General features: G+C 32.0%; 8 protein-coding genes and 1 long non-coding RNA gene across 13 annotated transcripts in view; 4 read left to right on the top strand and 5 right to left on the bottom strand.

Moving 5' to 3' along the window:
- Positions 1-34,139, bottom strand: part of LOC130895407 (T-box transcription factor TBX1-like) — a 60,100-nt gene extending 25,961 nt beyond the window's left edge. The window contains exons 1-7 of one of the 2 annotated variants that reach the window (XM_057802656.1): positions 33,893-34,139; positions 27,113-27,241; positions 17,856-17,994; positions 13,619-13,849; positions 8,506-8,662; positions 7,894-8,052; positions 7,319-7,386 (exon numbers count right to left, since the gene is read on the bottom strand). In XM_057802656.1, the coding sequence (XP_057658639.1) occupies positions 7,319-7,386; positions 7,894-8,052; positions 8,506-8,662; positions 13,619-13,849; positions 17,856-17,994; positions 27,113-27,212 (854 nt within the window). In that variant the 5' untranslated portion in view covers positions 27,213-27,241; positions 33,893-34,139. Of the gene's footprint in view, positions 1-7,318; positions 7,387-7,893; positions 8,053-8,505; positions 8,663-13,618; positions 13,850-17,855; positions 17,995-27,112; positions 27,242-28,094; positions 28,310-33,892 lie in introns of those variants that run through there. The other variant, XM_057802657.1, reaches the window with a different exon arrangement.
- Positions 34,140-83,813: 49,674 nt separating this feature from the next.
- LOC130895320 (uncharacterized) lies at positions 83,814-87,383 on the bottom strand. The gene is made up of 2 exons (XR_009059455.1): positions 86,989-87,383; positions 83,814-85,641 (listed from the first exon to the last, which is right to left on the bottom strand). It is a non-coding gene; the product is annotated as an uncharacterized LOC130895320 (long non-coding RNA).
- Positions 87,384-87,553: 170 nt separating this feature from the next.
- Positions 87,554-97,902, top strand: LOC130895319 (putative ankyrin repeat protein RF_0381). Its single transcript, XM_057802546.1, has 2 exons — positions 87,554-87,684; positions 88,156-97,902. Exons 1-2 carry the CDS (start codon positions 87,626-87,628, stop codon positions 89,876-89,878), a joined length of 1,782 nt encoding a protein of 593 aa, XP_057658529.1. The 5' UTR covers positions 87,554-87,625; the 3' UTR covers positions 89,879-97,902.
- Positions 97,903-113,627: 15,725 nt separating this feature from the next.
- On the top strand, positions 113,628-120,299 carry LOC130894866 (CXXC-type zinc finger protein 1-like). The gene is made up of 7 exons (XM_057801881.1): positions 113,628-113,764; positions 113,818-113,963; positions 114,019-114,363; positions 116,011-116,255; positions 118,843-119,124; positions 119,216-119,439; positions 119,989-120,299. Exons 1-7 carry the CDS (start codon positions 113,741-113,743, stop codon positions 120,196-120,198), a joined length of 1,476 nt encoding a protein of 491 aa, XP_057657864.1. The 5' UTR covers positions 113,628-113,740; the 3' UTR covers positions 120,199-120,299.
- Positions 120,300-122,176: 1,877 nt separating this feature from the next.
- On the bottom strand, positions 122,177-126,382 carry LOC130895508 (T-complex protein 1 subunit zeta). The gene is made up of 7 exons (XM_057802842.1): positions 126,151-126,382; positions 125,669-126,008; positions 125,465-125,612; positions 125,149-125,409; positions 123,139-123,480; positions 122,927-123,078; positions 122,177-122,597 (listed from the first exon to the last, which is right to left on the bottom strand). Exons 1-7 carry the CDS (start codon positions 126,282-126,284, stop codon positions 122,382-122,384), a joined length of 1,593 nt encoding a protein of 530 aa, XP_057658825.1. The 5' UTR covers positions 126,285-126,382; the 3' UTR covers positions 122,177-122,381.
- A 116-nt stretch (positions 126,383-126,498) lies between these two features.
- LOC130895507 (cyclin-dependent kinase 1) lies at positions 126,499-136,293 on the top strand. 4 transcript variants are annotated; one of them, XR_009059472.1, is made up of 7 exons: positions 126,499-126,638; positions 126,743-126,895; positions 126,955-127,071; positions 127,736-127,940; positions 130,452-130,675; positions 131,939-133,890; positions 133,955-136,293. XR_009059472.1 is itself a non-coding variant. In XM_057802840.1 (6 exons), the coding sequence occupies exons 2-6, from the start codon at positions 126,765-126,767 to the stop codon at positions 132,189-132,191; spliced, it is 930 nt and encodes a 309-aa protein (XP_057658823.1). In that variant the 5' UTR covers positions 126,499-126,638; positions 126,743-126,764; the 3' UTR covers positions 132,192-136,293. The 4 variants fall into 4 exon arrangements, 2 of the variants coding, with proteins under 2 accessions (XP_057658823.1, XP_057658822.1); XR_009059473.1 differs by having other exon boundaries at positions 126,518-126,638; positions 126,750-126,895; XM_057802840.1 differs by having other exon boundaries at positions 131,939-136,293.
- A 2,444-nt stretch (positions 136,294-138,737) lies between these two features.
- On the bottom strand, positions 138,738-242,703 carry LOC130895505 (myelin regulatory factor-like protein). Its single transcript, XM_057802837.1, has 20 exons — positions 242,475-242,703; positions 170,397-170,577; positions 166,973-167,343; positions 166,648-166,908; positions 164,689-164,860; positions 159,431-159,524; positions 159,170-159,348; positions 158,942-159,062; positions 155,702-155,782; positions 155,557-155,619; positions 155,308-155,495; positions 154,226-154,397; positions 152,244-152,391; positions 149,886-150,021; positions 149,135-149,316; positions 148,184-148,302; positions 147,902-148,127; positions 147,332-147,485; positions 144,175-144,403; positions 138,738-142,572 (listed from the first exon to the last, which is right to left on the bottom strand). Exons 1-20 carry the CDS (start codon positions 242,515-242,517, stop codon positions 142,489-142,491), a joined length of 3,204 nt encoding a protein of 1,067 aa, XP_057658820.1. The 5' UTR covers positions 242,518-242,703; the 3' UTR covers positions 138,738-142,488.
- Positions 217,093-220,750, bottom strand: LOC130895506 (E3 ubiquitin-protein ligase TRIM37-like). The gene is made up of 2 exons (XM_057802838.1): positions 220,255-220,750; positions 217,093-219,883 (listed from the first exon to the last, which is right to left on the bottom strand). The coding sequence occupies exon 2, from the start codon at positions 219,856-219,858 to the stop codon at positions 217,273-217,275; it is 2,586 nt and encodes an 861-aa protein (XP_057658821.1). The 5' UTR covers positions 219,859-219,883; positions 220,255-220,750; the 3' UTR covers positions 217,093-217,272.
- A 697-nt stretch (positions 242,704-243,400) lies between the features above and the next one.
- LOC130895192 (uncharacterized) lies at positions 243,401-283,657 on the top strand. The gene is made up of 10 exons (XM_057802374.1): positions 243,401-243,670; positions 244,466-244,841; positions 248,843-249,216; positions 251,392-251,691; positions 252,886-253,062; positions 255,716-255,808; positions 265,159-265,388; positions 266,721-267,073; positions 272,993-273,172; positions 274,242-283,657. Exons 2-10 carry the CDS (start codon positions 244,496-244,498, stop codon positions 274,316-274,318), a joined length of 2,130 nt encoding a protein of 709 aa, XP_057658357.1. The 5' UTR covers positions 243,401-243,670; positions 244,466-244,495; the 3' UTR covers positions 274,319-283,657.
- Positions 283,658-288,358: the final 4,701 nt, after the last annotated feature.

Below are 288,358 nucleotides of genomic sequence, written 5' to 3'. Positions count from 1 at the left end.
TTGTAAAATTTTCTAATAACAATAAAGCTCTCTACTATTGTGAGAAAGATGGGAAGCCTTTTTTACTTATGATTTTTTCCAAATTTATTCTTTTTCGGTAACCAGCGTACTTAGTACTATTATTAAAATTAAAATTAGAGACAATTAGGGTACATCTGATTAGAATAATTTCAATACGTTTCATTTCATACATTAATGAAAAATTATTTGCAAATTAGCGTAACATATTTTTCCGACCGAAAGCAGCATCTGATGTATTGTACTAATTAATATAGTCATTCCTCACTGCATGTTTCGTTTCAAAAAATATCCAAGTATCGGTTAGATTTGTCATTTGTATATGCTCCCATGTTTATTTTGGTAGCTGCCAAGTCGCTGGATTAATAGCCGCAAAGTATTTAACCACATTCATCTTAGAATCTAGCTGTCTCCCTTTACAAATGATCCCATACCGAACACACATTAACCGACCGATTTTTTTTCAGGTAGTCTCTTGTTTGCTGCGTATCCTAAAACTGTTGTTTACAAAATGAATGGGAATTCTCAAAATGTCAGCAGAATCCGAACAAATAGGGATAATAAGAATTTATACGTTGAATGCAGATCAAGACATTTGAATAATATTAGCTCAATAAAAAAATAATTTTGTCTTTTTTTTGTGTTCCAATCTAAATTTATTAATATGGAACACTAATAAATGACATATGTGCCGTTTTCACACTGTCTATTCTGCGCGCTAAAATCGAATAGACAACAGTTTTTCTTCCTAAATTAGTACAACAATAAAGAAAGCATTCACTGAATGTCGTGCAGATATCTAGCAGTTTTCCCGTGAGAGTCTACCATCAACCTCTCTTAACGACGTTAATATAAAAAAAGTTAAAGAAATGGTACTGGAAAACCGTCGTATCGGCTTCCATAGATGGCAAAGGCTTTCAACATCTTTTATGGAAACATATTTTTTTGGTAATATTTCAGGTATAAAATTTCAGGCAATTAAAACCGTATCAAAAGATATGTGCAGTTTAATGTTGTTGTTATGGAAAATTAGATCGTTTCCGGCTGCTTTTTCTCTCTTCGCTTATTAACTCGTACATTTGTTGACAGTAAATAATTGATTTGATAGTTTGGCCAACAAACACTTGGAGCTTTGCAACTGTTTGTGAAGCGTTTCGAATTTTCAAAAGATTTCACCGATTTTTTAATAGTTAGCTGACAAGTTCATCATTAAGACTAAAAGTATCTGTAATATGAAAATTATAGACCCAACGCATGTGTCTGATGATACTAGACGTATTGAAGAAAGTTTTTTTTTCGCAATCCAAGTTAGTCTACTACTAGAGTTCACAGAGAACTTGGAATACCTCAACCAACAATATGGAAGTAATGAGATGACGATTGCCGTACGAGCCCTACCGATTACTACTTGAGCAAGCCCTCAACTTTAATAACAAAAAGAAAATTCTCAAAATGCAACAAATTTCTATAGCAACTGTTCACCTCAATGGAAAAGTCAAAAGACACAATGTTTGAATATGGGATTTACAAAAGCGGCTCTCAAAATAAATTTTTGGAAAAAAATTCATTTATGCCTTATACTAAACAAGCTTGGAATTATAATTTTGTATATATTATTTTCCTTTTTGTATTTTCACCTTTCACTATTATATTAAGGTCTATTTATACTCACTCAAAATATAAAATAAAGTTTTGAAATATAATAATAATAACGTTGACTTCACAATATACTTTTTATCTGCGGAAATAAGAAGGAATCATTGGGTGCCATGTATGAGAGCTCGCATTGTCCTCTACGATTGGTTTCTCTAGATTTTTTCGAACACTTCAGGCAAACAAACGCTGGTGTACCATCAAGAATTGACCATTCTACGTTGGTTGTTCTAATGAAACGGTGGCGACATGTCTAGTTATTCCGAAAAAACAGACGTGCATTTGCTTCTAAGTGCTTCGTGCGCAAACAACTTTTGTCGGTTTTGGCTCGTCTTAAAAGACCCATCTACTCGATTGTTGTTTAGTTTCGAGTTCACATACATAGATCCTTGATTTGTCACCTGTCACAATCTTTTTGAGCGATTATCAAATTATACGGTATCCAATGCGAAAAATCTTTTTTACAGCCAAATGTTCATGCAATATTGATTGTATGCTTGTGGAACTAGTGCCAAGTATGCCTCAATCTGATATCAGTTTGTGTACAACATCCACGTTTTCTGGCAGAACAGCCGATTTTGAACGACCGAAAGACGGTGGCTCTGTTACCAAAATTCGAAGCAAGTTGAATGGCACACTGCTGTTGGTTTAATCCACGTCCAAAATCATAGAAAATGATCGCATGAAAAGGTTCGCGATTTAATTCCATATTTCCAACTCAAATAGCAGTCGTATGACAACACGTTTTGAGTACGTTCACCATTACAAATGTCAAACTTTATGATAGCAATTTCAGATTTAACATATTCACATCAGTGTTGCTATATCTCAAAACTGAAGTATCCAGTTCGTTTGATATGTTTATAAAATTTTGTTTTATGTAATATTGGTATTTCTTTTTTGGGTAGGGAGTCTTGTAAGTCTGTTTTTTGCTATTGCTTTGACAACCTTCTCTAAAATCATTCGGTACATTCCTTAATTGATTGAATGTGTCATTTTAGTGAATAGTTTGATGATATTTTAAAGTGTTCTAGTGATGATTTTTGTAAAATTTTTATATTACAAACGTGATTTGAGAAAGAAATACTGATTTCTAATGAAAAATTTATTTTTCTAACTCTACATACTTAGTACAGTGGTTGTTTTTTTTACGGTATCAAACCATGAGAGAACATCAGCATAATATTGCATCAGTTGTCATGTCCCCTTTTTCTAAATAATCAATCAACACTATACCTCTGGAATCCCAAAACCTTATGGCTGAAAAAACGACTTTAGCTTTGTTTGTTAGCACGTTCCTCAGATGAAATACATTGCTTCGAATATATTTTATTCTCTGAGATATCTAGGATATATTTATTGTATCTAGAAGGATTATTATCGAAACACTTATTTGAATTTCATGCGAGTGAGCTTTCAATCACCATTAAGCAATCTCAGTATCCACCTTGCAGATAGATTTTTTATATATAACCATTCATATACACCCGCTACTTTTAAATATTTACTCGATCACGTAATTTTATTCGACTATAGCTAAGTACAAGGACGCGGATTTCATCAACAATTTTTGGAGTAGTCATAGTAAATGATGTTTACTATCGTTCAGTATCATCTTTGTTAATAAGGCCACTTATGAAAGCAAATGAACTCTCGCAAATCATTCTATGGGACGTAGCACTTTCAGGATAATAATTGTGTAAGTTTCTTTATTTTTTTCCACGTGAAAAATCACAACTCTTTATATAAGTATTATAACTAATCTATCATATTAATGTAAAATTTTGACAAATGACATTAGGACCATGGCGAAAATAAACAATTGTCCACCTCTGAACAACTCTTGTCAAACGTATTTAATAAATTGATGGTATAATTTTTTGTTTATCCTTTACTGTTTATTAGATAAGAGTGAAATAAAAAATAAAGCATGCGAAAATTAGCTTGTGTATTCAATTCCCATGTTACTACAATTTATTTATATAAGTTATGGCATAAATTAATAAAAAATATTGAATATTAGCTAAATACAATTAATTATCAACGAAATCCTGTCTTCATTCGCCAATATAAATCGTTTTCCGATGGTCGAAATAAATTCCAACCGCAAATATTTTGCTAGTAATAAATCTCTAAATTTAAGAAACACTCTTCTCCGATTAAGATTATGAAGTATTTATTTTGATTTGGCTCGACTTTTTAATTTTGAAACATTTCTTAAGGCATCGTCCGGTTTATTTTTGGTATTGAACCAATAAACATTTCAGTAGAGCATGATTTTTAAATAAATATATCTACACTGCACAGTTTTTCTTTGACATGTTACTTCCATTTTATATTTATAGCTTTTATATAGAAAAAGGTTCGGAAAAGGAGTGTTTCTTTATTCTGGATAACATCATTTCCTAAACTTTCTCACTAAATGCTTTTATTCAGTTTAGTCTTCAACGATTTATAAGATGTTTGTGATAAAATTTTTATTTCATACAGAGTGGCCACATCAAAGCTATAACGATAGACCAATAGATCAATAATTTGAATAGTTTTCAATAATAAATCATGAGAATTAGTGACCGAGTTTGTTATATCATAAAAATTCATAATTGAACTTGTTTCACAATGCTATTAACACTGGCTTCACAATAATTAGCGATAAGTAAATTAAAGTTTTCGGAATTTTCCAAAAGCTTTCTGTACTCTTTTTAATATTTCAATATCATTCGGTCAATTAGTAATCCTTTTTGTAGAACGAGCAGACCAGCCATCTTGTTGGAAGAAATGAATCTGTCGAATATCTCAAGAAAGTTGGTCAATTTAACGTTCCTTCAATAAAGAATGGTCCGATGATTTCTATCTTGTATGAAACGGTGCAACAATCATTCACTTTTTTAAATACTGTTTAAGCACTTTGGGCACGAAACCCATGGACTTAAGGCTCATGAGCATGAAACGTCACATTTTAAAACATAGCCACAAATTATTTATTTGTTGCCATCTCCAAAATACAATATATCTACTTGGTTGTTTAGATACAAAATAACATTATTAAAGAAACACTTCTTTTTAACTATACTTTTCACAATAGATTACCTTCTTGGTCCCTTTTATAGTCATCTTCATTGAGTGATAATACATATTGTGATTCCGTTTAAAACACATATCGCACACTTATTTCAATAGTGCCATAAACTAACAAAAGCTAATTTTACAAGAAAGCCAAAACAAAAATTATTGTAAATGAAATGTTTTCTGTATCAGCTAATTCGGTATTTAGATGTATTATATTCAATGCACATACTATATTGACTTATTAGTGATGTAGAATGAAATTTTTAATCTACAGACAGCTTAAAAAAATTTGGCACTACTGTTGATGTTAATTTTATCTAGAGTAATTGGGACTTAGGGCGAATAAAAGAAAATAAGACTTGCATTTTAGTTTAATGTAAAAAAATAACACGAAAATATCAAACTCAAAAATGTTTAAACTAAAACTCGCCCACAAAAGTTTTATTTAAACTTAAGTAAATCTCCATTTAATGTGAAACAACAGCATGAAAAAAAAATAATATTGAGCAACATGGAAAGAGGATTTCAAATTAAAATTAGTTTCTTCAATCTAGCATAGCCTGATAAATAGGTAAGTAAGACTTGGGAATCACACTGGCTTGAAATAAGGATAATAAGTCTTACTTTTTGTTTACGTCAATCTTTGGCTTAGTTGTGTAAGCCTAGATCAGAACCAAATTAGAATCATTTTTGTTCCTCTTTTTTTTATTGCCACCTCTTGAAAATGTTCACTCTCATGGGAGCTTTTACTTGAAAGAAAAAGGATTTTTCCTTCTCGCATCTCGCGACTTTTGTATTTGAAGATAAAACTTTTATTCCATTCATGTTTCTGTCTAATTTGTTGCCGAGTTGCGTCAGATAATTAATATTAGACGAAATGTTATGAAGTACTGGCTTACGGCACTGTTCATGGTGAATACTGTTGCGAGTAACTCATGGTAAAAGTGACACTTGGCGCCTTACGTGGAATCTGTTAGTACTAATGATATGGAACTATTATATGAAAATGGCATATTCCAAAACAATTTTTTTGGAATATGCCACTATTGAAATAGGACTGTGATGTGTAAATCCAAATATATTAAAATATAAGCATAAATAACTTCAATTCTTCAGTTTGCACAATTTTGTGGCCCATTTCTCTGGTACTCATTTGATGAGAGAGGGGAAAACGCAAATATATTTTTTATCTTTTTTCTTATAATGAATGCTTCCTGTGGTATAAAATCTATTGATCAAACGACAGAGTCAGTTAAGAAACCGATTGCATGCGCACTTTCGAAATTGTCGGGGGGATGAAGTCATCGACTTTTGCCCCTAATGCATGAAAATATGAAAGGAGGAGTACTTGAACCATAAAAAGAAGTCTGTAGTATGGTTAACTTATGATTTTATATACTCGTAACTGAGGGTATCGGTTTGATGAAGTATACGTACAGATCACATTCAGCATTCTATTTTTAACTTAAATATTGTTCAGTAATCAGTTTTAGAGAGTAATAGTGCGAAAATAAATGAAGCTGAAAAGTTACTGAATGATATGCGTCGCACTCGTTTGTAAGTTACACACATTTTAAATTATTTATAAGATTTAGAATTATTTAGAAGAAACGGACACTATTCTCGAGAAAACAAATGACAGAAGAAGAAACTTCCGTCTTTGATATTTCAAACAGTACTGAAGACGATGAAAATACAACATCTGGTTCGTTAACAACAATGAGGCGAAGGAGATTGAACTAAATTTGAAAATAGTGAATTAGATGTAGATTAGGCCTAACCACGATAAAAAAACGCACCGCTCTCTCTACCTCATGGTGGTGTTGAAATGAGTATTTCTGCCAAAACATGTGTTGAACACTTTACTGCGCTCGTACGCCGAAACTATTGATTTTAGGAAAAATATAGTTATGACATGAATTGTAGGAAATTTTCTCTACAATTATTTTGTATGTTTTTCTGTAAAATACGTCGGAAAGGAGCGGCAAAGATAGGATGTAGTAAAGCTGAAATTCGGTAAGAGCACGCCAAAATTTATAAGATTGCCAATTTTCCAGATTCCCGGAAAATTTTCCAAGTGAAAATACCCAATGACTGTACTAAAAAGACAGTTTACTGTGGGGGAAAATAAGTTTTTTTGAAATTTTTAAATACTTAATTTTTCAAACCTTAAATTATGTTAGAAATTAGTGTTTAACCAAGCAGGGCTGGACTGCAGAAAATGCAAATCGTCATGGTGAAATTTTTATCTTTTACATGAGTCGTTTCACCTATCCCAAGACATAGTACATACATGTTGCGTAGCGTCGTCATCACTAATACGTGTGATAAGAACAGCCTATATGTTATTAATCATTCTCATGAAAGTTCCATGAAATTAAATATAAATCGACTCAAATTATAAACACAATTTATATGGTATGCAGCTTAACGTAAACAAACGACTGTAAATAATATTAATTTTATTTTTAAATTTTCTAACTAAGATGTAATCTATTACCATTGCGAAAACCAAACTATATCCATACGAATCTTACTGAAAATTATAAATAATAAAAAAAATTCAAAGGATACTCACCTATCGTCTGGATCACAATCACGAAAACCCTTGGCAAATGGGTTGCTAGCTATTTTTAATTGGGTTATCTGAAAATGAAATAAAAGTTATCACTAATTTACCGTCATTAAAATTTAATAATAAGTTACAAGATTTTAGAATTATGTCGTTTGTTTCGAAACAGTAGTAACTTGATCTGATTTTGGTGGTTCAAATAACTCAACAATGATTAGTTAACTCTTAATATATGATAGATTTTGACAGGTTCTTATTAAGAATGCAGTTTTACAACTTGTGAATGTAAGATTAATACTTCAACTTGGGCTATCATGACAGTCATTATAATTAATGTTAAATGAATGTAATGAATATCAGATAATCACTTATTCAATCGTCTTAGGTGTACTAGTTGGTGCAATACTATCTGCTTGTATCACTTATTATAACTAATATGAAATGGAGTCAATTGATCTTAATCAATTAATTGATCGTCTTAGATAGTGCAAATACTATCTGATGGTGTAATGCCCTCTACTCGTTGTATGTATTTCGCATTCTTTTAAAAACCGGAGAGGAAAATTGAGCGATGTCCTTACCCTATGATTTTGATAAGCAGTTACAGCCGTGAACGATGTTTCAGGGAAAACAAAAGTCTTGAAATTTTCAGTACAGCTTTCATCAGAAGAGGCATTCTTTGGAGGTAAGTAGACTATATGAAACCTTGGTTGGTACCTATGCATCGAATTCAAAATGATCTGAAAATAATAGCACTATGTAGCATATTTTCGATTTATTTTAGTTGTTAATATTCATTTCTCAACAAAAAAAGTAATATTTGAATATTCAATCAGTTAAACGACTCTTTGTAGTGAATAACAGAATTCTTGATCTTGGTCTTACCGGGTCCAGTCTTAATCTTGTTGTTGCATGAGTCTTGCTATACTAGGTCATGGTCTAACATAAGTTTTTATAAGTCTGGTATTTCTTGGTTTTGGTATTGCTAACCTAAAGCTAATATTGATCTTAGTCTTGCAGAACAAGCAAAACCAAGATCTCAAGATCAAGATCAATTATCAATACAAATAAATTTATTCCAAATCTAAAAATTTTACATAAACTAATGTAAATTTTCTAATCATTGGGAACCGGCTTTATTGAAAGCTATTTTCTCCGATTAGAAATAAGAATATAATAAAAATCTCACTTACATGCCCGTTATCGTCCAGTTGATTATTTGTTAATTTGAGTTTATCAAATGACACGGTTTGTTTCATCCATTGCGCACCAGTAGCGGGACTGTCAGGGTGAACGTGTATCCGAGGAGGTGAAACAGGATCAGCTTTACCTGCAATCACCCAACTTGAGCTGAAACAACAGAAAGTAATGTTAACAATTTCAGCATATTTTTTTAAAAACAACATGAATGTGGTTGATTGAAGGAAAATAAGAAGGTGGATAAAAAAATTGAAAATTAATTGGCATAATTTACGAAATTGGAGCAAATTTAAGAGTTTTTCTTCATAAAGCGAACATATAAAAGATCATTAACCAAAATCAAACTTTTTACAATATAAGAAATGTGACAGAGATTAACCTTATCGTCGATTCTAGCATCGTTTTAGCTCACATTTGGAGAGGAAAACGAATAATTACGATTTATATAATATATTATATTTAACATAATCTTCTTTCAGCTCCATAAAGTTTCTATAATAAGAAGTATCTTGCTCCCAAAAATAAACTTATAGTTGGAAGTAATTTTCCAAATTTGGTAACAGAACTGAATTCGAGCGAGCTAAATCTGGCAAATATGGTCTATGGGGTGGAAATTCCAACTTTAATTTACTAACGAAACAACACTTTCTTTCTAGAAAGTCCTCAATTTATAAACTTAACTATTGATAGTTAATTAAAATTATCCCAAGGACATTCCAAATTGCCAACACCATTACGATACCTTTAAGTAGAGTGGGTTCGCCTTCTAAATAACAGGATTTTTTTAGTTTCTGTCAGAGATTTTTCTTTATCTCTGATTGTGATCGTGTATGAACAAGCTCATGTTCAAATTTGCATACAATATTCAATGTACTGCAATATTTGAACTTCTTACTATATCTGAAAGCTGGCTCAATACCACTTTGTGGATTTTCTTCGTCGTTTCTGGAGTCACAACTTTATTTGATCGACCATTAAGTTGCTCGTCTTTGCAGCTCTAACATCCTCGTTTAATCTTTGCTACCCTATATTTCACTAAAATGTTCATCACAAACAAATACTGAACACAGTGGCGTATTCAAACTTGATATACATATTGTTCAAGCTACTTCTACATTTAGACCAAGAAGGGTACTTATCGGACCACCCAGTAGCTTCTGCCTTATTCAGTCTCACTTGTACTATATTTTGAAAATATTAGAAATTCACTAATAAACCAAGTTCACTTTTATAATTCTGAAGTCTAATCAGGCCGAAATATTAGGAATATATTGTTCAGAATTATCAGCTATAGAGGAAAGTGGGTATCGAAAATGAGGCTAATTATGAGACGTTTTTGAGGAGAAATATAATTTGGCACCAAACACGACATATGATAAAAAGTATCTGCTCTTTACACTGGAATATGATCAAAATATTTACTTTGGAACAAATCTTTTAATCCAGTTATTCATTATATCAATAAAGCTTTCCTCGGAAACAACTTAACAATTTTTTTTTAATTTTATATCATTTGGCAGAGAAAATTTAATGAGTTATATTGTCTAATTACGATCTATAATATTAATGGACAAAAACATTGTAAATATTCGTTGAAAATGAAAAAAATATATATATTTGATATATTTTCATATTACTATTGGAAACAATTATAAATCGGAGAAAAAAATTTGTTATAAATAATAATAAATAAGCTATTATTAGTACGAAAGAGAGATTGAGTGTATTTAAAGGGTACATAGGGCAGTTTATTTATTATAAATTAAACAATTCTCATTTCTTATTGTTTCGTAATCATGCAAGGTTATAATTTATAATGGAACCTAATTGAATATTTGGAACTAACGGCTGCAATAGGTTTGAATATTCCGTAAAAATATCATTAAACGAGAGATTAAACATAGAAAAGAAAAAACATAAACGGAAACTGTGGTGACTGTCATTTTTGATGTAAACATGTTACTTTATCAAATAAAGATTTAGAGTATTTGGAGATCTTAATAGTAATAAAACTACTAAACAATACTGTTCCAACTTAGACAAAGATGAAAATGATGGAATAAAATTATCCATATTACAGCCACATCTGGAAAAAATCACACCATTAGTGAAGCCCTTATTCTCTCTGCTGTATCACAGATGGTTTATTGCATGTTGCAGAGAAAAGGAAGCGAAAAGTATTACATACATACCACTAGCAAATGGTTCATCATGGATAATGAGTGACATAGAAAGCAGTATAAACAACTTGTTGAAGCGCTCCGAGAAAGTCCGTAGTTTAAAACACAAATTGACGAAATCACCTTGCTTAATCCAATTTATTGTTTTTGTACGTGTAATAATTGAAGATGAAATATCTGAGGATCTTCTATTTTGTATGCCACTAAATATTTCTACAAAAGCCCAAAACATTTTCACACCTTTGGACTTTTTTTGAAAGCCGGCATAAGTGGGAAAACTGTATCTAATGAGTGGGCACTTAACTGGACTTGTAGGCTATATAGTAAAAGTTGTCTGTAAAAGTGTCCCAGCGAAGGACATAATAAATGAAGTTACCATTATGTCCTCCGCAGTGAAGCTTTGGAAGACAATCACCTTCCAAATTGATTAAAAGGATTTTTCGACGAATGTTCAAAAAATCTCCCGATTCAAGTAATGCGTAGTCTTCTTCAGAACTTGCTATTACATCTCTTCTCTTCACAGATCACAAGTATAGTTTATTTTCAGTACTAATTGAATTTTACTACTGTTACTACGTAGTGATTCTAATATTTTCTACGTTAAAAGCAAAACACACGCAACTATTAAAAAATAACTTTCTGGGCAAATGAAATAGAAAACACACTTGTGGAAGATTGGGTTCATTTTTGAGAAAAAATTGAGAAAACATATTTGATTTTGCTGATATTAAAACTTATAATGGACATGACTTCCGCTCATTGAAAGTCAGTATAAGATATCACTTGCCACTGGCAGACAAAAGTTGTTTTGGATCCGTGTCTCCTTTTACTTTGATGCTAATGAAATTGAGCATCCTGACATCGAGAAGAAAAGGAAATAAAAAATATTTATATACTACGCTGTTAGATTTCTGAATCGGTGTTGAAAAATAGTACCCAGAACTTTCAAATATTTGCACTATATACGTAAGTAATAAAGTACGGGAACAAGCAAGCTATACGATTCAAGGTTGTACTTCTATTGAAAAAATGTAACCCCCAAAAGAAAGTGGAGTGAATTCCTTAAATAGCTCATGATTTGTAATACCATATCAACAGAGATTCCAATAATTTCAAAATCAAGATATTTAAGCGACCCTAGACTGAAGAAATGAAATTTTTTTCAATTAAACCAGAAATTCACTTTAGTACAAATTTCCACAATGATAACTGAAATTCACATGCTTTTGATATTGAAAATAAATGTTTTTCCTTCGTTTTCAATATATATATATATATATATATATATATATATATATATATATATATATATATATATTGAAACAAAAAATTTCACATCATAAAATCTCTCTAAACAAAATACGAGGATATTTGTTAAAACAGCTTTAAATAAAATGAGGGATTTACTTATGAGTTCAAATTATATAACAAACTAAAATATAAACACTCTTGGTCTCATGATGCTGTTAAGTTAGCGATGTATATTAGATGATCCAGTACTTTCCAGTTATGTGTTCGTTTTGCCGCAAGCAACCTTTCGACATTCCTAGAAAGTACTTGCCAATGGAATTTTGGATCCTTTACTGATATTCATACTAATCAAACTGTTATCTGCTACCACTACACCAACACTCACAATTACACTGTCTGAAGCGTGTTTCGATAACCAAGAGATCTTCCGAAGACGAAGGTAAAGATTACTTCGGTGCTTTTATAACGTGCCACAGAACCTCTCAGCAATCATTGTCATTCCTTTCGACAAAAGGTCTGTCAGGCAAATGCCTTTCTGTTTCAAAAAAACTTAACAATAGTTTTTCATATTGAATTTTAGTTAGTTTAAATGATTCCACTCCTATATAAACGTTTTCTCTCTAGCGTACAATACACAATTCACGTTACATCGTCACAATGTGACTCGTCACTACCCTTATAATAGTACTCTAAAAAGGACGTCGCTTTGTTTTGAGATCTTCTGTCAACATTTTTTAAAGAATCATTAACAAGCCTACACCATTTCAACTATTCATTTTACCTTCTCCATAAACTTCTCAGTCTGTAGGATTACTGTTTAATATGATGACAAAAGAATCAAGAATAAAAAGTTAGAACCAACACAGGGGGAGACGTATTGGCGTCGTTGCAAGACTTTGAACAGACGTCAATTGAGAGGATGCATGGACAGAATAGACAATCAGCTATTGCTTAAAAATTGACCCTTCTAAGCCTTTCCTCGCCGTTTCTTATTTTAAATAATTTGATAAATATATATAAACAAGAACAGGCAATCATGAAGAATTCTCATCTCAAACTTTAAAATTATTTTGTTTGAAATTTGAGATGTATGTGTGTATGGATTTGGGCTCTCGTATACACTGCGACCCAAAGGATCTATTGTGTCCACCTTTCTTGCTGCAATACTGGAGAACCCTGTGTTTATAGCTGATCAATCAACCACATTCCTTTTGATAAGTCTAGAATGTGGGATGGCATTAATTGCCATAGATCTTCGTCTTCTATTTCATACGCTCCCAGGTGTAGTGCTCTGGAGTTCCTCAGTCTTCCACACTTTGAGAGAATGTGGATAGAGGCTTCGTCCTCAGTACAATAAAACCTGCATGCCGCATCATCTGCTAGGTCAAGCGTCTTAGGTGTTTGTTGAGGCTACAGTGCCCCGATAGGACTCCTGTTAGTATTCGTAGATTGTTCTTACTTTGGTTGATACATTCAACAGATCTACTCTGGTTATAGTTTTCCAGAAGAGTCTGTGTCTGTGTCAGCTCAAATTTGAGATGTTTATGTTGACGTTTATATTGCATTTTTATATTTTCATCAGCTTGATTATATTTACAAATGTTTCAAAAACACTTTATAAATCAATTAATGTAATTGAAGTCATTATAATTTGATATATGGTACTATAACTAACCTGTGAAAAGCGTATCTGTATCTCTTATCGTCTACAGGAACAAAATCCATCATCAACATATACTCTGAATGTAAGTCAAGTCCACACAGTTTGACTTGGAATGTTGGAAACATTCTTCTACCAGCTTTTGTTACAATCATTTCTGTTCCTAAGCTGTGGAATTCGTCCCAAAGGTGTTTCATTTCCAAAATGGCACCAGCGTTGACTAATGCAGGACTTGTTGAATTCAAGCTGCAAAAAAATTATTTTGGTGATATAGTTGATCTATGGATGGTAATTTCAACAATTAAATAAAAAGATTGACTAATTCATCTTATTACGTAATCCAAGAAATATAGGTGAACTATATTTAGAATTTGATTCAATTGTTATTTATATGAAAAGCTATGTTTTTTATTTTAAAAACTTATTATTCATTTTTTTATATACTAGGAGGGATAGTATTTGTGAACGTATTCAGAACGTGTTGTCATACGAGTGCTAATTGAGTTGTTCACCGATACTTGAAACATTCATCTCGGTCAAAAAATAGAATTAAATCGCGAACCTTTTCGTGCTATGAGTTTCTATGACATAATTTGACAATCGCTCGAATCATGGTTCGATGCAAACCCGAAACTAACCAAATCCAACAAAAGTTTTTCGCGCACGACGTACTTGAAAGCAAATCGTCACCTGTTTTTTCGGAATAACTAGAAACTCCACCACTGCAAGTAGAACGGTTAATTCTGAATGGTACACCAGCATTTGTTTGCCAGAAGTGTTCGAAAAAATCAGGGAAATCTAACGCAGAAGAAGAATCATTCTCCACCACGAAAATACGAATACTCACACGTCAGCTCATACAAAAACGTTTTTGACCAGTCAAAATATCGAATTGACGGGTCAGCCGCCGTATATTTCTTGTTTAGTTAAACAGTGTTGCCGATAGCAAATCGCCTTGCCTTACTTCTTTAATGTTGTTGTTTTGCATCTATACCTTGTTCTTTTAGTGCTGCAAATAAATTGTTTGTTATTATTGAGTCAAAGGCCTGTTGAGAATCGATGAACAGCATCTTTATATCTATTTGATGCTCATGTGCTTTTTCCATTGTTTGTATGAGCTGCGTCTGTTGTTGACTTACCCCGTGAGAAGTCGCATTGATATTGTCCCAATATTTCTTGAGTACTACTAGCTACTACTCTGTTTTTTTAAGATCCACACACTTCATCTTTTTTATTGACGCTTTTGTTTATTTATTTCAATTAAAAAATGAATTTATATTTCTATGGATTTTATAACTTTAGTTACAAATTTGTATTAAATCATGGTCTACGACTTGAAAACATGCTTTTTGGAATATTTTTTATTAATCTTAATTTCCCATTCAAGCAAATAAAAAATATCGAAAAGTTTAAGACCGCTTTAAATCTCGCATAATAAAATAAGTGTTAATCCATAATCTAATTCTATCAAAGTTTCCACAGAAAAAGGGATCGTTAGTCTGTCAAACGTTTAAGCAATATTGGTTTTCCTTCAGTAAACCTATCTAATCTAAATTGTGCTTTCATACTTGAAATAATTACATTAACGAAACACAGTAGCACACAAAGAGTCAATGTCAAGGTCACTACTAATTAATATTGTTATATAATAAAAACAGGACTGTTTTTATTTCGTTGGTATCTTTGTTTATAACCAGACCAATAATAAATTGAAGTTGTTGAAGTTCATGGTGGTTGAGGTGAAAACATAACCTTCCAAATTAAACATAACATATGTTTGACAATATTTATTTTTATAAACACAACAATACCGAAATTTTTAAAATAATATTCAAATAAGGGCCGATTGGTGAAAAAAATTTTCCTTTAACCAAACACTACGGTATTCAAACTATAAAATTTTTCAGTGTAATATTCAGACGGGGGTAGATTTTAGATACAATTATTGGATTATGAATTAGGGGTTATTCATAATTTTCATTACTTATAAAAACCACTGCCACAATTTTAATTTTATATGACATAGCACAAATATAATTTTCATACGAGGGTTGTTTTTCAAGTTTTTACAAAAAGTGAAACGGAAATGAACACGTTCAAAACAAAATATTTAATTCCTTTCGAAACAAAAGAGTTGGTATGGTGTGCTACGCCAATGATGCAGCAATCATCGCCGAATCAGAAAACGACCTACAGAGGCAACTCTTCCAGTTCTTCTTGGTAAGCCGCCAACTCAATATGAACATTACTTTCAGCAAAACCAAATGTATGACAATCGCGAAGAACCCGCTCAGATGTAAGCTGGTGGTGAAGGACAATCCCATAGAACAAGTGATGCAATTCAGATATCTGGGCATAGACGTATCAAGTACCCACGACCCAGCTAAAGACCTAAGAAGCCAGATTAACAAAGCATTCGCACTATCAGGATACCTACGAGATATAGTCTGGTTCAACCCGTACATGCGCAAAGATAGCAAAATTAGAATCCACAAGACTTGTATCAGACCCATCATGACGTACGGCACGGAAGTCCGAGAAGACACCAACAAGACGAAACAAATGCTGGGGGTGGCCGAGATGAAAACACTGAGAACAATAGTGGGGAAAACAAGAAGAGACAGAGTAAGAAACACAGATGTCAAAGAGCGGCGCGGGATACAAGACATTGTAAGATGGGGAAGACAACGTAAGAGGCAGTGGTACAACCATGTAAGACGAGAACAAATTTCCGAGAATAGTCCTAGAAAACAACCAGCCCGGCTCAAGGCCTCATGGAAGACCACCTAAAAGGTAGAAAGATAGTTGGCCATCCACCTCTCAGGAAAAGATGCAGAAGCAGCTTCAGAATTAAAAGATCGACAGATCTCCAAGAAGTAGAAGATGAAGAAGAAGCTTTTCGAAATATTCGATCTATACGTTTTTGCATACGCTCAAACCAATTTTAGAAACCTTTTTTCGAATCTGAAGCCAATATCGTAGAAACCTGGTTTTGATAATATTTAGCACCATGATGAGATGATAAGAGTCGCTACCCAAACACCATTTGTTTTACAGTGAGGAACAAGAAGAATGCATTTGGCGATAAACTGGATGAATAAGGGAAATGTAACATGTTTTTCTCCTTCAAATATTTAGTTGTTTGACGTACTTTATGGGAGCTGGCATGCAGAATCTATCTGGAATATATCTCTCTTACACTTAAATGTTTGAAATCTATTGTATTACAGTCTTGGATATCCTAAGAGACGCATCTATCTGTCTTTTAGTCATATGCTGATCTTCTTTAATCATGTTGCACATAGCATCGATATTTCTCGGAATCACAACCTATTTTGGTCGAACTGCTCGACATTTATTAGTAACGGACGTATAACCATGTCGAAATTCTGCAAACCAATTGTTTTTTCTGTTGGCGCTTCATTACCATAAGTTGCACGAAGCGATTCTACGCATTGTCTACGGTTCCTCCGCAGATCACTTTTATCTACATTATTTTGCTTAGCAAAAATATGAATGTTAAAAGGAATACATTTCAAAACTTTCCTACTTCCAAGCAAACTACTTTCATACATTCTTTGGTGTTTCGGAAAATAAGTCACTTTTATTATGTCGCTTTCCAATATGGCTTCTACGTCGATATCCTCTCCGCATATTTATTTCGAACTTCTAGTAGAACCGTAGTACTGCAATTTATTGATTAAAATATTATGATTAACACAATCGAAAGCCTTAGAAAAACCACAAAAAATTGATATAGTGATGGCTGTTTAGCTAGAGTAGATATTAGCATAATTTATTAATATAGAAACAAGCATCAAAGCTGTAAAACATAAATGTAAATATGGAAAAAACAAAAATAATGATAGTAGGAAAAAAATAAGAAGAACTTAAAATATGATTTTAAGGGGTGAGTTAAACAGAAATTTTCCCCAGATTAATCGAGAATGCTAAAGAAGAAGGCGAGTATTAGTATTTTTCAAAAAGTAGTTAACGTCCCTTAAAATGACTTATCGGTCAACATCCTTTTCCATTTAGAAGTTGTGAGCGCCCCAGTTAAAAGATTTATTTAATTAAGTTGAAAACCAGCTTGCAAACTGTTTCCTCTAAGAAATAAGTATGGCATGGTATTAAATATGTTTGAATTTTCTATAAAACCGATGTATATAATGTACGTTTTCGAATTAATATTGAAATTTTCTATTCTATATATAGGTATTACTCTCATGCTAAATTATTATCCATCACTTACTTTGTATGATTTTTGTTATGGGTACTAATTCTATTGTTATTATCTATTCTGTTGGTATCATTGTCGTCTAGTGAAAGAGCATCTGCTTGATCCAACGGAGAATAAGCTTTTCTGTCTTTGCCAGCACTCTGCAAACAAGCTGGAACAAAATACATCAATAGTAGCAATATCTCGTAAATTGATATACCAATATTATTAGAAAAGTTTCAATTTAAAAAATTTAGACTTACTCTATATTATTCATAATAACAGTTTTTATATTTTTTACTGAGTAGGAAAAAATTTTTCATTTCAGTTAAAATTTATACGAATTGGTTCATTCTAATAATTTATTTATTTATTAATATTTCAGGTATATTGACCCACACACCAGTATAACTTTCATAACAGTCTGTAAATAAATATAAACAAAAAATTACTGCCTAGTATAAATTTAACATTTCAATATAAACCTTGAACTAAGTTATATGTACAGTGCTAAATTTACCTAACAATTTCCGTATTTTAGAAATCTATTTAAAAATCCAGGGAGAATAATTTACAGAGATCTACCATAATCGGTATTTTTTAGATTCAATGACATGTTCTGTATTTTAGTTATTACCCCCTATTATCTCATTAATTTATAGACTAAAGAAATGTTTGATTTTCAAATTTATTCCTGTATCTGAAAATATTAAATATCCATATTCCACTCAAATCCCTGTAGCTACCAACCACGGTAGCGTACGAGGAGCGCACGTGCATCGAGCGCACAGGCACATATAGAAAACGAAGTCGAATCTAATAGATAGTTCTACGGGGGCACAAGAAAATTTGATCAGCCGAAGTGAAGGTTAGGTTAGGTTAGGTTAGGTCAGCTACATCTGGAATACACTGATGAGGTGTTCCTTGTAGTTCATCGTATTTGACTGCAGTTGTTTTCAGTGAACTTTTACACTTGCTTCTTCTTTCCTGAACACACCTCCAATAAATAAACTCTTTACGTCCAATTCGGTAACGGTGTCCATCCAATATTAGTAAAGGTTTTCCTTTAAAACTTGATATCACTTCCATTGTAAGAAATTTATTTAAAAAGAAAAATCACAAAGCAACAATATCGAAGATGCAAGAATATTAATAGATATAATATACCGTCGTACCAATAGTATGTTCATGATTTTTTCTTCAATATCTGGATGCTTAACAATAAATAAAATATTAAACATAAACATTTTAATACCAATTTCTACGAATTATCCCTGCAAGCTGCAAATCCCCAGAGCTACCTGTAGAGTATGTCGAGTTAAGAGTATAATATAAAATCCCCGTCATAATTTGCTTGACTATGACTACAATCGCATTGATAAGAAAGTATTAACTCTTTGTTACTCTGTTGGAAACTCTTTTATAATTTTTCTTCTTCTATTTACAGTAATAAAATTTCAAGCTAAATACGGTGCGCTCTACTCACGTGCACTCGATATACGCATTCACCAACTACACCTTTTTTTTTAATAGTAAAGGGGTTAGGTTAGGTTAGGTTAGGTTAGGACAAAATCATCTAGAAGTCTCACAATTTAAATACCTAGGTATGGACCTGTCGAACCAGTGAAGGACCTAAGAAGCCAGATCAACAAAGCGACTGCCGTATCGGGATGCTTAACGCAGAAAATATGGGCGAACGAATACATGTAAAGATAGCAAGGTTAGGATCTATAAGACTTGTATCAGGCCAATCATGATATACGGAATAGAAATCAGAGAGAAAACCAACAAAACGAAAAGCATGCTTCAGTAAGAAATGGATGGACAGCTAACGGTCCACCTCCCAGAAACTGATACAGAGGAGCCTGCAAAACTAACAGACAAACTTGTACCATAGAACCGTAGAGAAATGATATGACTAGAGAAATGGTGGTGAAAAAAACCAGAAAGGTTCTAATACTGCCAACAGATTAATGGTGAATATTTCGAACACCTCTTGATATAGAATTTTTATCTTCAGAATTGAACATAAAGCTTATATCATGGAGCCCTCATCAAGACCAAAAAGTTATATACTCAGCAACAGCTTCTAATCCTCAAAAAGGCCCAGTTTCGTCCATTTTTGGACTATTGCTCACACATTTGGAGCTCGGCTCTCAAGCATCCGCTGAAAGAGAGGGAGTAATTCGACTTATAAGCAATCCAGAGTTGACCAGACTTGGAATGCTTAGAATATAAAAGAAAGGTCGTTGATCTCACTCTGTTTTACCTATACTACCAAGGCAGATGCTCTTGAGATAGAATTCTCATCTTCAGATTTAAAACTTAACCCTAGAGTATTCGCGCCTGATGCTCCAAGTTACGTAAATAAAACTTTTATTAACTATAATAAACACAATAAAAACAAAACATTTTGTATATAAAAAAATATCTCATACCGAATGAGTCGACAACCTCACAAAAAATAGAGTAAATTAACTGAAATCAAACAAAAACCTATGGTTAATTATAATTGGAAATATGACATCAAGACTTTTCCTACAAAACCATATTGCTACTATGATTGAGGCTCTGAAAAAGATCAAAAAATTGCGCGTGAAGAGCCTTAAGTCAAATATAGCTCGACTTCTTATTTCTCAATCAACTCAATGAACAACTAGATAATTTTCGACAAACAAGAAGGAATTTATAAAGTACTGATTTGAATCGAGCAGCTTATCGATACGATTTCAGTATTGATTACTGCGTTTGAATTGTGCCAATGAACGTGGTTTGCGAATATTGTGGCACATTGAAGTTTTCCGGAGAAATGCCAGAATTGTGCTGCCTTAGTAGGAAAGTGAAATTGCCATTATTAAATCCGCAACATGAGTCAATGCGTTAACACAAATACGCAATGGTTGTTTCTGAAGGACCTAATTTGAGGCAGATATTATCGAAAATGAAGATTTAATCCGACACTTATCTTGATGTGCCTGGCTTGCCAGTGTACAATTTAAGACTATTGGTTGGCTCCGTGGTAATCATGATTCGAAACATAAACCAACTAAAACTGTGATGTACGCCACGACAATAGGCTAGTTGACAAAATTTGAGAATCAGTTTAAAACTATAGCTTAGCATCTATTTCACCCCCAAAATAAATTATTTTAAGAAAAATAGGTTTTTTACGTTAATATTTTGAGTTTTTAGAAAGGAACTTGAGTTTGAGCGCGAAAAAGGCCAAGACTTTCATGGCGTCACATCTCGCGAAACACCTGTGTTTGTTTATAACAGTCAATTGTGTTTTTTAATAAATAAAGAATTCCTCGTATTATAAATTCTGTACAGTACCCCAATGAGAAATTACAACGATAATAACGCCAGAAAAATTATTTATATACGTTCCAAACAATAAAGAAATACGAAGAAAGTGGTTAAAAATGTCAAATAGGCAATATGCTCTTACTTTATCAACTAATTCCACAAAATATTTCTGTGAAGATAATTTTGATGTTAGTATCAAACTTGATATATACATTTATAAATGCATAGTAAAAGGAATGAATTTTGCAAAATCTACCATAATATACCAAATATAAAATCAATAAATTATTTTCAAACCACAGTGGGTAAATACAACTCTCTGACTGGTAACTGCTAATTAAATGAGACTGTTTGTTCTTCACATAATACTTACATATAGTTTTAACACTGCGGACTTCCGATAAACAAAAGTAGGTGTTGATTGAAAAAAATTTGTCAAGCGTAACGGCTTTAATTTTGGGCAAATTACTGCCGTTTGCTTTGTTAAATCCTGATTCCCTGGCAATTTATACCTGTCTTTCAAGATTAAACTAAGAACAAAACTTTATTAATTTCACAATAATTGTTGAAAACTCGAAATAACCTGGTTACTTTATACGAAAATATGTGTTCAATATCACGTGATTAAACGCCTCATTTTGTCGATTTTATTTTCTAGAAATATTATTAATCTTTTATTATTTTTGTAGAAAAGTTGTTTTTTATTTACTAATTATCATGGTCAATCACTTAAAAGTCATCCGATTTATTCTTAGTGGAAACAAGCCTATTTGAAAGTGAAGAAGTTCTCATTCTGAGGACACCGAGATTCCAACGAATTTGCCGTTTGAGCTTAAACGACTTTAGTTTACGATCCGTCTTGAGTTCGCCATGACCATTAACAAATGACAAGTCCAATCTTTGAAAGTTTGTGGTCTGAATCTAGACAATCCACGTTTTTCCCATGGTCAATTATATGTGGCGTATTCTCGGGTGGGAAAGTACTTTGCGTCTTTTGCCTGATAAAGAAGCAAAAAGTGTAACCTATCATAAGGTGTTTCACTGAAGAGTGCAAACTATGCACCAAAATATCTGGCAAATAAGATTCACTAAACTAAAATACTTAAGTTTTCTTTGTTTATATTTATCATCCCAATAAAAAATTGATCTTAATAACATCAAAAATATGTTCGTTTATTGCTTCTAAATGGGAACAGATTCGCCGGATTAGCTAGTTATAAATAAAATAGTTCTGTTCATAACGCAGAAATCAACTGTAAATACACAGAAACTTTTATCAAACGGACAAACTTAAAGTTTGTCGCTGGTGTACTTAATATTCAAAAACCAAAATGTTTTGGCAAAATACTTCTTAATGCTTCATTTATTTTTAATCACTTTAAAAGCAGTTTGACCAAGACTGCGACTGGACCCTGCAAGACCAAGACTCCGACCAAATACGCAATTCCAACATTAAGAATAACCCGGCGATGAGATAAAATGGACAATTTAAAGAATCTTTTTTACAGCCATAATTTCATTTTGAATTTATTGTAGATTTTCTTTTTTATTTTAAAATGAAGCTTACTTCACCAATATACCTCGTAAATAGATGGGAAACTTTCACTTGCTTTCAAGTTACTAATAAAAATCATTCACTGACTTGAAAGCAGCAAGACTTATTCCGTTGCCAAGATCAAAACCGAACCGTAAGATCACACTAATCGTTCTTTTTTCACCTAAATTACCATTGGCTTGAAAAACCAAACGCATATTAATCATTTTCTCGGATTTCGTGCCATATAAATACGCTTTTCGGGCAATATAAATCAAATGACGGGCTTACAAATATGCAATGTGTTTAACTAATGAGACCGTTTGATTTAGAGAAATTCTTTAGCGTCGAGTGCGAGGCAATTAGCTGACGAGTATAGCGTCGCGTCGCCGAATAGTGACTCCTATTTTACCGTTTCAGCTTCTGTTTATGAAGTGCAGGTAATTCAGAAAGATAAAAATATTATGTTTCAAAGGATACTTGAATACTTCATCATTAGATTAAAATCGTAGCTATCTTTTAAGAAATTTCGCTAAGCTGAACTCAGTCTGATCATTATTATACAGGTATCGAGAGAATCTCTTATTTTCATACATACATTTTTTTAGCCAGCAAGCAAAAATATTATATCGGTCATACGTCCGATACCAGAATTGATAATAGGGGCCCAACTAATTGCGTTTCCAATCATTCCTGCCAGAGAGGCCCTTGCATTCGTGACAGATATTATGTTTGGGCATGTAAAGCTCTGAAGCTTGTTGACATGAACTTTCAAGAAAAAATAGATCGGTTGAATCAAACGATCTGACCGGTTCATGCAAAAACCCATAGGAGATCCAAATATGTAGCTCTCAAAATTCGGATATAGATCATACGATATGCGCTGTTGCTTCATCCTGTTCGAACCATATATTCCCCATTTCCAAATCGTTTAGTCTATGAGAAAGTCGCTGCTCATGTCTCTGTTGCTCCTTTCTTTTACAGAAGATTGATTAATTCAGCGGAAAAATCTTCGACTTTGGATTTAAATTGTTGTTTTATATATGGAGCAAAACAATCAACAAAAAGTAGTCTCTAGTTGATTTATTAGATTATTATCTAAAATGCTTGTTACTAATTCGTTACTACTTTAGATTAGAACAAATATATGAGAGTGTGATCGCAAAGGAAGTCCTCTTTTGTAATTACATTTGAGAGATGTTGCTTTTCCAAATCGCGAACTACTAAGTTTTTCTTTTAATGGTGATGGTATTTCTTACGCGGAGTATTGAGAGCGTTGGCAATACAACAGAAACAAAGACAAACTATGCATTCATTTTCTTAGGTTTGCTAACGTGGTAACCCAGTGTACTGTTTTTACAAAGAAGTCTGGATCTGCGGCTCAGAATTTGGTCTTATCTAGAATAAAATATCATTATCAGCGCAAATTCATTTGATGAGTATTGAGGTTTGGAGACCAGAAACTTGGACTGCTTAGAGCATAGAAAAAGGTTGCTGAGTGATATTACCGCGGTAGATGCTTCTTAGAGCTGTCCAACATAATCCTATCTAGAGCAGTATCTGCCAGACCTACTTAACGGGCAGACGTGACTCATGAACATCGAGTTCGCCTGCAGGCGCCCAGAATTTCATCGGGACTCTTTGGAAAAGTGCAAGCCCGTGGAATCAGCTACCAAGGCACGTATTTCCTGAATAATATATATCAGTTCAAGATCCACAGGCGTCTCCATACAGCAGACCCTATCAAACTACCCGAGTGTGATACGGTTTACTTTCTTGTTCATTCTTATCACACGAACAAAGCTAAATGTAAAGAATTGTTGTATCTGCAATACATACTATAAAAAACGTCGTCGTCATTGTTTTGAAATTGGCATTTATTGTAAAAATGTTTGCTTTTCGACATTATTGTTGAATATATCTGAAAAAAATCAACAATACACAATTTGTGTTAATGAAGACAATGATAGTTTCTCCCTGGTCACACACTATTGTATTGTACAGAGTCCGGCATTGGAATGTGACGTTTTTCGCTACACTGTACTGATTAGAAATTTTGTTGTAAAAGAAGTAAAAATCTTTGAAAAATAATACTCATTGAATACAGTTTTTAAGAGTTTATTATGTCTTAAAAATTACTGATTTTAAATGTCCACCATTAAACTCTATACATTTTTGAATATTTTCTCGGGCGTGGTTCTCTGCACCTCGAAGTCTTCCATCAATTCTTCTTACCTCCTCAGTTATGTTATTCTTTAGTTCATCCAGTGTGCGACGCTTGTTTAGAAGCACTTTAGACTTTAAGTAGGCTCATAAGAAATAATCTGGAGGCGTTAAGTCAGGAGAACGTGCTGGCCAAGCAAGGTCTCCATTTCGGGAAATTAATCTCCCAGGAAACTTATTCCTTAAAAACTGTATTACTATTCTAGCGGTATGACTAGTTATCCCATCCTGTTGAAACCATATTTCGTGATCTTCAACTCTCAATCTACGGAATTGTTGGGTTGCAATACCGCACCAAACCGTAATTTTTTCAACATGTAAAGGTTTCTCATGCAACTGCATTGGTTGTTCTGCACACCAATATCGAAAGTTTTGTTTATTAACAAAACCCGATAAATAAAAATGAGGTTCATCCGACATAATTAAATTATCCATCAGATCCTCTCTTTCGCCCAACAATCTTACGAATTCCCTGCAAAATGCAAGTCTGTTGGGTGCATCTTGTGGGGATAATTTATGCACAATCTGTATTTTATACGGATGAAACTTAAGATCATCATGCAAAATACGACGCATTGTACGATCTGATAAGTTTAGAACCCCTGCATGTTTATTAGCTGAACGTGTTGGACTGGCTGTTACTGCTTCTTCAACTCTTCTAATATTTTTAGGGGTTCACACATAACGGGAAGAACCAGCAAACCTATCACAGACAGTTCCTTGCGCTTTCCACTTGTCAAACCATTGCAAAATAATGTTCCGCGATGGAATGCGACCACGTCTTGGGATATTAAACTCAGCCCGAAATCGTCTTTGAACCGTAATAACAGACTTCGTTTCAATGTAAGCCGTTTCGGCCAACACGCTTTGATTTACAGGCCAATTCTCCATAGCTACTAAACTGCATACAATAACAAACACATCAGTCATAAACAAAACTCCCCCACCCATTCACGTGTCAGGCAGTGGCGCGTTAAAATGTGTCACATTCCAGTGCCGTACCCTGTAAATAATGTATTGTTGGGACAGCTTAGCTTAAAATAGAACTCTATTAGTAAAAATATTGCATTCAGAGGTGCTATAATCCTACGAAACAAAATCTAAATATAATTCAGATCTAATAGACGAAATGTGAGAGTTGTTTTCGGATTAAACGGATGCAACGGTTGAACATTATTCCTTACAAAAGCATAACGGTTCAAACTTCCAAAAGAAGATGCGCAAAGCTAACTGAGGCAAAAACCGATTACACTAGCCAGCTGGGAGAGACAAAGGCAAGTAAGTAAATCAGTAGCTCCTCTTTTATGAAGACTTTCTTACGAGCCTACAATGCAAAGGGCTAGTAGGCCTGTCGATGCCTTTGCTCTGCTTCTGACCCATAGCAATGAAAAATTCGTATTTTCTAATTTAGTCATTAAGGTTAGAACATCGTTCGATTTCTGCAACTGATTTACCGTTGTCTGAAAAAAATCGTTTATCACAAAAGCGTACGTTATGTTTTGGAAACAGTCGGTCATATGTGGAGAATATATCGAAGGTTCCACCCAGCTCAAACGCTGCCTCAGCTATCGGCTGTTGATTATGACTGAGTGACGATGCAAGGAAAACGAGCTTCCCCGACTTCTTGACATAATAAATACCCGTAATTTTGTTTTTTTTTTCTGTAGATGATCTACCAAAATACGCATTCAGCATCTCATCACACTATTTGTAAGATATTTTCTGTTGAATATCGTATTGTGATAAATTTTTTTTATTTTATCTACACTGTGTAGATAATTATTTCTGGTTGAGTCTTATAGTATCTATATTATACACAACTTGGTATGAAAGACCAATATCACCAACTAATAGTCTCGAGTCAATATTGGAACATGAGACTTTGTTAAAATTTTCGTGTGTGGTAGCGATTTTGGGTGCTCTATATCTGCATGTTCCTCTATACAAGACTGTTAACTACATTTAAACTCCCGACTCAAACTCTACACGTTGCTCGATACGATCTATTCAGACTTATTAGTTTCTAGCATGAGTCTATACATGATACAATCTGAGAAAATGAAAAATTCAATATATGTAATTTTACTATGATATGATAGACAAATATTAAATTATAATGAGATACCACTTTCACTTATTTCTTAAAAAAAAACCTTTTTTGTGGAAATATATGTTAAGGATATGTATAAACTGAAGAAAACGATCATTGATACGTCAAAGGACTTACCTTCAATTTGTTTCATAGGCGTGACGTTTGAATTATATGACCAGCTCATATCGGTTGAGGAATAACCAAAATGAGACTGATATGGCACCGCCGAATCCATATTCTGAATTATCAATAAACACAGGCTCTCTGAAACAAAAACAGAGGCCATTAAAATTATTCTATTCTATAAAATTATTCTATATATAATAAATAATTTTTTCTAAGTGTAGAAGGCACAACTCAAATATCATCATCGAGACTTTAAATACCTAGTCTAATTTTATAGCTCTCATATTTTCCATATTTAAAACGGTGATGATAAACTCGCTCCCACTGCTCCACTAATCCGATTTTTAAATTGCCAGTCGCCAGAATTTAAGGGTTCATCTAATCCCTACAGGCGAAATGGTTGCCAGGTTTTTATATCAAAACCAAAAAGAAAAACAAATGGTGCACTTCACTTTAATATTTAAATAATATAATAGTACCTAAGCATTTGATATGCCAAGTATATTATTGAATTCTCGAAAAGAAATGTTATATACTTTATAAAAAAATAAGTTTCTACAATTAATATGTATGCAGTTCACATTGACTAGCTCATTATTTTGAAAAAATCTCTATCTGTATAGGTGTGTACATTATATATATGTAATCATTATCTTGAAATAATTATTCTGCTCACTTCCTTTGTGAATGCTTTTTAATTATGCGCATTTTTCCTTCTGAATATCAAATTCTCCGTTTCAATAGATTAAAGCCTTGCTGTAGCTTCCTTTAGCAACATCTCTATAATGTTTTTCCACTTTTTAAGACCTTATCTTTGTGAAAAGTAAAATTTTTGCAAACAATCAAACCTCTCCAAGTCACTATCACCGATATTTTTTACTATGATTCACTTCAAAGATAGAAATAGCAATGAATTATGGTAAATCCACAAGAAACTGTTTTCAGATTGGGGATATATATGCCTAATAACTATTAACTTATTGTTCCTTACCCACAGATGCAGGTGGGTAAGAAGCGATTCTTTTCAACAGTCAGGTAAAGTCAAGCCAAGTTACTCAGATTCCCAACACTCAACTAATGAGAATGGAGATGTAACTCCCGTAAAAATTGTCTTTAGTTCTCTATTACTCTAGAAACACCTCTCACTTTTTCACATATCTTTTGCTCCCCAGTTACCACCGATAGAAGCGACCTACGACGCGAACTGATCCAAACGTCTACATTAGAACGCTATACTATCCAGGGTCTGCTATTAGCTGTATTCACGGTAGTTAATTTGAACACATTCCAAATAAATTCTGAACGTTCCAAATGCGCATGTTTTGTTCAAAATATATTCTGAGCATTCATTCCTCCACAAACGATTTATATACACTTAACATTCTTATGCTTTTTGACCTACCTAAACTGTCTTTGATATTTAGTATCACGAGATAACCTACTGTTGATAATTTGCTTTATTCTTCCTGAAATTATAATTGAAATTCAAAACTATTAAGGAGAATAAAAAGCATATAATATTCAGCTTACTGAATAAATAACTAACCGAAGATTAATTCACGACATTTTGCAAGCAAAAAGTTAACTACAACGTTTTTTTAATTAACGAAGAAAAACACCGGTTAATGTTTTATCACAAAAATTCACTTTGTAAAATTATAAAATCCAAAAATCAAAATCTAGAATCTCTAAATCCCTTAGGTTAGATTAGGTTAGATTACCTAACCTAAAATCACAATTTTCATAAATACCACTGATCTTTTAGAAACTGATCGAGGAGAATATTTTTTATTGGCCAATGATTCAACTAATAAATAGTAACATAATTACATTTGGATCTGAAATATAATTAAATTATTTAGAAAAAGTCAGCAGCATTCATTAAATGCTGTCCAAACTACTTTTTCCAGTTGTTCGCCATACATGGCGGTCACAATGAATATTATATTCCGTTGATCTTTTGCCTTTTACCGAATAAACTTTCAACAACGTACATAATTAAAATCCCGAGCTGTATAATCTTCCATCACGAGTTGTCTAATCTACAAGACAACTACGATCACGAGTTAGCACATTGTAACAGAAGTTAAAATTCTTTCCTTGGTCCGAGGATACATTGTGCGTATTCAGAATATAATCAGAATTAGTATCCAATAGTCTATGAACACAGGATTTTAAATCTCCAATGTGTTTTATTAGCACCGCGAATGCATAATAATTTCAACCTGCGCATGAATCTGATGACAAAACATGAATCATATAGGATCTCTACAGCGAACAAAGCTATTGCCTTCCAACTGGTGGATTGTAGATATTTTTATTCATCGCAATCATTTGCGGACTATACGGGAGTGAATTCGTATCTCTTAGGTGAACAAAAAAGTATCAGATCACAGTGGCCACGTCGTAGCTTTAAAAGCGCAAAACGAAATTCATTCGTGTGGTTTCTCAATGAAGCTTAGATGCGTTTAAAATGAGAATCTCAGAAGATAAGAAATAAAATCAAAATTGTCACAATCAGATCATTTATGACATAACCAATGTGTTATTATTGTAATAAATTAGGTTAAATTCTCATTAGTAACCTGTAGTAGAATTTAGACCGCGAATATTTTCGTTCTAAGTTCAAAAACCCTTTATATTAGCATAATTAGAAAGTCCATCTAGTTACTGTATGAAAACATGTGAAAACAACGTTCAAGCAGGCAATGAAAGGTTGATTACTTTCGCGAGCACCGTCTCGATAACAGTTGAATTTCAACGCGTTTAATTTGATCCCAACAGATTTAAGAACTGTAGTGAATGTGAATAAATTACAATGATGGAATATCAGAAAAATAAATATATGATTGTAATATTTCAAGGTAAACATTAATATAATTAATATTATCTGCCCATAAAAGAATTCGCTTACATTTAAATTTGACTGCAGATTAAAAATTAAGAAAAAACTGCATGATTTAAATGACTATTCAAAGGTAACTTTGAATCTTTGAAGCATGGGATTCATAATAATAGTCCTTTCCTGTTCGATAGACATGGATGAGTTTTAATGAAAAAATCAAAGTAACAAAATATTTTATATCTATAATGCCCTAAAAAATAACATTTTAGGCATGAATCTTGATTTTTATTAATACTTTAATGACTTAAATAATAGATGATGATGATGAAGTTAAAATTGTGAAAATATAGGTAGAGATATTAATTTCTAATAATTAGGTGAAAAATGGGCTATTGAGTAAAGTTAAAACTCGTTAACTTGAATACTAAATAAATTTGGAAAGCTAAAAGAAATTGTTGTAGTGTCCGAAAATATATTTAAATAACAAGCGATTATGGTAATACCATAAAATGGGGTTTTGATATATACAATGAGTTTAAGAAATGATGGATAAAATTCAAAACGCCTACGTAATGGTATTAATAATATCATGATGATTATCAATTTTACTTTACATTTCAGTATCTATATGTTCACAATATACTTTTTCCACACTCTTATCATCAGCATCTATCATTTGAATCATTCTTAAAGAACAGTTATACCGAGAATTTATTAGTACAGGGCTATTTCTCTATAGACAATTTTTTAATAACATTATTAGTTGATCCTTATCGTACTGTTATACTACAAAGAGGAATTGCGAAATTTGATAAATAATTATTATTTTTTTTTCGATACTAAATTCTTTGGAACGTTTGAAAATATTGCCTTCCAAAGAGTTGCTACAAAGTGAAAAAAGTATTTAGCGAATCAGCTGTTGCTGATAGTTTGAGATTATGTTTTACCCGTTAAACTTGAAAGAACAATTTTCATTCATGTATTGTTATTTTTAAGATTTTTAAGGAATTATTGACTGTTAGAATACATTGTTAACTTGTTTCCACCGCGATACAAAAGATAAATAAATTCACTTTTTTCTTAGAAATTAAAAGCTTTCAAGAGTGTATTGATTGTTGGTTGAAATAAATATTAAGTGAATTTGGTCGCACCGGCGTTCGTAATGTACAGTTATCACTTGACCTTTTTGTGTGATAAATTAAGAAAGTGTGCGTTGAATACAGAAACCTACAAATAGTGAAAATATCTGAAGGAGCATATGTTGATGATATAGACCTTATTTCAGAAATACCAATCGCTTCGGGAGACGATTTTTTCCAATTTCGAATCGTTTACTATTAAAAATTTGCTTTCAGTAGGTACGTCTTATGAAGTACGTAAGACTTTTTCACATAAAATTATGGACGACTGGTTTCTATAGCATCACAAGTATTGTTATTTTATCAATAACAACTGATAGTTTATTGTCAAAAATTGAGAGGATAGATATAAAAGCATTGCAAATATTACTTATCATTTTTTATATTTAAAAACATTTATATCCCAATCTTCGAGTATATATTCAAATTATGTTCATAGTTCTAAAAACATTGCTCTGCATTCTGAAACTTTTTTTCAAAAAAGCATTTATACAAAACACAATTTTTATTGTATAAGAAAAAAGAATAAACAATCAATTTATTTGTCTTTTTTCGCTTGTTATCGCCAGTAGCAGTTTCACGTTTAAGGGTCAAACAGCAAGCATATTTGGGGACCATTTTTAGCGCTTCTTCATCTGAGCAATTTTCTGGTGAAATCCCTTTCTGTGCTCGTCTGAAACTGCACTCGGGGAAGAGCTCTAAATGGTATTGAAGTGACATATTGCAACATAAGACATGCTTGTACTTGAGGTCCATATTCCTTCTTTGAGATTTGCTTTATTTATTTTTGTTTCAAACAAAACACCGTATTTTCTTCTCTATCTAAGGATTTAATAAAAATTTTTATAAGCCTCAGGTTATGTGCAGAGGAGGTAAATAAACCTACATATCTACTAAAGGTTTACTAAGGTAGTTTTTCTGACCAGCCACGTTATTTTCAAGTTGTCGCCAATTTTAACTAAATAATTTTTGACCCATTTGCATAAATAAAGCAATATTTTGTGAATCCGTTTTGCAGTCTTGTGAGCAGTACAACCACTTTGAGATCGGCACAGATATTCCACTTGGGATCTTATTATTTTATACTTAGGACCAATATAGGCATGTTCTGATATGTTTCATATTTACAGCATAACCAACGGGAGCTGATGGCCGTTCGTTTCAATTGAACAAAAAATTGCCTTTAGACTTGTGTTCGAACAGTCAGTAATAGTTGCCAGTCGGTACATACTGCCTATTTCGAAACGGGGAAATTATCACATCTTTTTGTAAAAGATTCCACATCTTCAAATGGAATCCAAGCAGTTGTGGCATCGCTTTAGAAAGATCTGAATTCCGAGCTAAATCTAACTAATATTTTGGCTAGACCAGGCTCTGGCTCCTTTGTGTCTTAATTATCTGGTGAGGTTTTCATATTGAACATTGTGATAGTATTATTGAAAATTTTTTATTCCAGTAGAAATTCAATGAAATCAATTGATTAGAAGTCATCAGTACAACATTATACTGAAAACAGATCCCAGAGCTGTTTTCAACATTGTCATGTTGTTATGGATACATACTGATTTATTTCGATTTTCACATTTCAAACATGTATTATTTCAAAATGTTACGATTTGATTGTAATACTGACGAGAATATTATTGAAATTATAGGTACAAACATACCAAAAAATTTCGTTTACATTAAAAAATTTGTATGAAAAGTATTTGGGCTCTGAACATGAGAAAGGAAGATGGTACAAAATTGTAAGAGACTACCGTGTAGAACCTAACAAGTAAGCTGTTAAAAGTAAAATATTAGGAAGAAATGAAAGTTATTATTGACCCATTAAAAAGTGTTGTATTTCAACAAGCACAAGCTGCCCGCGATTCTAAACGGCTATCACATAGCCGCAGTAGAATTAGCTTGGCGAGGTGGGAAAGCTGCTGCTTTCCTGACTGACTTTTTTGTATCGAATTAAACAACGATGGTTCTGTAACAAATCAAGTTGAATATAACCCTGTACTCAGCAAGACTTGTCAAGGATGTTCAATAATGTGTTCCTAAGTATATTCAATAATCTCGAACTTTGACGTTACTTACATCCTTGTAGTATGCATAACTATTTTGACAAATTTGCTGATAAACGCTACTTTTCATAATCGTTTATGAGTCATAAACTCAATGTCGCTTCTATCCATCCAATTTTAATTTTTCTAATGCGGTTGAAGAGCTTCTATAAAGGTATTTATTCTAACACTTTTCATAGTTTTCCTTTGACCACATTGTTATAAGCTTTAGTTGAATCAACAAACTGTACTTCTGGTTCTTTCTCATTGAATGGGAATAAGGTTCATGTGGTCCATATCTTCAAAATGAAATCTAGACACTTATCCAACGTACCAAGATTTCTTTTGGCTTAAGAAAAAAATTTTGTTCTGTTTCAGTACTTTCAATGGCAACAGAAACTGTTTTTTGGTTTATCAAAGTAAAACAAAAAATTGGAAAAAATCAAGAATTTTCTTTATAATTCGTGATCGGTTTAAAGAAAATGATATCAATATAAAATACAAGACATATTAAAATGCTTTTCAAATTTAATAAATTATTTTTGTCATTAGTATATTTTAAATTTATTATTATCTATAAAAAATTTGATTTTAAATTATCTAATCGTAACTATGTTTTTAAATTTTAATTGAATGAAGTATCTCTGGTTCATTTTCCTAGGTGAAAAATGAGCATGACAATCTTAATGAAGGAAAATTAACGTTCAAACTAGTTGATTTATAACTATCAACAGATTTTATTGCTACTACATACCTTTTGTTTCTTTAAAGTTCAATAACAACAAAAGTTAAACAAAAACAAATAAATTACGTGAGTAACGAAGTCCACGCGCACAAATAAATAATAGTTTAATAAATAGTTCCGAAACAAAACTAATATCCACGTTGACAAGGACCTTTCAGCGTCCTATTTCCCAATTTTTATATCATTTAACATGCACCGAAAACAAAATCACGCTTTTCACGGCCAACTAATATCTAATGAAGATCGTTGATAGACTGAAACTTTGAATTTTCACACATGTTGTCAGCGTAGGCCATGACAATTTTGGAAGCTTTTTACTCCCTCCGCTACTGTGTGTTGCTTGATGCGGCTGAGACATTTTGGGCGGAGCTTAAAGCGTCTCAGCGGAGTACACTCCATGTTATAAGTTCTCTTCACGATATGGTTCATCCGAAATAGGATTTCTATTTGTTTTCTTTCTGTAGTATTTTTTTAAGATTATTATTATGTAAATAACTGTTAATGTTTTCAAAATAGTAAAGCATGTTTTCTATAACATAATTGTAAATTTATTAAATATGATTCAGTTGACATTATGTTGACTTTGAAGGTATTAAAATATTAATTACTTGATAAACTCAATTTTAGTGAACTAAAGATTATAATTTATACAGTTAGACTATATTTTGACTTATATATTGACTTTATGAACATTCAACTGTTTCTATTTCCTCTAAAAACACTGGTAAATAAAAGAAAATTTGAATAGAATATAAAATTCTAAATGTGTTATATTCTTATATATCTTATCAGTCAGAAAATTAATTACTTATAAAAAGATTTCTTAAGCGTGGAAAAAGAAATAGTAAAGGAAGGGAACGTGCAAGTGAGCTTGTAGGCTCGAGCAAGTGAAGCGGAAAGGAGTATCAGGGCCACTCTCTAATTGAAAGAACTTTTTGGAAACTATGATCATGATCTAAATTCTTGGCAACTAGTCCCGATCACGTATAAAGTTGTTTTGAACTGATCGAGTTAATCGGTTGGTATATATGATAAAATCCTTTCCGTTCTGATAGATCAGTGAGTAAATGTGATCAGCTGACGCATTATTTACACATTATTTATTTCTCATTAATGGATGTGTACTATTCAATCGTCATGAGCAACGTAATTGATAGTTTACTGAGTTTTACGGCTTTTATACTCTTTCGCATTTCAGCATAAAAAATAGCTTATTAGTATTAAACTTTACTGCAAAGTCAACTGCTGGAAAACAATTATGAATCCATTTAGATATAACGTATAAAAAAGTAATGAAAATAAAAAGTTCTTGCAGATCATGCTTCAAATTTGAAATTTCCACCGAAAATTGACGTTTGGACGAAAAGCGACGTTTGGAAACTGTGAAAATATGGCTCTTTATTAGGGGCCATCCATTAATTACGTGAGCTCAGAATTGGGGGAATGAGTTCAATGGAATCTCACTAAATCTCATTTAAACCGAGGCGGAATAATCGAAAATCTCACGGCAACTTCAAAAAATAAAAAATATTGCAGATATTAAAAAAAATATCTCAGAAATCCATTTTGCCAGCTAAAATAAATATCATGGCTATTAAAATATTCAGTTTAGTGTAATATAGAAAATTATAAAGATATTGATAATAGATCTAAGATATGTGGCATTTATTTCGCTTCGAGTAAAGCTGCAGAAGCCCAGATCAGCTTGAGGTTCGACGAGAAACTCGTAGTCAGAATTCAACCAAGCTTGTAGTCAAGCGTCGTGCTAAAGAGATGCTGTGCGTTGTGGATGAAAGTTTGAGAATGATAAACGAAATTCATAATTTTGCTTTGACCACATTGTTATAAGCTTTAGTGGAATCAACAAATGGTAGACGATAAAAACTTAAACATTTCCCGTGACTATCTTCCACTACCAGAAATCCCAGACGCAATAGGTCCAATTATTTCAATCGAAAAAGTACATGAGTCTTCACGAATGGAATAAAAGTTCTTAAGAAGTTTTGTTTTCATCTGTTTTTGAATTTCCTGTATTTCAAATACATTAACTATAGCATACCTGAACGGTTCATTATTTTTCCGAATAATAAAAAAAATTAGTCACGTAATTAATGGATGCCCCCCGATCCACAATCAGTTGATAAATGACTATATTTGCCAAGAAGCCCTGAAAACAGATTAGAACTTAAAAAATATAAGAAATATAAGTAAGAAAAATACAATTTATTCATTGATTTTAATTTTTTCTATAGACTACAGAACATATTTTATATTCAATATATTGAATGAATACACTTGTCAAATTTCATTGTCACTTGAAAATTATTATGTTATCATACAACTGTCTTGTTGTTTATTTGAAATTGGTTTGTTTTTCAATCAATTAGATTCTAGTATCCAAATGTTTTTCAGAAATATCTATTATTAGATCCAATATGTGATTTTTATACATATACAAAATTTTTTAGAATTTGATGTAAATTTTTTTGTTAATTCAAATCTTTCGATATATTAATAACACTTTTAGGAGGATGAATCATATTACCCTTATTATCATTTGTTCATATTAAAAATAGTTTGACTTGATTTCATTAAAAAAAAATCTATCAGTAAACTGATGACAATGTGAAGTTTGGAAAGATATTTCACTACAAATTCTGCAATATGTATGTATTTGGGGTCTCGTATACACTGCAACCCAAGGGATCTATTGTGTCCCCCTTTTTTGCTGCGATACTAGAGGACCCTATGTTTACAGCTGATCCATTAATCCCACTAAAAAGTCTAGAATGTGGGATGGCTTTAATTGCCAGAGGTCTTCGTCTTCTATTTCATGCGCTCCCAGGTGCAGTGCTCTGGAGTTCCTTAGTGTATCACATTTCGAGAGAATGTGGATAAAGGTTTCGTCCTCTGTGCAACAATACCTGCACCCCGCATTATTTGCTAGGCCTAGCATTTTTGAGGCGACAGTGCCTCGATAGAACTCCTATTAGTATACGTAGATGGTTCTTACTTAGGTTGATACATTCTGCAGGTCTACTCTACTGATAGTTTCCCAGAAGAGTCTTTGCCTGCCTCAACCTTTGAAGACTATTCCAATAATAGATTTTGCTCCTATCTACCTTCTTTTCCAATGCTTTTTCCTCTGTAGCTGATACCACAGAAGTGCTCAGGTCCCAGGAAGGGCTTATCTGCCCCCGCTTTAGCGAGCTTATTGGAGCTTAGAGCTCTATCTGACATCTGACTATCGGACAGAATGATAATCCCCTGTTTATGATAGTTCCTCTCTAGATTGAACTGAACACATTTTTCCATTGCATAAATTTCTGATTGAAAAATGCTTGGTGCACTGCCCAGACTTTGATCCATCCGTATACCATTTAATGTCATTTAAGTTCATTTCTTGTATGGTGTTTTGGTCCCACTTGCTTTTGAGGTGTTTTTCTCAAAGCTGAACTTTTTCGATGTGACGACCTGAGGCATATTCTAGGGTTGGTCATTATCTAGGTACGGATTTTCTTTGATGAACATTCTAAGTGAGGTTTTCTCTGTCACGCTTTCCAGAACTGTGTAGAGAGGTGGGAGATTTAGAATCACTTCTAGTGCAGCTGTTCGGCAAGATTGTATGACCCCGGTTGCACATAAGCAAGGCAGTCTTTGTACCTTTGAGAGGTTTTTCCTCGGGGTATTCAGACAAGTTCTAGTACTCCAAAACACTGCCCCATATGTGATAATTGGTCTCACAATTGCCGTGTACATTCACCGTAGGATCTTTGGATTACAACCCTAATTCCTTCCTGCAAATTTTCTGCACACCATCTGGGCTTTTGTGGCTTTGGGGATTAACTCTGCTATATAAATAACGATATTCTTGGTAATATCAGACATATTGGCAGAATGAAGCAATTCAAACTCACAACTATCATCAAATTTATTTTCAAGATTATTTCTTGATACGAGATGATACGAGGGTTGCTACTTAAGTTTTGAGATAGAAAAATAAAAAAAATACGGCGGATGACCCATCAATTCGATGTTCTAACTGCTTAAATCATTTGTGTTTGAACTGATGTGTGAAAGCTCGCATTGTCGTGATGGAGAATGATTCGTCATCTGTAATTGGTTTCCCTGATTTTTTAGCACCCTTCTGGCAAACAAATGCTGGTATACCACTCAGAATTGACTACCCTACTTTGTTCTAATGGAATGGTGGCGACATATTCAGTTATTCCATAAAAACCATTTGCTTCGCGCGCCATTAACTTTAAAATTTTGTTAGCATTTCTTTGCACCAATCAACATGTGCTTTTTTGAGCGATTGTCGAATTATACGGTATCCAACGTGGACTAATGTTTTTGACGGCCAAATGTTCATGCAATATTGAATGTATGCAAGTGGAACTAATTCCCAAGTAAGCCTCAACCTCACGGTATGACACATGATAATCTTGCAATATCAGTTTACGGATAGCAGCGATGTTTTCTTGCACAACAGGCGCTTTTGGTCAACCTTTACAAAATTAATTTGGTAGCAAAGTGCGACCACGATTTAATTCAGACAATCAGCTTAACACGGTGGCTCGAGATGGTGCTTCATCATCTAAAGTCGAAGTGAGCTGATCGGCACACTGCTCTTGGTTTAATCCACGTCGCAAGTCATAGAAAATCATCGTACGAAAATGTTCGCGATTTAATTCCATTTTTTGACCAAGATAAATATCTTAAGTATCTGTGAAGAACTCAAATAGCACTCATAGCATAGCATAGCACGTTCTGTCAAACATTAGTAAGGCAATGTCAGATTTGATATATTCACATCAATGTTGCCATAACTCAAAACTTAAATAGCAACCCTCTATTTATTTACTATATTGGAAGCATATGTAAAATATAGTTACCGTTACTTCAGAAAATTGAGTCTATTAGATATATAATGCTATTATTAGTTTTGTGAGCTTAACTTAATTCATTAAGCATAAATTAGAAGTAAATTGTATAACTTAGCACAAATATGACCCATACTATTCAGTAACTTTCCCGGGATTTAAATTTGAACACATGAACAATGGAGCAATAACTTACCTTTGAAGTATTATTACATGAGAAGAAGCTTTACATATTATTCCACTATTACTAAAACACTACACTACTACAACTAAATACAGAACAATTTTCAAGCTGACACCTGAACATTAAATATCTTTTCACAAGATATGATCTGTACGAAAAACTTGATCAAGACTTATACCCTCTGTTATATCTTACCATAAGTTAACCATACTTCAGATCGTTCTTTACGTTTTAAGAGCTTGTTGCCTCCATCCATAAATATGTGATTATACTCTATTCGTATATAAGTACGTGCCGTAATAAACAAACAAATTTAGGAACAGCTGGAGCAGAACATTTTCTGTTAGTATATTGTTAAATTAAGGGCAAAACGTTTGGGGAAAATCATTTGGCTTTGATCAATCACGTGTTGGTGTTTTGTATCTTGTGATTTTTACATTTTATCAAAGAAAAAGATGAGTTACCTGTTAAAATTGGAATAGCATACAAATTTTCAATAACTTATAAAACAATAATCCAAGAAAAAAATGATATCGAAATGTATGTGTGAAGTTTGTTACGAAAATATTATCAAGCCTTATATATTTATAAAATAAACAAATCATACTTTTTGTTTCATAGGAGCCTCAGTTAGCGAAGTGTTATTAAATATTAAACATATTGAGCTCACCAAAAGACATTTCTAGTTGTACACCCTTAATAAAAACTTAGGTAAGGAAGCTGACACAGACAAATACCAATAGAACCTCTTTGTGCTTGTTGGCAAAGGAATTGAATTTTAGGTAGATACGATAAATACTTATTGTTTGAAAGCAAACATGAGGCCCCCCTTTCCAAAACATTATGAGTGCCATTAGGTCTCAAATTTGTTTTGTGCAGTTTCTATGTCATAAATGGCATGCCTTACTTATTGTAATAGTCCTAGTGCAAAAGTTAGAATTATATGTGATTTGGGCGGCTGTGAAAGTCAAAACGTTGTAAACTTCACGCACTAATTGCCAGTTAAACATAGACAAGCAACGTTTTCGTAGGCATAAAATTTCTTTACGTACAATAACCAAGTATTAGTTATTCCAAGAGTATTATCAGAAAAACAAATTGAATAAAAAATGCTTTGGAGAGACCAAGACGTCTTGAAAAGTTTGTAAAAATGTAAGAAAGAGAAAAAGAATAGTCGAATGGAATATAGATACTTCTTCGAATGGGTCTACAATTACTGCGAGAATTTTATCATCTGAAGTGAGATTATTTATATTTATTTCTATATTTTTGTAAATAATCTGTTACAGGTCAATGTGACAAAAAACTGCAAAAATTGAAGAATAACAATCTTTTGACAAATGAAAGTGTGATTAAGATGAAAATCGCTCCCAACGAAGAGCTTCAAAACGCTGTAAGGATCTTACTGGAACTTATTAGCGGCAGCGTTCTTTGCATATGGTATGAGAAAGCTGATCTCACGTTAAGAAAAACTTTCTAAAAAATTGTATGACTGTAGAAATCTTCTAGAAACAAAATCATCTTATGTCTCATTGCCGGTCATGAACAAAGACGTGAGTGGGTGGAACGAAGGATTGCAGGAAGAGAAAATCTGACAGCTTCGTCCACGTTCGTAAGATGCCTGGAAGAAGAATATCATGAGGAATATAACAATTAACGAGTATAAACCAATGAAGGAACTTGGGAGAATAAATAGGCTATTTGGTTATATTTTTAACTGAATCTTTACGCCGGACGGAATGGACGTATTATCGTTCAACGAAACACTTGAACGATATGGTGTCGATCACTTTCACCGTTCATTTTTAACAATAATGTGAAGTTACATGTTTCCTAAAAGAAGAACATCCAAAGTTTTCAATGTAAATAAACTTCTACATTCACGCAAGTTATTAGCTCTGGTCGCGAACCTGAATATTCCCATCAAATCTTATAACTATACACGATTGAACACTGATATAATTTTAAGACATAACAAATAGATTATACTAGGTTACTATTCATATAAAAGTATATAATAAAATCATGGATTTATACTTTCTTTTTTTTCTTTATTCTATATACTGTAAAAAAGTAATTCACATTATTTTGTACTTACTTCATCACTCTTACCTATACTAAATTCAGGTCCAAGTGAGCATCGGTTTCTGACGAAGTGTGAATAGACGATAGTATTTGAACTGAACTGACAAACTGAAAAGAAATAAAGTGAAAGCTCAAATTCTCATATCCGAAGTAGAAAAACGGTAAGAGACCTAAAAATAACTGATTTATCGAGAAATTTCCCTTTTTTACAATATTGAGTAAATTATTACCATCGGTTTTAATGGAAAAACTTGAACACTTTGAAAGCTACTTTTCATCTGAAATAATTTTAATAAAACCAAGATCTACATCAATAAAAATTCTTTGTTCCTGCGAGAATAAAATTTAGAAAACATTTATTTAAACTTTTATACAACACTTCGTATTGTTCGTTATACACCAGAAACAAATTGTTTCGGTTAGAGAAGCTATTCTTGCTTGAAAAGGGTGAAGAACTATTAAAGTCAAGTTAAACTGAACGCTTTAGATTTGTTATACATAGGGTTAGACTTAATAAACAAGATTTTATACGATTTAATAATTAATGATTTTGCGAGTTCAAAAATGTGAAAAAAGTATGTCTTAATGACTCGTGTCAGCTTCACTCCTATTATATAACTGTTGAATAGTTTTAAAAAATACCTTCCCTTACTTCGAAAGTATTACATTACATTTTGTCTTTCAAATATTACATCAACAATTTACATGAAACCTTAGTTTTCAAATTATAAACTTGAAATTTTATTGATAAATATCTCAATTCAAATAATTGTGAATTAAGTTATAGTTTAAGCTTAAGAGAAGGCAAAAGATGGCAAATATATAATTCCGCCACTGGATTTCATACAGAGCTTTAGATCATCTTGATTCTATAGGATACTCCCCACTAGAATGTTTTCCTCATTTCCTTGAAACATCATAATCATGTTGAACCTAAGTTAACGTTATTATGGCAAACTTGATGAGGTCCACGCTAGGGTAAAGAGAAGAGATAAGCTTGATTGTCATTAGAAAATTTTACAATTTTATCGACAAAATAGCACAATTTTATTATATATTAGATAATATAGAAATATGTCTTTGACAATCTTCGGAACTTATTAAATGTATTTGCCATTTTTAGTTCCGAAGGCAGCTGATTGAATAATTTTTTGGTGCTGAAGATGATAGAATTTTCCATCAGATCGGAAGTGTGTATAGTTAAAAAATTTTCAAATTCTTTCTTCTAGTAGGGTCATCATGAATGGGTCTCTCAGTTAAATTGTGAAGGTGTTTGTTTTGTTTTTTAAAATAGTTTTAATATAGTATATTAAAGTGTATAAAGTAGTATAGTAATTTAATATAATAAAATAGAATTCGCAAAACGTTCTACTACTCAAACCAAAAATATAACGAATAGCTCTTTTTTGCAATATGAAGATAGATTCGAAGGGATGCAAACTACAAGACCCCCAGAAAGGCAAACCATACCGAGGGGCGATTCTAACAACGAGTAGTAAATTATTAAAGAAGTACGAGAATAGAGTTGTTCAGATACAAGTTTAATCGCAAAACAAGCAGAAGATAATTTTTTGCCAAGTTTTCTACAGGTACAGACCATTGAAGGCACCATCAATATGTAGACCAAGAAACTTGATCGAATTTGAGGATCGTATTAAGTCAATTTTGAGTTTTAGAACTGGTAAACTCCTTTATAGGATTAAACTAAGTTTTCTCAGATACCGTTCGCGTCAGACCAGGACATGATAGTAATGAGATCTTTGCCTATGGTAGAATGTGAAGCTTGTATATTTAGACCATTCCAGATAACTCCAGATTACACTGGTGTGATCTGCAAATAAAGTGAATTTACCATTAATTACACCACCAATTGTTTTCGACAAAGTAAGATACAAACCATTTTAAGGGAACACCTCTGATGTCATAATATTTTAGTTCGTTGATCAGGAAAACTGGAGCTGAATAAAATATATTGGTAAGTGAGGTATATGTTTCGTGGAGAATGGAAACATAGCGTCATTAGTGCATTTATTAGATTGGAAACCAAATTGTTGAGCTATTAAGATTTTATGTTTGAAAAGAAATAGTAATAGTCTGTTTTTCATTAGTCGTTCAATTATCTTCGATAGGATTGGTAATGATGCAATAGGACGATAATTACCAGTGTTATTTTTATCACCTAACAATAATGGCTGTTTTAGACAGCTAGGAAAAAGCCCCTTTTCAAAGGATTTATTGATTAGAGAACATAAAACGTTAATCATCACTTCAGGAAAATTCAAAAATAACTTGGTTGAAAACCCATCGTTGCCACGGGAAGTCTTGCTTTGAATTCTGAGTACGGTTTGCTCTAGCTCAAATCTATCTACAGGTCTGAGGAAGAGACTATGACTAATTCTTTTAGAAGGAACGAGAAAAGAAAGAACATCACGACTTGGAAAGAGCTAATATTCTTACTTACGTTAACGAAATAATTGTTAAGTTCCTCTGGGTCAAGGTCATTAGTGTTTGCTGAACAGGTTTTGTTTCTCAAATCATTGATAACAGATCAAGTTTCTTTCGAGGAATTTTTAGCTCTCGAGATGCGATTGTTGTAGTTGTTTTGATAGTTTTTCGATATAATAATATAGTTACTGATATAATTGAGGATGTGAGGATTATCAGTGAGCTTTATAATTTACAAGATCTCATATTCTTGAATGAAGTGCGTGTTCCTTTCGTAGTCCATGATTTCTGATGGTTATAGTCTATTTCAGAAAAGTATAGAGCAATAAAATGGGGAATTCCGTCCAGTTCGGCTCAATTTTGGTTTCGGCCATAGGTGTAGGTCTTTATATATTGTGTGGGGATTACTTAGGCAGTAGATTGTACTGTTACGTTTTGCGTTTAACAGGTACCATTTAACCTTCTATTAGTGCCTCCGCCTAATTCCAAACCTATTTCAAATTATTGCGGGGGAGAAAGATAGCGAGCCAAGTGGAACCTCCCAAGAAAAGTTCAGGCAGACCATTTAAAGCCCTTGATGAAGACACCAAAAGTGTAATTCGAAAAAAAGTTCACTCTTTTTATTTTAAATAAGAAATAACCACCCTAGATAAGATTTTAATGGAGCTTGGCCAGGATGACAGTATTCCGTTGATAACTAAAAAACTTTTATGAACCACTTTGCGAAATATGGATTTTGCCTGGGAGAAGCATAACCGTAAAGAACTTTTACTGGAAAGCGATGTTTGCTGGCGACGAAAATACTTAAGAAGTATAAAGCAAAACAGAACAGAGCAGAAAGAAAATCTTTTATCTTGATGAGACGTGGATTAATGGAGGTTATACAGTTCCAAAAATGTGGCAAGACAAAAATATAACCAGTGCTCGCCAAGCTTTCATGGAAGGCCTGTCAACGGGTATTAAGGTGCCTTCAGGTAAAGGGAAAAAACTAATAATAATCCTCCATATTGGAAGCGAAGGGATTTTTAAAAGAAGGTTTGCTAACCTTTCAGTCGTGCCATATGGGAGATTACCATGAGGACATGGATTCGGATATTTTTGAAGACTATTTTGGTGAAATGATAAAATACCTTCTGGCTGATTCAGTAGTAGTTATGGATAACGCAAGTTATCATTTTGACGTATAGAGAAGACTCCAAGTTCAAGTTGGAGAAAACAAGAAGATAATTTGATAAAAATAGAACTATCAGCTATAGCAAATTTACACAAACATCGTTTTATAAAATACGCCGTGCAGATTCACGCTGTTGTAATAATTGTCCATAAATAAATGGTGCCCTCTGTTTAAATGAGGTTACATTAGTATTAGCACAATAGCATCAAGTAGAAAGGTCAAGTAGAAAGGTCACCAATATAAAAAAAATTATAATGCATCGCAACACGTAATGTTAAGGTCCAATGCGAGTAAATATAGGTTATGTTTCTTCCAGAAGAATATTTTATTTAGACGCTATGAGGGGCTGCAACATACAATACGATTTGCCTGGTGGGACACCTATCATGGATCTCATATACTTATATACTCATATACTCATTAAAACACACTCTCCTACTTAATTGTCCACCTGACACTAACGTGACAACACGTCGGTTGACACCTATCTCGTCTCTAGCCGAGGTACACTACTTCTAGAGATTATGCCTCTAGATGAATATCTACTAAAATCAGCTTTACACTTTATATTCACTCAAGTTTTAAGTCGGCCTTCGCCCCATTGTAACTTCATTGTATTCGTTCCATAAATGAATTTTACGTATTCAATCCAGTTTTGATTATTGTGTCACACCTTTTCTCAATCGTAAGACTTATAAGCTTATTCAATTACTAGTTTTTCACACAAATCCTCAAAAAGTATGAATCTACTTGATAAATTCCCATAAACTCAATGTATCCAACGGCTTTCTATTTGGGGCAGTACTCTGCGCATAAATGGAGCTACTGTTGTAAAAGACAAAAAATTCACTAATCATATTTTCATGTTTTATAATCAACCTCTGCTTAATTAAAGTCTAATTTCTAACATAATTTTAGATTTGGAAAATTAAGTATTTGGTGACTTTCAAAAACCTATCTTTCCCTATAGTAAAGTACATTTTAGGTGGCAAATATCTAATTAAATTAACGTTATTTTACACGACCACAATTTTCCAAATTACATTACTTAGTGTACAGAAGTCACACCTATCTTAATGTAGTGTACATCTTGTGAGATTTCTGTTGACTACATATGCTTATATTTTCAAAGTTTTCACTTCAACTGAATAATTAAAACACAAATTACTATAATGACCTGTTTCGGTAGACACGAAATCTGCCAACAGCTATTTTCACCTTTATATCTTATTCGATGTACTTATCTTTTTATTATAATCCAGATTTTACTAAGTATAGATAGATCGAGGATTAATTTGGATGCATCGCGTATATTCTCATACTAGTCCATCAATTCCTTTATCACCATTATTACCGGATGTCCTGGATAGTAGCTAATAATAATTAATTTCTTATTTCTTAGACCTTTTGATATATTAATTTGCTTATTTATATAGATCACCGTCATCATGAATTATGACGCTGTCTACATAGGGCAAACACCTCAGTATTTAGAAAATAGACTGAGAGGTCATCAATACGATAAAAAAAATAGAACTGCATTAACGAACCATAAAATATCAAAAAAACGAAAATCAATTATAAAGATTCAAAAATTCTTGAAACGGAATCTAATACACGAAAAAGAGAATTTTTAGAAATGATTCACATTCATTCATTCAAGAACGAAAAAGCTATAAATGATAAAAAAGATCTAAATAATTTGAGTAAAATCTATAGCTCTTTTTTGTAAATTCTAATAAATTTAATTGATTAGTGCTATATATTTGAGATGTGGAAACCAAGGAAAAATTAATTTTTCTTGTTAGAACAAAGTTCTAAATTGATATTATCCTTATTTTGATATTCATGATGAAGGTGATCTATAGATCAATATAAATAAGCAAATTGTCAGTGTCAATATTATATTTTGATAAGGACTTAAAGAAAAGTCGAAACGTCAAAATTTATCTTTCTTTTAAAAACTGTCAAAAATAACTAACCCTAATAAGACTAAGACCTAATAATAATTAATTATATTCTCAATAAATGGTTCTCTCTCAAGGACCGAAGTCTTAATCTCAAATTATAATAATAAAATACGCTTTATATTATTTTATCGATAATAATAATAAAAAAAATTAATAAAAGCATAATAGTCATTTTTACTTGTAATTGATTGGATTGATATAGAAAAAGGAAATTCATCAATGTATATATACACACTGTCAGATCATAACGAATCTACAATAATTTTTGTTTGTGAATGGGATTGTACAGGGCGGAGTCCTATTTTTAGCACCTCCTCGTCATATATTTGTGGCTCGAACTCTGTTGGCTTTGTGTGTTTCATAAATCAAATATTGTGTAAACAAAACGCGATATATTTTAGTGTTCAAAGAATTCACTTAACGCCCGACGTTTATGGATTATAAAAAGTACGAGCTTCTGAAAGATGTTTGAACGTAGACGCATAAAGGATAATTGTTATGGAGCTCTTCATATATATAAGGTCTCTGTGATTCAAATAATTCTCTTTAATTTCGGATAACAATTAACTATTAGACATTGGAACTATTTTTCTATCGCTTAAGAATGTCAACTAACGAATTTTTGTAGTTCGTAAACGGTCCTGCAAAACTTTTGCAACACTAGGAATCGTTTTAAAATGTTTTTTATATACATTTTAGAAAGTGGATCAGCACATAAGAAGGATAAAGAAAACGATAATACTATTAAAATGAAATTATACGGAAATGAACGAAAAATGATAATTATTCATGACAAGACAAAAAATTGAAAAAAGTAATATAATATTTAATTTTCGTAGTTATATTGGTCAGATCAGTTGGAATTTCAATTAATTTTCCACATAACATTAAAAAATACAATAAGGAAACGACTTCTATTGAGGACGAAGTTGTACTTAACGGTTATGATAAGAAAAATTGTAGTTGATTAACCGACTTAGGTTTAAGAAATTCTTCTTGGAACCTCCTTTTTCTAAAAAAAACAAGAGAAATTTGCCTTAATACCTTTCATTCCCTTTTATACAGAAGGATTCGAAAATACTTTTAACAGACTAGGTATCAAATTGGATTATAAATCCAATAGTACATTAAAACAATTGTTGGATAATCCCAAGAATAAAATACTAGATTTGGAGAAGAACAGTATTTTCGAAATTAGCAGTAATGTGTGTGACGAGAAATATGTTGGGCAAACTAAGAAGTCTATTTTTATCCGGTTTAAAGAGCATCTAACTCATTTAAATTTTTTTATTTTCACAGTTACATTGTGTTATACAGGGTCGAACAGTGAATTTGTTTCTTCTATGAAAAATTTTCTTTAATTTTTTTTGTATATTATTTGCATATTTTCTATTTGTCACATTTTATGACATACTACGTCATTCGTTAATATTTTGAATGAATATTTATAGTTAATTTTTTGAGTACAAATTATATTGCTGAATTTACTGATACCAGGCTTAACAGTACTCACTCTAATATGAATATCCTACGTACCTAATTATCGCAGTATCCCAAAGAATATTTATCCATTGTGACGTTTATGTCAAATCACATTTATTTTCAATTTGTCATGGTAAAAATGTACGTTAAAATAAAACAGGTAAGTTTTTCTTAATTGTTTTATCATATTTGATTCTACAAGATAGGTACTTGAATTATTTTTTGATGATTGATGGTTTTTGGGCATACCAAAAGATCTTTATAGAAAGCCGCCGATTTAATAATATATATTCTGACAGAACTTCTCATATTTCCAAGTCTACAAAGCTTCAAAATTTGAGGAAAGTAATAAAACTGGTATTCTAAAAAATATTTCGGTGTGTGGACGGATATAACAGCCACAAATGAAAAAAAAAGAGTTCAATGTAATTTTTAGAAGCATACTTACAAAAATAAATACACCAAGCATTAAATGAAAATGATCTTGTTAAACGATTACAGCTTTGGGAATCAATTATGAATAAAATTTAGGTGAAGTATGCATAATATTTACATTTGCTGATTGTTTGGTATGGAATAGTTAGTAAAATAATAATTGGACCTTTTTTGTGAAGACCACATTAAATGGTGATAGATAATTTCAACGTTTACAAGATCATATATTATCAGAATTAATTGGTTCGCTACTCAATCGTATTAATTATTTACAGTTATCAAAAGAAATTTGGTTTCGGCACGGTGGTACTCCACGTCATTGTGAAGCTAGGGTTAGAGCTAGACGAAACCTAAACACTGGGCGAAGAAGTTATATTGAGTGGCCCTCATAGTTTTATCTCCACTGATTCTTATTTCTTTGGGGTTATTTGTCTATGGTTTCTAAGAATTTACCTCAAACTCTTCAAGAACTGGAAGGTCGAATCATAGCCACTATTAAAAATATAACGCCTGAAAGTTTTTTAACAGATCAGGAAACTGTCAGGCAGCCGAAGGTTTTCAATTTTAACAACTATTGTAAATAAATGTTAATTTTCCATTAATGTCAATATTGTATTAAATCAATATTTCACCTTAGCGTTGAATATTAGTAATAGCTTATCTAGTAAAATAAATTATAAACACAGGCTGATGCACTGTTACCTAAATAAAAAATCCGCAGATACCATACAGTTTATAAAAAATGAGAATATATTGAAAAATTCTTAGCCTATTATAGAACCAAACAAAATTTCAATGTCGCAATATTTTATAACTCAAAATCTGGTGATTAAGGGGGGTGTTCTAATAATTCAAACCCTAAATCACAAATTTTTTGCATAGCAACATGAGATTTGTGTGCAAGGGAGTTGTTATTCAAAATAAAATACCTTTGGATAGCTTTCCGCGTCTTTTCTCTTTAATATTGTCCCGTAGAGTGGTCAGTAATGTCGAATAGTAATCTCCAGTTGTTGTTCTACCCTTATTCAAAAACTCAATCATGATTACTCCATAGCAATCCCAAAAACCTGAAGCAAGAACTTTTCCAGCAGATTTTTGGATACGAAACTTTTTAGGTCTTAGAGAACCAGAGTGTCGCCATTCCATCGATTGTTGCTTTGTTTTTGGATCGTATAAATGTACCCATTCTCATCCCAATTCGGTTTAACAAGTCTACATCGTTTTCAAATCGAGCACAGAACGAACGCAATGCTCCTAACCTTGCACGCTTTTGGTCAACATTCACACATTTGGGGATCCATTTGGCAGCAATTTTTTCATGTCCAAATTGACGTAAACTATATGATGAACGCGTTCGTATGAAATATACCGTGGTTCAGATATTCGTTTTAGCCCAATTCGACGGTCTGATAAGATCATGTCATGAACTGCATCGATATTTTCGAAAGCAGAAACAGAAACTGGCCTTCTCAATCGATCATCATCTTGGACATTGATCACCAAGGTTATTAAGCATTTCTTCAAATACAGGTACTTGATGATGGCTCAATACTCCAATTTTTCGATTTCTGTAGACATCTTTTTTATTTTAATTTATTGCGTAACTCTGGTTTACTTTTAAGCAATATTTTGTTTATGTATGGAACTGGTCTAGGATAACTAATTTTTCATAAAAGCCATACGTAAGCCACAGTTTAGTGCTCCGCCCAAACCCAAACCAAAATTCCCCAGACTATTTTTGTCAGCTCGTTTCACAAATTTCCTGTTATATCCTGTGATATATCATAAACAAAAGTAAAAAACTAACAAACAAACATACAAATAACTAAATGAAGAAACAAATAAAAAAAATTAAGTTTAAAGTGTACACAAGAAAATTACCATTAATAACGAAATTATCTTTTAAAATGCACATGTGAAAATTTGTACATATAGTATACATTACATGTATATGTTATCAAAATTAAACCAGATAATTAACTAACCATACGGCAATCCTAAAATATTTGATAATTTGTATTAAAAATCATTAACATCAAACCAATGCGTAATATGCTCCGAATTAAATATTAGTATTAGAATAAAAGTCGTTTATAGAGTAGAAGGCTTTTTTCAGTAAATATGCTTTCAAATTATTGCAGAATGCGGGAAAATATGTTATAGTTTTGACTCGGCAAATGATTGTGCATTATTTGCATAGTAAAGTATTGAGCCCTATGTATTAGAAATTATTGAAATTATTAAATGTAAGAATAGTTTAAATATGGACATAGGGCATATTTATTACAGACCACTCTATATTTCGTTAATTAATGAATATATGTGAAATTTCCCACTTCTTCATGTATGTGAACTTGTTTTTCATCAATTCAATTTTCAAATATAGAAACAGAAAGTAACCGGTAGTTGGTCTAATTTTTATGAAACAATTGGAAAGTCGCATTGTCGTGATTTTCGTTGGAATCAAGTAATTAGTTTCTACGTAACATTAAATCAAAAGTGAATTAATTTATCAGTTTTGGTTTATTCAGGCATAGTATGACTATCATACAAGTTTCATCTACAGTTATAAATCAAGGCATTTTGCTTAAACTACGTCAATAAAATCTTGGAAACGTGCGGATAGCTTTCGCATGCATAACTCTCCACTCAGTATGTGGAAATTCGTGATTTTCATATATCAAAAGCCTCTTCTATCTTTTTAACTCTAATCACTGATTGTCGCCGTTTTAGGCCGTCCCGAACGCTCGTCTTCAAGCAAACTGTTACGGCCATATTTAAATTAAGCTGTCCAAAATTTTACGGTCGTAACATACACAGTATCTAACCCCTCTTTCGTTTCCATAGACGTATTGCATTTCAAAAACATAAAACACAAATATTTACAGGCAACTCCATACTCCATTTTCAGAACAATCTTCACATTTATTCAAATGATAAACAGAAAATGGGTGTCCAAAATAGACGAAATGAAAAGAATTCCTTAACTTTTTCTTCTTCCTCTTTCAATAGGACCAGTTCTTGTTCAATCCTTTACGTTTGGTCCTCTTCCTGGATCTTCCTGAGAAGCTCTCATACCACCTCTTTGGTGGTCTGCCTACAAATCTGCGTGTGTTCGGTCTCTGAGTTTTAGCCCACTTTGTCCATCTGTCTTCTGGCATTCTTTCTACGTGATCCCTCCAGAATCATTTTCATGCCCTGATCCATCTCACCACATCCTGTACGCCCAATTCTTCTCTTATGTCATCACTCCTTAAACGGTCCCTGAGGGTGACTCCCTTGATGGTTCGCAGTATTTTCATCTCTGTGGCTCTCACAGAGAATTTTTTAACGTATGCGCAAATATATTTTCTAGCTTATATTGATAAGTACTGACATCTTCAGGTCGAAGTCGGAAACTTTTCAAACAACTCTCGTATGTTCCAATCGTAGAAAACTAAATAAACGAAAAGTGTTTGGCTCTGTTAGTAAGGCATTACGCAATCCGTTAATGTAAGTTATCATCGCAACCTGTTTACTGCATTATCAATCTCAATTTAGGCAATTTTCACACACAACTATTCAAAAAATTTTTTGTGATGTATGATAACGAAACAAATAAATCAGTGTTATTTTCATAATATATTTATGACCATTAATTTCATGAATAATGCCGATAAACATAACTAAGTTATGGATTTTTTATTGCGGAAATAAACTTTAGAATTTTATTTACCTTATGATGTGAAATATACACTCACATAAATAAAAATATCAGTAGTAAGTTATGTGTTTAATTTAATTATATAAATATTTACAATTCGTAAACAAAATAGAGTGTTGTTTATAACATTTTACCTGGGTGCAATGGAGTTCAAACTCTTTGTTGAAACTTTATAAGTGGAATATATTTATTATGAGTAATACTTAAACTGATGGTTGTGCAGAAATCAACAAAATATTAAACAAATCAAAAATTATTGAATCAATCAAAAAATTTCATAAATTTCATAAACTAATAAAGGTTATAATTACAGAATTTAAATAATAACGTTTTCTATTTCTAATCTTTCTTCTTCTTCTAATCTAATCTTTATATTTCTAATCTAAAATAAAATTTTCAATACCTCGCAAGCGCGTTGTGATTCACTGATAAACAACATTAAAGTTGACCATTTGAATGATCCACCTTTGTTCCGATTTCCTCTATTGCAGCATTAAGGCCGGGACACACCTATCATGCATCATTCCGATCCGACTACGATCATACAGTCGGACGAGAGTCTGAGACTCCTCTCAGATCGTGTTCCGATCGCGCAGTGGTTTCACGGATTTTTGAGTTTTTGCAATGTTGGTTTTTTGTTACTAAATTGGCAATAATGTCGGGTATAAAACCGGAGTATGACCAGACAAAGGAGCAGTACCAGTTCTAACAGGTTAAACGCCGCCATCGACATTCTAAAATATTGGCAAAATTTTGTGTCGTCATTCAAAAGATTAGGTAAAAGTGTAGAATATTCTTCTTCTACGGATCTTCTTTTCCAAGCAGAATGTACTCAAAATCTGCATTTTTCTCTGTTTTCCATTTAATCTCCCCGATTTTCTTCATCTTCCTTTTGTAAACAAAGTGCCACCACGGCTAAATCACAGTTGCTAAAATTTTTGAATATTTTGCGCATAGAACGTTTCGCGATTTTAACTGAATCAAGACTGATGAGAGAGGCGAATGTATCGAGCCAGAGCTGGAAATCGAAAAGAGCTCGGAAGCTTATAGGACATGTGTGCTAACCCTTCCCGATCCCACACCGATCCGTTCTTTGGAGCAAAATCGGACCGGAGTCGCATCGGAGTGGTGTATGACAAGTGTGTTTCGGCCATTAGTATTCATACGTTATAGTCCCGGTGCTTTAGAACTAAGTGGCTAATTTAACTGAAAAAGTTTCTTGCATCAGTCCAAAGCAACATTCAGTACACGACATTCCGAAGTGCTCAGATCTTTAAAGCAATTTGAACTAAAAAACAAGATACGATAATAGTTTGGGTGATTTTGTACAATATGGAAGTTGTGTTTAATTTGAAAATAGCTAGAGATTTAGAGAAATATTATTATAAAACAACCGGTGTAAGTAGGGAATGGTACCCTTAAGTAAAGACATTGAATGACAAAATTTATAGCTAACATTCTCGTCTTTATTGTAAGCTAGCGAGAGAGCCGAAAAAAATACGGTTCTCCGTTTGGTTTCGTTTTTTGAGAGATTTTTCAGGATATGTGTAGAAGGGACAAAAACTGTAATAGAACCTTATCGCCCACTTTGAGAAAGCCTTCTATACTATTACGTTTTCCAGAGAAATAGCATAAAAAACTGGAATATAGTATCATCATGAACGTGTCGAACTGATCATAGCTAATTAACGATTTCTGAGTTACGGACCTGGAAACTGTTGAACTTTTATAATTGTAAACTCAGCATTTATTTCTTTACATATACTTGTATCTTAGATTTGGCCGGGTTTCTTCACTTCCTGATAAAGTCCCTACTAACTATTATTTACCGTATAACCAAAAATTCAGTGTCTTCATCTTCTAATAAAGTAAACCTCCGAGTAAATCGAGTTATTTGCCAAATATGTTATTAGGCAGTCACAAGTGTCAATTGAAGAGCTTAGTAGAAACTTAACCTTTAATATACATTAAAAGGGGTTTGTTTGTTTATTATACCTATATTTGATTAGTTCATTTTTAGAAATACTCGTCATACAAATAATTAAATATTTAATATGGATGCTTTTCAAGATTTAGAAGATTTGTTTGATGAAGAATTGATTGAAGAAATACAGAAAATTTCAGAACGAGCTTATTCCGTTCGTCATAAAATTGATCATTACAATTTTTTGTCCGATGATGATATTTTTTGACCGGTTTCTTTTGTCTTTCCTATCTATTATCTTCAATATAAACCATAATTTTCAGACCAAGCCATCTTTCTCCAACTACTTCATCATTAACCTTAACAAAACACGTGCAAATATAATTACGCACAGATCGTTGTCACAAACGTCATTAGAAGAACTTCATTATGTATTCAACAAATATTAAAATTTCTACTAAACACTTGAATTGACACTTGTGACTGCCTAATAACTTATTTGGCGAATAACTCGATTTACTCGGAAGTTTACTTTATTAGGAGGTGAAGTAATGGAATTTTTGGTTATTCGATAAATAATAGTTAGTAGGGACTTAATCAGGAAGTGAAGAAACCCGGCCTATTTGTTGAATAGGTAATGAAGTGACAAATACTTATTAGTTAGTTCGGATTTAAACTAACTAGGGTGAAGAAACGGTAAACATTTATTCGTCAATTAAAAGTTCCTACTAAAGTTATGTGGCTAATAAATATTGTGTTATTGTGTTAATTAAGTTGTTATTTGTTTTCCAAAAAAAGTTTTTCATCGTGAAAAAACGTAATGTCTGTGTGTTTTTTCAGGTGCTTTTACAATAATAATTATAATTTTAATGTGAGAAGTATTTTTAGTACTCGCTTTTCAAAATAGTACATACATAAGAGACTCCTTAGTTTTATTATGATTTACCTAGTCATTATTTTCATTTAATTATTATTTCTTTTTATAAGACTACATCGTATCGGAACCAACATATCCAAACAGCTCCACCCATATGGAATTTTTACTCTTCACTGTTACTATTCCGCCATATACGACCCTGTATTAATATAAAAAATGTTTTTTTACATTTCCTTGTCCCATGCGATCCTACTGTGGATATACACGACAATCGAGAGACCAATTATCACATATGGGGCAATGGTTTAAGGTACTAGAACTATTCTTTTAATACAAGGAACAATTTCTCAAAGGTACAAAAACTGGTTTAAATATGTGCAACCGCGGCCATGATACCATACCTTATAGCTGCACTAGAAGTGATTCTAAATCACCAACCTTTCCATGTGGTCACTCAGAATGTAAATAGACGGAATTAACAAGGAAAACCGTCCTTAAAATGACCAATACCGAAAAAGTTGAGCTTTGAGAAAAAATTCACCTCAATACTAATTTGTAGAAACAATTGGAATCAAAACAACATTTAAGAAATGAACAGAGATGCCATCAAATGGTACCCAGATGGCTACAAAATAGCAGAGATAACTGGTATAGGAATGTACTGGCCCAGAACCAAACACTTTAAAAACCTGGGCAACACACCAAGCATGTTTCTAGCAGAAATATATGCAATTGAAAGATGTGTCCAATTCAATTTAGAAAGGAATTATTGCAAATAGGGATCATCATCCTATCCGATTGGAAAAATTTTTGATAGGAGTAAAACCAGTTACTGGTACAATATACAGAGGTTCAGGCAGGTAAATATACTCCACAGAAGATCAGATGAATGTATCAACCTACTAATATCCTGTCGAGAAACTGTCGTCTGAATGACACCTGAAGACGCTAGACGTAATAGATAATGCAGCATGCAGAATCCTGCGTAGAGGATGAACCTCTATCCACATTTTCCCAAAGTGTGAGATACTAAGGAGCTCCAGAGTACTTCACTTGGGAACGTATGGAATATAAGACCAAGATCTCCGGTAGCTGTAGCTGTAGCTATTCAACATTGAAAATATTGAAAACGCGGACCGCACTTGCAAGATAACTTTGTACCTAATGAACATATATTAAAAACGGAAAGTTATTGTTTATACATATTACATAAATACATAAATAAATATACATATACATATAAATAAATATACATAGAAAAAATAAAATAATCACAAAAGATCAGTCGCATAGAAATAGGCTTGAAAAAAAATAGATTTTTATTTTCAATTTGATGAGACTTTCGAGTAGAAAACAATCAACAACTATTTGTTCAAAATATATATTGGAGTGCTTTGAGAAAAGCCAATCAAATTTAATCGTCATAACAGACATCTATCAGAAAACATGTTCAACTTTTCCATTATCGACTAATTTGATTATTGATAAAGATAAATGAATAAGGGTAATAATAGTAAATACTTAGGCACTTTGGAAAATTGACATCAAATCAGCCAGTTTGACTTCTACTCTAGACTAACACCATGTTCAAATTTATTTCGAAAACAATCAGTGATAAGTTTTTACTAAATTTGTACTTCAGAATTGGCTCAACGTTTGGTATTCCATTCACCTGGAAATGGACATCCCTCATTTTTCTTCCGATATATTTTATATATATCATATCTTTTTACATATATGGTTTTAAAAATCTCTTTTCTGGTATTAGTTATATCTTATTTTCAATATATAATTTTGTAAGTCTGTGGCAAATTATGACGAGAAGAACAAGATTGAATCGATTGTCATTATGTTTTGTGAAGATCGAAGATAAAAATACTGACAAAGTTGTTGTGAGTAATGTAGTAATAAAATTAACGCTTCTGTTCCTGATTTTAAGTCTGTGGTTACATAGTTCAATTTATCTATATACAAAAGCTTCTCTAGGCATCTTCATTCGTATTTTTCAGTATTTATTGAGTTTTTATCAAATGATCGTAACTGTATTTTGTGTAATTGAAATGCTGACAATATTAATAAGGAAACTAAGCTTGTTGAACCAATTAATACTTCAAATTTTTTATGTACATCGTAGATCAAATCAAATAACAGACAAAAAAATCAATGACATTACTATCATTTACAAATATATTAATTATGCTACAACACATTTTAATGAGGTATTTGGACCGCTGATTTGTCTGTTTTTCATCGACACTTTTTGGAATTTGATTGCTTTGTACAACTGGTTGTCTCGAATTTCAAATAATACAGATTATAGATCTGCAAATATCTTTCTAGCAGGACTTTATGTCATTATCCTTTGTGTAAGTATAATTCATTTTATAACCCAATTTTCTTTTTTTTTTGTCTTCACATTATGTTATATGGAAATTTAATCATATAATCAATATATATTATGGAAGAAAGTATTACAGTGTGTATTCCTATAAAACTCAAAAATTAATACCGGTACGATCAAAGAGATCATCTTATATGCTTTTGATTGAGTCGACTTTACATAAAGGGCGTGCGGTTTTGGAAGATATAAGAGCTAGAAGTATTTCCCTCTAGAAATTTCTAGAAACACAATTATCTAAGATCATGGTGGAATATAACATATGAAAAACCTATCTGTGAAGGTGTGCCGAAATAACTTAATGCATATTAAAAGTTCGCTTGTATCGAAAATTCAAACGAATGTTTGGATATCTTCCAACGTAATCCAATAAGTACACACACACACACAGTAGATGAAACTTGGGTGCACTATTATACACTAGAAACAAAACTACAGTCGACGTCATCCAAAAAACGTATTTCCAAGAATGCATATGCTATTTTTGATCACAATATTTTCGGATTTTATAAACTTTACTAAGCTTGACTGTTATTTTCTGGGCGGACGTCAAAGAAACATCAATATAATATATTTTTAGAGCGTTTGTGTATAAACTTTGAAAATTTGTGTGGTTGGTTGCACTCCAATAATGATAAATACACTTGTTGATACCACTATTCATGATAAGCGTTTTATCGTATTAACAAATGTTCTAAAAAGAATCTGTGTCAATATTCAGCCGCTGGGTGAAATATTTGCGAAGCTGTAATCCTAGAACTGGATCATCTTTGTTCAATTCTTGAATTATATTATAATCTTTGTCTATGTCTTTTGACAATCCGCTACTTACTATATTCGGAATCATCAGATATATGTGCAATTTTTCTCAATGATTGGCAGTTGTCTATAACCAAGAACAGCAATATTGTTGATAGGTCGTTCATTTATGTTTTTTGTTAAAAACAGAACCAGTTTCTTTAAATTTTCAATCAAATGTACATACTGACGACTATTGGTATTTAATGGACCATTCTAAAAATTGAGATTCTGTCGAGTTATTGATCAATAGTTTTACTCCAGTCTTAACATATAAAAACTGTTTATATGTCAAAAGACAATCAGCTACTCACTATATTCGGAATCGACAGATATATGTGCAATTTTCCCAATGATTGATCGATAACGAAAAACATTTCTAATAGGTCGTTAATATATGTTTTTTGTTTAAAACAGAATCAGTTTCTTTAAATTTTCAATCAAATGTACCTACATAATGACGACTTTTGGTATTCAATAGACTATTCTAAAAATTGAGATTTTGTCGAGTTATTTATCAATAGCTTCGCTCCAGTCTTAACATATAAAAACTGTTTGTTTGTTAAAAGAAAATCCACTACTCACTATATTCGGAATCGTCAGATATATGTCAAAATTTTTCCGAATGATTGGCTGTTATAACCACGAACAGCAATATTTCTGATAGGTCGTTCATTCATGTTTTTTGTTTAAAACAGAACCAATCTTAATCTCTGACTCAATTTGCATAACTAAAATTGAAATGTCTTCTTGAAAGTAATTAAAACAACTGAGAACCACAATTTCTTACAATCTATGGTGGGGCACATTTCACAGATACATCAGTCTTACCTGCCCCTGTAAAACATTTTGACATTTTTTCTTTTTCCTTTCCTTTATTTTTGTCTCTGTACTTTGCATTTATCTGAAACGTATGTACAATTATTACGTAACCAGACAGAGCACTTTAAACAATAAATCCAATCACATTTTTTCTTCGTATGGTAATGAGATTCGTGACATTCGATACAAATCATTCATCAAGAAGACGCTTTTGAATGTTCTGTTCGGTTTTCCAGTCCCAAAGGATGTCTACTAAAGGTTTATGATGGTATGTCATGTATCCGGCTCGCCTCATCTATAATCATTTTATTGGTTATCACGTCTTCCATCACTTCTATCATACTCGTATGTTTTTCTGTTTATTTTCTAAACTTGCATGCATAGATGGCGGCCCACAGTAAACTTTTGAATCTAATTATATTTTTATTAAATTATTCATCAGATCGAAAAAAAGGGATATGCTGTTTGAAAGACAATTTTATATGCTTTAATATACATTTATCAGCAAGGCTCATCGTTTATGTGCTTAGCAACCGGTGAACAATTTTATGTGGTGACTCTAACAAAAATAAATTTGTCAAATATATAAAATTTGCATTTAACGCATACTACACCACAAAAAGCCGGCAAAGTTATTACTTTATTCGAAAATGGACTTAGTTCGAAGAGTGTGCCAACGATATGAGGAGACTGGATCCTTTCATAGGCGACCAGGAACATACAGAAGGCGATTTCCAACCGCTGGTAATGATCCCTTTATTGTGTCAACAACATTAACAAATCTTCAGCTTAAAGCCTCGTGAGGTGCGAAACGTGACTATTAGTTCGGGAACAGTTAGACGAAGACTACAGTAAAATAACCTGTCCTGTTACGATTGGTCCAAAACTTAGTCCAGCTCATCGTCAAGCATGCCTGAGTTTTGCATAGGATCATCTGAATTGGAAGTTAGAACAATAGGAATCTGTTCTGTTCTAAGATGAGACCAGAATATGCCTTCATGGTAGCGACCGAAGAAGAAAAGTGTACCGAAGACCAATAGAGCGATTTGCAAATTTCTGCTTTGAAGAACAGAGTACTTCAGGAGGTGGTAACTGCATGATCTGGAGTGCAATTTCTATGGGAACATCAACCGACTCTGTGTTCATTCGTAGAAGCAACCGGAAAAAGAGGTTTAACGCTTGATAGATATATCTAAAAGATTTTAGCAATTCATGTGGTACGTCGACTACATTGGAGACGAATTTACCGCTATGCATACTATGCAATGCCGCACATCGCCAGAATCGTCCAATATTACATTGCAGAATTCGGTTTTCGGGTTATTAACTGACCAGCATACAGTCCTGACCTTAATCCGAAAGATCATTTATGAGATGACCTAAAAACAAAAATTCGAGCTAGACTTCTTACCCCAAATTTGATCTCAGAGCTTGCAGTAGAAGAAGAATGGCTTAACACCAGAAGAAACAATAGCTAACTTGATTAAATCTTATGCCTAATCGTATAGGAGATTACGAGTAGGCATAGATCTAATCAAGTTAGTAAGTGCAGGTAAAACCCATCAATATCTTAAATATTGATAGTTGAATTTTAAATGATCAATAACCCCATTTGTGTTATTAATAGCTTAATTTGCTTAATGCATTAATTGCAATATGTTATACATAGGAAATCTAAATAGGTTTTCATAAATTCATACCCACATTGAAGCATATTGACTTGTCTTTCAAACAGCATATTTCTTTCTGATGAACAATTGAAAAAAAAAGTAGTTAAAGTCAAAAGTTTACAGTGACCCGATTTCTATGCACGCAAGTATATGATCTAAAGCTTTAGCATGATGTAAAGACTACAAGGTGTGCTATTGCGCACCAGTTGGGAAGCAGCCAATGAGAATTCACTCCCAAAATGATGCGCCAATTTAAAACATTTGAATTGAATACATGATGTGAAGACTACAAGGTGTGCTATTGCGCACCAGCTGGGAAGCAGCAAAAGAGAATTCGCTCTCGAAGAGATGCGCAGAACGAGTCGAAAATGAGCCCTCGGGAAGAACACACCTTGTAGTCTTTACATCATGGCTTTAACCTTTCCCATTTCCTAGAAAATAACAATTAAACGCAGTAAATTAATGAAAGCAAATAATTAAAAATAATTCACGGATGGGTCATAACACCCTAACCAAACCAGGGCACATGATCCAATGTTCAAGCTAATGTACCCCGCTTGATTACGATAAATAAAGTTTTCCAAAACCGAATGTTATTTTATGTGCATATAAACGTGAATAGAGAGTAGATTAAACTTCAAAGACACAAAACATATTCACGTGGTTGTAAAATATTTTAATCACTTTTTCTCACTCAAAATATATTAAAATAGGTTTATATCGCAGCCACACTTGTGTTACTAAGCCGTTCGGATCAAATTTGTGTCAAATAAAATGAGATAGTTTCGCGACTAGAACACGTTTACCTGACCTACCATAGAGTTAAAAATTGGTAGAAATATAATAACAAGTTTTTCAGCTAAACACTACGTATTATCAACAAAACAAGTCTTCACGCCGACGTGCTGTAGTGACCTTAGCCCGTTTTCTTCTTAATTCTTCTTCATAACTTCCGGATATTTCAGCTTCATAGGTATTCTTCTTGTTTTTCTAGACCCTGTTCATCGTCTTTTAGCTGGGTGTAAGTAAACTATCTCAATAGTAATTCATCTCATGTCTTCTCGTTAATATTATTTTTCTACGCCCTTGTCTGTAAATGTCAAAAATCGCACTGTCACATTCCTTGTAAATGACATTTAACAATAACATGCACGTAATGAGATCTCAAAACATACACGTGCGTTTTGAGAAGAAAACTTAAAGTTCTTCATTTAATTAAATTACAATCAATTTTTTATTTATGTAAAACTTCATTTGGTCTATTTACACAAATTTAGTCAATTAAAAAACATAAAAACTTTTATCTTTAGTGAGATATATTTAGGATTGAAAGAGTGATTTCCCTAAATGTAGGCAGCATATTATGCAATTTCTTTGAAAATAGGACACGTTTTCTTAAGTAGCATGCATGAATGGGCGTAGAAAAAGTATAGTACGTTACACGAGTTGTAAGCCAATTACGCACGAAGTGAAAAATTTTAAGCACGCACGCGCAGTTAGTTACAGCTCTTGTTACATAATGTACTAATAAATTATGTGCGGCTGGTGATTCGACTTTGGTGCACGACTGGCATCGGCATCCAGTAAATGTTAAGGAACAAATCAATTCAACTTTTTTACAACCGTATCCAGCATTACAATATTTTTTACCAATCTTTTCCAATTCATTGTCGATCCACTTCCAACAAAAATTTTTTGGTTCTGATAACCAAGCAATAATTGAACTTTATAATATACTTGAAATAAATGTTGAATAGCAGAAGCAGAGGTTGTAGGAAAACAGGTGAAGTATTGTTTGTTTATTACAAATATTTTTGATAAGCACGCGTATCGAAGCTTATCTAAACAGGAGTTCTGTACATTGAAAAACAAAAGAGAATTCATTAGGTATAAATTCTTGCAGTGTTGAGTAAGGATTTTTTAAAACCTCATCACATTCAACTAAATCGTGTTTTTTTGTTATTTCACCCTTAATCCAGATGTCGTAACCCATCCCATTATTGAATATGCAGTTTGAAGACATCTGTTATGTGTAATTTTATAATCCATAATGTTTGCCTGAGGTCACTTTTTGATAAAACTCACCGTTTGGCTAAAAATAGCAAAACGCCATTTCTGTAACCTTTCACTTTGAATACATTCTTTGCCGGAAATTTCTTTCTCATATAAAAGTGTTGTGGGAATCCCAACCAATAGCTTTACTACTACTTTTTGGTCTAATTTTACCGGTCTATGAAGTTTGAAAATTATGTATGGTAAGTCCCAATTATCATGAAAAACATTTCGTATTTACCAAAAGAGAATGCAAAACAAAAAAATTTATGATAGTATATGAAAACAGCTTCAAAATGATATATTAGTTCACACCCCTTTCCATTTAAAGATTCACATGGGGTGGTTCTAAATGTTAGAGAGATGGAAAGAGTGAAAAAATATGATACAAATTTATCCAAATATAGATTAAAATTGACCTGTTCAAGTATTTTATCAATATTCAGTTAAGATATTTGTGGATGACAATTTTTGTTGGGTTATACGATATAGGAGACTCCTTAGTTTACTTTCCGAAACCAGTATGTTACGGTAGATGAATTACATTTAAGATATAACAAAAACGTAGATTTATTTGTAAACAATATGTTTTTCGAAAAATTAATTCCACGGCCATTCTGCCGCTCTTGTTTTAATACTGATATATCGTGATGCTAACCAAAGATATCAAAGTGGAGTAATCAAACAGTGGAGTGAGAAAGTTTGTCCATTGAAAACTTCTAGATTGGCAATGAGTAATTCCAACATAATTCCTATATTCCGTAAACTGTTTCGGAACGACATATCCAGTACCTACAATATTGATTATTTTCATCCGTCACCCTGTTTTTACTAGCTTTACAATATCGAAGCAACCTTATTTGCTGAATAAATGTTTATTGGATTTTTCCATTATACAAATTAGCCTTTCAAAGATCAAAATGAAATTGCATTAATATTTTGATCATGTTTGTATACATAGGTAAAATATTTCAACAGAATGAATTATTTCTGCTCAAAATTTATATAAAAATTGGTCAAGCAATAGGAGTAGTTCCTACTAAATGGAAATTTCTTACTGTTATATATTTGATAATTGACGTTTTATTAGCTATAATAGTTTCATCAAGAATAAGTGAATGGATGGAAATCAATGGCACAACAATAATTCCTATTATTGATAACATTCACTTAGTAATTTACAACTTTGTTTCTTTATACCATATATACAGAAATAGGAAGAAATGGTCTAAAATGATCGATATGCTTCAAAATCTAAAAGTGTCTAATGTCAGAGTCGATGGAAAAATAATTATTTTGAAAATAATGCTGGTGATAATTAGCCAATTATGTTTTCTAGATGGATCTTTTTTGTTTTCGGAATATAAAACCGTGCTAGAAGTTTGTATAAACTTTCAATGGTTTTTTACTTGTAATCAAATACTCTTCTCATCTTTATGTTTAATAGAAATATTGGAAATTTTAAGTAGCAGAATAAATTCTTTAAACACTAAACTTCTTCACGTCCTTACGTGGAATTTTAACGAGTATTTTAAAACAGACACGATTAATGGCATTTCATCAATTTTTATGGATATTAAAAATGTTATTATCATTTTTGAAGAGGTATTTGGACCCTCGATAACTATGCTTTTCTTAATTTGCTTTTGGGAAGCCTTAAATATGTGTTATTGGATATTACGTTTTATAATTGAAAAATATGATATATTTTGGATTGTCGCAACTTTGCCTTATATAGCTACATTCTTTGTAAGTATATTCATTTATTATTGAACAAGTTGGGGAAGAGAGAGATTTAATTTAATTTATATGCTATACATTATCACAATTTGAGGACAAAAGCTTGTAAAACTAAAAAACAAATGTAAACATAACTAAATAAAGATACAAATACAATATACAGAAGGAAACCACATTACGGAATGAGGGATTTGATTTCAATTGGCAAGTGATTGTGCATTTTTTGCATTGTAAAATATTGAGCATTAAAAAAATCACAAAAATTTAGTGATAACTGTTTAGGCTAGAGTAGACATAATTTAGGATGGAGAATATAGGATCATTTGTGCATTTGTTACTTAAAAACCTAAATTGATGGGTAGTAAGTATTTTATATTCAAACAGAAATGATAAAAACCTCTTTCTGACCAGTCTTTCTATGATGGGAAGGAGTGAAATTGGACGATAATTCGATGCTTGATTTTTATCTCACCCTTAATGCGGAGGTATAATTATAGTCGTCTTAAGGCAATTGTGAAAAGTGCGATTTTGAAATGAAACGTTAATTAAAGTGGTAAGGTGATTTATTGTGCAATTGTGCAGACTCGAAAACATATTTAATCTAAGTCCAATTCCAGATGAGTATTTATTTTTGATGTCATTAGTTGTTCTCTTCTAAAACTACGGGCATAAAGAAGAAACTGTATAAGTTAGAATTAGCATTAGGGAGATATGAAAGCGGATCATGAGGAGGAGTTTTAGAATTTGATAAATTTTGGCTATATTCATTTAATCAATCATTCGCTGAGGTGTGTTTCTCGGGGGCGGAGTCATGCGCCAAATATGGCGAGAAGAACAAGATTGAATCGACTGTCATCATAAAATTAACACTTCTTTCCTTGATTTAGTATCTGTGGTTACATAGTTCCACGTATATACATATAAACAAAAAATTCTCTAGATATTTTCATTCGCATTTTTCAATATTTATTGAATTTCAATCAAATGATCGTAACTGGCTTTTGTATAATTAAAATATTGACAATATTAATAAAGAAACTAATGTTACTGAACTAATTAATACTTCAAATTTTCCATGGACATCATAGATCAAATCAAATAACAGACAAAAAAATCAATGACAATACTATCATTTACAAATATATTAATTATGCCACAACACATTTCAATGGAGTATTTGGACCACTGATTTATCTGTTTTTCATCGCCAGATAAATGAACGAACCAAGAACAGCATTTTTTTATAGGCCCCTTATGGTTACGTATTTCAATTTTCTCAAATTTTCAATCAAATGTACATACTGACGACTTCTGGTATTTAATAGACCATTTTAAAAATTAATATTTTATCAAGCAATTGATAAATAGCTTCATTGTAAACTTATATAAAAAAACTTGTTAAAAAGTGAGGTCAGTTCAGACTTGCAAGGATATACAAATCTCAGTAATCGTGCACTACCATTCAGAGGATTGAAATACAAGAAGGTATTATTTAGAACATGTGTTTGGAGTAAGTAATCATAATCTCGTTAAGTTAAAAATCGTCTTGAATGTAATTAAAACAGCTGTGATCCACAATTTCTTACAATATATGGTGGCCATTCATCAAGAGGACGCTTTTGAATGTTCTGTTTGGTTTTCCATTCCTAGAGGATGTCTAAGTAATGTTCGTGATTGTATTTCAAATGTCAAGCTCGCCTTATCTACTACCATTTGTCAATTTTCGCATTTATTATATTTTTTTCCATTAATTTTCTAGGATCTATACCTCCAGCCTTTCCTATTTCCTAAAATATAGCAACAAAATAAGAGAAATGAATAAAACCAATTGATTGAAAATAATTCACAGATGGGACATAATACCCTACCAAAATCAGGGAACATTATCCAATGTTTAAGCTAATGTGCCCCACTTGAATACGATAAACAAGACCCCCTGAGTTAGTTGTCTGAAGCGTGTAATTTGACGTTCATTGGTACGTCTCGGTTAACCAATTAGCATCCTCTACTCTATTCTTCCTATAATTCAGGCATTCTCATGCAATACCGTTAACACGACGGGTCATGTAGCGTACTAATTAACACCTCGATGGGCCATAATTTTATTAAATTATATCAGTGTCATTATTTCGAAAAACAAGTTACGTTCCTGTATTTTATAATTTTATCATAACGTATCGCTGGAAATGAGTCTAAAAACAATGTGGACTTTAAATTTTTAAATGATTGGGTACCCCGTAACATATATTTTGCAATTTACCGCACGTCTCTAGCACTCATAATAGCGCTGTTATAAATTTTCAGATGTGTTATATTTTTATTCCGCCCTCATTCTTTCTTGTAACGCGCCAATCGCTTGCTTACATCACCAGCGCTGATTCAGTTTGGCCCGACCAACTACAGTAGCATCCACACCAGATTTCATTTGTTTTACCATTCTATTGCGACGTCTTAGTATTTTTTGTTAGGATGTCGATGCCTCGATTGAAGAATGTTCTTTATAAATATTGTACCACTACTATCCACCACTATCACTGCACCAAATAAACTATATTTAACTATATCTAAGTGAGAAAAACTACGGAAAAAATGCTGTAATGCAATGAAAAAGTACAGTAAAAGGAATACTGTTTTATTAAGTACAAGTAATCGATTTGTTGTGAAGATAATTTCGAGGTAAATAGTTACTTTCATTTTTTAAATAAAATTTTGAAACTTAAAACTTACGATATAGGTTGGCTTGACGTATTGTAACAATAATTTAGATATTACTTCTGATTTAATTTTTTTGTTTGGCGTTGGCGTGGCGTCCAGACGGAATCTAACCTGAATATTGTTAAAGAAAGTTTTTCAGAACTAATCACTTTAACATGGAGAAAATTTTACCCCTAAAGTATTTTATCAAACAAAAAATAAAATGTGTCTGCTTTTCATGACCTAGTACCTACTTGAAACGATTCTCAGGTGGTATAAATTATATCCTGACCGCAAAAGTTTGTTAATACTAATCCTATCGACTTGAAATAAACACCATTATTCTTGTATATTCGTTTAGTTTTGTTAAAAAAAGAATAAATTCTTAATTTTCCAAGCCCATTGTGCTGTACTGTGACAAAATGGAAATCAGCAGCAAGGACTTGATGAAACAATGTTACCTTCTCCAACCTTATATCACTGATCCATTACTGATGGAATAACTACTGATACTCATTGATTTGATGAGAGATTTAATACCTAAAATGCAAGTATCCGCTTACTTTCGAATCAACAAACGGATTGTACCTGGTATGATATAATTAACAGATAATTTTTTAATACCTAATACCCTTTTGCCGAAAATCGAATAAAGTCGATTTTTGACCTTTAGCCTTGGATAAATTTTTTCCAGGGACTTTTTTCTCATATAATAATGCTTTGGGGATATCTACCAATTTTTAGCTTTATACGATTTTTTTAAGCTTCGTGACTACTTTCTGATCTAACTTGACCGGACTATGAAGTTTGAATGATTTGGATTGATAATTTTAAAATCTCAATGACTATGAAAAATATTTCATATTTACAAAAAAATGCAAAAAAATTAAAGTATGTTATACATCCAATGAAAACAGCTTCTAAACGATATATTTCTTATTCTTGTCATTCAAAGTTTCTCAAGGAGTGGTTCTAAGCACGAGAGAACTGAGAAAAAAATTTGAAAATGTGATACAAATTTATCAATTCAGATTTAAAACGACGTGATTGATTACTAGAACAATACGAATATGGGTGAAAATTTTAGTTAGGTTGCCAGATACAGGAAACTCAACAGGAATTTACTTTCCGAAATCACTATCTTATGGAAGATTAATTACATTTACCATGAAGAAAAAACGTTGATTATTCCATAAACAATTTCTATGTTCTTCGAAAAAACTTTATTCTGATGCTCCATTACAATTTGACAATATTCCATACCTTTGAGCTGCTGTACTTTAAATAAACGAAAATCATTTCAATATATTTGTATCGTTCTCGCCGTACACCTGCCGGTCTTGTATTGATACTGATCAATTGTGATGTTAACCCAAGCATAACAAAGTGGAGTAATAAAAAGGAGAATGGGGGAAACAGCCTATACAAATTTAAACTCGTTAATTAGAAATGACTCGATTAAAGTATTGTTACGAACTCGTCCACGACATGGACCGTGAAGCCGGTCCCATTCGATTATGATAGAAGAATCAAAAGTTTGGCAAATGCGGCGGTTGTCGGAATAGCTGTTTAAAAATATTCATATTCAGCAGCGAATTGTTTATATTGTTTTTATAGAATCAATTTATAGGAAGACCTTTTTATTGTACCTTGTAGAATTGATTTATCGAGAAATCATTTTTTTGTATGAATAGAAAAGTAAACTGTCTGTTTAAATAAATTAGTATGTTAAGAATTGGATAAGTGTTAGTAATAAGTCTTAGTGTATGGTTTAGTGGAATTGTCACTAGTTTAGTAGAAAAATATTACAGTTTGAATTAAATTTCTATTATATATTCCGTAAATTTTTCAATAGTATGTATACCAAGGTACCTTCTCTTGCCATGATATCTTTTCTATTTCCATGATACATACAGTACTTATATTATTAATAATTTTCATATGTGAGACCCTGTTTTTACTATCTATTTATATTTAAGCGACCTTATTTGTTTAATAAATATTCATTGGCTTTTCCATTATACAAATTAGCCTTCCAAAGATTAAAATAAAATATCCATTAATATTTTGAACATGTTTGTATACACACGTGAAGTCGTTCAACGAAATGAACTATTTCTGCTCAAAGTTTATCTGAAAATTGGTAAAGCTTTAGGAGTAGTTCCAACTAAATGGAAATTTCTCACTATTATATATTTGATAATTGACATTTTATTGGCTATAATAGTTTATTTGAGAATATGTGAATCGTTGAAAATCCATGACACATTGATCATACCTATTATTGATGGCATTTGCTACGTACTTTACAATTTTGTTTCTTTATACCAAATGCATACAGATAGAGAGAAATGGTTTGAAATGATGGACACGCTTTTAAAATTAGAAGAGTCTAATTTTAGAGGCGATAGAAAAATAATCATTTTGAAAATAATTTTAGTGATAATTGGCATATTATGTTTTCTTGATGGATCATTTTTGATTATTGAAACTATGAACCTGCTAGAAATCATTACAAACGTTCAATGGATGTATACTTATAATGAAATACTCTTTTCATCTTTATGTGTGATAGAAATATTGACGATTTTAAGCAACAGAATAAATTTCTTAAACATTAAACTTCAACACGTCTTTATGTGTCATTTTACCGAGTATGTGAAAACTGACAGAATCGATGAAATTTCATCAATTTTCATGGATATTGACAATCTTATTACCACATTTGGAGACGTCTTCAGACCCTCCATAACTATGCTTTTCACTATTTGTTTCTGGGAGGTGTTAAATATGTGTTATTGGCTATTACATGATCAAATTGAAGAAAAAGATAGCACCACATTCGTAATTGCAAGTGTCCCTAATCTAGCTGCATTATTTGTAAGTACCTATGTAAATTTAGTATTAAACAGGGTGTAAAGTAAAAAATTAAATTTCTTAGCTAACTACCTTGCTGCATCAAATCTGGGGGGCACGGAATGTTTGCCAATGAATAACAGAGCTTTTGCTAATTGTGTTTCCCAAGAGACGAGTGAGTGTTGTCTGTGCGAGATTTTTATTAAAACAGTGCATTACCGACTGGAGTGAAAAGAATCCATTTGAACCGAAAATTTAACACTAAAAAATCAAAATCGAAAGACGGCAAAGATCATCAAAATCACAGAAAACGTGAACAGTAAAAACCAACCTGTTCGTAAGAATATGAAACCCTTAATCAAAACACGTTCAATTGATTTAAATGAATGTGCATAGCCCATCATAATTATACTAAATTCATAAATATTTAGATCTGCATCCATATAAAGCCTTAGGATGCCAGACTAGATTAAGTATACAAGTAAAATAATAAGGGCTGAGGGGAAATTTTGCTATCTATGTTTTTTAGGTCAATGTACATGGATTTAAAATGTGTTGGCAAAGGTTTGGCCTGGAACTTTGTTTTTTGGTAATTTTTTGACCAAATTTTGACACTTTTTCCAGTTTTTACCCAATATCAGAAACGAAATGTTTTTCGACAAGTCCATTTCATACAAATTTAAAGTAAACAAAATTTTCTATATATCTTAAAACATTTTTTGAAAGACTAACAGTTTGGTTGTTAGAGCACTCCAAAAAACATTTCCAGACCTGGTATACCTTACATGAATAATGCGTATAGGAAAAGTAATTAGAAAATGGATAAAAACGAATGGAATACAATTATTAGCTCCTAGTGATGTGGACTGTATTATAATCAGCAGTAAAATATATATGTATACATATCATTATAATGACAAATGTTCGGAATTATGAATGTCGCTGCCGTTGTAATAGATATTTACGATATAAGTGTCGTAAAGACTCATATTACGAAATGAGATGGGAAATTTGGTAACCCATTGAATATCGTAATATGAATTTACGATACGAATATAGTACATTATTTTACCTACTACCAATAATGTTAATTATTTACTCAAAATTAGTCAATATTCCTGAAATTAATGATATTAGAATCATGTAACAAGCAAGCGTTGCGCTCATTGTTGATTTATTTTGCGAACTGTCAATTCTGACGCGTTCACTTCAATTTGGTATAATTGTATCGACATGAGCTCCGACTATGAAAGTATGGATTCTGATATAGAACTTGCTGCAAATAACGCAATACAAATCCTAGTACCCGTTAAATACCGCAATAGATACGAAAAAGAATATAAGCGATTCGAAGACTGGTAAAGTTCAAAAAAAGTCCGTGATATATCGGAGAAAAATTTATTATAAAATTTATAAAAAAGAAAAGGCATCATCATTGTGGACACATTATAGTATGCTGAGAACAATGATATCTGTGAGGAAAATGTGGACATAAGTAAATATTCACAGCTATTGGCTTTTTTGAAGCGGAAAAAAGGTCACAAGCCGAATAAATCCAGTATATTTTCAAAGGAAAATATACACAGATTTTTGTAAGAAGCCAATGATGATCAATTCTTGATGATGAAGGTAAGATTATACATAAATATGGTGACATTTCCATGTAGCATACTATTTTTATAGGTTTCCTTAATCGTGGATGTGTTAGGCGTCTGCCCAAGAGAAAAATTGATGAAGTTAAAAATTGGTTATGTAATTGACAAACTAACGTTCATAACGATCAGAATACCTAATACTAAAATTCAAAGAGAATTTGCTATTACTAGAGGAAAATTCGCTGATTTTGACTGTTTGAATAACGTCCGAAAATATGTTCGACTTCGACCTCTATATAGTACATGACCGGTTTTTTTTTATATAAAAATTATGCAAATTTTGACCTTATTAGAGTTTTTTACTTCGGAGGTTATAACTATTGTTACTACAGGTTAATAAATATTTACGAAATAGTCCATCAAATAAAATTTAAACCTTTTCTAGCTTTTTGTAGCATTTTTAATTTTTTGAAAATATAAAATAATACAGATATTTTTTATATAACCATGTAATTGTTACTGAAACGTCAAAGTTGTTCAAAACGTCTTGGAAGTGACCGAATAAGTGCAATCTTCTAAATTAAACCACATTAAACCAAATCCGATACAATAATATTAATGGATTCATCCGACGAAGAACTTCCCGAAGCCATTTTGAAGGCTGCAAATGAAACTAATTCCGAGCTGTTACCATCCTCATCGACGTCATCTACCTTCCAGTTGAAACCAAATAACTCCACTGGACCGGCAATTCTTACTAGTCTACAGAATACAACAAATTGTGTTTTCAATATTGATATTTATAATAATTAGTAGTTTTTAGTCAAAGTTTTGTATATTATTATGTTTGTTGGAATAAAATAATTTTAGAAAAATGGGTTGGTATACTTTTTTGTATATACAGTCGTAGAAACAATAATGTTCCTAACTCATGCGTAAAGTGCCTATCCCGCACTTGACCGCTTGCCCGAACTCCGCTCCGCGTCGTTCGGGACAACTGCAGTCGCGTGCGGGAAAGTATCACTTTCCCCACTTGTTAGGAAAATAACTATTCTCAACCAATTGGTATCAATACTTTTGGGCACATTCCAAAAGAAATAGCAACGTTTCTGGAACTACCAAATCCATCACAATATACAGGTCACTGTTTTAGAAGATCACCAGCATCCCTACTTGTTGATGCTGGTGTTGATATGTACATTTTGAAGAGACATGGTGGATGGAAATCCAGTAGTGTCGCTGAAGGATATGTAGAAACATCCTTAGAAAAAAAATATAGCTACTAAAATAATGGGAGGAGAAATCGTTTCTACAAAAAATTAAATTGAAATCACTAATTGTACAAGTGTTGTGTTTAATTATTATAATAAATGAGGTTTAATTTTTTATTCATGAGTTCATTCCACTAGTGCGGTAAAGTATGTCATTACGAAATTCATATTAGTATCTTAATGTTTGATCTTACATATTGGTAGTAGGTGAAGTTATTTTATGGATTTATTGATAGATGAAGTGAGTACTAATCTGCACATGTTTACTGTTGAAGATAATGTCTCGTCATCTTCAATATGTTTATCTATACGCTCTACATTTTATTAGTTGGTGTAGGGTCTGTAATAAAAGATGTGGGTTAAATTACCCATTCATATTCAGTACTTCAGACATTTATGTTTCAAGTGTATGATTTTCATCTTTGGGAAAAGAGATGATACATACAATTATCCGCTTCCACACTTTCTTCTATGAGCTCAACAACCGGAGAAGAGGTGAAGCGAAGTTCGTCTAGTATCATATTTCATTTACAGTGATAAATCTGTCAAGCTTTCATATAATCCAAATAGTACAATATATTAACTGTTAAATTTCATAGCAAAGGTGTTTTTCGTGAAAACGGTGAATTCCAGTAGATATGGAAATATAACCCTTATTGAGCGCAAAACGATTAGTCTCATAAAAAATGTTCTAGATGAGAAATTTTATCCACTTTAATTTTGCATAGAATGGGTTTGTCGAAAAGCACAAAAGCACTTTTGTTCAGAGATATAGTACAAAAACTGGAAAAAGTTCCAGAATTTTGTCAAAAAGTGCAAAAAAACAAACTTTCGGGTCAAATATTTGACCACCAACGGCAAATTCATCTTCAGTGACTCAAAAAATATGTTTTGTGAATCACTTGTCACAATGCAATGGTGAAAAAGTCAAAAATATAGCAAAACTTTTCTATGAGAGTCCTGATATTCCTAAACTAAACTTAGGCTTGACCAAAAAATTAATTGCTTCTAAGAGTTCAACAACGTATTATTTTCGGATGTAAATGAGTAAAACTGCTGCTTCTGAAATCCACTAAACTGTATGAGTTGCAATTTCTACGAGAGGAACTGTTACTTGTTGATTATGAAATAGGAGGGAAATGCGATCATTATGTAGAAGCTTTAGATAATTTCTTGGTAACAAGCAAAGAATATGATTCCGGTAGGGCGGGGTAGTCTAACTTTTTCTTGGAATCTGTGATTTTCAGGTTAGGAAACAGAAGCTGACCTTCTAACAGTCTTGGTGCGGCTTTTATGGACTTTACCTGTGGGCTATCTCTAATCTAAAGCTAATAATAATAAACCGACTTCTTCGGTACAGCTCAAAGAAAATATTCGATACGTACTAGTAATTAACTTTGCGTCGACCTGCCGAGCTGTCTTTGCAAAATTTACCGTTCGACTAAATAGATACCCATGGAAAAAGGGTAAACGATAATTGACCAATATTATGCTCATTTTCTGAAATGTTTTGGTGGCAATCTAGTGGAAAAGCAGCATTGATTGAGAAAAGAGTGTTGTTCTGTCACGACAAAGTGCTGGTCTATTTATCCGACAAAAAGCGTGACAAGTCACTTCCTTTAAAATAATATTTTCCTTATTTGACTCTCACTGATTACTACCTGTTTTCAAATTTAAAACATAGCTTGATGAAAAGTGATTTTAGATAAATGGAAAGACAATCGCGTATTTTACATGTATTTTACGGAACTTCAGTAAGTTCATTGTTTTATGGTTTGCATAAATTTGAAATTAGCTTTCTCTATGTTAAACGCCCACTGAAAAAACTCTATGCGTCAATGAACAGTTGATGAAAAGGCTGTATTCAATTCAAGATCTCCTTCAGCGAAAAAGAAGGTTGCTGAAAACACAAAAAAGGTTTAAAATTCCCACAAAGCATTCGAAACAAGGAAGTTTGCAATCTGTTAAAAAGAAAGAAAACCAGCTAGGCACTTTAAGTCAAAACAAATTGAACCTTCAGCTTAAATATTAAATAATTTAGAAATGGCAAAAGTCAATTATCGTAAAATTCATAGTATAAGTATAAGTTTGGATAAAATTAAAAACTTCTATAGTAGTAAATACCAGAAGATCAAAGTATAAGGTTAGCATATGTCTCCGATCAAATAAAGTAATCAAAAGAGTCTTCGCAGACGCCTCCGAGAATGTTATAAGATATATCTCAGGAAACTTCTATAAAAAAGTTTTTTAAAATAACTTTTTAGCTTTACTTTTTATATTATATTATTTAGTGCTCACAAAAGTTATCTATAAAAATTTAAAAATTTTGTTTTAAGGAAATTTTGTATAATAATACCCGTGTAAATTTATATTTTCTGTTTTTTGGGGGAACAGAACAAATAGAATAGAACAGATTTCTAAGTAGTTATATTTAAAATATATTACTGAAGAAGAAACGAGTAGATGGAACAAATTTGAATAAAAAGGAGCTTACGCTCTAACATATAAAAAAACTGAAATTATTTAGTTTTTGAAATATAACTAAACAGTAATCAGTTCTATCTATCTATATATCTATTTATCTGTCTATCTATCTGCTTAAGATAATAAAAAATTAAAAATATAACCTTTTTATATAAAGAATAATATCACCAGAATTTTTACTAAATTTTCTTATATTTGTAGTAGAATGTCAGAGGACGATTTAGAACACATACAAAAGTTTTATTCAATGTTTGGAATGGAGCAGAAGATCGATAACAAATTAATTTGTTCAGAAACTCGCATGTTAGAATCAATAAATCAGAAGTGACTCCTGAGCCACAATACGTGAATAAATGAATATGCGAAAGCTGAATGGCTTGTTAATATTCAACTTTGGCAAACAGAGAAAAAAATTTACCTCAATACTAAGCTATAGAATTGCAATCAAAACATCATGCGAGGAATGAACAGGTATATCATCAAATGGAATACAGATAGCTCCAAAATAGCAGTCAGAGCTGGAATAGGAATGTACAGGCCTAGAACCAAACAGTCTGAAAAACTGAGCAACACTCCAAGAATTTTTCAAGTAGAAATATATGCTATTGAAAAATGTGATACTAGATAAATAATAAACTATTGGTCTGATAGTTTTTGACATGTCCTCCAAGTAAAATCGATCTACATAACTTAAGCATAATTTTTAAATTTACGATGGCATTTTGAATACATAAATACAGAATTTTAAGTCTGGCGCTATTATTCTTGACGCAACTTTATGTGAGATCGCCTCCAATAATCATACAATACAATAAACAAAATTGAATTTGAAAATTTTAATTTTTTCACTCCTCTTTCAAATAGAATTGGTACGTTTATACTTGACCAAAATTTTGAAAGACCTAGATTAAGTTCTTCTATGCTACTAGTTAAGTGCGCGATATTTATACTATATTCTTCAATAGTTTATTTACTTCTTCGCGATTTTTGAAGCATACTTGATACTGGATTTGTACAAAAAATATATTTTATCACTATACTAATAACGAAAACGCACAGTTCTTCCTAACATTCTAAAAAATTATTTTGTAAATGTAAATTACTGCAGTTTTTATATTCTAAGCTAGCATATTGTTACAAACAAGTTTGCAAAATGGTTTCCTAGGCCGGCCCTGTCCAGCTACTATAAAATTTTTAAAATTCAGTGAATTCGCGTGGCACTTTTCGGGCGCAGTCTTTGACAATTTTTATAAATGGCGGAAGCGCCTTTGATGTTTCCTTTTAGAATTTTTTATTATAGCGGGCGGTTTATTCAAAGTATTTCTTTTAATTAATTTCTAGGAAAATTTATGTATTTATTTCTTTTTTCTTTTCAGTAAGTTGCGCTCCATATAAATAGTCGTAGTGAAAGTAATCGCAGAAATTATTTAAGTGACATTTATAAGTAAATTATTATAAGTTAAGTGTATTGTATAGTGTATAAATAAATTAAGAACGTGAAAGACAGTGTTTTCACCCCACGAATAGAAAGAGTGTAAATAACTACGAAAAACGTTTACAATATCTTATATAACATAATAGAAATCAATTGTCGTACAATAGTACAAAGAACGAAACATCATTTATTTGTTTATTGATTCATGTTGAAATAATAATTAATGTATGGTTTGTCGGGCATGTTTTTACTATTGGCTCCTATATAATTTTAGTTTCTTTACCTAACGTTTTTTAATATTGTTTTTGGTATCGTAATTTACAAAATGCATAGAAGATTGATACTGATCGATTCTTAAGTGTCTCCTATAATTTAAAGTCATCCAACTAATTTACATAAAGTTGATATTTAATAACTTCTTGGTCGTACTTATTGATAAAGTTTGTCTATTACATCCTACTCTTTTCGTTTGTGATGAACAAATAATACAGAAATAATTATTACTTCGTTCTCTTTCAAGTTCCAATGTAGTAGATGATATATTTTGTTTTGGCTAAAAGGTTCATACTATTTATAATAAATAGAATGAACGATGAATATGAAACTCGTATATTTTGTGCGATAAAATTAGACCAAAAACCAAGAGTGAAGCTACATAAATTCCCATCAAGCTGAAAATCGGCAAAATTGTTTAAAATACAATTGAAAATAAAATTTGAATGTTTCTCATCATTTCCGTGTATGAAAAAATTTTATTCAATGTCAATGGTCAAAAAAATTAGTTTTTGGCGATTATCAGCAAAACGGTTTTATAATGAAAATACCTTAGACAAAATTGTATATCCTAAAATTTTTGTAAAAGTCATAATGTTTCAGATTTACTGACGTATCTAATGGCTATAATGATTACACGAGAAATACCAAAGCTGCAGAACAACCTCTTCGAACTTCAGCAACATCTACGTCAATTAATAATTTATTTGATGAACTTATGTCAGTTCCCACCAGTCAACAGAAATTTGTTACAAATACTCACAAGTCTCGGTTCATTTCAATGTTGTAAGAACAGTTTACTTCTGAAAATATATTGCTACAACCATTAAATACGACAACTTTTACAACTTTTTGAATCATTATATTTGAGAAACAGTGGCTTGTAAGGAAAAAGTATACATACGTTTTTTGTAGATAATTTTATGATCTACAATTTTTGTTAGAAGTATTTTTATGATAAATCTTACCGTTTTGCTGAAAATTGCGAAAAACCCATTTCTTTAACATTTGACCTTGAATAAAAATTTTTCCATACACGGAAATGATGGAAATATTCGAATTCTATGTTCAATTTTATTTTAAACAATTTTACTGATTTTCAGCTTGATGGGAATTTATGTAACTTCGAATTTCTAAATTGACCGGATTATATTCTTAAGACATTAATAAAAATGAAAGTTTAAAGCAGACGTGGCAGCAAGACAATTATATGAAAGTGAAGTAGAAGACACAGTTAACAAGCACAGCGTTTTAATGATAGAGATCTGGAATTTGGAATCGTTTGCGCTCAGGTCGTCCATCTGCCGAGAGATGATCATTTTATTCAACATATTGTTATTTGTTAAATCTTTTGTTAAAAAATGGATGTCTTTAAATAACCCGAACATGGAAAAGCAGTAGTTAGACCAGTCATGTCAAAGATACGGCTCGCTCGCTCGCTCGGTATCAATTAGGCCCGCGATCGCAATGTGTCACAGAAAGAAGAATCATGCTTTTTAGATCTTTTAGACTTCATTCGATTCCTCTACGGATGTTTTAAATACTCGTACTCTCAAGTCTACGGATGTTTATATATGTTATAATAATTCAGTTAATTTTTTTTATTTTCAATCTGGCCCACCTACGAATTAAAAATTTAAGATATGGCCCTCTGCAAAATTGAGTTTGACACCTCTGAGCTAGACAAAGGACAATTAACAGAATCGATCACAAAGAGGGGTCGTTTCAAGCGGAAAGTCTTATTGTTGTCGGATGTAATTATGAAAGGTTAGTGTACTTCGAAATGATTCCAAAATATTCCGAGATATCTAGTGGACATATCAAATATCCAGGTTTAGTTAACCGAAAGCGGATTCTCTTATAACAAGACATCGCTAAGCCACATACTACGGAAATTTTTTGTCACTAAGCCTAAAAAATGGTTATTCCTAGCTTTCAAAGAGCTAGCTGAACGTTGAGTGAACACCGTAGAATACGATAGGCTATACTAACATATGAGTAAAGACTTTTTGAATGATTATTGTATAAACAAAGTGAACATTGTAAACTGACATTAATTATGAGACAATTCAGTAATCCAGCGAGTTAATCCATCCCAATATTGGGCTGTATCATATCGTCCACATTATTTCAGTCATTCAAAAGATAAAGTGACAACGCTTTCAAGAAAGAAGTTTATGAATTGTTTTAAAACTGTACAATTACCAGTGTTAATCGAAGTAACTCATTTAGTAGAAAAAGAAACGAAAAAGCCAATAATACTTAACAACCCAACAATGCTTAAATCAGAAGATATTTTGAATACAGATTGGCTATAAGAATGCTATCAAGAGATGCAACACAAAAATGATGTAATGTTTTTCTTATTTATTAATACGATTCCTATTCGTGAGGTTAATTAATAAACATAGTCTCGTACGTTCTCAATTTATTTAAATACTATACACTACACTTAAATAACTCATAATAGTTCACTTATCACTATCACTAACTTAAATAATTTATTTAAGCTCTTCGATTATTTTGCTAATTTGTTCTGTTTACGACTATACTATTTATTTTAAACTGAACTAAACTGTGCTAAAAGAATTTATTTATATACCACAAATAGAAGTCTCCAAATTTCTAGAACATAAAGAAACAAAACAAATAAATAGACCTTCCTAGAAATTATTCAAAATTAACAATGTAAATTAAAGGCGTCATGCCAACAATAATTTGCCGTTCACACCATTCCCTTAGCAGTCGAATGGGCGAGCTGAAATGAAAAATAGACCGTGATTCCAGTCAACTGGACCAGATTGATCACTGGGATGGAACATTCCAGCTCAAGTTCACATTATTCTAGTAGCATTCCGGACTGGAATGCTAGACTGGAATAATGTGAACAGGGCTTAAGAAATAAAAAGATCAGTGCCATTTTTTAGTAAAATAAGTTAGTTCCTGTTATTTATCAATTTTAGTTCAATTTCGAAACTCATCATAACTTATGATTTATTTTAGGTTTTATCGCTAGCAATTATACTGTATTGTGACAAAGTAGAAACCCGCAGCAAGGACTTGGTGAAACAATGTTACCTCCTCCAACCTGATATCACTGATCCATTACTGATGAAACAACTACTGATACTCACTGATTTTATGAGAGATTTGAGGCCTAAAATGCAAGTATCCGGATACTTTCGAATCAACAAACGGATTGTACCTGTTATGATATCAACTTTAACCACGTATTTGATTATTGTGATCCAGTTTAATAAAAATTAAAGTATTATTACCATACAAATGCAATTCACACTTATCATGAATATATCCAAATTTAGGGAAAGTAGACTTTTCAATATCTCTAGACCAAGGGTGGCCAAGACGTCGACCGCGGAGAATAGGAAAGTCAATTTTCGATAAATGAATATTTTCGTCAGTAAATTTTTATTTGTAAATATTGATATTAAGTTTTATTAGAAAAATTAGATAATTAAGTATTATTTCTTGTTACCGAAAATAAATATATAAGCATGTACATTACGTTAATTTAGCTCTGTCTTAGATTTTTTAAATGTGGAGTAGACCACGGATCCCAAAAGTTTGGCTATCCCTGCTCTAGACGGCATTCGTTTCCGTTTTTTCGCCCTGTTTCGGGTACTCAATATTCCAGTTAAGATAGATATTCATTACCACAAGAAAGCTTACTATGACCATCAAAATATTTTATATATAATCACTGGGACAGTTTTCTGAATTATTTTTGTAAACTGTAGTGACTTCAAAGTAAGGTTCCTACCAGTATTTTCATCTCCAACGTTATTTGACTCAATATATTGAACACCCTGTTTACACTACCACGACATCAACGCTCATAATTACACTGCGACACGCGTTTCGAAAACCAAGTAATCGTCTTTAGAGTTAATGTTAATGTTAATCTCTGGAGATGATAACTTGGTAATCGAAATGCGCGTCAGACAGTGTGATTGTTAGTGTTGATGTATTGGTAGCATAAACAATATGTTCGATATGAATATAACAAACAGTTCCACAAATTTCAACTTGACGACTTACAATATAACAACCGTTTTCAGCGAAGTAAGTATAGATATACTTCAAACTAAATTGTCCGGTTAACCGTTGATGTGTTTATGAATAAATCGTAAATAAGAAATAAAATAAATGTAGAAATAAATAACAAATCGAGAGCCAATAATAAGAAAAATAAAAAGAAATTGGTACGGACACATCCACAGAATTGAATCAAATAGACTTAAAGATTTGTAATAAAACCAGTAAGAAAAGAAGTAGACCGCGAAGAAAATGAATAAGATGAACAAGGAAGATAGAAGGTAGGAAAGAAAACTCCGTAATCGAAATAAAAAGATTAACAATAGAAAGAAAAGAGTTATTTATTACAAGAGGAACCCGAATCTTCCTCCGACAATCGAAAAGGTAGACGGGGAAAAGAAGAAGAAGTTATCTCTTAAAATAACCAATATATTGAACTTTTCTGTAAGATTGAGGTACACCCTGTATAGCTGACATGGGGTAAACAATTAATATTGAACTGTACTCCACCAAAACACAACGTTTAACCTTACGTTCTACCAGGTTTATGCACAATGTACGTTCCATTTCTATTTCTATCAGCGACAGCGCTGCGATCGTGATTCCGAGCATGCGCGGCAATTACTCTGAATCAAGCGAAAGAAATATACGCCATTTTCAGAGCGCTGCTGCCGACGTATTCTATGTAGCGCTTCTTTATGACATCAGCCTTAATTAAAATCTGTGAAATCAGATCTAATTCGTGAAATTGTTACTAAGAAACTGAAATTTCGAAAACTATGCTCATGTTGAGTACCCAAAATTCTCACTGAACAACTCAAAAATCACAACTGGGCAGTTAATTTCAGTTTTTGACACGCTAAATACAGATGGTGATGATTTTCTTTCTCAAATAGTCACGGGGGATTGAAACTTGAGTATCTTACAACACCCCAGAAACTTAACAGCAATCAATGGAACGGAGGCTCACTTCATCCCCAACGAAAGTAAAGTCTAAGCAAATCTTGACATCTCCAAAACTCATATGCTCCGTTTTTTGGGCGAGAAAAGGCATTTTACTAATTGATTTATCACCATGATGCCAAACAATCAGTGCACCTGTTTACAATGAGACTATTAAGAAACTGCGCTATACAGAACAAACGCCGAGGACTACTATCAAAAATGTTGATGGTAACGAGTTCACCTGATTGAAAACATTTTCTATGAAGAAGAAATCCAAATACTTGTGCCACGCTAAGACAAATGCTTGCAAAATTTCGGAAGCTATATAGATATTTAGTTCAACAGATGCAGATTTTGGTACAACAAAAATTTTTTCTACATCTATGCACTTTTTCTTTATATAACCTAACAGAATCTACTTTGTGAATATATCTCGTAATTTGTACACTACAGATTTTGCAAGTCAATCGAGTTATTATGACTATTGGTTCGTTTAAATTTATTCCCGAGTTTTTAATCGTATCTTGTCACAGGTTCTGCAATCCCCTACATTTCTACATATTCTATAAATTGCGACACAATATTTATTCTGATATCAGCAAAAAAGTAAATACTACACCGTCTATCTAGTGAAATTCTAAATTCAATATTTTAGAAAATACCTTGTTGAGTGGTGAAAACATTGTAGACCTCGTAAAAGTTATTGAAAGACAAATTCGAAGTGGAAGGAAGCGTTCTTGTGAAATATTAGTCAGGCATCATCACCTCCATTGCTACAGTTTTTATTTTAGTACAACCATATGTTTTCTTATCCACTATATATTATATCTGGGACAAACGATTTCGATCTTTTCATACAACAACGGGAGCATTTATACTCTCTATACGTAATATATATTTTAACAGTTATAATTTGTACTGAGTATGAAATATTTTGATATTTGGGCATTCTAAGCTATTATAGATACCAGGTGCGACCCAAAAATACGGTGGATGATTATTTATAACAAAAATTACTAATATTGAATCTTATTATTTAAACTATTATGTCTCATACCCTCATGTATTGAGAAAAATAGTCTTAAGTTGGAATCTATTTCGGTTTGTGGAACTTATAAGTTGATCAAAGCCGCAACAGTTTTGTTTCAAGTTGGACAAATGTGCCAATGAATCTCACGAAATTTCAAAACATGGTGATAAGAACTACAAAAGATGTTTTCCAAGTGATATGAGCGATTTAAAAGTAGTAAAATTCTAGAACGTTCTTTAACCGCTAAAACAGAATAAAATGTATATAAATTGGATAAACCCTTCGCCATCACTTTATTGTTATCTGTCTCAAGCTTGTAAAAGTGTGAAAAAAAATTTTATTTTGTAGAAATAGTTAGAAGAATATCATACAGATAAAATAAAAATCTTAAAAACTATTTAATAATGAAATTTTAAAGTTGAGTAATTTGTCTTGAAAATTCAAATGGTTAAACTTATTTGTCGCCTTTTATTATTAATGAGACCAAAATATTTTGCAATATACTTTGACGACATTTCAATTTGAACTATTCATGTTTATTTTTATCTGCAAATTTAGAGTACAGGTATATATGTATATCCTAGTACTTTACAGTACTCTTAAATTCTCCCAATCCTGTTTGAAATAATTAGAAATAAAAAATCAATTGACATCAATAACTAAACTTTTATTTCAATTTTTGAATGTTGACAGTAATGTTGCAGCTACTGTTACCAGAAACATTTATTGTAGGAATTACTGGATGTACTTCTTTATTTTCAATAATGCTGGAAGATGTGAGGTTTTGGCTTAAAAAAAATTTCACCCCCTTGTATCATTCTTGCTATTTTCTTCTTACTCTTGAAGAATTTTTCCAAATATTTTTCAGCCACTGATGAACTCTTCCATCCACCATGCCGTTTTAAAACATTGATATCATCCCCAGCGTTAGGGGGATGATAACTCATGGGATACCCATAACAATAGGGTCGTTAGGAAGACACTGACGTTAGCTCAGTTACTAGTTGGCTTCCTTTGCTAAATACTCGCGTAGATGGAACACTGGAATCTTGAATACAGAGAAACTTTTTGTACATTGGGAAGAAAAGGAAATACATGTGCGTTATATTTCCACCATATCAGTGGATCTTCTTTAACATCAATGACTAGTATATTCATATATTGTTCAATTTCATTTTTAATTTTTATATTTAAACCCACAGCATTACTACCTTCAACAGTTTTCATAGATTTAAAAATTCATGAAAGTCCGCTTTTCTTTTTTCCTGATGTCGCAGCTCTATTCTCAGAAACTGGAATTATTTCTAATTCGCTACTAAGTTGTAATATTATATCTCCAATTATCTGGTTTTCTGCAGAAATAAAAAAGGATCCTTTAAAACGTGGGTCCATGAAGGTGGCAGTCTGCAATAGTTTATGAGTTTTCTCGTTGCTTTCATATCTGATTTTAAGTGTGTTTCTCCAGACAGAGTTTCTGAAATGTTTTGAATTGGAGTTAGTAATTCCGGGATAACATTCAGGAGTTTCAAATCGTCAGCGTTTAGTATCAGCTTTTTGTAACGTCCATTATTATAGGTATGTAAGAAAATATAAGAGATTTACTTCTTGTTGAACAATTATCTTGATTAAATTTAAAAGAGACCACCATCGCGTTTCAGAAAAGGAAGGAATTTTTGTTTCCTTGGTGTTGTATTTTATCTAAATTATTTTTAAATCTCTAACAGCTTTCCAACTATGTGCAAAAATATTCTGAATTTTTTTAATTTTACTTATAGTTTCGCTTACTTTTGCATTTTCAAAACATTTATTTACTGCAATATTAATTGCATGTCCAAACAACATAAATGGGCTATTCCCATATCCTTAATAGCTTTTGATACATTACTTCCGTAATCTGTGGTAAACGATGTATTTGCTTTTTCTTAAATACTCCACTCGTTTAAAATAAGATTTATATGATTACATAAGTTTTCAGCAGTATGATCTTCATCCATTTCATAACAGCCCAAACAAACGCTTACTAACTGATATTTTCGTCTACAAAATGGCATGTAAGGGAGATATAGGACCTGTTTGCAATGGAAGTCCAGCAATCGGTGGTACAAGGTATAAATTTGGCTTGTTTTAAAATGGCTTCAATAACTCGGCGCGTTTCATTGTACAAATTAGGAATTAACTTTTGTGAAAATGTGTTTCTGCTGGGTAATGTATAGCTTCCATTTAAAACTTGTACACATTTTTTGAAACCGTTTTTCTACTATATTATATTTTCATTTGTAAAGCTTTTTATGGACGCTTGTTTGGAAGTTGAAGGGACTTGTATTAATGGAGGTACAGACACCTTCTTCATCACAGATGATGAAGAAGAAGTCGATTCTGTCGATACTACTGAGATTTCGTCTACATCATCAGTTTGGATCACGATATTGCTTGGCGACAAAAGATCTTCCATTTCCTCTTTATTACTCGACATTCTAAAAACAAAAGCATTTATTAGTGATTTTATTTTATACCGGTTCATACCTGATTTATTATCCATAATTAGTTAGAGTAGCTCGTATATCAAATAATATAGCTATTTCGTTTATACGCAAATTATTTGTTGGCCCCAGTTTTGCCTTCTCCTTATATAGATGGTTCAAACATCTCCTTTTTAACGTAAGTATTCTTTGTCTTTATGCTCAACAATTATTTTTTAATTTTACCTCAGTTAGAAATAATTTATTGGCCGAAAAAATCAAAATTATCTCTTATTTTTGTTTTCCTTCTCCTGAGGGATTTTGCTCAAAATCAAACAGAACTGACCATTTGTGCAAAATTTCCAATGGATTGTTCAACTAACTGCAAAAGTGTCGGTTTCGGGTGTCGGCCGACACTTTTTTGGCCCAGCTCGCATTCGGTAAATGCCTAGAGCGTAACGATCGATGAGGAACTTCGTTCCAAAAAACGCACTATATCCTTGTACCATTCATTAATACAATAATAAGATGAGTAGTTTGTATTATGAAATAATATTTACCTTGATTCATCATCGCTTATTTCAGTACTCGCAGATTTATCTGTTCGATGAATATTTTGCATCTCAGCGTAAAGAAGTGGATGCTTTGCCTTCAAGTGATTCCTTAAATTGGTAGTTTTACCACATGACTTAATGTTTTTTTTACATTTTCTACAAACTGAGGTGTCTCCACCAGATTTATTGAAGTAATGCCAAAGTAAGTAAAGTAAAAAACATAATTCAGACAAAAAATGCTGCATCTGCACCTCATTCGCATTATTTTTATTACCGACTGCAAGAATAAACTTTAAACTAGCTAAACTAAAAGAGACCGGGATCGGACTCTTTTATGATGTATACTGCCAAAAGTGCCAAAGCGTCATATCACAACGGTTCTAATAAAGCAAATGATCTAATATTTTATGTCCTGTGATCCAAAAAAAATGCAGCAGCAAAACTAACTATGCGGCACTAGGCCGCAAAGGTTTCATAAATATATATTAAATAAAATGAAAAACTTAGAAAGACGCGGGCCGTTGGACACTATTTAACATCAAAGAAAATAATGATATTTTCTATTTTTTTTAAGGTAAATGCCATTTGTAAAGAGCTTTTTAAGAATAATTTTTGTACCTAGTTAACTAAATAAGTTTAAATGTTTAATACTTAATTATCAATATGTAAGTATAATATATATTTGGTTAAAGCGATTAATTAAAAGGGAGTCTTACTTAATTTTATGTAAAGCTCGGAGACAAAATGAAATTAGACACGAGTACTTTTCGGAAACTAACTATAACCCGGGTTCAAGTAGATCACCTACCAGCTGATTGCACGTTCAATTTTCAATTAAACCTCAGGAACCTATCAAATACGCTGCTCGTGAGAATAGTAGGCATCCATTACAAGGAAATAGGATAATTTTTAAAGTTCAAAAACTCATAGACAAAAACAATAACCCATCAGTTGATCGCATTTACCCAGTAGTCTACCAAGGTAGAAATGATCCTATCATATGTCTTCGACCCGATCAAGTCCATCAGTTTCCGAATAACCATAACTTAGTTTCCAAACATTCAAATTATGATCGGTTTAACCCAATCATCATAGTTTTCGAAAAGTCGTTCGGTATTCCAATTGTTCTATTTACTTAACAATATCATTTCGCTTCTTAATTTTGTTGATTTTCCTTGTGCTTCTTCTTCTATCTTTTGAACTGAGTTTATCAGTTATGTTATCAAAATGCCTCATAATCAGTTCCCATAATATGAATATTGTCAAATTAAACAATTTAGATAAATATTACTTTCAACTTGTGCATACATATTATTTCATTTTCTTATTTTTAAATCTAAATTTATCGCAACATTATTGACCATTAGAGAGATGAAAGCATTGTGAGCAAGAGGCCATAAAACGAAAAAGGAGAAGTGAATAAATAATAACTATGTTTAATAGGAATGGCAATATATAAAATATCAACAATTAGAAATAAATGGCGTGTATCTTTTTTAACTGAGTAAGTTTTCTTTTAAGTTAGCAATCGCCTCATTAAACTGATATTTATTTACTTTTCTCCCATATTCAAATATTTCAAATTCTATTATTTTGTGTTAATTTACATTCCCCTAAAATAACTGAATACGAATCTAATTCTTATATTTCTTTCGCTTAACAAATACAACACTTCATTTCTTTCTTACTAAAAGACATTACTGTTCTATTGAGAATAAATATTATTTTTGATTTATTAACTTTTTATAGATTTATAGATATTTATATATTAATGCATCTAAATGTTCTTGATTTGAGGTCTCTTCTGTTTCAATTTTTTTTTTTTGAAAGAAGAGACCTAAAATCAAGAACACATAGATGCATTAATATATCAAAAGATATAAGGAATTGAAGAATGTTATATATTTGCAATTTAGAATTATAGAATATCCAATTTATAGGTAATTATCTAGTAATATTGTTTATTTACTTTTAGGTGTGACAAATATCTTAAATCAATGTTTCGAAAAAGTGTCATGACTAGAAGTCATGAACTGATGACTGCTGTGGAAGATGGAAATATAACGGAAGTGGAATTAGCATTGAAAAGAGGAATTTATGTTAATAAGAAATATTTAGAGAAGAAATGGACACTTCTACATGCAGCAGCCAAATATGGTCAAATGTCTATTTTAATGTTACTGTTGGAAGAAGGAGCAGATATTGAAGCCAAATCGTTAGAAAGAAAAACTCCTTTACACTATGCTACTAAACATGGTCACCACTCTGCAGTTATGTTTTTGTTATCAAAAGGAGCTGATATTCAAACTAGAACTTCAGAAGAATACACTCCTCTACATTATGCAGCTCAATATGGTAACAGCTCCATTGTTCATGTATTTTTGAGAAGAGGGGCTATTATTGAGGCCAAAACTAAAAAAGGCAAAACCCCTATGCATTTTGCTTCTGAAAATGGTCATAGTGACATAGTAAAATTACTCATGAAATATGGAGCAGATTTTGAATTGAAATCTAGTTTCAACAGTCCTATGCATTTAGCTGCCGAATATGGACACATAAATGTTATAAAAATCTTGTTGGAAAATGGAGCTGATATCAACATGTTAAATGCTTCAAAATATACCCCGTTGTGTGTTGCAGTTAACAATTCACAAAGAAGAATTGTTAAATTCTTATTAGATCAAGGAGCAGATTGTTCAATAGCAAATGGTTTCAAAGATACACCTTTGCACTTAGCTGCTAGAAACAATAATGAAGATATCGCAAGATTGTTAATAAAAAAAGGTGCAGCTATACAACCGAAAAATGAAGATAATTGGTCACCTCTTTTAATTGCAGCACAGTGTGGATATGTATCCATTGTTGAATTATTACTAGAAGTAGGAGCAAATGTAAATGATGTTGATGATAATATTAACACTTCCTTGCACATAGCTGCTGAAAGTGGTAATGAAGATGTGGCAGAAATTCTCTTGAGTAAAGGAGCAGATGTAAATGCAGTTAATATTAACAGTTGGACTCCATTATTTTATGCTAGTTACTATTGCCACCAAAAGATAGTAAAACTTCTGTTGGATAGTGGAGCCGATTTTCAGATAACAGACAAGTTTAAGAATAGCCCTCTACATGTTGCCACTGCACTTGCTAATATACCTATAATGAAGTTGTTAATTGATGTCGGAGCAGACTTGGAAACACGAAATGAAGACGGTTCTAATGTTATAGACTTGGCTCTTAAATTAAGGGATAAAACATTCATAAAGAATTTGATAAAGTACAGTTTATACAAAGATATTAATAAAATAAAACCTAATTCACTTGGTAGCTTGGAAAATTCCAAGTTTTGGGATAGTTGTAAATCTGAATTGGAAGAGATGAAATATCATATGATTGCTGATAGCACTGTTTCATATTACAAATTCTTAAAAGAATCGGAAAAAAATAAATTAGCTGCTTATTTTTGCAATGAAAATATCGTTTTGGAATTAGAAGAATTACAATACAAAAATAAATATCCAATTTACGGAATTATTATATCTACAAAAATGTTACAGGGGAATTACAGGAAGCGGATGTTAATGAAAGCTGATGAAATTCTACAACAGTTGAAACCAAAGCTACCAATTGTTCTTAGAACAAAAATTTTGGAACATTTATCTGATAATGATTTAAAAAAATTTTATACAGAACATCCATAAGATAAATAATTGCTCCATTACAATGATTAAATGTTAAATAATTTATATAATTTAAAAAAGTGGTATTTTACCAAATCTTGATTCTAAATTTTAATAAATTAGATTTTCATTTTTTGTATGAAATACTTGATATTACACCTAATGAACTAATTAATTAGTGCATCAAGTTGTGGATTTAATGTAATAAATTCTACAAATGTTGAAACTAAAGTTACCTATTGATCTAGGAACAAAGATTTTGCAACATTTATCATAATGATTTAAAAAAGTTTAAACTGAATATCCGTAACATAGATAGTTGAATATATTGCTCAGTAGTAACGTTAAGTACTTTGTATAATATCAAAAATTGTATTTTACCATATCTTGATTCTAAAATTGTAATAAATTAGATTTCAATTTTTTCTGATGAAATACTTAATGTTGCACTTAATGAACTAATTGATTAGTGCATAAAGTAATTGATTTAAGAAAAAAATTTAAACAAATATCTGATAATGATTTGAAAAAAAATTATTTTGAACGTTGGTAATACTAGATAGTTGATTATGTTTAAATGTTAAATAATTTAAAAAAATGTTATTTTACCAAATCTTGCTTCTGAAATTGTAACTAATTTGATTTCAATTTTTACATATTACATATTTAATATTACGTTAAATGAACTAATTAATAAGTGCATGAAGTGAATTTAGTGCAACAACATTATAGAAATGTTGAAATTATAGTTAGTAATTAATCTAAGAAAAAAAATTTTACAATTATTTGACAATGATTTTGAAAAAAAATATATTGAATGTCCTTGGCATAGATAGTTTAATATATTGCTCAATAATAACGTTCAATTGTTAAAAAATGTGTATTTTATAAAAAAAATGGTATTTTACCAATTCTTGATTCTAAAATTATTAGATTAGATTTTAATTTTCTATGAAATACTTGATGTAACACCTAATGAACTAATTAATTAGTGCATAAAGTTGTGAATTTAGTGCAACAAAATTCTAGAAATGTTGAAATTAGAGTTAGTAATTAATCTAACAACAAAATTTTTCCAACAAATATTTAATAATAATTTTGGAAAATAATTATTTTGGATGTCCTTGGCATAGATAGTTGAATATATTGCTCAATAATAACGTTCAAATGTTAAATAATTTATATATTATAAAAAATGGTATTTTACCAAATCTTGATTCTAAAATTGTAATAAATTATATTTTAATTTTTTCTGATGGAATACTTAATGTTACACCTAATGAATTAATTAATGAGTGCAGAAAGTTGTGAATTTAGTGCAATGAAAGTTCATGTTATTACCTAATGACAGGTTCAATGAGGAACATTAGTTTGAAATGCACAACTATCTGCTTCAGTTTATAGGGAAAAATATTAGGTATTTTAGATTATAGAAAGTATTATATTGTATATGGTTATCTGCGTTTGCTGCTATTTGTGGTGGTCTATAACTAAGGATGTTTCGAGGATTAATTGTTATTTTTCTTATGATTTAATCCATAGAAATATTGAATAATATGGGTGTTAGATCCAAAGACTAGAACGGTCTTCCTAACCATATCTATCAGACTTCTTGCGTCACAAATTACACAATATTACCTCACTTTTGGTGTTTTCCACTAAACACTCATGATAATCACGTTCACAAACATGGTATTTCCAGTCCAGATCGTTATAATCGTAAACCTAAGTGGAAGGGATTAGGAAGCGTTTCGAGCATCGGACTAAATAATAACAAATGGTAAAACAGAAAAGTGAATCAAAGGCTTTAGGATTTATGAGGTTATGTTACATCAAATAATGATATCGATTCTCATAATTGCAATTTTTGTTACTTAGAGTTTTGTAAATTTCGTTAATTCTCTCAAACGGAACCATAACGATCGTAGTTGCCTTGAGAACGCTCAAAGGAGTATTTTAGATGTTGTGAACACTAAGGAAAATGCACCATTTGTAGTAAAAAACATAATAATTAATAGTGTGTCATGTCAACCTCACTTTATAAGTTGAATATAATATGAGAAGCTTCTAAGTTTGAGGAATTAAAACGCAGTATATCAACTTTAAAGATTGAAGAGATATTAACCGGACTAGACTTAAAAAACATTAAGAATACAATCCCACTGGAGACTATTACACACAAAGAAATAAGAAGGCTGTTGAACCAGAAGGAAAACGAGATAGATAAGAGAATGGGGTGTCATATTTATTAATATGGTTGTGAACATATGAGATGCAACTGCAACTAAGATGTAAAAAAATAGAATATGATGAGGAAAATATCATAATACAGTTCAACCTCGATATATTGAAGTTTACGGGGAATTTAAAAATTTTGAGGTGTTTTTCGACCGACTTCGATATATTGAAGTTCACAACAATCTTCATGATTTTATTTCAATGCGAATTATGGAACAAAATACGGCGTAAATGCAAACAACTAAAAAAATCCAAAATTGTTGTCTGCTTACTGCCAGTAAATGCCGCTTTGTCGAATGCATTATCCAGGACATTTATTCATTGGATTACATGATCACTCATTACTGTTTTTTTTTGTAGAAATTTCTTCAATATGGTTATGGCACATCGGGTATTACGGAGGGTGGGATTTTGCTCTGGTACATCCTCTACATTGCTATCTTCTTCCTCGTCATCATCCTCTTCTGCCCCTTGCGAAACGGATGTGACAATGTCTACATCGCTGAGAAAACCGCATACAGCCAGTTCTTCATCAAATGAAAGTCCATCAACGTTCAGTGTCTTTGTAACTTCGTTCCATCCATCAGGAGTTTCAATTGCATCTGGTGTTTCAATAATGTTATTGATTAATGCTGTTTAAACCCGCTTTTTTTAAACAGTTCTCAATTATCTTTTCAGCCACATTGTTCCAAGCCTTTGAAGCCATTCACATGATGTGAAGGACATTGATTTTTGTTGGGTTATTGTCTTCAATAGCACCAAGGAACCGGTGCCCAACACCCTTTCTGTAAAGAGCTTTAAAGTTTTTCATTATTTATCCAACGGTTGTTTCTTCGATGTGGTATTTGGAGATAGAAATTGCAATTTTTATGTTATCGAGGCTTGGGATATCTTCATGTGCTGTGTGTGCAATTGTCGATTACATTAGACTTTTCTTTTTTCTCATTTCTTTGTCCCAGATCAGCTAACCATTGACCAAAAGTTTCAGATTTCATCCGAGATTTTTTGTTTACAGTATAGTCCATAGGAAAACTTCGAACCCCATCTTGGATTTTTTGCTTTGTCAATCATTAAGGGCTTAAATTTCACACTTGCAGTTTGATTTGCTTCTAGCAGCACAGTAACTCCAAGCTTACTGTCTTCCTCACCATGGCAAGAATCCCCTTGAAAGGTTAAGGTTTTGTCAGGTGTAAGCACTGGTAATAAAGACCAGTCTCGTCAGCATTGAATATATCTTCTGCTTAATACCCCTTGGTTAGTTCAGGTAGATTTTCACTCCATTGTGTGCACTCATTACACTTTCATCAGTTATCGTTTTGAAAACAATTTTAATTTTAAAGCGCCGGCCTTTACTAGCACAAAAGTCACTTTCACTTTTACCAAGTTGTTGAGCAAATTGGGTAGCTTTTTCTTGTGGGTTTTTATCATGACACTGCTTCAACTACTGCAGAACTCAAACTTCGATATTGATGCAATTGCAACTAATATGTGAAAAAAATAATAAATATCATGATGAAAATGTCATAATATGTATACTTTTTTACGAACAATCCTTCAGGATATCTTCAGGAGTGATTGAGAAATAATTCATTTGCATTAGCTACGTCTTTGTGGAAAATATGACCAATCTGTAATAAGTCGATATTACACATTTTTAAAGAATGGCGCTAGAAAATTTTGGAACACATAAGGATGTTTACAATCCAAATTTACCTTCATCAAAGTTGATTTTATATAAGTATGAATAACCATATTCCTTTGAAAGCAAAATAGGGTACTTGCATTTTTTAAAAAGTATTTATTTTTGTATTTATTCTATAAGTTCTTGATATGAAATAATTTGAAAATCGCAAAAATTTCAAATTTTTAACTACATAAGAAAACGATTCTCATTAATTTTTAGTTGTAACGTCATAGATTTAACCCGGGAGAACTCGTTAGAATTTCCGTCACACGAATTCACTAGTGAGAATTTTTCTCCCGGTGCCTTATTTAAATAATTTTACCGTAAATTAATGTATTCGAACATTTTATTCCATTTTGTGATGTTTATCTATAAAAAGAATGTGATAATTAACTAAATTTTTAATCGAAATATATAAATTGTTTAAATATTCAAATATATTTAAAACACTTTTTGTTATTTCTTGAGCCGGTAGCTGTAATACAATAATCCATCATCATTTTTCGGACATTAATTGCTGAAAGTCCCCCACGTACGCAATCAATTGTAGGCATATTTTCAAGTCCTGTCATAAACAAAGTATCTTCTGCGTTATAGCCATCTCTTTCGACAACTAAATTGTGCAAAACAACACAATCCTTAAAGATATAGTTGGTAAACTCTAACTTTATAATTTGTAGTTCTATGGGAAATACTCCATTTATTTGTCAGAATTCCGAATGAACATTCTATATACCTTCAAGCTTTTAAGAGGCGTTAGTTAAACATTCTTTTTGGAATTGTCAATTGATGTCCACCGAACGGTCGGAGAAGGTGTTCGTGTAGGCCGAACGATTCATCACCAACAAAAAATATGGAACGTTAAGCGCGATTCTCACGAGGCGATTTTTATCGGTCAACTAAAAATCGCTTCCGAATAGAACAATATTCGCTTTATGAGAACACTGATCAATAAAAGTTGATCAACTTTTGTTGACCGATAAAAAGTTTTGCTTTCAAGTCGGCTTAATTTTTGAGCGAGTTGAATCTTGTTGAACGTGAGAACGAGCCAGACCGACTCGAAAGTGATTAATCTTTATTTATATTTTTTTGTGTGTGATAGGTACCTAGTGCATGAGCAAAATGGCTTCGTCTAAAGAGGGGTTTAAATGGAGTGATATTTTAACCTCTAAGTTTCTAAATCTTTATCAGCAGCACGAATGCCTTTGAAATCAAACCCTTGTTATTTACAAGAACAAAGATGCCAGAGATACTGTGATTCAAGCAATAATTGTCGGTATGAAGTGCGAAGGGTTAAGTATTGACGATGTAAAAAACAAAATAAAAACTGTACGAACTATGTACAAAAAGGATCTCAACTTGGTTTTAAAGTTTTAAAGCTTTATCTTCAATCACTAGCTCTTTTAATAGCATCTGTGATGCTCCTAGTCGGTCCCTCCTAGATATCCAACTCCTCACCCAACATTTTCTTTTTTTCCAAATATCTCTTTTCTCAATATTATTTTTAATTTCCGGTACACACCTTTGCACTACTTTATTTGGAGTCATTTTGAAAAAACTACCAATTCGGTCCGATCGATATTTCAACCGTGTGAACGCAAATCGCTTGCTATTTTTGTCGGCCAACAAAAATCGTTCAATTGAAATCGCCTCGTGAGAACCTCGCGTTAGGACTTTTCGTAGTAGGAAGACATTTCTCGTCAGGAATATCCAATGTATGTTCAAGCAGGACTTTCCATAAGCAGGAACACATCTCTAGTAAAAATAAAAGCAGTAATACAGAAAATACGTATCTACAACGTTTATTTTTGAAAAAACTGGAGGAATTAATGAAAAACGATCATATTCCCCCCTTGCTAAGCAGTCATTTGGCACCAAAAAAAGTCTGCAGATGAGACAAAATCTCACCTGGCGAATTCTCCCAGATTAATAAAAACATTGAGCAATGTCTACTTGATGATCACGAGGTTTATTATAATACAGTTTTTATTTATTAGTTACGTATAAATAAAACATTTTTCAACATATATGAATAAAGTGAATAAACCTTTTATAGGTTAAGTTCTTACATTATTACATGATCACGTTGAAAATTAAAAGCTTAATAAACTTCATTACTATAAAATATTAGAATAAATTAAATTTGAATCTTAATTATATTAAAATAATCCTGGCAACAAAATTAGTAACCTCTTGTAGGATCGTCGAAACGACAAATACTTTCAATCCATTTTTGTTGTAGTATATTCGAATTTCTTGGCATCATGAAAACACTTTATCAGGAGTTTCAGTGTGGTATTTTCACATCCTGGCACAAAACACAATTTATATATAATTTTTCAGATTAATCAAAGTTTAATAATAACGCTTATTTTAGAATAACCGAGAGAATAACTGTCGTATTTACATTGTATTATATGTTCAGTATTTATGACGTCACACAATATGGTGATCTTACTAAAATGTTTAAACTACCTACAAAATCTTTGAATTTGCAATTATTTTTTTCTTTATAAATATTGATAGAAAAATTATAAAAATATATAATAAAAGTTGTATATGTATATCTCAAATCATGCAAGTACCCTATTAAACTTTTAAAAAAATAATTAGTATTTACCATAATTTTCATGACTTATTTCCCTTATATCCAACAATGTATTTAAGAGAGAAGTGGTAGAAAGGGTGTAAGTGTTTTAATATGACTTTTAACTATCATGTAAATGTGCTTAAAAATTGACAAGTCTACATATGATATTTTTTCTATTATTTTATTTGGTAGTTATTTTTAAAAAATACATGTTAAAACTATTATGTACTTACTTCGAAAAAACAAATTTTAACAAAAAAAACCTTCTGGGGCAAGATATCTGTCGACATCCAGATCTGTCCTTCCGAATACTTTTTTCTGTTGGTAGATTTCGGTAATAATCCTGGACCTCTCTGTCAAGTAAATCTACGATTCCTACTAAATTTTCTTTGTTTTTATGCTTATAGGTCTCTGAACTTCATATAAAACATTACTTCTTTAAATTCCTATTCATCACTTAAATATTTTTGAATCTAACCATTGAATATTTCGTGTTCCTTAGCCAAGAAACGCTTCTGAGTTCAAAGTCTTTGTTTTTAACATGTAAGCGTCCGGTTCTTCCTTTTTCGCTCGTTGATCTAAGTAGTTGATACCAGTCTCTGGGCAGATGAATATCAATGGACGTTTTTTTGTTCTTTCTATCAGAGCATGGACCATTTCACACTCAGGATGAGTGTGTCCAGGTACTAAAAATTTATTGTCCATGATATCTAATGTTTGGTGTAGATTAATAACATAATAAAATATTCCTCAAATAAAGGAATTTTTGTTCTGGACCTCACTTGTGTCCGAATAAAGCACAATTTGCTTGACTTCTGCTGGAACGCAATAATGCCAAACGCTTTGGCACCTCTTCCCGCAGTTCATTTTGGCCACATAAAGTATGTGGACTCTCCTGAAGATCATTTATCTACTGTTAAATTATATGTCGCAAGCTGACACAAATAGAACGTGTCTTATTTGTTGATAAATAAGAAGTTTGTAAAACCTGCTGTAAGTCAAATACACATGTTAAAGGGAAGGATTGTTTAAAAAACTTTTTCTTATCAACTGCATTTGCTTCATATGCCAAATCTGCTAAAGTGAGGTGCTCATCTAATTTTTTTTTTAAATATACTCTAAGCTCTTCGCTGCTACAATATTTTTCTTGAAACAAGGTATCACATCTTTAGCATGTCTTAGGTTTTTTAAATTTAGTTTATTACATTCAAGTACATTGGAAAAATGTTACTAGGTTATATGTGTATATATGTTACACTGGAAGACCGAAAACGGCCAGTGGCCGTTTAAAACAGTCACAAAAATTATTAACAGTCGTTTTATTGTAAAAAAGTATATTACTAAAATCAATCTTCGCTGCATATCAGCCTATTTATTTTTACATGAGGAATTGTTGTGGCATTTTCAGTTGCATTGAACTTTATGTTTGACGCATAAATTATTATTGTTAGGTTAGGTTAGTTATATATTATTATTAGGTTAGGTTAGTTATATAACTAACGTAAGCTAATAATTTATATTAACTATTGACTATGTGGATGTAAAACGTAAAAACGTTGTCATTAAACATTTATTTAAATAATGAGTGTTGTACTATTTTGTTACCAAATGATTATTAATAAGCAGCATTATATTACGTTAGCTGACGTCTTCTAAATCTAAAATAATTTAAATCGGGTTCTGGCTATATCAGAACAGCCACAACGCGTCCTGGCCAGCCACTGGTCATTTTAGGTCTTTGAGTGTAGAATATATATATATATATATATATATATATATATATATATATATATATATGCTTTTTAGGAGATTCAGTCCTGAAAAAATAGAAAAATATGTAGACATAATGTTTAAACTCTTTTACTGTTTATGTTTAATTCTGACGTTATCTCTTTCGCGGTTACCCTTGTATTATTAAATATGTTTTTTGGGCCTTATTTTTATCACTTTTCGACGTATAGATACTTTTAAATGGCCAAAATTTACACTCTTTCAAACCATTTTGACTAACAACCCCATTTACGTAAATAATGACTTATGACCTATTAAGCGCCGACCACAGCATTGTTCTTGTCTATATCAACAAGATGGAAGCTGTAATTTGTGATGTCACCAATTTGGATTGTAAGAAAGTAGACCGTTCTTTTTCTCGTGGAAGAGTGCTTGTGAAGGACCATTGGTAATGATTTTATGTGAATCAGATGAAACGAAAAATATATTAAAAAATTAACTTATAAGAACCTCATTAAATTATTTTACTACTAAAAAAGTATAATGTGATATTTTAAAACAATTCAGGGTAACTTAAAAAGCTACCTAAGCTCTAGTGCCTTTGTAAAGAATATTATATAGAAATGAGAATTACTCAATCACTTGACGTAGTATGTAGGCGAATTAATGTGATTTATGTTTAATATGTCTGTGATAATTTACGAGAGCAAAACTTGTATGGATTTAAGAATATTTCTAATAAACAATTATTTTACTTTCCAAATGTATTTATAAGAAATTTATGTAGGTACATTTTCTAGGACAGTTCTCCGCATTTTCCAACATTACAGCTATACCGATTTTTTCAGAAAAATTCAAGTACCACTAACTTATCTACATTTGAATCTTAAAATTGTATAGAGTCGTATTGTAGAGTGATTTTATAGGCCAATCAAATTAGGCTTTTACCCTTTACAAAAAAGTTGTTGAATCTTTAAATATCAACAAAAAGAGTAAGATTCAGTTATTACGTAAAATAGCTCTCTTTATATATTCTAATTTATTTATCATTTACTTTTTGATAATAGACTGATTTATTTTTAAATTGCTCAGCGATAAAGAGTTTGAAAGAAAGAGAGAGAGATAAGCTTTATTGTCATTAGAAAATTTTATAATTTTATTGACAAAGCATCACAATTTTATATTAGATAATATAAAATGACAATTTGAGTTAATGTAGTAATTATAATATATATTATATATATATATATATATATATATATATATATATATATATATATATATATATATACAGGTTGTCCCACGACGAGTCTAAACTATCTGTATATGGCAAAATATGGTAAAATTATGAAAATTTCTACATTTGGGTTTTCGGATACGATCTTTTCAACTAAAATATTTTCAAAGATGTCTACTGTAACTTTGTTATTTTAAATGGAGCACCCTGTATATTAATACATTTTTAAAATTCACGTAAAATTTTAGTATACTTTTGTCTAAAAACTTTTTTCGAAAAATGCATACTTTTTGAGTTATTAATTTTTTTTTAAATTTAGCTCTTGCAGACCCCTATAAATTTGAATCTATGTTGAAAAATTTTTCATTTTATAAAGGGTGTATATAAAAAGTGTTCAAAGTTTAACTTCATAAATATCAAATTTCTTTATTTTTTTAAATAGAACCACCCGGTTTTTTCTATTTTAATGCATTCAGGGGTAAAAAATAAGGCAAATTCATGTATACTTTGATACAACAATCGACTAATAAGTTAAACGACAGTTAAATAAGTGTCATTTATTGCAAAGCGTACTAAAAGTATACATAAAATATTAAAATTTGTTAAAAAATACAATAATAATTTAAAATCTCAAATATCTCGGAAACGACTAAAAGTTGAAATACGATTAGTAAATACAATTTGATTTGATTTTTTTACAGACCATGACAAGATAAAGACAGAGGATAATTTTCTACATGTACAGACACAGACCACACATCGTCAATATATAGAACAAAACTGAACCCTTAGGTACATTACTGCTAGCTGGCAATTTACTTGAAACGGATGACACAATATTCTAGTTTATTAATCAGAATATCATGATCAGGCTTTTTCGAAATCACAAAAAACTGAAGCAGTATAAAAGTTATTGTCAAGTGAGGTATATATTTTATTGAAAACAGAAAACAAAGCGTCAGTAGTGCATTTATTAGGTAGGAAACCAAATTGTTGAGCTATTAAGATTCTATGTTTGAAAAGAAATAGTAATAGACGGTTTTTCATTAGTCGTTCAATTATCTTCGATAGGATTGGTAATGATGCAATAGGACGATAGTTACCAGTGTTATTTTTATCACCTAACAATAATGGCTGTTTTTAGACAGCTAGGAAAAAGCCCCTTTTCAAAGGATTTATTGATTAGAGAACATAAAACGTTAATCATCACCTCAGGAAAATTCAAAAATAACTTCTACAGGTCTGAGGAAGGGACTACCACTGATTCTTTTAGAAGGAACGAGAAAAGAAAGAGCATCACTACTTGGAAATATTTTAGAAGTAATATTCTTACTTACGTTAACGAAATAATTGAAGTTCGTCTGGGTCAAGGTCAATAGTGTTTGATGAACAGGTTTTGTTTCTCAAATCATTGATAATAGATCAAGTTTCTTTCGAATAATTTTTAGCTCTCGAAATGCGATTTTTGTAATAGCTTTGATAGTTTTCCGATACAATATAGTTGATATAATTGAGGATGTGAGGATTGTCTGTGAACTTTTTAATATACAAGGGTGAACTAATATTCTTGGTTGGAGTGCGTGTTCCTTTCGTAGTCCATGATTTTTGATGATTAGTTTTATGAGGGCGAAGAGGAAAGCTGTATTGTAGCACCTGATATCGAGAAAGTCTAAAAATTTAACTTCAGAAAAATCAATCCTAAACATATGTTGTGAAAGTTGATAATGTTTTATTTAGAGAAAATCCTCATCAACTGGTTGTTTTTTTTGAAAGATTTACAAATTCGGGAAAAACAGCTTCATGGTCAGAGAGACCTGAATTAATTACTAAGTATCATATATCATGGGGTGGGAGTCTGACACTATGTAATTTATAATTGAGGAAGTTTTTTTAGTAGTTGATAAATTCACGTGCATATTTAGCTAAAATGACTCAAAAAAAGTTATCAGCGACTTCCGAATGGCATAATCATTAGTAAAGTCAATGTTAAAATCACCGCATAGACCCTCTTCAGCTCTTATTAGGCAGAGCGTCGAGTAAATTTAGAAGGTTCTCAAAAAGAATTAATATTAGATTTTGGTAGTTTATAAATATAAATAATACATAAATCGATAGTTTTGTTGTAAGTTATAAAAAATTCAAAAGCATTTTTTACTAGTAAAAAATCGTAATTTGATACAGCCGAGAAGTCTTCGCAGGAAGACAAAATTAGGGTTGCGTTGCGAGCTGAATTACCCCTGTCAAATCTGCTAATAACTCTATATTTTTCAATGCTAAATGAAACGATGACAGCGTGTATAATTCAACTAAAACGTACTGATATGGCTGTAGTTTATATATTTCTCTAACAGTAGACAATAGGCCTATTCAAGTAGCTGTCACTTGAAAACTGTTCAAAAATCCTCTACAGTTATTTTCTAGCGACTGTCTGCGAAAACTGCGGCTTTTTTCCATTCTGAACAATTGGCGGTTTTGCTAGATATTTTTAGTGCTGTCATGTTGACTTTTAACTTCATGTATTCCAGTTCTCTTGTAATTTGAATTTATTCTATGATACTTATAATCAAAAACTCCGTAAAAACATAAATCGTGTCGGTCTGAGTTTGATTAGATTAGAACATGAAAATCACATCAGGTTATGGGTGCCAGTTCGACTAACTGTGTTGTGTTCTGAGATCTGAGTAACGTATACGTGATCCTAGAAGTACCGGATTTCGCCTGCGGGTATTTTGTGATTGCCTCAAACACTAAGTTCGAGTTCGTCCAGCTCTAAAATAGATCGCGTGAAAGGTATCAAATAATTGAAAGGTCCTGAAGATTGGTGGACGTGGAAGGAGTTGTCTGATGCGGTCGGAATCGTTGAAGGTACCAGGAAGAGGCGTGAGCTTTAATCTGAAACGCCAAGTAATACTGAAAAGGCAAAACTCGAAGAGTACAATAAGTTTGCAGCTCAAGCTAAAATAATCATTTCTCAGTGCGTTAGCGACGTTCTTCACCAGCAAATTGCAGGTAGGCTGTCAGTTAAGGAAGCATGGTACATTCTGGTTCAGCAATTTGACAACAAAGCTGAAGATCAGTTGTTTCGTAAGTGTCTTGATTTTTTCAGTATAGAATAGAATGATAACTAAGATTTTTGAAAACGCGATGGAAGATGGAAATCGTAGATGATTTTCTACGTCTCCAAGGTACTGCACATTTTACCTTAAGTTTTGAATCATTCAAGTCGGGTATCTACCGATGAAAGCAAGCGAAAAGAAGTCAGTAGAAAATCTCTCGTCTGCTTTGATTTTGCATGAAAATGTTGCACCACCTTCGAAATCTGGTGTTCTACGACAAACAATGACGGACAGCAGAAGAAAAAATGTAACCATTCGAAATGCAAGTACTGTAGCTCTGAAGACCATTGGCTTCGTCAATGTTCAAAGTGGAAAGCTGATGGGAATCCCAAATATCCAGCAAGAACAGGAGGCAATATATCAAAATGGCTATCGCAAATGACCAGTAGTGGATTGATAATGAAGCTACACGTTACATTAGGTCCAATTTAAAATGGTCCACTGATTATAAGCTTTTTCCAGTAACTACAAATGCTACTGTCAAAGCTGCGGGAAAGGAATTAATCAAAGCTCTTGGCAATGGGACAATTGAAGTGGCCGACTATGATGAATATTCTCAACTTTGGAAAGTTGAGAATATTCTCGCTCGAAGACGTATGGTAGGTGCCCGACATATCAAGAATCCTCGTCTCTTTCCTTGCTGCTCACGATCGAAATTCGGATAACATATTTGCATCAACTGATACTGAATGTCGGTTCAGTATAGGTGGACAGACGATCTTTAGAGGTGCCCGGGACACGGGAGGAACCCATTATCGTGCATCGTTTCACACTATACAACCGGTCTGCACTAGTGTGACTGAAGACAACAAGACGCTTCAACTGTACTATGAGTGCTGGGTTCACATAGACAAGCGTCACGTCCGTGCAAATTTTGATTTTGAACTAGGTGTCAAGGTACCTGGTGACCACGAAATCTGCGAACTATGCCAATTTGGTAAGGCACATCGGTTACTGTTTGGAACCCGACTAATAGCCTCCGCCCCAGGTGAGCTGTTGCCGGGTATTTATACGAACCATTCGATTCATCCTTTAGTGGTCATCTATCTACTTGATAGTCAGCGAAAGCTTGTACCCTCGGCCATCGTGTTAAGGACTTTCTCAGTGATAGCGGTGGTGTATTTGACAATCGTGAAGTTCGAGAAATCCTGAAGTCACGAATCCTGAAGTATGAAGCTACACAACGTCTGACGGCACCCTACACGCCGGAACCAAATGGCGCGGTAGAGCGTGAAAATAGAGCTATCGTTGAAATGGCCACACCCTTCAAGTATGCAAATCCTGACGTAAAATTTCCCGCAGCTATATGGGCGGAACTAGTAACTACCACTGGCTATGTGCTTAACCGAGTGGGCAAATCTCCAGTTGCCAAAAGTCGCCATTGGAACTCTGGTTTGGTCATAATCATCCTCGCATTGTGAGTTCTAAATACTACGTCCATATTTCTGCAATGAAGTGGCGCAAAATGGACACATAAGCAATAGTTGGATACATGGTTGGGTATGACGGTGATGAACGCGATCTAATTTATGTTCCTAAAAAGAGAGAATGCGTTGTCTCACGTGAAGTTACCGAGTTCGTCCTTTCGGGAAAGGAAAGCCGCTTATTGGTTGAAAGACTACGTGACTCCCTACTTTGGTGAAGTTCTTCTCACAGAAGATGAGTCGAACACTTTTATTGAAGCTATCCAGGATACTGAAATAAAATCTATGTACAAAAACGTTGCATGAGAATTGACCGACTTTCCATCAGGAAAGAAAGGAATCAATAAGTGGGTCTATCATGTCAAGCGTAATCCTGACGGTAGTATTGATGATAAGTATCGTACAAGACTGGTTATAAAAGGTTCATATGACTAATGGGAGACACACATATTTTACTTCTGCCCATCTCATTTGAATCAAAAAGTTCTTTACAATGCCATTTTGCACGATGATAAAAGTATGGAAGTAGATCTGAAAGTTCAAACTGCTCATTGCAGTTGTATGGCAGGTACGAGCGAAGTATACAATCATGTTGGAGCACTGTTATATGCATTAGAGTATATAACTATTAGCAAGACTTCCACTTCCTGCACTAATGTGAGGTCCTTATGGAATGTGCCGTCAACCAGTGAAGTTGACGACACGTGAAAGAAATGGATTTTGGTGGAACTATTCATAGTTCGAAAAAAGCACTTGTGTTCCTTTAAACCAAGAGGAAATATCTAATTTATTATCTGCCCTTCATAGTGCTAGTAGTAATGCAGTTTTAGAAAGAACTACTGATAAAGATTGTAAATCTGTGGAAGTAGCAACCAAAAACCAGAGAAAATCTAATGAATGGTTTAGACAACTGCTTCAAATTTCAATCGAGTATGTCGAGCTTCACTCCAAAAACGCCTTTTATCTTTAATTAAAGAAATTTGCTATCCTTTGAAATTTTCATTTAAAACAAAAGCTACTCAATGGGGTATCAACAATGGAAAACATGCTCTCAAAGCTTTCTACGATTATATTAAAATGGATCACAATCATTCAAATATTACTGTGGAAATAGAATTGATAATTAATTCAACCCATTCAGAGTTAGGTGCATCACCAGATGCATTAATTTCTTATGATTGTTGTGAGAAAGTATGCATTGAAATAAACGATTTCCCTGAAACAAAAGAAGCAGAGACTGGACTGCTGTATCTAGCTAAAATGTACTTCAGAAAAATACTTTTACGTAACAAGTCCCGAAAGTGGTCTTTTACTGTGAGGTTTTTTGAATTACTTACATTATAATGAGTTTCTGAGACAATTTCTGTGTTTGAATTACCAGCTTTTTGAGTTTTGTTAGCTATATCAATCTTATTCTGAACTGAATTCTCAATGTAGCCTTCGGCAACTTGAGATGAACTCCTACCACCATGTCGTTTTAAGTTTATGATGTCAGCACCTCCGTTAGATAGCAAAGTCGCCGAACTACGCCTAAAGCAATGCCATGTGTATTCCTTTGGGTTTGGCAATCTCAAAAATGTAGCTATTTTGGAGGTACCATTACCTACAGTATGTATGCCTACAGGTTGTTTATTACATTTTCCTTTATTTATTTGGAATATTACTCGCACATTTGACGCTCGGTCTCCAAGCATATCCCAAGAATGCTCGACTTACAGAAGAAACAGCTGACTGACCTGATCTCCTTTACCGACACTACCACGGTAGATGCTCTTCCGAGCTGTCCAACATGATCCCACCTAAAGCAATTTTTGCAAGACCTAATCTACAGGCAGACGTGGCTCATGAATACCGGGTTCGCCTGTATACGCCCCGAGCCTCAATTTATTGGGACTCCTTTCATTTGAGAAGTGTAAGCCTGTGGAATCAGCTACCAAGGCACGACCATACCACAACCTACAGAAGTTCAAGATCAAAATCCAAAGGCATCTCTACACGGCAGTGACCAATTAACCGAGTGTCAAAGGGCTCACCTTGTGCTTGCTTTTTACATAAAAAATAACACCAGATTAAACGACATCTAGAGATTAAAACCGTATATCGATAATTAAAATGGTTTTGATAATATTTCTGTTACTCTTCTCCCTGTCAAATATATGTTTTCTCTCACTTGGACACACATTTTCGTTGTTAACATTATTACATCGCTCTTTTTCTAATTGCGTTATGTTCGATTATTATCAGCAAAATAGAAATTTATAAGATGCCAGATAATGCCGTATAACATTTATCTTAATTAGGCGTTTTTAGCATTGCAGTGACTTAAATTTCATGAGGGAAACGGTTTTTACTGCTAACATGGACAAGATGCCTCGAAAAAACGCACGGGCCTTTCAAATATCCAACAATAAATAATTTTATTTCATAAAAAAAATTATTTTTTATTTTATTTTTAACATAGACGCTAAATAATGTGGCCAAAGATATTCGTATAACCACTATTTAACAGGGTGATATTAATTTTGGATTCCATATTGTTCAAATAAGTTTAATTTTCGTTTTTTGAAGGCATAATGAATCGTCCCTTTTCATTTGAGTAAACAATCATGGCGAAATCATTGTATAGTAATTTTACAAATAATGGAAACCTAAAAATCACTTGTTGTGATCTTATATAACCGATAGTAATGATATATAAGTTTGTGGGTTATATAGTAAAGTACAAATCAGCTAAGAAAAGGCCAGACGCGTCATACCTGACAAAGGCCGCAATAATTTTCTTCTCTCTTAGGCCCATCCCATTTATGTGACAGTGGCGTTTTTACGATTGTTCGATATTTTTAATATAGAAATGCAAGTGCTAAATAGTCTGGCAACGCTGCACGTCTGCCGCATGGTCCAAATCAGAATTCGAAGGGAATCGTCGCGTAACCATGGATCTCTTACCATTGCGAGTCCCTCTTCGAGGGTAGTATTGTTCGTTGTTCAGTAGATAGTGTGATTTATTGTGTTCGGTGTTATTTTTAGTCTGTGCCATAGTTTATTCTACAGGTAGCACTGTTTTTGAACATTAGGGGCAAAATCGTTTTAAATAATGTCCGCAAAAAAAGTTGGAAAGCAAGGTCTTATTATACGCAGCCAAGGACGAGAAATCATAAGCAATATTATTAATTTCATGAAAAAAGAGGCAGATGAAGGAGTTACTATTCCTTTGAAAAATTACAGGTATGTAGCAAGATTTAATTCGAGAAGTAGGTTGAAGAAATGCGGAGTTTACACATTTTTATACATATTTACACATATTATAAAGTCATGTACCTACTAAGTTTAAGGTTTACCGTTGTTACTATTCAATTTAAAAGAGCAAACGTGCAATGCTAAATTATGATGAAATTACAGGTGTTTTGCAGAAAATTAATGACCGGCAAATCTTGACAGAAGCAATAAGTGTAAGCAGCTTGAATCGGCTCCTTAAAAAAATTGGTTTCTTGTAATAATTTTGATTTTAAGTTGTCCATTATTACGATAATTAAAACCTTGATGTCTATCACAGAGATTTTTTTTTGTAGATGGCAGAAAATGCCAGACCGAAGAAAAATTTTGTGTGAATCACACGACATTCGCCTGAAACGAATAAATTACCTAAAGAAGCTGATAGAAGGCCGCAATATATGTTATACTGATGAAACTTACATACACAGCAGCCAATAAATTTCGCTTCCTCATAAAGTACAAACTAGACGAACTGTTACAACAACATGGGCACCGTGTACTACGTCCTTATCATTCAGAACTAAACCCGATCGAAAAAATCTGGGCATTAGTAAAAAATTGGGTAACTGCACAATACAACATTTAAACTGTTCGATACGGAGGCACTCGCTATGCAAAAATTTGAGAAGGTATCGGAACAAGACTGGTATAATATTTGCCAACATGTTAAAAAATATGGGAATGACCTTATACAAAAAGAGCACATCTTAGACCACACTCTAGATCACTTAATATTTACAGTAAATACGGGTTCATCGGAAGAAAGTGAAGACAAAAACAGCGAGGATACTGATAGTTCATTAGAGGATGAACTAGAATGTTATATATATAACATTCTAGTTATAATTAATTAACTAAGTAATATCCTACTGTAATATATGTTTAAATCCTTAAAATATATTTTTTATTGTATTTTTTAATCTAATAAATGTTTTGTTGCGAACTGCCTTAATTTTTATTTAAATAAGAACCTACGCCACTGGTATATCAGTCTTAGGCGACTGAGAGGGAATATTTTAAAGTGAGGCAGACGATTACTAATTGATGACGCCTGTGGCATTTTCTTAGTTGATTCGTACTTTAGTGTTTAGAGTTTAGAGATGTTAAAAACCAGTATTTTCTAGTAACAGGTACGTTCCGTTCCAGTTACTAAGTCATACCTGTGACAGATACCTGTTCCAAGAATACCTGTTCCATGAACGATTCGCTCCCGCCTGACTCGTTTCGTATCATACTTTTCGGACTCGAAACCACAAAAATACTCTTTGTTGGAACAGCGCGCCGCCGTACCATGCGTACGAGAAGTTGCCAGGAGTCTGTAGATTATGAAATATGAAATACTCCCGCACGTATTTCGATAATCATCGTTTATAGGTGGATTCCCGATTTGGTTCACGTCCAACGGTGGCGAAGTCTCATTAGTTTTGCATTTATGTCTTGAAGCCGTTGAACGTTGAAGCTATCATCAAGTTATATCAGTATCTTCTAACACTATTAGCAATGTCAATTCAGATGAGACAGAAAATAAAGTACTGGATACAGATCATGAAGATACCGGAATAACTTCTACAAAACGAACGCTGCTACCAGTAAGTTATATATTGCATATTTATGGTATTGGAATATCGAATAATATTCCGAATTTGAATAATTTAGTAAATGCATGAGTAGTCAACAATTATTTAAACTTTATAGGGCGAGTCTCTGGTGTCTCTTCAAGATGACGATGGCGTGTCAATAGAGTCAGCAGTGTCAGCACAATCAACTTCCTCTTCTTGTATGGAAACAATTACACGAAGAAAAATAGAACAAACACGGCAAAATAATAAAATTGACAATTACATACCGAGGAAACTTACCGTACCCGTAAAAAGAAAGATTGATAATGAATTTGTCAAATTGTTTTATTTGGATTATCAGCCGTACAGAATAGTCGAAGATAAGGGTTTCAGACTTTTCGTGAAAGCTTTGAATTCAAGTTATGAATTACCTACCAGACAACTAATATTAAAAACAATGATTCCGAATTTGTATGAAAAGTGTCAAATTAGTTTGAGTGAAATACTAAAAAAAATAGATCCCTTTGTTTGTCTGACTACTGATTGTTGGACATCATTGAATAATGACAGTTTTATGGCTATAACTGTGCATTTTATAGATGAAGAGTTTGAGATACATTCGGCACTTTTGAAGTGTGCAGTTTTTTATGAGAGTCATACTATCGAAAACTTAACCAGAGAACTTATCGAAGTTACGAGACATTGAGGATTAGAAAAAAAAGTTATACTAGCTGTATCGGATAATGCATCTAATGTTAAAGGGGCCATAAACAGCACCGGATGGAAGTTTTTAGGTTGTTATGCTCACACTTTGAATCTCGTTGTTCAAGATGCTCTCATAAACTTAGAACTGTAGTGAGTCATTTCAAACGAAGTTCCAAGGCTACTGCTAAATTGAATGAAATCCAGAAAAATTCTGGAATTCAAGTTCCAAAAAAAATACTTCAAGATGTGGTCACCAGATGGAACTCCACATTTTATATGTTCGAGATTTATAGATTTGGAAGTTCCACTGCGTTCAACAATTGCTCTACTTGATGCAAATTTACCAACAATCTCAATGGCAGAATGGGGTATAATGAAAGATATATGCAAAATTCTGCGCCCTTTTGAAAGCGCTACTCGTTCTGTAAGCGGAGAAAACTATATGTCGGCCTCTTTAGTTATAGTAATTACCAACGGTTTACTAGATGTGTGCAATGAATTGTCACGTATTCCAGACTTGTCAGAGATATCGAAGTCTGTTTTGAAAAAATGTGAAACTGGACTTCGAGAACGATTGGGCAATATGGAATACAGCAATACAATGGCTATTTGTACATTTTTGGATCCAAGGTTCAAAACATTTGGTTTTAAAAATGCAGATGCCGTGGAAAGGGTTCGTAAAAATGTTATTAGCGCTTTAGTAGAAATAATAGATTCTACGGAAAAAAATAAAATTGATTCCGCGGAATAAAATAATGAAATCAATTCATCCGACGAACCTGTTTCAAAAAAACCGAAAACGAATGAAGAAAATGTTATTGCTGAATTTTCTATTTGGTCTTCACTTGACAAGATAGCGAGTGGTCATGGTAGCATGAAAAAAAATTCAACTTCAAGGGCTCTAATGGAGTTACAAAGATATATGGAGGATGATCTCTTGGAAAGGAATAAGAATCCCATGCAGTGGTGGAAAGACTGTAGCTATATGTACCCTAATTTGAGTAAGCTGGTGAGGCAAAAATGTTGTGCCTTGGCAACATCGCGATGTTGCCAAGGCACAACACCGCGGTGCCATGTGAAAGACTATTTTCCAAAGCTGGAAATTTATTGCATGAAAAACGCACTCGTTTAAGTGCGAAAAAACTACAACAAATGTTGTTTTTGAATATGAATAGTAAGTTCATGAAGTAATTATGAAATTATTCTTCAAAGGCATTCCCGCAATCATTCAGTTCCTTTTATTTCCAAAGAAGAGTTTTATTGTTTTAAATAACTATTTTTTTAAGAATATATTTTTATTTGTTATGAAGAATATTATTTCTGTTATGACCTGCTGATTGCAGAATGTGGTTGTGATCCTTTAATAAAAAAGTTTATAACAGCTAGTAATTTATATTCAAAATTCAAATCAATGTCAGCTAAATGAAGAAATCCCCAGATGTCCGTATAACTGTTCGATTCCATTCCATTCCGATATCTCCCATATTTCAGCGTATCCTGACACGAACTTATCCGAGCCCCACCGTTCTTACCGCCGGGTCCGGAGCGGATCGACTACGTTAACGTCGTACGCACTCGTTTTCAAATATATACTCGTCTACGCTAGTAATCGAGTACGAGTACGATCCGTACCTGTTAAAGTTGTTCCTAGTCGATACCTGTTCCAAGATACCTGTGACAGGTATTTCGTACCATCTCTATTAGAGTTACTAGTAGTGTTAAAATAAAACTTAAAGCCTCCAAGGATCTCGTATATAATTAAAAGTAAAATACGTTACTGAAAGTGTTGTTATATACTTAAAGTTAGGCAACCCGCGCATCGCGTTTTTAATAACTATGATGTGCGAGCAGCTGAATTTTAAAGAACATTTCAAGTTTGACAATGGTTTAACACATATTTGATATAAAACATAACCTTAATTTAACTAAAAATAAAACGTTTGCTATTAAGAGTATTAAGTATAAGTTTTAAATATTTTAAAAGACATCCAAATATCTTTTAAAATTGTGCAAACTAAAGAGCCGGGGCACAAGTTGCCATCTTTAACAATTGTGCCTGCAGCTTGGGAAAAGGATGACACTCTTTTCTGGCCCCCTGTCCAAAAGAAAAGGCTTATTCTCAAATTAATATGTGATGGCAATTCGAGGCCCCAATAAGATTAGGTGCCTCAGCCCTGTATCAGAAAAAGGAATTTCAGTAATGTTGAATAAAATGGGCCAAAATTCATCCCTTGAACTTTTGTAAATTGTCAAACCATCCATACTTAAGTTGATTGAAATATCTGAAAAAGTCTGCAGACTCTGATAACACTGCTTGGTTAAACAATATTCAAGACCTTGATGTCAGTAGTAACCATCGGCATCGCCCATTGGTTGTAGTAGAATATTTGTAGGAGTCTCCAGTAATGTTCTCGGATCTACCGGTAAAATGTTTGGTAAACGATTATTAATTATTCTTATCACTTCCTTCAAAGCCCGATGTGTTATGTTAAATTCGCAACCCCATTTTTTTAAATCATATCTTAACTGTTCATTTTTTGTGCATTCTAAATCCTCCTCGGAGAGAGGAGACAAATCATCATCCTCAGCAAGTACTGTCAACCACTTATTAAGTGGTTGACGCCGCATTGGGCTGTAGAGCAGTCATTCAAGGGCCAAAGATCATTTTCTGCCGACGTTGGTGTTGGACTTCTATCATTTTGTTCTGTAATTTGAGGGATATCTGGTGGCGGAAAAAATTCATTATTTATCTGTCTAACAGTAGCAATTACCGGTACACAATCTACGATTCGCTTAAAATTTTTTGTCACTTTCCGCCGAAACGCAGAGCTGTATAGGTACACTATTCATGAAACTATCAATGATTTTGTAAGATTTGCTTTATTTTTTTAAATCTTTATTTTCATTTTACATTACAAAAATAAAAAAACGAAAAAAAAAAATTTATAATTTCAGTTATGTTTTCAGAAATTAGAATACATCGTAGTAAATAAAGAGGAAAATTTCGAATACATATTTTATATTTCCACAAAACGCCTGTCTGTGATATTTCTGTTAAATAAACTGTGTTTTAATGACTTGTTGAATTTGCTTTTCACAACGTTCAAAATATTCTTCCAAAACCTAGGTTCGAAGAGCAAGGAAACGAAACGACGTAATTATTTAAACATCTATTCAACAGTAGCTCAAGCCTTCGGCGATGGCCTGGCGAAATAACAAACAATGACCAAAGAAACGATGCCACATTGTTTACAAAATAAATTCGCGTAAAAATAAAAATAGCCATTGAGTCGTAAATAATTTCTTTTTTTTGGTATATAAACATCGCAAATATACCACTTTATTATCCAGTTTTATTCACAATTATCCAGATACACGCGTAAGTACTTCTATATTGTCAAATAACTGAGGTACCTCAGCTGTTCTGTGGAGCATATACATACACATACGTTGGTATGCTAACTCCTCGGCTCAAATTTGACGCCCCGCGCATGTCGTCACGCTAGAATCAAAATGTTTTCTTGGCCATTAAGATTAGATTGGAGTTGTACGTATTTACTGGATTTTTGGGTTTAGAGGCTATTATAGACTAGACCTAACTGTTTTTATTTTCTTTTAAAATATTATACTTTCTATTATGAGATCATAATGCCGTTCCTACATGCTAAAACACTAATTGAAATACCAAAGAAACAGGTATTAAATACTTTGGTTTCCAAAAAGAAAGACTTTGCGAATGTAAATTCAATAACCGTATGAATTATACGTATATGGACATGTCTTTACATCAAATAATACTTTTGGAATCAAAATAAAATTTTATAACAGGTATACAGCATACATTATACTTCACATATTTATTCCAACGTGACGTCACATTGTGCGAGAGAGATGACGCATGCCTGCGCATCATATATGTAATACTTTCTACATATTACATATTTGATGCCCATAAGCATACCGGTGATGTGTATCGTACAATGGAGCAAGGGGTCTGAGAGTGGGGATGTTTGTATACGCGGAAAGCCTAATCATGACTGGAAAATTGAATTTTATTTTTAACAAGCCGATAATTGTTCAAAATATAAGATATGCAAAAATCATGAAAGTACGAACACATTAAGAACTTTCATGAATATATTCGTAATCTGAGCACTTGAAATTTTTATTACAATATGAATTCTCTTTGGAATTTATGAAATAAGTGGCAGCTAACTATTAAAAAAAGAAGAAGACATGTCAACGATGATTTACTAACCAAAGTATAAAGTATGTTTTGGATATTATAATTACCAAACACGTTCTACTTTTGGGGCTTAAATAAGCATGTCTCGTAAAAAGGATATATCTGTAAGTATTTGTGAGTACCGTGTCGTATTCAGTATTCTAATAATATATTGTAGAGAGAAGAAATTGCCAAACAGTTTCTTTTACCAGAAAGACAATCTAAAATTGATACACTTCTTAAGCAAGATGGTCAAGCTTATTGTATATGTAGATCATCCGATTCATCGAGATTTATGATCGCTTGTGATGCGTGTGAAGAATGGTAAGCAAGGAATTAATAGTTATGAATTAGGTATTTGAATATAAAATTATTTTAGGTACCATGGTGATTGCATTAAAATTTCTGAAAAGGAAGCAAAACTAATAAAACGATATTTCTGTATACGATGTAAAGAAGAAGACCCATCTTTAGTCACAAGATGGAAAACTAAAAAAGAACAGGAAGATTCTTTGTCACTTCAAGAAGAACGTAAATCCAGAAAAAGAAAAGAACGAGGAGAAAGTAAAAATGATAAAAAAATCAAGAAATGTGGCGAATGTATGGGCTGCTACAAAACTGAAGATTGCGGAAGATGTGATGTATGTACGAGGAAGAATAGACATGGCTTTTCAAAAAATAAGGAGAGGTGCAAACAAAGAATTTGTGTGAATGCTTTGGGAGGGTAAAGTTTAAAATAAATTTATTTTGAAAATTGTGAAGAATGGGTACAATATATTGGCTTTGAAGTTAATATAGCAGGTTACTATATTACTTACATAAATGCTGATCCACTAAAAGTGAGACATTCAAAACCCACTGTTTCAGTGAAAAATTGATAACTATAGCCCTTGTGTTACTTTAATTCTAATTTTATGGCATGATTGCAATTTCTGTGGACTCTGATAGAGTCCATCCCTGGGAGTATGGGAAAAATAATAAAAAAACTCCAGTACCGCCCTGCTTCGAGATATTAAGGTCAAAACTTGATAAATGAGTTGGTTCAACTTTTTATGTTTTTCTTGATGTAAAAGTTTGACATTCAACATACTTCAGTTTTTAACAAGTAGGTCAAAACTTGAAATTTTTACATACTATTTTAAACTGGTTCTCATAGAAAAGAGACCTTAAATTAAGATAAATCATCACGAAAAAATGAGTTACTTTATTTGTTCCTCATGCTTTCGCATTTGAGGAACATGAAAAAATAATCAAAACATTCTGTTACCCCCACACCTTGGGAGATTAATTTTAGCATTAGTACCGATTGCATAGTTGCTCCTCACTACCAATGATGCTCACTATGATTTATCAATAAACACAGCTTGTTGTATAAATAATATGTAGCACTTTTGTTGCAAGTGGCAAAACCTAGGTATATAGGAGGTATTTCAACTCCTCCTTAGTTGGAGCCAGACCTGCTTAGAGCAAGCCCAAAAGAAACGGTTCTTCTGATGGTGTCTCGTCCATGCCCTTGAAACCCATCGCACTTTAACCTCAAGAATTCTATCAGAAAGCTAAAATAAGTTTTGATCTAATTATTATTATAAATGATACTTATATCTATGTTAATCTACAGTCATCATATTCCTTATTTATCTACTACTGATAAACATATTTACAATATATTGCATCTTAATATTTTTCTAAATTTATTCACAATTATTAATAATCTTTAATTAAATAATGTTACTTCCAAACAGAAATCACTTTATTATAGCTTCGACCCTAATGAAGGGATACCTAAAGTTTTAAGATGCATCTGTTTGTTTCTTTGAACTTGTATGTTGGGAGTTTATGGCCTAGTAGGTATAATACTCCTTCTGCAACAAAGGTGTTGAGTGGTTATCAAATATTTTAATAAAAATAATTATGATGCTATATTTCCCTTTATCTATGTGAAACCAATTCTATCCCATTTTTCAATTATTGTTTTCATGTTTTTTTTGGTCCCTCATATGTGAAAACATGATAAATGACATTAGAATCATTCAACCTTTGATATCTCGAAGTATAGGGGTGCTGGAATTTTTTTATTATTTTTTCCATACTACAAGAACTCACAGTCAAATTTAAGAGAAATTATAATCTCTACAAGTTAGGCCATAATTATGTACTTAGAAAATGATTCATTTCCAAAATATTTGTATTTAAATGCAAAAAATTCATACATCCATTTAATAACATTTAATAACATAGCTTTGTTAGTATTCTATTAAGTAAAATTTTACTTTATGGGAGAATTTATGCCTATCGAGTACCTGATTCTTTACAACGATATCAATTTTTTTAAATAATTACAGAAATATTACTTATTATAAACAATTTTTAGAACAAGAAGAAAACGAAGAGACTCAAGTGCAGAAAGGGAACAATCCCATAATGAACACTTGAAGACTGATTATCCGCGACAGTGTTATGGACCAAAATGTATTAATAGTGCAAGATATGGCTCTAAATACTGTTCTGATCAATGTGGAATGACATTAGCAAAAACTAGAATTTTACAAGTTCTCCCTCAACGTATACAAGAATGGGCTTTAAGTCCTTCTGTGGCAGAAGAACTCAATATTAAGGGTATGATTATATCGTATAGAGTATATTTTATAAATTTTGAACAGTTTTTATTTCATAGTATTGTCAATAGAGCAGTTATAAAAAGTGGTCAACTAATTGATAATAATGGATATGTTCTATTTTAAGCTTACAATACAATTTCATCTTTTGGTATAGAAAATATTGAAATAAATAAGGTAGTGCATATTGATGCATATACATTTAACATTGTCAAGTCAAAATAATGTATGCAAAATGCAACAGCTTTCCATTGGTAGATATACATAAAATATGCAAACAAAGAATATGAAATATGGACAATAAACACACATTTTGAGGTTCTTATATTGAACTTTTTAATATTACCGTAGGTGAAAATAGTTGTTATGGCAAATTAACATTTTTATAGGATTGAATTGATGGAAACTGATATAGAATTTTTCACGATCTAAGAAAGTGACTAGCCTCCAGTTAATATATGAGATGCAATAGAATATAGACTCTACCCTTATATTTATATCTGACCCTAACAGGGTTGTATATGTATGGACCCAACACCTTTATCTGTGTCAGTTTATTACAAGCCATGAAATAGTATGTGTTATAATTTTTGGTAGTGTCTTAAAATATCTACTAAACAGCGCAAATATTTGCACTTTGAGGCAAAAATGATAGATAAAAGTGTTTACGCAAAGTTAATAGAGTGAAGCCATGAAAAATACTTTTCATTGAAAGAGCTTTAATGAGCATCCTTGAAAGTACAGTTTGGAAAATTGTGAATAATTCTATAGCTCCTAAAAAACATGAAAAGTGTACCAAAGTGCATTGATTTTTTTCATTTACTTTAGATATAAACAAAAGTGCTATTTATAAAATTTTCTTTCTATTCTCTATTTAAATGTATAGTATCTCAATATGATGAGGTATAAATATTATTTAGGTATCATTTCAAGCAGCTTATAAAATTAATTGTATGATTTCAAATCAAGTATTGTAAATTATTAGGGCTTTTTTGAACTATTATGGCGAACTTAGATTAATTTAATTTCTTATTGAGTTGGTTATTATATTTAATCCTTATAAAAAATTAAATTTCAGTATATCTTAATTTTATTTCTTGTTTGTGTAATTAGTGCAATGTCGCCATTTAAACTTCTAAAATAGAACAGCTCAGTTACATCTTATAGAATTTCTTTCCACTTCTTTTGGTACCTTGCTTTTTCTCTCCATCTCTGGATGTTTTTCTCTTCTTCCACTACTTCCCTCCACCGTTTTTTAGTCTACATCTTTTCCTCTTGCCCCTCCATGCAAGTCGTTTCAAGAGTCTGTCTTCGTCTATTCATTCTAAGTGACCTAGCCATTGTAACCTTATTGTCTTTATCAACGCGTTAATTGGTGACTCATTGAAAAGTGTGTAAATTTCATGGTTTGATGTCTCTCTCCCATCCTAACTCTGTCTGCTTTCCTCAAAAAATTCTTCTAAGTATTTTTCTTTCCCAGATTTCCAATATATGTTTAGTTTTATTCGTCATTATCCAGGTTTAAAAAGGCGTATGTCAGGGTGGATGTCAAAATTGTCTAATAAATTAGAACTTTCGTATATCTGGATATCACTTTCGATGTTAATATTTTTCTAAGTCACAGCTGTTATTTTTGGCAATTCTCAGTTCGATTTCCTATCCTCCTTGGCATTTATTATCTAGTAGTACACCCGAATACATGAAATTTTCTACCTCCTCAAATTCTATTAACGTCCCATCATATTTATGTACTTTGAAATTGTTTTTTGTCTTGTTTCCACATTTATTCTTTATTTTCATAAACTTTGATTTTTCATTATTGAAGTGCAGGTAGCATAAGCTAAGCATTGATGACTTTTTCAAACATCATTCCCTTTCTGTTGATACTGGTTCTTCTTATTATGCCTTCCAAAGCTAGATTGAATAGTACCGTTGATAAAGGGTCGCCTTGTCTTAATTCTTGTTGTTTTAAAAGGTTCACTTTTCTTGTTATTAATTTTTACTATATTGGTTGTGTCATCTAATGTAATCTTAATTAGTTGAATTCATTTAATATTTGGATTAACTTTGGTGTGTGGACACTATCATAAGCTCTTTTGAAATCAACTTAAAGGATCTGTGTTGGTATCTTATATTTGTAACAGCCAGTAATCAGTCTGGTTTGGGTCGGATGTTCCTCTGCCTTTTCTAAACCCTCCTATGTACTTTCCCAACAATTTTTCTGCATAGATTTCCAATCTTATTTCCAAAATTGATGCCAGTATTTTGATTGTGACGTCTAGCAAGGATATTCCTCCTATATTTTCACACAATGTTTTGTCTCCCTTCTTGTAAATGGGTAATATATTGGCTTTTCACCATGCTTATGGCATTTTCTCAGTTTTCCAAACCTAACAATTTAAATTGAAAATTTCTTCTTTAAGCTGTTCACTGCCATGTTTTATTTGTTCTTTTGTTACTCCATTATCTCCTGGACTTTTATTGTTTTTCACTTCTTCAACTTCTTCTCTGTTCAGTAAATAAAATCATATGATTACAAAATTGTGTAACTTGAATAATGGTATGGGATTACAATATTATTATTTTAGCTCTTGACCAAGTACGTAAACAACAAGTAGAGGTACAACAAATTCTTCAAGAATTAGATAAGCGCCATAAAGAACTTGATATCGTAATTGAAAGGGCTAAAAACGCAAATATTGATCCAAACCAAGAAAACGACAATGAAGATGATGCTGAAATATCTACATATTGTGTGACTTGTGGACATGAAATTCACTCACGTACTGCTATTAAACACATGGAAAAATGTTTTAATAAATATGAATCTCAAGCTTCTTTCGGATCTGTATTTAAAACAAGGATTGAAGGTAAATTTAGTTTTTAAAACATGCCCTACTATAAATAGGATATTTATATGCATGACTGATTTATTTAGTTATTATTAAATACTTTTTTTAGGGAATAATATGTTCTGTGATTACTATAATCATAATAACAAAACATATTGTAAAAGGTTGAGGGTATTATGTCCAGAACATTGCAAAGATCCAAAGATAGGAGATCATGAAGTATGTGGCTGTCCATTAGTAAAAAATGTTTTTTCGCCTACAGGAGAGTTTTGTAGGGCTCCCAAGAAGTCTTGCATTAAACATTTCGTCTGGGAAAAACTTCGCAGAGCTGAGGTGAGAGCTATTTACACATCATTCTAAATGATACTTTATGGAATTAAAACATTTTACGCAGCTTAGCATCAGATACAGTTTTACGTTTTTATCTATGTCGATATATTTTTCGTCTTCGCATGAGCTTCAACATAACGTAGCACAATATGTAGCCATTGTGTCATAAATGTATGCTTAAATGTATTATGAAACCGACTGTTAATTTACAATTATCATTTATTGTATAAAAAAAAGCAAGAATAAGGAAGATAACTTCAACAAATAAATTTAAAACTTTTAGACATGTTAATACTTCAGTCTTCTTTTTATATGTATACATTATTTATTGTACAAATAGTAAAATTTATTAGGGGGGCTTCTGATAAGTGTCAAACATGAAGATATGTTAATGTTGGTGTCATCCCTACTTAAAAAATTATAAGGGGCTTCTTCTAAAAAACCCTTTTTTGTGCCAATAATTTACATTTACGTATTATAGTTTTGGATGTTTATTGGCTATAAATCTTTATCACATATTAATAGAAATTCAAAATTCTGTTATGATTTTAGATTGATTTGGAAAGAGTTCGTCATTGGCTCAAGTTGGAGGAATTGTTAGAAAAGGAACGTCAGATAAGAACCAGCATGGTGAGTCGGGCTGGAGTTTTAGCATTGATGTTACATAGTACGTACAATCATGAATTAATGGAACAAATAACTGCAGCGCAAGATCAGCAAAATAATCAAAGAGATAACCGCGTTAAATCTAGATACTGTTAATTTTATAATACAATTTGTTCTATCATTAACAAATCCATGAGGTGGCAAAATGAACAGAACAAATATATTGAGTGAAAACAATAAATTGTAGAAAGTCATAATTCTTAGTTTTATTACAGTGGTACAGTAACATCTCGATATCTTGAATGTCAATGGAAACTTTGACTTAGTGAGTCTTCAACTTAGAAGTTCTAAATATGAAGATTTAATGACTAAAACGGCCCGATTTTTGAGTGATCATATTTTTCGAGGTATTGATTAAAGAACGTTCGTTTTAAAGGAATCAATTACACATTTAAAAAAATGGTATCTTCTTTTACTACAAAAAAATTTACAGATGCTTTATCAATCATTTTTTCAATTGCAGATAATTAACCGAATACCAATCCTCGACATCATCTTTCTACGTAAATTTCTTCATCACATGTCACATAATCTTCAAATTTAACTTTTACATTCGGCAGCTTCTAAGCTAAAGAGCTTTTTGAAACATCAAAAACTACAGTTTGAAATTGTAGTTTCTAATATACTTCTATTCTTTTATGCCATCCTAATTGCATGTAAAACGTTAAAAATTGCTCTTTTACGTACTATCAGGAAACTCCTCATTATTGAAAATAAGCGTTTAATTAGACATTTAGAAAAAGCCCCGTTTCGTTGTCATTAAAGTAAGGTAACCATACGCTGCGGATTAGCCGAAACAGTCTCGGATTTCCACCTTGCGTCCCAGATTTTTCTAGAAGCAATATTTGATACAAAAAAGTTGTGCATATCAAAATACGCGGCACGCATTTGAAGCATACAGTGAACTCTCGCTTCTGGGAATCCCCTTCCACCTAGAGCCACGATCTGAGCGTTAGGTGGAAGAGGAAACGCAGAATCATGGTAATTGGACAGTATGAAGAGATTTTCTTAGCCGTCAGGTTTTTGTCAGTTTAAATTAATATTCAATTTGTGATTTTTATTTGCTTTTGTTGTTAGGTAACTTATTCAATTAACTTTTTTTCATAAATAAAATAGTAAATTATTTTTGAAAGTCTCCCAAACAATGTGGCTATCGTTTGCGCAAGAAAAACGCCTTGAATTTCTTTCTAAATTTTTTGATAATCCTTTTTATGAAGCTTGGTTGCACTTCGTACATAATCAAGCAATAGGATTCCACACAAATAGAAAAAGAGACAGTAAGTGTCTTCGGAAAAAGTAACTGAAAAGTAGATTATACAGTTCCGGGCCGACGCTGTTTCATTTTATCAGACTGCATTCAGTTAATTATAGAAATGGACAATCATAAGTTTTCAGGACCTGGATTTATATAGCTGGGTGACTTTAAACAAAACACCAGTATGAGTTGAAATTGAATCTTCGCTATTACTTGTTAATAAAATTACGACAACTCATCAAATATCTGAAAATGGTATATACGAATATGCATAATCCAAAGGATCTATTGTGTCTCCCATCAAACTAGGAAGTGTCTGCTATAGGTGCACTATCTGGCTCTGGTGCTTTTACCTCACTGTATTAACATATCGAAAATTTGTTCCAGATAATTCCTCATACAATTGAGTAATTAGTAGAAATTGATCATTAAGAAAGCCTGCTAAAAGGGATTGCCAAAATTCTTTTCGTTAAAATTGCTTTTTACACTCTAATAGTTTATATTAGATGAATATACAATTCTGTTTTAAATTTTGTCTAATAAATAAATTTTGAATAGCTATGGAAATATCATGTGTAACAGTGCTACAGTGCATCAAACAACAGTCGTAATGTGATGCAAGATATGCTTCAGTATAAGTGGCAATCACCAGTATTTTGGTAAGATTTGACCAAGTAATACCCATAGATATAGAACAGTCTGGAGATGACAGGAATTTTAGGAGACAGTTTGAAGCATGCTGTCTGCAAGAATGGTACAAATTGGTGATTGGGGGGTTTACAAGAGATTTTTAAAATTTATGGTTAATAAAAAAATGTATTTATTTCAAATTTTAATAATGCAAAAATTATAAACATAAATGTTAAGTTTTAGTGGCTAAACGTGAAATTCAGCATTACCTATGTACTGTAAATAAATTGTAAACAAACTCTGAATTGTTTATAATTCGGTACATAATGGATAGTTGCTAGTCAAATAAAAGCCGAATTTGAAAAATGCAATAAAATTGTTAATACTTCCAGATTTATCCTTTCAAACTACTCATTCCAGCTCTCATAATCTCATCAACAAGCAGTAGGTTGCTTGCAATTATGGAGCAGGAGTTTATTATTTGTTTTTTGACAACATAATTATCATAGATGCCTGCATCTTTAGGATTAATTGGTTCACCAGAAGTTAAGTCAAGACCAATTGGTTCTGGATTTAGGCGCGCTTCTTCTTGAAGTTTTACAATAGTATCCTAAAAATTGTAAATATTAAAAAAATAATATTGAGTTGTGTCAAAATATTGATTGTTTGAAAAAATGAGCTTTGCACTGGTTCTTCTTGTAACACAAGACCTACATTGAGTTAAATTGACTCTTTTAAATTATTGCACACTTAGAGTATTTACTAGCATGAAACATTAACAAAGCATGACTCAACATATTTTTATGGTGGTTATTTATATATTTCTAAATTTTAACAATGTAATCTCACTTTATTTGTAAGTTTCTGGTTACAAATGTTTATTTCAACAAAGAAATATTGTCTCTCACTCTCTCTCTCTATGCAACTTATGTATTTTACCTGTGCATCAAATCCAGAATTAATAGCCAAAGTTTTAGGAATAACTAACAAAGCTTCTGCATAAGCTGCAACTCCTAAACGTGATTTACCCTTAATAGTGTCTTTATATGCTAAAAGTTCTTTGTTTGCTGTTATTTCAAATGAACCAGCACCTGGAAACACATAACAGTAATTATTTTTCAGCATTTTATTAGCCAATTTCAATGACTTACCTGGAATTAAAGCTTTATCTTCAACAGCATTATTTATAGCACGCAAACCATCTCTAACAGCATCTTTAATTTGTGTTAAAGTGTGTTTATTGGGACCTTTTATCAAAATAGTAACAGATTGAGGAACTTTACATTCTTCAATAAAAGTGTATTTATTCTCTCCCAGAACATGTTCATAAACATGTCCTGCTCGCCCAAGTTGAGATTCTTGTAAATCATCAAAGCTGTTCATAGCAACTCCACCACAAGCTAAAGCCAAACGTTCCATATTACGTCTTTTGGCTCTTCGTAGAGCCATTATACCCTCTTTAGCAAGCATATCCAAACTCATTGGATCAATACCTAAAAAATTATATTCTCATGAAACTTAACGAAAATAAAACACAAATATAAACCACCAAGTAAATTCTAGAAATGAAAATACTTTTCCCAACGTCGCTAAAATCATAGTAATTTAGAAGCACGTGAAGCTGGTCCTGTTCTATTATGATAATCGATGCTAAAGTTTGGCAAACGCGTCTATATCTTTCATTTTATATTAAGTTGTAACTGTTTTTATGAGCACAATTTCTAAGAAGGCTTTTTTGTTTGTTTATAGCATTCTAGAGATCTCAAGAATCCGAATTATCTAGAAATCTGTTGGATATAATAAGCAGTAGCAGTGTCAATAAATATTTGATGTCATAAAGAATACATCAGAATAGTAAAAGTAGAATATCTTACTAGCTTGGAGTGAATCTTCACAGAATAAAGTGTATTTAGCACTCCTTCGTCTGGGAAGATACCAATTGAACGATATGTTCTTTCATGCTTTGTTATTTCTAATAAACAGTAAAGGATCATTGTCTTTGCATGCTGGAAAATTGTGGTAACCCACTGCTGACACCATTGCCAAGAAACTATTCTCTATAGAGTAAATTCTATTGGAATTTGGCTATGAACAAGAAACTCTTACCCTACTAGCAACCAATCTTGATTTATGATTTAGAGGTATCAGAAGTTTAACTGATGGCTACATAAAATAGAAAAAATTGATAGGAAATAAAGCATTTATTGCCTCAAAACAAACAAAGACTTGTGACACCTAAAATGCATAAGTTGCGTTTAAAAAGTTGTAAATAGTGGTAAATCAAACATAACTGAATTGAAACTGCTAATAGGTATTTGTAGATACTACTTACATAAATAAAATGATTAATGATAAACAGAGCTGCAGATAATCAAATGAAGAAACAAAGTTCTTAAATCTTCATAAAGCTAAGGAGTAATATTAACAACTCAAATACTAAATTCAATTTGATCTAAAATCCAACATTGTTTGCTTGAGCACTCAAGGAACATCAAAGAAAATGATAACCTCAAAGTACACAAGTTTTTTGTGGATATAAAAACTTGTAACTCAAATCATTAATCTACAAAAAGAATTTTACCAAACCCCTCAAATCAATTTCCAGTAACAAACTCTTAAAGTCTTTGCTATTGGAATCATTCACAAAGCATCAATAAAATAAAAACAAGAAATCAGCTACATCATTTGCAATCTTGGAATTCAATTTTGCCAGCTTGAGATATGATTCCAAATATTTCCAAGGTTCCAATAGCATTGGTTGCTAATGTATTTTGTCATAATAATTGCCTGCCGAGCCAACAGCAAAACAGAAATAGAACAGTGACCAAAATCTTGTTTCCATTTTGTTTCTAGCTCCGTATACAGTTATAATAGCAAAAAACTTATCTTGAAGGCATTGTTAAAACCTGTGATTCTGAAGAATCAATTAGAACAATTATATTAATTCTTTAGCAATTCTGTCTCATAGAAAGGGATTTGATTACTGTATTTACATAATTAATATGAAATTAGTAGTATCCCCTTGCTGGATACTAGTTATTAAGATTTACATCTAACAGTTGGCCAACTTTGAGCTTTTAAATAAAAGCCGTCATAAAATAATATATTTTAAATAATTTTTTTCTGAAATGTGAAAAGTAGAGATTTAATATATAATGTACCTTTTTGATTAATAACCACAAATGTTTTGTCTGTTCCATCACAAAGAGATTTTTTCAAAGCAATAACCTTTTTAACTCTTTGTTCAATAAATTCACGTTCCGCAGAAACTAGCTTTTCCCTTTCTTCGGCAGTTTTATAAAAGAAGCCAGAGTTCACCTCACTTTTTTCATATTCCATACTGACATTACATGTGAGTATATAACAATTTTTAAGACTTTTTGGCATGTCTGGATGACGGCTTCCATGATCCAATACTAAACCTAACGAACAAATATACATCAAATTATAAAAGTTTTAGATATATAAGAAACATACCTTTAATTAATTGGGTATCTGTTTCTGTCTTATGCTGCATCTCCATTAATTCTACCATATGGAGATCTACTGGCTTATCATTTTGTTTTATTGATAGAATAGCATTTACACAAACATCAGTCAGAACATCAGCAAGATTGTGATGCAACTAAATAATAATGAATATATTGGTCTTAGAATTTCTACATTTTATTAATAACTCACCTTCGTTCTAAGACTTGTTCTGCAAACATCAGTTAGTGTTTCTTTATTGATATCAATGGGAATTTTAATTTTGTCAAGCACTTCCAATGCTTTTGCTCTAGCCTTATCGAAGCCTTCAGTAAGTAAACGTGGATGTAATCCTTCAGCTATGTAGATATCTGCTTGTTTTAAAAGCTCACCTATAACAAGAACAGTTGAAGTGGTACCATCTCCAGTCATATCATCTTGAGCTGTTGAAGCGCGAGCAATAAGTGAAGCAGTGGGGTGTTGAATTTGCATTTCATGTAGAAGAACGTTTCCATCTTTGGTTATTTTAATATCGCCGGCGCCAGACACTAACCTATAGTAATAATTTAATTTATGTCATGAAAATGTTAAGAAAACATCTTTTACAGTAAAGCATAAACATATTAAGCAATATTTTCTAAGAGTTTACAGTTATTTCAATATAATTAGTTGCTTAAAAATCATGTGTTACTCACATTTTTAGTGTTCCTTTTGGTCCTAGATTGGTTTTCATTACATCTTGAATACCCTTTGCTGCTGAAATATTAATTGCTAATGCTTGAGCAGCTCTCGCTACTTCTGCTTTTGGGTTTAATAAACTTATAGCCATTTTTTATGAATAAGAAATTTAGAATATAGAAACTCGTGCTTAACAATTCTCAATCAAAGAAATGGCAGATCAGATGTCATCTGTCATTTTTTAAGGATAATCATATTGTTCTGTCCTTATAGTAAGTTTGCAGAGTAAACGATTGTTTGTATGAAAATAATTTCTATTGGCGGTACAAATGACTGATAGTTTGGTCAAGCAGGCAATATTTTCTATAAAGTAGAAGAAAATTTAGATAAGCGCCACCTTCTATTTAACAACTTTGGCGGTTTTCCGTTACGTTTCATGTTGACTTTTACAAAAGTTCGTTAAGTAAAACTTAACAGATTATTTTACTACTGTGATTTTATTTATGTGAGTACATATTACATGCAATAATTCAATAATGAAAGCATAAAAAACGGTTGTTTCATAATTTTGATTATGTTAGGTTATAGTAGCTTAAAACTTATCTAAAGTTTTCAGATATTGTGAAGTAAAATGACAACTAAAAATAACATAAACGTGTCTGACTTTTTAAAAATTGAAAAAATTGGAGAGGGAACTTATGGAGTCGTATATAAAGGAAAGAATAAAAAAACTGGAGAATTGGTTGCAATGAAAAAAATCAGGTAACACGCCGCCGTGTTAACGTGTATGTATTGTAAACTGTAAGTATACTTTTCCTTAGATTGGAGTCAGAAGATGAAGGAGTACCATCGACTGCTATTAGAGAAATTTCTCTGCTTAAAGAATTAAGACATCCCAATATAGTTTCACTGGCAGATGTTATGATGGAAGAACAAAGGTAATATTATTTATATCTTGTAATAATAATTATATATTTCGTGCAAGAACACTTTATTAACCAGTATCGGTATATCCCTGAATAAGTCAACTGGTAATACATCTATTAAAAAAGTACTGTACTCAAATACAATATCAAATTACATCACATTATGAGATTATTTATCCAGTAGTTTTATGTAGTATACCGTAATAATACTCAAGTTCAATCAAAGATTTATTAACAATGCTGGAAATGTCTTCTGCATCCACAAGTTAATTTTGTGAATATAATCTCCAATTAAATTGACTCCTATAAAATTTTCCAAACTCTAGCCAGTAGCTTCTAAATTTAGATATGGAAGGAGGATCTACCCACTTAATTTCATGTTTTCACTATAGAAACTATAAATTATGTTATCAACTCTTATTTTTACAAATTTCAAAATGTTCTGATCAAATTGACAATAAACAGAACTGAACATTCAACACATGAGACATTTAAAAAAAACTGCATAAGTGTCTCTGTAGCAAAAACTGTGCTTATTTATGAATTGCGATTTTTTGAATTTACGGTGTTAGAACTTTAGTAACAATATTTTACAACTGAAATGTCCCATATGGTACATATATATTGTTTTAGGTGAAAAGGTAAAATGGATAGCTTATGAAATTTTTATTTTCAGATTATACCTAATATTTGAATTTTTAACTATGGATTTGAAAAAATATTTAGACAAAATTGAACCTGGTAAGTACATGGATCCCAAGCTTGTTAAAAGTTATTTTTATCAGATGAATTCAGCAATATTATTCTGCCACCAAAGGCGTGTACTTCACAGAGATTTGAAACCACAGAATTTACTTATTACTGTAGATGGACTGATAAAGGTAAGCACACATTACTTTGATTTTAATATTAACTAGTAAAGAAACAAAAACATTCAAAAATAAAAGACGTGGTTTTTTCCTATTATCATGTGGAACACCTCCCATTTTGTTTCTACTTATCACATTCTATAAAATAGCATATTTTGACATAAAAGTTGGCCTTCAACTTGAAATCAAAAAGACATGAAACATTTGAGAATAAGCAATTTTGTGTTACAATCTTTTTTGACATTACAAAAGGCTTATGATACTGTATAGTGTTTTAATATCATATCAAAATTGAATAACTGGAATATTAGATGTAATATGCCACAATTCATTTCCAATTTTCTCCAATCTCGTGTACAATCAGCATTGTTGCCTCAGAAAAAAAATTCAAGAGAACAGTGTATTGCAAGGATCAATAACAAGTATTACCTATTAATGACATACTAGATGGCAGATTAGATGCTGATAATATTTGACAAAAAGAAAAAACTTGACTAAAACTAGTTACAATAAACTGGAATTATGGTCTAAACTGATTGGATTACAATAATCTCCAACAAAAAATAATTGTATTTTGTTCACAAAAAAACATAATGTCCCTATACCTGAACTGAAGCTAAACGATCAAACACAAATAATATTTATATAGATGATTTTAAAAAGCATGCCATAAATATGAAAACTGTAGCCAGTAAAAATTGGGAAGCTTATGAAAATACATTGTTACATATATATCAATCTTTAGTAAGATCTAAACTAGACTATGGTGCCATAATTTACACTTCCACTAAAACATCAATATTGAAATCCGTATACCCAGTATATTACTACGTAATAACTTTTATTTTGGAAATCCTAAAACTATTCTCAAAATTCACATACAATTGGATGGTCGAAAGTATTAAAGACAGGCGCTGAGGGTCACAAAAATCGATATTTTTTTTACATTTTTTGCAAACATTTCGTTTTCTATAGGTTTTATTCTATTTGTATTTATAAATATTGTAGGAAATTTAATTCTCTACAGTTTTGAAAAATTACTGTAAGAAATATTTTAATTACATTTTAATTATGTTCTCATTTACACTAATAGCATTTGAAGTAGAAAAGAATTGAGTATATCTTATTTTAAAATCCATAAACTTCTGCAGCATTTGAAGAAGAAAGCTGTCCAGTTTAGAGATTATTTGAGAGTGGCATGCAAACCTTATTAGCAGTTTATAATGCTCCAAAATCTGTGGATAATATCGATAATCTCTGTTATGCACTATACGTCAAGTCATACCCTAGGAATGAGTTTGGACAATCCGTAACGAATTCCTGGAACCTATCATGACTAGTTTACCACCTGTACCAGATGAATAACCCAATAAAATATTCTGCAACTGCAAAATTGGCTGTGGTTCAAGATGTGGATGCAGGAATATGGGGTTACAGTGCTCTTTAGCTTGCGACTAGTGTAATGGACAAGCTTGACTCAATGTTGTACCATATCAGACTGATATTAATGATGATAGAACCTTTCACCCAGAAATCGTGAATGACATGGAGACAAATATTGTTGAAGACAGTAACAAAAAGGAAATAAAAGCTCTGCTGTGGAGGGACGATGACGAGGATGATGAAGAAGAGAATTAAAATTAGCACTTGTTCTCAAAATTTTTATTAATTTTGACAATAATAAATGACACGTTTAATAAAAACATTAATTAAAAACTCATTTCTGTTCTTCTTTATTTATATGAAAAGCCATTAGTATAAATTAGATTAAAATTAAAATACTGTTTAAGTATTTTTCTCAACAATTTCTTACATGGCCAGTAAATTGACACTTGTTTAAAAATAGATAAGTAACCAAAAAAAAAAAAAATTGATCTATAAGTTATTAAAAAATGATACTTTTACATTTAGCAAAAAATCATAACCTTAATATTACAAGTTTTTGATGAAAACTACCAGTTGACCTGAGATAAATCTCTGACCGCGCGCTCTACGCTCTCTATCTCGAAAACAGTTCAAGGTATAAAAAAATGTTAAATACAAAAGTTATAGAGAATTGAATTCTCCACAATAATGCTAATAAATACAAATAGTGTAAAATCCATAGAAAACGAGATATTTGCAAAAAATATAAAAAAATCGATTTTTGTGACCTTTCACCCATGACTATAAAAATTGAGACCATCCAATTATATGTGAATTTTGAAAATAGGAAATATAATTGGTTATTTGAAGGACATTGGCTTATACATATTATTGTAAATATTTGTTTATTTGTAAAATGGATTGTAATTTAATGTGTATATTCTGTGCTAATAACCCTAGTAGTTGAAGCAACTACAAAAAAGATGGACTTCATCTAAACCCTTCAATTAAGGTTTTGGTTAAAGGTTTATATGAAATATAGAATCATATACTTTAAATGAAACCCAGCATACTTAGAAAATGTTTAAAATATGATTTATTTATAATTAGTATTCATGTCAAAAATATATGTGCCAATGGATATTATCCTTTTGTTAGGTTGCAGATTTTGGTCTTGGACGGGCATTTGGAGTTCCAGTAAGAGCATATACACATGAAGTAGTAACATTATGGTACAGAGCACCTGAAGTACTTTTAGGCTCATCAAGATACTCATGTCCCATTGACATATGGTCTTTAGGTTGTATATTTGCAGAAATGGCCACAAAAAGGCCATTGTTCCAAGGTGATTCAGAAATAGATCAGTTATTCAGAATTTTCAGGTTAGTAATCATGTTTGCAGTTTTTGTCTCCTGAATACCAATTTAACATTGGATGTTGTTGCCATTTATGTGTAAGATACGAAGATAAATTGAAAAGTTTTCGAGCCTAGAGTAAAAGTCATTTTTTTGAGTTTTATTGATCTGTGTTTCTTGTAGGCAATTCATAATATTTTATACCTTGTTACATTTTAAAATATAAGTTCATAACTTTAGTTTAATTTCTAACGATATTCAGTATTATCAGGCTGGCAACTAATTACTTATGCTTTTTACTGATAGAGAGCCTCGCTTTATTTTTTAATTAACTTATGTTAGTGATACTGGTCACATTGACTTTAGAAGCAAGTAAATGGGTTGCAGAAACGAACGAAGTTTATTTTACTTTTTTATTTCTGTAAAGGAAAGAAAGCTGCTGCGGCTCAAAAAGAAATATGTGAAGTTTATGGTGATGATTGCTTAACAGAGCGTAAATGTCCAAATTGGTATATAAAATTCCGTACTGGAGATTTGAAAAACATTTAAAATTCTTGGGCTAGTTAAGAAGCTTGATATTTTGGTACTTCACAAATTGAAAGAAATTCGTTCAACACAACAATCATCACTGGTGATGAAAAATGGGTTCTGTACATAGTACAAAAACGATCATGGAACAAACACGATGAACCAGTACAAACCACATGGATATCTGAAAAACAACAAAAAAAGCTGACGCTGTCAGTTTTGTGCGATTACAAAGGTGCTGTTTACAAGGAACCAAACGATAAATTCTGTTGTTTTTGTCAAAAATTAATGAAACTGGATGAAGCAATCAAAGAAAAACTACCAGAATTATCAAATCGGAAAGGTCTAGTGTTCCACCATGATAATGCAAGGCCTCACACATCTTTGGTAACTCATGGGAAACTATTAGAGCTTGGCTAGGAAGTGATACATCTCCCATACAGCCCTGATCTGACACAATATGACAACTTTTTATTTTGAAGTTTGCAGAATTCTTTGAATGATCAAACTTTCACAAATGACGATGACCTTCAATCACACCTGGTTCTGTTTTTTGCTGATAAGGGCCAGACATTTTATGAGCGCGGAATCATGAAGCTGAAAGAATGATGGCAAAAAGTCATTGTTTGTTAAAAAGAGTTTTATTTAAACTAAAAAAACCGAAATTACTCTGTCGCCAATCCAATATATAACTATGAAAACTTTTCAGTTACTTAAATATATTGACAGTCTTGTGTTTGATAACCATTTGATATATTTTAGAATTTTAAGAACGCCAACTGATGAACTCTGGCCTGATGTATCATCTTTTCCCAATTACAAAGCTACATTCCCAAATTGGACCCACTTTAACCTCGCTAGTCAAGTTAAAAATTTAGATGATGATGGAATAGATTTATTGGAACAGATGTTGGTTTATGATCCATCAAAAAGGATATCAGCTAAGAGAATTGCTACACATTCGTATTTACAAGATGTTGACCTATCAGTGAAACCAACATTTACTGATTGTTGAAAATTTACTTTTTCATGATATTAGTTTATTATAGGAGATGCTGGCTTCCATTTTGTTTGCTAAAAAGTTTGTCGAGAGAATTCTTAGAACTTACTAGTTTATACATTTAATCAGGAGTAATGTTACAAAAATGTAAATCTCTAGAATATTCTCAAATACAAACAAAAGATGTCCTCTTAATAGGAATATATTTTTTAATCAATAAGCTTAAGATTTTCGGTAAATTATTTTTATTGTACTTTTGGATTAAATAAGATCAGATCTCTTAGTTCAAGCTATTAACCATGAACAAATTAATTTTATATTATTCCATGAACATTGAAAGTATTTGAAAGATTTGATATGAATTAGCTAACTGGTTTGATTACTTTTCTATTAGTGGACAAATGACTTCATATGATTATTTAGAACGAATTTTACCCAGTTGATTTCATGGCGCATGATGTAATAAAAGTTTTAGAACAACTGTTTAAACATAGGGATTTATTTCATCTTTAGATATTTTTTCATTTATTTTTAAATTTGATTAATATCCTTGACATCAAAATTGTTTTATTATAAATACAAATATATGTCTTTGAATACCATTTGTTCAATAAAATGGAGGCTAGTATCAATCAACTACTTTGGGTCAATCACTTTATTTATTATATTTTTTATTTCTATGTAATTTTTTGGTAACTTTATAAAAATATTTAATTCATGTTTAATTATCACCAATCTTAGCAAAAACCGAATTGTTTTATATTAGTTTGATTTCTATAATAAATAAGCAGATATGCATGTTTACACATTTAAATGCTTATGAATGTGAAATTTAGTATATTAGAAATTTTTTTTCGCTTTCAACTTATGTTCTAGACAATTATTTGGAACAAATTTGTGTTGCCAATCAAAATATTTAAATGAAAAGTGGATAGCACAATAACTATTTGAAAAATACGAAACATTCTCAATTTTTTACTAGTTACTACAATTTTTACAATACATCTTAGATTGCATCCAAAATTCTTTAGTAGAAAAGTAATAAAACAAATAAAATTAACTAGTAATATTATGAAAAATTCAATTTTCTAAATTTAGAACTACAAAGGTACTTTGAGTCTATTTTAAAATTCCTTTTCTAATATTTCAACTGTTCAAAACAAATTATTGTAGAAAAGATGCATTATCATATTGGTGTTTGTTTTTAAAATAATTTAACCTATCAATTTAAAATTTTTTTATCTGAAAATGTTCAACTTTTGGTCTATAAATTCTTTAAGCTAAACTTACAAATGGCTTTGTAAGTCGCAGTTTAAACGTTATTACTTTTGATTAATACATCATCGTCAGAACAGTCTTATCACTGAAGCTGATGTTTTAGAACCATATTATCCACTTGGTTACTAGTTCCTTGATTGTTACTATTAACAAGTTATATATGCAAAATTAACAAATTGCTTCGAAAATCACTGTTTAAAGATTATTACTTTTGGTTTGTAGATCATAGACAGAACAATCTTCTCACTAATAATTGTGTGTGGTTCCCAAGCTGAAGTTTTAGAACCACATAATCCACTTGGTTACAGGTTTCTTGTTTGTTGTTATTAACAAGTTATATATGCAAATTAGCAAGTTGCTTCGAAAATCACTTTGAAAACTACTACTTTTGGTTTTTAGATCATAGACAGAACAATCTTCTCATTGATAATTGTGAGTGATTTCCAAGCTGAAGTTTTAGAACCCTAATATCTACTTGGTTACTGCTTCCTTGATTGTAGTTTTTAACAAGTTATATATGCAAAACTAACAAATTGCTTCGAACATCACGGTTTGAAGACTATTACTTTTGAATTGTGTATCATATGCATAACAATCTTATCAATGTTACTTATGTGTGATTCCCAAGTTGAAGTTTTAAAATGTGTCCTCTTGACTACTACATTATCTCTATGCACAACTTAATATTGTACGTACATAATATGTATTGTCACAAAAATTCAATATAAACTACATGAAATTTTTGGGAATATTGTACTTAGTTTAAATATTAGATTTACGACGTAAACGTTGACATGTAAGAAGAATATAGAATTTTTCGTGACAAAACATTTCTCCATGTTACCTTATATATTCACACATTTCGAAGACACAAAATATTATTTGGAGAAACTCTGCCACTTTTAAAAATCAGTTGCCTAACATCTACTAAACTCTAACAAACATAGTAGCATCATTTTAATGTTATAATTGTGCCATTATTTAGTATTAAATGGTTGTGCCAAATTTTGTTAAGTAGAAACTAACTGTCATATACATATTATCTATTATTTATATTAATTGCTTTTATATTTTTATAAAGTACGTTGTAAAATAAAACTAACCATACTACTGAACATACTGTTTACACTACCACTACACCAACACTCAAAATTACACTGTCCCGCGTTTCGATAACCAAATTATCTTAAGTGTTGGTATAGTGGTAATGTAAACAATGTGTTCAGCATGAATATAAGTATATTCAAGTATATTCAACCAACATCATTTTTGTTTTTGCTTGCCACTTGGAAAGATTTCATGTTTTTAGAATTACTATAATTCCGTATATAAAGTATTATATATAATATCTAGTTTCAATTACAACGAACTATTATATGGTGTGATAGTGTTATGATGCTACTGTTTTTTTTTTGAAACAATTTAAATCACTTCATATTGAAGCAACCATTTTAAACTGTTTTGCAATTTACACTTTTTTATAATATACGATTTTTTACCAAAGCTTGAGGTAAATCAATGGATGTATCAAATTCAGTGAAAAAACTCAATATCATTTATAATAATGAAATAAATACGATGAAAAAAGTTTTTTATGAAACATTTTATATTCCACTTTACAAATGTGACTTGGAAAACTAAAATTGCGAATTTTACTACTAATAAACTTCACTGGGTATTCATAAAAGGAAGAATCTCATATTTAATTTGTATTTTAATCGAAAGGTAACAAACCCTTGTATTTACGAACCTTTTTTATTGTTGCCTTCGATATATCACCTAAACAATCTTATTTAAAAGCAGTTTTGCTTGAGCTATTATTATATATTATTTTACATACAATTATTTGTATAATATTCCTATCACCAAAATAGAAGAGACATAAAATATCAGCTCCAATTTTCTACACTAATTATATATCTACTTTTATTAAAATTTTGACAACACATTCATCAAAACTCTCCCTTCAATATTAGAGATTATTATGGAATGTTGCTGGATATATTCACTTCATCCCAATAAATATAATAGTCTCAGCATATTTTCTAGCGTTCATTTAATCGAAATTTATAACAAATTAAAATTTAATCCTATTTTATTCACTCTTATTTACAAATTTCAATAGTCAGTTGTAATTCGCCATAAAAATCATTTCCCTTATTCTTTACACTATTTTATTTATACATTTAAATAATTTACATTAAGATACATATATACTGCAACAAACTTGAGAGGGTATACAAAATGCCTCTTGTATTTTTGAAAAAGTCCAGAAATAAATTTTTTAGCGCTCTTTCGAAATAGCACAGAAAAACAACTCAAAAGTTTCCATAATTGTAGTTTTCAGAGATCGAAAAATGACATAAATAATCATTGACTAGTAAATAATATCTTTCATTTACTGAACTTCTATTTTCAAACCAAACAGTCGTACCTTTATCAATATAGTAGATGCAAACTTTTACTCTCACAAGTGTGTTGCTAAAAAATAAATAATATACATGTTTATAGGTTTTCTAATTACCAAAAAGGTTTCATTTTTAAAACTTTTTTGGTACAATAATGGTATAATAAATATGCAGAATGAGGAATATATATTAGAATGATGATTAATTTGTTATATATTTGGATCATTCTATGTATATATTGTTATTTGACCTTTACACTCTAAATGCGGAGTGAAACCTATAACTACAAAAATAAGTTTTATTATTTATAGAAGTAATATTTTCATTTGATATTTTTATATTTTCCTAGACTAGATTTTGTTTTTAAGCAAAATATTTTACTGTATATGGTCATATTTACGATTATTAAACTATATTTGTTTTTCATTTTACTTTTTATTATTTATTTTTATTCTAATATTCATTTTTCCAAGTACTATATGATTTGAATACTTCATAAAAATAATGAAACTTTATGTCATTGAAGTTTTCATTTTCTTTATAAATAATATGAATGAAAATGTGCAAAATTTTAATCAACTTCAAATTACTGTTCTATAATCTATAGAATTTTGCCTGGCAAGTATTCGACAATGCCTTTTTGTACCTAACACAACAAAATCAAATAAATTCAATTACACACTTAAAAGGGATAGTCTGGTCTATAATCCTAAATTTTAGGCATTTTTGAAACTAACTTAAAAAAAATGAAAAACATTTTACTATTGATTTTTTTATATGATATTTAGTGACTTTTTAAGAACATAAAAAAATCGCTTAACTATGACGTTGGTTCTCAGGAGCGTACATTAAATCTTAACGAATACTATAATAAATTGATATATACTGGTTCCTTCTCCTCGGTTATCTCTACAGTTATGGATTGCTGTATACGAGTTAATATTGAATAGGTATACATAATTTTGATATAACCTGGTTTCAGTAAAAACTATTATATGAATGTTCCAGTCACTACCATTTTTAAGTATATGCTGTAGATCTTCCACCCTTAAGCTTCTTATGTTTATATACACTATAGCTAACTTTTCTTTCTTTTCTTGCTCCATTTTTTTAAACTTGTTATACTTTTTCTTATTTAAATTTTCAAGTCATCTTCTCTCCACACTCTCGTAACTGGATCCCCTTCATTTTTCCTGAGAAAAATCTTGCCATTTTTGTAGTAGACTGTCCACAACTTATTTCTCTTCTTAAAATCTAATACTTGTTTGAATAACCTTCAATTTGCCTGTGTTAGGTCTTAGTTAAAGTAGATATTTCTGTTTGCGCCTTTCAAACCACACTCTTGTTATTTTATACCTTTTGTTTCTTTTACTCGTTTAATCACATCAAGTTTAGTTTATGATCGTCCAACTTTAGGAGTATTGGTGGAGTATTTTTATAAGTAATTCTGTAGACTGCTACTATGTCTTCTTCTCGTGCGTTGATTTTCATGCATTTTACTATTTGTTTTATTATTTTTTTAGGTTCGTCTTCAGTTTTGTTTTGGTATACCAACAATTACCAGATTTTTTGTTTTTTTTCTGTTCTTAGTTATTCAGATTTGCTTCTAGTACCTGCAATCGTTGTTTTAGAGCTTGGTTTTCCGTTTTCAGCATCTCGTCTTCTTTATTGCCTCCTGCCTCCATTTTCTGATCTTCAAAAGCGTCCGACATGTACTGCATGGATGTCTTCAAATTTTCTGCATCATCTTCCATTTTTTTTGTGAAACGGACGAAAATATTTTTCATATAGCTCCTTTACGACTGCTTTAGTTGGTTTTCATCAGATTTTTATAGAAAATCGTCGAGATCGGATTTTTTAAACTCACTTTTTGCATGTGTTTTGCAAAATACTACAACATTTAACACGAGCAGTTGGTAGATACCAATAACATTACTCTACCCCCTTTATACATCAAATTGGGGCCCTTGATTTTTATGTTTCAGAACAATAGCTATGATGAAACGTAGGTGGTAGTCGAGGTCTCTCTGAAAATTCCTTTTATGTTAAAGTTCTGTATAGACCCCATTTTGTTTTTGAACGCTCTGTAAAAATTAATTTAATTGCTTCAAAAGATGTATAATAGTCATCTTATTACATTTTGCATCTGATATAAAGTTTTTTTGAAAAAAAATTCCAAAAATGATCTTCAAAATCCGAGCTCTACAGTGGTGTTACTCCTTAAGACGAAATAGAAAAGATTTCTTATGTCGATATCTGACCACACATGAATCTTGCATTCGCCTCTACACACTTTATTTAAAATGGAAGACATCTGAGTGAAGTGACTAGGAAGATTTGAGAAGCGTTGTACTGATTTTATCACTAGAAGGAATAAAACCAAAAGTAACTAGAAAACTAGTTTTTTGTTTATTATACCAGTGTGTTTTGGTCATTATGGATAAATGAGGCGAATACAATAAACTAAGAATTTCTAAATAGTGGAAGAATAATAATCTGGGTTTGTTTATTACAATACAATATTAAATAAACTCAACATAATAAAGAATCTATTATTATTTCAACAAAAAACTGCATAGAAAAAAGCATTCTATATTATAGAGAATAAGAGTAAGAGGTAGATTACTAAAAGTAAACTAAATGAAAACAATTATAGACTACAGATAAAACGAAGTCACGGATTCGACCAAGAAAAAACATGAAAGGTGATACTGGCAATCAGTACATATGTTACCATGCGACTTTAGGGATAAAAGACTGAAGAGAAGTTTATCATTTCGCGTATCTATAAGGGTCTAATTTAACTAATTCCCCCTTATCTTAGTGTTTATTTTGATAATTAAATAAAAATATTCGTGGTTATTAAAATTCTAGATTGAAAGGAAAACAATTTATTGTACAGAATCACAAAACAAAAAAATATGAGATGTATACATATAACATAAATAACTGAATATATTACACTGCATACTCTATAATCATAATTCAAAAATAAAACTAAGTATGGAACAACAAAACTTATAAAATTCAAAATACTAAAAGTAATGTCAGTTTATAAAAATGGAATGTGTAATGTTATTCTACTTTAATTATAATGATGGAACCTATATGCTCCTTAATATCAATAGATCTAAAAAATAGTCACAACTTGGACGGATATATTTCTTAAGTACCTGAATGAGTAAAAATGTTAGTGTCCAATATTTATTTTATACATAATATGTAAACTAAGTGATACTTAATTCAACTCCCAACTTGAAATATATTGTATTGTGCCATGAAGCAGTAAGTCATGAAACTTCAGAGAACATAATTTGAGGAACGTTTGTATATTGGCATTAACTGCCGATATTTTTTTTTGATGTTACTCTTCGCCCAGAAACAACACCATTATTAACAACCCAACAGGGATGAATAGAGTAGGGTGAGTGAATGCCTGCTTGAATCTACATCTTCAACGCTGAGCCACAAACCTCATAAATAATAATTTTAATAAAGAATTAAAAGATTTAGATATAAGCGAATAATATGGTTTCCATTTAAAGCAAAATGAATCATATTAACCAAATATAAAAAATACAAGATTTTTTCACAAATTTGAATTTTTCACATTGGACAATAATATTTTTACGCTAAAATTATTTCTAAATAACCACAATATTGAAGTATAAATAAGAAATATATTTAAGATAACGAATTTTTGAGCAATGCATATTCGTGAGAAATCTTCCACTTGAGATATATTTTTATGAAGACTTTTATTAAATTTGAAATCAAATTTAAACAGGAACTAATACATGCATAAGCCACCATACTATCTAACGGTTTATTCATAAGAATACATCTCTTGATACCTAAATTTATATATCATTTTTTGGTCAACCTCAATATTATGATAAAAGAACATGACACAGTCATGGAACGCTATCAACTAATAAAAGATATGCATTTCTTGTATAGAGACTCACTCCAAATTTTTGAGTAAGATACCAGTTTCGAACCACTGTACTCTGCAAAAAGTTTTGAAAGTTCAAGAACATTGAATAAAATAAAAAAAATGCTGAAAACAAAAAAAACCATTTCATTTGAAAAAATTAAGTTGCATTTGATATGTTGTCAGGTAAATATTTCATTTTATTAACTCAAATTTTCATGAAACTTTTTTTATAAATCATTATTTATGTTTATTTGAAATAGAGGGGGGTAATTTTATAATGAAAACCCGAGACATCTGGTTACAAACAAAAAATATTTCAAAAATGCATGTTATTTCTAAAGTATTAAAAAAAGTTTTTGTCAGTTTATGCTGTAATGTATGCTTTGATTTTATGTATATATTGTCTGTGTAAGTAAAACAGTTTGATTCTCTTACTAACTATATCTGTGCCATATTCAATTCCATAAATAACTGTATACTTCAATATTTATAAAACAAACATAAAATTTATGTCAATATGATGTGAATATTTCATTTCACTACACTGAATTAAAAGTATATTGGAAGCTTGATTAGTTGAAGATACCATTTTTCATCTTCCTTTTTCAATAAATCCAATATGTAAATGATAAACAATTATCATAGTCAAACAGCATTAGTCAGGATAGATAACAGTGATACAAATGGAATACCAATAAAAATCAAAGTAAGACAACCCCTGTTTAACCTTTATTCAGAGATCATATTTCGGGATGCTATCCATTGCAGGACACAGGGAGTAAAAATAACGGGCGATTTTATATTTTATAAACAACGTAAAGTACGCAGAAGATACTACCATCATTGGAGAAAATATAGGAGACTTGCAAATGTTACTGGACAGAGTTCATGAGGCTGATCAAAGATGGGGTATTAATATAGACATCAAGAAAACGAAATGGATAACTGCAAGTACAATGTATATGTGAAAGGGACGCTTACAGCTGACATCATCAATAAAATAAATCCGTTCGGAATGTGGTAGATCGCAAAAAGCTATCCTGGTTACGAAATATTAGATATTGGACCAGACTGTAAGTAGAACGACTATTCCTAGTAGCGACAGATAAAGACCAATTCAACCAAATTGTGATAATAACCAACACTTGAAGACAAATACAGTACTGAAAGAAAAAAAAGGAGCAGCAGATTAAATCAGTAAGTTCAAGCAAATTTGAATGCACAATGCACATATCTATCTTATTTGACGGAAGTTTTTTGACTTAGTAGAAGGGTAGGTTTGAAAAGGTTTATTGGGCACGCCAGTTGATCACAATATCTGGTGGCTAAGTTCCGGGGTAAAGACTAATCATCATTAAAATGTATTCGCATATTCAAGCAAATCATTTAAAAACCATACACTTGATCATTTTCCTCATGTGAATTCCCACTGTTCAACAATACTTTAAAATGCATCAGCACGATTCATTTGTAAATGGAAGTAATAGATTGATAGTATTGTAAAAAATGAATGCAAGAAAGTTAATTTTATTTAATATCATTTAATACACAATATTTAAATTGAATAAATATCCAAATATTAAAAAAGTAGCAAGTATCCTGTGTACATTCGATCTATTTTTAAAAAGAAATGTTTTCATTATTAAAATAAGTAAGAACAGACATATGTCAAGGCTTAAGGATGAATATATCCAATTGATTCTTAAAATAATAACCACATATATTAAATCTGATAAACTTAGCAAAAAAAGTCAGGTATCCTAATCTTAAAGCTCAAATTAATTATATGACTGAAGAAAGTTTTAAATGATTCGATATAGTTTTAATTTCAGACCTTGATATTGGGATACTTGATGAATGAAGTTTATGAAATGCCATATTCAATATTTACAAATATTGTGATAATATCACTATAATATTCTAAAAATTACGAAATTATACACTAGCAAATGAGAGAGATTGTTTCAATAAATATAAAATATCTAAATATAACATTAGAACTATAAATGTTTTTTTTTAAATTATAGGAAAATGTGTGGGAGAGTGTTTGAACTTTCAGTATCTATCAGTGAAACGGTTCAGCAGATATGTAGATAATATTGCGGCTGGTTATGAGTCTCATGAGATTCTTTGATGATATTGTTATATTAATGACCCATATGCAAAAAATGTATTGTATTGTCTTGAGAATATAATTTAAATAACTTGTGAAAATAAGGTATCAGATTACGTGCTGGAATGAAAATAAAATTGTCAATTTTGCAGATACTACTTTTTAAAGAATACAATAAAAAAATAGTTATCGTTTGGCAAAACTGTTAGAGTAACTGTAGTTGCAAATTCTAATTTCTGGATTGAGGAGATTTTTATTATTAATGAATCAATTTTTATTATTAATAAAATCACTTCATATTAAAAAGTTAATAATTCTCTCTGTATGATCGATGTGCTAACCGTTCCACTTCCTTTACACATTATTAAAGAAATTTAAAATATTCAACTATTTCAAGTCATAAACATAACCATAAAAATAATCTCATTATTATAATATATGTAGAATGATAATAAACCATGCTATACACCCTTAAAATACTTCTATACAAATTAAAATATACATAAAACGTCATGAGTTTTTTTGTTTGAGTAATGCTTAATATTGCTAAAATTAATAAGAATAAATATAAAGATCTTATTCATCACAGTGTCTATAAAAATGGAAATTATATTCTAAATAATCTAATCCCAATTTAGATGAAGGGAGCTTGCAAGTATTCTGTAACAAAAAAAAATGTGATACAAAATATTCTTACGAAACTAATAAATATTCATCAACTTGCAACTAAATATGAAAGTACGTTGGTTATAAAGGTTTTTTTATGAAATTCGTTTCTGTAAATCTGCCTCTGATCAATTATATTACAAAGAAAGTGTAAGATATTTAAAAATATGGCACCTTTCTTATAGCCGTTTTATTGATGCCGTCTTATACATAATAATTTGAAAATCAATTTATAAATTACATAAATTAGATGAAAAAATCCGTAGAAAAGTTATGAAAACTAATGTTTACTTAATGTCGCTATTGAAATAAATCTTGTAAACACTTCAGACAGTAATCAAGACCTTTCAGAATAGCAATAGAGAAGATCTCTAATGAAAATGAATATTAACGGTTCTTGAAATTAAACTAGTACATCAAGAATAGGGGTTTATAATCCTCTCTCAACTTCCATATAACTCTATTGTAAGCTATATATTTTTGTAACTTTATTCTTTTTGCCTAACTCATTTAACTTGTCAGACATTCCCAAACCACCTTGAATCTAATAACAGAGCTTTAATGTCTGCTTGGCTATCGTGAGGTTTCGGTTTGTCCCTATTGAATCCTTCTCTAAACATCTGCTTGAGATTTTTTTCGACCACGCAATAATATAAGGAGACGTGGAAGAAATCTACCCACTTCTAGTGCAGTTGTTGGGCATGTTTTCATAGCCCTGGATGCACATATGCAAGTCAGTCTTTGTACCTTTGAAAAATTTATTCTCGTGGCTTACAGACCGGTTCTAGTGTACCAGATCACTAGTCCCTGCCTTATACGTGTGATGTTGGCCTCACTCTTTCCATGTACATCTCCTTGGGTGACAACCCCAATTCTTCCCTGTGAAATTTGTGCACTCTATCAGGGCTATCGTGGCTTTATTGTTTAACTTCTTGAGTATTGACATAGGACTGTTTGTTGATACAAATTCAAGTTATTTCAATCAAACAATAGGTGGCCTTAATAAGTTGTGGTACCACTGTATTTGTGAAGATTGAAGTTGTTAATAGTGGAACGTTTAAAAGAAGCAAAATTGTGCAAAAATGGGAATTACCTATATGTTAGATGATATTTCATGATTTCAAAAAAGGACTTAACAACAATGCACAGAATCGCTTCGTGTAACTTTGGTAATGATGCACTATCGGGGAAGACTGATACGATATCAGCTTCAGTGTAGAAAGATGTTACCATAATTAGTTTGATCGTATGCAAAAAAGTATAGACTTTAATGGCAAATATTTGGAAAAGCAATAAAACACCTTATTTCAAACTGTTTGTAAAAAGTTAAATGCAACTCTCGTATATATTACCAAGGCACCGTAATCTATGAATATTGAACCGTATGAATTATTTTTAAAAAAATTGAAAAACAGAAATTGAAACATTAATTTACATCTTACTAGCAAATATTAAAGGAACTTTTTCACATTAGAAATATAAATATGTGTGCTTTCACCTTTGTTACTCACTTCAGTGATTCTTATCAAAATTTTATTATAATCGAAAAAAATACAAAAATTAAATAAATGAAGATGAAACATTCATTTTACTCACCAGATTAGATTTTAGTGATGCCCTATAAGTCATCATTTTAGATTGATAATCGATCATATCAATTTCAAAGTTGATACTTCCGATAGGCCGACTTGGACTATTCTCATTGACCTTATGTCTAATTTTCATTTTGTCGTCATAATAAGCTGCAGAACTAACAAATGGACATTCATGTTGTTTAAAATCATTGTAACAATGTTCGATTTCCTTTATATTAGACTGACTGGTTCTACAAAAAAATTAACTATATATTAATCGCCAGATAAAGCGATGAACACTTAATGAGGTATTGTAAAACTATTAAATCTGCATCAATGATGCATCTTTTTCTTCACAGTTGCTTTGTGTAAATTCAATTTTCTTCAGTGACTTGATATGACATATCTTTTTGGCGAAAAAGTAATTGTGAATAAATTCTAAATAATCTATTTTTATGGTAAAAGACTATACTTTCATTCAATTGATTTTATTTCAAACAATGTGTTGTCACCACTATCATTAAATAAATGAGCTATATTCTAAAACAAAACAATTGTATTCATATTTTCAACATATACTTTTACGTGTCTCAGAGGAAAGGAAATTGGAGTGTTATATTATTAAAAATAATCCTCAAGATTTTAGAACGAATTGGTTACCAAAAAAATTATTTTCTTGTTTTAAAGATGTAATAAATAGGTTAAACATAATGTTACTTATTTTTATAAATATATAAATTGTTTTTTCGACTAGATGCCAATTGTGGCTCGTAGTGAAATATTTTACATATTTTGCGACGTTTCCAAAAAAAAAATTGTAGTTTTATTGTCTTCAAAACTACGATTACACAATGTACATTTATCTTTATTACGTCATCTTAAGTGTAGTAAATCGATTTTCAAAATTGGTTCATTCAATCTAATATTTTTGTTGAGAATCAATTTGCAATCTGGGATTTTCTCCATTCAGTAGTTAATAACTCTTCTGGCTATTATATGGACCTTTACCCATAACAATAACAAATCTCAGTTAAATATTTGAAATGATATTTTAAAACCATTTATTATTCATAATGTTTTGCATATATTTATTGATGATAATATCCTTTGTAGACTAGTCTACAAAGCGATTCTGAAACCAATATGGAGTTTGGGATACAGCGTCCAAATCCAACATCGAAATTCTAGGATGGTTTCGGTCCACAGTATTGTAAACGTCCCTAGGCTTAGCAAACTGCCAAGAAGCCTAATGCTATTACCCAATCGGCGGAGGCTGAGAAAATATTACGCATTTGACTTGCCTAATAGATTTTAGAACTGTTAGATATAAAATGCCTTGTAAATTTAGGAATTAGATGATCATATTCCTCAATATCCAACTCTAAATTTATGTAAAATTGTAAATAAGAAAGTTGATTGTAACAACCAATTTGCTTTATGTAATTACTTTGCAGATTGCAAATAAAGTGGGATATTGAAAAAAATTATAATAATCTCGGTCTTTTTTAGAAATAAATGCTTTTAAACCTCCTCTATCAAATCCAGAGTCGCTATTAATATGGGTAATAATAACTATGTACAAAAGTTGATATTTATTACATTTTAATACTTTCTGTATGTAGATTTTCTATAAAACTCTGCAATATGTGATCAATAAATATACATATATATACATATACATATATATATATATATATATATATATATAAATTTTAGTGTGGAATACAAACTTTGTTTGTCCAATTTAAAGGAATCTTGTTTTATAAACCTCATTTTTACATTTGTACAATTTGCAAATCAAATTTTTCATGATATTAACACCCACATTTCACATTGTTAATAACTCAATCTCTATCACTTTGTGATATTAATCGATTCATTGTTTATTATGAAATTCGTTATTCTCATTGACTTGAAATAAATTATGATAACTATTTGTAATAATGGATCAACTTAATACTATAATACTGAATCAGATTGGTTTTAGTCTATTTAGTCACTATAGCGTCGTGGCTATACTTCTTCATTTAAATTACTTAGCAGTGAGGCGAACATATTAAAGGTTCTTACACATTAGGAGATTGGGTTAGGGAAAAAATTGGGCGACTTCAGGGCAAGATGACTACTAATTTGAGAAAGACGTAACAGCAATTTCGTAGTATCCGTGGTATGACTATGAGTGGTTGTACGTCAGAAGCACTTCAAGAAAATGTTTCACACTCTCGCAAACCAGCAAATGGTACAAAATTGAACCTTGTAAATTACCAATTCAATGTGCTCGTGCTCACAAATGACTTGACGGTACTGTATTTGGAAGTGTGTAAAATCAATCTTATTGTAAATAAAGAATGCAGAAAAGTATTCCAAAAACAGGTTCCATATCGTTGTGGGCGTGATTTATTTAGAAGGAAAAACTGCTCCTCAGTTCATACCTGGACCTTGTTAAGGTAAGCTGACTGTACTACAATACATCCAGGAGATGCTGCAACAACATGTTTTGCGGATTTTATAGAGTAGGGGCTCATTTAGTTTACCATTACCAGACCGAGTGGCAATGAGCTTAAGAGAAGAATCAAGTCCAGAAATCAGCCTAGTTGGAGTTAACTCCAGAACTAAAGGTGGCTATGTAGGGGGAGTGGTAAGGTATAACTCAAGAGTTCATTAAAACATTAATAGTATTGGGGACAAATAAGATGCAATGAATATAGGTGTCAGCAACATAAGCTACTCAAAAAAATTTTTTTTGGCAATTTGAAGATTTTATTCCTTTCGGTTTTACTAATTTTCCTTCAAAATTATTCATCAAATATCAAGTAATTCTGCATGAGCTTATTTTGATGTAACTTATGTAACATTTATCTTTTAAGGAATATTTTATTGTTGATTCATCGTATCCTAAATGAACGTTGATTTCATTGCACTAAAGTGTATTTTTATGTTTTTTTGTACAGCTATCAAGTGCCAAGTTTTTAAGTGACTGTGTTATTTTTTTAACACGCTGTATTGTGAAACGTAACATGTTATGAAGCCATTACGTTATTTCTATGAATGTATGTATTTTTAACCTAGTGTATAAAACGAAATATCAATTTCGCCAGATTTCAATACATAAACAGTTTTGTATAATCTCCATTAAAATTAAATTAAGTGATTAATTATAGAACGGTTTCAATACTTACTTGAAAATTAGATTTATAAATTCATCTGGCATATATTTCGATATTGGTACTGAATAAGATACGTTAAATGGCGAATTTGTTTCTTCTTTGTACTTAGCGGTCAAAGTAGTATTAAAAGTCTTCCCATGCAAGATGACAGTAAACATTTGATCATCTAAAATAATAATTTTTCATTAAATGTGCAGTTTCAACAACAATAATGAATATTTCTCAAATGACACTTCTAATCTTTCCCAAGTCATCGACTCAAAGTTAACATGGGAGAGCTGAATAAAAACATAATGATATAAGCAATAATAATTTTGATAAAAACGGCTTTTATCGGCCCACAGTCTATCTAAAGAAGGAGAAAACCCAAAAAAAAACACTCTTCAGTATTTGGATACCGCTAGATCCAAAACAAATATGAATCTCAGCAAAAACAAGCTACACCTTCTCACGGACCATATCCTAGTGAACCTACTTCTAGAATATCCGATATGCAAGCGTAATAAAAATTGAAAGATCTGGCTTATACAAAATCTTTGATTCTTTAAATGGTTTTAAATTAGACATAGTTCATATACTTACCAGTAACATCAAAAAGATTAGTATCATCACTGTATGTATCCCTCTTTTGTCTAACTTGTTTGTTGTCAATATCATTCGAATGAAATGGCTTTGAAATTTTATTCTTCTCCAGATTTATTAATGGTCCTGTTTTGTTCCTGTTTGGATTTACAAGTCTTTTTTCAGAATAGTGTGATGTTGAAATTTCTTGAGAATGCCTTTGCGGAGGATTTGCACAACAAAATATCTAAAAATGTTTCTAGATACTTTAGTATTCTTATAATCTTATCATGAAAAGTTTACCTGACATAAGTTAGTATTTTCAAGATCTTGATCCACTGCTATGCAGTCTTGAGGTCTTCCAATTATTATACTCGGTTTCCTGTTTATCAATGAGGGGTCCACAGTAATTTTTGTTATTTCTAAAAATATGAAATAAAAAACTTTTTTTCAAAGTACACTAAAAATCGAATTTGTGATTGAGTCAAACTAATTGAATGTGCAATGGTAAACAATACAAATCAATAATTTAGTTAACTATTAATTATAAACGTCTAACATTAAATGCAAGGTAACAAAATTTTTCGTTATATATAAGCACCCAATCTATAAGGGTTATATTCAAAGGTTGAGTGATATAATGAGTTACCATCTCGCGGGCAAAGTGTAGGGTAGGATCTCCAAGACACAATCTACACTTTATAGACCGTAATAATACATATATTTTGACAGAACGAAGATTGACATTTTGTTAATATGTAAAGCCTTTGTAAAGTATGATATAAACAAATGATTAAGTAAATAAATCATTTCCTAGGTAAATTGTCGAATGAGCTAGACATTTATTTTAAAGCGCAGTCGATGTCAAGGTCAATTTTTTAAACAAAATGTTCTAACGAATATATCAGCCACCAATGAAAATTCAGTTGTAACTTTTATAATTTAAATGATACTCAAACATGAAGTAGCAAATAGAAATTCAAGATTAGTGAAATTAAATCCAAATACTTAACAGTATAAACAAGCCTATATTAATTTATGGAATTGAGCTCCAAGATTGTAAATTAAACTGCCATATCTAGAAAGATTCTTCGCATAATGTCAAAACTTACTCTACTTGAAGATCATCTAAATGTCTTAATCAATATGAAAGAAATTTGTCGACATATATACAAAATGGGTGGAGAGTATTTGGATCATTAGAGAAATTCTCTTCTCGTCATTGAATGATTATTCATAAAAAAAATAGTTTACCTTCTTCTTTGAATGTATTTGTTGGATAATATGGTGGTAACGTCGGCACCCACGTGGGTACTTTTGAAACTTTCGTTGGTCTTTTTGTTGCATAATTGTTGTGAGATCTTTCAATATTTGGTTGAATATATTCTGTCTGTCGTGCTGTTTCCATCAAATATAAAGTCGTTATTGCTGCAAGACTACAAAAATAACACATTTAATTTATATAGTTTCCATTTCGTCAGAGCTAATTAAAAAAAATTATTTAACAATAAATATAATTCTATAAAGTTTGTTAATAAATGCTCTTTCAATTTCCATTATGTAAAATGGCATATAAAAGATATTGATATATTGATATTACATCTCCTTAAAATGCAGCTAATTGAGTAGAGTAATTGATATTGAGGACAGTAACATTTTTATTATGGTTCACTTTTAGAACGAATGCAGCGAGTTCAGCTAAAAAAGATTGAAAGTAAATGGTTTTCATTAAACCACCAAATTTGAAAATGTTGAAACGTCAATAAGCATATATATAAAAACGTTTTGTTTGGGACATACTAGATATTTGTAGGTTAGATCACTTAATTTTTCCCATATTAATTTAAACGAATATACTAAGCAAATTTATCATTAAAAGCATGCAATAAATCAAAGTATTGCAGATGAAAGTGATCATGAGGTTTCTTTTACCTATCTCCACATGTTATGACAATATTCAAGTTTATTCGAAGCTTTAATTTTTTAACTAGATGTTATTACTCACCAAAACGCCATTATCAATACCAATATAACAATTACAATTTGGATGAATTTATTTGAACAAAGTTCATCCTCCTTATGGCATGAGTGGTGGTGATGTTTAGAACATTTTTGTGAATATGACAATTTTGAACTATTAACTGAAAAATACAAAAATATTAATTTATAAGCTACAACTATAGACATAAATATATGTATAACAAATATATATCATTTCTACGAAATATGAGGAATTGCTTAAGATAAAAAAATATAATTATTTTCCTACGAGGTACACAACCCAAAAAAACAAGGTTTCGTGGTTATGGTTGCCTGTATGCTCGCGTTTATTAGAGATTCACTTTACAGAGCTAGTAATTTTTTGAAACGAATTTCAGCTGGTAGAAATTTGGTGAAAAAACCTTCAAAACACTTATATGTGTAGGAATTCATTTTCCTTAACTACGTTTCTGCTAATCACAGTATATGAACTAGATAAAATCTTAAATCATTTTGTATTCTCGCTAATTTAGTATCTTATTAATTAAAACCCGATTTCAAGCATCATTTTGGACCAAACTGTACACTCCGATATCTCATAGGAGCTATCGATATAAAGATCCATAAAACTGGATCGGACAAAAGTTATATTGAGTCTTGCTCTGCATTGTCTTTTATTTTCATATAAATGGGCTTTCGAATAGCACAAATTTTTCTGCTCACAGTTTAGTTACTAGTAAAATTCCAATTTGTAAATATCTAGTAATTTAAATTTTTATTAACAAACTAATTCAAACTTTAAATTACCGTGTATTATTAAAAACAATAAATCCAAAAAATCCTCAAGAATTGATCTAATAATCCTAAAGAAATTTCAATTCAAATGCGCCGTACTAATGACATACCCATTACAATAATAAGAGCTGGATAGGGCTAAAGCATCATGTCATCATTTATAAACTTACAACTATTTATTTAAAATCAATTTGAGAAACTACTAACTTCTAAACAGAGTACTAGTTCGGATTCAGACATATGACCTGACCATTCCACTGTATATTGAATCACCCAAGTAATAACCTTTACCAGGGCTATTGTAAAAGTATGGAACGTTTATATCTGACGCCGATAAGGCGTGTGTAAATCGGTGTTCAGTACATAACACAAACATATTCACGCTGCCCATTTTTTTAATATTCAAATTTAAAATGTTCGCAGCAGTTGAAAATCTTTCCAGATGGGAGGTACGGTCCCTAATACTAAAATAAAATCATGAAAGAAAGTTTTTATAGTTATAATTTAACTACCAACTGACATTCACGATCAAAAGAGAGGACAACCGAACATAGTGCTTCAAAATAACGAAGATTTCTTTTTCCTACTCATATTTTTTGGGCTCCTAGTTTGTTTACTATTTATTTATATTGTATCAAATCTCGACGTTTCGATCCTCACTGCTGTTTTCTTGAATTTATGTTTCTCATATTATCTTTTAACAAGTCGTTCTTCTTCTTTTAAGTAACATCCCTTACTATTATTGAATATTTCACATCTCCCATATCAATTTTATTTTTTCGTCGTTATGTTAGTACCAAGATTCAAACTCGAACATTAGAGTTAGTTGATATTTATTTTGAATATTCTTAATTTAGAATCTGCAGATATTTTTTTCTTTACGACAATACAGTTTGTGTTACCATATATGCGTCTTGGTTCTCGTTTTTTGTTATTATTACTTCTAGGTATTGGTAGTGTTTAACTTTTGCCAGTATTTATTTTATAAGTACTATATTTATCTTGTCACCTTTTCACTAATTAATATTACCTTTTCTTGTAGCACTCCTGATGTTAACTCTTTCTAGTTAGAAAAGTCCAAAGTACGGGTTTCCCCCTTCTTGAACCCTTATTTTTCATGACTGTATACACGTTGTTTTCATAAATATTTTATCGTTTTTCTCTCTTCCAACCAATATTTTCCATACTGTACCTGTAGGTGCTTTTGTTTATAGGCTATAGACTAGAACTATAAATCTATCCACTCATTAATAAAAGAACTATCGAGATTCAACCAAAGACTGAAGGAAATTGAAACTATTAAGTTTGCATCACTGGTTGTTAACTTTTTTTTTTAATTTTTTAAATGGTAATAAAGCTCTAAGTCACTAACATATTAGCTTCATAATTCTAAGTATTGAAGTCTTTTTCCTACAATACGGTTATCAATGGCTTGTACTCAAATTGTATTTTTATCTAATTGTGGAAAAGACTAGTCAATATCCCAAGAATTAACTGCTTTAAATTTTTTTAAAACCAAGACCTCACAATTTTCGGTAATAATTTTATATGTATATAAAAAATGGTTATAGTATTTGATGATACTCACTAGTACTTGTAGACTTGAGACTGTCTCCTCTTTTCAATTTATTCAATCTTTTATTTATTCTCTCCAACTGATCGATTCTAGTCTCCAAATTATCTGTTACTTTACATAATTCTTTTACGGCACCTATATTTTCCATAAATATTCTTTCCTAAAACAAAAAATTTAATAAAAGATTAATTAGAATATAACATCCAGATCGAGAATAAGTTTGGGTAATTTTTTAAAGGTACACATGGTTCCAACTGTGTTTTCAAAAATAAGATACGAAAGTATCCATCTATAAAGTTCACCTATGAAATGGAAAATAATGGACAGTTTCCATTTTTAGATATTTTAGAAATTAGGAAAAGTAATAGGCTAGAATTTGATGTATTTAGGGAAAACACCACTACGTTCAGATACATTCAGGCTGATTATTTTCAATGTATCCAACATAAGATGGCCAGTCTCCATTTCCTGGTACATATGTTAATTCACTTTCTACTTACCAACGAGAGATACAATAAGGAAAAGACCTTCATTAAGGATGTAGCTGTACTCAACGGTTATGATAAAATAATTGTAAATAGGTTAATTACCATAAATAACCACTTTTTCCAAACTCAAAATGAAAAACAAAAAAAATTTGCTCTGATACCTTTTAATCCTGTTTATATAGAAGGATTGGAAGGAATTGACCAGGGTAGGTTTTAAATTAGTTTATAAATCGAGTATGGTTATTAAATAACGGGGCTGATGCTGTAAAAATTTTATTTTGAATTTACACATTTTTACTTATTGTAAATTTCATTATATAACTCTCATCTATCCATGCGAATCTTCCATTATTTGAAACAGTGCTGGAAGTATCTTTCTATTAGTTTCTTCAAAATCCGTGTCGTTTTTTCTTTAATAACTTCAACGAACTTCTCGTTTCTTCTAATGTAGATTTTAACTTATAAAGCAGAAACTGCACGGCTATTGATCTTGGCTATAAACCTATTGATCAACAAAAGAGAATGATCCGGCACCTTATCTTGGTGGAGAACTCTCGACTTAACCTTCTTTTCATGATAACGAGTGAAAAATTACGATTCGTCATATATTAGTATGCTTTCCAATAAATTTGGGTTAATTTTAATAGCATTCAAAGAACTATTATAAACATTTTTGCAAACTTCTTGTTGTTCTAGGCACCAATTTGGCCCACTTTCGTTTTTACGCAAAGGGCGATCCGGGTGGAAATCATATAGTCTCGTCTTGTCGGCTATCTTGAAAACGCTTAGAAACGGTGCACTGGATGAAAATTCACTGTTATACATTTTCTTCAATTAAGAATAAGTTTTGTTCCAAGTTTTTCCAAGTTTCGCGTTAACTCATTGCTCCACTGTTACACTTTAATGAGAATTCATAATAACAAAAACAAAAAACTTTATGCGAATTCATAATAACAAAAACAAAAACAACTTTAATGCGAATTCATAATAACAAAAACAAAAACAACTTTAATACGAATTCATAATAACAAAAACAAAAACAACTTTAATGCAAATTCATAATAACAAAAACAACTTTAATGCGAATTCATAATAACAAAAACAACTTTAATACGAATTCATAATAGAATGTTTCACGGTAACAGCTGTTACTAGCATTTGGCATATGATATATAGTACCATCAAACTCGTACTTTAATATCATAACCGCGTATGAAACAAATTTAAAGATTTCTAAATTGAGTGGCATTATAAAAAAATTAATACAAAAATTAGATAGGAAGTTATTGAGCGTCTTTATTTCTAAAATTTTCCTTCGATGCTTGTTATATCAGAACTTACAGCCTTTTTGATTATAAATTTGAAGGACTGCAAATCAATTAGAGGTAATTTATTCAATTACAGCTCTCTCTCTCTTAAGATTATTACTTAGCTATAATTTTAATATGTACTTTATATGTTCAACTCCGTAATCAATACACAAAATTTAATATTTGAAATAACTACCTTATTTACTACCAGAAAATTATCAATAGCCGTGCCATTTGGCAAAATAATGTTTCCTGCGGGTTTTACAGCTTCAGGTAAAACTTGTGCCACTTCTTGAGCTATTACACCTGTATCAGAACATTCGCTATCTCTACTTAATTGATTTGCAAATGCTGGTTCGTATTCATATCTAAAACAAAAATATAAACTTCGATTAATAATAAAAATACACTTATTGATTCATCCTATAACCTTTCAGTGTCAAGTTATGTTAGGGTGTGAGCTCTCTGTAAGTTTCCCCAATTTTTACTATCCTCGCCATTGAAAAGCAGTTTAAATAAATTAGAAAATAAGGAAATACATTAGAATAGTAAAGTGAAGCCGATCCTGTTCCGTTATAATGGAAGTCTAACAACTGGCGTATACGCCGGTTCAGAGAGTTCGTTTGAGGTTTGTTTTTACAAATGTTTTTATCTTAGCAGAGATTTATTTTTTTTATATGATTTCTAGGAGGGCCTTTTCATTTATTTGTTTGTTTACTTTCTAGAATTCTAGAAATTCCTATCTGATATATATATATTCGAGCTTATTAAGAGTTAGTTTATAATTAAAATTGTAGTGAACGGAACAAACTAGAAAAGTAACCGGTGAATTTAAATAAATTAGAAAAACAGTGAATATTTAATTATATAAGTATTGTTAAGTTAAATTATATAAGTTAGTTAATTCTGGTGTAAGTGTTTAAATAAATGAAATCTGTAAAATTTTCTCCACTGTTGAAAAACAGGACGACAGTTTCCTTAACAAATCTCCATATTTATTAAATTCTTATATTTATTTTTTATATATTTGTATGTCTTTTGTTAGTTATAATTTTTTGTCTTATTTCCCTCATAATCTTAGCTGTTTATCTTGGTATTATTGTTTAATATCCTACCAACTGCCATATTTCTTGTCAGTTGTATCAATCAATTCTTTGGGCATTGTTGGACACTTTTTATGATATCTATTTATGCATACATAATAATAATCACGTGAGAAAACTGTTTTTTAGTCTTAATAAAATATCTTTTCCCTCTTTTTAATTTTTTTAAACTCACCTAACAACCCTTAACCTCTGTACATTTCTCAACTGTTCAGCAGTATTACATTCAACAATATTTTTCTTGGCTCTTATATCGCTGGGTTGGATAATGTGACCTGTTATTTTTATATTTCCATGTACTACCAGAGATTCGTCTGGTCTGTCAGTATTAATTCCTACTCTACCATTGTGTACCACTGAATCCTAAAATCGAAAATAAGATACTAATTTCAAAGTAATGATCGATTAAAAAATTTGTAATTACCTGAGTTTGTCCTTTTTGCCAACACAATTCTACATCACTTTCAAACTGTCCCGGATTTGAAGCCTGGAAATAAAAATGCTATTAAACATACAATGAATCCGAAATCTATGTGAATATATATTTTAATATTAGAGTTTTAACTTACTCGAACTATTATTTTTTGACTAGCATGGCTTACAATTGGGAAATTTCCATTTGATGTGTGAGCATGAAGACCAACGACCAACTAAAAAAATACAACACAACATATACAATTTGAAGGGATATAATATATGTTTTTTAAAAATTTATTCATCTACAAATATTAACAAATTTTTACATCATATAAAACGATACGTATCATCAAGAGGAAAAAATATACTGTTACGAACTCATCTCCGCTCTGGAGCCGGTCCTACTTGGATATGGTAGAATTCTAAAATTCGGCGAAGTTTTTAAAGCGAGCTGTTTATTTACATTGTTTCCTTTGAATAATTTCTAGGAAAGTATATGAAATTCTTTATATAGTAATTAAAAAACATAATATTTATTTATACCTATTATTTCGAATTTCATGATTCAAAATGTTGGCTTGAAGGGGGAGAAGTAATTCAATATTCTTCGTGGTATTAGCCAGGAAAGTAGTAGTTTTCTCCTTTAAAAACGGCAAGCCAGCATTTCGAATTTCATGATTCAAAGGAAAAAACAACTACTTTCCTGGCTAATAATAAATGATTTAAGTTAGTTAAGTGATAGTGATAAGTGAATTATTATAATTTAGACCTATTTCACCCTCTGTTTATACCCTCAGATGCAGAGTTTTCAACAACTCCAGTATCTGTGTTAACTTCATGAAAGTTAGAATCTCACTCTTGCAAATCAGTATCATCAGTATCAGATTTAGCAGTTCACACTCATTATTTTGCTACTTTAAATATACTATTTCAGGATTATCAATTTATTTTAATAGTACTTTTTGATACTTTCAATATTTAATAATTTTTTTCACTTCCGTTCATTTACCACATACTGGTTACTACTTTTTGACTCTTTTTTTAATGTTTGGGGTACTAAAACTAGTTTGAACACCATGACGAACAATCTCTGGAAGGTACAAAGACTGGCTTGCATATGTGATCATACCCAACAGCTACACTAGAAGTGGTTCTAAATTCCCCATCTCTTTACATAGTATTGGAAAGCGTGGCAGAGAAAACATCACTTAGAATGTTCAGAGTGGGAATCAACAAAGAAAAACCGTCCCTAAATACTGACCTCAGGATTATGCATTGAAAAGTCTAGTTTTAAGAAAATATTTACCTCAGTACTAAACTGTAGAAGTAAGTGGGATCGAAACATCATACAAAAAATGAACAGAAATGCCATTAAATATTATACGGATGGTTCTAAAGCAGCAAACAGAAGTGGAATAGGAGTGTGCCCAGAACCAAACAGTCCAAAAGCCTGGGCATTACATTAAGCATTTTTCAAGCCAAAATTTATGCAATTCAGAATTAAAAAATATGTTCAATATAATCTAGAGAGGAGCTATCTGAAACAGGAGATCATCATTCTGTTCGATAGCCAAATAGCCATTAAAGATCTAAGCTCCAATATCATAAAATCCATACTAGTTTGGTAGAAAAATTAAACGAGCTAGGCAAGAAAAATAAAAGTACCTTACAATATATTCCGGAACGCACCGGAGTGAAGGTAGCGGGGGTAGACAAACTCTTCATGGGATCTGTAGTAGCAGCTACAGTATAATAGAGGCATAGGAAAATAAAGTATATAGGAGCAAAACCAATCATTGGGCCAACTAACAGGGGCTGAAACAGGCAAAGACTCTCCTAGGAAACTATAACCCGAGATCTGCTGATTGTATCAACCTAAATAAGAGCAATCTACGAACACTAACAGGAGTCCTATCGGGACTCGGTCGCCTCAATAGACATTTGAATACTCTAGACTTAGCAGATAATGCTGCATGCCAATTTTGTTGCACACGAAACCTCTATCCAAATTCTCTCGAGTGAAATACTAAGAAACTCCAGAGCACATGAAATAGAAGACGAAGATCTCTGGCAGCTACAGCCATTCCACGATCTAGACTTTTTAAAAATAATGCACAGATCAGCTGTATATATTGGGTTCTCCAGTATCGCAGCAAGAAAAGGGGACACAATCGATCCTTTGGGTCGCATTTTATATGATACCCCAATATCTAGGTACATACATGCAATGTTTATATCACTCTAAACAATCAACAAAAGAATTGCATTTTTTAGATTTTTATTTTTAAAAGATCCAGGCTTGCAAAAATTTATTATATATTATATATATATGGATATAATTTCAGAAGGTTCGAACAGTTTACAGTCATTGACTTTTGGAGTTTTAACAATGAACCTAAGAAAACATACAAAATTTTTTGCTTTCATGTATTCTTTTGATTGTGGTAGGCATTGTTAAGTGTCGATGTTTCTGATTATTCTTATGGCCCCTCCACACTCTTGCGAAAATCTCGCAAAGTTCTCACTTCTCCGCTCGATAACGATGGACGCTGAAGTGACTGTAGCAATTATTGTTATGCGCATTTGCATATTGCGTATAGTAAAGAGAAAAGAATGATTAAAAAGAAGTGGCGAAAAAGAAGATGGTGGATGACAAGAATTCATCATAATAGAACAAGGTAAGTACTTTTTGAAAGGCAAGGCTTATCATTTTTTATTCCTTAATAATTAATAAAAAAAAACATTGAACGCGTCGTCTAAATTAATTAATGCTTAAATAAAAAAATAACAACACTTTTTAATATTAGGCTATTGAAATAACTTTATCTGTCTGTCTGCAAATAACGAAGTTTTTTTGTTTTTTAATTTATCAAGAGGTACTTCCATCAATGCACTTAGACGATTCCACCCATCATGGTTTTTTAGTTTTTAAAATTTGTATTCCATAAAACCGGTTCCGCTTGAAAATATTCTAAAAACTTCAATTCAAGTTGGTTTGTCCAAGTTACGCTCATATTGATGCCTTGCGGTACACAACACAATCATTCAAATCGGCGACTCCCTCGTTACTGAGAATGTGGAGTGTGGAATCAATAAATCTTCTCGCCTGTTCTCACGTTCTCGCGCTGTTCTCCATCTTTCCGGAGAAGGCCAGAGAACAGCGCGAGAACTTGAGAAAAATACGCGAATTTCTTAGTCATAATATTGTTGATGCTAAACCTTAGACATTTACTAAATATACCAGTAATTAAAGGAGAAGCGGCAAGTTTTAAAACTAAGTGCACAATAAGTGAACAAATCTAAACTCACTAGAAATGAATAATTCCAAGCACATAATATTTCTGAAAATACTTTATCAGATTTAAAAAATATTTTTCAAGCACATCACTTACTTGAAAATATCTTTGTTCGGGATTAGGTTTTCCTTTCTTTCTCATATTATTTGAGGTCGTTTCGCTAAAATGTAACCTTCCTACTGTAACCTTTGTAACCTGTGAATTAACCAATTCCACTCTGAAATATATTAATAACTATTTAATTTAAATGAAAATTAATACATTATACGACAATAATATAATGATGTTTTAATAATCTGATAGATGCAGTAATTAAAAACTTACAATACAGGATGAAAAGGTTTTTTACTCCTATCGCTTTGACTTTGCTCCACTCGAATTGTTTGCGTGGGACAATCATGCTTCACTCCATAGAAATGAAGGTGAAAACTTGATATTTTTTGGAAACCATCTGGAGTTTTTACAAACTGCGCATCACCTAACAACTGTACATGGCAAGTTACCTGTAATTTTAAAACAATTAGTGTAAAGTACAAATAAATTGATTCAACACAAATAGAAATTATATAATATTTTAGAGCTTACTTGAAAATGGTTTTTCTTCTGGCAAACGAAGGCATCATCGGCATTTGAAAAGTTGAATCCCTTATCAGCATCTACTCTATAATGTGGAACAGGCCTACAAACATATTAATTTTATGAAAACTTTTTACAATAGAATTATTTTCAAATAATATTTAGTAAAAATACAGTTAATGAATGTTAATAATAGCAATATTTAATGCAGCTTCATCTTGGAGATGAAAATTTAGGTCGTTAGATTGACGAATTCTAAGCAACGTTTACTCTACAACGTTTTTCTAAAGTTGTGATTTTTAGAGTTATTAATAATTAAAACTGCCCATTTTTCATTGAAGAAACGCAGATTTTTTACTGTTTGTTATGAATAACTTAAAAAGTTCAGCAAACTCATCAGGAACAAAAATTTAGTGAATAAAAAACAAAGAGATTCAAAATTCAATTCAAAAATAACTGAGTTATTGCTATTTTTGGGAAGCCCCGAATTTGAAAACCTTTAACCTCAAATAACTTGAAATTGATGAAATTTTTGGAAAAAACTCAAGAGATCTTTTACAAAGCACATAGAAAAACCAAAAGAATGATCACTGTCAAAGTCTTTTGCATAGGGGTTGATTGATTTATAAAAAAAAGGGTCCTTTTTTTGAAAAAAAATGTACTAATTACCCTCGCCATTACCACCCAAATAGTAATTAATCGTAATCCACTTGCAATTAATGTGATTTGACGGGTTTTGAATGCTTATTTTAGAAAAAATAATTGATTAAATTGAACGTTACATTTCTGTAATCTTGAAAACAAAAATGAATTTGTCTCAAATAAACCAAAAACTATTCTTGTTATGAGAAAATGTATCAATTAATAATTAACTGTAGGGTTTTTCTTGCCAAAAATTTTGAGCTTTTTTAAATCTATGTATCTTAAAAATTGAGGGAGTTACATAAATGAATAATTCAGCAACAGCTGGCATATCGTGGAAGCGTTATAACGGTATTCTCTATATAAATTGTCGTATGTATTGGATGATGTATAACAGTTTTGAACGGTGACCAGTGTTCTGCGTGGTTAGTTCGAAAACATTAAAAAATTGCTGTTTGTATGAATAAAATAGTACATCACGTGTATAACAAAATAAAACTGTAAGAATAACGAAAACACAATTTTGAATAATATTTCTCAATATAAGAGTAGTAATTATAAACAATTTTTTATAATACTAGTGCAACTCTTGAGGATATTCTGGAAGCAGGTAGATATTGTACCATTGTATTATTCGGAATCAGTAAAGACACAACTGTAAATAAATTGAAAAGTGTAAAAAAATTGTCCGAATACGTGGAACAAATCAGGTACGACTCTTTTGTTAATTTAACCATAAAAAAGGCTGTTTAACTGTCCTCACTTGCACCAACAGTTGGTACCTTAGGTGAACATTTAAAGAAAGTGTACCTTCAGAGTCAGGTGTGGCTGGGGAACAAAAATACCAATCACGTTGATTGGGGTTGGGTTAAACTAAAAGGCACTTTAATGCCCATAGAAAACTCTAATCAACCCGCACCAGAGGAATTACTAAAAATTATATTTTGACAAAAAAGAGTACGGATCGACATGCAGGTGCCGCCCGGTAGGACTTTACTGTAATAGTACTTGCCCTATTTGATCAGAATCTTGTCTAAACAGACCGCCTATTTTAGACACTCAAGAAGACGCTAATAGCGACGAGGAAGTATAATATAATATAATAAAATAATAAAAATAATAAAATAATATAATAAAATATAATATAATTATTAATTTTTTTATATTATTTTCTAAATAAAAAAATTTATGGACTAAATATTTTTATTTTTTATTATTTTATTTCTGTGAATAAATTGCAAGTTATTGGTCATTGAAGGGTTTCGTAAGGGTTCAAATATTTAAAGAGCAACACTTCTTAAAAATACTGACGAAATATTCTCAATTCAATATAAATACACTTTTGAATAATTTTCAATTATAAAAGAATCGTTGAGATTATTTTTTAACTTTTCATATGATTAGGGGATGATTTGGAGGAGTTGCATGAATCTGATTGACCTTAAACGTGTTTGAGAATTTCAACAGATTTACGAATAATACATTTACACTTCATTTGACCCCAATTGTGCATAAAATCTAAGATTTTAATTTTTTTGCAATAAGGGAAGTTTTACACTCCCCCAAATATGAAAAGACCGGTTCAGCACAGGGAATATTTCATAGTAGAGCTTGAATTTAAATTTTCATGAAAATCGAGATTGTAATAAATGTCTAAAAAAAGCTTTCAATATTACTACCCTCAGAAGATGGTGTTTGGAGGGTTGCATGAGTCCGATTAATCATAAATTTGTTTGAAAATATCAATAGATCTACGAATAATTCATTTAAACTGTATTTTCCTCAAATACATAATAAAATCGAAGATTTTTTATATTTCTTACGATAAGGCTTAGTTTTCACCCCTAAAAAATAAAAAGCGCCCTTCGGCAGAGGGTAGATTTTGAATAAGGAGGTAAGTAGAGTTTAAATCCAACGTTTTTTACCGCTGTTTCCTGTACTACCTGTTTATAAGTCTACTACTATAGTTGCTTTAGTGATTTTGTAGATAGAGTTTCAGATGTTCATTATTATATTATATATATAAAGGGAGCAACTGGGAATTCAGAATTTGACAAGGGAATACCGGACGTTTGTGAAATGACGTATAAATAAAGAGATAAGCCAATGGCTGTCTTCTTCATCATAATACCGCGACTTCGCTTTTGTTCGTGAGTGTTAGTCCAGCCAAAGTCTTTCTGTATGTCTCTATTCACTTTATTTACCAGATTTAGTACAATACGGTTTCTGGTTTTTCAAAATTGCTGAAGGAGAAATGTTTTGGTAGTACTTCTTTGACAGAGCAGGCGAAAGTCTTTCCAAAAGTTTTCCAGTGATGGTTCCAATAAATAATTGATCCAACATTGGGATAAGTACAATTTTAACCAAGGGTAGTACTTTGAAAAAGAATGATTCAAATGTAATTATCTTTTTACCATGTTTTCAATGAAATAATTCATTTTTTATCATTACCAATTTTAAATATTTTACCACTGACTACTGTCAGTCCTAGAAATTTGTGCTTATATGTCATTTATACAAATGTTATATAGCCTTTTCAATGTCTCTGACAAATGACTACATTAGTGGTAATTGTAGCCGGACATAAATCACTGTTTATAATTATATTTACATTTATTTTAAATAGATTTTTATCCACTATACAGTATTTCATTAGATTAATTAATTATCCATAAGTTATGTATAGTTATTTAACCTTTTTTAGTTCACTTACCAGATGTGGTAATTACTGTAACATTATATTTTTCTATTTCATAGGTACAAGTATTATTTTAATATAATAACGAAACTACATAACACATCACTCAATAAGTCGTGTGACTAACTACGAAAAACACATATTTTTTTGCTAAAAATTGATTTTATTCATCAATGTAATCTTCTTCAAGAGTAATACCATCAATCCAACGCTTCTCTAACTTCTCGATACCTTGCTTGTACGAGGATTTGACATTTGTCTCAAATTGGACTTCAGTTTCAGCAATTACTATTGCATTTGATCTGAATTTCTTACCGGCGAGCATTTTTTTGAGATCAGCGAATAGCTAGTAGTCACTGGAAACCAGATCTGGACTAAGGTCGATGAGGGAGCAATTCAGAGCTTAATTCGTTCGTTTTAACTATCGTTTTTTCTTCGACATATGTGGCCGTTTTTCCTTGATTTTTGCATTCAAACGATCTAACAACTCTATGTAGTATTCGCTATTGATTGTCTCTCCTTTTTGAAGTCCATTGATCGTTTTGTTTTCGTATTGAAGTGATGGATCCATGTTTCATCCATTATCACATATCGACGCAAAAAATCTGATTTATTACGTGTAAATATGGCCAAACATTGCTCTGAATCATTAACGCGTTGTTGTTTTTGATCGACTGTGAGTAAAAGCGTCACCCATTTATAAAAAAGCTTTCTCACGGTCAAATGTTCATGCATAATTGTAAAAACACTGTGTTCTGATATCTTTCTGATATCAGTTATCTCACGCAATTCCAATTTATGCTTAGATATAACCAATTTGTGGACTTTTCTGATGTTTTCCGGAGTAACCACCTCAATTGGACGACCAGAACGTTCACCATTGTTATGTACCATTATCTGTATTTTTTTCATTAAAAAGCAATCATAAATTAACACCCGAAATTGTTTTGAAAATAACAAAAGTAGCTTCACTTAAATGACTGTTTGACTTATCGAAATGTCATGAAATTTTACACATAGTCTTTCGAAAGTTAGAAGCGCCATCTATGTGCCAGTCACACGACTTTTGAGTGATGTAATACATGTTGAGATCTCAAGGCTAGAAATTAGAATAAGTATAGTATGTAGTTTAACTAAAGCAAGAAACGAAGACTCGAGATGCGAACAGTGGATATAAATTATAGTTGTATATCGTGAATATATTATCAATATAAAAAAAGGAAGGATTGTTTGTATTATTAAAATAAACTGCTGAAGTTATTTAGGCTTTTCATTGTTTTCTCACTGTCCATAAGAAATGATGGTAATAATTAGATCCCACCAGTGGAGAGATTTCCCAAAGGTGAAATAAAATAATTTGTTAATAGATAATGAGCAGAAAATATTACACCATCGTGAAGGTGGCAGCCGCACCCAAGACCTCTCGTTTACAAGTCTTATTGTACCTCGAGTGCAAAGAACAAATGCTTTTTGTCAATTTTTAAAAAATACAGAAAATAAAGGATTTCTACTATTCACTTCTGAAAATGTATATTGCTGTTCTTCAATGAGAAAACAACTACTTTCCTGGCTAATGCCTCGAAGAATATTGAATTACACTTATCTGAAGAGCGTGATGTCAATAGACCTTTTTGTCGATATTAACATCCCCAATGGCTCGCAATTGCAAGGAGAGGTTGTAACGACTGACTAGTTTCGACGTTATTACGTCTCATCAGAGCAATTCAATAACCCTCGTCTCTCTCTCTTTCTCGAGAAAGAGATAAATTCAGGACTGGATAAGGAATGCCATAAATATGAGAAAGTGGAAGAAAATGACTAATAATAAGATTAATTATAAGTTATTCTAATAATTATTAATTTTTGATCTCAGTTTTTCAATTATTGGTTAAAAATAAATTAATTAAATTATCTAAATGTAACTTACAATTCTGTGAGATTTTGATCACAAAGCATATGCCAGTTGGTCTGCTGGAAGGCACTAAATCTAATACACTGATACTGAGATTCTGACAAACAAGCTTCTGAAGAGGCATAATCTTCATCTATTGACGTGTTCAACTGTTCGGAGGGGCTAAGTTGGCTGTTGGTACAATGATCTAAATGGCGAAAATATAAAAAAACATAAATTTATTACAGTTATCATTTAACTTAATTATAGTATCTTGTTTTGACTAAAACTTTTTTAGCATTTTCTTAAAAAGTGCTGATTAGAGCAAAGTTTTTGTTAGAAGCAAGCTGTATTTTAATTCTTTTTATTATAGGCATGTTTGGAAGTTCATTGGGGAGTTTATCAGGTTAAAAAATGAACTGCCAACCAAATTTGTCAATTGAAGAGGCAGTGCGAGCACCGACTCTACTGAATGAAGAATATTCAATGCGATATGTTGCTGGTTTGTTAGGAAGACATCATTCCAGCAGCAGTCGCATAGTGAGGCGACATAATGAAACGGGTTCGTATCATCGGGGATCAGGACAAGGGCGTAAACGTTGCACTAATAAAATTGATGATCGTTTTTTGAAACAACTCTCAGAAACAGGAGAGTGACCAGCAATCTGATAAAAAATGTTCGATATATCGTCTCGAACGGTTGGAAGACGTTTACACGAAGCAGGGTTAAGTAACAAAATAGAACAGCCAAAAAACCCTTGCTTACCAGAGAACACAAAGTTTAAACATCAAATTTTGCAATACTACATCAGAATAAGATCATCACTGATTGGAAAAGGGTTCTGTTCTTCGATGATACTAGAGTTAGCCTTACAAGTTCCAGATAGACGTAAGCGTATCTGGCGAAGGTAAGGAGAAAGGTTTGCCAGCTGTAATATCTCTCCCAAAGTGCCTTTTGGTCAGGGCCGAGCCTAGGGTATCCGCAGCCCGGGTGCAAGCACAAAATATGCTGCCCTATTAACGTACCTAGTCGATTAGTGAGGCGAGATATGAGGTAAATTTCTAGTCTAGTCGGATAGAAAAATACCTATTAATATATTCTGTCGTTTTTGCGGCAAACGGTTTATTCTTTATTATTACCTATTTATTATCTTTTTTACGCCGCCCGATTCGCCCTAACGCTCAATGCACTATTTTGGTATTATTGTAATAATAAGAAAACAATATTTCGGAGAAATGCCAATATCAAAGATTGGCACTTTGCGTTTTGCAACTAAATATTTTTTGCATGATGGGGTTCAGTTTTTATTTCAAATGAAATAATATAGCTGCACTTGTGTTCTTAAAAATATGGTATTTTATATGTAGGGTAGTTGGGGGCAAAAAGACGCAGAACTGTATTTGGCGAGGTCGACAGAGATTCTAACTGAATTTAAAAATCTGAAAGAACTAGTTTTTATTGGCTTTGAAATGTTTAAAACATTATCGTCTTTTCGAAATAAGGCATCTTCCGTTATCTCACGAACACAAAATGTTCCTGGCAATGGCCAGGTTTCCCAACTTAGGGTGTTCCCCTCAAATTTGGGGTAGGAAATGTAGGATGGGGTGCTTTTAGGGGTCTTATATTTTTAGGGATTTTCATAACTTCAAATATTAATTTTTTTATTTCAAATCAAGGAAAATAAAAGTGTAGGCCCTGATATAATCTAATCTAGCGAATGATATGCGATTGTTTTTTATAAAGAGTGCAGAATTGAATAAAATGCGACGTGCATTCCAGCATATTGTTTAACACAATTATAAACAATATTTAATTATTTATTTTATATATTAATATTTGGACCTAAAAACCATTTCATAATCTAAATTTAGAAGAAGATCTAAAAAATAAGAAATTAAAAAATAGATTATATAGAATTATGATAATGTTATAGATTATTTCTTCACGCATCTATTTACTCACAAAATATTTTCAAATCAAATAATCGAATTTACCTGGTTCACTTTTAACTAATGGCGAATCTTGAGATAACTTTCTTTTCTTAGGTGCAGATTGCAGGTTTGTATAAACGTTCTGAATGTTTTCCAAATTTTGTTCGCATATATTATTATCTATGTTGTTCCTGGGCAAATTTTCTATGTTGTGATTATATCCTAAATGTACAATATTTTTATCGAAATCGTCATTTTTATAAATACTTCTTTCAAAATTTGGCGCTGATTCTGATGAAGTCAGTAAGATCGGACGATTGGTATCTGAAACATTTTTTTGTAAATGTGTGATTAATTGAGACAAAATTTAAAACGGTGCTCGATTTACCTGTAACATTCGAGTCGGTTAAGATTATTCTACCTTGTAAAATATTCTGATCGCCTTGTAAATTTTCTTGAATCGTTCTATTATTGAGTATAGCCGTTCCATTTCTGATATCTCCACTTACGATTAGTCCGTTATCTTGTAATATATTACCGTTATCTAAAAGCTGATCATTATTTTGGTCCGTCACTACAATATGTGATCCTAAAATAAGGTTGTCCGTCAAAATGGGACTGAGTATGGTGGGTTTATAAAGGCCTTGTGTTAGGTTGGTGTATATAGTTTCCTGTGATGTAATTGGTGCCTCGCATCCATCTTGTGGACTATAAGGGTGTTCAGAGCTGCTGTCTGGTGGGCTTTCAGGGAGTGAATGTCTACAAAAAAAATTGATTTTGTTAACAAAATATCTATTGCGCATGTAGAACGCAAGAAACATCGTAGATTATTTTGTATAAATTATTTTGATATTTAGATATGCGGTACTACCAAAAATATGTCGGCTGAATTTTTATAAAAGAATTATTTGCACAAAGAGTATGTCTCATATTCTCCTAAGATTCACACAGATCAACTCAAAAGAAACTCCTTTCTGACGCAAATCGCTAACCAGTTTGCAACGAGTAACAACCTTTGTAAATAAATGGAAATTTACAGGCAGGGCAACTGGTTGCCAACCAGTCGGCAACGCGTTGGAACCAGTTTAAAGAAACTCGACCTGTTTATTCGCTGGCTACTTGAATCACCTGCCTCTCAAAGGATTTAATGGACGAAGGTAATTTTTTTCAATCTGATGACGACAACACGAGTTTTTAATTTCAACAGGTTACTAATTCGTTCTAGTAAAATTACTTTCTTAATTTTTTTGTTTCTGGAACTATATTTGTTATTTTTTATGCAAAAAACAAGCACATGAGGCTAAACCGTATTACACTCGATTAGCACAAGTGGGGCCTAATGTATTCAAATGCCTGTGGATATTGATCTTGAACATCTGTAGGTTGTATTGTTCGGGAAAGACGTGCCTTGTCTAGCTGATTCCATAGCTTCTCCAAAGGAAAGATTCTCGATAATTTGCATTTCCGGGTGTCTGCAAGTGGATTCGGTGTTCATGATCTCTTGAGCAGGTTTTGCAAATACTGTTCTAGGCGAGATTATGTTATACAGCCCAGAAGAGCATCTACCGTGGTAGTATCGGTAAAAGAGGTTAGGTAATTCAGCTGTCTCTTCTGTATTGAGTCGAACATTTTCAGGGTATGCTTGGGGTTCTAGCTCCAAATGTGCGAGCAATATTCCAAAGATGGACGAATAGAATAGTTTGTACATTTGCAAAAGAAGTTTGGACCAGATTGTTTTGTTCGACGTGAGGCAATTTTTTTTCGTAGTTGAACTTGAAAAAGGAATATAGAATAGCTCATGTCTCTTTATTAAAATGTAAACATGTTAATTTAATACAATTATTTATTATTTATTTGAAACAAAGTCTGGAAAGCCCAAAATGGTTGATAATTTTAATTGCCTCAAGTTGTTCTTTATAAACCAAAATGAACTACTGTCAGTCAAATTTCGGTCACAATTGAGTCTACTGTGTGTGCAGAGACACTAATCAGTTGGCAACCAGTTGGTGACTTAAGTCTATTTTCAATTACTCCATGTGTATTGTATGGAGCGCTGTTTTAAACAGTATATTAATACATCACGTTACATAATCAGGCGCACGCGTACTAAACTGAGCCCATTTTCTGCAAAACTACTCATTTTTGTTTCACCTGAGCTCACCTTTTGATGAATCGTGCTTACTTTGTGCTTGTTTTTGAAAACTGGCGAGAAAAATGTCGTACTGTATTGTAGATTCATGGATTGACTGTATCACGATGATCAATATATGTAGCAAACAGCCTAGGAGGAAATAGGAAATATTTTTCGTTTTCGTAGTTGTTTTTGTTTTGAGTAAAAGTTTCGGTAAAAAAATAATAGAAAATGTATGCTTAAAATCTAAAAATTGGATTGTATCTAACAAAACAGTTTGGAGTGAAGCAGAACTTGAACCTGAACTGAAGGCAGGCACCGACAACAAAACATTTTTCTTTATATTTAAATTCCTAAATACGGTTTATAGTTCATAGTAAGATTATGGGCAATTAAGGACCGTAGAGGTCTTCTGATAGGTCCGTCATGTACCACTTGCAATTACCAAAGGTCGATATCATCTCAAAAGCCAATCAAGCACTTTGGTTTGTAGTTTTTGACATTAATAGGCAAACTGTGAAGCTTGCCTATTTAAGTGGAGCAATTGTTTCTTAAGAGAAGAAGTAGATTCATCTATGGGTGCCCTAGCTTGCTTCATACCAGGTGTCTCTATTCATCTCCGCCGGGTCTATCTTGCAAGGAAATTGTTTAGAGACATAATAGCAACACTTTTGTCTACACCAAGAATGGACTCTAGGCCCTTTGCTGAATTTGCTAATTCCAATCTGTCGAGTCCGTCACTCATCAGTTATATTCTGTAACTCAAGCACAAACCTAGAGAACACCGTTTCAGCCTTTATTGCTTGTATGGCAGCCATACAGTCTAAGTAGTTTGCTATTGGTATATTATATAAAGTCACCAGTCAACTCATGTATGCTTCCAAGCCCTAATTATTAACGGTCGCAGCTGCAATTTGGTCACTGCTCATCAAAATGATTGACCAGTCTTACTCTAGTGTCTACTTTCTCTGTTCAAGGTATCTACACGATAGCCACGTACGTGAGAAGGGGTTTAACCATTGAGGTATATATCCAGTAAAGAATCTTAGGTGAAAGGCCCCATGTACAATAGGAGACCCTTCTACATTCCTAGAAGGCAGAAATAGCCTTTTTCATTTTGATGTCTACGCGTTCATGCCAGAATAGTTTTGGGTCCAGAGCAACCTCCATTCATTTCACCGCTTTAGAGAACTTAAGAGTTACGTCTCCAAGTGTTATACTTGGGGCCGTGTCAATGTTGCGTCTTCTGGTAAAAATGTTTGGGTTAATCTTTACCGGCTCGGACTTACTTCACCTGCTCACTTGTTGCAGGATCCTTATGATGGAACTTTGAGAATCGTCGGCGCCCTTTCCCGGACAAAGACATCCTAAACATCGTAAAGGTGTACTTTGTGATATGAATTTCCGTAAAAGTTTTAACCTAATCCATATTTATGCAAATAAAAATTACTCCAAAAAGTTTGGGTTCTGGAACATCGAAAATTGGTTAAACTAAATTTGCAAAACAGTATTAGGGATGAACCCCAGAATTGAATTTCTTTTTATAAATACCTTTATAATATTTGTAACTTTTTCTGTAATCATATGTTTCTAATTAGAATCATTGCATCTAGTAAAATTTGTAGTATGTTACGTTGAACTCATAATCAACAATCTTCAGTATAAAAGAATCTTAACTTACCCGATATTCCTTTTATTTTCAACGATGACATTCAGAAGTTTACCGGAGGGTTGAGTAGAATTGAGTGAATCTCCAAAATAGGAATTGTTACCTTGAGAACCTTCGCTATTGATGAAATCTTCCAATTGTGAAAAGTCCAAGGCTTCGTTATCTATTCCTCCAACGAAATCTGTACCCCGAGCTGCAATAGAAACTTAAGGTAAATAATTGAAATGAACCATATACTATATGTCTATTTATGTAAATGCTAATAGCATGATACTATTACATACATCGTTCATCTATGCTCCTAAAATTTGTACATTACTGAACATTTAATAACGTATTAAGAAAATTCTGTCATAACAACACAATTAATCCAAATATTGCAATTGCATCAAAAGTGCTAGGGAAGGTGCTAGACTTCACCATCCGTGAACTTGATGAAGCTGAAGCTTCGCATGACCCAATTGAACAAGAACCTTGGTTTAACGCAAGGTAAGTGCTCGTTGGGTGCTCCGGATTCTGACTGACGGACACCAAAACGTCTTAACGCTGCTCGCAAGTTTCAGTAACAATGCTAGAGAGGAAGCAACAAGGAGAAGTTGTTGAACTCTATCGATACAGGAGTTTGAACAACATTTCCGTCAATGGCATCACTCTAGTTCATCACTAGTAAAGTAGTTCAAACAAACTCAGTCGAAAGTTTACGGCAGCTGTGTTTTGAGATTGAAAGAAGCTCCGCTTCATCGATTTTATACAACCTGGAACGACAATAAACTCAGACAGATGTTGTGAAACATTGATCAAACCCCTACAAAAAATTTCTAATTGCCAGAGAGAACGACTGACGGACGGATTAGTGCTTCTTCACGACAACGCTCGTCCCTACGTCACTCGTCAAATGCATGAAGATGTAAAGAAATTTGGGTTGACTATTATTCTGCATCCTCTATCACCGTCTTCAAAAGTGTGATAATTTATAATACTATAAGCACCTTTATCTCTGTCAAAGTGGTTTCAATTATTGTTTTTTCCTATGGAGTTTATGTTTTGCCTAGATCAGCACTGTCCAATTTCAAATACTGAGGATCAGTGACGTGCAGCGGGTAAATAGCAAGTGGAAAGATAATTACTAATATTATCCAAAATAAGCGTATTTTCAATTTTTAAGCTCAAAAAAATGAAAATATTTTTATGGATTAATCTTGATTTTCAAATTTTTTTCTCTAACATAACTGAAAGGGCTGAGCAGATAGATTATTTATCGCACTAGTGGAATCTGCTAAATACAATCTAAAAAGCGCAAAAAAGCAAATGCAGCGAAGAAGAAACTAAAGTTAGCAGCAACGATAGCGATGAATATTTTGAAATCGATGATTCCACATCCACATGTTTTGAGATAAAGACTCGGATTAGAGTTTATTTTTACAATAATTTTTATTCCATAAACTCAGTTACTTTTTTTTTATATATATATATATATATATAAATATGTTGTGAATCCATCCAATTTTCTCTATAAAATATAAAAAATACCTTGATAAAATGTTTTGCTTCATTGGTATGATTTTAAATGAAATATGCAAAATATCCAGATATTTTCATGTGAAGTAAGAGTATGGTTCCAGAAGTACCTAGCCTGACTTAGAGATGGCGGTAATCTGTACAGTATATGTTTCAAGTTTGAAAACGCCACGTTGGTTAGTATTTGTTTGGCAGTCATCATTAGTAAAGGTTTTCAGTGAATTTGTAAACATGGAAAAAATTGATCAACGTTAGATGATAAAATACGTTTATTTGAAAGGCATTGGTCCAACCAATATAAAAACTCAACTAGATTCTACTCTGGGTGAGACTGCTCCTTCGTAATAAGCAGTAAAATATTGGGTAGCAGACTTTAAACGAAGCCGTATGACCTGCAAAGATCAACATCATAGTGTGAGTGACGACGCCAGAAATGTTGAAGAAAATCCACAAAGCGGTACTGGATGATCTTCGACTGAAAGTACGCAAGCTAGCAGATATAGTAAGCATTTCACAAAGTGGGGTACATCGTATATTACCGGAAAATTTGGACATGAAAAGCTGTGCTTTTACTCACTATGAAACAAAAACAGTGTTGAGTGTTAAGCCAAATTTTTGCGCCGTTTCATAACCATAGATAAAACGTGGATCCATCATTTCACACCCGGAACAAAAACCCAATCAATATAATAGACTGGAAAGGAAGAACCGGTTCCAAAGAAGGCAAAGACCGTTTCATCTGCAGACAAGATAATGGCGTCGGTTTTTTGGGATGCGCGTGGGATAATTTTCTTTGACTATATTGAAAAAGGAAAAACTAACAACGGAGAGTATTTTACTAACTTATTGCAAAGTTTGAGAGAAGAAATCAAGCAAAAATAGCTGCATTTGGCTAAGAAGAAAATGTTGTTTCATCAAGACAATGCACCATCTCACACATCCGTTATTGCAATTAATGATTTACATTTTGAATTGCTACTTCATGTACTATATTCGCCAGATTTAGCGCTCTCAAATTATTTTTTTCCTACACTTGAATAAATGGCTCGGTAGTCGAAGATTTTCAAACAAAGAAGAGGTGATGTCGGCAGTTTATGGTTATTTTGAGAATTTTGACGATTCTTATAAAAAGAGCTTCGAACTGGAGCTAAAACGAGATTATGTTGTAAAATAAATATATATATTTTTTAAATTTTTGTGTTTTTTTTGTTGGGTCAGGTATTTCTAGGAACATCCTCGTTATATGGTTTTTCCACCTTCCCGCAGAACATATTCTTAGTTTTCGATAATTTTAGCATATAACTATGAATAGCTTCGACCGTTTTCTAAAGTATTATGAACATCAAAAATTCAAATTATTTATTTGTATAATAACCAAATGGATATAAAAGAATCAGCAAATAATTCTTGTACGTCGCTGCTGCTACAAAAATCGAGAAAGAAGTATGAATACTTTAAAAAATGGTGTCAAACAAATACTACTACAGCACTTTTGTCCTACTTTCATGAAAAATATGCTGAGATAAAAATTTAGATACATATTTTCAAACTTCAAACATTTTTAAGAAGAATAACTTATTGTTAAGTAAAGTAAATAAGATACACGTTTTATAAGGCAAACATTATTACTACCCAAGTGCGGTAAGTTCACTTACCCATCAAGGACAATAGATACCTTTTAGTAATTATTACTTAAGTCCTTCAAAAAAATGTCAAAATGCGTTATTACAATATAGAGAAGAAAAAAAATTTCTTCTGTTATGGATAATTAAAAATACTTTTTGCTTCGCTGGTAGAATTTTATTAAAATCCATTTACATCGTAAGGATATATTCAACAAATACATTATTGTGTTTAAAAACGCAAACATATTTCGGGGTCAACATGCAAAAATGTTTGTTCAATAAATCCGTTCTCATTGTTTACGCGTCACCTGGGGAACGCCTACAGGGCTTTTCAAGCATAGAGACTGATTAATATAAATAAGTGAATACACCATTCTACTGTAGGATGGGTACAGATTAATTCGGGTAAAGGTATTTAGGATGGACTGGATTTAACTATATTATAATAACCACATTATGTCATAATTTAAATTGTCTGCATAGTTTGAATAACAAGTAGTTTCGGGAAGTTTTTGAGTGACTAACATTTGGGGGGTACGCTACACAATTCGTGTGAATTTTTAATCGGTTGAGATGGATGAGAGGATGCGCCAACTCGAAACGGGGATATTTCAGATGAACGAAAAGGTAGTCCGAGTACACAATATCTCATTAAGAATATTACCTACAATTTAGTACCTGATACCTTTGTAAAGTTGTAAAACTTTTTATATATATATTTGGCTGATCATCTGTTGAGTATCTTCCAGTAGGTGTTTGGGCACTGTATTAGAGAGAGAGAGAGAGAAAAATAACTAAATAAAGATACAAATGACATAAAATTTTAATATACAGAAGAAAACCACAATGAGTAACAAAATTATAGGTAATAGTAATAGGTAATAATTAGTATATAAGTCCATAGCAAAAATTAAACCAGTATGCATATGCAATTAAATATTATTATTGAATAGAAGTTGTTTACAGAATAGAAGGCATTTTCCAGTAAATATGCCCTGAAATTATTGCGAAATGCGGAAAAAGATTATATCGATTTGATTTCAATTGGTAAGTGATTGTACATTTTTTTGCATTGTAAAATATTAAGCCCTTAACTAATTCTAAACGTGGAGTAGGTAGGTAAAGGTCGTGCTCCGCGTTCCTAAGTGTATAGCCGTTCAACGACCTTTCTGAAATTGAAAAATAAGGGCATAATAAACAGTTAACGAAGTAGATAAGTTCAATACTTTGGAAACCGATCTCAGCGCAAAACAGGAGGAACTTAACTTTTTAGTTAAGGCGGCAATATGTATCTCCCATTTCAGGGAATTGTTCACACAAGCCCTAAGAATTTTACAGATTCAATGACGTCACTGGTGGTGTTATCAATAAAGAAGGCAGTAATGTATTTTTATATGATAAAACTTTGGGTTTAGAAACGTTGTGACAGAGAAGATTAAAATCGCACCATAATTTAAGGGTGATTAGGTCACTAGATATGGTACGATATGGAGTGCCGTGAGATCAGGGTTGCTCCAAGAGAAACTAGTGTCGTCTGTAAATCGACATATTTTACCACTGATGTCGTAGACAGGCGATGTCGTTTATAAACAGAAGAAACAAAATAGGGCCTAGTACTGAGCGTAACAAAGAAGATCAAGACGAAACTCAATTCGGCCTCAGAAATGGATTGTGAACACGAGAAGCACTTTTTGCACTGATTATATTACTACAAAAATGCCGGAACAAACGGAGAGATGTATTTACAGTCTTTATCGATTACGAAATGACATTCGGTCGAGTATGACATGACAAGTTAATAAATATATTAAGGGTGTTGATAGTTCCGACGTCAGAGTCAGGAGTCAGACAAGGTTGCATACCCTCACCACTTCTGCTTAATTTGTATTCAGATAAAATCTTTAAGCAAGTTAGACACAACTTATCACATGGAGTAAAAATTAACTGTAAACTTATAAATACAATCAGATACGCAGACGATACAGTTGTACTGTATGACGACTTGAATGGACTGCAATGCCTTTTAAACGCCATTGACAGAGTGGGGAGAGAGATAAGTCTAAACATTAACTGTTCTAAAACAAATATATGGTATGGTAATTTAAAATTTCAACTCCGGAAACGGATGATCAAATATTACATATGGCCAGTTCCCTTATATGGTGTCGAAGCATGGACTTTAAAAATATCTACCACTGTGTAAGTTAGAATTAGCATCAGGGAGATATGAAAGCGGATCATGAGAAGAAGTTATAGAATTGATAAATTTTTGGTTACATTCAAAAAGTAATTATTGAGGTTAAAAGGTGAAGTAGAGATGTTGCTCGATGAAGAAACCTTATTTCTTAGATCATTCACACTATACTTGTAAGCTTCTATATACACACAGGAGAGTCTTGACCTTCTTTATTGGCAGGAAATTATTAAGCAGTTTCTTTATTTGTCACGTTATATGTATGTATGTCTTTATATATTTTAAGGTCAGCCTACTGGCTTTTAATAAATTATTTTGCACTTCAAAAAAGAGGTTTATTTGTTCCAAGTCTCTTATCTCACTCACTTTTAGGAATGGAAGGTTCTTTTACAGAGCATCACTAGGGGTATAGTAGTTGATGAAGAATATAACCATGATTCACCAATTTTGCAATCTCTGTAACCTATTTAGAAGGTCGACACTGGCTCTGCTCCAGGGCGAAGATAAGGTTCGACAAGGCTTTTGTAAGACAAATACCTTGTTTTAGTAGTCAGTTGGTGGTTATACCTTTTTATTAGTGCAATAAATGTAGTATTTTTTCCAATCACGTTATCCACATGTCCATACCACATTAATTTATCAGATATCACCAGTTCTAGGTATCTGTACCCTTAAGTATTAGGTTGTTCAGTTTAATAGTGAAGTTCCACTGTCTCTTGCCTTTTTGATGGATTGGCTTCTCCAGATCCATAGACTCTTTGGGCTGCAAATGATACGAGACCCAAATCTATATATCTATATGTACATACATACATATACACTGTTTTCTCAACATTTAAACTAAGTTTATTATTACACAGCTAATCAATGTAGAGAATAAAAAATCACTATTAATATCTTCTTCAATTTCACTTTCATTCGAACCGGAGTACATTAAAACATTGTCATCAGCAAACATGATATAATTAGTCTTCAGTCCCAGATATTTTAAGCTATGTACATATAAAAGGTATTGTAGTGGCCCCAGTAAAGAGCCTTGTGTTGCACCTAAAATTACAGTTTTTGCGTCACTGGTTTTGAAAAGGTTATGGAACACCTCTATCAGTCCCATTTTATAAAGCATTTGTAGTAATAACTTAATATCAACAGTATCAAAAGCCTTTTATAAATCAATGAACCCTGCCATTGGTTTATGTCTATTTTGTTTGATACATGTTCTGGTAAATCAACTGTCACTCCTAGGGTACTGCTTTTTATCTGAAATCTATATTGCCTTTCATCAAACTTGAAATTGGTTTCGACAAAGTTCACAATCCTAATTTTAATTATCTTCTCCATTATTTTGACATAAATATTTAATAGTGATATGAGTCTATTAGTTGCTTACATCAATATGGGCCCCTTTTTTATATCTTGGCACCATTTTTGCTGTTTTTAAGCCTTCTAGGTATATTCCATTTTCTTATATTCTGTTTATTAGATTTACTAATTTTGGCCCAATAGGGTCAAAAAGTATGTATTTTTTTACTATGTTGTCTGTACCAGGAGATGAGTGATTTTTTAGTTCATTTAGGGTGTTTTTTACTTCTTGGAGGTTTGCTGGTTCTAGTGTTAGTTTTTTCACAACTTTTTCTTTACCAGCATTTTGTTGTATCTGTGAGGCCAAATTAATTTTTGAAATTTGCGGAAGCTGTAATTTGTAAATAATAGGGCATACTTGCAATTGGTTGGGTTAGGTTAGTTTAAGTTAGTCAAAAAATATAACAGAACTGTACTGAACTGTAAATATATTTTATTTTTGTTTTTCATTTCATTATTAAAATCCAGTGCTGTATAAACTTCCGTCACGAGTAGTCTAATCTTCACGACAATCACGATCACGTGTTTGCACATTGTAACAGAAGTTAAAATTTTATGGAGGGTATTAAAATACCGAGTTTTGGCGCACGCCTTATTTGAGCGGGTGCGGGTACTATAGTGTAATAAACTTAAACTGCAATTAATCATCTTCATTTTCGGTACATACAAAAATTAGTGAATATACACTATACACTACATGTTAATTTTGGTCAGGAAAGGACCAATATTTGCTGTAAATTTCAATTAAAGTTGTGACGTCACATTTCCTTTTTTAAATGACTAGATTCCAAAAAACAAAGTTTGTTCACACTTGAATCCCTAGAGGCATATCGAAATTACAACTTTTTATACACTATTCCAGTTTGAAAAAACTTGTTTTTTAATCGGATTATATTTCAAGTTTGATGGAAGAGTGATTTTCAAAGATTGACAACACTTTATAGTCTAAGAGCTAGCAACTTTTTTGAGAGAGAATTTCATGTCAGGTTTGCCAGTAGTGGGTTATGCTCTCTCACTCCCCCGCGGACGTCATGCGAGCTATCTGGCTAGCTATAGTGGTTGTGTTTATTGAACATTTTGCAACATGAATCTATCATTGCCAGATATTTTTATTGTTGTTTAAACTGTGGCAGACGCTAATTTTTAATTATTTTAGAATGGCTGAAATTTTTATATGATTATATGATTGTTAAACCTCCAGCCAGACCGATCTAAAAATGAGCAAGCGAGTTAGACGACAGCAGCTGTTTGTAGACAAGATGGCGTTAGTTTAGTCACTTCGGTGTTTGTTGCTGTTATTGTCAATATTTTTTACAAAATTTTGTTATAATGGCTAGTGGGAAATTGAAATGTGTTTTTTGTAAATACAAAAATTGAGAAATAGAAACTTTTGTAGAAGATAAATTAAAAAAGTGTAAAAAAGTTCTACATATACGTGTAAATTTACCGGAGGAAGTTAATGACCTGTAGATCTTTTCAGGACATCTAGTTCAACTTAGATATCAAATATTGCAGAAGATATTAGCAAAACTCTGCCAGACAATACGTCACATACAGAAGTTAATATTTTAAGAAATTGACACATCTAAGGCAATTATTCGGTCTGGCTGAAGGTTTAACAATCGAATTATTGTTTGGCAAATTAATTTTAAGTTTTTGGATACTTAAATAACATCCTAAAAAAATCTCAACCATACTACTTAAAACATTTTGGAAAAGAATTCAAAATAGGCGTCTGGCACATTTTAAACACCAATAAAAATAAAAGTTTAATGAAAATAATAACGAAAAAACTTTTAAAAATGATTTGAAAAATTGATATTTCATCTGTACAAGTAGGATGCGCAACCATTATCGCCAGCCAGATAGCTTGTATGACGTCCGGGAGAGTAACTCTCGTACCATTAGCTCCGGTGACTAGTTTGTCCTTGTTAGTTTCTGATATCATCTGACTGAATTTTATATAAAATCTGATAGAAATATTATGTTAATACTCACATGAAAAATACTGTTTTTGTTGTTGAATAAATATAGTAAAAAATAGTATATTGTTCAACAAGTGAAAAGTACTTTTCCCACATGTTGCACACTATACTATTTCTACATCTGCACAAATTGAAAGAATAAATATAATTGAACTTAATGTTTATTTTTATGATTAGTAAAACCAAAATAATACCAAAGTATCCTCTTAACTTTTAAATAATATTATTTAAAATTGTAGTTGTTTGTGAAATTATTACAATTTTGTACAATGAAAGACGGAACGTCATTTCTTTTTATTAAATTTTAGATTTTGTGGGTTGATCGTTCATATATGGTCTATTTTTTGGCTATATTTCTGTAAAGGGTTGGTTTTTCAATGAAGTTGACAATTTTATTAGCAACTTTAATTGCGTATCCTTCTGCCACGGTAATGGATTGACATCCTCCAAGGTTAATATGACCCTTCCTGCATTTACTAAAATTGTTACCGAAGAACGTCTAAAGCAGTGACCTGTGTACCTATAGATGGGGGTTTTCTATTTTTAAAATTGCAATTGTCTTAACAATACTACCGAATTTGTTAATGCCAACTACCTGCCTAGTACATTTTCTGACAAATGAATCGGTCGAAGAGAAGCATATTTTTTATATATCTCATAAAACTCTCCCGTTCTAGTGAACGTTCTAGGCTTTTTTGTTTTCATGTTATCTATTTTCACAACTAAAGCTGAATTTATATCCTCTAAATTATCGATTCTTAACTTCCACTATTCCACTCTACGATATGCCCCTGCTATACTAATAGAATTTTTAATGATTATTTAATTCTTTTTATCTACTGAAAAACTCACTAATTAGGAAAATCTATGTTAATTCAAGAAAAAAAATTAAATTATTTAAAACAAGCAAAGAAAACACAACCATAGTATAGACCTTGCATCAAGCAAGTACGAGCGTTGTTTATCTAATAGATATTTTTTAGTTCAAAAAATTCTATGGAGACAAATTTTGAAAATATTGAGGTCGTTGGGTTATAAGCACAGTTTGAAAATATATTATTCGTTGTGCTAGAATTACAAAATATTTTATGTGGCAGAGTGTTAGCTCCCGATTTTTCCAGGTTGGTTTTCACATTTTCGCAGTTGAATTTTCGTGAATTTACTACACTTTTATTTTGATGGATAATTATTTTAGAAAATACAAGTATAATAAAACAACAAAGTTATTTTTTTAATTTAACTAATTCTTGCTTCACTACTGAAAGTTTTTGAGAGTTTTCAAGAATTTTTTTCTTTCCAATTTTTCTTGCTGCGCCATATCTTATTTTCAATTTTCTACTAAAATCTCTTTATTGACGGAAAATACTCTCCCTGCTGTCGCATTGCAATGAGAAATGATCAGAAGAAGCTACACCACCAACCAGATAGATTCCATCTACAAATAATTTACTATATCACCTATCAATATATACTCTATCAATAGTTTTGTATCTTATTTAGAGTGATCTGATTCGTCCAAATATCTCTAAAAGCCCTATCTGTTTCTTCCAAAATGTCAAACGCTTCAGACATCAGCTGCACGGATTGTTCTGGATCGTTGAGAGGATTAAGGAAACTTTAGTTAATTGGAATGCTAAGGGGCATTTTTCCAAATGTTTGGACACGGTATACATCAAACAGTTGCTACAATCCTTACGAAAGATCAACATGTCCTTATCTTTGGCTCCAATAAATTTTTTCAAAGCCGTTCCTGTGCATTACTCTAGATCGATATCTTACACTTTTTTGAGGTTGCATAATGAAACATTATTATCTTTTTTGAAAATGTCTAATTTATAAATAGGAGGTGCTTTGGAGAATTGCGCCTGCCACGAACCGCCTCAAAACCGAAATCAGGTTTTCATAAAGAAAGTGTCAAATTTCCAAAGATATCAATTTTTGAAGATAAATCGTAATTCTAGGGGTGCAGTTCAGTACCTTAGGTATCTACCTACTACAAGGTTGAAAAAAATGTATTCTTTATATTCAAATACACCAGGGTTTTATCGTTTTAAACAACTTTGTTAAAATCACTCTGAAGTAAAACGTGTTTTTATTGCCTACTATTTTATTTAAATACTTTTTTAGCAGGAGAATGTAACTATTGTAACTAATCCAGATATTGGTACCCTTGTACCCAGCAATTGTCTAAAAGTACATGAGATAGCTTATACTTTAATTAGTTGTATTTACTTAAATATTTCATTTGAATGGGTATATAATATTTCGCATGTTTTCAATTTCATCTCAGGAATTTGCTCCCAAAAAATCTAAAACCATTTTCTCGGTCGATTAAATCATGACCACACTGTTTTTGATGATTTACTGGCTCCCTCCGATTATTTTAGGTTCCAAATAAAAAAATCACTTAGTGTAGAACGATTTCAGACAAATGATCAAGCAATGCGTATTTTGCGAAACTTACTTTGGATGCTTTAAAAAAATTGAAAAGTCGCTTGATTATAAGACCATTCGTTCTAGTTTTACCAGTACGGTACTGTTTTCTTTGAATCGGGTTGGATTCATATGTTAGGATCCTTTCTATTCCGAGAGACCAGTGGGCAAATGCAATCAACTGACGGATTGTTTCGTTTGTTTATGTTTTATCATCAACTTTGTAATTATTAATTCTCCTTAATTCTCTTTCTGGATTAGGATCCGCGATGAACTGATAAGTAATCTATCTAATCTAAGGTCACTGTTTCCGAAAAAACCTATTACCTTCAATCTTTAAGTATATTTATATAATACTTAAAAAATAATTAACTACAGAGGTCAGGCAATAAATTTGCATCAAGAGAAAAAATGCAGTGTCAAAACGAATTTATCAAAAGAAATTGCAAAAGGGTTACTGTAAGTGTTAAAATTGATGCCCAGCTTGATTAATGGATTAGCAACGTTTCTCAACGGAGAGGAAGGTCTGGTGAAACCTGTCAAGATGTCCGCGAAGAGTTTCAAATTTTTCTTCAACGCACGCACCCTCCAAAGGTCGGGAAGGGTGCGGGATACCAGACTTAGATGGGGATGATTGATATATAACAATTGAAACTTCATGTTCAGTAAGATTAGAAGACCCACCGGTGTGCTGTCTTTCTCACATTGTGGTTCATATTATAAATAGTATAACAATCGTAATCAATAATTATGCAATAGTATAAACTAAAGGAGAAAAATTCATATTAATTGGTGAAGGAATATTAAAAGTAATAAAAAGTTGATGGTTGTTCCTCCAGACAGTGTCATCAAAATGAATGTTTGTACTAGTATGATCCGCATTCACATAGAGGAGAGTAATATAATGAGTTACGCATAAACTTTTTGCTTATTTCTGGAAAAATCAATTGTCTTCCTGTTCATGATAACTGTATGCGTGGTCTTCTTGCAAAAACATGGGCTTTGGGAAGGCCCCACAGGAAGAAATTACAGGGTATCAGATCACATGACCGTGTGGGCCACTCAACGAATCCTCGTCCTTGTCCATTTGCCCACGTAAATCTTCGAGCAGCTCCAGATAACTCTGGGCCGTCACGTGGCACTAAAAAATTTATGGACCCACGAAATTTGCCTCCACACACACACATACACATACACACACCAGGCAGGTTTCATTCTTCTTCAACGAAGACGTGAGGATTCTGCTCATTTCAGTACACGCAGTTATGCCGATTGACCGTGCCGTTCAGCTTGAAGGTTGCTTCATCCGGCCACAAAATGGAATGCTAGAACCACGGATCATCCTGACTGCATTCGAAGTATCGCTCTCAAAATTCCAATCTGCGATCGAAAACATCTGAAGTAACAACTCGTAACAAAAACAACACTATCTTGTAGCGTGAGCTTGTATCGGTTATTCATTCTGAAAATGCGTCTACTCATGAGCACGTATTATCACGACATAGACACAACTGTCTAAAGCACGAACTTGTTTCGTTTAAATCTTTTTCGACAACGTTGCCAGACTTATGCGCGTTATCGGACTTACGCCGATTTTGGCTGACTTATTCCGATCTCTATTTGAATAATTATTTATATTAACAATTATTCGGTTCCAAGTTGCATATTTTTAATTCGTATTATCACAAAACCCAGAGTTTTTAAAATTGATAGAAGTAATATTATTTTTCTTAAAGTTTTATTGAAGAATATTGAAACATTTTGTAATAGCTCTTATTTTCTTACTCAACAAATCGGTTTCAACAGGGATATATTATAATGCTTTAATTAATTATTACTCAACAAACTATATGGCGAAAATAAAATTCAATATGTAAAAATATAATTCCAAACGAAATATTACGTACAAAAACATTTAATTGGAATATTACACACAAATTCAGTATTTTTTGTAACCAACATTTTTTAAAAACGTTTCTATATTAACCACTTCCATAAGTTGAATGTTGACCACTTTTTAATAAGTTTTAACATCTGTAACTTCACTGCTGATGTTTTTTTGAATTTACTTTCCTGATGTTTTCCATCAAACGAATATTTTTTTTATTATTTATTTTTACTAATAATCCTCCATCAAAGTATAAAAATATGTTTGAAGTTGGTGTGCCACGTCAAAATTAAAATATTACCCATCGTTATAATAATAATTATTAGATTATTTTTTTTTTCGTTTATAGTTTATGAGTGATCTCATAACCTATACCACACAATTTTAATTTAAATTATGAGGTACGTTAACTCTTCAAATCCTTTTCAATATTAAATCACTTGTGGCGACCACGCCATGTATTCTCGCATTTGAAAATATATCATACAGGTACACACGTCTTCGAACAACTTTCTCAAAAAAACAATAATCGCGAAATCCAAGCTATCTCCTTTTAGTTTTTTATAATCTTCTTATTGTCCTAATAGCATGCAATTAACTTGATCCTCTCCGATATATCTGGTACATCACGTTTTAGGAAAAACCAACACATATGACCCCGGCGAGACATTTTGAATCGAAGAGAAATTCTTCTTGTCTCGGACCAGAAAAGCGATCAGATCCCGAGCGCCTAGATCTCAGCGGACTTAGTTTAGTTTTTTTTTCTGTATATAATTTTGAGTTTTGTTGTGTTTAGTGTTTATGTATATATACGAGGCATATTTTTAAGTATGCAACCCCAAGGTCGACGTTCAACACATGCGCGCTGGTTACCTACATCTCTTGTCTACGCACTGACGCCATTGCAGTCTGATGCTTCATTTTGTACGTTGTTTACTGAGTGTTTAAGATGCCTCCAACAATCGTAAGTCCCGCCGACAAACATTCTGAGTGTTTAAGATGCCTCCAACAATCGTGAGTCCCGCCGACAAACATTATGAGTGTTGGAATGGTAAGGAATGGGCGAGAACATTTAAAGATGGCCGCACAAACGCGCATGATGAAGAATGGAGTGTGCGTCCTTCGGTCGTTAATGAAGATTTGGTGCAGAAAGTGGACGAAAAGGTGAGAGAAAACAGACGCTTTACAATTTCATCATTGTGCGACTACTTTCCTCAATATTCTCGAAGTGTTTTGTATCGCATTGTGACGGAGAACTTGAAATACCGGAAATTGTGTTCACGTTGGGTACTACAATAAAGGTGAAGATCCACCACAAAGAAGAAGACCAAATTGTTACTGGTGACGAAACATGGGTGGCCTACGTCACACCAGAAACAAAAATCCATGGAATGGCGACATTCATCATCACCCAAAAAAGTGAAGTTTAAGCAAACAATTTCTGCCCGGAAAATTATGTGCACAGTTTTTTGGGACAGAAAAGGAGTATTGCTAGTGGAGTTTCGGCCTCGTAATGAGACAATCAATGCAGCGTCTTATTGTGAGACATTGAACAATCTGCGTCGTGCAATCTAGAACAAAAGACGTGGTAAGTTGAGTAAGGGTATCGTTTTGCTGCATTACAATGCCCGTCCACATGTGGCTAATCGGACCAAAGATCTCATCAAATCTTTTCAATGGGAAACCCTAGATCATCCTCCCTACAGCCCTGATCTGGCGCCCAGCGACTACTATTTGTTCCTGCACTTGAAGAAACACCTGGGCGGTCAGCGTCTTCAAGACGATAACGAAGTCAAAACAGTTGTGATACAGTGGTTAACAAGTCAGGCGGCAGAATTTTATGAGGAGGGTATTCAAAAACTGGTGCCACTTTATGACAAGTGCCTCAATATTCACGGAAATTATGTAGAAAAGTAGATTAAGGTACAGGCTTTCATGTAAAAATAAATTTATTGCGATATCTTTGCATTTCTTTTTTCAATTCCAAAACGGTACTTACTTAAAAAATATGCCTCGTAGTAAGTTTAAATAGTTATCGAACTTTTACTATAGTGCTACCTTTTCGTCATTATCGACCCTAGTACTAGCGCCCATTCACATTTTGAAAGACCTCCAATTACAGTAGGCAGAATTATTACAAAATTTAATGAAACTGAAAGTGTGGAGGATGCTCTAAAATCTGGAAGACCAGGAATGAGTGACTATGCAAAGTTACATATTTTGCTACGGTATATCAACAGAGATTGCCTTGCAATAAAATGTTAGTCGTTTGTACAAAAGAAAACTTTACCCATACAAATTTCAATTTATTCACGAGCTCTCAGGAGATTATCTAGACAAACATTTGAAATTTTGTGAAATCTTCAAGAGACACATACATTAAATACAAATTTCAATAGTGTAGTATTTTCAGACGAGGCAACGTTTTGTTCAAGTGATATAGTGAATCGTCGCTACTGGGCTTCATTCAGACAAAACATACCTAGTGCTAGCAAAAAATTAATATTATAGAATTTAACACCTTGGCAAATTTGAATCCTTGTACTTGGTTCCATCAAGATGGTGCACTACCACGTTATGATCTTAACGTTCACAAGAAGTTGAATTAGAAGTTGTGGATTAATGGAGTAGCCTCCCAAGGCACTTGTTCTTACCCCCCTTGATTTTTTCCTTGCTATACGTTAACCGACTTGAAGAAACGAATTGTATTTATAATGCATAAAAACAAGCTTTATTAAACAATTTAAAAACAACAAGTTTCCTATATTGATCATAACTTTGACAAATTTAACGTTTTAATCTTCTACTTATGTCAAATGATATGGAATAAAATAAGCTCTTTCTACATTTTTTCCGAAAATGAGTTTTGCATGTTTCATGAATTTTATGCACTACTAACCCTATATATCGTATGTGTAAAATTAATTTTATTTCATGGCGAAATGAATTTATTCAACGGACGTATGCAACGAAAAGAATGTTGCAAAAATCATTTTTGATGGTATTATTTGGACCTAATTACCTACAAAGCACATTAGACAATCGTCTACTATTTATACCATAAATGAAACTAATAATTACTCGTACATCGAGCGCCCGACGCTTTTTTCAAATTAAGAATGGTTTCCTGTATAATAAACTAATTATGAATTTCCTCGAAAAGGAGGCTTTCATCTTCTCATGATAACATCCTGAACAACTGAATATACATAATTATAGTTTTACAATATTTACTTAGACAACAAAAAATCATGAACGTTGGCGGGCGGTGCTTGTGTTCAACAATTTTTTTAATTAAAAATTACGATCGGAGCGGGGCGAATGACATGCGAACAAACACGATTTTTTCATTTCTGGTAAAAGTCTCCAGAAGCTACTACATGTAGCTACGATTACTCTCCTTCAACGGAAATTGACCAACTCAATAGTATTTGGATTAATTACACTGGCCGACAAAAAAAATTTTTTGTACTAACAGAAGAATGAATAGCACATTGTGTAAAAATATGGACCTATACAAATACGAAAATATTAAAAAAAAATTGTAACACGTAAAGTTTTTATTTTACATTTATAGAACCATATTCATTGGTAAAATATTTAATAGTTATTAAAAAAATAATTTCACATTTTTAAAATCGTGTATATTGACAATATTTATAGTTTACATCTAATAAACATGCATCACATCTATTAACAACAAAAAAAAATAACTTCAAATATGAATTAGCTCTACTTTTTCCTTTTATGAGAGTTTGCACTTTTTAAAAACCAACAATAATCACCTATCATGGCCTAATCCCACCGTCCTTGATACCAAATTTCGATGGTTCTAATATCTTGATGGAACCATTCACCCTGCTCATCACTAACAGTTGTCAAATTTTCGGAAAAAAAGTCAGATGGAAATGGAGGAAATGAATTTTCAATGACATTCGAGCACCAAAGGATTTGTAGCCGTCTAGAAGTTCATCAACTAACTGTTGGTAGTGTGGATCCATATTGTTGCCCAAAAATCCCCTCACTAGACTAACAATTACCTTCCATGTTCTAATTTCTGTCTGGTGAGTTTTTTTTTTCAAAATTGTTATCGTCCAGCAATTTTATTATTTGTGGCCTAATAAAAATACCTTCCTTTAATTTGGCATCACTCAACTTGAGAAAGACTTCTCTTGGTATTTGAATCTTTATCTATAGCCTTTATTAAGTTTTTCGTCAATCCAAATTTAATGTGAAGGGGGACAGAAGGACATTTTTGGGATCTGCAAGGCGTATAAACTTAACATTTTGAGATACCGGTTAAAACTCACTTCTTGCTTGCCAATTTTTTTTTACATAGTGTTGATCTACTACCCGACTATCCCATAGACAAGGAAAACAGCAATATTTCTTAAATACTTCCTGAAGTCCCATCACCTTCCAATCACCTTCGGGTCCCCACATATACTTAATTATAGTTATAGTTAATTTTGTCTAAAAGCAAGCGAATACTTTCATAAATTTCTTTCATCTTCACAGAATGAGCAACTGGAATAGACGGTTTTATTTTTTCATTATGTAATAACACTGCTTTTAAACTGTATTTAGACGAATCAATAAAATGGCGCCACTCCTTGGGATTATGCTCAATATCAAGTTCCTTCATTAGACCATCAATATCCGTACACGCACACAACGAAATTTCCATACTGGAGAATGCAGGAAATGTAGCATTTATTTGTCTAAAGATCGTAATTTTTGACACTTTGGCTAACAAGTTCTGTTCCTTAAGACGGGAAGCAAGAAGTTCAGACTGTTGCTTTGATAACCCCAAATCACATGCTAAATCATTCAACTCACTTTGAATAATAAAATGTGACTCGTCGGAACTGGTACTTGGAGTAAAAAAAGGGTCGGTGCATTGTTCCTAGTGTGTGCTTCCTGATGATACGTTGTCTCCGGTATCTTCTAAACCAATATTTTGCGGATCTAAACGAGTAATCGGTACTGGTAAATCTTCGTTATGGGGAACAGGTCGTATAGCTGACGGCGAATTTATGCTTTGTGCTTTCCTTTCTTATAACAACCTTCAGTCTTTGTTAGACAAAAATAGCAGTCGTCAGAATGGTTAGTAGATTCCCGCCATACCATTGGAATTGCAAAAGACATGCTTTTTCCCCAATTGATCCACTGCACCAATTACACACTACAACTAACACAGCACGCGTAGGTGGCCCATTACTTATCTTGGTCTCCAATTAAAGTACCAAAATATTTGATATAGGCTTTTTTCACATTTTCGGAAAATGGCCTGGCTTGCGATTTAACCATAAATTCTCTTTCATCTGTGTTACGAAAATCTTGTCGGCCAGTGTTATTTATTCTATATCCCGTCATAACGACGTAATTGGTAAGGTTGGGTATGAGGATAAGGTTAAATAATCCACTTGCTCTCAGTCCAAGGGAGAGTTACAAATAAACTCAAATGCTCACAAATCCACATACAGGTGAAGATAATAAAAGCATGTTAAAAAGTATCATAATGTCACAAATGGTTTTTATCCGCTGGCTTTAAATGTATAGAGAAAATGTTGCCATCAGTTTATCTATATTTGGGCGTCGGACAGTCTTTTGACGCATTTTGTGGTCTATAGAGAATCATATCACAGCTTATTGCAAATAACTATAATTGACATGACTCATATCATTAATTAGAGTCAACCGCTGTAAATCGGTACTGCAATTATAACAATATAATCAAAATGCGAAACAGTTCCGATAAATAGTTATTTACTATAATAGTGTCGGAAAGTTTCATATTAGAATACGCAATGGAATTACGAGGATGGTCCCAGAAGTAACTGGCCTGACCTAGAGATGGCGGTAGGTGCTTGAAAAATATCACTGTATTAGAAAGAACACAATATATACAGAAGACCAGCATCGCATTGGTAGACGAAATGAGGTGACGACTCCAAAAATGTTAAAGAAAATCCACAAAGCGGTATTGGATGATCGTCGAAAGAAAGTGCTAGCAGATATAGTAGGCATTTCAAGAAGTGCGGTACATCGCATATTAACTGAAAATCTGGACATGAGAAAGCTATGCGCAAGATGGATGCCGCGTACGCTCACGATGGAAGAAAAACGACGTCGTGAAGATGTTTCCATCGAGTGTTTGGCAATGTTTTAAAGAAATAAAACCGAATTTTTGCGCCGCATAATAACTATGGATTACAAGGGTTCATGATTTCACACACGAAACAATGGACTGAAAAAGGGAGAGTCGGCTCCAAAGAATGCAAAGACCGTCCACTCTGCAGGCAAGGTCATTGCAGTGGAATAATTTTCATTGACTATCTTGAAAAAGGAATCACTATCAACGGCGAGTATTATGCGAACTTATTGCAACGTCTGAGTGAAGCAACTAAGCAAAAACAACCGCATTTAACTAAGAAGAAAGTGTTGTTTCATCAAGACCATGCACTAGCTCATACATCCGTTATTGCAATGGCCAAAATTAATTACTTAAAGTTTAAATTGCTACCTCATGCACCCTATTCGCCTGATTTAACCCCCTCGGATTATTTTCTTTTCCTAGACTTTAAAAAATGAATGAATTGATGAACATGTGTTCATCAAGTTTTCTTTGTTGGGACAGGTACTTCTGGGACCATCCTCGTATTGTCAAATGAGGCTTAAGTATAGATAAATAATCCACAAAGTATCTTAATATGAATTAACCATTCAAACATTTTTATATTTGACGCTATCTGTGTAGGCGTGATGACATCACAGCTAAATTTTTTAAATTGAAATGTGGGTGTTGTAATACATTATTTGAAAGGTCTTTTAAATATCTATTCAGCCATATCAATATGTCTGAGTGATTTAGTGTTCAAATTGTTTAACATCAGCAAAAATACAATGAAAGACGTGCCGCGAACTCTTCTCGAACCATCTCTATAACTTTGTTGTTTGTGCAACCCCAATACGTATCCTTTGAGCTCCATGATATTTTGGGCTCTATTTTGATACACTTTACTTTTCAAATATGCTCATATAAATAAATCAAGACCTAGATGGCCTTTCTATTATTATTTTTATTCGACCTATCCACCTGTTTGGAAAGAAGTTGTTCAAGTAGTTGCGCACTACCTTGCTGCAATCATAAATCATTTCTGCTTGGAAACTGGTTCAATTCGGGGAGAAAGAAATTTTGAAAAAAGCCAGATCCAGGATTTGTTGACGTTTCTTCTATAAAGTATGCTCCAATAATCTTATCATCTATTATTCCCACCCAAATATCAACTTTCTCTGGATATTGAGTACAGTATTCTTGCACCCAGTAGGGATTTTCCGTAGCGATAAGTTCGACGATTGACATGACCGTTTAATAGAAATGTAGCTTCATCAGTGAAAAAAGACATAATACTAGATTTTACTGACGGTCAGTAAGTCTAGAATTTGAAAACGAAATCCACCATGGTTACTCAACAGACAGTTTGGCAGAATTTCCAAACTATGATGTCTGATCGCAACAACAAAGTGCAATAACTACCTAAATGAAATAAGAGAACCAATACGTAAAAAGCACAAAATGATACGCATCAAACTAGAGAAACTTCAAAAGACAAAACCAGATTGAATACTACAAATGAAAATCCGAAGTACGTTCCATGAGTTCTTGGCCTCATATAGTAGAGTGCGTTTACAAAAATTTTCATGCACGCGTTAGTGTTTTCCACAACACAAAGTTTTAACTTGATGCTTTGATACATTTTATTATAGTGAAGCACGAAGGACCAATCAATCAAGTTGTTTTGACAATTTTTTCAAATTGAGTTTCGCGCTGTTATGAAAGATGGATTAACACCAACACAAATATAAAACAGAATGGAGGCTGTTTACGGTACTTGTCTCCATAATTTTTAACAATTAAAAAGTTGTTTCGCTGGTGACGAAAATCATTAGATGATTCACGTGCTGAAGGTCCTGTGACGGAGACTACTCCAGAAAACATTGAATAAAGTGGAAAATAGTGACCGGTGCCTAAAAACTAAAGAAATTGCAACACAGCCAGGCATTTCCAAAACAAAGTATTCTAAGTATACTACAGAAATATTTAAATATGATAAAAATTAGTGCAAAGTGGATGCCTTGTCAACTTTAAAACTTTGTTGCGAGGACCAAAAAATTGTAAACCGATCATTTGTAAAGGGTGATGAAACTATGGTCTTTTAATATGATCATACATCTAAAATAAATTCTATGGAGTGAATTGGAAAGGAGATTCAGTATTAAAAAAAGGGAAAGGTCACAAAAAGCACCAAAAAAGTGATGGCTACGATATTTTGGGACTGCAAGAGTATCCTTTTGATTGATATCGAGGAATTAAATACAACCGTGAACAAGGCATATCATTCTGACTTACTAAGGCAGTCCCGTCAAAAAATTATTAAAACAAGGCGCGGCAAATTCAACAAGAGTGCGCGCTTGCTCCAGTTCACAATGCTTCGTTTTTCAAGATTACTGTACACGAATGTGAGATTTAACACCCCCCATACAGCCCTAATCTGGCCTTGTCCGACTATTTTTTGTTCACAAAGATGAACGTCCAGTTAAGGTGTTTAAGATTTAACAGCGACGATGAAATTAAACAGGCGGTGTACGAAAATTTTGACTGCATCGTATATTTTTTGACTCAAAATATGCATCATATTTTTAAAGTGGCATAGATGCTTTAGTCACACTTTCGGACAAGTGTGTGAAAAGAAAAGGAGAATATACTGAAACATAATCACATTTTTTTTTAATTATGACCTTTCTTTCTATGTGAAGCTAAGAACTCATCGATCGCACTAGGTATCAAGAATAAAACTATAAGTAAGTACTTGAATGAATTGATCAACGATAAGTCTACGGAATACTCACTAAGAAAGGGGAACAAAAGATTTAAAGAGGCCAATCATCTAGAATCCTCCAATCAAAAACCAAGATAGTAGATGGACTAGAAACAATCAACAAAAAGTAAATAAATTTGAAAAGCACTTATCGAACACTTTTACAGCTCTAATGAAAGAGAAGAACGAATTATATAAATAATACAGAATCGAGACAGCTTGGAAATAACTTATACTACTTCACTGGAAACATCCACAATGATTAAAAAGAGATCAATGCTAAGAAAGCCCCTGGCTTTGACTTAATAACCGGGGAAATACTAAAATAACTATCAAAGAAAGATAATTAAATTTACTCTTATCAATATTGCAGCCTAGGTCTTAGAAAAATCACTAGAAGAAAGTCTGTCCTCTGTTTTCTTAAAAGTGGCTCAGGCATTTGACAAAGTTCGACATGAAGAGCTCTAATACAAACTGAACAAATTCTTGCGCAAATTCAAAACTGTTAGAGTCGTATACTAGAGAATGAGCCTTCAGAATAAAGCAAGAAGATGCTTAGGTCAGACTTGAAAAAAATCAACACGAGTATACCACAAGGTAATGAAAAATACTTGATTCTGTTATTTTTGGAATATATCGAACCGGAGCCGAAGTTGTATACAGTATATTGTTTTGGAAGGTCTTCTGACTCTTTATCGGCAGACTTAGAAGCAAATATAGCAGAAACAAGAAGTTTACAACAGTAGCTGAGAGTTACATTGACCGATCGATTATCGATAAAATATCAATTGCTACAAGCTGGCAACTCGCTTTATAGTTCTTCAAAATATTCTCCATTAAGATCAATCTACACCTCCTGGAATTGACTTAATAACCAGAGATATCAACACGGGTGTACCACAAAGTAATGTTCTTGCGTTGGTCCTTTACCTCTTAAACAATAAAGACAAACATTGCTACATTTGCTGACGACAAAGCTGTCCTGGCTGTACACTACGGAGAAGCGGCAATCCAGCTACAGATATTAATTAATAAAATTAATTATTAGATAAAAAAATGTAGAATAAGGTTAAACCAGTACGTGTCAAATCGATAAATAATAAGTAGCAATGTGTACCAATAAAAATAGACGAAGAACTGATATTATACCTGAAAACTGGATGTAAGTTGGATAATATTATTCGGTTCTTCTTCTGATTCCATTTCCGATTTGAATTTGTAAGAAGAAGTTGTACTTATACTGGTGAGTTTTTATATTAAAATCATCATTCATGAACGTAGCGTTATTCAAAAGTAAAAGTTTAATCTCATTTCCCTATATGGTATGACACAATGATCTCAACATACCTTTTGGAAAAATAAAGCATTTTAGACAAAATTGCATTTTTTTTACCTTCAGCTGTTTGTAAGTTATGAGCGATTAATTAGGTGAAAATATAAGTACATCTAATATATTGATTATATTTATAAAAATGTTATTTTATATGATAATACACGAGGTATAATTTGAAATAATATTTTAACCGTATATTGAAAGAGGTGAAAAGCCTGTGGATAACGAATGCTTCATCATTTTATTACTCTTTCGTCCACAAAAATAAACTATATACAGAATTTTTAGTTATGTGCATGTACCATCTACTTTCTCACGAATGTGACGCAATCTTTACATATATTTTAATTTAATAAAACAATTAATAATTTAGCTACCTTGTAAATTTCTATGTCGCGCTTCTCTCCTGTCATCCATATCCCAAAATTCCATAATTTCAAATCACTAACACATTTTAAACGAAATTTTAACGGTTTTGTCCATATCCGTTACAAGTAGTATCACAAATAATTTTTACATAATTATCGACATTAATACGTTTTACAAATATGCGATCATTTCTCCATAAAAATTTCTAGTTCACTGTTCGATTCTAATTATCTGAACCGTAGATAGGAGAAATTCGCCTCAATTTACCACCACCCCATATTTTCCGGTTGCTTGGTTACTATTTTACTACCTATGGAATAACGAATGGGATAGATTTAACATTGTATTTTTTTAAATGATTGGCTATATAGCATAAATTGGACGTTATAGCGGCACATATATAATAAACCACTGAAAAAGCTAAATGAATATATAGAAAAAGTGGCAAATGTATTAAACGTATTACATCGATAAATTATAAAAATAAATTATTTATTACGACCCCAAGCAAAAAGATAACATTCGATGACATAAACCTTTAGCAAAATCATTATTTCCGTTTCAATTGATAAAAAAATTCCTATAAGTTGAACAGTCTATTCGACTCATACCAAAATGGATACAGTATCAGTCCGCAATTATAGAGGGTGTTTCAAAACAATCCAACTATTTCAAAAGTGAATGAGAAGCAAGCAAGGCGCGGGGATTGTTTACTAGCGCGTTCCCTAAAATGTTTAGTTGCCATCACCATTCGAGAACCATCACTAATTCGAGTTCGAAGATTGTATCGGTTACATTATTAACTGCGCAACATTGCGGAAGCTCCAAGCAATGCAACAATTTTAGCTTGGAATCAGACATTCAATACTAGTGGAAACACAATTGGTGAAATTCATCACGGCCGTCCAAGGCTAGCAAGAACGCCTGGAAACATTCAGTAAGCAGCAGATTCTATAAGCCGACAGCCTGAATTCACCGTCAGAAAGCTTGAGCTCAACTGGGAACGACAATTCACCGCACAATGCGATTTGATTCTGATTACACCAAAAGGCCTATAAAATTCAGATTGTGTAAGTTCTACATGAAACTGATTACGTTATAAGATTGAATTTTGTGAATCCAATTTTAGAGAGATTTAACAATTTCAAAATGTTCTTCGGCGATGAGGCACATTTTCATTTGGATGGATACGTTAATCGCCAAAATTGTCGTTTTTGGGGAGGAAACAATCCACTGACACCCGTTTCATGGCCCAGTCACCATGTGGGTCGCTATGTCGGAGGACTGCATTATTGGACCCTACTTTTATGAAGATAACTGAGGATATGCAGTGACTTCTGCATGTCAACATAATACGCAATTTTTTCGGGCATCAGCTGCAACAATAACCGACTGACATGGTTCCAACAGGATGGAGCAACATCGCACACCACGAACAACTCTTTAGCTGTATCGCACGAGTTTTAACCAGAAAAGGTGATTTCACGAAGAGGTGATATTGAATGGCCACCTCGGATCCCTGACTTGATCTCACCTGATTTTTTCTTGTGGGGTTATCTTAAGAGCGTGATTTACGAGATTAATCCACGAAATTTGACAGATTTAAGAAACAATATTGAAGAAAAGATCAGGTATATTCCTCGACCACTTCTTCAAAAAGTTTTTGAAAATGTACGCCAACTGTTTGAGGAGTTTCGCAAAATGTGATGGCTCTCATTTAAACAATGTCGTGTTGAAAGAGTAAAATTTTATTTCTTATCTTTTAATCCATACCAATAAATATAAACTTATAAAAATTGTTATAACGTATTTTTTTCTATAAACTATCATTTGTCAGATTTTTGTGTCAAAGACTCATACCGATCAGGAAGACTAACAACTCTAGATAACGATATGCTAAAGGCGAAAGTGAAAGCGAGTCTACGTTAGACAATCGAAGATCTGACGAATACACCTTATCAATCTTAATTGACCATGAAAAAATGAGCAGATGTTTCAGTACCCCATAATCCGTATGAAGGAAACAAGCCAATATGTATCTTTTCCGTCCCCTCAAGTTATCTCTTTAGCATATCATCATCTTGTTGAATTTGTATCTTTTTAAGTATAAGCTTTGATAAACCTAAATAGAAAGATTCAATTTGATGTTCATGAAATTGCTCCATTCATTTCGCAAACTTCTTTATTTACAAAATAAAATGTTACCATCAACACTTTTCTTGAAGCTACAATATTTCATACTTTAATACATTCGCCTTGCTTCGTTGGTTATTTCGCTGTAAGTTATGCGAGTTGAAATATTCAAGCTTCCATGAAACACGTGGGGCTTAATAAACCAGAACGAACCAAAAATATCACCACGTCATGTGCACTACTCCCGACACATTTGAAAATAGATAATACAGATATACTTTCATTCACGACATTTTCATGCTTCTACCGTTTCCCCAAACAACTACCTCAATAAAACAATATTTTTTTCGCAGCCCGTCTACCGACGCCTGACCCAGGAAATTCCGAGTTGCCTTGCTTTTGGAAATTCCAAATTATCTTTTTTTAGAGCCTTAATTTTCTAACGGCATTAACTTAATCCTCTTCGATATACATGGTAGCACGTTTAAGAGAAAACCAACATAACTACGCCACGGTCCTCAGCCGTCCATACTGTTTCATGACACCCCTTTTTTCTATCCAAGTGTTGACCGGATCTCGAACGACACGACACCTAAGTCGAGTCTAACCAAGCTACGCTGATTCTAGAGATTATGCACGCGCAGGTTCAATTAAGTTTTACAACGGCCTTCGCCCCACAGTAATTACAATCGTATTTTCTTAATATATGAGTTTTAAATAGTTATTAGAGCTTTCATTATTTTGTTATCTAAGTTTATTCGAGATTAAATAATGAGTTTGATTGGCGAGCACTTGAGAAATTGCAAAGATAACTCTAGCAAGCTCTATTAGAACATTTTTGGAATGCGACAAAAGAAAAGATCTAGAGACCAAGTATGGTTGCAAATGATGTAGAATATCGATGTGTTGGGAGCGAGCTTATTTTTGATGAAAGTTGTAATGATTTGAACCAACAAGGATCTTAAGAACAGTAGTTATGTTAAGTGTTAATCCATAATTTTTTTTATTTTTCTTTCCTCATTAGGCATTGAAATGTATGGCAATAAGAAGTTATTATATAAGTCATTTTTCTTAGGCTGTCATTAGCTGAAAAATGTAGTATGTATTATTGTTACAATTCTTAGAAGCATTAAAAATGTTCGTAATATTTGACAATTTCATTTTATTTGATTCTGTAAGAAACAAATACATTTATTAATAATATAAAAAAATATAGGATAAATATGGGGTAGATGCTAAACCTCTACAAAGGTGCTTGTCAAACAAAAGGAATAAGTATTTAAAAATATAATACTTTTGTTATGTTAAGTGTACCTATTTCTCAATGAAAAAATAAATGAGATTACTTTATATTATCTTCTTTATGAGGATACTTTTCATAATGTGTAGGTACGTTACCGTAAAGAGATTAGCACCTGGGGGACAGTTGCCCTGAGAAAATAATGAAAGAATAGTTTAATTTTTTGAACTTTAATTGACCTCAATCAAATAGAACATTCATCTCTGGTCAGTATCAAATTAAAACTGTAATCTTCAAGTATAAATAATTCTAAATTTCCTTAACTTTAATCTTGTATTAAATTTTTTTTCTTTGAACGTGTGTATTACCTGTTCCCTATCACTTTGGCCTACTAAAAATACTTATTATTTGTTAAATTTTAGGGTTTCTTTTTACATGACGCAATTTTAAATGCTGACATTGATAACTTTGTCTTCAACTCTTCAAAACATTCCACACATTCATTTGTCGCATCCGGAGAAGAGTCGACTGCAAGATTTTCTTCATCGCTTTTATTGAAATCTTTTTAAATTTGTTTTCCAGCTTTGCAGGACGCTGAATTCCTTTACTTTTCTTGGTATGATTTCTTACTATTTATTTCAGTTTTTGGTCAAAATTAGTCTTATTTTCTTTGAACAAATCAAACAAATCACAGATGAAACTTCTGTTTATGTCATCTGAAGCTGCTTTTTTTTCATAACTTTCCTGGGTTGTTTGCTACTTTTTCATGGTATGTTTGGAGAATTAGAGATACGAGAGAACATTCTTGGCGTCTCCTAATGTAACTCTGCAATCAAACAAAAATGGCGAATTGGTTCTATCTTGCTTCTCTGGTAGACTAATAGTAGTTTCATTATTTATAACTTGATCTGTTGGCGTAGAGCTTTATATTTGAACCAATGTCGGGCTCACACGTATTTCGTCATCCAAACATGCCAAAGGCTGATTAGGATGACGGATTAAATGTATAAATTCCGTAAACTCTAAACCCGAAAACCGCATTAAAGGGTGTTGCCGCTCGTATAAATGCATTACCAATCAATTTACCGGCAACTGCACGATTGATTTTTATGTCTTTATTTCCAAGTATCCAGTTTTTATCTCTTCCGCTGCGTAAAATGTTTTGAAGGGCTTGGAAAAGCTGCGGCGCAATCGCTGTAATGCTTGTGTACTGTGATTTGGTGAACAAAAGAGAATGATATAATTCTTCTATGCAGCCTCTAACATATCTGCAGAATTTGTGTCAAAAAAATGTCCATCTACAAGAAAAAGGACTTTGTCTTGAGGATTTCGAAGAACAAAATAGTGCACCATCCACTTCTGGAATAACTCCGCGTTAACATAAGTAGATTTTTGTTCTTGTAAACATTTGAACCAGGAGATCTTTAAATTCTAATTACTCCTCTTATAATAACAACTACTACTTTTAAAAGAAGCCTTATATAGTGCAAGAAGAAACTTCTATCCACTTAGTTCACAGAATAAACATCTGAAATACTCTTCTGACTTAAAACCATGGAACTAGGAATTAGGTACTACTACTTTCATGCTTGAAACACTTACTTAAAATGGATGTGGGTGATTCCGTTCTAACTGTGATATTCAATGTCCTGTATTGTTTTTTTGTACTAGTCATTAATTAATAATCAATTAATAAAAATTTTGTGTTAATTGAATAATTCTTAAGATATTTAAACATTATTTTTATACAATATAACTTGCCACTTAAAGAAAACTTATACTACATCACTTGAATGTCAGTACCGTGTCATGTCCATTCCTAGAATTTACCGATAAATTATTAATTTTTTTTGTCGTAACAAATGATTTAAACTAATTACCTTATAAATTCTAATGTTTATGATCAAACTGAGGAAAATTGATGCACTTGTTGTTTAATATCTTAAGTTACCATGTCAGTACCGTGTCATGTCCATTCCTAGAATTTACCGATAAATTATTAATTTTTTTTGTCGTAACAAATGATTTAAACTAATTACCTTATAAATTCTAATGTTTATGATCAAACTGAGGAAAATTGATGCACTTGTTGTTTAATATCTTAAGTTACCATGTCAGTACCGTGGATAAATGAGTCAGTACCGTGGAACTCAAAATCCGACATTTGTGTCTTGCTCGTGATACTTTGAAGTTGTAGTAAATTCCTCTTAGAGTTTTATTTTTACAGTAAAATAGATGAATAATATGCATAAAAAAGTTAGAAAAGTTAAATTTTAAAATCTTGAAATTTTGAATACAAAAAATCACAGTTAGAACGGAATCACCCATGTACTTTTTGATTCTAAGTTTGATAAAAAAGTTCACTTTAGGCACGATAATCTATTAAACAAGCGAATACACATAAATATTTTTGGCTAAAATTCATAGTTTTGGCATGATATCAAGACATTGATATTAATGCATCTAAATGTTCTTGATTTTAGGTCTCTCTGTTTTAAAATTATTTTTTTTGATAATTTTTAAAAGATAGGTAAATTTTAACGTTTCGCCTTTTCTTTAAGTCTTTATCATTGATATTTGATACCTAATACATAGTGTTTTGATAAAGTGATGTACAAAATTTATGAAACGTACAATGTATATAAAAAACGCCAAATAGTTTTATTTCGCGTCTTTCGATATAAGTTGAGTTGAGTTGAGTTGAGTAGCGACAATTGCGTCGATTCATTACTTAAATAAAATGTTGCCGCGTCTGAAAATAATACACGATTAAGTAAATTTGGATTTTCATCTTAATGTCTCATGAAGCTTTCCCAAAATTTCAATCCTCTGTCTTCTGAAACATGTTATTGAAGAATTTCGTAGGAAATTTAAATAATTAAATTGATATAATATTATTACATAAATGAAGTAATCAAACTTAAATCGTCAGTATTATTCAAATAGTGAGGAAAATAATTTAAGATCCCCTTTTTACAAAGCATTAAATTTCCTATAAAATTCTTCAAGAACATTCTTCTACAATAAATTAATGATTTTTTTCCGTTGGACTTAGAAAAAAACATAAATAAATAGAGGATCTTCCTATTAAAATTAAGAGCTCGTATTTGATCAAATTCAAGGTGTTTAGAAGCCCATTTTTCCTTGTCACATAGGAAAAAAATAATTATTATTTTTGAGCCACCCTACTGTCCATGTTGAACTTTGTATGGGTGCAGTTTTTCTTTCTATAAAAACTTTACTAGAAACGACTGACTAATATTTTATTTCAAGGCATTTTTGTTATAGATGCTTGGGGTTTGTCATCTTATGACAGCAAAATATTTTCCTGGTTTTTCAGGTTTTGACCCATATCGTGTCATTAAATTTTGCTTACTGTGCTCGTGGCAATTGGAGTTATGTCAAAATAGATAAAGCACATGTTTCCTCATGACTCAGAAGTCTATCGCCAAAACTACCATCATTAGAATGAAAAGGAGCCATAATAATAAAATTCGTATGACGCTAATTGTAAAACTGACACTGATAAACAGTTGTTTCATCAAAACAATTGATAAAAACAGAAGTTTTTTCTAGGAAGCTTCAAGTTTTAATTCTTTGAATTATGTAGTTTTTTTCCATTCAAAATCAAGTGTATCTGGTTTTCTATTAGGGAAAGGTTTGGTATATTGGACCATTCGTTAAGTTGGACCACTATCGAATAAGACTTACTCTGTTTAATAATACAGGACCATCACTAAATTCTAATCATGTAAAAGACGAATTCATTTTATTTGACTGACTAACAAAAAATGTTCAAGAGTTATTTATGCAACAAGTGAGTAAAGTAATACTTTTTTCCACGAGGAAGCGAGTGCGGCAATTCCTACGAGTGAAAAAAACTCACGAGTTACATACAAAAATTTTTCCACGTCCATAGACTTCGACAATACTTTTATTTTGTAATAGTAATAGTTGAAGTGAAGAAGAAGCTACATTACTATTGGTACTTGAATTGATATGAGAAAGAAAGCGTCACAGCCCTCTATTTGATAAAACAATTATATAATTGCGTTAAAACATTACACGTTACGGCACTTCTTTTCACGCTTTTTGACCGATTCAGAAATTAAATTCTTGAATGCAAATGAATGCAAAAAAAACGTAAATATTATAACAGACGTAGAAAACAAATATTTTAAACGGAAAACAGAAGATTTAAAAAACGTTGAACATGAATAAAAGAATTCGGATATTGGTTTGAAGGAGTGTGCACGATTACACAAGAGTTGACAGCTAATTTGAAAATTTTCTAGTAGAGTAAACATTATTATTGGAGGAACACATGTTAACGATCACAGATATTGGGAGACTTGCTTAGCATATTGCCGAGAAAAATGGACTGAAACAAATTTCAAAAGAACAACAAAAAGAAATCCCACAAAGTTGTAGGTGGCAAAGAAAAAAAAGACAAGTTGGAGCATTAACCAGCGGCGAAAGAAGTGTTAATACACCAATGGTCACCCGTGTAAGTGCAGCTGGTCAGTTTATTCCGCCAATGATAATATTCCAACGAATACGCATAAGTGATCAACTGAAAGAGGAAGCTCCAGCTGGAAGCATGGTAACCGCTTTGGAATCCAATTACATCAATCGTGAACTGTTCTGTCAATGGTTAGAACATTATGCTTCTGTCGTCAAGCCAACAAAGGAAAGTTAAGGTCTTGATGTTGCTCGATGGGCACACGACACCCAGCAAAAACCTTCATGCTTTGATGTTCGCACGTGAGAAAGGCATAGTTTTGATACAATTATCAGGACACACTACGCACATATTGCAATCGCTTTATGTGTCATTTTTCAAGCCTACGAGTACTTACTACACCTCAACCATCGATACTTGAATGCGTTCACATCCTGGTAGTGCTGTAACCCAGTAACAAGTAAGCTGGTTTATTATTGAGGTATATATTTTGGAACATATTTTAAGATCACCATTTCGCACCAGCTGAAGCTTTCGTCGCCAATGTTACCAATGTTAAACAAAATGATTCTCCAGAGTTTTCTACTCCAACTTCCTATATGCAATATGATGTACACTCCACATCCCAGGTTGCTAAGCCGTCAAAGTTAGACGAATTCAAAAGTAGCATAAAAATTCTGTCCCCATTATCCAGAAACAATTAACTGGGTAAAGGCAGAGACGCTCAAAAAGCTGTTAAACCGACATCTTCATCGTATGGAAATGATTTGGAGACATCTTAATGGAGAGCTAAACAACCCAAAAAAAGTTCATTGCAATTAAATAAAGCGATCAAGCAAACGATAAAAAAATAATTAAAGTAAATACAGCTCTACTACGATAAAAAAGGACCAAAAGTAGATTGGATACAATGTGTGCGTTGCCATAACTGAAATCATGAAACCTGCACCACTAACCCTGATGTTTGTCATGATTGTCTGAAATAATCTTGTCCAAACTTATTAAGGATTTTGCTTGTTTTAGTAAAAGTTGGATTTTCTACCGTTGTTGTTTGTAGTACGACAGATATTTTTCTTAAAAGTCCAAATTACCAACCGCGTGGTCCAATTAATCTTACCGGTTGGTTAAATTGAAACAAATATATGATCTCAAAAAATGATAATTATAGTGTTGCTATAATTATGTTAATTTTCATTAATTATATGTGAATCCAAATAAATATAGTTTCATTCCATACAGTTGTTGTCTGTTCTAATTCCAAAGAACCATTTCGAAACCGCATTTTTTAAAAATGGCCCAAAATAACAGACTCTCTTCTATCAGTGTTTATGCATTGTTTCCAAAAACAAATGTTGTGCGTTATGAATTTTGTGCATTATTTGAACATAATTCTGTACACAAAAAGGGATAATAATAATAGCTTACAATGAATCGTTCTCATATCTGACGATTTTATTAAGTTTAATTATGTTTAAACATAAAAGTGAAGAAATTAGTAATCGTGTCCAGAAACATTCGATTTATACTTTAATCAATGAGAAGTGTTAAATATTTGTGCAAATTATGATCTCTAAAATACCAAAAATTAGATTTTGTTATATAGTAAAATATCTTATTAATTTCCATTAATATTAAATTCGGGAAAATTTTGTGTTCTTTGTTATAAGATTAGCTGGGCATCCACGCGTGCAAAATCATTGAAGATATTGATCTGCTCGAAGTACTTCAACTACATGCCTCGCAAGCGTTAATAATGAAGTAGACTGATAATTTACATATACAGGGTGTTTCTATATTCGACGATCTACCTCAGAGAGATCTCAATGAATGATTTTGATATAGGAATACGAACCTATACGGGGCCTAGTTGCTGAGGTATAGGGTATTCAAAATTTTAAATCAAGATCAATAATTTACCATAAATTATGAACGCCTTTTATTTTTTTTTTTCAAATTTTGAAATAAATATGGTCCTTAATAAAGTAATATTTTTACTAAACAAACTTTGGAAAAAATTAATTAGTGGTGCACTGTCAGGGTTAGTTTTCACTTTTATTCGCCTATTTTTTACGCAAATTCTTTTTTTATTTTGTTTTAAATTGCATGATAATTTTTAGTTAAAAAAACTAATAACCCTTTAGACCTAAAATAAACGGTGTTGTAGAAATTTGCTTCTAAACAAAAGTCTGCAAGCACGTAAGTACTTTACAAATTAATTAATTTTGAACACCCTATATTTCAGCAACTAGGGTTCGTATTCCTATATAAAAATAAATCATTTATTGAGATCTCTCTGTGGTAGAGCCTTGTCGGTAAAATATAGAAGTATACAGTAGGTGCTTCAATTTGTATTAATACCAGAATTATTCTGCTTAAAAATAACCATCATCAATAATTTTTTTAACAATGTGAGAAGGGAAAGTTATTATCTTTATATTCATTCGTCTCAAGGGAGTCTGATAATTATTATTTAATTTCTGTTTATTTATAAATTCCATGATGTAGAGGATATGGAATAAAAGGCAACTAGATAATGAATCAGTGAAATTCTATGATTAATATTTTTCAGATCAGATGATATATGTACCGAGTGTCCCAATAAAAATGGCTCTCGGCCATATCTCGGGAATCGTTTATATTACAGCTTCGGGAAAAAAAAATATAACAAAAGTGACCTCGAGAAAAACCTGGAAATTATTTACAGAGTTGTAGGTCCACCGCTAGAGGGCATAATTAAATACCAAAAATTATAAAATGAATAATTTACAAATTTTGCCTAATTAAGATGCATTTAAACTATGATTATCGTATTCTTCAGGAATTTCAGCATATATTTGATTCTACAAGTTTTAGTCTATCTCTTCAAATAAGAGGTGGGGGGAAGCGGGAACTTTATTATGAAAAAACGCCTGTAAGTCCAGTTCTACTTAACCTATCTATGCAAACTTAGTCTTTTTGAAGAGAGCCCCTTTCTACCAAAGTGAAAGTTATAATTTCGAAACAACCTAATGAGTAACGTGTACGCTAGAGGGCGCTATTTATTTTTTTTTAAATCTAGCTATCCTTGAAAAATGTTGAATGGAAACATGCAGTTTTAATTAAGAAATATAAAAGTAGACCAAATTAGCAACAGAACAGCGAAATTACGAGATATCTTAATAAATGTGTAAATTTTAAGCTTTTTTCTTTAAACATAAATTACTCCGGGTTGTCTGAACGGATTTCGTTCTATTAATAATAGTTCCAATTATTAAGTCAATATTACTTAAGCTGTTACCGGAAAACTGCGTTATGGAAGTTAAAATGGAAATATAACTTAAGGTACCTCGCTAGTGACGACCTAAATGTTCAAATTGTCGCCCATCATTTTCGACACAAGCGTTTATTCTTTGAAGAGTAGATTGAACAGCAGTCTCAATTTCTGCTCTCGAAATACTCTGAATGGCGTTTCGTATTCTCTCGATCATGTTATCTCTAGTAGTGGGTCTAATTGCACAAACAAGGTCTTTAATCCGGCACCAGTGATAGAAATCTAAGACGGTTAAGTCTGGTGACCTGGCTGGCCAAAAAATAGGCCTTCACGTCCTATCCACCTATCAGGGTAAGCATTTTTTAAAAATTCTCTAACTTGTCTGGAGACATGCGCCGGACACCCATCGTGCTGTAACAACATAGACCTACGAGTTGCTAGTGATATATCTTCTAGAAGAAGTGGTTATTCATCCCTTATAAAATTTAGGTAGCGTTCCCCGTTAATTGCATTGTCAAAAGTAAAAGGTCCAATTATCTGTCCATCTACAATACCACACCATACATTCACCGACCATCGCCCCTGATACTGAACTTCTTCCATCCAGCGTGGATTATTCTGTGACCAATAGTGCATATTATGCCGGTTATCCGTACCATCACTACTAAATGTAGCTTCGTCTGACCACAAAATACGTGACAGTAATTGAGGCTCGTCACATACCATATGTAGTAATCAGTTGCAATAATCCAACCTTCGTCGTAATCACGATCAACCAATTGTTGATGCAGTACTATATGATATGGATGAAATCTAAAAGAAATATAATGTACTAGTCAATATATTTCCAGAATGATAAATAAATTATTATGTTAACATATAACCATGCCCACAAATAATATTATGCGGGTATATTTTGTTTAAGAAACATATCTTTTTACATCATAATTTACCTGTGTCCTATCAAAATACGTTGAACGGTGGTTCTGCTTATTCTCAAGTCTCTACTTATATATAATAATTGGAACTATTATTAATACAACAAGGAAAGACAATTTTGAGGAGTCAAAAAATGTTAAAATCCGTTCAGACAACCCGGAGTAATTTATATTTAAAGGAAAATGCTTAAAATTTACACATTTCTTAAGATATCTCGTAATACGAAAAAGATATCTACATGCAGTTTTCGCTATTCTGTTGCTAATTTGGTATACTTTTATATTCCGTAATTAAAACTGTATGTTTCCATTTAACATTTTTCAAGGATAGCTAGATTTAAAACAATAAATAAATAGCGCCCTCTAGCGTACACGTTACTCATTAGGTTGTTTCGAAATTATAACTTTCACTTTGGTAGAAAGGGGCTCTCTTCAAAAAGACTAAGTTTGCATAGATAGGTTAAGTAGAACTGAACTTGCAGGCGTTTTTCATAATAAAGTTCCCGCTTCCCCCCACCTCTTATTTTAAAAGACTAAAACTTGTAAAATCAAATAGACGCTGAATTTCTTGAATAATACGATAATCATAGTTTAAATGCATCTTAATTAGGCAAAATTTGTAAATTATTCATTTTATAATTTTTGGTATTTAATTATGACCTTTAGCGGTAGACCTACAACTCTGTAAATAATTTCCAGGTTTTTCTCGAGGTCATGTTATGAATTTTTTTCCCCGAAGCTGTACTATAAACGGTTCCCGAGATATGGCCGAGAGCCATTTTTATTGGGACACCCGGTACATACTTGCTACGGCCGTTATATCAAAAAATAGCTATTCTATTGATTAAAATGTATTTAATATTTTTTAATTTACATTTTGTATCTTACTAACGAGAAGTTTTGAAGATTAAGTGTTGTTAATGTAAATTTTAATTTTGGCTTTTGAATGTGAAGTTACAATTTGGTGCATGTTTTATGAATATGAATATTTTTCAGGTAAAATTAATGTAATAATGAGAAAGTAAATCATTGCTGTAATATTCCTCAAATCCATATCTCATACCGTCGTCGCTGTCGAGACTGATTTCATTGGTTACCCTACAAACAAGTTCCAGCAAATGAAAATGAACTAACACCCCTCTTCGTATCGATCGTTGTCCCTATTGGTTTTGTCCGATTACAGATAAGGCTTTCGCATGACAAAGTCATATTACGGATATTAGATATAATCATCATCGATATCTTTTCTTTAAAAAAATGGGCGACCGACATTAGATTTCGTTTCTAATGCGTCATTTTAGTCATATAAAAAAGATTTCTTATATTACCCACTCTCCTAGCACTACGTTTAATTGCAAATTAATGTCAATAATAGCATTTCTACGTTAGTACCTAATAGTATTAGGGTACATGACATCCAAAACTTTTTATCGTAATTTTCCGTGGCTGAATCTAATCGATAATGCTTTGAGTTTCCCCTTTAGTTGCCAGCGTGTTCGTTGACTTGTTGCCATAAAGCTTCGTACAAATCTGAACATTACGCCGAACTACGAACCGAGTCACGAACAGAACAAACATCGGAACTCATATTTGAACGGGTCTTCGAGCAAGTGACAATCTAATTCGCATATCCTGGCAGTTTTCGGCTTTTGTTTTTCAAACAACCTGATTGTAGGTTTGGATTGGTCAAAACAAAACTACGAGAAGATCTTTGCCAAAGATATCTCAATTCAGTGTGACTTCCAGTTTTTTGCAAGCCACTTTCCTAGCACTACATTTAATTGCAAATTAAGTCAATAATGGCATTTATACGTTAGTACCTAGTAGTATTAGGATAAATGACATCCAAGACTTTTTATCGTAATTTTCCGTGGCTAAATCTCATCGATTCCGCTTTGAGTTGCCCCTTTAGTTGTTAGCGTGTTCATTGACTTGTTGTCATAAAGCTTCGTACGGACCTGAGCCTTACGCTGAACAACGAACCGAGCCACGGACAGAACAAACATCGGAACTTAAATTTGGATTTGGACAAGTTTTTGAACGCGTTTACAAACTTTCACATACGGTATTTATTATTATAAACTTTATAAATTAGTGAGGTACTGTTCAGCCAAGTCTATACTATGATTCATACATTCGTCTGAGGTACCTACCTAAAATGAATGAATTAAAACTTCAATAACATAGAGTATGATATACCTACAAAAAACAGAATTATGAACATTCAACACTATGACACTAATACTTCATTTTATGAAGAAAGCTATTACATTTCGTTTAAATGCGTTTTGTTACAATAATTCAAGTTGTAATTTATTTGGCGTATCGTGTAATTAGAGAGCTTATGTAACGGAATGATATTGTTAATGTTGAAGCCGAAGTTTTGTTGTTGATCTTTTTTTAAGGCAGATAGTAAATTAACGACATAAAAATGCGCGCCATAACAGAGCCTGCGTTTGGTGCGCGGTGATCGAGGCTTGTCACCACGCGATGCTACGTTGAGAAAGCGCTTAATTGTCAATCGCGATAAGTGCCAAACGCCGGATCTGCACTAATATCGAAGTATACACTGTGGCAAATACAGGAATGTATGTGAAATAGCCACGCTCGTCAATGCGCGATGATCGTAGTAGGGATTAATACGATTCCTCAAGTAGGTATACTTGACTACTATTGTCAGTTCTATTATGTCTGTTAGATAGTGAAGAGCACTGCATGGGTACCTACTTCCATTGTTTTTACTGGGTACTGAGATAGAATATACATTTTATTCTGGGGTACAAAATTTAGTACTTTGATTATTTACTGTACTAATTTACCAAGTGCACACAACCCTCTTTGTCATCCGAATACTTTCTCATTTTAACTTCGTGCATCTCCTGTATTTGCCAAACTGTACCAATTTGTAGAGTAAGGTTCAAAGAACTAAATTTTCCAATTTTAAAAAATGTTCAGTTGGTCAAAAGTTATTAAGTTAGTAAAAATCGTCAATTTTTCGATTTTCAAAAGTTTATATTTTCAAATATGCATTATACGGAAAAATAACAAGGGACCATGGGCCATTTTTGCATAAAAAAATTGTCCGAACCGAAAAAACCATTTGTTCATAATTTTTTTGAACAATTGCGATTAAAACAAAGCGTTTTTCGCAAAACGCCGGACATATTTGGATTCAGCGGCTCAAAATACATAAGAATACCACTGTTTTATCCTTGGCCCTATGATTGCACACGGCAGCATTGATCTTGGCCGTTCTCCTTTTTTTTCTCCAACATCACGTGTAGGTTTGGACTGGTCGAACAGATATTTGCTGAAGTTACCTCAATTTGATGTGTCTTTAGTGTATTTTTTTGCATACAATTCAGTAGACAGAACAAAAATGCTCCACATTAACTGTTTACTAAAATTGTTAGCAATTCACTTTTTATATAGATATAACTCGATAAAAAATGTAATTTCTAAAAAAAGGCAGAATAATTTTTAAGATATTAGAAATAGCAGTAAAATTTGGTTTGTTTTGTCAATTGCCACGTCCAGTATTTGTTTACTTCAATTGTGACAGTACTTTATGCACCTTTTAGGTTATAATATCAATAAAAGTCATGAAAAATGTCGAAAAACCATTGGTATTGCATTGTATCAGAGTGTAAAAACTCTATGGGGAGCAAACCCGATAAAGTTTCTAGACATCAGAAAACAAGAATGTAGTGGTGTACAGTTATAGAAAATCATGTGTGTATTTTTATGAAGATCATTTCAATGCTTTTACTCCTTTGAACTCAGCCTATGTAAAATCTTAATTAGATGTAAAATATGTAGTCATCATGAAAGCATCAATTTTCGGTAGTTTGTCTGATTTTGTTTTCACAAATCGACTTTCAGTCATCGTCTAGGATGATTATTGATATCAGAAGAATAATCAGAATCTAAAAATTTACAAAAATAAACTGGATTGTTCTTCCAAATAGAACCAACACCATGTTTGCACAACGAAGTGCATGAAGGTGAATAACATCATAAAAAGACTCCAAAACACTGCAAACGAGATAGACGATTGGTGTGAAGGGGTGCGAGAAAAGCCAAGCCGTTCTTTACAAGAAAAGAAGGAACCACCGACCGGATCGGAACTTAAAAATCAACGAAGAATAATCCAGTAGACAAAAAAGGCCATATACCTAGGTGTAACGTTGAATCAAGGTCTCACTTTCAACGAACACGTAAAATACTCTGTCGACAAAATGAGAAAAGCGAAAGGCATACAATGCGGATTGATCGGTAGAAAAAGCAAGCTGAAGACTGAAGACAAGACTGAAACTCATGCAAATCGAACAGGAAAAAACTACAGGCCCAACAAAACATAACTCTGAGACAAGAGTTATGTCCACTGGACAACAAAAAGCGAGGAACTATACGGAGAAACGGGACCGCAAAAAGTATTGGACATCAAGGACGACAGGGCAGAAAAGCTATTCTAGGAGCGGACAACACATTATAACAGAGAATTAAGGGAACTCATCAGGTACACCAGAGAGGATTACAGAAAACACAGAAGTTAACCGGACCGATAGTTTAAGTAGGTTAAGTTGGGTTAGTAAAAAAAATGACACAAATACAAAAAAACATAAAACACAAAACCACACCAAAAAAAAATAAAAAAATCCAAATGTTTCTAAAATCCTAGGTTTTCCGAGTCAATCCACACGGTACCTCCCCATTTCATGAGCAAATACCGAGTTATACATCGGGAACAGCTGTAAAGAAGGCGAAGGACCACTCGGATTAGATCTTTTCTTACCGAAGAAGGTTGGAAAACACGCAAACATCCAAACCAAAGACACAAGAAAGTGGAGCCAACAGGCTAACTCTTAACAAAAAGATAAGACTTCTCAGAATCTCCCATAGAACTCGGGGAAGAGGAAGCAGTCTAAGCTCGAAACTGTGACGCGAATGTGGATTAGGACCTGCCGAAATGACAGGGGGTAGTGGAATATTCAATCCGCGGATTTAAGCAGAGTAGGATGCTTAGAAGGAAGGGATTTCGGATGCGCACGTGTGTGTTTTCCCATATCATCACCAAAATCTTAGAGTGGACCGACATGTCCGAACAAGTCGTACTTTGCAGCTGAATTATTGCAGCATCGTCTGTCATTTCGGGCACGAGTACCGTATGGTTAAAAATGTAAAATAATATCGTTTTTTTTTTCATATTTAAATTGTATTTGTCGTTTATATTGAAATAATGTACCGATAATCAGTGTTATAATTTGTCCACTGAAAATATTGTTGAAAGCGCAAATAATAAAACAAAATTGTCTATAGAAATATTGCCTTTTCCGTTCTGTTTACCGAATGATCATCCATTTATGCCTCATAAAAAACTATAAACGTCCCGATAAATCTTCCTTTTCACGAACAGTCAAATCGTTAAGGCGTAATTTGAAGATCGCGTGTCTACGAATCAAAATCTCGATGACAACTTCGTTTGATCAATATTCATTCGAGGGTGTGAAGGGGTAAGAAAATGGAAGATTTCGATTACCTTCCTTTTGGTCTTTCACTCCCACGATTCTGAGCTTAATTGCAATAGCACAATAACTTTCCTTTCGTTATTTTAATGTATTTTTAATGGTTACTGGTAAATTAAGATTTATGGTAATTGTAACTATTTAATATTATAATTATTATAATTAATAAGCAGCAATACTGAAATGTATAAATAGAATGTTGATATAATTTCGGAAATTATAAAAAAATTAATTTCGTTTATGGAACATCTTTCAAAACACCGGTTTGTAGCGCTGAAAGCGGTTGTTTATGGTTAGAGTGAAAAAAAATAAAAAAGTGCCATAACGCTAACTTTATTTCACGTTTTCCATAAACACAGTTGATTAGTGTAATTCGTCCATATCTTTATTGAAAAAAAAAAAACCAAGTCGCTATTCTGAACAAACTGTTTACACTACCACTAAACCAACACTCACAATTACAATGTCTGACGCGCGTTTTGATAACCATCTTCGTCTTCTGAGACTGAAGGTAAACTGATTACGTCAGATAGTGTAATTGTGAGTGTTAGTGTAGTAATAGTGTAAACAGTGTGTTCAGGATTGATGGACCGCTCAGCTATCTGCCGGATAGTACTTTATGTCGCTAAACAGCGATCTAAAAGATCCATTAACATTGTACTAGATATTTGATTTACTATTAGCATATGCGACATAAAGTCCTGTGGCAGATAGCTGAGCGGCCATCAATCCTGAGCGCACTGTTCACACTACCACTACACCAACACTCACAATTACCCTGTCTGACGCGCGTTTCGATAACCAAGTTGACGTCTTCAGAGACTGAAGGTAAACTGTTTACGTCAGACAGTGTAATCGTGAGTGTTGGTGTAAACAGTGTTCAGTATGAATATTACCAACGGTTCCAGAAATTGCAACTTAAAAGTCACCTTTGATTTTCACATGACAGCACTTGAACTAAATTGACAGTAATTCGATATGTCTTAATGATGACGATTCCGAGTTTGAAATATGTACTTCTGGATAAATCATAGACAAATGTGGCAACTTTGAATTTGTTGCCGGGAAAATCCAAAGAAAACTATCTAAAAATATATAACACTTTTATGAAATGGGGGAACCAGAATAACATTCACAGCTTTACAGAACGCGAGTTATTAGCTTATTTTAAAAAAAGGTCTAAAAAATACAAGTCCTCTACACTATGGTCCAGTTATTTTGAACTAAAAGCAACCTTAATTATAAATGATAATGTAGATTTAATTAAATTTGCCATAGGAAAGAATCAAGTTTTTATTGAATGCTCCAGATGAATGTAAGATGAATATTTAATGTAAAAGTTTGAAATAATTAATTAGTTTTTTGTTACTTAATTTATTAATTCGTAGGTGGTAACATTAATACTGGGAATATCTGGAGTTTATCGAAGAGAAGAGTTTCTACTACTGACGATTCCAGATTCAAAAGCGCATACAAATCGGCGTTTTACAGTTATTGAAGAAACCAGTTCAAACATGAGTTTAATAAATTGCTAAACTGACACCGAAAAACGCAACCAGCAACCACTTCTTCCTATCATATAGAAATGGAAAAATGTACCTAACAAGTTGTCGGTATAAACCCTTTTTTGAAAATTCCATAGTTAATATAGTGCAATATTTAAATTTACCACACCCAGAAGACTATATACACAAGATAAGAACCTTGGCGAAGTTTTTTTTTCAGTTTTTATTAGGATGAATTAATACCTATAGCATTAAAAAGAAATATTGGGGATTAGTACATAAATTGAAGTGAGACACAGAATAATAGTTTTCATAAGCAATAATTGAAGATTGAAAGTTTTTCAGTAACATTTTGGATTTAACAATTTATGCATTGATAGTGGTGGGAGAAGTTTGTTTAAACGCTTGGTTAGGTTAGGTTTGTTTATATGGTTTATATGTATGGTTGGTCGATAATTCCCCAATAGATAGGCATAGATAAAATAGGATAAAACCCGAAATTAAATTGGGCGCTTTTGATTTTCTAGATTCTCAGAGGTTTTCGGATAATGAATAAGCCTAGCAGCTCTTAACAAAATTACAGGCAGGGGTTTTCGAAATTTTGGAAATTATAACTCAAAAAAATTTTGAAACGCACAAAATTTTATGGAATAAAGGTCTCCAGTCATTTTTTTCGTTGGAGCCACTATTTCTGAGTAAATCTCCCTCAACGCGCCGTGCCGATAGCCGTAGCATCCGCTCGCGAATACCCGCCAGTGCGAATTCAAGCCAATTTACGTTCTAGGCGCACATGAAAACACTGCACAACTGCTCTAACTCTTGGAAAACTACTCGGTTTTCAAAAAATCAAAATGCATCATGACGGTTATGATCTCTATTTTCTACTCGGGTAAGCTAGCATAATTTTTGACTTTTGTTGTTCGTGTTATTATCAATATTTTCATTTATATTACATACATGAACTAAATACATAAAGAAAATATTGTGTTACCATAGCAACGAACAATAACTTATTAAAAGTGTCAGTATAAAGTTTGACGTCAAAAAAGTAAACCAGAGTTACGCAATAAATTGAAAGAAAAAGGACGTTCGCCGAAATTGTGAAAATCGAAAAATTGGAGTATCGAGCCATCATCAAGTACCTGTATTTAAGAGGTCAGCAGATTTACGAAGATATGCTTAATACCATTGGTGATCAATGTCCTTCGTATGCGACCGTGAAAAATTGGACTGCAAGCTTCAAAAGAGGTAAATTTTCCATTGAAGATGATGACCGATCGGGAAGGCCAGTTTCTGTGTCAGTCCCCGAAAATATCGATGCAGTTCATAACATAATTTTATCAGACCGCCGAATTGGGCTAAAACGGATATCTGAAGCACTCAATATTTCATACGAACGCGTTCATCACATAGTTCACGTTAATTTGGACATGAGAAAAGTTGCAGCAAATGGATCCCCAAATGTTTGAATGTTGACCAAAAGCGTACAAGGGTAGAAGCATCGCGTTCGATCTGTGCTCGATTTGAAAACGATGTAGACTTCTTAAACCGAATTATGTTATTATGGATGAGACTTGAGTACATTTCTATGATCCAGAAACAAAACAACAATCGATGGAATGGCGACACTCTGGTTCTCCAAGACCTAAGAAGTTTCGTGTCCAAAAATCTGCTGGAAAAGTTCTTGCTTCAGTTTTTTGGGATTGCCATGGAATAATCATGATTAAATTTTTGGATAAGGGTAGAACAATAACTGGATATTACTATTCGACATTACTGACCACTCTACGGGAAAAAATTAAAAAGAAAAGAAGCGGAAAGCTATCCAAAGGTGTTTTGTTTTTACAGGACAACGCCCCTGCACACAAATCTCATGTTGCCATGCAACAAATTTGTGATTTAGGGTTTGAATTACTAGAACACCCCCCTTATTCACCAGATTTGGCTCCATCCGACCATCATCTCTTTCCTCAATTGAATAAAAGTTTAAAAGGTTGTAAATTTTCTTCCAACGAGGAGGTAATAAAAGCTGTAGAGGTTTGGTTTGCAGAGCCAGAAGAAACATTTTTTTTGAAAGGTCTAGAGACGTTGCAGATTATATATATATATATATATATATATATATATATATATATATATATATATATATATATATATATCCAATTAAGAGGAGAATATGTTGAGTAGTAAAATATTTTGACACTGAAATTTTGTTTGATTCTATAGTTAAGAATTTTTCAATATATCCTTGTAATTATTTCAATATTCACAGACTTCTTCATGGTTTCTCTTTCACAAAAATTTGTGTGCTCATTTTGTTGCTCAGTTTTAGCTCTGGCACTTTTTTTCGAATTTTACGTAGCTTTCGAGTTATTCGCGATTCAAAATATTTTGAAGTGTTCAAACCCATTTTATCATAGAAATTTTGAGGTTAGGAAAAAATTAAAACCTTTTTTGTGCTCCACTTCTGGAAGCGTCCTTCTTTCTTCCTCTTCATAAATAATCGATGCCTTGTTGCTATGAGTTTTCTTCCTATGCGGTCGTCTTGTGTCTCCTTTTCAAGTAACACAAGCGCCGCCAACAGCGTTGAATTTATATCCATTTCATATCACACTACATCCTAACACTGTCGACTACCGCTGACTTTCTCGCATAAGATAGACATATTTTTAAAAGTAGGATTTTTTTGCGACGACCTGAGTAATATAATTTTATACAATTTTATTACATATTATTGTACAACTTTTCAGAAAAAATTTTCAATGAAAAATATTTTGAAACAAAAAATTGATATCCATTATAAAGGTGATGTATTTTTCGAGGTAATAAGGAAGAGTTTTTTTCTATTTTTTGCAACACGATTTTGAAAAAATCGCGATTAATTTACAAATTCTTCTTGATTACCTGTTGATTTTGCAACTCCATTAGTTTTACTAGGATTGACTTAAAATTTGTTCACAATATTCTCGACATATTCATTAAAAAAAAATGCGAAAAAATGTTTTAAAACCCAACCCCCACCTTAAGCAGTAGTGCCAGAAAATTATTATTAAGGTCTCCGTAGCGTAGTGGCTAGAGTATAAGGATCACATGCGGGAGGACTCAGGTTTCAAGTCGCGCTCATTCTAATTTTTTTCTGCTTATTTAGTAAGAATTATTTTCAGGTGGCATTTATGCATGCCAAAAAGAAGAGTTGACATATTTAATATCTGCACAAAGTGCACTTTTAATATTAGTATTGTTACTAATTGAATTCGTCTGTTGTTTTGTTAATTTGTTCTAATCTTGATTAAAATGTTCAAAATATTAATAACTATCTTATATCTTTTAGGAAAAACCAATAACAACGTTATAGTTCCTTCTTACGACAAATTAAACTCACTTTACGCACTAGTGCGTGAATAAAATTACCATTAACTTCTGTATTTTGATAGAATTTTCGCTAGTAGAAAAAATATTGTATGCATTGACAGAAATGTGTTTTTTTTCATGTTACATATTTAAATTTTTTTCTTTCTTTTCGAGGTCAATGGCGATATTTTTGAACATTTATTGAAATAACGCTATGATTCAGAAAATTTTTATGTGATAATTTGTTTATTTGTTAATATGCTATAACTTGAAAACAAATGAAAATCGGTTAAGAACATTATGAGTTTTTTTACATTATCTTCACGTGTATAATACACTCCTCCCGACTCACCCTGTATACAGGAAATACCACGACACATGAGTCGACATGTATATAGAAAAAGCAAAAACTAAAGTTTGTGGTCGGTTACTAAAGATATGTAAATTATTGAACGAATCAATAAGAAACTAATACTAAGGAGCCAACAAACAATATTAAATTTAATATGTTTCAGAGAATCTGAAATGTTTATTGAAAGTATTTGTGAAACTACACTTTGGTAAATTAATATGATTACGTCTTGAATAAACTACATCCAAATTAGTTTAATAGAAATTGTTTAGAATTAATTCAATTAGAGCTGATGAACTTTATTCCCAAAAATCCTTTAATGATAATTCACATAAACATATTAATGATTGATAATTAAACACTCAGTCACAGATTTACATTTTTATTTCCATTTTAACACAGATTTTCTATTCATTAAGACGAATTTTCTCAGTTATCTTATTAAAATTTGAATATATCTTTAGAAAATAGAAAAAAAAAATTATCAACAGTTCTTTAGCATCAATAAATATAAATTTTGTAATATGATTTTAAATTTAACTACATCTAAGAGGAATGCGGTTGATTTTCCGAAAATTTACTTGCTTCTTTTTCAGGTCTAGCCAAATCACCAGGAGGTAATCTTGGCGACTTATTTGATCTTCGTTGATTCAATAAGGAAGGTGTCCAGCTAAAGGCTGTAGAAGTTGGTTCAACTACAATGCCTTCTGCATTATCACTCAACGGTGGCGGTGATGCTGATGGCACAACTGGAAATTTAGGTTGAGAGTTAGAATGTTTTTTCCTTTCTTTCATTGGAGACTCCTTCGGTCTATTCCTATCATGCTCAGGATAACAATTAATTGAGCGTAAAAATGATTCTAATGGGCCCATAACAGATTCCTTAGTTATTTGAGTGAGGGGAACAGTTTCACTCCATACTCCCACTGAATTGCTAGGACTTGGACCAGTGATATCCAGATGTCTAAACCTATTTTTAAGTTTTTTTCTATTCTCAGGATTTACGTTTCCATCAGCTGGCATTGAATCAGTGGAAATGGTACCTAGCAATGCTAGATCTAAATTTGAACCAGTGAGATCTAATAGACTGTTTGTAGCTTCTTGTATCCCATTATTCCTGGGACAATTTTCAAAAAAGCTGAATAACTTCAACCTTTCTTCAAAGTTACTTATTTCTGTTGGTGAAAGTGCTGTAGCTCCTACAACACTGCTATTAGCTGAACTAGGATCCTTTTCTAACATTCTTTGTGCCATAGAAAATTCCGCATATTCTACATCATTTTCTCCAGACATTGTTTCAATGTCTACATCATTCTCATCATTAGATGTTGCTTCTCTATGTTCCAGATCTTCAATTAAAGCTTCAGGTTCACTAATATCACTGGCACTACTACTACTACTACTACCGCTTGACAACATTAAAGATGATACAGCTGTATTTAGAAGATTTGGAGAACTTAAGGAAGCACTCAATCCAAGACGATGAGGAGAATCTATTTTCTTTGTTGAATCATTAGCTACTTTTTCTCTTGAAGAACAAGGGCATTCATCTGTTTTTATTTGAGCTGTCGCCCCAGCTGCTGTCAAACTTTTGGCAAAATCAGCCAATTCACTTGAGAAAGACTTATCAGATGCCGTGTGAGATGTTGAAGCTACAGGTATATAATCAGGACTAGGTATACCATAAATATTTTTTACTAATGCAAGGTTAGACATATCTCCTTGTGTCTTTGGCAATAGACTAGATGCCACAGCATTTCTGGAAATTTCTGTGGCTAATCTTTCTTTCGATTCATTTATCTGAGTAATATATTGATGCTGAACAGTTTGTAATTGGTTTATGTACCATTGTTGGTCTCTACATCTCTGATAAAATGTCGGAGCTCTTACTTGAAATCTTAATACTAGTGTATCTTTGGCTTGATCTAAATAACCTTCACTAGCTAAAAGATCAAGACGAAAAAATCTATTATAACCCCAACATTCTCCTACTTCAAAATCTGAAGCAAATTCTCTAACTATATTTTTTGAAGAATCTCTAGTAGCTTGGTGTACCATTTCAACACGGTACTCGTATTTTGAAGTTTCTGGATAGCCTGCACTAAGTTCCAAAAATACTGATAAATAGTTGCCTCTTACAACCCCATTTCCATCCGGGTATACTTTTAACCTCCAACATAATCCATTACAATGCAATGGTGTTGAGTAAATAGGGTCGGCTTTCCGCTGCCAACGAGAAAAACTGTGCATTACAAAAGTACAACTATCATATGCTGGTACAATTTCACTATGGAAATCAGCAGGAACGGGAGCAGTCACAAAACTAGTCATCGGCTTTTTTCTTATGGCATGGATCATTCTAGATATCTCACTACTTTTTGATATCAGTTCAGATCTAGAGCATACATGTAACTGATGCTCAATTTCATGGAGTAAATGTTCTAACTGTTCAGTTTCCTGAGTAAGTGAATCTTTTTGTCCCATAAGAGTAAGTAACTTTGTTTTTAATTGAGAATCTAAACGTGCTATCATTACTTTAACTGCATTGCGAATTTCTCTCACTCGTTCATCTTTAGCAGATCTAACTGAGTCAACATTTCGTTCTACTTCTTGTACAATACTAATGAGTTCCATTAATCTTCTACGTAACTGAGAAACTTCATCTTTTATTTGAGTGACGTGCTGCTCATATACTTCATCTAATGGTTTAAATGTGTGCCCAGAATGAGTACCACCCCAGAGAGCACATTGATGACAAATACAACATCGACATGTCCAACAATATACTGAAAGTTTTTCCAAATGTGTTGAACATTTATCCCTATCATTATCCTCACTTCTACTTCCATTAAGACTCACAGCTTGCAAACTATCCAGCTGTTGAGTAACTTCCTCTACCCACCTGCAGTTAACAAGTTCATGTAAATGTAAAGAAGCCCGGCAATGGGGACACTGTGATCTCTGTTCGGTAAGCCATCTGCGTATGCATACATAACAGCATAATTTTGAACAATGGGGACATAAATGGGCATCTCTCAATTTTTCCATACATATAAAGCACCGAAAAACTTCTGCAAGAGTTTCAACACTATGTTCATCATGTTTTGTTCCTACTTTATTTCTAGATGCCATTTGGATGTTCTAATTTGTGTGAAACCTGAAAAAACGGTTCCAGATAAACAAAGAATATACAATATTATATTAATTTAACCCTTATTGACCTCTTTTATTAACATATAAAGAAACGTTTCACTAGTGATATTAAATAATGAAACATGTTCAATTTCCTGTTTATTCTAAGTCTCTTGTGAGTTACTTAAAAAATAATTTAACAAAGAACCCATTTAGATATGCTTAATTTACAGTTAGGTAGATCCGTTTAATAAAGGTCAATGCTACAATTTCAAATACTATACAACAAAACATGCCAATTACATAAAGTGATGCGTTATCTCGATAAATAACTATGTATTTACTCCAAATGAAGCAAAATTTAATAAAAATAACTGACAAAATCAATATTCTAACCTCTTCAATACCAGGTCACTTGTTTTCCAACTGCTTTGATTGGAATTCACAACAGGACAGTTGATTTTATTTACTGTAAATCGATTTCATCTTTTATTTGGAATGCTTCATCATGTTCAATAAGAAAAAATTATCAATCACTAAAAAATAAAACAACTCAAATTCCTCTAGAACTACTTATTCAATCCACTAAACACTGAGAAACGTCAAATACACAACACAAAACAAGAAGGAAGACAGGCAATGCGAGCATAGAACACAAAATACCAGGTTTATATTTTACACCAGACAAACGTGGGCGATGATCGGATGACAAATGTAACGGATCATCAATAGTACGGTTACTTGCAACACTTTTCATAATGAATGTTGAAAATAACTTTTTTCTATATTCCCAGATATAACTTCACAATCTTTGAAATAGTGTTTCAATTTTCTGAAAGTTTCATACACAAAATACACGTGTATAGTATCTCTGACACTATCAAATTTACATGGTGTAATGTTTGGACTTTGGAAAGTCCAAGGATTCAAAGTCCATACATTTTAAATCTATGTTAGTATGCTGTTTATTTGGTATAACTATTCATTATTCATATATACTCGAATCTTAGCTGTTTGGTCAATTTCACTTAATAAAATATTTTATACAGGGTTTTCAAAATTGTGCCTTGGTGATGAGCGATCTTTTAAACAAGAAATATTAATATTTTCGTAAACGCTTGTCATTAACGATTTGAGGAACAAACCTCAATATTCTATTATCAATTTTCAAAATTTAGATATACCTAAAACATGCCTTCTATTTTTTGTATAAGAATTCTAAATTTTCTAATCTAATCAATTTTGATGAGGTAAGGGAGATGCGATAAGACATCAAGATAATTAATGTCACCACTTACCACATCTCATATGAATACGTTTTAAAGTGAAAGGGATTATTATTATTTTATTCTCAAAAGCCTACATATTATTTTGTAAATTAATTCTGATGTTTGTATATTCCAATAAATGTTATCTCACTAAGTTTTTAACATTTTTAAGCAAAAGACTGAAATAATTCAAAGAGAGGATACCCTCATAGCAAGAAGAAAAATTATTCTAGTATGTGCTATCTATTTGTCAGAAGAAGGCATCATAAGAGAACGAACTTAAGAGCAAATTCAGTTCTAAATTTATATATAGCAACACAGACAAGAAGTATGGAAGAGCCAGGAGATTGTTGATCTGCTTCCTGCTTTTAAAAGGTAAAGGCTGTCAAGCCACAAGGTGATATACAATAACACCTGAGTTGTTTACAGATACTCGAAACATTCATCTAGGTAAAAAAATTAAATCGCGAACATTTCCGTGCAATCATTTTCCATGACTTTCGACATGGATTAAATCAACAGCACCATCTCACGCTATCGTGTTTCGCTGGTTTTCCAAATTCAATCGTGGTGGCACTTCGCTACAAGATGAATTTTGTTAAGGTCGTCCAAAATCGGCTGTTGTGCCAGAAAACATACATGCTGTACGTAATCTGAAATTTCAAGATCGTCATGTGACATAGCGTGAGATTGAGGCATACTTGCGCATTAGTTCCACTCGCATATATTCAATATTACATGAACATTTGACTGTAAGATTGGTTGGCGTTGGATACCGTATAATTTGACAATCGCTCAAAAAAAGTTCCTGTCAATTGGTGCAAAGGAATACTGAAAAAATTCAATCGCGGTGCTTCAAAAGACATCTAAAAGATCGTCATAGGCGACGAATCATGAAACTATGCATATGAGCCCGAAATTAAACAATAATCGACTGTATAGGTCTTTGAAGATGAACCAAATCTAACAAAAGTTGTTCGCACACGAAGCACTTCCAAGTACGAGAGCCGTTTTTTTCCAACCTTTGATCGCTCTGTGCAGACGATACGCGGGCAGAAGAAAGCGGGCATGCGAAGTAGGAGACTGCGAAGCTCTTGCACTACACACTCTGTCATTGTTGATATTAGGCGCCAGTCGGCGTTGTGCTACAGCCACGTAAACATGTCCGCTAGTATTGATGCTCCCGCCAAGTGTGAATTGCCAATTGTGATTCGTTTTTTATTGGCTTAAGGCTATAGTGCTGTAGAAATCCATCGGAGAATGAGTCGTTTGTATGAATAAAACTTCATGAGTGATGGTGTTGTGCGTGAATGGTGTCGAAAGTTTAAAGATGGCCGTAGTGCTTGATGAAGGGGACAAAGGGCGCAAATCTGTAGTTTCAGATGACCTGACGAGTTGACAGAATGGTTAAAGTAAACCGCAGATTCACCATCACTGCTTTATCTACGGAATTTCCAGAAGTTTCAAAGTTTTCAAACCGTAAGTGTACCAATCTTTTGATAATAAAATTATTGTTTTATATGAACTTGTCTTTTATTCAAAGCCTATCGGAGGTTGAAAAAAACGGCAATCGTAGATAGTCGCCTGTTTCTTCGGGATAACTGGAAATGTCCAACCGTTCTATTAAAGCACCGTAGAAAGATCAATTCTGAAAATTATACCAATATTTGTTTGTTAGAAGTGGAAACCCTTCGTAGAAGACGAATCATTCTTCACCACGATGATGCGAGTGCTCACACGTCAATTCATACAAAAACGTTTTTGAACAGTCAAAATATTGAATTGATGGAACATCCGCCGTACAGTTCTTGTTTGGCACCCAATGATTTTTTTTCTACACCTGAAGAAGCGTTTAAATCACATGTTTTGGAGGTACCTCAATCGGGATGGAGTCGTCTACGTAACCCTCTGCAACTGTGTTGGATTTTCACCCACCGTTCTTCTTTAGTTGAATTATGTCACCGCCGGAATCCACTAATAGAGACGCCGAAGAGCGTCGAAATGTATGCACAGTGTAGTTTTTTGGATTAGGTAAATTCAAATATGTTGCGATAAGCGAGGGAATTTTTGAAAAGGTATCAATACCTACAACTTGAGTTTTCTATTTCCATTTCTATACTGCAAAAAGAAATTATCTGTTTTGACATTTGTGGGTCGTTGGTTTTTATATTTTTTATAAATGTTTACCAAGTTTAATATATTGTCAGATAATTCACCAATAACAGTAAATCGACGTTGAACATGAGTTTTTGTAATTAAAACATTTCCGATATTGTTAATATTGTTACACTCCATTTTATATAATTTGTTGTTGATGTTACAAATAATATCTAAGCTTACATTAAAATTTTTTGCTGTCATCCTTTATGCATGAAATAATGATCGTCTTGAGCCTGCAACAGAAACTTATTAATTTCTTCACGGGCAAATGTTTTAGATTTCTTGGGTCTATAGCCAACTGATTTATTTTTCAAATATGCAATGAATTTCTAGAGTTTACTGATGTATGATGTCATTATTTACCATTAAGGTGCCTCTCAGTTTTGAATGAGTGAAGTGTTGAAGACTTCAAAATTTTGGATTTAGTTTAAAAGTAAGCTGGTAACACTTTTTCTGTGAAGCAGTTTATGCCTTTTTTAGTACATCGATACTCGATAAAAGAATCATATTCCTTTAAATACTGTTCCCTGGATTTCTCTAAGAGAAGATTCATAGTCGCTGCAGTTGACAATTCAACATCTTCTGGTGTGTAGTTTAAACTTTCTTCGCTATTAGTCTCAGTCACTAATAATAACAGTACAGTCTTTTTAATTAGACACTAAACATATTTTCTTGAACGAATATCAAGAAATAAAAGTGTGACAGTTTATCGGAGAAAAGAGTTGACACGAGAAAGAAAGCGTTCACAGCCCACTATTTTGATAAAACAATTTTATAATTGCGTTAAAAAATGAACTGCTACGGTAATTTTTTGTCGCGCTTTTTAACCGATCCAGAAATTACAAAAAAAAAGTGAATATTATAACGGACGTAAAAAACTTTGTTAAACACGATTCTGAACCGAAGTCCCAAATTTTTTAAAAATTTTATTTAAATATTGCAAAGGACACGTGCTAAAAAACCTATTAACAAAAAATTGTTTACGTTTGAGCGTTGACGCGTATCGTTCGTTTTGAATCCGTAGCCCCAAAATTTTTTAAAATTTTCTTTAATTATTGCAAAGGACACTTAATAAGGAACATAAATTTAGTTACTCATTGTGTTTTTCTTCTGTATATTGAATTTTTATTATATTTATATATTTGTTTAGTTTTTATGTTTGTTTTTTAGTTTTTACAAGCTTTTGTCTACAAATTGTAATAATTTTTTGACAATAAAGCATTTCTCTCTCTCTCTCTCTCTCTCTCTCTCTCTTAATTATCATATAATTCACATATATGTGTACACAACGTCACGTCTTTGCTCTTTGCACCTACGTAGTGACTATACAAGAAATATTTTATTTCTTTGTTTTGTTCATCACAGCATAGGCATTTGTTGATATTTCATCCGTACTCGAATGAATGATGTATTTTAAGTATTGGCGGTATTTATTCAGGCTAAAATCCATATCCACAATAATATTTTTAATAATTTCAGCGTAATATACTATATACACTCAAGAATTCCATTGTAAATGGGATAATTAAAATGTATTACTTCTAAATTTAAGATATTTGCCGTTTATTGAACATGGGCTATTATCCTTTCAAAGTAATATTGAGGTAAAAGTAACATCATCTGTAACATCAAAGTAACATCCAATGAGAAGGAAGTAGAATTGGGAATAGATGATTTCCAAGATTCCATTTTCCAATTCCTTTAATAAAAGCATCCACCATGTAGCATGGAAAAAAATTGGGGCTTTGATATCAAAATGAACGATGCGCATCAGCGCTGAAACGTAAACTTTATGAATTTTTTTTGACGTTATAAAAAATAATTACATCACAATATTTTGTCAATAGATTACTTATTAAGTGTCCTTTGCAATAATTAAATAAAATTTGAGAAAATTTTGGGGCTGTGATCAGAATCGTGAAAGATGTTTTAAAATGTTTTATCCACTTAAACTCCAATTTTTCGTAGTAAAATTATGTAGCCTATTATAATGTCATTATATGTCTCCTCTATTGACACTTTTTCGCAAAATATTCGTGGTAGAAATCCGTCACACGGATCCAATAAGAGGCGTTGTTCTTGTAAATTCCAATATGGAAAACTTCATAGTGTCATAGAAAATTTAATAGACGTAAAGTTTCCGGCACAGAAAACTGTACAGTTTTTGTCTATACTAACAACTGTACAGAAAACTACATAATGTCATACGGTCTTTACCATTAGCGTCATACCAATTTTTATTATTATGGCCCCGAAAGAGAAAGGGTAGAAATTCTAATAATAGTGGGTTACGGCGATAAACTTCGAAATCATGAAAAAGCATGGGAAACTCATATTGGAAGACCTCAAATTGCTAAAAGCACAGTAAGCAAAATTGTTGCAAAATTCAATGAAATGAGAAAAGTGAGGGATGCTCAAAAAGACCAAGAATAAGCCAAGATGTAAAGTTAGATATTTTTTTGTCATTAGAAGACAACCCTCACGCAACTACAATAGAAATTGCCTCACAAAAAATTATAATAAAAACTGCACCCTTTCAAAGTTCAACTTGTTCACGATTTCTCAGGAGATGATATTTTTAGATGAGGGAATGTTTTTTTAAGTGTTACATTAAATCGACACAATTGTCGCTACTGAGCTCGGGAAAATCCCCATTTGATTTAGACAAAAAACCCTGCCCGATCAAATTAATGTTTGGGTAGAATTCGTCAGGGAAATATTTATTGATCCTCATTTCTTTCGCGGAAATTTAATAATATTTGGAACATTTTCTGAAGAAGTGCTTTCGGACCTAATTGCAGCATTTTCGGGTCCAATTAATAGGAAAAACTTAAATCCCAGTACGCAAAAAAACAATCTCTATTAAATAATATAAAAAACAAAGCTTCCTAAGTATACATATAGAAACGCCATAACTTATTTTTTGATTTGTAAAAAGACACGGCATAAAAGAAAATGTGTGACGTGTTTTGCATTGTTTTCAAAAATGAACATTGTACGTACTCAGATCTCACGGCCACGACGTATTTGAATGTTTTTATGTACCAACAATGTTTGTTCATACTGTAGTATTAGTTTTTTTTTCTTTACACATTTTTTTATTTGGGTCACTATCTTTTTATATCAACGTTCTAACGTCTATAATATAACAATACTATGTTAATAAATTACGTAAACAGCAGCTTCTTAATAATTATCTCCATTAAAAAAATCGATTTACGTAATCTAAGTATGTGCAAAAAAACCTATTCATTATTTATTTGAACCGTATTACTGGATTTAATAATGATTCGCTATATTATTTTCAGTTTCTACTAATTAACATACATATTTATTGGGAAAAGAAATCATTTTTTTTTATTACTTGCATGAGATATACCTATTACCTATAAAATTTCTCTAATAAGTATTAATTGGTGAATAAAAATAAAGACCTAATGGGTAAATAATGAAATATTATCTTTATTTTTAATTGAAACAAAAAGAAATTTTGTGATTGTACGTAAGAAACAAAAAGCCTCAAAATTTCAAATTCTTGCACATACAGAACACTGGAAACAATGATAAACAGACAATCACCGCAATTCTACATGATACAGAGGTCGGTATAAGTCAGACTGCAAATTTGTATTAAGAAGAAAAAATGGAGCGTCAAAATGAATTGAAGATGCAAATTCGGCTGTCCACGAAGATTTTAAAATAATTCTTCAATTGCAGTTTGGAGATCAGGAAGGGTGCGAGGTCCTCTTACAAAAACGCGGTCCATGAGAAGGCCCTACAGGAAGTAATCCAGGGTGTCAGGTCACATAACCGTGCGGGCCACTCAACGAATCTTTATCTGCTTATCCATTCTCCAAAATAAACATTGAGGTACTCTGTACACATAACGCTTAGGGCCACGAAACTCCATCTTACATGAAATGACTGATGTTCGAGAATGTTGGATCGTTGTCTATTTGCCCACTTAAATCTTACAGTATTTTCAAATAACTTTGGCTAGACACATGACCGTTAAGAAAGTACGGATCCGCGAAACCTCCCACATGGATACCTACCCACACACACACCCCAGGCAGGTTTGATTCTTCTACAATGGAGACGTGAGGATTCTGGTCGTTCCAGTACACGCAGTTATGCCGATTGGCAATAACGTTCAGCTTGAAAGTTTCTTCATCCATCCACAACATGGAATGCTGGAACTGCTGATCATCCTGACTGCATCCGAGGTACCACTCGCAAAATTCCAATCTACGTTCGAAATCATCCTCGAGAAATGCGTAGAGGAGACGCGGACGGTAAACTCGATAGTGCATGCGTGTCACCATTCGTCGCAATGGACTATTGGAGATGGAGTTCTCCCGATAGCTGCACTGCAGATTGATTCTGTTGCTCAACTAACGCCAGCGCAACTGTTTCCATATTTTCGTTAGGTTTTACAAATAACGGTTGTACAGAACACGGCGCATCAGCAACAGAGCCCGTTTTTAATAATTTCTGGTAGGAAAGTCTTCCATAATGTTGAACGATTTTGTAGCGACGAGGTCGGAAATTGTTGTTGAAATTTACTTTCATCTCAACTACTGACTAAATAACTGATAAAGCACGATCTAAAATATGTGTTGAAATGCACGGATCCATATGTTTCCAAGCTTATTCAAAACATCTCGAATTACTACTAGACAAGTACAATCTGTTGCTGGAACGTAAAACTTTTTGTTCATTACTTGAACTTGAAAATGTTGGAACGAAATATTCATATTGTACACGATCAAGTAGTTACTGAGAGATTCAGAAGCAAAAGCTATGGAAAAATTCATACGCCTATCACCATATCCTAATATTAAAAGATCAAATCGTTCTTTTTCAGATAAACGATCCATTGTGACTTTAAATAAACTTCAACCATAATAATTAAATGAAACGTCAAAATTGTTATTGTAGCAGTCATAGCCAACTAAATGTATTATTTTAACTTCGGGGAACATTAGATGAAAAATAATAAGTATTTCTTAAGCATTATGAAAATCGAAAAATATACACGGTGATTCATTTGAGATAACAAAGTTCATTATTTTTCCGAAAAAAGGAAAAATCTGACAACAATGTAAATACTACCGTATCACCCTTATACACAAAAATTTATAAAAATCGTACAAGCCGTTTCCGAGATAATTGAGGCGTTTCATACATAAAACTCACTCATATATATATATATATATATATATATATATATATATATATATATTAACATAATAATAAACGCCGGAAAACCTTCGAGTACGTTCTAGAAACAAAAGAAAATTGAAAAATGAGGCAGCAGCTAAATTATTTTATGGCTCTCTCGACCACTCGATAGGGAGCAACTTAAACGTTCCACAAGCTTTGATTGACAAAACCTTATTGTTAATTTGCGATAATTCTATACATTATAGACATGTGATTGGTGGTGATTTTTAATTGATTTTTTTCGTTTAATGCAGTGATATAACTCGCATGCGAATGTTTTGAAACACCCTGTATAGCAAATGTGTCAAGTTTAAACACGCCACATTGTTTAGTATTTGTTTGCATTAAAATGGAACGTTTTTAGTGAATTTGTAAACATGGAAAAAATTGGTCATCGTTAAGTGATGCAATATTTTTATTTGAAAGGTCTTAGCCCAACCAATATAAAAGCTAAACTAGGTTCTACTCTGTGTGAGACTGGTCCTTCGTTATCAAAAGTAAAATATTGGGTAGCAGAGTTTAAACGATGCCGTACGGCCTTCGATGACTAGCATCGACCAAATGAGGTGACGACTCCAGAATTGTTGAAGAAAATCCACAAAGCGGTACTAGATGATCGTTGACTGAAAGTGTGCGAGCTATCAGATATAGTTCGCATTTAGAAAGTGCGGGACATCGCAAATTAACTGAAAATTTGGACATGAGAAAGTTGTGCGCAAGATGGGTGCCGCGTTTGCTTACAATGTATTAAAAACAGTATCGTGAAGATGTTTGTATCGAGTGTTTCACAGAAATAAAGCCGACTTTTTGCGCCGTTTCAGGACCATGGATAAAACGTGGGTCCACCACTGGCACGGTCATTGCGTGTAATTGACTTATAAAAGGAGAAACTATCAACGGCGAGTATTATGCGAACTTATTGCAACGTTTGAGCGAAGAAATCAAGCAAAAACGGCCGCATTTGCTTAAGAAGAAAGTTTTGCTTCTTCAAGACAATGCCCACAATAGTATGGAGCTAAAATGAAATTACGTTGAAAAATAAATATACTTTTATACAAATTTTTCATGTTCTCTTTGTTGGGCCAGGTACTTCTGGTACCATCCTCGTTATATTTGATCCTACTTTTTGATTTAATCCACGCCACTGATCGCTGGAAATACGAAAAGATAATTGAATTAGCAGATTCTCTTCTCTTCCTTAATCCTGAATCTCACTTTAGATATTTGTCTATCGTAAGGAAACAGAATATATGCACATATAACTGCACATATAAGTGAACTTTTCTGATTTTTAATAAAACTTGATTCAAGTTGTTTTAATGAAGGTTATCGAGTCATCATCGTTACACCCCTCATTACCATATTTTATTGAAACAACCGTTGATCTCTTTGTTTGATGGCGTGTGGGTTGTACCAAGTAACGGCGAACCGAAAAAAAATTAGTTAAATATTTACAACAAACATGTTGAGAGTTATTTGCAAGAAATGTCTAGCTTAATGATTTATCAACATATTTAGCCGGGATTACTGTATAGTCTGGTAGATAATTAGCTGTGAGAGATTTGTGAAATGATATCGATATTATTTTGACTTTTAATTATTAATATCAAAGTTGTAAATTCGTGTAATATTTTACATATTAAAAAATACAGTTTTTGAAAACCTTAATGTTATCAAAAACCTAAATAATAAATATAAATAAAAGAAAATTAATACAAGGTGTTTAACATTTTAAGCACCTACTCTAATTTAATTCTATTTTATGTTATTATCCTTTTTTTAAATTTTCATCTTGTGATTTTTTGTTTAATTAATATATTTATCAATACTTTATACCAGCATCGGTTATCGGTATTTTCAAATCATAATATTCCAAAAATGGTACAGAGTATCGAGTTTTAGCAAGAGTATCTTTTTGTTGTGAAATTAAATGATGTTTAAGTTCACTTGAAATATAATATTTAAATTTATGTCCAATCCTACTTGGTACGAACCGTTCAACACCCTCTATGAGAATCAGACATAAAAACAAATAATAAATTCATTGGATGTATCGGTTTCCAAAACATATTCGTAAAAAATTTCAATACAATGTTCCCGGTAGTTGCGGCAAAATTTTTAAAAAAATTTTCTATCTATCCTAGAAACGGGATCACCTGTTTTTGAAACACCCTGTATGATAGTATATTATTGTCGAGTGTATAATGTTTTTGTCGGAAAATTTTGATACATTCTTAGAAATACTATTATTTTATTCTAACAAATACTCCATACAAAATATCATTGTTCATTTAAACATAGTACTTAGTTATCGAAAATTATAATAATTGTATATCTCCATAATTATCAACAGAAAAATCTAAGTATTATTTTAAAAAATAATGGGTATCTAATTTTACAAAATGATGGTATTTACGAGGATGTATTGATATCTAGTTAGCCTAGACCAGTTCCATGCATAAACAAAATATTGCGTTACCATAGCAACGAACAATAACTTATTAGAAGTGTCAGTGTAAAGTTTGACGTCAAAAAAGTAAACCAGAGTTACGCAATAAATTGAAAGAAAAAAGATGTCCACCGAAATTGTGAAAATTGAAAAATAAGAGTATCGATCCATCATGAAGTACCTGTATTTAAAAGGTAAGCATATTTACGAAAATATGCTTAATACCCTTGGTGATCAATGTCCTTCGTATGCAACCGTGAAAAATTGGACTGCAAGCTTCAAAAAAGGTAAATTTTCCATTGAAGATGATGACCGATCGGGAAGACCAGTTTCCGTGTCAGTCCCCGAAAATATCGATGCAGTTCATGACATGATTTTATCAGACCGTCGAATTGGGCCAAGACGGATATCTGAAGCACTGAATATTTCATACGAACGCGTTCATCATGTAGTTCACGTCAATTTGGACATGAGAAAAGTTGCAGCAAATGGATCCCCAAATGTTTGAATGTTGACCAAAAGCGTACAAGGGTAGAAGCATCGCGTTCGATCTGTGCTCAGTTTAAAAACGATGTAGACTTCTTAAACCGAATTATGTTATTATGGATGAGACTTGGGTACATTTCTACGATCCAGAAACAAAGCAACAATCGATGGAATGGCGACACTCTGGTTCTCCAAGACCAGAGAAGTTTCGTGTCCAATAAATCTGCTGGAAAAGTTCTTGCCTCAGTTTTTTGAGATTGCCATGGAATAATCATGATTGATTTTTTGGATATGGTAGAACAATGACTGGAGATTACTATTCGACATTACTGACCACTCTACGGGAAAAAATTAAAGAGAAAAGACGCCGAAAGCTATCCAAAGATGTTTTGTTTATGCAGGAAAACGCCCCTGCATACAAATCTTATGTTGCCATGCAAAAAATATTTTGACCAAATGATCAAATTATTAGACGCACTGCAAGATTGTACCGTTTTATTGATTTAAATTGCATTGTTTTTTATTTTTATATTATCTAATAAATGACCAATCAATTTAACATTAAATAAAACAACATTAATTTAGAAAATTAAATGTTTATTAAATTTTACAGAAAAGTGAAAATCAATATTTAGTTGATCCATCTTTAGCCGCTGCCAAAGCTTTAATTCTGCGCGGCATGCTATCTATGCAAGACTGTACTTGTCTCCTGTATTTGAGGATGATGATTTCACACGAATAATCTTTTCTAAAAGCTAAGTTTTGTTGCTAATCATATCCTTAGCTACTTCTCTTTTCATTAGCCCCCACACATTTTTAATCGGATTCGTATCGGGATATTTTCTTCTGCCAAAAAAGCTTTGACAAACCGAGCAGTGTGGCAGGGAGCTCCATCTTGCATGAAAGTGAATAGTTGGAAACCATTCTCTGAGCTGCGGAATCAAGTTTGTAATACTTTGTATTGATCATGTCTCATTATTCCTCTTACGACGTACAGACGTCCAGTACCCTTCCTGATGACTGACCAAATCATCACTTTGGTGGGATGTTTAACTGTTGGAACGACACAGTCAGGATGAAACTTTTCTCCACAACGACGACGCACATACAGAGCTTTATTCTACAAAATTTCAAATGTGCTTTCGTCACTGAAGGAGACCTGTCAAAAATAGAGTATATAAAATAGTATACAAACTTACATGTTTCTTTGCTCTATTTAACTGAAAATGATATGAATGTGTGAATTTTTGATTAAATTTCAATATCTTATCGATCTCCAGGAGTCCACATCTTTGTATTTCCATTGTTTGGCCCACTTCAGACGCTTTGCTTTCATTGCAGCTGTTAACTTCGGCTTCCTAGCGGGGCGCTAGGCTTTAAAATCTAAGATCTTTCAATTTTTTTCTAAACATTTACGCTAGCACCCTGGAGTTGTGATTTTATCATTTTTGTGGTAGCAAATCTGTTTTCTAGACAAATTTTCTTTTTCTTTGAGCGTGGAGTGAAAATTGGTTTTCTACCGCATCTTTTCTTTGTTTTTGGGCTTAATTCCTCTCCTGACTAAATTTTCTTTTTTATGTGTCGTACACTAGCTTCAGAAATCTTCGTAAAATTTCGCGGTTTGTAAATGTTTTCGCATTCACAAGGTCCTTCACTTCAACTTTTTTACGTGGTGAAAGATCGCCTTTTCTACCCATAATGAAAAAGTCGAATTATTTTTTCAAACACTACAAACAAAATAAACAAATAACTGAATAGTTTTAAACTGTTAAACAAAAAATCGCAGTCCATAAAGCCACAGAAATACGCCCGTACCTGACGAGATTCTGATCGCGACTAATACAGGTTTGTACTTGTTTACGTTCATGTACCACATTGTGAACACAGTGTTGACATATGTTAATCTTCCAAATAAAAATTAATAATATTGTATTGAATCCATTGAAACCATATATATTCTATAATAAAAATAGCAAAATAGAAATAAATTTTTCAAAATATTCTTTTCTGCCAATGTGCCGATTGAATAAATTAATATTAGTAGGAAATTAATATACGCAGAAATATGCTATTCAAACTAAAATAACATATACACTGCGACCCAAAGGATCGATTGTGTCTCCCTCTCTTGCTGCGATACTGGGGAACCCAGGGTTTACAGCTGATCTGTTAATCCGACTCTTTTTAGATGGTCCAAAATTTGGGATGGCTGTAGCTTCCAGAGATCTTCGTCTTCTATTTCATATGCTTCCAGGTATGGTACTCTGGAGTTCCTAAGTGTTTCACACTTCGAGAGAATGTGGATAGAAGTTTTGTCCTCTGAAACACAATCTGCACATATTATCTGCTGAGTCTAGCGTCTTTAGGTGCTCCGATAGGACTCCTGTTAGTATTCGTAGATTGTTCTTAGTTAGGTTGATACATTCAGCAGATCTTCTCTGGTTATAGTTGAAGCTGAACCTTCTTGATGCACCATCCTGAGACATGTCCCAGGTTTGGTCATTATTTAGGGACAGTTTTTCTTGGTGATTCCGACTCTGAACATTCTAAGTGATGTTTTTTCTGTCACGCTTTCCAGTACTAAGTGGAGAAATACAGATTTGAAATCACTTCTAGTGCAGCTGTTGGGCATGATTTCATGGCTCCGGCTGCAGTTCGGGTCAAATTCCATCACATGATATAGCATTTTAGGTAAATCTCAATGTATAATCATAAAAATCAGTAACATAAATTCTTATATTAAGAATCACTTTTTACTTTTTAGTTTGATAAACTAAAAATAACTAAATAACTATAAAGGTCTTTTGTTTTTTCTAAGTATACTCTATTTTTCACCGTTGTTAGACAGATTTACTTTGATAATCGAATACATAAAAGCCCAGTTGTGAATATTTACTTAAATATTCACAAACGATATATACTTATCTAAATCACCCTAAAGCTTCTTCATTATACAAACAGTTATTTCAACTTGACGATCGGTAATTTGTTATTCACCCCATTGCGCTTAATCAACAACCCCAAATTGCTTTTTCCCATTTTAATTTATCCCATTACCCATTACTGTTATTATCGATATAATAACCTGAGAAATCACTGAACCGAAAAATGCACCTTTGAACGTTTTGTTTATGGGAAAACCTCCATTCCGCCTATTCGCGTGTTATAAGGGGTAGCCAATAAATGGACAGGTGGTCAAAAGATCCCTCGATTAATGAAAATTACATTTAAACAATTATTTCCTGTCACCTTGTATCACAAAATTATTCTATAAATGTTTTTGCTGTTTTATTTTTTGTTAAAAACAAACTTATTAATTGGTTAATGAAAATCGAATAAAATTTACAATAAGCAATACATACCAACTGAGCTAACTCAAAAGGCAGCATATAAAATGTGATCGTTCGTCACAGAGTAATAAGTTTAAGTTTGAAAACATGTTTTTATAAACTAATTCATTAATTTACTGAAAACAAAAATATTCAGGTTGAGCATACTGTTGCTGATAGTCTGGTAGTTACTACTGCTACTAAAAAGGTCTCTCTTGTTGCTTTAAGAATATGTGCTTCTACCCCATACTTTTTTGGTTAGGAGACAGTTCTCTACAATTCAAAAGAATCCAGACGCCAAGGAGAAAGCAAACTTACATATCAAACCTTACAATTATGTCAATACAGAAAAGCAAAAATTCTTATTGGATTATTTGTGGATAGCTCAATAAAGAGACTCGTTTAGCTGCACTCAAGAAAAACTTCAACTTTACTTGGCTAGAAGTAAGAGAAACTTAAAAAGGGAAGAAATAAAAATTATAAAGCAGTATAGAAACAGATAGAGAGAGACTTGGAGATAAGTACCAACATATACTAAACAATCCACACCTGTAAGAGTACAGGGTATGAAAATTAAGTAAGTGATACAAAGTGATGAAGCAGAAGAAAACATATTTACGGAACAGAAATATGAAACGTACATCATTCATAACAAAGTAAATTAGGTTTTATTTTATTATTCATCTTCATGATTCCGCGCTAAAAAAATTCATGGCCCTCATCAGCAAAAAACTGAACCAGTTGCGATGGAAGGTCATCTTCATTTGTGAAAATTTCGAAATGAATTGTTATCAGATCGTACCAGATCAGGGCTGTATGAGGAAAGTGGCATCACTTCCCAACCAAGCTCCAATAGTTTTCCACGAATTGCCAAAGCCGAGTGGGGCCTTGCATTATCACGGTGGAACACTAAACCTTTGATTGCTTCATCCAGTTTCATTAATTGTTGACTGTAAACATAAGAATTGGTCGTTTGATTCCTTGGAAGCAGCTCAAAAAACGCAACACCTTTGTAATTCCACCAAACTGACAGCATTAGCTATTTTTGTTGATTTTAAGCTTGCTCCATGATCGTTTTCGAACTATGTTATTGTACAGGACCCATTTTTCATCACCAGTGATGATCCTTTTCAAGAAAAGGTCGGTTTCATCTCGTTTAATGTGCATATTGCAAATGTTGTTTTTTTGTGTTCTTTCTTTCAATTCGTGAGATACACAAATATCAAGCTTTTTAACTAGCCCAAGACATTGATGTTGTGTGCGATACATGTAGCTTCTTTGCAACCTCTGGAACCGTTATATGACGATCCTCTACAATTATGACTTCACTAGGTCTACTAGAACGTTACCCATCTTTGAGAGAAAAATCTCCAGAACGGAATTTTTATAACAACTCTGACACGTTCGTTTTGTTAAGCAATCACCATAAACTTCAGATATTTCTTTACTTTAAGGACATATGCCGAAAATGTTCGTTTCTAGCCCAAATAAAAATCACGCTCCACTTGATTCTAAAGTTATGTGAATGTGACCAGTATCATGAACAAACTGCAAAGTATAGCATTAACTTAAGTTATTCAAAAACAAAACAAGGCTCTCTATCAGTAAAAAGCGAAATATATTCCCTGTTTTATCAAAAATGGGGAGCAGATATGAACCCCCTACTAAATATCATCTACAGAAATAATATTTGATAAAAAATAAAATATGGCTCCACGGCTTCCCACACCTCCAAAAAATTATATAGAAACTGTGGAAATAATCACAAGTAAAACTCTAAGAATAATAATCGTTGTGTTTCAAACAACCCCTAACCTTCTTGGAATAACGTAATTACATATAGGAACAAGTTATATTTTTCCTAATCAAAACAAAAATGTCGGTTTTTCCTAAACACCAATATCACACAAAAATTTGCATGAATACAGCTCTTCTTGGAAATACCAACACCACACCACATATTTACAATACAAATGTAGGTATAAAATTTTACTGAAATATCTTCAATATACACATATAATCTTCCTCCGGATTCTATCACCTACCTGGATAAATAGAAGAGTCTCGTAAAAATAGCATTGATTCTGACCAATGAGCTTATTACCGTGGACTGCCCAGAATTGCAAGAAGAAAGATAAAAGAACATCTCCAGTGATATAAACAAAAACCTAATAACTGTAGAATAATTACAAAAAACAATACATTTAAAGGACATCAATCTATACGAGGATGGTCCCAGAAGTAACTGGCTGGACCTAGATATCGCGCTTGAAAAATACCGCTGTATTAGATAGTACTTAATCTATGCAGCATATATTTCATGTTTGAAGACGCCACGTTGTTAAGTATTTGTTTAGCAGCCATTAATAGTCAACGTTACACAATGGACACCACAGAAAGGCAGTAATTTCGATCTGCATAGACAGCAGAGCTACGATAATACTATAACGGCTGAAAAGGTAAGCTCTAGGCTAGTGCTGGAGTGTGAGAGAATCCTTCAAAATCTGGTGAGCGATGGCTGCAAGATCCAGCTCGTTTGGGTACCCGGTCACTTGGGCAACAAAAGCAACGACCAAGCCAACTCACTCGCAAGACTGGGATCGGTGAACCCATCGATGGGCCCAGAAAACATTTTTGGTGTGGCCAAAAGCGCTGTTATCACGTCTCTCAACAGCCTTCTCGCAAGGCGGGCTCAGCCGAGATGGATGGAGACGCCTGGCATGAGACAACTGAAGGCCCATATAGATGGACACCGTTCGTCTCATCAAACAACTGCTACAGCTAAATCGGCGCGAAATCAGACTATTGACCGGAAATTGCCATCTAAGATGTCACCTTCACACCATGGGAATCACGGATGATCCGGAGTGCCACTGGTGCATGGAGGAGGACGAAACTGCAGACCACGTTATCTGTGAGTGCCCTGCACTCACACGGGTGAGGTTTAAACGCCTAGGCAAAACCCACAACCTGCCTAACGACATCAAAGGGTTCAAGCCAAAGTGCCTGATCGGCTTTTCAAAGACATCGGACTTTGATAGTCAAGTCAAGTGGGGCACGACGGGCCTATCTGCCTATGTGCTTAACGGCTTTAACGGCCGCTCACAGATATGAACTACAGTCAACGTTTTCAGAGAATGTGTAAACATGGAAAAAATTGATCATCCTTATGTGATACAATATCTTCATTTGAAAAGCATTAGCCCAACCAATATAGAAGCTGAACGAGATTCTGCTCGGGGTGAGATTGCTCCTTCGTTATCAAGGGTGAAATTTTGGCTAGCACAGTTTAAACGAGGACTCCAGAAATGTTGAAGAAAATCCACAAAGCGGTACTGGATGATCGTTGACTGAGAGTGAGCGAGCTAGCAGACATAGTAGGCATTTCAAGAAGTGCGGTACATCGCATATTAACTGAAAATTTGGACATGAGAAAAATGTGCGCAAGATGGGCGCCGCGTTTGTTCCCAATGGAACAAAAACAGCGTTTCTATCGAGTGTTTGGCAATGTTTCACAGATATAAAACCGAATTTTTGCGTCGTTTCATAACAATGGATGAAATGTGGGTCCATCACACCCGATACAAAAGAACAATCAAAATAATGACTTGAAAAAGTGGCTTGGTGGTCAAAGATTTTCCAACAATGCAGAAATGATGTCGGCAGTTAATGGCTATTTTGATGAGCTTGGCGATTCTTATTATAAAAAGAGTATCGAACTTATTGAAAACCACTGGGAAAAGAAGCTAAAAGATTATGTTGAAAAATAAATATATTTTTTTCCAAAATTATTGTGTTTTCTTTGTTGGGCCAGGTTCTTCTGGTATACTGATAGTTGCTGAATGGTACAAGTAAATTAATATGTACATGTAGCAGAATAACAATATGAAGTTGTTAAGTGTAATGAGCCTTAGCCATTGAAGCACCTAAAAATACTCTAATCGATTTCTGTAATTTGTCATCCATGGTATAACTGCCAAAACAGTGTGTCAAATCAACACAATCTTTAGATATATGTAGAGAACTCATTTAATTCTTTTTAAATAAATAAGTAAGCTTTAATTGAGTATTAGAGACCCGAATAATTCATAAAAACAGATAAATAATTCGACAATAGAACTTGGGAATATTATTTAAAACATATATACACAAATTTGTTGTTAATATATAGATTTGATAATAATTTTGAATAGATTTGCAACAAATTTATTATATGTCTCAATAATTTATTTTTTCCATTTTTGATTATCTTATATGAGAGAACTTGACCGAATTAAGCGATTTCTAAAATATACATATTCAGTTCAAATTAATGGTATTGCTATGCTATTTTGCATCAAATCTTCTATCTAACAAGTTCTTGATATTAATATTTAGAGGTCGTGTAGGGGTATGTTTATTTTCCATTCAAATAAAAACTTAATAAAGCAAGTAAATGCTCCACTAGAAATGAAATTATTTTCATTAATTTCGAGGTTCCTAATTCCAAAAAAATATCACCGAAAAAAGTGTGTCACTTTGAAAAATATCTCAATTAGTAATTTCCAGAAATGGTACTTTTTTCATATCACTAAAGTTAGAAGAGCAATGTGAGCAGACAGAAAAAGTAATAATGCTAATTAAATGTTAATTAAGTACTATCTACGAAATTTTCCGCTGTAAAGGTTTTTGCGAAATTGGCTGTTCTGCTAACTTTAGAAAAAAGTTAGCAGATCAATGCAAGTTAAATGTGCAAAATCAATAGATAATTGAAGTAGAATACTTCCATAATGAAATGCTCCATTTTTAAATAATAGAAAAATAATATTTCTTATTGTTTAACGTTACGATAGAATGGATTTTCGAGTTTTCTCAGAAGAACACTATGATAGGTGAAGAATTATAGACTCGTGTGACCTGTATAATCAAATACTCGACTAATGCTAATTAAATGCTGCGGAAAATTTAATTTTTCGGAGACGTCACGAAAAAAATAACTTTTCCCAGTTTTCTCAGCAAAACACTATCATTGGTGAAGAATTATAGACTCGTGTAGCCTTGTTAGTGCCTGTATAATTAAATTATCGACTAATTCTGAACAAATGCTGCGGAAAAAATTAATTTTTAGAAGACATCACGAGAAAAATTACTTTTATCGAGTTCACTTCAAACGTCACGGGTCAGCTGACCGACACCAACTGAGTCTGGGAAGAATTTCTTTTCTTCTCAGTTACGAGTGTATTTAGTTGTAGATTTCTTATTGATTTAGACTTTTTTTAATCAATGTTATCATTTTTTACGCAGTTGAAGGATTAAAGAAATATTTTGCTTTCAATTAAAATCTTTATTAAAATTATTTCGAATCTGAATGAAGTTTTTCATTATTCGTTTTGAGAATTGACTTACCCAGTTTCGTTAACAATATCCAAGTGATTTCTGCCTATAATCTATCATTTAAGTTTCTTAATTAAACAACTCAATTTTATTTTAGAAGGGCTTGGGTGGGGTATGGCATAAAAAATGTTAGGACACACTTGGTTAATCAAAGTATAATTTCCAAAAAATCATGTTTGTATTTCGATCAAAACAACAAGACGTCAGAAAAAATTTCCCCTTTACATAAAATATAAAATAATTGACTAGTTCTTTTTTGATTAATTAATATAGTCAAATAGAAAAAAATGCAATTTTGAGTAAAATAAGAATTTCAATATTTTCAAAATTTTTAAACAAACTGTTGAATTCATTTATATGACATATCTCAATAAGCAACAGTTATGAAACAGCCTAAAAATTAAGTGAACATATAAATATTTATAAAATGTAATATATTAATACTTCAAGGAAAACTTATGATAATCAATTAAAATAAAAACTGGGGTTTCCACAATCTCAAAAAATTATTTCATGATATTGAGGAAGTAAATGTAAGAAACTAATTAATTATACACCATTTAAAAAAACTTCTAAGAAAAAATTTTGTTTCTCATATTTCTTGAAGAAATACATATTTTTTGATACCCCCAAACTCTACACTTTTAGTCTTCACAATCTATTTTCTTAAAAAATGTGAGATATGTCATGACTTATCCATTGATTAGAATATTCAAATGGCTAACAATTACACTATATTATATTATTGGAGGCAATTGACAATTTTGCTTTGGAACAAATTGTTCAAAGTATCTCTATAAAATTTTATGTGGAATATAAAATTGCTCTAGCATCTCAAACCTCGAGACACTAAAGAAAATTATTATGGATAATCCTAGAAACACTAATAAAGATACATTGTTAGGGTATTTTGGATATGAAGGTTATGAAAAAAACTGATACATAACCATTGTTCAAAACTGTTAAATGACAGTTAAACAAAAAATGTGAAAAATTTACCTTTCACTGCATCCATCATGAGTTATGCTGCTGATTGTGAAGCAATATGAAGAACATTTGGGGTATGACAATTTTGATCAGCTCACAGTTCATGTTCATAGTTTTTTGGACAAAAACAACTCATATGATCATGCTTGCTTGAAAAACACAAAGTGCTAGCATAAGTATATAGTATATGAATGGGGTTATTTGGAAAAGGTTAAAATATATAGTTATGGAAAATAAATAATATTTTATATCACATCTTAATGAAGTTTAGCATAATATACATTCTTCATTAAGTTTTGGTGCATTATTTTGGAAAACATTTTAGGCACTTTGCTTTTTATAGATAATATAGAATAATTCCCAAACTAATTAACTGAAAGTAAGGAACATTAAACTCCTAGATTGAAATAATAATAAATAGAAATTACAAAATTTGTTAGAACCAAATACACTACAAATAAATATAGCCATTCAAATTGAAATGAATTTTTTTAAAAATGTCTGAATCAGGGAAAGCCCAACATTATAATTTATTTCTTAATAATCTTCATATAAAAAACTTGATAAAATGCAAAATTATTTCATAATTTTTATTTACCAGAACATAGAATATACCCAATTTGAAAAGTTGCTATGGGTGAGGTACACTGTTTAAATAAATATCTTTTTAAAATAATCTCAATTTAAATAAACAAATAAAAGGCTTAAAAGCAAAGATTTCATCATCTTCCTTAATATAATACAAATAAAATAAACATAGTCATTATGAGTTGCTACTAAATTTATCAATTGTGTTTCCAATATTTTATTTTATACATACCACAATAAAGAGATAATGAATGCATTATTTATTATACATATACAATGTATAGTAATCATGATATACAGTTGTTTTTCAACAGATTAATAACCTTATATAAAAAGGTAAATGATCAATTTGCCTTTAAATAGTTCAATTCAATCAGAAACTTAAGTATATGAAATAATTAAGTCTATCTAGAATTTAACTGTGCCACCTGTTGATTGTATGAAATATGGAATTACTTATTATTTCCAAATATTTGATTCTTTGATTGTATTCGATGAGGAGTTGTGCATTATGATTCAATGCGATTTTTAATCAATATAATAGACCTAGATTTTTATGTCAAAAATATAACAGTTCAGTCCTCCCCCTATCAATGGAATAGTTATTAACTATATAGTTTAAATCAAAATACTGATAGACATCCTATATTTAATGTATAACGCAAAATCCAGAATACTAAAGTTTGAGCTATGTATATCCAAAATCAACAATTTCAAAATATTAGCACTTATTATTTTTACGCTACTTACCTAAAATGGCCTGTATCGCTAAATCTGCTGCGAACGAATCCATTATTTGAACTTTAGCACTAATACACAATCATTGTAAACAATTTTCAAAATAACAACCACCTGTTTCACATTTGTATTGAATTTTCACAAAGTTTTGAACTTTTCATACTGCTCTTTCACACGTTTTTTGACAGTTCTACTTATCTGTTTCACGGAACTCAAATTCCCCAGTTACATTTGACATTTTCATACAACGCAATTTACTTGGAGGCCGATAAATTTTTTACAATCGGTCTTTTCTATAGTTGGTCACATGACTTCATACTGAGTATAAAAATAATGAGTCATATTTAAAAAACTAATAAAAATATTGAGCTTCATTATTTTGTTTTCGAATAAATTAACTGTAAAAGTTCTATTAGATCAAAGCAGTTTGAAGTAACTAACACAATGGTTATTTCTCAATATTATTTCATGCTTGGATAGTAGTAATCAGACTTAATGGAATAAGTTCTATTCCAAAAATAATTGGAAAGTATAATATTGGGTTAATCTATATCTAATATTTAGATTTGTTAATAATAAAATTAGGATCTTATCTATAATAAATATTGTAGATATAATACGTCTAGATACTAGATAAAAATTGATAATATAAATAAAATCATGTTTATCTATTTATTTTCATAATAGGTAGGTATTCATTGATAAAATTTCAATATATACTAGTGATTGTTCTTTTGAATATCCTATAGCTGTTGCAACTACATTTAGATCACGACGCATGTGCAGTAATTTTTCTGACACTTCATTCACTAAAAGTAAATTTATTGATTAGTAAGGTAAGGTTACCTTTAAACATAACTAAGCCGACTGTCAAAAATACTTTCCATTGATTGGTTTATATTCGGTCACATGATACACAGCTTTAAAATGAACAAACTATAGGAAGGACTGACGATTGACCTAGTGCCAGCTGTTTACAATTTACGAGAATGTGATTATAGAATGGCCGCTAGTTCTTGCCTAATTTTTGAAAAAGTCGTTGTAGAAGGGTAAATTATAAATTAAACTAATTGGACTTGATATTTCGAGCTAATCATGCATCATGTAAATTGAAACATTGCTGTTTATGATATACATTTATTGGAAGAACAAATAAATATTCTGATTTCTTAGATTATACAAATCAAAAATAGCCCAGCATTTTTCATGTAAGTATTTTCACTCAGTTGTTAGGCTGCGTATACAAGTAATTACTTTATCAGATTACATATTTTCATCATTATTAATGTGTAGGAGTGGTATTTTAGGTTATGTAGAAGTTTCAGTTTAATTATTGTTTTATTAGTAGGTATTCCAATGAATTGTTTTCATTGTAATTAAATATTAGTGGTTTGAATATTCTTAATTAATAACTTTTGTTTATTGCATATTTCTATAAAAAATAGGGCTAGTGAATGGTTTAATTATTATAAATACTATTCTATCAATTGAACTGGTTACATTTATTGAATTTTATTATAACCCCAAATAGGTTTTAAAAAAATAATGCACATAGGGAAATTTTCTAAGATGACTGTACTAGTAATTAACTTTGGTGAAAATAGTTTAATGGAATAATGAGAAACCAGAACTGGGAGTAACAAAAACTGAATCGTTATGAAAATTGTCATAAAACTGATAATTGTAATATAAACATAGTTATTTTAAGTGTAAGTGAACTAATATGCAACCAGTAAGAGGTTATTTGGAAAAATTTAAAATAATTAAAAATTGTACACAACAAATTTGAAAATCCATGGATTTATATGATTAGTAAATGCAAATATTTTTATGTATCTTATTTCAATGTTTACATAATATTGTTTTCATTGATTAAACCATTAACATGTTTTAGGAATTCATTCTAGATTATATCTCTTTGTAGTTAATTCCAAATACACAAATAAAAAATTCTTTAGATTGTCTAACTGATATAAATAAATGTTTTATTTTTCAATTTTTAGGTTACATTAAAATTCTAAAATTGATATAAAATGGAGGAAGTTCCCATAACTTTATCAAAAAAGGAAAGAAATTTCCCAACATTGGACCTCAGTCAATCCGATTTGAATACATCTGATCAACCAGTTTTAATAGTACAGTCTCCAAAAACACCAACACTGTCAAAAAAATTAAAAGCTGTTAGTCTTGATTCTGAACCGACACCACAATCATCAAATTTAGAAATATCCCGTGATGTATTTTCTATGCCTAATACCCCCAAAAGACAAATAAAACCAAAATTATCTTGCGATTTTGAAGATAGTCCTCAAAAATCAACACTAGCTCCAGTTTTGAATTCCAATTTGAAGAAATTTGCTTCAAACAATAGTATTTCAGGTAAGTTGTCTATTTAATAATACTAATTATAAGGAGTATTTTTATACAATAACTCTGTTATATATTTAAACATATTTTTAACAACATATTCAATCAGGTGTATGTATGTATGTATGAATATTTGTTTATAGTTGCCTCTTTTTGTACCCATGTTATTTGTTAATAATCAGATGTTTACATGGTATAATTGTGAAATTTGTTGTAGAACATAGAAATGTTAATGTAAAATCTTTAATTAATTTAATCACAATCTTCCAAGATAGATTTCAATAAATTATAATAAACTTCAATAAGATAAGGAGGAAAAGCCTGGGATTTAATCTAGTAGAAAAGCTTTGCTTCAGAGCTTGTCTCACCCATAGGATTCTCTAATATTGAAGAGTCTCTATGGGCGAGGCAGACAAATGGGACTATAAAGGGACCACCCAGGCAATTAGGATGGAAAAAAATTCTCCATTTTTAATAACAAGTCTTATGACGCTTGTATTTTAAAATTTATCAGCTAAAGTCACACATTTCTACAACACTCTACTAACTTGGAATAATAATCCAATGGAAAGGTTGAGTTTATTATAATTTTCCAAGGCATTCAGAATTTATGGAGTAGATGCATGTATGGAGGAAAAGTCGAGAGAAAATGACGGCAAGAAACGTGCACCAAGGGATCTTTACTCAGAAAATGGATGGAAGAATAAAGAGAAGAAGTCAAAAAACTAGAAATTGAAGCAAAGAACATAGATATAATGAAAGTTGATAAAATAATGAAATGGATAATGGATAAAAGTAAAAATAAGAGAAACAAATGGAAGGATACAATGAGTAAATTGTAAAAGAAATGTTGGAATACAAAATAGACATATTGGCACTCAGAGAAATGCGATGGAAGTTAAAAGGATAAGTAAATATAGAAAAATATACCATATTTTGAAATAAATGCTGGGCAAGACAGGATGATGGACTCTCAGCGGTATTCTTTAATATTGCAGTTGAAGACATAATAAGGGGGACTGTAATATTGATGAAAGTATCATTAATAAATCAACACAAGTAATAGCATATGCCAATAATTTAACTCTATTTGCAAGGGACCTAAAGAGTCTTGAAGGCACATCAGAAAAAAATGTAAGAGAGGCAGGTAAAAGAGAATTGAAAATAAATTAGAAAAAGACAAAATATATGGAAATTGATAGAAAGAAATTCACAAATAAGAAACAGTAAAGATAAATGACCTCATCTTCGAAGTAGTCAACACCTTTAAGTACTTAGGAACAATGATAAACAACAAAAATGACACAAAGAATGAGACAAGACAAAAAATTCATGCGGGATATAGAGCATATAATAAGTACAAAATTATAATGTAGAGAAAGAGAATAAGTCGAGAAACCAAACAAATAGTCTACAAGACTGTGATAAAACAAGTAGCTACTTATGCTGTTGGAAACTATTAGACTAACAAATATTGACAAAGAACAACTAAGTATATATGAGAGGAGAATAATTAGGAAAATTCATGAACCCGTGAAAGATGGAAATAATGAGTATAGAGGACTTGTGAACTATGAAATTGAGAATATATTAGAAAATGAGGATATAGTAAATACAATTAAAGCAAAAAGAATACAATGATGCGTACACATTACAAGAATGGGAAAACGGCAGGATATAAGGAAAATTACAGACCAAACAAGAAAGATATGCAAGATATGCAAAATCTGGGAGTACACAACTGGAACAAACAGATGCAGGACAGATAGAAATGGAGAACAATAGTCAATGCTTCAAAAACATGTGATCGGCTGTAATTAATTAATGATAAAATGTGGGCTGACCACCACCCTTAAAATGTTTTTCAATACTGTATAAATATTGTTAATTGTATTCATTTTGACTATAGTAGAATGAACAATTAAAGGTGTCTCATTGCCTAACTCATGAAAAAGCCCTCTTTTAAAGTTGCAAGCAGATTTTAATTTTTTTTTCTGCAATAAGGTGAAGTTTAACACTTTCATGTCTTTCTTCGGTTGTCTTTAGTAGTATATACAGTGTGACTCATTTAACTTGAAAACATGAATTTAGAATCACTAAAATTTATAATTGTCAAACAGTAACATAGTTTCCATGTTAACCAAGATTTTAATGGAAATACAGGATGGTGTAATAGAATGTGCATATTTAAAAAATAGATCCAAAAATAAATTTAACTAACCTTGAAAAGAAATTATTGGCAACATTCTTCAGTAATGCTGATGTAATTGCTACCATTTCAACACATATATTCTTTTTGAGCTGATCGATGTTTCTTTGATTATTACTGTAGACTTTGGGTTAAAAGTAAAAAGTCAAGAGGAGTTAAATCTGGATTACAAGGGGGCCATGGGTATCACCTCTTTTTGAAATAAGTCTGTCTGAGAATAGATGTTTTAAAACCACCATGGAGTCATTTAGCAAATGACTGGTAGCTCCGTCTCGACAAAACCAAGTCGTTGAATTCCCTATTCGCACTCTAGTTCTGAAGCCAACAAACTTCCAACATCGGAACAAGCATTTGGTATTAACAGTGACGTTTTATCTCCCTATGCAGCTTGTATGGATTCAGTTGAAAATCAAAGTTGAAGCTTGCGTTAACTGTAAGACAGACAAACTCTTGCGAGTAGTCAATCGTGGATTTTATCGTATAGACTGCATAACACTCTCATTATTGTCTTCGCTCCTAGATGTTTTATAATGATCTTTTCCTTGTGGTTTAAACTTTGAACAAGTCACTTCAAAACACTTTACCATATTTTAAATACATAGCCCTCGGAGCTTCATTAATTTGCCATAGTCCATAATCTACTACTATTACCACTGGTACTACGGCCCTCGAATAGCCTTGGTCTAGTCCACCACATTCCTCCAGTATCACGGTCAAAGCTCGATCAATGTCATTAGCGTAGGCCAGGTACTGCACTGTTCTGTTGAGCAGAGTTCCTCCTCTCATAGAGGAATAGTCCATATTCAGAACAGTTTAATCGTCTAGTAACAATGTACAGACGACAGTTTTAGTAAATTGCTCATACGCAGAATACGTGCCGCTTTCTGTTGAAGTGACTAAAACTCCATGAGTGTGTCTACCTAATGGTAGCAAGATTCCCGTAAGTGCACTCCTACTTTACCTAAAAAAGCACCATGCATGTATGTATAATGCATGTATAAGGTGTCATTATTTCGTCCTCTGTATGTAACATTAAATGTAATTCAGTTCTTTTATCAAATATTGATGTTACTTTAGTATTATCTCTACTGTTAGTTTGTTTTATCACAATTTCTACGCCTTAGCCTTTGTGATGACCATAAATAAATCGCAAGGCCAGTCGTTGGAAGTTTGCGGATTCAACTTGGAGTTTCCCTGTTTCGCATATGGACAATTATACAAAATATATACAAAATATACAAAACAAAAAATATAATTTATCAGAAAGCTCTAAATTGATTAACAGACTGTATCATAACTGTGTGTGTTTTTCAATATCAAATTAAAACCTTATAAATAGCTGGTGTTTCAGGAAAACTCTGTTCTGTAAGTAAGCAACATCATGTGTAATTAATCGAAAATAATAAAACTTCATTCATATCGAGAATTTTCTTTATTTGTCTTAAAAAAAAAATTGATACCATTTGTTTGTTTTAAATTCATTTTATACAAAAGTTTAGGTCTTCTATTTTCGATTGAGACAGTACGAAATCTGCTGGGTCAGCTAGCCTCTAATAATTTTCTTTTTTGACTACAAACAAGTATTCTAGTCCTGAAAATTTAAACCATTTAAAATGTCAAAAAATAGATTTTATTATTTAATATTTAAAAACAGTTTTTCCAAATTTATAAATAACTTTGAATTTCCAATATTAATGAGTGACACTGTATTTTTACATCATTTATTATTTATAAGTATATAAAATATTCTGAGAACAAGTAAATCCACGTATCTCTAGGTTGTTTTCAGTTTAATCCTTTTTAGGATCTCAAACCCTCAAAACATTGCCCGAAGTAATGACTCTACAAGATTTTTCTGACGGACCTACATCAGCACCAGTAAAATTAAAAGCAAAAGGTCTGTTGGAACGACGAGGCTCAAACGCGAGCCTTACTATCGATTTGGGTTCCAACTCTAGCATTCCTGACGTAAAGCCAGCTGCTTTTAATCGATTGAATACAGCTAAAAGTGTATCTAACCTGACTTTATCAACGTTTGATTCAGACCAAATCTGCAGTTGTTTGAAGAAGTGCGAGGCTCAAGCCAAATGTATTGCCAATGATAGGAGAAAGTCACAAGAAGCATGTGGAAATTGTACTATTTATGAATCTGTTCCAAGTATTATGAGTAGTTGTGAGGTAAGTAATATCTCAATTCATTATCAATTTTGTTTTAATTACTCTATGCAACAGACAGACCAACGACAAATGAGTTGAAATTTCTGGAACAGTTGGTTATATTCGTACTGAACACTCCATTTACACTACCACTATCTTATCGCAAACTACCTTCAGTCTCTGAAGATGACAACTTGGTTATCGAAACGGTCGCGTGTTATAGTAAGTGTTGGTATAGTGGTAGAGTGAACAGTGTGTTAACGACAAATGAGTTGTTTAAATCAGTTTAATGAAAATTATTAGTAGGTTAGGAATCGTAAAGAAACTTCACAAATTATCTTGAATTTGTCTTTAATCGTTTTTGTTTTGTGTAACTATATAGTGCATACTTTCGAGAATTTAAGGCTTCTTCTTAAAAGATTCGATGTGGAATTCTTATTGATTTAGAGTAATTGGTACTCACCCCATGTACTCCTAACTAGGGGTGGGCAAAATAATCGATTAATCGTGCCGCGAAATACCTTTTTACCGAAATACCGAAAGAACAGTTATCGCCAAGACCGTTTGCGACCGAGGCAAGATAATCTTGAGGCCATTAAAAAGTTTCTCGGCTATGGCATACACACTATTATTCGTACAATCGTTAAAATAATCAATTTAACGATTCAAAAATTTATTTTCTGAATAATTATTTCAATATAATTCAAAATTAGAATCTTACTTTCAAATGTCTTCTGTAGGTTCATTATTTGGTTTGTTTTTATTGGGAATCAAACCATGATGTCTTCTGTATGTTCCTAGTGGTACACATAATCGAAAATTAATTATTTTCGATTAATCGATTATTTCCGATTTATCGATTATTTTCGATTGACGGATTATTTTCGATTGATCGATTATTTTATATAATCGATAATCGATTATATTTTTTGATAATTAGCCAGCCCTACTCCTAACCCCATTCCTATTTTGAAGTATCATTACAAGATAACATATATTTATTGATTGAGTGCAATGTGTCGTCTTTCCAATTATTTTAAAGTTTAAAATTCTCCATTTTGAAATCCATCGTTGACCATCCTGATCATAAAATGCCTTTCTATGACAATCTACAGGTGGGTTTTCTAGAATTATTTCAATTTCATCTTTTGGACAGGTTTTCATGTCTCTAAGTATTGGTTCAATTTTAAAGATTTTGCCCTTTTGTTTATTGTTTTCCCTTCTTGGTTATTGGAAGCTTAAAATTTTTTGTCATCCGTCACTCACTTTATATTTTAAACATTGAATCTTCTAATGACAGAAATTTAGAAAAAAAAATGTGATTTCAGTGTAACTGAAAGGAATGTGATTTGAAATTGAAACTTGGTGGATTCGCCAGGCTTCAACTGAACTGGAAGTCATCATAGTATCACTATTAAATATGGATAAAACCTCTTTTTATTCAGTAGGTTACAATGAAGTCAGGTTCAATCACTTTATGATGTCAAGCAGTGTATTTTGTAAAGGCCACTTAAGCATGCATAGACGAATATTGCACGTTGCTTGACATTACGCAAGTCTCTTGTCAATAAAAATTCCATAAAAAAAAGTAAACAATTGCCTAACCTCAAATTTTATTTTATATTTTGTGGGCGGCTTGACAATGAAAATAACAAAAGTAGGTAGAGTAAATAAGAAAAAGTGATCATGCTGCTCCCTTGTTTTTGGAGTTTGATGGACAGAAAAGAGTACCTAGGCGATGGGGAGCCAAGTTCTGGCTAGATAGAACAAAGGGAAACATAAGCTTAGCTATAGAATTAGACGAAAAACATACAAAATTATATTTGAGAATGGATGAGGAAACTTAAGGAAAATAAAACTAAGAAGTCAAAAGCTCATTTCCTCCTAGAATTACAACTTACACGCAATAAACATGTCATTAAATTGATAATGTTGCAAGTGCGAGTTCTTCCATGAAACAATCAGCTGAACTTCATCTGCGCATGCTTTTGATTAAGAAATATTGCATTGCACGTAGTCTTGCATCATGTCAAGCGGCCTCAAGCAAGTCAAATTTTATTATTTGCAATTTTCGATTTAATAGATAGAAAATATACAGTTATTAACAAATAGCTTAAATGATGCAACTAGTTTTTAACAATTCAGTTTACTTTTTCATAAAAGAGAGGAACTATCCACTAATTTAGATATTTTTAGGCTACCAAGTGTCAGCTTCCGAAAAAATGTAATTGTTGTACAAAATCTAGAAGAAAATCTTTATCAAATGAAAACTTGTATATTCCTCCATGCGGCTTTTGTCAAACCGGAGCATTTAAAGAATGTACAGGTACATCAAAACATTGTAAAGGTTACAGAAAAGCTTATTATCCGAGACAACCTGATATAGAAACTACACAGTTGCTATCAGAAGATTTCAAAGTACATTTAGAAAACGTTCAGTATTTACAAACTGCTGGAAATTTGCTTACTATAAGCGAGTTACAAAGAGCATGTGAGGTATGTAAATCAAAATAAAATAATTATTATTTTGAAATTATATTTATAGCATTGATATATTTTTGTTTATGTTTTTTTGAAGGCCAGATCGAGGAATGGATTCATTTTTTGGTTAGATTAGGTTCACAGATTTGAATAGGTTAGATTTACTCTAACTTATGTTAGGTTATCTCGATTGGCTGATAATTCGGAATAAAGATATGTTTTTTAATAATTGAAAGAACTTCCGATTCATTTAATTTCTAAATCCAGTACAAAAAGCCGAACCGGAAATCAACCAATCTAATTATTGATAAAATCGAAACTACTAATTTCCAACTTCCAGGACCTCAATAAATGGATTCTATGAAGACGTCAAATTAAGGTGTTTTTATAATTCCATACCAGGCAAATACAGAAGTGTTTCCAACTGATTTTCACATAAAATAAGACATTTTGTTGTTTACATAAAATAAGACATTTTATAGCACATAAAGCTGGTCTACTATTAGCCTACTAATCGTCAACTATTTTTTATACATACAGATCTACAGTATATATACATATTACATACAAGAGCTGTGTGATAGCAAAATCCCTACTGATCAAATATGATTTTGAGAAGAATCTTCTAGCCTCTAGTAACACCACATAAGAAAATGGTTGCAGTTCCACCGAGCTATTGTATAAACATAAACTTTGACATATAATCTCCATGTGATAGTGTCCGAGTCTAATTTAGATCATTTATCTGAAATTGCTAGAAAATATAAGGCGAAGTACATAACAGTGACCGCCGCTATCCAGTTGAAGTCATTGCACAGTGTTGATTTTGTTTAAATAACATAGCTAAGGTGCTACTGTTCTAAATAAACCATGATTCTACCTTATCAATATTGAATAACACTCTACTCTGCTACACCCAATTTCCCTGTAAATTCTGGAGATAAAAGGTTTAAATGTACTATTCGCCATGAGATGAATTAACTGAACTGAAGCCGAACCAATCGCTACTGCACGAAAGCTAGGTCCAAATAGGATTCAAATATTGATGGGAATAGTTATGTTGTAATCAGACTTACTAAATATTTACTTGTTAAAAAAGTAGTTATCATTTGATTAAGCTTATGAATGTTAGCTACGAACTACTGGGATATAAAGTTTTAAACCTATTTGGTTTTATTTGAAATTGTTTTATGATTCAATTTATTTCAGGTGTCACGTGTTCCAAAATTACATCAAGAATTCTGGGAAGTGCCATTAAATCTTCAAGAGAAATGTTATGTTTCTGGCAGCCAAAGCCGTAATAGATATAAGGGTGTTTTACCAAATGAACACAGTAGAGTCCATTTACCAGGACCACAATCATATATTCATGCCAATTACATTAAAGTAAGTAGCATATTGTGAAACTAATGTAATACACTTTGAAATGCTCCTAAACAACCATCTTCGATTGAGTATTGGTCTTTTCAATAACTGCAAAAAGTGGTAATTATGGTTCGCTATAAACTACTGTTCCATATTGAGTTTGAATTTCTGGAACTTTTGGTGATATTCATACTGAACTCACTGTTGACACTACCACTACATCAACTCTTACAATCACACTGCCTGACGCGCGTTTCGATAACCAAGTTATCGTCTTCAGAGACTGGAGGTGAACTAAAACCTAATGACTTACCTGTTTTATACTAAATTTCCTAAGGATAAAATACCAAATTTAGAAAAGAATGGTATATATGAAATTAGCTGTGATGATTGTGGCGAGAAGAATATTGGGCAGACTAAGAGATCCGTTATTGTCCGGTTCAAAGAGCTCATAGCTCGTTTAAAATATGGACGGACCGATAAATCGAGTTTTGCCGATCATGCTGCCAGTCATGATCATGACATAAATAATAATAATGTAAAATTGTTAAAAAATGTATCCAATAATAAATTGTTGGATGCATTTGAAAGCATTGAAATTGCTATATGTAAGAGAAGCTTAAATAGGGACACTCTATAGTTTAGTTATCAAAGAATAAATGTGAAGATTCCCGCCAAGGAAGTTTTTTTCGCAAGGGAAGGTTTATTGGTGGGAGAATTTAGTATAAAACAGGTAAGTCAAATCGTTAGGTTTTAGTTTACCTTCAGTCTCTGAGGATGTTAACTTGGTTATCGAAACGCGGGTCAGGCAGTGTAATTGTAAGTGTTGGTGTAGTATTAGTGTAAACAGTGTGTTCAGCACTGTTCTTTATATATCCATTTTAAATTTATTGGCAATTAAATGGTTTGGTTGGGAACTTATAAATTAAAAATATTTTGATTTACTTTCAAGTTATAATAATTTACTGTAACAACTTTCATATTAACATATTACATTTTTATATTCTAAAGGTATTATTTATTTTTTAATTTTCATTTTTACGAACTATTTCTTTCTCTCTGTCATTGTCCATTATGATAACTGTTAATATAAGTGGACACAATTTATCCATTACCCTTTTCCGTAGTAATAGTTTTAAGGAATGCTGTAGCAGTGTAGCAACGTTGCAAAATGTCAGTTGCAATCTCTGTGGCCTACGATTAGTGGTATCCTAGAACTCTAAAAATACATGGTTACAGTAGTACCATAGAACTCACCAAACTGTCCACCATCTAGATTATAATTTGGTGAAAAGGGGGAGTAAAGCCTCTACCTGGACCTGATCCCTTTTTTTAAAATTTTTTTAACAGCAGAACTGTTCAGAATAGAAAACTACAGCCAAGCACTCAAATCAAAAAGTGTTTTTGTTTCACTACCCTTGGATTTATGCTCCATTGCTTTGTTTCTTGCTTTCTCGGGTACAAGCGCTTTGCTGGAGTAGGGAAGATACCATCCTTCTCTACTGAGACTGATTGCCTACACAACACTAGGATTAAATGTTGTATTAATCTTTTGTAAGGTTGTCTGTTATTTTTTATGGACTTTTTCTCATTTTTTAGTTCTTAAATAATTCGTGAACTTTCATGACTATATTTCTACCATAATTTCTCAGTTGTTTATATAATAGTTTAATTTGACATTTCATGACCTTCAATAAATTGTAAAATTAAACAAAATTTTATGTATAGGAAATCTTGTTAAAAAACAATTTGTGTGATATGGATATTAGCTCGACTCAGGTCTAGAACAAACCCAACAAGCCCATAAAACTAGTATTGCAATTTTAACTTGTGACAGGTATCACTAATAGTCATTGAGAGGACCTTAAAGTTCACCTAAGATTATGTAAATATTTTCTTATGCCACCTCATTGACATCAATTTAGTTATTTATTAGCAACTGGGTTTTTCTTCTAGTTATTATGATACAAAGTAATTTTAATTCTTAATTATTATAGCACTACCTAGTTTGCCTTATTGATAAACATTAGCTTACATTATATTTTACAAGTTAATTTCTTTAGAAAAATTTCCTGTCCTCTAAATCATGTAAAGTATTTATTTTTATTATTAAACGAGGTTCATAATCTCTACATAGATTTTTATGTTTTGCAGTTCTCTTAAGTTTTATGCTACATATATAACCTCCAATAGGATAGGGAAGTAATATTTGCTTATTATTAGGATTTTCCACATCATCTCATAATTCAATCACTTACATTTCTAATATTTGTTCTTATTGTATTTATATTTTTGTAATTATCTTGTTATCCAATTTAATATCTTGTTATAACTCCAAAGTCTTCTTCTTGTTCTTATCTTCCAATTTTTCCCTCCATAAACTTTACAATCTAAATCTGTTTAAAATTGAATGAGTGTCTGTGATTGAACACAACTATTATTTTTGTAGTATCCGAGTTGGAATTTTTGAAACCCTTATTTATATTTATATTGAGTATACTGCTTATTACCACTCACACAATAGCCACAACTACTCTGTCTGGTCCTTCGAGCCGGATATGAACCAGCGACCTATGGAAGGCTCGAAGGTAATCAGTTTACCTTGGATTGCTGAAGACGATATTGAATCGCGGGTTAGACAGTATTTAGTATTTTATACTATGTTTGATTTTAGGGACCAGATTATACAGAGACTCTTTATATAGCCACTCAGGGGCCAATGGCTCATACATGTCAAGACTTTTGGGAAATGGTGTGGAGTACACATGTGAGTTGAATAAAATTATTAATAAATTTGCTTTATGTTGCGTATACCAAATGGTTTAAAGCAAAATTAGCAGATTATTCATTTAATTATTCAATAGTAGAAAAATGAGTTTAGTTATCTCATTTGATGATAAAATGAAATTTAACTTTACTTTACACACAGTGTTCCTTAACCAGTCTTAAATGAAAATTACTTGAACGTCTAAACTTAAACTAGAGCACGAATGCAACGTTTTAGGCCTATTCAGAAAAAGGGTTTCCCGAGCTCTTGGAGAATAATAGGGGTTTGAATTTTTGATTTAATAATTATAGAAATGAATTACATTCATTTTTTAAATAATATTAGTTAAATATCAATAATTATATATGACATGTTTTTTAGAAAACATGAAAATAATATACTTCTTACACATACAATGTAGTGTCATTTTTTTAATGAGCTTAAATTAAGTATGATATGAATTATATTCACAAATTGTTTATCCTATTTAGGATTCGCCTTTGAAACTTAATATTTCATCCATGAGATATTGAAGTCATGTTTACACCGACTCCATCGCCTGTTCATTATAAAAACCTAAACCACATCCATTCTTGTAACAAAAATTGAAAAAGTGAAATAAGACGGTGTGTACTTTTGGTGTAACAGGGATTTTCAACTTTAAATAATTGTTTTTGAATTCCTCGATACATTCTTTGTAGTTTTCATCTAATTTCATTTTGAAACAAGCATCAACGACTTTATTTAAACTTTGAAATACTTCAACGTATTTCAAACAATGCAGTGAGTATTTTCTCAAGATGTAAATTTTGTTTAGCAACATTTGCATGAATTTCCCCTGAAATCTGGAGAGCCATGCATGATCTCACGCTGTACACTACCAGCACTTCCCCTCTTGAAAGCATCTGATTCAAACTCTTGAAACAGTCTTTCTTCGTTAGCATTAATTATTGGTGGATGAATACAATTCATAAAATTTTGAACTTTTTTTTGTTTGCTCCTGATTCAATTCAGTCTAGATAATTTTTTGTTGTTCCTCCAATTATTCTATAAGGACTTGCGTGTGTCATAATGTCAACTAGAATATTTGCTTTAGATCTGTAGCAATCGTTCCACCAAAGTTATTGATCGACAATAACAATATCGAAGCATTTGTGTAGATTTCTTTTGTACTCAGTACTACAGCTAAAATTAATAACTGCTTCACACCAGAAGCTTTAAAAATTTTTGATGTTATTTCTTCACTATACTTCTGTCGTGATTTTATTTCTTCATTTATCTTCTTACTAAAATAACTGATAACTATATTGTATCATATGCAAATGATACAGCTGCGATAGCTGAAGGAAAGACATGGGAAGGAACTATAAATAAAATGAATAAATTATTGGATGAAATAGATGTTTGGTTTACTGCTAACAAATTAACGTTAAATATTGATAAAACGGTCTATATTACTTTTGGAAATTATTCTGATAGTGTTCCTATCGAGAAATAAAAACTACTAACTAGAGTTGAATGCTATAAATACCTTGGAATTATAATTGATTATAATTTAAAATGGAATAAGCATATTGAATATTTAATCAATAAAACTAAGTATATTACTTTTGTCTTCTATAAATTATCCAAATTTATGGAAAATAAAACTCTTATGGTAATTTATTATGCACTTTTTCAAAGTATTATAGGTTATGGAATTATTGCATGGGGTGGTGTGTATTCTAATAATTTAAATCTGATACAGACGCTTCAAAACAAATTATTAAAAATTATTAACAAATATGTACAATTTTACTAATAGCGCTTATCCATTAAATATCGAGCAATTATTTTGCTTGGAAGCTGTTGTATATTACTATAAAGAACTAAATAATAAATATGAGTCATCAACAAGTAAAACTAGAAATAAAAGTGTTCTGCTACCAAAAATGTTTAAAACTGTTAGTGATATTTTGGCAATAAAAATATTTAATAAATTAAGGAGATAAAGGGAAATTGAAACAATAAGTACTTAAAAAGTAATTTGAAACTTTGGACTGTAAAAAATGTTTAAACCAAATAAGTACTATATTTTGTTAATATTAATTATTGTATACTAATTTTATTATCAATTTTATTATAATGGGGTTGGGATGACACATTTCTTATTAAAAACCATGTATTAAATGTTTTATTATTTTATTTTTAATAAGTAAAGTACCAGTTCCTACATACAGGTATTGTATACTTCTGTGGGAATTATAAAGTATTGTAAATGCTTGTAATTTTTTACTGGTTATAAATAAATAAATAAATGTTTATCTCTGAAGACTGGATGGACACACATACTTTTTAAATCAACCTCCCCCATAATACCAAACTTCAAATGAGTATTTGGCATTTGTCGCTTAGCTTCAACAGTAGCTATGAAATCTTCAAGGTTATGGCAGTAAACTAATGTTTCTTCAGATTTCTTTTCACTGTTGTTCAAATGTATACTTGAGAAATCTACTTTTTCAACTGCGAAAAATTTATCGACGTCATGATTTTGCTGCATAAGTTCTCTTTTCAAATTAAGCTGAAGATTTTTCATATTTTTAGGAGCTACTCGAACAGCTTTAGCTATTGCACAAGTAGTCTCAGACTGAAAATCTTCAATACCAAGTAAATTTTGATTGAGAAATTTGTTGTCTTTGGAACTTTTATTTAAATATATTTTCACTGGTTTACCTGTCATCTGAAAAAGTGATATGATTGAATCATTCTCATCCACAGAAATTGATGGTTTATCAGCTATTACATGTTTTCATAAAGACGAAGTAACTTGTTCTTTACCTTTCAAAGTACAAGATTCATTCACAGCTTTTTAAAATTGATTACGGGAAATGCTTTGGATCATGCATATTTGAATCTTTGCTTAATAAAATTGAAGTATTTACGACACCGCTTTTTAACTGAAGACTGTCATGTATTGCCAGCAACCTGATCTATTTTTGAATTCGACGGAAAAATATTTTGTCGTTTATGAAAATTTTGTCTAAAAAATTAACATGTCCTGGCGATCTTGAAATTTCACAAAATTGGCAATCACATAGCTCATTTTTACGAGACCTAATTTGCTTTTGTATCTTTATTAAGTTATTTTTATGTTTTTTTTTTTAGTTTTCACAAGCTTTTGTCTATAAATTGTAACAATTTTTTACAATAAAGCATTTCTCTCCCTATTTTTCAATACATATAAAGAATAGCCTGGTTTTCCATGTTACCACCTCAACACACATTCATTTTGCCCACTACTCGCGATAAACAATCATTACTTGGATCATACTTGTCTAATAATTTCTTTAATTTAAGTTGCAATGCTGCACTTATTTTATTCATGTTATAACCTTTCTCAAAACACAGTAAACACATTGAATGTCGATTTTCATCGTTCTAGGGCGATTCAAACCCGTTTATCAAAATTCGAGGACAACTTCGAACACAATTAATCAAGAATAAACTCAACGTGCGATGGCAGCTTGACACAGAGCATCACTCTGATTTATTTGTTATATCACCTCTACTCTAATACTGAATAAAGAGCGTTCCGAATAAGATTTATTTACATTTTTACTCTAGTCTACACTTTACACTTACAGCAGTATGATTATAGATATGAACACTATGTTTCAGTATCTATATTTTTATATTTTGTACCTGATTATATTCAATGCAGGCATTCGAAAATCATTCTATATGTGAACTCGTATTACTTTCATTATTAGCGTAGAAAAGATGAATGTAATTCATTTATATAATAACATCGAAAATGAAAAGAAATTTTCGAAAAAACCATTCAAACCCCTAGCTCGGGAAACCGATTTTCTGAATAAGCTTAAAACATTTTATTTGAGCTCCAGTATTTACGTAGATCAAAGACATTCAAGTCTAGTGCAGTTAACATCCAGATAAATGATCATTTTTTTAAAACAGTTTAATACTCGTTTTTTTTTCAAATATATGTCTAGGGATATCTTGGTTGTCTAGGGTTTTTTTGTCTTCGTAAAACGCCGGGTATATGGAAAACATTTTATTGATGGAAATTAAACAATGAAATTGGTTCACAAATAATTACAAAGGATTCAAAAATAAAAATGAGCTTGATAGTAAAAATATTAAAATATTGAATATCGCAATACATTGTCGTAATTAAGTTAAATGATCGGGAAACCGTCTATACAAGTGCGGGAGTCATCTTTGCCCGCTTAACCCTCATCGTTCAGTGTCTTCTTTCCCTCTGAATGTTCTCGCTGGGTTATGGCTAATCGAAGGAAACTCGTGACTGTGTTGTGCAGTGAGATGGAGTAGATCAATAGTTGTTTTCTGTCCTATTGGGAATGTAATATCGACTTAATCCTACATATGTTATTATTAAAATGAATCTGCTTAATATGTATCAGTATTAGGGCTTAACCCTTTTTAGACATCTGGAAGTGATCAATCCGATATCAATAAAGAATTTTGTGAAGAAGAAAGTGATGACCAAGTAGAAATAACTCATTCTAGGAAAGAAGTTTCAGACCAAAATCATATATACAGAAAATATTGAAGCTCCTGTAGAAAATGCAAGTTGTTGTAGTTCTTTTATTTTGTGCTTAAAACCAGAGAAAAATTTTTAGTAAACACACTTGTAAAATAGCCTCCAATATACATGCTAATTTTTCACCTTATCACTGTTTTAAAGAACTATATCCATCTTCATTACATTTATATATATATTCAGTTTACAAATGAAAAATTGAAAATGAAGTCATGCTTGGTTATGTGAAACAATCGTGTTTCGCATACTAGTTCCCACTAGTCCACTCATCCTTTATTGGATAATTTTCTCCACAAAAAATGCAACAGCTTAAAAAAATTTTTTTCAAAACTATATTTTGCATCAACGAAACAACTAGCAGAATACTCCAAAACTCATTATTTAGATGATGTAATCGAAAAGGTACATTCCGATCAAATGATACGATAAGAACTATATCGCAAATAAAATTAATGGTAAACAAATGTTTTCTACACCCTGCTTATAATGACTGCCATAAACACTTGGATACAGGAAATACAAGGGACAACTTTTCTTTCCAGCAATTTATATTCCTCCTGGGATGGAAAAACCATCCATTGGATCTACCAGAGGAAGTTAAAGTATAAATTGTATGACTTCTCTATGTCTGAATTGTTCAAAATATAAATATTAGGTCATTCCATATGAATCAACACATTAAAATAAAAAAAATTACTTAACTCTTTCAGAATTTGATGAAATTTGGTTGTAAAGATTAAGAAAAATGGCAATTTGTTTTCAAATATCCAACAGTTTCAGAATTATCCACCCAAAAAATATAACCGACATATTTTGAAATCACCATGGCTTTTCTCCTAATTGAGCTAGAGAGATGGGAGTGGTGTCATTTTACTCAGTTTTAAATGCTCTTTTTTGAGCACCATACATGTTATAAAAAATTTTTAGAAAAATAATATTCAAAATTTTGATTTTCTGATAAAGTGCATTTTTGTAAATTTCCAAAAAATTCTTACTTATGGTAAGTGACTCTGAAAATTTCAAAGCGGGAGGCAGATGGGTTCATGGTTAATAGAGTGTCCGTTAGTTCCCAAATTGGATTTTGCTCTGCAAACGCCCCTCACATTTTTAGAATATGACTTAAAAAAATATTTAAATTTATTCGTTTTGTAATCTAACGCCATCTGTGAACACTGGGAGAACTTCATGTAATTTGAGTCTATAACCATTATTTATGAACTAGGTACACAGCTGAAAAAAATTAGATATTAGATTAGATCTATTATATATATATACAGTGCTTTTCAGATAAAAGTATCCACCTTTAATAACTTTTGTAATACTGGTATTTAGAAAAAATCCAAAAACACGTCAATTTATGTTGGAAGGGGCAAGCATTATGGCTTATTTAAACTTACTGGAAAAGCCACCCCCTCACCCCTAGCAGCATCCCCTTTATTTTTTTAAATTACTTTTCATATTTTTTATGTAAAATTTGGATACTCCTCTTTGAGCTGATTTCAAAAATGTATAATACTTGTAGGTTAAAGTGGTTAGTTTATGAGATAAACAATTTTTCTTTTAAGAGCACAAATTTTACTTATTATTTACTTTCACCTTATTTGCCTGTACTAAAATGGGTTGTACAACAGTTCAAACTCTTTAATCTTTTTAACTGTGCTATTTATTCTACTTAAAAAATCCAAACAACAAAAAACTCTACTTTTTATTAAAGTTTGACATTGTCAACTAGAATTTGTAGTCACTATTGATAGTGTAATTTGATACATTATTTATTTTGTTTCTCTGAAATGGTTTACTCTTTGCAAGAAAGAATTGAAATTGTAGGTTTATACTACCAAAATAATAATTGTGCAAGAGCTGCTGCTAGAATATTTAACGAATTACATGACGGAAGACATGCAACTCATAAGTATGTAATTCAACTGATGGAGAAATTTACCACAACAGGGTCTGTTTGCAATAAAGTGCATAAGCGAGAGGGACTCGTAAATAACGAAGCAATCCAAGTGGCAATTTTAGGGCAAGTCAGCTTAGAGGCTCAACAACCCCAATCGTTGTCAACAATAAGTAGAGCGATCGGTGTTTCATCTTCTACAGTTTTCCGAGTTCTACATAAATTCAAGTACCACCCATACAAAGTTAAGTTGGTGCACGAGTTGAATGAAGATGATTTTGATCGTCGTCTAGAGTTTTGCGAATCAATGACGCAAATTATCAATAACAATCCACAATTGTTAAACAATATTTGCTTTTCTGATGAATGCTCATGGTCATTAAATGGCTTAGTAAGTAGGCATAATTGTAGATATTGGGCTGAAAGTGATCCACATATTATGCGTGAATTCCATACACAACATCCCCAAAAGTTAAACGTTTGGTGTGGTATCCTAGGTGACCACATTGTCGGACCTTTCTTCATCAACGGAAATTTAAATGGTGGTGAATCATATCTTGAGTTACTCAGGGAAGGGGTTGACCCACGTATTACAACAATAATAGAAAATGATGATAACCTTTCCGAAGATTTACTGGTATTTCAACAAGACGGAGCCCCCCCACACTATGCTATGCCTGTCCGACAATTTTTAAACGAAACATTCCCCGATCGTTGGATAGGTAGAAGGGGGCAGATGATGGAGTGGCCACCTAGGTCACCGGATTTAACACCCCTAGACTTCTTTTTATGGGGGTATTTAAAAACAAAAGTTTATGCTACCCAACCAGAATCTCTGGATGATTTACGAGAGAGGATAGAAAATGAATGTCGACAATTAAATCCAGCCGTATTAAGCAATGTCAGAGAGGCATTTTAAAATAGATTATACCATTGTATGGAAGTGATTGGTACTCATTTTGAACACTTATTGTAACTTCATAATAAATAGCACAGTTAAAAAGATTAAAGAGTTTGAACTGTTGTACAACCCATTTTAGTACAGGCAAATAAGGTGAAAGTAAATAATAAGTAAAATTTGTGCTCTTAAAAGAAAAATTGTTTATCTCATAAACTAACCACTTTAACCTACAAGTATTATACATTTTTGAAATCAGCTCAAAGAGGAGTATCCAAATTTTACATAAAAAATATGAAAAGTAATTTAAAAAAATAAAGGGGATGCTGCTAGGGGTGAGGGGGTGGCTTTTCCAGTAAGTTTAAATAAGCCATAATGCTTGCCCCTTCCAACATAAATTGACGTGTTTTTGGATTTTTTCTAAATACCAGTATTACAAAAGTTATTAAAGGTGGATACTTTTATCTGAAAAGCACTGTATATATATATATATATATATATATATATATATATATATATATATATATATATAGAGAGAGAGAGAGAGAGAGAGAGAGATAGAGAGAGAGAGAGAGCTATTATATATATCTATTAGATATTTATTTATGCTTCATGCATATCTCCAAATTTAGATTTACAATTTTTAAAAATTTTTTATCAATTCAATTGTGAAGATTCAGAATTCGATTCGTTCAATACATATGGTGAGGTTAAAAATTTAAAAAAGAAGGATATTGATTTTTTTATTAATTTGGATTCGTTAAAATTTTTCGATAGATTTGATATTACTAAAGATATTACTAAAGATTTGTATTGTAATACAAATTTTGTATGTATTTATTTTATCACTCATCTCTATGTATTTAGTTTGATATGAATAAAAATTATGGTGGAAATAAAAAAAACGATAAATTTAATAATGAATACAATTTTATCCTTGATTAACTTTTATCTCGCGTTATTTAAATGGGAAATGTATTATGATTTAGGCACAGGTTAATGTGAATATAGTTGGTTCGAGTATAATATTTTTTTTTCAGGTCATAACCTAGAAATTTCAAGAGCGTTTGCAGAACAAAATCTAGTTTAGGAAATAACTGACACTCTAATAGTTAAATAATAATTTTTAAAAAGGATGTATCAAAAGAAAAAGCATATAAAACTGAGTAAAATAACATCACTCCCATCTCTCCAGCTCAATTAGGATAAAAGCAAAAGTGATTTCAAAATATTTCAGCTACATTTTTTTATGGATACTGGAAAACTTTACATGGCCGTAATTTTTAAATCGTTTGAGATATTTGAAAAAAGTTGCCATCTTAATCTCTTCATACCAAATTCAGGTTTATACCCCGTGTTGATTTGACATGGAATGACCCTAATATTGAAATATTTTGTAAAATATGTATCAAAATTGTCTTTAATAGAGAAAAAATTCTATAGGGCCGATGGTTCATATAAGTACAACAACAAAATTTAATGGAGCATATTTGTACCACCAACCCTCTCATACCCTTGATATTTTTGTCGACATTTTCTATCACAAATAATACCTTTCAAACATGAAATAACCTTAGTATTCCCCACTATCCCAGAAAAATGAGTCTCTAAAGGGTTAAGTTGAAATTTCTGCAGCCATAAGTGATATTCATACTGAACACTGTGTTCACTACCATCCCTCACAATTACACCAGCGACCTAAATAAGGCTTGAAGGAGATACAGTGTATCTGTGAGTGTTGCTATATGGTAGTAAACAGTGTGCTTAGTATTAGGATTTGGAAATTTAGTCACCCCTCGATTAATGAAGATAATTTATTCAATAGCACTGAACAAAGTAAGCTAAAATACAATCAAACATTTCATGTAAACCTCGTGACTTTGAAGAAGACGCGTGCGTTACTGTTTATAGTTTTTTTGAATTAATATTAAACTTTTCCTGAAAACATCCTCTAAATGTAAGCTCAAATTTATATTTCTTTTTATTTTCAGTGTAAATGTATAGTAATGTTAACAGGTTTAGTAGAAAAAGGTTGGAGTAAATGTGAACTATATTTTCCACTTGGAAAAAAGGACGACAGTACAGAGAAATCTTTTTACTATGTTAAAACAACAAAAGTACGCGATAAATTTACATTTGATACTAAAATAAATACTCAACAATATGAAGAAGAGACGCAAGCTTTTGAACAATTAAATGAAGTCACTTTTGGCAATTATAGGTAGGCATTTTCTTTTACAAAGTTTTCATATTTATTTCATTTATTTTAGACTCGTTTAGATTCAGAAACAATTCTACCTTCTGTCTCGTAAACAGCTCATGTATTTTCCCAATCTTTATTTACCACATTGGGTTTTGATCTACATGCAATTAATTTCTTAAAAGTCCTTAAATCTGCAGAAGAATTCATTTATGTTCATCATTGGTTTCAAAAAGGCGTTCAATTGAGTACAACATACACATCTAATCAATCAATTAAAATGGTTCTGGTAAAAAAGACTTCAGAAATACCGAAAACCTGCACTAGTATCAGTAAATGCTTATAAGAGTTATAGGCTAAGCTTTTAGAAAAATTTTAAAAGCTCAACATCAGAATGTATATTCTTTAATATATTGATGTCTGAGCTCAGAATATAATGAGTTAATAAGATAAATGGTAAGAATTTTAATAGCATACACTGACCACACAGTTCTCTTAACAGAATCAGATATGACCCTTGCAGGGTCCATGAAGATCTGTTTAACAGCAACAATGGAAGTTAACCTAGACTTTATTTTATTAGAAAATAATTAGAAGAATGATACTTTTCACTTAATCAGTAAATATACCATGAAATAATAATAGGTATAGAAGTATATGACTCCTAATCAATAGAAACATATCCTTGCACCTTCCATGTGGAAGTTTTAGCCATTTAGCCAGAAGGTGTACACAATTCAATATAGACAGGAACTATCCGAAAAGAGATATAGCAAACTTATCTCACAGGCAAACAGCCATAAAAGCTATTAACTCAATAATAATCAAGTCAAACTTAGCTATGGAATGTATGTAGACAACAAACAAAGGCAAAGAAAAATTCTTGTTTTTTCCTTATACCTATTCAGGCGTCGGATTGGAACTCATTTTTCCTTGCTTTTCTGCCCTTGGCAAGGACTTTTACTTCCTTCCAGAGTCGCCAATAACTGCAGATTTGATGGACCACAGGATGACACACTGAAAGCAAACTTTCTATACGCGGCAACAGGCCCTTTCTCTGGTAATTGCGTTGACCAAAGCTGTAAGCAAGAGAAAACATAATAGATATTTTTGGGTCACTGTGAATGTGTAAACCGTTTATTTTTTGTAATATTGATCTAATCTTATGGAGAATGTTGGATATTAGCTTTGGCAGAAGGGCATATTTGAATTTGATGAAGTTATGAGCATATCAGATGCAGTGAAATTTCTCAATATCAAATGTGAAATAACAATCTTCTTTGTACCATACATATATTAACATACTTAGTTCTTTTGTTGTAGAACGGTTTTTATCTGTAATATCTTTTACAGGATTACTTATTTAAGTGAGAGTAATGTGGAAGAATGTTACATAAGGCAGTTAAAATTGAATAAATTAGACTCTTCTGCAGAACCTCGGATCATAAGCCATTACTGGTTGCCGAATTGGCCAGATCACAAAATGGCTTGTCCGGATCAAGTTTTAAAAATGGCTGTTGATATTTTGAATCTAATGTTACCGATGAGAAAGCTGGCTGATAATACTGTAAACGACATATCGAAAACAACCGAAGAATCTCTTTCACAAAGTACAAAATATAAAACTGATCTCAAATCAAGAAGTAACTCTGAAACTTTTGAACCCAAAATGTCAAAGAGGGATGCAATGCTTGCCATATCCAAAGGTATGTATATACAAGTGTAGAGTAGGAATAGTTCGTACTTTGGGAATGGTAATTGAACAATAGAATAATTGATAAAAAAATTGCTTAATATTAAAAAGGCATATTTTTTTCGTACAAATAGAGAAGACATAGCTTAGCAACTGCAATGTTAAATATCACTGACAACAAAATAAGAGCATCGGATAAGAAGAAGGCTGTGATATATACTTCCTTGGATTACTCCAAGGCATTTGATGTGTTTAATTATGATCTTCTTTGTGCAAAGCTGAAAGATCTGGGATTTGACGAAATATCTTGTAAATTTTTAGAATCTAACTTAAAAAGAAGAAGGCAGAGAGTTTGCATGGATCAGAGTTGATCTGAGGCTGGCGAAATAGTATCTGGTGTGCTGCAGGGTTCAATAATTGGCCTACTTTAGTTCCTTGTATTTGTCTTTGATATTTGTGATAGTACCTCACACTCTCACATTCAATCATATGCTGATGACATTCAGGTTCTACACTACTTTGATCCTGCAGATCCAGATGCAGCAGCTACACACCTAAATAGAGATCTGTCAAGTATTCTTAAATATTCCACTGATAAGAATCAAAAGCTGAATGCAAATAAGATTGAAGTTTTGTTGTTTTGTTCTCAGATACTTAGAGAAAATTTGCAACAAAATTTGAAATTGGAGTTGGGCAGTGAGACATTGGTAATAAAACAATTCGCTAAAACTCAGGACTAATTTTAGATGTGGACGTGAGGTTTTAAAAACCATTTAAAGATACTTTTGCAGAAAAGCTATGCTAAGATGAAAATCTTATGTATGAACAGGTCTATTCTCAATTTTAAGATAAGGGAAAAGCTTTGCGAATCTTTAGTATTGTCTATTTTTACCTACTGTTAATGTTGTTTACTATCCTTGTCTTGACATGACATCGAAAAATCGTGTGCAATATGTACAAAACGTATTTTATTTTTAAGCGAAGAAAGTATAACTATATGTTGGCTAAAATTAAGGAATTAAATTGGTTTAAATGCTGCAAAGCTTGATTTTATGTGTCTTCTGAAGAAAGTGTTAAAACATTCGACACCTGTTTATTTGAGAGAAAAACTAGTTTTTTGTGCAAAAATAAATAATGTACATGTGCGGCATAAAAATCTGTTTTCTAAAGAAGTTTCTCTTGTTTAGCTTTCAAAAGTTATAATTCTCTCCTCTAGGACCTTAAATTGAGTGGTATAAATTCTTTTAAATCTAAGTACATTGCAATTTTGCTTAATAAGCAAATACGTAACTATCTTTATCTTTTTTTTTAGTTTTTTGTAATTATTTAATAAGTTTATAATTGAGACTGTATAAAGTTCTTTTGCATAGATAAGCGGCTGGAAGTGTTTAGGTAGAAGAATAACATAAATGTTAAATCTCGCCACTCCTGTTGCATGATGTCTGTTTGTAAATTGTAGTGTGTACACATATCAGACCAATAAAGACAATTTATCATTATTATTATAATTTCTCTGAATTATTAAAATTTGAAAAAAGTTTGTAGTATTCAACCTCACTCCCAAATTATGAACTTCTTAATTAAAACCGTTTGACAGATATTTGAAAAAGTAAGGTTCCAATTTTACCCCTTTAAATGGTTATATTTCTCTTATTATTGGGCTTAAAAAGTAGTGTTTATATTGAAGTATCCTTATTTTTGGAAATTGATGTACATAATCCTGCATTACTGATTAATAGATATAAATTTGTAAAAAAATTACAAAATCCACTAATATAACGTTCTAGAAAGTAGCAGAACTTAGGATAATGGGATATCGCTGTCAATTGGCTAAGTTTTCCTGTTCTTTTCATTTTAATACAAAATGTTTTTTATAAAGAAATATTTAGGCATTAAAAACTAACATCATATGTAATATACATACAAATGGATGACAACAAAGATTATAAAGGATTAGGAAAATTGAAAGATGAATTGAATTTATTACCTTTCATACAGTAGATAGTACTCAAGTAGTCAACCACATTAAATAACAATAGTCTAAGATACGACTGCAGGATTAGTGCGCTCATTTTATGCATATTATTTATAATTAGGAGAATATATATTTATCAGGTTGGTTAACAAAATTTGGCTGCGAATATTTTCAATTTATTTTTGGGAAAAAGGATCGTTTACTTGTTTTTTAAATAAAATCTCTAAAAATTTTAAAAAATCAAGGTTGCCATTGCCCTCCTGGCCTCACCTCTTCGCAGTCAGGTGTAAACAGGTATATTTATTAATTATATATCTAATTGAAGCTAATTTTTTCTATTTATTATCATATATGGTTTCCTAATTAAATCCGGCCGCAAATAAGGGTTGCTGGATGTTAAAGATGATAAATATTTAAATTAGAATGAGAAAGAGTTGGCGCGTAATATTATTCGTCAAACAAAGACAGCTATTGCCTACTGTACGACACTTTGAAGCTCTGTTTTCTTTGTAATGCATCATTTAAAAAGTGGTAAGTCATAAAAAATAGAAATATGATATTCTATAAGCAATTGAATCTACTAATGATTCAGAATATCATACAGAGTGTCTAAAAAAAATTGTAGTTCCAAAGCAAAAAGATAAAAAAGAATTTGAAGATTTTTCCAGGGCACAAACAGTAAATAAAATTTCAATTGATCTTCAAAATAGTATAGGTATAGTTACAATATAGATGACACAGTACAAACTTTGAGGTTTTTTTGTTAAAAATTTGTTTAATAAAAATAAATTACTGCATTTATCAAAAAATCAACAATTTAACAAATTCAATTAATACGCTTTTTAAATAATTATCATTTTGAAAAAATTAATTAATGCCCTTTTTTGAAAATACCAATTGTAAATTAATGATTTAAAAATTTTATGTTTTTCTTGTTGTAATTTTCAAATTTGTCATTTTGAAAAGGAAGATATTTCTTTTGAAGCATTTGTTACCCCCCAGTGGTTGAAAACTTGCATTCGAAGCATGTGCAATGACTTGAAAGCTTCGCACAGCTGGTAATCACTATCTTCGTCTGTCCGCCTTTTTTCACTCTACCTTGAATATTTATCATCTTTAACATCCAGCAACTCTTTGCCAATTTAATTAAGCAACCATATATGATAATAAATAGAAAAAAATAGCTTTCATTTCATATATAATTAATACATGTCCGTGCAAATGAAATCATACCTGTTTACACCTGGCTGTGAAGAGGTGAGGCCAGGTGCGCAACCGCAACCGTGATTTTTTAGAATCTTTATATAAATTGCCTAATGTAGGTGAGATTCTATTTAAAAAACAAATGAACGATCCTTTTTCTCAAAAATAAATTGAAAATACTTGCGGCCAAATTTTGTTAGGCAAACTGGTAAATATATATTTTCCTAATTATAAATATCCTTAAAAGTTTGGGTTTTAGCAAAAAACCGATGAGTGTAATAATCCTGCAGCCGAATATTGGACTATAATTAAGAATCAAGGATTGATAAGGGTAGTCAAAACTATTGATCACTTATGATGTCTATGAAGATTATTCTGTTGAATAGACTGTGTGCTGATGTACCTTGTCTGCTGAAGTCCAATTTTATGTAGAAACAACAAATTTATTCATTAAACACTAACATACACTAAACTAAAATAAAATGAGAGAGTTTCAGGACGATATCATTTAATAATGAATAGAATAGTTATTGTAAAAAACGGGAAAAAATAAATTGTATGTAAAATAATGTTGGAAAATCTTTTTTATTGTATTGTATTCGAAGAAATGATTTGTTAAAATGATAAGGACTATTTAGTTTATAATTTGTATGTATATTTCTAACGATCGATTTAAGACATACTCTCATCTTTACGACTACCCTGACTTAGATAGACCCCCTCCTATATCTAAGGGTGGGAGATGCAATCCCCACTTGCTAGATAGTACAAGAATTTTGTACATATGCTGTCGATAACTAATATATAACACACCGTTGAAATGACAAAATATTAGATACTGACTAATAGAAAGTAATATAAAGGATTTAAAACATTGTTATAAGCTGTGACCAAATTGAAAAATACCTTCCGTAAATTGGTAAATTATCCCGAATGTAAACAGTTAGTTGTGATCTGATCACTTTACATAACAAATAGAAATCGAACTCTCTCAGTTCCATCCGAATACTTAACAAATTAAAAATTAATTGGAAAACATTGCAAATTGCGAACATTTTACTAATTTGGATAAGTCAATGTATTAATAAACTGATCATCTTACTATAGAATAACTAGAATATAATACTTTTTTTGGAAAATAATATCTCAAAAATTTTGAAAATCTAGTACAAAATATAATGGGGATCGTGATTCAACTTTGTCATCTTTGAAAAGAGTCAATAACCAAGCAGGGTGTTATATATAATAATAATTTATGCTTCTAAATAATCTTGATTTTAGATCTCTTCTGTTATAAAATTAGTTTTTTTATATATTTTTTGAAATAAAAAAATTTTGATAAAAACTGAAAGTACTAGAAACGTCAAATAATATTCTCTACATGGAATTACCTTCTCAATTCTCCACTGATATACATATGGAGTTTGGACTGTCTAAGTGTAAGACCCTATATATCGAGAAAGGCATTATCATAAACGAAAATGGAAATATTGTACAGGCAATAGAAAACTGGGAAACCTACAAATACCTGGCAGGTTAGTCTAGGTTATTGTTGGACCACAAGCAGACAAAAGCCAGGATTAATATACTAAAAAAGTAAAATCACGTATGAAGTCCGAATTAAATGCAGGTAACTTAGTCCAGAAAATCAACCCCTATGCCACGTCTGTTCTAACGTACAATTTTGGAATCCTGAAGTGAATGGAAACAGAGCTAGAGGGTATTCAGAGGTTAACACGAACAATGATGGCGAAGAACAATAATCACCACCTCAAGTCATCCACTATTAGAACAACGTTGCCACGAATATCCCGCTTCTCGATAACACAAACCTAGAGAGAAAACTGAAGAGGTCGAATCCTTTTCAAGTTATCTAAGTGCTTAGTGTAAAAGAAGAGCAAAGTGCCGAGTTTTACATATTAGTGTTAGTGTATACAATATTAAATGTAGTTTAATGATTGAAGGAGCTTCTACAGAGTAAGACCCTTAGTTTACAGAAATTTATAGTAATTTAGGATAGAAAAAAATTGTTCATTGATCGAGATAATGATCAGATCACAATGATAGTGAGATTTTCAAGGTTTTTTTCAAAAAAAACACATCAGAAACTATTCAATATAATATCTGCTTAGCTAATACTGACTATCTGCACTGGCATAATCAAGTGTGCAACATCATTCACCAGGAATTAGCCAAGTTCGGTATATTCAATACTTTCACCCCTTACTAAAAGTACCAGCCGCAGAAGGTGTTAGAACATAACAATAATAGACTATACTGCAGTAGGTCGGAGGTGGTAGATAGAAGAATCAACGCAGTCCTTCTCGTCAACGTAGCCACACTGAATACTCACAACATTCTTAACAATCATCAGGAGAAACTGACCAAAGGTGAAAATTTGGTCGTCATTCCAGTTATTATGTCAGCAACAGCCGTCGAGTTTGAGACCCTGCATGATAGCATTACCAAAGAAGGCCTGTGATATTGAATACTTGCCAAACAGTACGAGCGTTTATTATGTGAACTGAGTTTAATACTTTTGATACTTTGTATCTGGAATATATAAATGAAACCAGCTCTAAGCTGAGTAGTGCATGAGTCTTTCACGTAACAATTACTCTTTATTGAATTATTTAAAAGAATATATAAATTACAATCAAGTACTGATTATAATAAAGAGTGTTTTCAATTGTACTACTATAAGCACACCCATTAACATAGGTTTCATGAAATTTTGTGTTTATTAATTTATAGGTACACCTGAAGCTCGTCGCAAGTCGATGGAAAACGTGAAACTTCCCATTATTGTTCATTGTAGTGCAGGGATAGGTAGAACAGGTTGCTTCTTAGCGATTCTCAACGGCATCCAGCAGCTAAGGACAAATGCAACTGTTGATGTTTTAGCTATTCTGTGTTCTCTTAGACTGAACAGAGGTAATTACAAATTTTTGTAACAATTAGCATATTGACGTTTTATTTTATAAATGGACCTTACATAAACACGATTATAATTGAAAATAATTTATATGTAGATAAATATAGTTTTAGAAATTCACTAATCTCCAGTTACGCAAAGTTAACAAACACTATCTGAGGTCTTATGGATAAATCCAATAAAAGCCGTAAACATAAATATATTTCTTTACAATAAATAAATGGTAATCAGTACGCAACACTTTTGTGAAGATCATTGTAACTTGTGCTAGTTGATAGTTTTATTTTTGTATATGTGTCACAAATAAAGTGTCTCAAAGTTTCAACATGCAGTAGTTGAAAGCTTTCCATGGTATTTCCATCTTACTAGTTGCTTAAATCACTAAACGATGTTCTTTAAGATATAGAATAGGAGCATAAACATACAACTCAAACTTTGTAGATAACTTTTTATTTCCTTGATGCAGATCATAAGTAGTTCTAAATATAACAAAATAGTCTCCCTGCTTTATCTTTTTTTAACTTCCGTATTACTTGTTCAACTTCTTCTCTTTGTATTGGTTGTTCGTTTCCATCCTTTTCTAGTTCTAGATGCCTTTCATATTGGATTTCCAGTTGTTCTTATTTTCCTACATTAAATAGCTCTTCAAAGTATTCCCTCCTCCCTCCATAATTTCTTAATCTTGTCTGAATACAACACCAATTTAATTTATTTGATTTATATTGTTCGATTAACCATTCTTATATCTTTTGTATACATTTTTTAAAATTACAATACCTGAGCTTGTAGCATTTATAGTGACAAATCCTCATCCACACTTTCTTATTAAACTCTGGTGAAGTGGAAATCCAGTGAAATAGTTGTTTTTATTGTTCTATTGAAAGTACACTGGTAGATTGTAACTTAGTAGATAAAAGATTTTAAATAGGCATTCCTATGTTCTATAAAAATTTTCCATTATTATATTATATCTTAAATCACTTCATTATATTGCATGCTTCATTTAACAAATTTTATTATTGGCATCATAATAATTTCAATGATAGTAATTTGATTTTTTTTTGTTAGGTGGAATGGTACAAACAGCAGAACAGTATGAACTCATTCATAGAGTTTTAAGTTTGTTTGCGGAAAGTATGACTTAGGTATAATGAATTAATGTTGAATTGTATTTAAAGAAATGTCTAGAGATATGTGGACAGATTGAAGAATATGAAAAACGATTTTGAATATGAAATTTGTTGAACTAATCAATGAATAGAAATTCACTCCGAATTCATATATAGATTGGAAACCCGTTGAAATATATATACAAACCAATTTTGTGGTATTGCCAAGCAGGAGAAAAGACTAATTAGCTAATTGTAGTGTGAAAATATTTTAAAAAACTTATATATAAAATATTTAAATGTACATTAGAAAACGTTGGAAGTTTTTGTTGACTTCTGATCTAAAAAATTAAAATTTTAAATTTCTTCAACTACAGTCATAGTAATTAAAGTTGAAAAAAATAGTTTTGAAATAATTTTGTTAACAGAATGCACTCAATACTTCAAACAATTTACGTTGATATAGAATATAATATAGTAAACATATAAGTATAATCATATAATATTATAGTGACAGATACAAATGAATATTAGGAAATTGAAGCAAAGTCATCTTCCAATATTTGGAATATTCTTCATCAGTGCAAATACACATTCTGAAAAAAATAATCCGCATTTTTGTTTTAAACTAAATTTTTAGAAATTTGTAATGTTACCTGCTTTGTTGTGGTCCCACAGCATCGACTCTGCTTTGAAGTAACTTTTTACACAAGCTTGAACGGTTTAGTTCCTTTGAAGCTGATTTGTTTGTTGGGAATCAGGAGCACTTTGAGGTAGGGATGTTTAAAGAGTCTCTCTGCACGTCTCCTGGCGACTTTCCTCATTTCATCTGGAATACATTCGACTTGGAGGTTTCTCTGTAGATTTTCGTTCCAAACACGCCAAGGAGTACTTGCAATATTCCTTATTAATCGGTTTCGAAGGGTTTTTAAACTATGATTGCTTTTTTTAGTACAACCACATAGTTGCAGGTCATACATCCACACCAATTAGAAAAACCGTTTATATATTAATAATTTGTTTTAAATGGAAAGCTACTTTGTATTTAACTGTTTAGTTTTCTCTTTAACAAGTTGATTCCATTTAAGTTTGATGTCTATTTTTAAGCACAGATATTTTGCTGTATTTTATTATGAACAAAATAATTTGAAATATTTTTTTTTCTTTTGCTGTTAAAGTTAATTTATACCGAAGTAGATGCTCTAGGCGGATTGTGAAGTGGATGTGACATATACGGGTTACGTCGTAGTATTCCTTATCTTCACGTTTAACAAACATTGCGATAACCTCTAAATTGGCGCTGTGTGTTGAAAAAATGGGAGGTAAAGCGATAACGACGTAGCCCGTATACTTCACTTCCGCTCCAGAATACACCTAAAGCATCTACTTACCTGTCTATATATGACTGTCGTATTTCAGTTAGTCACTAAAGACATTTTCTTTCGCTTCATTATCAGGCATTGGTGCCAAATCTTCTCGAACGCTTTAAAAGTATCCAGAAATATGGCTGAGTCAATTTTATGGTATTTCAGTGATTTTTCAATTTTAGTTTCCAGTTGATCCAAACTCTATTCAAATTTCTATCATGAAATCCACATTGCTGCGGTTTGATATTTTTTGACAACTATGTGGTTATTTCAGCCTAAATGATGCTTCTTCTTCTACTTCTTGGAGATCTGTCGATTGTTAACTATCTTTCCACCTTTTAGGTGGTCTCCCGGGAGGCCTTGAGCCGGGCGGGACTATTCTCGGAAGTCTGTTCTCGTCCATCCGTCTTACATGGTTGTACCACTGCCTCTTACGTTGTTTTCCCCATCTCACAATGTCTTGTATCCCGCACTGCTCTTTGACATCTGTGTTTCTTACTCTGTCTCTTCTTGATTTCCCCTCAGCATTTGTTTCGTCTTGTTGGTGTCCTCGCGGATTTCCGTGCCGTACGTCATGATGGGACTGATACAAGTATTGTAGATTCTAATTTTGCTATCTTTGCGCATGTACGGGTTGAACCAGACTATATCTCGTAGGCATCCTGATAGTGAGGATGCTTTGTTAATCTGGCTTCTTAGGTCTTTAACTGGGTCGTGGGTACTTAATATAACTATGCCCAGATATCTGAATTGCATAACTTGTTCTATGGGATTGTCCTCCACCACCAGCTTACATCTGAGCGGATCCTTCGCGATTGTCATACATTTGGTTTTGCTGATAGAAATGTTCATATTCAGTTGTACCAAGAAGAACTGGAAGAGTTGTTTTTGTAGGTCGTTTTCACTGTCTAATTCCTCCCGGTGTTGGGATATTTTCAGTGAATTGATTTCCTACCTTGACCTTTGTTACGTTATTGTTATTTAGGTTATGGATTATCTTCGTTATGTTTGCTGGTGCCTTATTTTCTATCAATATATGCAAAATGTCTCCCAACCGGACCCTATCAAATGCCTTTGTTAGGTCAATGAAGCAGATATACGCTGGCATATTGTACTGTAGCCTTTTCTTTTATTTGTTTTATTATGAACACTGCGTCTGTTATTGACTGTCCCTTTGTAAAGCCTTGTTGTTTTCAGCATTCTTAATTTGTGTTTCCAGTTTGCCCTTGAGAATATTCGTGAAAATTTTCATTACCATATTCAAGAGATTTATTCCTCTATAGTTTTCTGGGCAGGTTTTTAGTCCTTTCTTGAATACAGGTATGGTGATTCTGTTTTTCAGTTTCTTGAGTTTTGCTTCCACCTCTTCATAAGCGACCGTACCACTTATATCTGTTTCGTATTCGTTTATATTCGGCATTTCCTTAGCATCGTAAAGCTCTTTATAATGCTGTTGCCATGTCTCTATTGGTACTCCTTTGGTCTGCACGAACTCGTTAACTTGTTTTTTTCTGTTCCGAATCATTTTCCACACTTTCCTTTGGGCGCCATACCGATCGTGGTCCATGTCACTAGTTAATTAGCCCAGTGTGCTCTTTTGATTGATCTTATTCTTTCTTTCGACAGTGCGCTTTTGTATGTTGAGTAACATTTTCTTTTTGATTCAGAGAGTTCTTTTACCTCTTGACAAAACCATGGTTTGGTGTGGTTTGTCACGTTTACATTAATTTTACGATTTCCAATCGCTTCCTCCGCTGTTTCTTTGATGCATTTCGCAGTACTTTGCCAGCTCTCTTCTACTCCCCATTCTGGTTTCAAATCTATCTCTCCGTTGTTAGAGACTCCAGATTGTACTTTCGATTAACTGTGGGTGTTTTCTCTTTTGTTGTGGACGTTTTAGTAGTATCTTGCCAAGAACAAGGTTGTGATCAGTCCCCAGGCTAGTGCTCTGACGTCGAGTACTTGTGCGGGTGTTATTACTCGATTTGTGAGTATGAAGTCTATCATCGATCGCTGGCCTCGATTGTTATTGAAAGTGTATTTGTGTTGGTCTTTATGTGGAAAGTACATGTTATTGATCCTCACTTCATTTCTAGCGCAGAAGTCTATTAGTACTTCGCCGTTTTCATTAATTATGGTTTCATTATACTTTTGCTTCACGCCTGGTATTACATCGTTCCCGATCCGTTCATTAAGATTTCCGAGTATGATAATTTCGTCTTTAGTATTTATGTTGTTCATGATGTTTTGTAGTTGCTGATAGAAGTGCAGATAAATGATGCATTAATTAGAAATGTAAGATTTACCATAGCTTTTCTAAATAATTTGTTCAATATCTCATCACTAATCGATTAAAAGCTAAGGATTTTTTTGTATTGATATTATTTTGGACTATTTTATAAAATTTTTTTATTGGCCGATACTATAGTCTTGAATTCAGTTGCCTCTTGTTCATGATCCACTCGTGTTTATTCAAGATTTTGTTAATAGATATTTTGTATGTAATTAACAACTTATCTTTATTGTCTACAGATCGCTTCTTTTGCAATACTTTTATAAGGTACTTTTATTTTTTTTAAACATTTAGCTAAGCTTAGTGTGGGTAATAGTCTAAGAGCTGGTCGCTATCTCGACTAAGGTACTCGTCACAAAGCTACAATTTCTTGTATGATTGATTTAATTATAGTTAAGTATCAAAACGTACTTCTGCTTGGTGTGGTGCTGTTGCAATAATACCCCTTTTATTTTTATAATTGTAATTGTTGTTAAATATTGTTTCACACGTCTACCGTTGACAAATGTTTTAATTTATATTATCTGGAATCTGTAAAAAAATTGGCAGAATAGTCTGGCGCTTACAAGTATCTCCAGGTGAGTTTGACATTATGACAAATGAATGAATTTAATATTATACTTTAAGAATATAATATTTTAATTACAAAATAGTTAAGAATTACCTGCAGATTGACTTGATGTTGAAAGATATTTTGACTTGAGTGTCATTTGTCATTTATCTCAAGAGGCAAGATGACATTTTTATATTTATGTTCACGTGATTTTCTAATTTTCAAAATATCATGACACTTTGAGAAAATCGCAGACTTGAACTTAATTAATTTCACACAATTATTGTTTTTACAAAACACACAAACAACTTCTTGTGCACAAAAATTTTTATAGCAATTGCTATGATACACAGCTGCATTACTTGTTTTGTCAGGAAAAACAGTGTCACTATATTTATCTCCAAACGCTTGTATATTCTTCAATAATTCAAATGTTTATGATAAAATTGCAGGCGTAAATTTTTTCAACCTTTCACTATCTTATTTTTTACAAAACACGCAGACATTTTTTGGTGTCGATTTCTCACATTTTCACTGTAAGTTAAAAATGACACAGAACTGGAATCAAAAATAATACTAACATATGTTTGAAACAATTAATAATTAAAACAAAGCTGGCGATGGTAAACTAGAAAAAAATCTGTTTGTAGAGAAATTGTATAAGTTAACTTTCTCCGAAAAAGCTAGCGTTGCAACTGACGAACTCAACGGAAATTTTCCTCACAATAGGCTATGCACAAAGCAATCTATGTGAGGCCTGTATTTAGGTATACAATGTTTAGACGAAGGGTCGATGAAGGATTGTGACGAAATCTGTAGAATATTAATATACCTTCAATTTTTCTACAGTAAGAATAGTATATGTATGTATATGGGGTTCGAACACGAATGCATCCTCTTCAGATTAATTTTAGAAGTATTTACAACCGAGAAAATCTTTTTTTTTACACGTTTAAAATGGTATGAATTGAAACATACGTAAATAGCAGACTTGGTAAAGCATATTATTAAATATGAGGATATATTGAAAAATGCTTAGTCTACTATAGAACCAAACAAAATTTCCATGTCAAAATATTTTATTACTCAACATATTCTACTCTGAATTTCAAAAAAAAATGTTTCTTCTTGCTCTGTAAACCAGACCTCAACAGCTTTTATATTACCTCCTCGTTGGAAGACTTTTTAAACGAACTTTTATTCAGTTGAGGAAAGGGATGATAGTGGGACGGAGCCAAATCTGGTGAATAAGGGGGATGTTCTAGTAATTCAAACCCTAAATCACGAGTTTTTTGCAAGGAAATATGAGATTTGTGAGCAGGGGCGTTGTCCTGCAAAAACAAAACATCTTTGGATAGCTTTTCGTCTTTTCTCTTTAATTTATTCCCGTATAGAGGTCACTAATGTCGAATAGTAATATCCAGTTATTGTTCTACCCTTATCCATGAAATCAATCATGATTACTCCATGACAATCCCAAAAAACTGAAGCAAGAATTTTTTCAGCAGATTTTTGGACACGAAACTTCTTAGGTCTTGGGGAACCAGAGTGTCGCCATTCCATCGATTGTTGCTTTGTTTCTGGATCCATAGTAACAATTCGGTTTAAGAAGTCTACATCGTTTTCAAATCGAGCACAGATCGAACGCGATGCTTCTACCCTTGCACGCTTTTGGTCAACATTCAAACATTTGGGGATCCATTGTGCAGCAATTTTTCTCGTGTCCAAATTGACGTGAACTGATATTGATTGATATTTTCCATCCAGACAAGTTACCATAATCTGAGGTTATATCTAGGAGAAAATTTTTTCATACTTCTAACAAAAAACTGTTTTTGATAGCTCCGCTTGCTGCCTAATTTCGTGGACATATAACGTAATAGATTTGATAACTTCGTAGTCATTTAAATGAATGCCTTGTGAAATGTTTTTATGTAGGTAGGTATACATCCAATTTTTTAATTTCTAGTGTGGATAATTACTCTTGTTCGTATTATAAGAGTCCATTTATATTCCATTGAAGTAACCAGTGCTTTTTCCATTGTTCTGTAGCTGATACCACAGAAGGGTTCGGATCTCTTGAAGGGCTTGTCTGCCCCCGCTTTAAAGAGCTTATCAGCTATTTAATTTCCCTTCGTTCCGGTGTGTCCTGGGTTCCGTTGTAGGGTAACTTTATTTTTCTTGCCTAGCTCCTTTAATTTTTCTAGGCAATCTCTAACTTGTTTGGATTTTATGATATTGGAGCTTAGAGCTCTAATAGGATGATGATTTCCTGTTTGCTCTTTGTTCCTTTGCCCTTTGCTCCTCTCTAGATTGAACCGACCACATTTTTCAATTGCATATATTTCTGCTTGAAAAATGCTTGGTGCGTTGCTCAGGCTTTAAGAGTGTTTGGTTCGGGGCCCGTACACTCCTATTCCAGTTCCGTCTGCTGTTTTAGAGCTGTTTAGTTAATTTTGCCGGGATGATAGTGCTTCCAAATTTTGGGTTTTCAGATAATTCAAATAAATTAGTTAATTTCATAATTTTTGATTGTGAAATTTGAAATATAAAACATAATTTTCTTTTGATTGTGAAATTTGAAATATAAAACATAATTTTCTTTTGATTGCTTAAGTACTATTTATTTAATGTTCTAAATACTCAGATGTTGTGAATTCAGCAAGATCTTTAACAATATTTAATGAAAAATGTGTTCCAAAAACACTATACCTGACTATTCTCGTTACCTTTCTTTTACTATTTCTCTTTCTTATAATAGGGGTTGTATTATTTAACTGATTACTATCTAATCTTTCATCATACTGTTAATGCTTCTAGGATTGTTAATTATGCTCTCTATATTCAAACTATGTTCAACTTGATGGTACACCCTGTATTTCTATACCATTCTGGAATGATTGTAGTATACAATATTTTTGGTTTTCTAATGTCATTAATTTTTTTCTAGCAATAAGTACATTTCTTTCAATTTAATATCTATTTGTTCTCTTGATTATATATATTCTACAATGTAAAATAAAATATAAAATAAAAAAAAACTTTCATGTGAAGGACTTCTTTTCAATTGCTGTCCAACGGTTTTATAAATTAAAAGCCATTTTATTCCCTTACATCTGTTTTTAGTACTATCGAATTGTGCTACAACTAAAACTATTTTTGTTTGAACTATCGAATCAATTTCCTACACTATTTTTATTTGTGAATTAAAATAATGTAATTGCTCAGTTATTGTTTTCTCCTGGTTGGTTATATAACTGCTATATAATAGTTTTTTGATAGAACGTTCACTCAAGATATGTTACCGCCTTTTTTACAATGAATATATATTGCATTTATTAAATAGAAAATAAGAAAATTCGAAAATTAACATAAATGTATTCCAATCGTTCATGATATTTGAAAGGATTTTTGATATACCCATAGTAGTTGTAATGGAAGTTAATGTATGTATCAAGATTTTAGAATTCTCAGTGGCGCGTGCCATAATTAAAAAATATATATAGAAATGTTCTTTGAAACACTCTTAACTTTTTTAAAAAGTATTTTTATTTACAATAAACGACTTATAATTTCTACAGAAAATAATTTTACAGACAAATCAATACTTTAACAATGAACAGTAACAAAACAATGAATGAACTCGAATTTAATGCAATGAATTTATATTTATTTGATACGTATTTTGGAATCCTATCTAGCACTTTTTTCCATTTATATAAATACTGTGGAATGTAGAGTATCAAAAACTATCATTATTAGAACTAAGGATCTTTTCGATTTTAATTGTCTTGGTATTGCTATTGCAGTCTCCTTAATCCAACTAGACCATGGGCGCTCTCCAGAATAATTGGAGAATCCTTCGGACGTCACTGGTTTTGAAGCAAAGTTCGTCGACTAGATCAAATCGTAGGATTCTCCTCTGTATATTTATAAAAGTTTGACAATTGCAGGGGATGTGTATCGTAGTTTTCTCCTCTAATCCACAGACTTGACAGTCTGAATCGGCGGCCCGTGCTCTGCAGTGAGGCCATAAAATGGCAGTCCAAATACGAAACCAAATTTGTTGGAGATATGCAGAATCATGTTTAAAACATTTAAGAAAAGTCAGTACAAGAAATTGGTTATGTTCTCATTTTTCGGTAGTTTGTAACTACTAGTTTTACTAAAGCTATATCATACAATCACATATACAGTAAGTGGCAAGGGACAAAGTTGCCAATGCGTGAGTTATAAAAGGAAACAACATTGTCGATGTACAGGCATGAATAACAACACCATTGTGTAGACTTGAATCATTATGAGATAACAAAAAATATTATGGTATAAAAAAAACAGAATCGGAATACAAGTCTTCTAGTGAGAAAGGAGTAAATATAGGAATAATTTTGTGGACTGTGACATTAAATGAAAATTGAATATACAAGATGATCCAGAATTCTACACTTGACAGTACATCCAAAAATAATGGTACTTCTCAATGTATCTTTTTTTTCTATTATGAAGCAATGAAGAAGTACAACAGTTGAAAGGGAACCACTTCTTCAAATATCTGTAGTTTTGAGTATGGCGTTCTTATTTTGGTTGTGATTGTAACATGAGGGTTGAAACAATTTCACAAAATTTGTCTTTAGGCCCTTCTACGAAAGGTGTGCTCTTCTAATATTCTTTTAAATACTTGTATCTCCTGTATTTTGCAATTTTGGAAAAAGTGTTCATTATTTTTGTTTTTTTATAAATTGTCCAAAACTGTTTCCTTTCTTGATAGTTGGCTTTGTCACTAAACTATCTGGTTTTTGTAACATAACTTGTTCATTATTATATGAAATACTCACGCACATAATCAAAATAATATATTATGCAATTGGCATGAAATAGCTATTTCTAATTAATTGCAATTTGTACTTTGTCTACTACTGTTTCCTATTACATGTAAATTAATAAATAAAAAACAAAAATCGAATAAAAGATTTATATTATTGTGTACCGAGTGTAAAACTTTTTATTTTTAACCAATTTGCTAGAATAAGTTACTAAAACGTTTTCTGAAAATGCAATTCAAGAAGAGAACACAAGATTATTAATAATCTTTTTTATGCTAGTAGTAACAAAGTTTTTATTTTTATCAACTTCCTCTAATTAAATTAATAAAAATGCGAAAATACATTCTTTGGGGAGAAGAAAAAATCTTATATACTTCACGGAATGTGAGTATATTTACTTACATCCCTCATAGTATATTTATTTTTTTTGTATTAGCTGGCGATATTGTCTTTTAGTATATAAAAATCGAAAACTAGTATTTACAATTCAAATATCATGAATGAAAGTATTAAACTAGTATGTTCTTTTTTGTTATTGTAGTCTTTGAAAATCTGTTGTAAAAACTCCACACTAATTATAAACCTATCGATGTTTGCTAACTTGCAGTAGCTGTTCGTAAACAAAGTACTTATCAAAATGATTTTGATTAACCATACATATTGAATGTTGAAGATAATCAAGAAAGAAGTATATATATTGTATGTGATAATTTCTAGGTATTAAGAAAAGTTAATGTATATTTTTAATATTTTATATTTTTTGTATTTTTGTTGTTTAATTATATTTGTATTGGAACTATAAATTTTAAATAAGTGTTGAAAGCAAAAATGTATTTGTAATTGTCGTTTAAATGGGTAATTATTAATATCAGAAACTCCGTTATACAGGTCGTTTAAGAATAACATACAATAAAGTAAGGGTACATGTAGATCTCATTGGGTTATATCGTGTACTTTTATAAAATACAGACTGTTCAAAAAAAGTTTTATTGCAATTTTTTTCATGAACCTAATTACCTAATAATCATCAGTATGTTATGTCAATTTTAATACTCTAAAGAAAACTATTTTAACTTCTAAATTTGTTTCTTCTCCTTCTTTCTTTTTTCTTGATACTTGTTTTATTCTACTATTCAGCCTCTTGAGAACTACATGTCAAGTTTTCGTGCCATCTCCTCGGAGGTTGGCGGGAGATCTCCTTGAAGTTGGTTTTTCATCCTTTGCCTGTCCATCTTCCATAATTCTGCCGACGTGGTGTCTCCATAATCGCCGTCTCTATCTCTAGAATCATACTAAATTTTAAATCTTCAGATTTTCTCTTATAACTTTGCTCCTTTTGTTATACATGTTTTCATCTCTGCTGTTCTCATCATATTCTCCGATTTTGTTGTGTCCACAAAGATTCTTGAGGCCTTATTTATTTGGATTCGTACCTCTTGTTGTTTTTGTCGCTTCTGATCTCAACTCCTAAATTTGTACATTGCAGACACTGGTAAATGGGGCTGCCGTTCACAGCTAGTTTATATCTTGTAGTAACTTTTTCTACAGAACCGATATAGCTAACAGTGCAGGCCATCCTCGTTATAGCATAATATCTTTATCGATCTTCGTCCTATCTTATACCCTATAGAAACTTATATGGTATTTATTATTTCATCCATAATCAAATTGAACAAGATGGGCTCAGACTGTCACCTTGTCGAATTCCTGTGAGTATTGGAACTTATTCGCTAAACTCCTGGTGTGTTTTTTGGTTTTTATTTAGCTCTTCTATTACGTTTATTCTATTTATGTAATTTAATTATTTAGGTGTTTGGCGTTCGCGAAGTATATTAATGATGTCAGCTATTTGAACTCTATAAAATGCGACAAAATAAAGGAACAGGGGTTTTAGATATTGAATACATTTTTCAGTCATTTTTCTTAGAATGAATTTTAATGTTAATATTCTAATAACTCACATTTGTAAGGAGAGATCAGTTTATTTCTATTTGGATCTCTTCAGAATCGTCAAATGCTTTCTTGTTGGTAAGCTCTAATCCAAGCTGAAAACAATTACAGCCAGCGCTTCTATTTGGTTCTTTTTTTTTTGTGGTTTACACACCAGCAAATGCTGTAGTCTTCGATAAAATGAGATAAAATTTCTTTTATTTACGAGGTGCTTTATATTCAAATATATTGTACACATGGCGCCAAAAAGAGTGTATAACTACCCACGGCCACGCCGAGCTTGGTCATCAGCGCCTTTGTGCGATATCAATGATACTCCTCTGTCTGTATGATTTTGTAAATGAGTAAACTACTTTATTACCAAATAGGGAAATTATGAAATAACTCCTATTATACAAGGTGTCTGAAAAGAAAATTCACAGTTAAATAAAAAATGTTTTAAAAATTAAGGAGTTTATTGAATGTTTGTTGTAACATTTAAATACATTGCTTACCAATTTACTTGTCATAAATAACATCCTCCAATTGTAAACCGTTGCGCTCACGGTTTTCGTTCAATCGAGCACTAAAATTGCCTATGACGGCTCTGCGGGTATTCTTTATGATGGTTGCCATTTCGTGACGAATAGTTTCTTTTAATTGTGCGGTGAAGTCAGTTTGTTAGTGTAAATTTTAGATTTGACATAACCCCATAGGGAAAAGTCCATAGGTGTTAAATTTGGACTCCGTGGAGGCTAACTTATGTCACCTCTTCTGGAGATCAATTTGCGAGGAAAAATTCCACGAACTCGTGGCAGACATCCATTGGACGTGTGAAGTTGCTCCCACTTTGTTCTTTGGTTATAACCATTAAAGTTTTGCAGTTCAGGGACGAAGACGTGGTCTACATCTACACATAACGCTCTGAATTCTCTGTTACTGTGCGCCCTCTTTCATCTTCGAACAAGTAAAGGCTTGCTTTCTGATTATTAAAATGAGCAGAACTTGAAATATAAAGCTGCTAAGTGTTGTCAGCTACTAATTTGTTACAACAAATATATAATTTTTTTAAACTGAATTATCTGTGATACTTTTCATCATTTCCAAGATGCCTATCATAATAATAACCCGAAAACTTTCTATTTGAAACGTCACATTAGAATGTAAAACTGTTGGCCAAATATCTCGATCATCTTTGGAAATATCTTTCTATCCAGATAACCAGATGAAATTAGCAAAATAAAATAAGTCACTTAATTGAAATTTGAACACCAAATGCTTACATCCACACTACAATTAACTACCGAAATACCCGGCAACAAGGTTCAGGAGTTCCATCTAACGACTTGTTTCGTTTGTTTCTTTGAACTTTACTTGGTTATTTGTTGATAAGTCTTATGAGCAGCGCAATTGAAAAGTTACTGAGGCTTGCTATATTTGTTCTTTTTTGGCTTTCTGGTATTAAAACATCTGATTAATATAAAAATTCATTGTGAAATACGTGTGTGTTGGTAAATCACTGATAACTATTCAATAATAATTAAAACACCTCGAATATATGACCCAAAGTTGTGAATTACCGCCTGAAAATAAAGTAATAAAGATAAAAGATTTTGTAGTTTCAAATTTGACATTTCCAGAGAAAATTGAACACGACATTCGAAAACTCTTATTTAAATTTTGTACTATCTAGAATTTAAAATCAGCCAAAAGTAAACCCCAAACGCAATTCGCGGCCGAAGTGCGATGTGGCACGCACTTCGACGTAAAGTTGGCCTATTTTTAATGAACTTTGCGGACAGTGCTTGCACCTGCGTCTTTATATCAGTTTTTTTGAGTTTAAGTTTAATTGGGCCGTCTATTGATTTAATCTAGATAAAAAAATAAACGATAAATTTCTTCTTCGGTGTGTATACAATTACCATATATGAAAGAATACGTCTATATGGACAGTTTCTATAAGGGCAAGCTGTTTTGACTAAGGAAGACTGGCAACAATGCGCAGTATAGATAAAGTGTCTCGATCCGAGAGAGGAAACTAATATTTTCGGCACTGTAACGTAGGGACATTTTATCCCATACCAACTGTCCATATAAGAGTATATGACATTTCGACCTAGTGCGCATGTCTTATGCATGTCACGAAATACAAATTTATTTTTAGAGCTTGCAGCCTCTGTTGACCGTGTCAGCACGGTTTTTAGCCTGGAATTGCATTAGAAATGCTAAGATTGGTCGCATTCAACGGAAGAAACCGTACAACCCTAGCGGATTCATTCGGTGACACATACGGTACAAAGTCAACTCGTTCTGGAGCGGACGCCATTTTCGGAGCGCTTTGAGTTTGTGCTAAGTAACGGTAGCGGGGCTGAAACGTGAGAAAAGTGAACAAATCTGAGACAGAACAAGACCAGAAGTTCTGTAATCAAACGTTAAGTTGTAGCCTTCTTTGAAAAAAAAATGATTGAATTCGGTCAAGGGGATGAGAAAAATGAATTGAAGCTCCATGATTTATTCGCATAATTTAGTTTTGAATTATAATGTCCATTTTTTTATACATATAATGCTGGAAACACATCGTAATTATTAAAAAAAAATTAAGTTAAATAATGAAAATTTTCGTTTGAATACATTAAATAAAAATCAACCATAATGTAATGTATGCTGTGATTCCACTTTGCCCGCGAATTGTATTAGAAATGTACCCTAATAGGTAATACATATACTATTTCAGTTTCCGAAAAGCCCTACTAGAATAGAAAGGATCCTATCATATGACTATGACCCAATTACTTCGATCAGTTTCCAAGCAATGATGATCTTATTTAATTTCCGAACATTCAGATCATGATCGAGTTAACCCCGGTAGTGTCCCAAAAAGCTTTTAAGTAACTAGAGCATATATGTGATACTTCTATATGGATAGTTTCTATAAGCGGAAGTTATTCCGACTAAGGAAGACAGAATTATAACGCTTTCTCTATCCTTCGAGGTTCCAGCTTGGCTCTGCGCATTCTCAAGCATGCGCAACCTGAAGAAGGTATCTGAAACGAGAGAGAAAATAGTATATTGTTGGAACTTTAATAGTGGGACATTCCATCCCATTTAACA

This window comes from Diorhabda carinulata, chromosome 6 (genome assembly GCF_026250575.1).
Source record: "Diorhabda carinulata isolate Delta chromosome 6, icDioCari1.1, whole genome shotgun sequence".
Lineage (NCBI taxonomy): Eukaryota > Metazoa > Arthropoda > Insecta > Coleoptera > Chrysomelidae > Diorhabda > Diorhabda carinulata.
This window is presented reverse-complemented; position numbering and strand designations above follow the sequence as displayed.

Bases quoted from the DNA above. Each gene is read 5' to 3' on its own strand.
- LOC130895319 (XM_057802546.1), top strand. From the start codon at position 87,626: ATGGCAATATATAAAATATCAACAATTAGAAATAAATGGCGTGTATCT. The intron at 87,685-88,155 runs GTAAGTTTTCTT...ATTTACTTTTAG, and splicing joins CGTGTATCTTTTTTAACTGA to GTGTGACAAATATCTTAAAT.
- LOC130894866 (XM_057801881.1), top strand. From the start codon at position 113,741: ATGTCTCGTAAAAAGGATATATCT. The intron at 116,256-118,842 runs GTATGATTATAT...TTATTATTTTAG, and splicing joins AGAAGAACTCAATATTAAGG to CTCTTGACCAAGTACGTAAA. The intron at 119,440-119,988 runs GTGAGAGCTATT...TTATGATTTTAG, and splicing joins AAAAACTTCGCAGAGCTGAG to ATTGATTTGGAAAGAGTTCG.
- LOC130895508 (XM_057802842.1), bottom strand. From the start codon at position 126,284: ATGGCTATAAGTTTATTAAACCCAAAAGCAGAAGTAGCGAGAGCTGCT. The intron at 125,613-125,668 runs GTGAGTTATTAA...ATTATTATTTAG, and splicing joins GAACAAGTCTTAGAACGAAG to TTGCATCACAATCTTGCTGA. The intron at 123,481-125,148 runs GTACATTATATA...ATAATTTTTTAG, and splicing joins TGTGGTTATTAATCAAAAAG to GTATTGATCCAATGAGTTTG.
- LOC130895507 (XM_057802840.1), top strand. From the start codon at position 126,765: ATGACAACTAAAAATAACATAAACGTGTCTGACTTTTTAAAAATTGAA. The intron at 126,896-126,954 runs GTAACACGCCGC...ACTTTTCCTTAG, and splicing joins GTTGCAATGAAAAAAATCAG to ATTGGAGTCAGAAGATGAAG. The intron at 130,676-131,938 runs GTTAGTAATCAT...GATATATTTTAG, and splicing joins CAGTTATTCAGAATTTTCAG to AATTTTAAGAACGCCAACTG.
- LOC130895506 (XM_057802838.1), bottom strand. From the start codon at position 219,858: ATGGCATCTAGAAATAAAGTAGGAACAAAACATGATGAACATAGTGTT.
- LOC130895505 (XM_057802837.1), bottom strand. From the start codon at position 242,517: ATGGATTCGTTCGCAGCAGATTTAGCGATACAGGCCATTTTAG. The intron at 167,344-170,396 runs GTAAGTTAAGAT...TTTTTTTTGTAG, and splicing joins GAAAATAAAAGGAATATCGG to ACATTCACTCCCTGAAAGCC. The intron at 155,620-155,701 runs GTAAGTTAAAAC...TTTTATTTCCAG, and splicing joins GTCAAAAAATAATAGTTCGA to GCTTCAAATCCGGGACAGTT.
- LOC130895192 (XM_057802374.1), top strand. From the start codon at position 244,496: ATGGAGGAAGTTCCCATAACTTTATCAAAAAAGGAAAGAAATTTCCCA. The intron at 249,217-251,391 runs GTAAGTAATATC...AGATATTTTTAG, and splicing joins GTATTATGAGTAGTTGTGAG to GCTACCAAGTGTCAGCTTCC. The intron at 265,389-266,720 runs GTAGGCATTTTC...TATCTTTTACAG, and splicing joins GTCACTTTTGGCAATTATAG to GATTACTTATTTAAGTGAGA.